Below are 288,358 nucleotides of genomic sequence, written 5' to 3'. Positions count from 1 at the left end.
ACATCTGCTGGTGCTAAAATTAGCCCGCCACCCCAGCCGCCTGGGGTTGGGGCGGGAGGTAACTTTAAAATTTAAAATGAGAATCCTCGTTTTTTATTGCAGAATCAGATTCTACAAAAAGAATTACGTACATTTTATCTTAAACATTTGTTTTGATTCTTGGTAGTTGGCGCTGTAATTCAAGAAAATACATATTCCCATTTTTGCGTGGAAAATGGTTACCGATAAATAAAAAATACTTATTTACTTCGTAAATTTTGTTTCGCTAAAACTAAAACTCTCCCTCTCTCCCCATAAGGTGGAGTTTGAGAGAGAGAAATTAGAGTTTTACCACCAAATCTTAAACAGGAATACGTTCATCTTTAGTTAGCGAAGGGGTAGTCTTTTCCTCAGTTAGTCTTTTACCTTGTTTACTCTGTTAATTAATGAGTTCACTCGTTAGTGAGTAGGATGTTTGGTTAGTTAGTTAGCTAGTCAGATGATTTGTTTCATAGTTAAAAGTTGTGTTGGTCTCAAGACCACGAAACAAACAAAACGTATTCGGATCTGCGGAAAAAATTAATATTTCGGTCAACATTTGTGGTAATTCTACACTTGTAAAAATTCAAATTTACTTCCGTGCCTCAGAAAATTCGCCACACTGTTTTATCCAAGATCAGCCACGAAAGTAAAACCACAGTGAAAATCTGATGAAGCTTCGTGCAAATGTGTTGCGCGGCATCTAAAAAATATGCTCCTCGATCGCGTCACGTCACACTTTCCAGTTCTGAACTCACTGCACAGCTGAACTTGGGCGTGGGGTAGCCGAGCGGTTTGAGGCGTCTTATCAGTGTCGACGGGGCTCCCGCCCCCTCGTCGGAGGTTCTGGTCCTCCCTCGGGCAGGGTGTGTGTGTTGCCCATAGCGTAACTTAGTTTGAGCTTAGTGTAAGCTTAGGGACCAATGGGCAAAACAATTTCGTCCCATAAGATCTTACCACAGATTTACAATATTTTTACGTAAAGTTGCGTAGAACAATAGAATCTCCCACAAACTGTGAAGTGCGTGCTGTTATCTGATTTCTTTATGGTGAAGCGTACTGTATTTCATGCTGCTCACATAACGTATCTGTCTTGCTTGATAGCAAAGTGCTGCAGGAACATGTAACCAGAAAGTACAGACGTTCGTAATGCAGACGTTCAGGGACGGAAGCGAGTGCCAATCGATCATCTCGTTCAGCGAGTGGATCAGGCGATTCGAGGAAATCGGCTACGGAAAGCATTTCAGAACAAACGAAGTTGAATGTTGTCATATGTCATTCTCTTTCTTCATTATGATGCTCGGGCGCACGCTGCAACTGCAACAAAGCCGCCCCTGCTGCGTTTTCGACGGTTGACCATCCACCGTACAGGCCGGACACGGCTTACTCTAATTTTCAACTCTATGCTCACATGAACCACTGGCTACGACAACAGCATTTTGGTGCAGACAGCTTTAGCCCCAATAGTGCCATAAAGTTCCGTTAGATGACGGCGCTATACGTAGCCTTCGAGTGGAGCCTGTAAAAGACGTGCGTTTCAAGCAGAAAGCTGTCACTGAGTTTCTTTTGGCGGAAAACCAGAGCAGCTTGTATATTCGTAAGTGCTTATAGAATATCTACGCAGACGTGGCAGTGAACAAAAGCACAGCGCCTCGTTGGGCGTGGCGTCTAAACCGCAACAACGTCGCGCAGTGGTGTCCGATTTCCCACGTGTCGACCGGCCGCACACAGCTGTGACTGCTACGTTTTTGGAACGTGCGGGCACTGGCATTCTACACTACTGGCCATTAAAATTGGTACACCGAGAAGAGATGCAGATGATAAGCGGCTATTCATTGGACAAATATATTATACTGGAACTGACATGTGACTACATTTTCACGCAATTTTGGTGAATAGATCCTGATAAATCAGTACCCAGAACAACCACCTCTGGCCGTAATAACGGCCTTGATACGCCTGGGCATTGAGTAAAGCAGAGCTTGGGTGACGGGTACACGTACAGCTGCCCATTCAAGTTCAATACCATACAACAGTTCATCAAGAGTAGTGACTGGCGTATTGTGACGAGCCAGTTGCTCGGCCACCATTGACCAGACGTTTCAAATTGGACAGAGATCTGGAGAATGTGGTGGCCAGGGCAGCAGTCAACCATTTTCTGTATGCAGAAACGCCAGTACTGGACCTGCAACATGCGGTCGCGCGTTATCCTGCTGAAATGTAGGGTTTCGCAGGGACTGAATGAAGGGTAGAGCCACGGGTCGTAACAAATCTGAAATGTAACGTCTACTGTTCAAAGTGCCGTCAATGTGAACAAGAGTTGACCGAGACATGTACCAATGGCACCCCATACCATCACGTCAGGTGATACGCCAGTATGGCGACGACGAATACACGCTTCCAATGTGCGTTCACCGCGATGTCACCAAACACGGATGCCACCATCATGATGCTGTAAACAGAACCTGGATTCATCCGGAAAAATGACGTTTTGCCACTCGTGCACCCAGCTTCGTCGTTGAGTACACCAGCGCAGGCGTTCCTGCCTGTGATGCAGCGTCAAGGGTAACCGCAGCAACGGTCTCAGAACTGATAGTCAATGCTGCTGCAAATGTCGTCGAACTGTTCGTACAGATGGTTGTTGTCTCGCAAACGTCCCCATCTGTTGACTCAGGGATCGAGACGTGGCTGCACGATCCGTTACAGTCATGCGGATAAGATGCCAGTCATCTCGACTGCTAGTGATACGAGGCCGTTGGGATTAAGTAAGGCGTTCCATATTACCTTCCTGAGCCCAGCAATTCCATATTCTGGTAACACTCATTGGATCTCGACCAATACGAGCAGCAATGTCGCGATACGATAAACAGCAATGGCGATAGGGTACAATCCGCTCTTTACCAAAGTCGGAAACGTGAATATACGCATTTCTGCTCGTTACATGAGGCATCACAACAACGTTTCACCAGGCAACGCCGGTCAACTATTGTTTGTGTATGAGAAATCGGTTGGAAACTTTCCTCGTGTCAGCACGTTGTAGATGTCGCCACCGGTGCCATCATTCTGTGAATGCTCTGAAAAGCTAATCATTTGCATTATCACAGCATCTTCTTCCTGTCGGTTAAATTTCGCATCTGTAGCACGTCATCTTCGTGCTGTAGGAATTTTAATGGCCAGTAGCGTATGCCCCCCCCCCCCTCCCCATGGACCATGGACCTTGCCGTTGGTGGGAATGCTTGCGTGGCTCAACTATACAACGGAGGGGTATCTGTTGAGAGGCCACACAAACGTGTGGTTCCTGAAGAGGGGCAGCAGCCTTTTCAGTACTTGCAGGGGCAACAGTCTGGATGATTGACTGATCTGGCCTTGTAACAATAACCAAAACGGCCTTGCTGTGCTGGTACTGCGAACGACTGAAAGCAAGGGGAAACAACTGCCGTAATTCTTCCCGAGGGCATGCAGCTTTACTGTATGATTAAATGATGATGGCGTCCTCTTGGGTAAAATATTCCGGAGGTAAAATAGTCCCCCATTCGGATCTCCAGGCGGGGACTACTCAAGAGGGTATCGTTATCAACAGAAATAAAACTGGCGTTCTACGGATCGGAGCGTGGAATGTCAGATCCCTTAATCGGGCAGGTAGGTTAGAAAATTTAAAAAGGGAATTGGATAGGTTAAAGTTACATATAGTGGGAATTAGTGAAGTTCGGTGGCAGGAGCAACAAGACTTCTGGTCAGGTGACTACAGGGTTATAAACACACAATCAAATAGGGGTAATGCAGGAGTAGGTTTAATAATGAATAGGAAAATAGGAATGCGGGTAAGCTACTACAAACAGCATAGTGGACGCATTATTGTGGCCAAGATAGCCCACACCTACTGCAGTAGTACAAGTTTATTTGCCAACTAGCTCTGCAGATGACGAAGAAACTGAAGAAATGTATGATCAAATAAAAGAAATTATTCAGATAGTGAAGGGAGATGAAAATTTAATAGTCATGGGTGACTGGAATTCGGTAGTAGGAAAAGGGAGAGAAGGAAACGTAGTAGGTGAATATTGACTGGGGCAAAGAAATGAAAGAGGAAGCCACCTGGTAGAATTTTACACAGAGCACAATTTAATTATAGGTAATACTTGGTTCAAGAATCATAAAAGAAGGCTGTATACATGGAAGAAGCCTGGAGATACTAAAAGGTATCAAATAGATTACATAATGGTAAGACAGAGATTTAGGAACCAGGTGTTAAATTGTAAGACGTTTCCAGGGGCAGATGTGGACTCTGACCACAATCTATTGGTTATGACCTGTAGGTTAAAACTGAAGAAATTTCAAAAAGATGGGAATTTAAGGAGATGGGACATGGATAAACTAAAAGAACCAGACGATGTACAGAATTTCAGGGAGAGCATAAGGGAGCAATTGACAGGAGTGGGGGAAGGAAATACAGTAGAAAAAGAATGGATAGCTTTGAGGGATGAAGTAGTGAAGGCAGCAGAGGAATAAGTAGGTAAAAAGAGGAGGGCTAGTAGAAATCCATGGGTAAGAGAAGAAATATTGAATTTAATTGATGAAAGGAGAAAATATAAAAATGCAGTAAATGAAGCAGGCAAAAAGGAATACAGACGTCTCCAAAATGAGCTCGACAGGAAGTGCAAAATGGCTAAGCAGGGATGGCTAGAGGACAAATGTAAGGATGTAGAGGCTTATCTCACTAGGGGTAAGATAGATACGGCCTACAGGAAAATTAAAGACACCTTTGGAGAAAAGAGAACCACTTGTATGAATATCAAGAGCTCAGATGGAAAACCCAGTTCTAAGCAAAGAAGGGAAAGCAGAAAGGAGGAAGGAGTACATAGAGGGTCTATACAAGGGCGATGTACTTGAGGACAATATTATAGAAATGGAAGAGAATGTTGATGAAGATGAAATGGGAGATACGATACTGTGTAAGAGTTTGACAGAGCACTGAAAGAGCTGAGTCGAAACAAGGCCCCCGGAGTAGAGAACATTCCATTGGAACTACTGACGGCCTTGGGAGAGCCAGTTTTTCAGATCCGAAACGATTACTGCATCACGCTATCTGGACATCCTTCGTGAATTTGTGGCGGTACAAACTGCCTTAGACGACACTGCGAACACCTCGTGGTTTATGCAAGATAGTGCCCGGCCACATCGCACGGCCGACGTCTTTAATTTCCTGAATGAATATTTCGATGATCGTGTGATTGCTTTGGGCTATCCGAAACATACAGGAGGCGGCGTGGATTGGCCTCCCTAGTCGCCAGACATGAACCCCTGTGACTTATTTCTGTGGGTACTCTTGAAAGAGCAGGTGTACCGCTAGAATCCGGAAACAATTGAACAGCTGAAGCAGTACATCTCATCTGCACGTGAAGCCATTCCGCCAGACACGTTGTCAAAGGTTTCGGGTAATTTCATTCAGAGACTACGCCATATTATTGCTACGCATGGTGGATATGTGGAAAATATCGTACTATAGAGTTTCCCAGACCGCAGCGCCATCTGTTGTTGACAATTGTAACTAGTGTAATTTCGAAAGTTTGTCTGCCTGAAAATGTACTGTTGTCCCAAGCGTGTTGCAACAAACGGTGTATATCTATCGCTGCTCGTTTAGTTTGTATTGCCGTTTCAAATATACCGGTCATTTTTGAAACACCCTGTATATAGTTTTGGCGATACCGAGCATGACTTTCTTCTTCTGTGCGGATGCACACATATTACCCTGAAATCTTTGGGGACTTAGTAAGAATGTCTTCCACGAGTAATGAGTGTGTTGGGTAGGGACACTACGAATGTAGTATGCGGACATGTAAGGTGAGAATGTGGGTCTCGCGGGAGGCGTCCGCGAGATAGTCCCTGCAGTCACACTCTCCTCTGTGCCCTCGATGGCTCATATGGATAGAGCGTCATGTAAACAGGAGATCCCGGGTGCGATTCCCGGTGGGGCACACAGTTTCACCTGACCCCGATGATATATATCAACGCCCGTCAGCAGGTAAAGGTATTAGTATGTAATTATAATTTCGATGTAGAGAAGTGTCTGGAAGCTGTAGCTAAATGTTGCAAAAATCACATTTTTGGTTTTTACTGTATCTTACATTTACCCTCATATTTATGACCTCTGGATATTTGGGGTAGTGCGTTTTAACTGTCTCGTCCTCTATATTTTAAGGCACTCGTCTAGAGTGGATAACTATTACGCATAGAATACCTAGGGGTCGACAGACCATTTAACGTAACAAGGGCTGTAGAGATGTGAGAGACTGTTGGCCATTTTTTTAATTGATGATTGGCTTTATCTCTTTCTTCTTTTTCTTAAATCTGGTACCTCATTGACAGATCTGATGTCTGACGGAAGCCGTATCTCAAACCAGTTTTGGTCGCTGGTCAGTCTAGTATGAGTAAAACAAAACAAATGATGCTGTAAACAGAATCTGGATTCATCCGAAACAATGACGTTTTGCCATTCGAGCACCCATCTTCGTAGTTGAGTACACCATCGCAGGCGCTCCTGTCTGTGATGCAGCGTCAGGGGTAACCGCAGCCATTGTCTCCGAGCTGATAGTCCATGCTGCTGCAAACGTCGTCGAACTGTTCGTGCAGATGGTTGTTGTCTTGCAAACGTCCCCATCTATTGGCTCAGGGATCGAGACGTGGCTACACGACCCGTTACAGCCATGCGGATAAGATGGCCATGCGGATAAGATGCTCGTGTTGGTTGAGATCCAATGACTGTTAGCAGAATATGGAATCGGTAGGTTCAGGAAGGTAACACGGAACGCCGTGCTGGATCCCAACGGCCTCGTATCATAACCAGTCGATGGTAATGATACGAGGCCGTTGGGATCCAGCACGGCGTTCCGTGTTACCTTCCTGAACCTACCGATTCCATATTCTGCTAACAGTCATTGGATCTCAACCAACGCGAGCAGCAATGTCGCGATACGATAAATCGCAATCGCGATAGGCTACAATTCGACCTTTATCAAAGTCACAAACGTTATGATACGCATTTCTCCTCCTTACACGAGGCATCACAACAACGTTTCACCAGGCAACGCCGGTCAATTGCTGTTTGTGTATGAGAAATCGGTTGGAAACTTTCCTCATGTCAGCACGCTGTAGGTGTCGCCACCAGTGCCAACCTTGTGTGAATGCTCTGAAAAGCTAATCATTTGCATATCACAGCATCTTCTTCCTGTCGGTAAAATTTTAATGGCCAGCAGTGCATGTACATCATAGATGTTTGACACTTTAAAAGGTCTCTGTAACTACATAGTTTCATTTGCTATTTTCATGAAAAATGCACGTGTTTTAATTTCTAACTACACATCACACACAAAAATCCAGTTTCCATTACAAACATAACGTCTTAGTTACTGATTGTTTATAAAATATTGTTTCAGTTAAATATCAACATTACAGATTAATCTAGTTTTCATCCTTATATTTTACGCTTCAGACAAATGTTCATGGAACACGTACCTTCAAAGTCGATTTCGCCGGAAATATTTGACAGTTACATGGAACTGCTTTTGATTAGATTAGATTAGATTAAATTAGATTAATACTTGTTCCATAGATCATGAATATGACACTTCGTAATGATGTGGAACGTGTCAGGTTAATGAAAGATGTCTGTACAAGATATTACATTACACAAAATATTGCATGACACTAATGCTTAAGTTCGTTTTTTTTCCCTCCCTTAATTTATATCTAAAAATTCAGCCAATGAGTAGAAGGAGTTGTCATCTAGAAATTCTTTTAATTTATTTTTAAATGTTGGTTGACTATCTGTCAGGCTTCTGATGCTGTTTGGTAGGTGACCAAAGACTTTTGTGGCAGCATAATTTACCCCCTTCTGTGCCAAAGTCAGATTTAACCCTGCATAGTGAAGATCATCCTTTCTCCTGGTGTTATAGCTATGCACACTGCTATTACTTTTGAACTGGGCTGGATTATTAACAACAAATTTCATAAGTGAATATATATACTGTGAGCTTACTGTGAGGGTCCCTAGATCCTTAAATAGATGTCTGCAGGATGACCGTGGGTGGGCTCCAGCAATTATTTTGATTACACGTTTTTGAGCAATGGATACTTTTCTACTCAACGATGAATTACCCCAGAATATGATACCATACGAAAGCAGTGAATGAAAGTAGGCATAGTAATCTAATTTACTGAGATTCTTATCACCAAAATTTGCAATAACCCTAATAGCATACGTAGCCGAACTCAGACGTTTCAGCAGACCATTAATGTGTTGCTTCCAGTTTAACCTCTCATCAATGGACTCACCTAAAAATTTTGAAAATTCTACCTTAGCTACAGACTTCTGTTCAAAGTCTATATTTCTTTACTGGAGTTGTGCCATTTACTGTACGGAACTGTATATACTGTGTTTTATCAAAATTGAAAGAGAGTCCGTTTGCTGAGAACCACTTAATAATTTTGTGAAAAACATCATTTACAATTACATCACTTAGTTCTTGGTTTTTGGATGTTATTACTATACTTGTATCATCAGCAAAAAGTTTGATTGATATTTCAGTTCTGAGCTTCACATACATTGAATACATACAAAAATCTTATTCGATGTGTTCCACTTGCAAATCGGAGCGGTGACTGTGTAGAGAAGTATGTGGATATAGTGTCTGTTCTTCCGGACATGTCCGAAAGAACAGACGCCATATCCATATAGGTATATAGGTTTGGCGATACTGGCCACGACCTTCTTCTTCTGTGCGGATGCACACATATTATCCGAACTCTTACGAAACTTAGTATGAATGTCTTCCTCGAGTAATGAGTGTGTTGGGTAGGGACACTACGAATGTAGCATGTGGACATATAAGGTGAGAATGTGGGTCTCGCGGGAGGCGTGCGCGAGATAGTCCCTGCAGTCAGTCTCTCCTCTGTACTCTCGGTGGCTCAGATGGATAGAGCGTCTGCCACGTAAGTAGAAGCATCTGTGTTCAAGTCCCGGTGGGGGCACAATTTTTCACCTGTCCCCGAATATATATATAAACGCCCGTCAGCAGCTGAAGGTATTAGTATATGATTCTAATTTCGATGTAGGGAAGTGTCTGGAAGCTGTAGCTAAATGTTGCAAATAGCACATTTTTTGTTTTCACTGTGGCTTACAACTATGACCCTCGTATTTATGACTTCTGGATATTTGAGGTAGTGTGTCTTAAGGCACTCGTCTAGAGTGGATAACTATTATGCATAGAATACCTAGGGGTCGACATACCATTTAATGTAACAAGGGCTGTAAATGTATGATAGACTGTAGACCATTTTTTTGATGATTGAATTTATCTCTTTCTTCTTTTTCTTAAATCTGGTACCTCTTTGACAGATCTGATGTCAGACAGACGCCGTATTTCGCAGCTGTTTTGGTCCCTAGCCAGTCTAATCTGAATAGAAGTGCTGTAAAACAAATGTACATAAACATAAATGATGGGAACGGTACAGCTTGGAGGTAAGTAATCAGACTATTTTGCCCTTCTGATACATTTTAGTCACAAAAAAGTGACATTAAGCACATGACTTATGAACGTAGGGCCGAATATTAGTAAAATTACTCCTCTGTAGTAAGTCACTCCGACAAAGGAAGAAGTTTCAGGAATTCCTGGGAAGTTCTTTTATTCGTGAAGTTCATTGATACATCACAGTAGCCTATTTAGTCACAGGTTAAACAGGGTAATGTAATGCAAATGGTTCAAATGACTCTGAGCACTATGGGACTTACCATCTGAGTTCATCAGTCCCCTACAACTTAGAACTAGTTAAACGTAACCAACCTAAGGACATCATACACATCCATGCCCGAGGCAGGATTCGAACCTGCGACCGTAGCGGTCGCGTGGTTCCAGACTGAAGCGCCTAGAACCGCTCGACCACACCGGTCGGCTAATGTAACGCAGATGGGACCTGCACAGCCCGGAGAGAACCAGTTACTTCCACGAAACAAAATCTCGTACTAGTCTCCATAGAGAGGTGATGAGGCCGCCTGCAGTTACCGAGAAGAGACGGCCGGTCCTCTGCGGCAAGTGGCGCCAATTCCAGAGGTGATTCAGCCGCCGACGGCGCCACTCCGGAAATGACTCCCTCCCAGAAGAACTCCTCTTCTGTTTTTCTTACAAACAGTCAGTGAGCGACTCCGCACTCAGTTTCTGTAAGACACCGCTTTAGAGATTCTTCTTCTTCCCTTACAACCTCAGTAGGGCCCACAGGTAGACCCTTCGTGGGTTGCGTTTCCTTCTTATCTTCCCAGAAACTCTTCATCGTTTCTCTTCTTATCTCCCGCTCTTCTTCCGAGATCATGAATATTCCCTTCTCCTGTTCGCTCCAATCGCGGCTCTCTACACTTTTCCTGTATCTGCTCTGTCTTCAGTTTCTGGCGTATTGATCAATATGTACTTGCTTCTCCAGCTTTCCTCCACTGCTGCCTTGAAGCTCGATTCCTGCAAATCCTTCCTGAGTTCAACAAGGAACTGGTTCCTGTCTTTGCCCTCCCAGTTGTTCCACATACTGTCTTCGTCATTCTATCCACGTTCATCCTGATAACGTGTACATGTTCCACAAACTTACCCTCTTCAGTTCTCCTGATATTATCATCACGCTCCAATACATTTCTTCTGTGGGTCTCACCATCTCTTAAAGGCCTATCCACCCTCCCTCCCCAGCCCCCCGCACACCCTCCCCCAGTACTTTTATTTCTTCTTCATCTTCCAGTTGTTCTGCATCGTTTCTTCCTAACTTTTATCGCCTCAGCCGCTTATAATATGCCATTCCTCGCCGTTGCCTTGTAGTGTCTAATCTTTTCCTCTGTAGACACATTATTTTTATTGAATATACAGGGTGACTATTATTGAACTATATGAAATGAAATCGTCATAACTCCTGAACGGTTTGCGTTAGGACATTCAAACCGTACGGTTGGCCGCGGAGCATTATGGGAATTAGTATCGCCATGCAAGGTTTGCTTTAGTGACGCAGCCCGCTTTCTGTTGGATGGGTTCGTCAATAAGCAAAGTTGGCGCGTTTGGGGGACTAAGAATCCGCATTTCGCGAACGACAAGTCTCTTCACCTCTACGTGTGACTGTGTGGTGTGCAATGTCCAGTCATGGAATAATCAGTGTGATCTTCCGTGATGGCATGGTGACTACCGAACGGTGCGTTAAGTTCTTGAAAGATGATTTCATCCCCATTATCCAAAGTGAACCTGGTTTCGACATGCAAGACGGAGCTCTCCCCCATCGAAGCAGGATAGTGTTTGGTGTAGTGGAGGAGAGCACTTTGGGGATCGCATTCTGACTCTGGGGTACGTACCGAGAGGAAACTGATGTGCGTCTCGACTGGCCCCCATATTCTCCTGATCTGAAAACATGCGACTCCTTTTTGTGGGCCTGTATTAAAGACAAGGTGTACAGCAATAATCGCAAAACCATCGCTGAGATGAAAACAACAATTTAGGAGGCCATGAACAGCACCGATGTTCCGACACTTTTGCGAGTCATGCAGGATTTCGTTATTCGTCTGCGGCACATAATCGCGAATGATGGCAGGCATATCGAACAAGTCATAACGTAAATCCGAATACCTGTAATGACGTTTACACGTTGAATAAAATGTTTGCACCCCGCCGTTTGTAGCAAATTCACGTTTTTTTTCATATAGTAGTTGATGTAGTGGTTTTCAGTCCTGAGACTGGTTTGATGCAGCTCTCCACGCTACTCTATCCTGTGCAAACTTCTTCATCTCCCAGTACGTATTGCAGCCTACATCCTTCTGAATCTGCTTAGTGTATTCATCTCTTGGTCTCCCTCTACTATTTTTACCCTGCACGCTGCTCTCCAATACTAAATTGGTGATCCCTTGATGCCTCAGAACATGTCCTACCAACTGATCCCGTCTTCTAGTCAAATTGTGCCACAAACTTCTCTTCTCCGCAATCCTATTCAGTACCTCCTCATTAGTTATGTGATCTACCCTTCTTCTGTAGCACCACATATCGAAAGCTTCTATTTCTTCTTGTCCAAACTATTTATCGTCCATGTTTCACTTCCATACATGGCTACACTCCATACAAATACTTTCAGAAACGACTTCCTGACACTGAAAGGGCACGGCCGACTTCCTTCCCCACCCTTCCCTAATCCTATGAGACCGATGACCACGCTGTCTGGTCTCCTTCCCCGAACAACCACCCAATCTTAACCTCTTTTGCTATCTTGCTTAGTTTGCACAGTTGTACCTTTATTCCGTGTGGCTATGTCGTCCGCAAAGGCTAGCTGCGTCTTTCGTATTCTCATTTCCTCGTTTATAGTTCTCCACCGATCGCTTCATGAAGAGCTTTGTTGAACGAAATTGGTAACAGTCCGTCTCCCTGTTTGACACCGGTGTTTGTCTCAAACTCTTCCGATGATATCCTCTGAATTTCACTCTTGTCTTCGTGTCTATTGGAATCTCCGTCATTGGTTTTTGTGTAGTCCTTTCGAATACACTGTTCTTTCCGTGCATACGAAACAAAAAGTGATCGGATGGAGGGGAAGTGGGGAAAGGGTTTTGAGGGTGGAAATTATGCTAGTAAATTAGATACACACTTCCATATGTTGTACAGTAGATTGTACTGGTGTGTGTTACCAACACGTTGCTGATCTAGCAGTTGCCTCGCCGGAGTTTTCCCCTGCCAAATCTTTTACATTCTCCGCTCGCTGACTGTGTATTGTGATGTCCTTACTTTGGTATCGTCATAACTGGCACGAAAGGTGTCTCATACACGCCAGTCGTATCGTCTTTTCACTATTGAGATGGCTTCATAGAAACGAATCGACAGGTAATAAGTTGAAATAATTGCTTCTATTACCAAACGAAACAATCTGCTTGGTGTCTTCGTCTTTCCTAAGACCAAATTGATTTGTCATATAACAGATCCACATTCTTTTTCAAACTTCTGTACAATATTCTTTTCAGGAACTTGGAAGACGGAGTCTTTAAGCTGATTGTACGATTGTTGTCGCATATAGGGTGTTGTTGTTGTGGTCCTGAGTCCAGAGACTCGTTTGATGCAGCTCTCCGTGGTACTCCTATCCTGTGCAAGCTTCTTCATCTCCTAGTAACTACTGCAACTTACATTCTTGTGTATTCATTCCTTGGTCTCCGTCTACGATTTTTACCCTACAAGCTTCTCTCCAATATTGAATGGTTCAAATGGGTCTGAGCACTATGGGACTCAATTCCTGTGGTCATCAGTCCCCTAGAACTTAGAACTACTTAAACCTAACTAACCTAAGGACATCACACACATCCATGCCCGAGGCAGGACTCGAACGTGCGACCGTAGCGGTCGCGCGGTGCCAGACTATAGCGCCTAGAACCGCACGGCCACTCAAGCCGGCACCTATTCCAGTATCGCTTCTTATGACCTTGCTCAGCCGGTATCACCAGTGCTACGCCCTGCCCAGCATACTACACTCTTGGAAATTGAAATAAGAACACCGTGAATTCATTGTCCCAGGAAGGGGAAATTTTATTGACACATTCCTGGGGTCAGATACATCACATGATCACACTGACAGAACCACAGGCACATAGACACAGGCAACAGAGCATGCACAATGTCGGCACTAGTACAGTGTTTATCCACCTTTCGCAGCAATGCAGGCTGCTATTCTCCCATGGAGACGATCGTAGAGATGCTGGATGTAGTCCTGTGGAACGGCTAGCCATACCATTTCCACCTGGCGCCTCAGTTGGACCAGCGTTCGTGCTGGACGTGCAGACCACATGAGACGACGCTTCACCCAGTCCCAAACATGCTCAATGGGGGACAGATCCGGAGATCTTGCTGGCCAGGGTAGTTGACTTACACCTTCTAGAGCACATTGGGTGGCACGGGATACATGCGGACGTGCATTGTCTTGTTGGAACAGCAAGTTCCCTTGCCGGTCTAGGAATGGTAGAACGATGGGTTCGATGTTGGTTTGGATGTACCGTGCACTATTCAGTGTTCCCTCGACGATCACCAGAGGTGTACGGCCAGTGTAGGAGATCGCTCCCCACACCATGATGCCGGGTGTTGGCCCTGTGTGCCTCAGTTGTATGCAGTCCTGATTGTGGCGCTCACCTGCACGGCACCAAACACGCATACGACCATAATTGGCAACAAGGCAGAAGCGACTCTCATCGCTGAAGACGACACGTCTCCATTCGTCCCTCCATTCACGCCTGTCGCGACACCACTGGAGGCGGGCTGCACGATGTTGGGGCGTGAGCGGAAGACGGCCTAACGGTGTGCGGGACCGTAGCCCAGCTTCATGGAGACGGTTGCGAATGGTCCTTGCCGATACCCCAGGAGCAACAGTGTCCCTAATTTGCTGGGAAGTGGCGGTGCGGTCCCCTAAGGTACTGTGTAGAATCCTACGGTCTTGGCGTGCATCCGTGCGTTGCTGCTGTCCGGTCCCAAGTCGACGGGCACGTGCACCTTCCGCCGACCACTGGCGACAACATCGATGTACTGTGGAGACCTCACGCCCCACGTGTTGAGCAATTCGGCGGTACGTCCACCCGGCCTCCCGCATGCCCACTATACGTCCTCGCTCAAAGTCCGTCAACTGCACATACGGTTCACGTCCACGTTGTTGCGGCATGCTAGCAGTGTTAAAGACTGCGATGGAGCTCCGTATGCCACGGCAAACTGGCTGACACTGACGGCGGCGGTGCACAAATGCTGCGCAGCTAGCGCCATTCGACGGCCAACACCGCGGTTCCTGGTGTGTCCGCTGTGCCGTGCGTGTGATCATTGCTTGTACAGCCCTCTCGCAGTGTCCGGAGCAAGTATGGTGGGTCTGACACACCGGTGTCAATGTGTTCTTTTTCCATTTCCAGGAGTGTACAATGGGCCTCCACATTGTCTCCTGACGTAAACTCTGTAAGGAGACTGTTTAGGTTTTCTTATTGGTAACGCCACGTAGCGCTCTGTATGAAAATCACTGGCTGTGCTTTGTGCAGTCTGTGGCTGGTTTGCATTGTTGTGGCTATTGTAGCGTTGGGCAAATGGATGTGAACAGCGCGTAGCGTTGCGCAGTTGGAGGTGAGCCGCCAGCAGTGGTGGATGTGGGAAGAGAGATGGCGGAGTTTTGAAATTTGGATGTCATGACCTGCTATATACATTTTCACTTTTGAACACTATTAAGGTAAATGCATTGTTTGTTCTCTATCAAAATCATTCATTTGCTAACTATGCCTATTAGCAGTTAGTGCCTTCCGTAGTTTGAATCTTTTATTTAGTTCGCAGTAGTGGCGCTCGCTGTAATGCAGTAGTTCGAGTAACGAAGATTTTTGTGAGGTAAGTGATTTCTGAAACGTCCCCACAGAAACATTATACATGACTGTGCTTACACTGACACACAATATTTTTAGCGCAACGGAATCTGACTCAATAATCTCTACAAAAGAATGGCCCAGACTAAATTAACCTAGACGTCCCAACACACTTACCAGGAACACGCCTGAAGATACTTCTACAGTAGTCGACAACTCTCCATCCAGAATAACAGGTGTCATCCTTATCACGAAACCTTCAGTCCAGTCACGAATTTCGTTATCAAGCAGTAAAGGAAACAAAAGAAAAATTTGGAGTGGGAATTAAAATCTATGGTGAAGAAATAAAAAAACTTTGAGGTTTGCCGATGACACTGTAATTCTGTCAGAGGCAGCAAAAGACCTGGAGGAGCAATTCAACGGCGTGGACAGTGTCTTGAAAGGAGGGTATAACATGAACATCAACAAAACCAAAACGAGGATAATGGAATGTAGTCGAATTAAACCATCCACATGCTTATTTTGTCAACTACAGGTTGCGATGTGGCGGTAAATAATGAAGAAGTGCGGTTGCAGCGTTTTCACACGAATGTGCATGCACAAAAATGTTGGTAAAAAATGTTATTGCAAATTTTGGCTCTAACGTGAGTCTCACACTTGGTGCATTAGTGCACCTCCACACCCGCGCATTTGTTATAGTATTGAATTAATTCTTGACCGGCCGCGGTGGCCGTGCGGTTCTAGGCGCTCCAGTCTGGAGCCGCGCTGCTGCTACGGTCGCAGGTTCGAATCCTTCCTCGGGCATGGGTGTGTGTGATGTCCTTAGGTTAGTTAGGTTTAAGTAGTTCTAAGTTCTAGGGGACTGATGACCACAGCAGTTGAGTCCCATAGTGCTCAGAGCCATTTGAACCATTTGAATTAATTATTCACTCAGACATAAGACAGTTTAAGCTAGGGAACGAGAATTAGGCGGTTATTATATTAAAATCAGTTTTTCACGACAGTTCAATCACTATTTATTGGCTTTGTCCTTTTTTTCACGCAATGAAATTATCAATGGTGAGACTGTTTACAGTTTTACTTTAGTAATAATTTGACTCCGAGCCCCCAATAGCAGTAACGCAGGCTGCTATAATCGAAAGTTATTCAACCAATTCGAACAGAACCAAAAGTACCATTCTCCTCCTTGTTCTAAAAGTTTGGCGCGAGATCACTGTTCGCCATATGTTCACTTACGACGATGTATTCCTCGTAAATCGCACTCACACAAATAATCTTAGCACTTCCAGTTCACCAAATACCGGGTGATCAAAAAGTCAGTATATATTTGAAAACTGAATAAGCCACGGAATAATGTAGATAGAGAGCTACAAATTGACACACGTGCTTGGAATGACATGGGGTTTTATTAGAACCAAAAAAATACAAACGTTCAAAAAATGTCCGACAGATGGCGCTTCATCTGATCAGAACAGCAATAATTAGCTTAACAAAGTAAGACAAAGCAAAGATGATGTTTTTTACAGGAAATGTTCAATATGTCCACCATCATTCCTCAACAATAGCTGTAGTCGAGGAATAATGTTGTGAACAGCACTGTAAACCATATTCTGAGTTATGGTGAGGCATTTGCGTCAGATGTTGTCTTTGAGCACCTCTAGAGCTGTTGGTCGATCACGATACACTTGTGTTTTCAGGTAACCCCAAAGTCTCACGGACTGAGGCCTGGGGACCTGGGAGGCCAATCATTACGAAAGTGGCGACTGAGCGCAGGATCATCACCAATCGACGAGAGCAAGAGATCGTTCACGCGTCTAGCAATACTTTTGGGGGGGGGGGGGTTCTAATAAAACCCCATGTCATTCCAAGCATGTGTGTCAATTTATACCTTTCTATCTACATTATATCGTGGTTTATTAAGTTTTCAAATTTATACTGACTTTCTGATCACCCGGTATGTGCTTGCACACTTCCACTAATAAACAATAGTCTATAGCGAAAAAGAATTCTCAAACGACCACATGGGCCATCCTCAAGTAGGGCTCGCTCGCCACCCACCCTCCAAAACGACTGACCAACGACTGACCCCTGGCCAAGATGTCCACTCACTTATATAGGCTCGGGCAACCCCTCTGGTTATTTAAGTACCAGTCTCACCAGTTAAGGTTACAAATTTTGATACATACATCCCTCGACAGAAATAAGCACACCATCGGAACCGCGCTAAAGAGTACATCTACCATGTTACATTAATTTCTAGGATTATTCTATCGCCCATAAATCAAGTTTTAGTTTTTGCAAAATTTCGCCACTTAGCGCAAATTTTGTTGTCGACATCTGTGCTGCAAAATTTTAACACAGAACTGCATATAGCACGGTTTTTAGACGTAATCTATAGCGATCTACATATTACGCTGCTCAAAATCTTCATATCTATAATAATTAATTAATTCTCGGCGATAAACGTTAATAATAATTTGCAAACAATGAAAACTATTTCAAGCTACATATATAGTATAACTTAACGAGTTTAAAATGCGTGTGATGCCAGCCAAAATATTATACAGTGTCGTTCTTTACGTCATGAATTTTCTATTGAATTTTATTAACAATTTCCCTCAAGCTTTGTTTATTGCTCTTTACGGGGTTAATTATTTATGAATCTTAAGATATGACTACGGCACTCGATCCGCTATGACGAAACGTTTTTTGAGTGCTCGCTCATCCCTGTAAGTTGGTATTTACTATTTTTATTAATCTTTCAGTATTCGTGATAGTAACCGATTTTGAGGTTACTATAACTGTTGCGCCTCGTGACTTGAAATAAAGATCGATCTTCCAGAAGGTGCATACTGCTGACGACAATCCACTGCCGCATCGCTCTTCACCGTAAGTTACATAGTTTTCGCGTAATGCGTGAAAAACCAAACAATGCCCCAAGCTACGGGCCACGTGGCCGCCCGGCCGCGACCTCCCGTTGATAATCTAGCGCGGGCGCGCCACGCGCTTCCGTAAATCGCCCACCAGGTAGCGCGCTCGCTCTCCACAAAGCAATCCCTGCATACTAGAGCTATTCCTCTAGTAACGGCCTTTTGTACCGTCACTAGCTCATTCAAATACAGTTAACAGTAATCTTTAATTATCGGAAAAGTGTCTTATGTGATCATCAGTTTACGAATTTACAGAAAAACTAATTATTTCATTAGCGTAACAAACAGACAACAATCACCAAGGAATGTTTGTGTCAAAATCAGTTCCGTCATTAAATGGAAAATCAATTGTCAAAATTCGGTTATTTCATTAGAAGTGAAAATTAATGTTTTGGGTAGATTTCTGGCTAAATGATGCACTGAAACTTACGTTCACTCTCAAGAGTATATGCTCCCATAAAAACTCTAATCAGATACATCGTAATCAATTCTGTAATTACGAGATCTAGAACTTTCTGTCATAAACAAACTATTATTTCGATTATTTGGTCAAAACGAGATTACTGTGTAAAATTTGAACCTCAGGATACATTTCCACATTATGTAAAGTATTACGGTGTAAAGTCAAGGGCAGGATCGCCATTCGGGAACGAGAGAGCAGAGAGGGCTGTGAAGAAGACGTCAGCCAATTGCACGTCACCGACCCCTCTCCAGGACGACGACGCGACAGCAGCGGCCTCCATGAGAAGAGAACATAAGCGCCGCACACGACTTGGAATAATAGGACATCTGCTAAGACATGAGGGAATGGCTTCCATGGTTCTAGAGGGAGCTGTAGAGTGGAAAAACTTGTGAGGAAGACAGATATTGCAATACATCCAGCAAATACTTGAGGATGTAGGTTGCAAGTGCTACTCTGAGATGAAGGGGTTGGCACAGGACAAGAATTCGTGGCTGGCCACATCAAACCAGTCAGAAGACTGAGTTGTTGTTGTTGTTGTCTTCAGTCCTGAGACTGGTTTGATGCAGCTCTCCATGCTACTCTATCCTGTGGATGCTTCTTTATCTCCCAGTATCTACTGCAGCCTACATCCTTCTGCATTTGCTTGGTGTATTCATCTCTTGGTCTCCCTCTACGATTTTTACCCTCCATGCTGCCCTCCAATGCTAAATTTGTGATCCCTTGATGCCTCAAAACATGTCCTACCAAACGATCCCTTCTTCTAGTCAAGTTGTGCCACAAACTTCTCTTCACCCCAATCCTATTCAGTACCTCCTCATTAGTTACGTCATCTATCCACCTTATCTTCAGTATTCTTCTGTAGCACCACATTTCGAAAGCTTCTATTCCCTTCTTGTCCAAACTAGTTATCGTCCATGTTTCACTTCCATACATGGCTACACTCCAAACAAATACTTTCAGAAACGACTTCCTGATACATAAATCTATATTCGATGTTAACAAATTTCTCTTCTTCAGAAACGCTTTCCTTCCCATTGTCAGTCTACATTTTATATCCTCTCTACTTCGACCATCATCAGTTATTTTACTTCCTAAATAGCAAAACTCCTTTACTACTTTAAGTGTCTCATTTCCTAATCTAATTCCCTCTGCATCACCCGATTTAATTTGACTACATTCCATTATCCTCGTTTTGCTTTTGTTGATGTTCATCTTATATCCTCCTTCCAAGACACTGTCCATTCCGCTCAACTGGTCTTCCAAGTCCTTTGCCGTCTCTGACACAATTACAATGTTACCGGCGAACCTCAAAGTTTTTACTTCTTCTCCATGAATTTTAATATCTACTCCAAATTTTTCTTTTGTTTCCTTTACTGCTTGCTCAATATACAGATTGAATAACATCGGGGAGAGGCTACAACCCTGTCTCACTCCTTTCCCAACCACTGCTTCCCTTTCATGCCCCTCACTCTTATGACTGCCATCTGGTTTCTGTACAAATTGTAAATAGCCTTTCGCTCCCTGTATTTTACCCCTGCCACCTTTACAATTTGAAAAAGAGTATTCCAGTCAACATTGTCAAAAGCTTTCTCTAAGTCTACAAATGCTAGAAACGTAGGTTTGCCTTTCCTTAATCTTTCTTCTAATATAAGTCGTAAGGTCAGTATTGCCTCATGTGTTCCAACATTTCTACGGAATCCAAACTGATCCTCCCCGAGGTCCGCATCTACCCGTTTTTCCATTCGTCTGTAAAGAATTCGCGTTAGTATTTTGCAGCTGTGGCTTATTATACTGATAGTTCGGTAATTTTCACATCTGTCAACGCCTGCTTTCTTTGGGATTGGAATTATTATATTCTTTTTGAAGTCTGAGGGTGTTCCGCCTGTCTCATACATCTTGCTCACCAGATGGTAGAGTTTTGTCAGGACTGGCTCTCCCAAGGCCGTCAGTAGTTCCAATGGAATGTTGTCTACTCCCGGGGCCTTGTTTCGACTCAGCTCTTTCAGTGCTCTGTCAAACTCTTCACGCAGTATCGTATCTCCCATTTCACCTTCCTCTATATCCTCTTCCATTTCTATAATATTGTCCTCAAGTACATCGCCCTTGTATAAACCTTCTATATACTCCTTCCACCTTTCTGCCTTACCTTCTTTGCTTAGAACTGGGTTGCCATCTGAGCTCTTGATATTCATACACGTGGTTCTCTTCTCTCCAAAGGTCTCTTTAATTTTCCTGTAGGCAGTATCTATCTTATCCCTAGTGACATAAGCTTCTACATCCTTACATTTGTCCTCTAGCCATCCCTGCTTAGGCATTTTGCACTTACTGTCGATCTCATTTTTGAGACGTTTGTATTCCTTTTTGCCTGCTTCATTTACTGCATTTTTATATTTTCTCCTTTCATCAATTAAATTTAATATTTCTTCTGTTACCCAAGGATTTCTAGCAGCCCTCGTCTTTTTACCTTCTTTATCTCTGCTGCCTTCACTACTTCATCCCTCAGAGCTACCCTGTAATTCTTTCCCCTATTCCTGTCAATTGTTCCCTTATGCTCTACCTGAAACTCTATACAACCTCTGGTTCTTTCAGTTTATCCAGGTCCCATTTCCTTAATTTCCAACATTTTTGCAATTTCTTCAGTTTAATCTAAAGGTCATAACCAATAGATTGTGGTCAGAGTCCACATCTGCCCCTGGAAATGTCTTACAACTTAACACCTGGTTCCTAAATCTCTGTCTTACCATTATATAATCTATCTGATACCTTTTAGTATCTCCAGGGTTCTTCCATGTATACAACCTTCTTTCATGGTTCTTAAACTAAGAGTTAGCTCTGATTAAGTTGTACTCTGTGCAAAATTCTACTAGGCGGCTTCCTCTTTCATTTCTTAGCCCCAATCCATATTCACCTACTATGTTTCCTTCTCTCCCTTTTCCTACACTCGAATTCCAAGAAGACTGAGGAGCCAAAAAAATCCTGGATGTTAGCACTGGAACTAAGTTGACGTCTGAGCTGATACCAACATGTTCTATTGGGGACAGATTTGAGGAGCTTGTTGAAGTAACTCAAGAACTCACAGACTGTTCATTGAGATATGTGCCGAGTGCGGACAAGCACCGTAGAGTTGAGAAATGGCGCTACAATACTGTCACTTCAGAGGTATCACATAAGGACGCATGAGGTCCGCGACGTACAGTTATGACGTCAGTAATTCTCTCAGTCACTACGGGCCATGACCTGAAGTCCCTACACTATGGTTCTATGTAAAATCGATAAGCGGGTCGAATGCTTCCATTTAGTCCTTCGTTGGCCAGTGCTGTGTGGCAGTTGAAGATAGCAAAACAAAAGTCGATGATTAATATTTCACGGTCAAGAAATCGATCACACAGGAGAATAGTGCAAACATGCCGTCAATTGACATCACACAGACTCCCGTACGGATGACGTAATAATCAGCATTCCCGGCGCAGAGAAACAATTGAAAGATTTGAAAGCAAGTAAGACGCCAGATCCGGATGGAATCCCAGTTCAGTTTTACAAAGAATACCACACTGGCCCCTTACCTAGTTTGCATTTATCGTGAATCTCTCTCCCAGCACAAAGTCCCAAGTGACCGGAAAAAAGCGCAGGTGACTCCAGTATGTGAGAAGGGTAAAAGAACGAACACGAAAAATTACACACCAATATCTCTATCTTCGGTTTGCTGCAGAATCGTTCTCAGTTCGAATTAAACAAACTTTCTTGGGACTGACAAGCTTCTGTCCACGAATCAGCATGGTTTTAGAAAGCATCGCTCGTACGAAACTCTTTTTGCCCTTTTCACACATGTTATGCTGAGTACCAGGGATGAAGGGCAACAAGCAGATTCCATATTTCTAGGTTTTCGGAAAATATTTGACACGGGGCTACATTGTAGGCTGTTAACGAAGGTACGAGCATATGGAATAAGTTCCCAGATATGCGAGTGGCTCGAAGACTTCTTAAATAGTCAATAAATACTTCTTAATAAAATAAATAATAACACTCCCTCGATGGCGAGTGTTCATCACAGACAAAGAGTATCGTGAGGAGTGCCCCAGGGAAGTGTGATGAGACCGCTGTTGTTGTCTATACACATAAATGGTTTGGCGTACAGGGTGGGCAGCAATCTGCGGTTATGGTACTGTGGTGTTCAGTAAGGTTTTGAAGCTGAGTATCTGTAAGAAGATACAAAATATTTTAGACAAAATTTCTAGTTGCTTGGTGAATGGCAGCTAACTTTACATGTAGGGAAATGTAAGTTAATGTGGTTGAGTAGGAAAAACAAACCTATAATGGCCGAGTACAGCGTTACTAGTGACCTTGACACAAGTGGTTTAAATATCTGGGCGTAACGTTGTAAAGCCATGTGAGGTGGAACGAGCATGTGAGAACTGTGGTAGGGAACGCGAATGATCGAGAATTTTAGGAAAGAGTGGTTCACCCGTAATGGAGACAAACACAGGACGACGGTGCGACCTATATTTGGATACTGTTCGAGTGTTTGGGATCCGTACAAGGTCGGATTGAAGGAAGACATCGAAACAATTCAGAGTTGGGCTGCTAGATTTGTTACCGTGTATGTAGGCTGTTTAGGTTCTTATACTGGTAACGCCGCCGCCACGTAGCGCTCTGTATGAAAATCACTGGCTGTGCTGCGGGCAGTCTGTGGCTGGTTTGCACTGTTGTATGCTATTGCAGTGTTGGGCAGTTGGCTGTTAACAGCGCGTAGCGTTGCGCAGTTGGTGGTGAGCCGCCAGCAGTGGTGGATGTGGGGAGAGAAATGGCGAAGTTTTGAGAGCGGATGATCTGGACGTGTGTCCATCAGACACAGTACATTTGTAAGACTGGATGTCATGAACTGCTACATATATTATAACTTTTGAACACTATTAAGGTAAATACATTGTTTGCTCTATCAAAATCTTTCATTTCCTAGCTATACCTGTCAGTAGTTAGTGCCTTCAGTAGTTTGAGTGTTTTATTTAGCTGGCAGTAGTGGCGCTCGCTGTATTGCAGTAGTTCGAGTAACGAAGATTTTTGTAAGTGATTTGTGAAAGGTATAGGTTATTGTTAGTCTGGGCCATTGTTTTGTAGTGATTATTAAAAGATTGCGTTGCGCTAAAAATATTGTGTGTCAGTTTAGTGTTGATCAGAATAGGTAAAGAGCGAAATGTCTGAATACGTTCAGTTCTGCTCAGCTATTTGAAAATCAAATAATGTAAGAGGTTTATCAGCACAGTAATTCATCAATTTTTCTAAGAGGACGTTTCAACATTTGTGTGTTGTGTTCTGATTTTTGTAGGAACTTGTGGCACTGTCTCAAGTGATCACAGGTTCCTTTCACTGTCGTAGCATGGTACACAAATGTCACACTAACAAATGTAAATCCACCTGATGATTGCGTTGCGCTAAAAATATTGTGTGTCAGTTTAAGCACAGTCATGTACACTCCTGGAAATGGAAAAAAGAACACATTGACACCGGTGTGTCAGACGCACCATACTTGCTCCGGACACTGCGAGAGGGCTGTACAGGCAATGATCACACACACGGCACAGCGGACACACCAGGAACCGCGGTGTTGGCCGTCGAATGGCGCTAGCTGCGCAGCGTTTGTGCACCGCCGCCGTCAGTGTCAGCCAGTTTGCCGCGGCATACGGAGCTCCATCGCACTCTTTAACACTGGTAGCATGCCGCGACATCGTAGACGTGAACCGTATGTGCAGTTGACGGACTTTGAGCGAGGGCGTATAGTGGGCATGCGGGAGGCCGGGTGGACGTACCGCCGAATTGCTCAACACGTGGGGCGTGAGGTCTCCACAGTACATCGATGTTGTCGCCAGTGGTCGGCGGAAGGTGCACGTGCCCGTCGACCTGGGACCGGACCGCAGCGACGCACGGATGCACGCCAAGACCGTAGGATCCTACGCAGTGCCGTAGGGGACCGCACCGCCACTTCCCAGCAAATTAGGGACACTGTTGCTCCTGGGGTATCGGCGAGGACCATTCGCAACCGTCTCCATGAGGCTGGGCTACGGTCCCGCACACCGTTAGGCCGTCTTCCGCTCACGCCCCAACATCGTGCAGCCCGCCTCCAGTGGTGTCGCGACAGTCGTGAATGGAGGGACGAATGGAGACGTGTCGTCTTCAGCGATGAGAGTCGCTTCTGCCTTTGTGCCAATGATGGTCGTATGCGTGTTTGGCGCCGTGCAGGTGAGCGCCACAATCAGGACTGCATACGACCGAGGCACACAGGGCCAACACCCGGCATCATGGTGTGCGGAGCGATCTCCTACACTGGCCGTACACCTCTGGTGATCGTCGAGGGGACACTGAATAGTGCACGGTACATCCATACCTTCATCGAACCCATCGTTCTACCATTCCTAGACCGGCAAGGGAACTTACTGTTCCAACAGGACAATGCACGTCCGCATGTATCCCGTGCCACCCAACGTGCTCTAGAAGGTCTAACTCAACTACCCTGGCCAGCAAGATCTCCGGATCTGTCCCCCATTGAGCATGTTTGGGACTGGATGTAGCGTCGTCTCACGCGGTCTGCACGTCCAGCACGAACGCTGGTCCAACTGAGGCGCCAGGTGGAAATGGCATGGCAAGCCGTTCCACAGGACTACATCCAGCCTCTCTACGATCGTCTCCATGGGAGAACAGCAGCCTGCATTGCTGCGAAAGGTGGATATACACTGTCCTAGTGCCGACATTGTGCATGGTCTGTTGCCTGTGTGTATGTGCCCGTGGTTCTGTCAGTGTGATCATGTGATGTATCTGACCCCAGGAATGTGTCAATAAAGTTTCCCCTTCCTCGGACAATGACTTCACGGTGTTCTTATTTCAATTTCCAGGAGTGTATAATTGTTCAAAGGGGACGTTTCAACCGGTAGGTTCGAAGAACACGTAAGTGTTACGGAGATGCTTCTGGAACTCAAATGGGAATCCCTGGCGGGAAGGCGACTCTCTTTTCAAGAAACACTATTGAGAAAATTTAGAGAACCGGCATCCGAAGCTGACTTCCGAACTATTCTACTGCCGCCAACATACATTATGCGTAAACACCACGAATATAAGAGTCGGGAAATTACGGTTCATGCAGAGGAATATAGACAGTCGTCTTCCCCTCGCTCTGCATGCGAGTGGAACATCAAAGTAAGTGATTAGTAGTGGTACAGGGCACCCTCCGCCACGCACCGTACGGTGGCCCGCGCAGTATCTATGTAGACGCAGATGTGCCAGGAGCAAAACCGCTGTTCCTTTCCGAACGTTGGAAGAACGGAACTTCCCCCTAGATCACCGCCATAATCGCCGACGATGGTCGTGTGCTATATTACAGAACCGCGATTCATCGCTGAACACAATGTGACGCCATTCATCAGCAGCCCATGCTCCAAGTTCTCCACGACACATTCCAAAGGCAATGGTTTGTGTGGCTGCATAGGATGGTAATTTCCTAGCTCGGGTGCTGCTAGTCTCCGACGAGTGGTGCGTAATGACACAGAATGTTGGATGTGGTTCATTACTTGTTCTTGGATGGCTGACGGAGATATGCCTGGTGCGCAATACGGTGGCCCTCCCTCTTGGTAGTCAGAGGTAGTCGACAGAAAGCTTGACAACAACGTGCGTCTGCACGAGCGCTGACTTCCCCGTGCATAGACGAACCCGCTACAGTCTCCATTTCTTCCTGGGCTGCCTCAGCAGCATTACGCCTTGTGCTCGGTCGGCCACTACGGGGTCTATCGTCTAAACAACCCGTGGCTTCGAACTTCTAAATCATTCTCGCCACAGCTGCATTGGTCAACGGACCTTTACCCGTTCGAATCCCCTTCCTATGGCGATAGGATCGTAACACTGAACTAGCACTTTCCCCTTTCTGATAATACAGCTTCACTAAAAGCGCGTTTCCAGTTAACGTCAACATGCTACGACTGCTGGCGCATCTGATTCTCTCTCTCATTACAGCTGCTTTTATATACGATTGTCATATGCAGTGGTTTATTAAGTTTTCACATTTATACTGACTTTTTGATCGCCTGGTACTTCATCTGGTTTTTGTGATCTATCATAACGTGGACGATAAATAGTTTAGACAAGAAGAGAATAGAAGCTTTCGAAATGTGGTGCTACAGAAGAATGCTGAAGATTAGATGGGTAGATCACATAACTAATGAGAAGGTATTGAATAGAACTGGCGAGAAGAGAAGCTTGTGGCACAACTTGACTAGAAGAAGGTATCGGTTGGTAGGACACGTTCTGAGACATCGAGGGATAACCTATTTAGTATTGGATGGCAGTGTGGTGGGTAAAAATCGTAGAGGGAGACCAAGAGATGAATACAGTAAGCAGATTCAGAAGTATGTAGGCTGCAGTAGGTACTGAGAGATGAAGAAGCTTGCACAGGATAGAGTAGCGTGGAGAGGTGCATCAAACCAGTCTCAGGACTGAAGACCACAACAACAACAACAACATAATTAAAACAGTTTAACCTTTCTCTGCATTAATCCTAAAACAATACTTTAAATAGCAATGATTTCATCTAATTGTCTCGATTTTTCAGACGTACTTGCTTTTTCTGCATCATATTTGTATGCTTTAAAACGTAGTTTCGTTGAAAATATAATACTCACATTTTATTGGAACCATCTTAGCTGCCACTATGTATTCTCCTGCATTTTTACTCGGTCAGCTGGCCACTGTATTGCTCCAAAACACTCACAAGTGTCTCTCGTTCCGGGAGCTGGCTTCTCGTAATATTACAGTATAAACGATGTAGTAGAGCCAGTGATCTCTGCAACGCCTGGTCTCTGCAGGTAGAACTTCCGCTCACCTGCCGATCCCTGTGCCTTTACATCGCACACCGTGCTGTAGTTGAGCAAAAATTATTTTCCATCAGATTGAGCGCAATTAAGGATTTGTTACCAGTTTCAGGTTATGCACCTTATGTGATGTACTATAACAGTATCTGAAACAGAGAATTGTCAGATCAAAGTACTTCACTAGAAGAGGTGTTCAAAATCACAGTAGTTTCCTACTTCACACTTGCTACAAATGTTACAAAAAATCGTTCAAATGGCTCTGAGTTCTATGGGACGTAACATCTGAGGTCATGAGTCCCCTAGAACTTAGAACTACTTAAACTTAACTAACCCAAGGACATCACACACATCCATGCCCGAGGCAGGATTCGAACCATGCGACAATAGCGGTCGCGCGGTTCCAGACTGTAGTGCCTAGATCGCTCGGCCACTCCGGCCGGCTACAAATGTTACAGTCTCTATCCTGTTTTGTCCTGCATGGGACTGATAAGCGTTTGCAAGATCACTCACAAAATCTGCCTCATTGTATATGCCTCTAAATTGTCAAAATAGACTGCGTGTAGCACCCATAACTACAATTCAATTTCATGAATTCTCGACATGTAAGCCTTACTGAAATAAGTACACTGGTGAGCATAACTTATGGACGAAAGTAACTTTCGCAAAATGTATCACTGCCAAGTAACGCAGCTCTATCAAACTTGGACCCTACGCAGAGCGAACTGCTGCACTATAGAACGGAAGGTAAGTGAAAGAAATACGGAATAAGACGAACAGAAATTATACTTTTCTTAAAGACAATATTTACACTGAGATCACCACGATTCATGGTAGGCCCTGGACACTACGAAGGGCGGGATGCGGCTCGTGATAGGGAGTGCGATCACCATGGACAGAAATGAGTGCTCTGCAACGTACTCCCACGCCGGCTACAAGACTCGTAAGCAAATCTTGTCGGTAGGCCGTTCCATTCCTCCGTCAGTACGGTTGGCAACTGTCGGACGGTCACGGTGCATGTGCACGTGCTCCAGTGAGTCTACCCAACGTATCCTGCACGTGGCCGTTGTGGTTTCAGTCGGGGGAACGGTAAGATCAGTCCATTCGCCGGATATCCTCCCGTTTCAGTAGCACCTAGCCTGCACTCTTCGATGCGCTGGCTCTTTGTCATCTACAAAAATAAAGTTACACCGAATGCATTCCTGAAAAGACACAGATGGGAAACGAGTACAGTGTCACAATAACGTTAACCTGTGAGTGTACTGTGTTCAAAGGTTAGAAGATCAGGGGCCAATGCAACATTATGCCTCGCTACACTGTAACACCTGGGTTCAAAATGGTTGCAAATGGCTCTGAGCGCTATGGGACTTAACATCTACGGTCATCAGTCCCCTAGATCTTAGAACTACTTAAACCTAACTAACCTAAGGATATCACACACATCCATGCCCGAGGCAGGATTCGAACCTACGACCGTAGCGATCACGCGGTTACAAACTGAAGCGCATAGAACCGCTCGGCCACTACGGCCTGCGGCCCCTTTCAAACTCAAGTGTGGATAACTCTGACTCACATGAGTATGCGACATTTCTGTGTTCACTCAACATCTGAAGCTGCTCACCTCCCACCTCCTTTATATACCGCGCCAGGCCTGACAATTGCGCTGAACACGAGAAACGCGAATGCTTGCTACAGGTCGTTTGGGGTGTAAATGATACAAGCTGCCAGAAAAACCCTACTCGCATATAACAAGTAATTGATCTAAAATGCCTAGTAACATGTTTGCCCATTTCCTACGGATGTCCCAGAAAAAAAAAATCATCTCCGGATAATGTTTCTGCAAAATTAAACATGGCCGCAGCGCGTAATGACATGGCGAGTGTGAGTCGCAATCACGTAGGCCACAACGGCCTGCGTGGTTGCGAGGTGCATTCGAGTTCTAAGGCCTCCGATTTTTTTTCTCCGGACTGGAAAGAGATAGAAACATGCGCATTGTTTTAAAATGAGGCCGCGATCATTGTCAATACGTCACAGAGATGGCAGCACCGTACGGCAGATGGAATTTTACCGCCAGCGGCAAGAATTAGAACTGTTTTAAATACTTAAAATGGCGACGTTTTCCTTACTTGAACAGCGTGCAATCATTCGTTTTCTGAATTTGCGTGGTGTGAAACCAATTGAAATTCATCCACAGTTGAAGGAGACATGTGGTGATGGAGTTATGGATGTGTCGAAATTGCGTTCGTGGGTGCGACAGTTTAATGAAGGCAGATCATCGTGTGACAACAAACCGAAACAACCTCGGGCTCGCACAAGCCGGTCTGGCGACATGATCGAGAAAGTGGAGAGAATTGTTTTGGGGGATGACTGTTGAACAGATCGCCTCCAGAGTTGGCATTTCTGTGGGTTCTGTGCACACAATCCTGCATGACGACCTGAAAATGCGAAAAGTGTCATCCAGGTGGGTGCCACGAATGCTGACGGACGACCACATGGCTGCCCGTGTTGTCAAGCAATGTTGACGCGCAACGACAGCATGAATGGGACTTTCTTTTCGTCGGTTGTGACAATGGATGCGACGTGGATGCCATTTTTCAATCCAGAAACAAAGCGCCAGTCAGCTCAATGGAAGCTCACAGATTCACCACCACCAAAAAAATTTCGGGTAACCGCCAGTGCTAAAAAATGATGGTGTCCATGTTCTGGGACAGCGAGGGCGTAATCCTTACCCATTGCGTTCCAAAGGGCACTACGGTAACAAGTGCATCCCACGAAAATGTTTTGAAGAACAAATTCCTTCCTGCACTGCAACAAAAACGTCCGGTAAGGAATGCGCGTGTGCTGTTTCACCAAGACAACGCACCCGCACATCGAGCTAACGCTACGCAACAGTTTCTTCGTGATAACAACTTTGAAGCGATTCCTCATGCCCCGTACTTACCTGACCTGGCTCCTAGTGACTTCTGGCTTTTTCCAACAATGAAAGACACTCTCCGTGGCCGCACATTCACCAGCCGTGCTGCTATTGCCTCAGCGATTTTTCAGTGGTCAAAACAGACTCCTAAAGAAGCCTTCGCCGCTGCCATGGAATCATGGCGTCAGCGTTGTGAAAAATGTGTACGTCTGCAGGGCGATTACGTCGAGAAGTAACGCCAGTTTCATCGATTTTGGGTGAGTAGTTAATTAGAAAAAAAATCGAAGGCCTTAGAACTTGAATGCACTCGTAACACACCGATCGTAGGCTGTCGTCGAGTTACCTGTGCAGACGTTATTAGATCTCCATTAATTGTTGTGATGTAAGTGACGTTTACTGTAGCTGAACTATGCGATATTCATATAATTTATGGCGAGGCAAAAGGTGTTGCGAGGGCAGCTATATTAATTTATGGAGAACGCTTCCAAACAACGGAGACCTCCTGCACGATTAACATTTGTTGCCGCTCACGAAAGGTTTCAATCATAATTTTCTACTTTTACTTTATTATTTTCCGATTCGTTCGTAAGAAAGTACGATATCTTTGCCTTTCTACATTCAATTCTGTGTACGAAATTTATTGTCTGTTCTGATATGCTTTCATTTTATTATTGAATAAATTAAGACACAATACAGCTTACGAGTGCGTATTTAATTTGCATAGCTGCGGAGATACTGGTTCCTTACTACTCCGCGCGCAAGGCTGAAGACCACAACACGAAGAATGTACCTTGGTATCTGAGGAACAGATTCTGGACCACATCCACGAAGATTCTGCTCAGAGTACTAGAAAAATCGCCAGCCAAGTGGCTGTATCGCACACTGACGTAATCGAACACCGAAAGAAGAGCGGTTGCAGTCTTACCACATTGAACGCGTAGAAGTGTTTGAAGGACAAGATTTCCCTTTGCGACGAGAATTCTCACAGAGGTTTCTGTTACAAAGTGCGTAGGATGATTTTCTAAAAAAAATACTCGTCTCAGATGAAACGTGTTTCACTCGCGACGGAATAACCAATGTCCATAACACGAACACCATGCGCGCGAGGTAGTGGCAAAACATTTTCATCGCCACTTTTCCGTAAATGTATGGGCGGATACAATCGATGATTACAGTATTGGGTTTTACGTTTTATTTGCACGACTGACTGGTAATAGTTAGCGAACCTTTCCAGAGTAGACATTGCTACCAACTTTATGAGAAAATGTTCTGTTCGGCGTACGTTGTAACATGTATTCCCTCCACGATGATGCTCCTCTCCACATTGGTCGCCGGCTGTTGTGGCCGAGCGGTTCTAGGCGCTTCAGTCTGGAACCGCGCGACCGCTACGGTCGCAGGTTAGAATCCTGCCTCGGGTATGGATGTGTGTGATGTTCTTAGGTTAGTTAGGTTTAAGTAGTTCTAAGTTCTAGGGGACTGATGACCTCAGATATTAAGTCCCATAGTGCCCAGAGCCATCTGAACCATTTGAACCACATTGGTCACAAGGAACGAAGATTCTTGAATAGACGATTTCCAGGATGATGGATAGGACCTTTTGCTCCACATCGATAGCCAACTCGCAGTCCTGGTTAAATCCATTGGAGTTTCACTTTTGGAACCATATGAAGGAATTTATTTATGTCAGTACCATGAAGGCAAATGTGTGTGTGTGTCTAACGCGCTGTTTCCCAAGCAGTAAGGCGTACCGGTCCCCGGCCGGATGGACTAGTGTCGAGGTTCGGTGTGCCGGCCAACCTGTGGATGGTCTTTAAGGCGGTTTTCCATCTGCCTTGGCGAATGCGGGATGGTTTCATCAAATTATGGTTTTTACGTAAATGAAGAACACATCTAAGCCTACAGTAGCGACGTCTATTAAGCATATAGGCAAACATATTTCAGGTAGCTACTGTACTTCAATATGTTTTGTACAGTAACGCCAGTTGCAAAGTGCAGACTATTTTACACCATATTTTAGTTCTACGTGACGTTGCTTTGCTGAGTGTATTTATATGTTTGGACGATGCCATTATGCCTTTATCACATTAGGACATGGTGTGGAACGGGTACGTTTTACCTAATTTTATCTTATGTTCCTAGTTTGTATCAGAGTATATCGTGGTAGGAAATACTACACTGTTCTGAAATACTGCCCACTAGCTATATATTTTTATATTATAGATATGAAGATGGCCATTACTGACTGAAACCGATCATCTTCGCAGGACTTTATGTGATGATCAAAGACTGGAATAAAAAATATTTGATATTAGACATTATCTGCTAACTTTTAGCAGTGGAGACTTACACCATAGTGTCAGATACCCCATTCTAGATGAATATCTATACAGGGTGGTCCATTGTACGTGGCCGGGACAAATATCTCACTAAATAAGCGTCAAACGAAAAAAACTACAAAGAACGAAACTTGTCTAGCTCGAAGGGGGAAAACAGATGGCGAATGGTTGGCCCGCTAGATGGCGCTGCCATAGATCAAATTGATGTCAACTGCGTTTTTTTTTAAATAGAAAGCCCCATATTTTATTACATATTCGTATAGTACGTAAAGAAATGGAATGTTTTAGTTGGACCACTTTTTCGCTTTGTGATAGATGGTGCTGTAATAGTCACAAACATACGGTTCACAATTTTAGACGAACAGTTGGTACAGGTAGGTTTTTTGAATTAAAATACAGAACGTAGCACGTTTGAACATTTTATTTCGGTTGTTCCAATGTGATACATGTACCTTTGTGAACGCATGCTGTTACAGCGTGATTACCTGTAAATACCACATTAATGCTCAAAATGATGTCCGTCAACCTCAGTGCAGTAGGCAATACGTGTAACGACATTGCTCTCAACAGCGAGTAGTTCGCCTTCTGTAATGTTCGCACATGCATTGAAAATGAGCTGACGCATGTTGTCAGGCGTTGTCGGTGGATCACGATAGCAAATACCCTTCAACTTTCCCCACAGAAAGAAATCCGGGGACGACAGATCCGGTGAACGTGCGGGCCATGGTGTGGTGCTTCGACTACCAATCCACCTGTCATGAAATATGCTATTCAATACCGCTTCAACCGCACGCGAGCCACGTGCCGGACATCCATCATGTTGGAAGTAGATCGCCATTCTGTCAGCCAGTGAAACAGTAGTAACATCGGTAGAACATTACGTAGGAAATCAGCAAACATTGCACCATTTAGATTACCATCTATAAAATGGGGGCCAATTATCCTTCCTCTCATAATGCCGCACCATATATTAACCCGCCAAGGTCGCTGATGTTCCTCTTGTCGCAGCCATCGTGCATTTTCCGTTGCCCAATAGTGCATACTATGCCCGTTTACGTTACCACCGTTGGTGAGTGACGCTTCGTTGCGTGCAAAAATTCTGTCATCGTCTCGTAATTTCTCTTGTGCCCAGTGGCAGAACTGTACACGACGTTCAAAGTCGCCGCCATGCAATTCCTGGTGCATAGAAATATGGTACGGGTGCAATCGATGTTGATGTAGCATTCTCAACACCGACGTTTTTGAGATTCCCGATTCTCGCGCAATTTGTCTGCTACTGTTGTGCGGATTAGCTGCGACAGCAGCTAAAACACGTACTTGGATGCGTTACACATGTGGCTGAACACTTCCTGTTTCTTTAAATAACGTAACTATCCGGCGAATGGTCCGGACTCTTGTATGATGTCGTCCAGGGTAACGAGCAGCATACATAGCACACGCCCGTTGGCCATTTTGATCACAATAGCCGTACATTAACACGATATCGGCCTTTTCCGCAATTGGTAGACGGTCCATTTTAATACGGGTAATGTATCACGAAGCAAATACCGTCCGCACTGGCGGAATGTTATGTGAGACCACGTACTTATACGTTTGTGACAGCGCCATCTATCAGAAAGCGAAAAAAGTGGTCCAACTAAAACATTCATATTTCTTTACGTACTACATGAATATGTAATAAAAATGGGGGTTTCTATTTAAAAAACGCCTTTAATATCCGTTTGACCCATGGCAGCGCCATCTAGCGGGCCAAGCATAGCGCCATCTGGTTTCCCCTTCAAGCTAGACGAGTTTCGTTCTTTGTAGTTTTTTCGTTTGATGCTTACTTCGTGAGATGTTTGGCCCGGTCACGATCAATGGACCACCCTGTATATGTAGATGTCGATACCGTTACATATCAGTAAGGAGAGAAAAGAACGTTTGGAGGTACGTATTTATCCTGTTGTTTCTACGAGCAAGCCACCGAAGTGCTGTCCCTAGTACAGGAGTTTCCTTTTTATAGTTGCCGATTCTTATCAGAAATTAGAGCCGCATTCATAAGCAGAACTGCCAGGAAGACCATTAAAAGTCTTAAGGTAGCAGCGGCTACCAATCAGGTTAACGACACATGCGGCATTATAACTCAGATAAGCATCGACTGCAGACGGCAATGCTGTAGAAAGGTCAAGGCGCTCATTGAAGGAAATGTCACTTCTTTAAAGAGAGCTCTATGAGACTAGTGCCTTGTTTGGTCGCCGTTCGGTGGATGTCGGACAGTCCACCGTGCAGAAACCTTTCGCACTTCATCGGTTGACAACACTGGCAGTCTCTCATAATTGACATCGTCTTCCTATGACTGTAGAACCATCCATCGTCACAGAAACGGTGTGATTATGCAGAAGTGAAGAGCATAGTGCGATAGCGAGATTGATAAAACAGTTGATGCGTATTTTTTATTATTTTCTTGCATTTTATTTATTTCGACTGTATCAAATCCAGTTGCTACAAAAGAGGGCTATGCGTTGGACCCCTCTGCATGAAGTGGGTCTGAATGTGCCCATCTGATACAGTCTAAATCGGTACATTGTCAAATTACTTGCAAACATAACGGAAAATAGAAAAAGAAAAATGAAAGGAAAGTACCAATACGCTGTTGCGCTCAGTGTTAGCCTTGTTTCCTGCAGAAGATTCCTGTTAGTACTGTGTACTACTCCAAACGCAGCACTATCCTTACTTCTGGTGCTGTTACGGCGCTTTTAAAAACAGCCAGTCGTCTGAGTCACACGACAATAAGTAAACGTCTATGTTGAAGCCCTCCGAGCCTGCTGTCAGATTTAGTAAGTTTAAAAAAGATTACATGAAGGAACCGGCTAGTAGATTCTTTTTTTTTTTTTTGGGAGGGGGTCATTTGTCTTCTAAGCTAACCTTTCCCTTTCAGAGCAGCACTTGCAACCTAAATCCTCAATTATTTGCTGGATGCATTCCAATGTTTGCCTTCCTCTACAGATTTTGCCCTCTACAACTCCCTCTAGTACCACGGAAGCCATCTCCCCACTTTAACAGACGTCCTATCATCCTGTCCCTTCTCCTTATCAATGTTTTCCACATATTCCTTTCCTCTCGGATTCTGCGCAGAACCTTCTCATTCCTTACCTTACCAGTCCACTTAATTTTCAACATTCTTCTGTATCACCATGTCTCAAATGCTTCGATACTGCTCTGTTCCGGTTTTCCCACAACCCAAGTTTCAGTACCATGCAATGCTGCGCTTGAAACATACATTCCCAGAAATTTCTTCCTCAAATTAAGGCCTATGTTTGATACTAGTTGACTTCTCTCGGCCAGGAATGGCCTTTTTGCCGCTGCTAGTCTCCTCTTTATTTCCTCCTTGTTCCGTTCGTCATTGGTCATTTTGCTGTTAGCCAGCAGAGTTCCTCAACCTATGTGCTTCGTTACCATTTAACACGCCACTAAAAGAACGAATAAATACTACTGGATGCACCCCACTCATGTCAGGTGAGTATGACTGACCCTCCTGTGTTTGATAATGTTTTCCTCCATGACATTTACATAAGGTGTCGTAGCCCCCGGTAATTAATATGATTCCTGATCCCGAGTTACCTCAGTATTTACTTCGGTGGCTTACCCCCGCTTTTGTGTACTAGCATCTACTACGTTTTCTCCACGTGTCGGCGTGGAAATACCACTCCTGACTACCTCTTTTATATAGGTAAGCTCATTACTAAATTTGTTTAATTGCTCATTTACTCTCCATCATCATTGAGATAATTCCTGAGTAATTTGCATTTTTACTTCAGAAATCTGAGCAGTTGGATCTATCGATTGTCTTTCATGTTCTTTTGAAATGGAATTTACAGCTTCCTTTACCCGAGAATCTATTTCTACAGATATTTCCTTATGCTTTAATTACAATTCGTCCAGTGTCGTAGACAATTGATTTACTATGACCTCGAGAGCGCCTTGATTTCCTTTAAACTGTTTTACATCCGAATTAAAGTCTCTGGCCGCGTCCTCGTGTTTTCGTCTGAGATTTATTATTTCTTGAGCCATTTGTGTTAGATTTTGAGTAATTTGCCCCATCTTAAGAGACATTTCGCCTACTTGTGCCGACACTGATTCCTGACTTATGTATGTCATTTACTCGTATCGACACGGCTTCCTGATTTTTATGAATGCCATCTACTCCTGTAAGTATGTCATCTACTCGTATCGACACGGCTTCCTGTTTTTTATTCATCTCACCTACTTGAAAAAATATAGCGGAGATGGTATTCGTCATGATTCGTAATTGTTTTTGTATACTGGGAAGATTTTCAGCAACTTCTAATTCCTCAGTCTCAGTAGTCTCCAATTGTGCTTCGCCTACTTTAAATCCATGATTACACACGTCAATTTAAAATCTCAGGCTAGTCGCCACACGAAATACGGATAAATATTCAGGGACGCATGTCCCTCACGCTTACGCGGTGGCCTGTTTTGATTACACTTGGCCGTGGTTCCACTTATCTACAGCACTACCCGCTACGCTACGTACCGTAGGAAAGGAAAACTGTTCACTAAGTATCGGTTGGAAACTATTCACTACACTTGGGTGTTCTATAGGTAGATAAACCACTAGGTCAAAATAAAGTCTGTTGCTGACCAAATACCTCGTTTAACGAGTTGAACCGTCGATTTTGAAGAATCCATTTATAATTACAATTGCTCATACACTCGTTTACATGAAAAAAAAACAGACATAGATTAGCAGAATGCCAGTTTTTACCAGCAAAATAGAAATATACATATAACTTCTATTTTGGTGAATAAATTGTGAACTTACTTTAGAAATAGGCTTAAGCGAAATCTCTCCGGTGTCTCCAGTGTGACGTATAAATTTTCGGAGCCTACAGTGTCACGTCTTTCAGTGTCACACAAAGTTTTATTTTTTTAGGGAATCACTTAGGACTATTTCCATGGGTTCGCCCCTCAAATTCCTCCCTCATATCACAAAATTTTCGTCTGGTGTAGCACAAACTGAAAAAATGAATTCCCTTCAAAGCACAGTTTCGTATATAATTTATATTCAACACCCTACACCTGTGTCACAGAACAAATCCTACATCGAGAATACTTTACACAAGTTTAAGGGACTAAATGCTTCCGATAATTATTGCAGTATTTAAAGAACATCAAAATATGAACAGGCTGAAATAAACAAACAATACATGAGACTATGTTAATCAATTCAACTGTAAAAAAAACTGATGAGCATATTATTAGCAAAATGAGAAATATGCAAATGTGAAATGTCAAAATCTCATTTGGAAGTAAATCAAAATAATCAGAATGGCTGAAAGACAGCACAATAACATGAGCCATAAACGAATAAGAGCTAAGCAACTAAGCAAATAAGAGAATAGGGAAAAATGAGATGCCAACAAAATGAGAGGTAGCCGAACTCCGTCGGCACTTACATAGGATTGCGCTCGTTGCGGCACCTCACCGCCCGCACGCACACGCGCGCCTGCGACCGCAGTGCACTCTTAGCGCTCGCGGCGGCGTCTAGCGGTCCGTACGTAAGTTGTGCGATTGCTGTCGCAGGTCGTCTCTTAATCTATGGTGTTACAACAGGTACTCAAAGGCTTGGCTGTTACAGTGCGTAATTTATTGATTTCTGTTGCACGTCGTACTGCTCTTATGCACTAGAACGGAATGTGCGAGTAAAACATAAGTGAACGAAAGCGGAATCAGTTTTATGATCATTCTGCCTATGTTCAGCTCTCAGGAGATTTTTGAAATTTAAAAGCAAATCAGCACCAATTTCTGCACTGTTCTTGAAACAGTACACAGCACATCTTCTTGTTCTCCAGAAACCAGGATTATGCGATGTAATAAGTCAGAGTAGAACTGGATGGCATTTTATTTTGCATTCAGGTTGAAACGTCCCCTTAGAACAATTATACACGACTGTGCTTAAACTGACACACAATATTTTTAGCGCAACGCAATCTGACTTCCAAAAATCCCTACGAAAGAATGTATTTACCTTAATAGTCAAAATATATATCAGTTTATGACATCAATTCTTACAAACTTCAAAACGCCGCCATCTCTCTCCCCACGTCCACCCCTGCTGGCGGCTCACCTCCAACTGCGCAACGCTATGCGCTGTTAGCATCCAGCTGCCGCAGCTCAACACTACAATGGCAGACAACAATGCAAACTAAACACAGACTGCGCACAGCACAGCCAGTGATTTTCATACAGAGCGCTACGTGGCGGCGGCGTTACCAATAAAAAATCCTAAACAGCCTATTTACAAGGTGTCACATCGTGGCAGACATATTGTATTTGGAAAACATGCAAAATGTGAGTCAAAGAGCGAGGATTTTCAGGTGGCATGCTTAGACAGCTGGAGTTCGACATTCAGTTTTACACACAGAGATCACTGTGTAGTTGCTGGTGACTCTTCCAGGTTTTATGATGGTGGACGATGAAACATTTTCATTCCTAACGTTTCGTCCACAGCAACGCTAGACTCTCGAATGTTGTTCCTCCGCTTAGGTATAAATCAGTTTTATTGATCGGTACTCCACGTTGTTTTACAAGTTTTAACTTTTGATCTGACGATGGCAGCAGCGGAAACGACGCCATGAATAATTACAAGGCGCAATTGCGTTAAAGAATCACTTTTTGGAAAGCCCAGAATTGTCTTCCATTCCAGTGCATAAGTTTCAAATTTGGCCCAAAGATGCTTACAACCTTCCTCCGGAGAAGGTGCCAAAGCATGGCGTCCTCTGACGTTAACCTCGGGTTCGATGACATTTAAACAGGTATGTGTCAACACATGCGAAAAAAAGCCCAGAGCTCGGAAGTTCATGTGACGCATAAATAGGGGCAGTGATGTCAAATTGCCACCAAATTTCACACAAATTCTTCCCAACGCCACTGAGGACGTGTCACTCTATAGAAAAGCCGTCACCCCCCCCCCCCCCCACCTCTTGCTCAAATTTCACCTCCTTTTGACGCCTCCTTTTGACAGGAAAGAACCGCGACAGCCAGCGCTGAAATCACGCTGTTTTCTCTTGGGTGGCCTAGGAAAACGTTTCAGACACACCGCTTCTCAGAATCTAAAAGAAAAGGCCTCAGCGAATGTGAAACCACCCCTTTGCTTCGGACATTTAGTCCCACACGTTTTGCGATCTAAAACGACGGTTTGCAGTGCAATGAGCAACAGGAAGACAACCTTGACAACCTTTGATACTGCTGAACTCTTAGATGTTTCCAGTCCCTTCTCCGTGGACAATGTGGGACAGCATCCTCGTTAAAGGTTATCTCACCCCTTTGGAGTGCAGCGCGAGCGCAATTTTTGTTCTCGTCTATAGGTTGGAACCAGTAGGGACCGTTCAAAATCATTCGACGAAATTCGAACGTGATGCAAAGCAGCAAATGGTTCTTAGCTTTTTCACTGCTCCTGTTTCGAGCCCTATTGTGGCGTGATGATGGAGGCTGCGACATTGATACATGAGCAAATAAAGCTCTAGAGAGTCCCTCTACGACCTTCAGTTTCGTGAAACCGTCAGTGGCACCTATTCACATTTATTGACAATTTTAAATATAATGGAGAGTCAAACTGGTACACCTGCCTAATATCGTGTAGGGCCCCTGTGAGCACGCAGAACTGACGCAGCCCGACGTTGTATGGACTCAACTAATGTCTGACGTAGTGGTGGCGGGAGCTGACACCATGACTCCTGCAGGGCTGTCCACAAATCCGTAAGAGTACCAGGGGGTGCAGATCTCTTCTGAACAACACATTGCAAGGCATCCCAGATACGCTCCATAATGTTCTGTGTGGGGAGTTTGGTGGCCAGCGGAAGTGTTTAAATTCAGAAGAGTGTTCCTGGAGCCGTTAAAAGGCAATTTTGGAGGTGTGATGTGTCACATTGTCTTACTGGAATTGAACAAGTCTTTCGGAATGCATGCAGGCGATCAGACAGAATGCTTAGGTACATGTCACCTGCCAGAGTCGTATCTAGACTTATCAGGGATCCCGTATCAATCCAACTGCACACACCCCACACCATTACAGAGCCTCTACAGACTTGAACAGTCCCCTGCCGACATGCAGGGTCCATGGATTCATGAGGTTGTCTCCATACTCCTACACGTCCATCTGCTGGGTACAATTTGAAACGAGTCTCGTTCGACCACGTAACATGTTTTCAGTCATCAGCAGGCCAATGGCGGCGTTGACGGGCCCAGACGGGGCGTAAGGCTTTGTGTCGTGCAGTCATCAACTGTACACGAGTGGGCCTTCAGCTCCGAAAGCCGATACCGATGATGTTTCGTTGAATGGTTCGCATGCTGACACTTGTTGGTGGCCCAGCACTGAAATCTGTAGCAATTTGCTGAAGGGTTGCACTTCTGTCACGCTGAATGATTCTCTCCAGTGTCGTTGGTCCCGTTCTTGCAGGATCTTTTCCGGGCCGCAGCGATGTCGGAGATTTGATGTTTTACCGGATTCCTGATACAGTACACTCGTGAAATGGTCGTAAGGGAAAATCCCCACTTCATCGCTACGTCGGAGATGTGCGTCCCATCTCTCGTGCGTCGACTATAACACCAAGTTAAAACTCACTTAAGTCTTGGTAACCTGCCAGTGTAGCAGCAGTAACCGATCTAGACGTTGCCGACCGCCGCTCTGTATTCAGCGTGTTAACTTATCTCTGTAGTTGAATGCGCATGCCTACACCAATTTCTTTGGCGCTGCACAGGGAAAACCTGTGAAGTAACCTGAGCCACCAGCAGGTAGGCAACCACATGACAAACCTCTGACAACAGTTGCCTACCTTCAGGCGCCCGTGATTATTTTGCAGGTTTTTCTCTGTTAGAGAACATTTTCAAAGTGCTGAGCAAATGTGGGTGGGTGTCAAAGATAGTTTTAGCAAACTGGGGGGGGGGGGGGGGGGGGTAGGGGGTGTTAGCTGGACTCTTGTCCATTTCATCCATGCATGTGTCAATGTCGCACCCCTCTGTTATCATGCCAGTGGCGGACGTTGAACAGGTGGACTGAAAGAGTTGGACTCTTTGCCGCTTCAGATAACTTTCAAATTTCTTCAAATGATTTTGAATGGTCACTACTGTTTCACCCTTTACATCAGAACAAAAATTGCTGTCACGCTGCACTCCAAAGGGGTGAAATTATGTTTAACGGGGCTGCAATCCCATGATGTCCATCGAGAAGAATTGCGTCGCCAAGGAGGTGCCAGTAGTGCCGATGTTTGTCAAGAACGTCGTCCTTTTGCTCATCGCATAGCGAACTGTGGTTTTCGAGCGCGATGTGTGCGGGAACCAACGGGCCGAAGAAAGGGGTGGTTTCACTGACGCCCTTTCCGCCATCCCCTGAGGATTTATCGTTTCGATTCTGAGCGACGGTATGCCTGAAATATACACTCCTGGAAATTGAAATAAGAACACCGTGAATTCATTGTCCCAGGAAGGGGAAACTTTATTGACACATTCCTGGGGTCAGATACATCACATGATCACACTGACAGAACCACAGGCACATAGACACAGGCAACAGAGCATGCAAAATGTCGGCACTAGTACAGTGTATATCCACCTTTCGCAGCAATGCGGCTGCTATTCTCCCATGGAGACGATCGTAGAGATGCTGGATGTAGTCCTGTGGAACGGCTTGCCATGCCATTTCCACCTGGCGCCTCAGTTGGACCAGCGTTCGTGCTGGACGTGCAGACCGCGTGAGACGACGCTTCATCCAGTCCCAAACATGCTCAATCGGGGACAGATCCGGAGATCTTGCTGGCCAGGGTAGTTGAGTTACACCTTCTAGAGCACGTTGGATGGCACGGGATACATGCGGACGTGCATTGTCCTGTTGGAACAGCAAGTTCCCTTGCCGGTCTAGGAATGGTAGATCGATGGGTTCGATGACGGTTTGGATGTACCGTGCACTATTCAGTGTCCCCTCGACGATCACCAGAGGTGTACGGCCAGTGTAGGAGATCGCTGCCCACACCATGATGCCGGGTGTTGGCCCTGTGTGCCTCGATCGTATGCAGTCCTGATTGTGGCGCTCACCTGCACGGCGCCAAACACGCATACGTCCATCATTGGCACCAAGGCAGAAGCGACTCTCATCGCTGAAGACGACACGTCTCCATTCGTCCCTCCATTCACGCCTGTCGCGACACCACTGGAGGCGGACTGCACGATGTTGGGGCGTGAGCGGAAGACGGCCTAACGGTGTGCGGGACCGTAGCCCAGCTTCATGGAGACGGTTGCGAATGGTCCTCGCCGATACCCCAGGAGTAACAGTGTCCCTAATTTGCTGGGAAGTGGCGGTGCGGTCCCCTACGGCACTGCGTAGGATCCTACGGTCTTGGCGTGCATCCGTGCGTCGCTGCGGTCCGGTCCCAGGTCGACGGGCACGTGCACCTTCCGCCGACCACTGGCGACAACATCGATGTACTGTGGAGACCTCACGCCCCACGTGTTGAGCAATTCGGCGGTACGTCCACCCGGCCTCCCGCATGCCCACTATACGCCCTCGCTCAAAGTCCGTCAATTGCACATACGGTTCACGTCCACGCTGTCGCCGCATGCTACCAGTGTTAAAGACTGCGATGGAGCTCCGTATGCCACGGCAAACTGGCTGACACTGACGGCGGCGGTGCACAAATGCTGCGCAGCTAGCGCCATTCGACGGCCAACACCGCGGTTCCTGGTGTGTCCGCTGTGCCGTGTGTGTGATCATTGCTTGTACAGCCCTCTCGCAGTGTCCGGAGCAAGTATGGTGGGTCTGACACACAGGTGTCAATGTGTTCTTTTTTCCATTTCCAGGAGTGTATTTCTTGGCCATTTATAATAAAACCGCGTGATCTCAACTGTGGCCGTCGCGATTCAGATTTCCATCGCGGACACGCAAAAACGAATGTGAAATGTGGGTAACAGGGGCTGTGACGACGTTCCTAACGTGTGACACGTCTGCGGTGGCGTTAGGCAGAATTTTTGTGAAATTTGGTACCAGTGTGATATCAGTAACCAATTTCTGAGCTCTGGCGTTTTTTCTGAATGTGAGTGAGGATGACGTTGCAGGGGCAACGTTTTTTTACCGTTGCACAGGAGGGTTTTAGACACATCTGAACCACATTTCACACTTACGTTGGAATGGCAGTACGCTACGGTGTTTAGAAAAAGTGATTCTATAATTTGGCTTTGCCGCGTATAAGTTCAGCTCTGTCGTTGTGTATCATAGTTCCCACGGGCACTCTGCTCGCGGCGACGGTTGCTAATCCCTCCCCCCCCCCCCCCCCTCCGCCACGGCAAAAATTCAGGTTAATTATTTACTTATATCCCCTAGCAAGAGAAATTAATCCTACGGCTCGATGTCCATCCGTTGTTACAGAGGGGGCGTCTCTGTGTGCTAAATTTTGGGTTATGCATACCCCATTTTTCACCCCCCGTGGGGAAACAGGAAAACCCCTTCAGAGTGCTAGAAGACCGTCGCCGTGAGGATGCAACTTTCAACTTTCTCTTCAGGCAAGAGGTGGTGTGGCGCCACTCCATAGATTCCGTTTAGTTTCTAGCGAGTAACCCACGTTCCATCGCCTCTGACAAATTGTCACTAGCAGCACCGTAACATATAAGCAGATTCGCATGGATGGTTCTTCCTTGCTCTAAAAATATGGTTTGCTCTTAGATGGCGATAAGCCTAGCGGGCACACAGCTCTGAATACCCCAGCTGGTGGACGTGTGTGTCACCAACGCCAACAGAGACGTCCAGTTGGGCAGCGAGGCGTTTGACTGTGATCCCTCGATAACCTCGTTGAGAGTGTCCACACATTCCAACACTGCAGGAGTCGCAGTGCCGGCTGGAACGTGAGAGTTTGGAGAGGTTGTTTGTGTGACCGTGTTGCGATGGTGACAGACGCCTCGCCCTACGACTCACTGTGCTTTTGTTCACTGTCAGGTCTTCGTAGACATTATGCACGTGCCGATGATCTGCGGTGCCCTGGTTTTCCGGCAAAAGAATCCTGATGGCTCTCCTTGCACTCCATTATAGGCTCCACTTAGAAAGCTACATAAAGCGCTGCCACCTAGCCCATTAACGCCAAAATACGCCGCACTGTCCTTCACGAAACTATAGGGAACAAAGTGGGAATATTCCAGGACGTCCCACAAGAAAGTCCATATTTTTTCAACCGAAACTGACCTGGAAAAAAAGTGTTGTATTACTTATTCAACGCCCTTGGTAATTATATACTGAGGCGACGAAAGTCATGAGATAAAATATGGAATCGGACTTCCTGTTGCCCAGCATAGTGCAAGCACTTCACGTGCCATGGATTCAATAAGAAGTTAGAAGTCAGCTACAGAAATATCGAGCCGTGCTGCCTCAATAGCCATCCATAATAGCAGAAGCATTGCCTGTGGAGGAATCTGTACACGAACTGACCTCTCGCTTATGTCTCATAAATGCTGGGAGATCTGGATGGCCAAATCTCTCGCTCGAATTGCCCAGAATGTTCTTCAAACCAATCACGAACAACTGTAGTCGGTGACATGGCATTGTTGATTGGGAACCTGAAGACCATGAATGGCTATAAATGGACTGCAGGTAGCCTAATGTAACCATTTCCAGTCAATGATCGGTTCAGTTGGACCAGAGGATACAGTCCATTCCATGTAAACACAGCCCATGATTTTGGAGCAACCACCAGCTTGCACAGTGGCTTCTTGACAATTTGCGTCCATGACTTTGTAGGGTCTGAGCCACACTCTAACTTTACCATCAACTCTTACCAACCAAAATCGGGACTCAGCCGACCAGGCCACAGTTTTCCAGTCGCCCAGGGTCCAACCGACGTGGTCACGAGCCCGGGAGAGGCGCTGCGGACGATGCTGTGCTGTTAGCAAAGGCACTGCCGTCGGTCGTCTGCTGCCATAGCCCATTAACGCCAAATTTCACCGCGCTGTCCTAACGGATACGTTCGTTGTTCGTCCAACATTAATTTCTGCGATTATTTCTTTCAGTGTTGCTTGTCTATTAGAACTGATAACTCTATGCAAATGCCGCTGCTCTCGGTCGTCAAGTGAGGCCACCGGCCACTACGTTGTCCGTGGTTAGAGATAATGCCAAATATGGTATTCTCGGCAAATTCTTGAAACTGTGGATCACGGAATACTGAAGTCCCTAACGATTTTCGAAATGGAATATCCAATGCGTCCAGCTCCAAGTACCATTCCGTGCTCAAAGTCTGTTTACTCCTGTCGTGCGGCCATAATCACCTGGCAAATCTTTTCATATAAATCAACTGAGTACAAATGAAAATGGCTCTGAGCACTATGGGACTCAACTGCTGTGGTCATCAGTCCCCTAGAACTTAGAACTTAGAACTACTTAAACCTAACTAACCTAAGGACATCACACACATCCATGCCCGAGGCAGGATTCGACCCTGCGACCGTAGCAGTCGCACGGTTCCGGACTGCGCGCCTAGAACCGCGAGACCACAGCGGCCGGCCGAGTACAAATGACACCTCTGCCAATGCTTTGCCCTTCTATACCTTGCGCGTTCTGTGTATCGCTAACCTATGACTTTTCTTCGCCCAAGTTTGTATTTCTCCTACTATACTGTGCATGCACAATAAACGGAATTCCGGTATTTACTATCCTTCTCGGTATTAATGGCCAACATTGTTGTAAACAATGACTGGTTATCTTGTTGTTGTTGTTGTGGTGGTATTCAGTCCTGAAACTGGTTTGATGCAGCTCTCCATGCTACTGTATCCCGCGCAAGCTTCTTCATCTCCCAGTATCTACTGCAACCTACATACTTCTGAATCTACATCTACATCTACATCTACATCTACATCTACATGACTACTCTGCAATTCACATTTAAGTGTTTGGCAGAGGGTTCATCGAACCACAATCATACTATCTCTCTACTATTCCACTCCCGAACAGCGAGCGGGAAAAACGAACACCTAAACCTTTCTGTTCGAGCTCTGATTTCTCTTATTTTATTTTGATGATCGTTCCTACCTATGTAGGTTGGGCTCAACAAAATATTTTCGCATTCGGAAGAGAAAGTTGGTGACTGAAATTTCGTAAAAAGGTCTCGCCGCGACGAAAAACGTCTATGCTGTAATGACTTCCATCCCAACTCGTGTATCATATCTGCCACACTCTCTCCCCTATAACGTGATAATACAAAACGAGCTGCCTTTTTTTGCACCCTTTCGATGTCCTCCGTCAATCCCACCTGGTAAGGATCCCACACCGCGCAGCAATATTCTAACACAGGACGAACGAGTGTAGTGTAAGCTGTCTCTTTAATGGACTTGTTGCATCTTCTAAGTGTCCTGCCAATGAAACGCAACCTTTGGCTCGCCTTCCCGACAATATTATCTATGTGGTCTTTCCAACTGAAGTTGTTCGTAATTTTAACACCCAGGTACTTAGTTGAATTGACAGCCTTGAGAATTGTACTATTTATCAAGTAATCGAATTCCAACGGATTTCTTTTGGAACTCATGTGGATCATCTCACACTTTTCGTTATTTAGCGTCAACTGCCACCTGACACACCATACAGCAATCTTTTCTAAATCGCTTTGCAACTGATACTGATCTTCGGATGACCTTACTAGACGGTAAATTACAGCATCATCTGCGAACAATCTAAGAGAACTGCTCAGATTGTCACCCAGGACATTTATATAGATCAGGAACAGTAGAGGTCCCAGGACGCTTCCCTGGGGAACACCTGATATCACTTCAGTTTTACTCGATGATTTGCCGTCTATTACTACGAACTGCGACCTTCCTGACAGGAAATCACGAATCCAGTCGCACAACTGAGACGATACCCCATAGCTCCGCAGCTTGATTAGAAGTCGCTTATGAGGAACGGTGTCAAAAGCTTTCCCGAAATCTAGAAATACGGAATCAACTTGAGATCCCCTGTCGATAGCGGCCATTACTTCGTGCGAATAAAGAGCTAGCTGCGTTGCACAAGAGCGATGTTTTCTGAAGCCATGCTGATTACGTGTCAATAGATCGTTCCCTTCGAGGTGATTCATAATGTTTGAATACAGTATATGCTCCAAAACCCTACTGCAAACAGACGTCAATGATATATGTCTGTAGTTAAATGGATTACTCCTACTACCCTTCTTGAACACTGGTGCGACCTGCGTGATTTTCCTATCTGTAGGTACAGATCTATCGGTGAGCGAGCGGTTGTATATGAGTGCTAAGTAGGGAGCTATAGTATCAGCGTAATCTGAAAGGAACCTAATCGGTATACAATCTGGACCTGAAGACTTGCCCGTATCAAGCGATTTGAGTTGCTTCGCAACCCGTAAGGTATCTACTTCTAAGAAACTCATGCTAGCAGATGTTCGTGTTTCAAATTCTGGAATATTCCATTCGTCTTCCCTGGTGAAGGAATTTCGGAAAACTGCGTTCAATAACTCCTCTTTAGCGGCAGAGTCGTCGATAACAGTACCATCGGCACTGCGCAGCGAAGGTATTAACTGCGTCTTGCTGCTTGTGTACTGCTTGGTGTATTCATCTCTTGGTCTCCCTCTACGATTTTTACGCTCCACGTTGCCCTCCAATACTAAATTGGTGATCCCTTGATGCCACAGGACATGTCCTACCAACCGATCCCTTCTTCTAGTAAAGTTGTGCCACAAACTCCTCCTCTCCCCAATTCTATTCAGTACCTCCTCATTAGTTATGTGATCTACCCATCTAATCGTCAGCATTCTTCTGTAGCACCACATTTCGAAAGCTTCTATTTCTTCTTGACAAACTATTTATCGTCCATGTTTCACTTCCATACATGGCTACACTCCATACAAAAACTTTCAGAAACGACTTCCTGACACTTAAATCTATACTCAATGTTAACAAATTTCTCTTCTTCAGAAACGCGTTCCTTGCCATTGCCAGTCTACATTTTAAATCCTCTCTACTTCGACCATCATCAGTTATTTTGCTCCCCAGATAGCAATCTCCTTTACTACTTAAAGTACTTCATTTCCTAATCTAATTCCCTCAGCATCATCCGACTTAATTCGACTACATTCCGTTATCCTCGTTTTGCTTTTGTTGATGTTCATCTTATATCCTCCTTTCAAGACACTATCCATTCCATTCAACTGCTCCTCTAAGTCCTTTGCTGTCTCTGACAGAATTACAATGTCATCGGCGAACCTCAAAGTTTTTATTTCTTCTCCATGGACTTTAATACCTACTCCGAATTTTTCTTTTGTTTCCTTTACTGCTTGCTCAATATACAGATTGAATAACATCGGGGAGAGGCTACAACCCTGTCTCACTCCCTTCCCAACCACTGCTTCCCTTTCATGTCCCTCGACTCTTATAACTGCCATCTGGTTTCTGTATAAATTGTAAATAGCCTTTCGTTCCCTGTATTTTACCCCTGCCACCTAAAGAATTTGAAAGAGAGTATTCCAGTCAACGTTGTCAAAAACTTTCTCTAAGTCTACAAATGCTAAAACGTAGGTTTGCGTTTCCTTAATCTAGCTTCTAAGATATGTTGTATGGTCAGTATTGCCTCACGTGTTCCAACATTTCTACGGAATCCAAACTGATCTTCCCCGAGGTCGGCTTCTACTAGTTTTTCCATTCGTCTGTAGAGAATTCGCGTTAGTATTTTGCAGCCGTGACTTGTCGAAGTGATAGAGTTGTAAGTTTCACATCTGTCAACACCTGCTTTCTTTGGGATTGGAATCATTATATTCTTCTTGAAGTCTGAGGGTATTCCGCCTGTCTCATACATCTTGTTCACTAGATGGTAGAGTATTGTCAGGACTGGCTTTCACAAGGCTGTCAATAGTTCTAATAGAATGTTGTCTACTCCTGGAGCCTTGTTTCGACTCAGGTCTTTCAGTGCTCTTACAAACTCTTCAAGCAGTATCATATCTCCATTTCATCTTCATCTACATCCTCTTCAGTTTCCATAATATTATCCTCAAGTACATCGTCTTTGTATAGAACCTCTGTATACTCCTCCCACCTTGCTGATTTCCCTCCTTAGTTTAGAACTGGGTTTACATCAGAGCTTTTGAAATTCATACAAGAGGTTCTCTTTTCTCCAAAGGTCTCTTTAATTTTCCTGTAGGCAGTATCTTAACAGTTTTAATGGCGACACTTGCTGCTCCACGTAACTGTAAGTAGACGTGTCTATCACGCCCCGCCTGCTGCCACCGGAGCGCCGCCTCGCCTGTTGCGGAAGGCCAGGCGAAGTACTGGCGCCAGCGAGGTCCTTGTCTTCTCTGGCGACCCGTCTCGCCGCATTCCCGCAGTGGAGACCAGCAAGTCCCGTGCCGGCTATACTTAGACCGGCGCGCAGCCGTCTCGGGGCAGCGCACGCGGATCGCTGGCGCCAGCCGGGCGGTCGACGGCCGCATCGCTACAGCCAAAACAGTGGCGCCTCTCTCAGCACGTCAAGGCGCCAAACCAATAACTGAAAAAAAAGCTGATAACTTTCTGCAGAGCCTCTTTTTGTTGCTAAGAGGTCAGCGTGTGCCATAAATCCACGTCAACATTTACATCTACACCAGTTGTCCCAGGAGGAATGGTCATATCAAGGTATTTGACAATTTTTCGAAGCCACGTAGTCTAGTAAACATCGGCTCTAAGATACCTTACGAGCTATGAACACTTGTTCAGTAGACGAGATTTGTTTCTTATTATCGAAGATGAAGAAGTGTGCATACCTCTTGTTGTGGCCTTAAACCCGAAAACTGGTTTGATTCAGTTCTCCGTGCTACTCTATCCTGTGCAAGCATCTTCTTCTCGGAATAACTACTGCAATTTACATTCTTCCGAACCTGCTTTCTGTACTCATCTCTTGGCCTCGATCCACAATTTTTACTCCCTACACTCCTCCAATACCGAACTGGTGATCCATTTGATGTCTCAGTCCCTTAGAAGATGCAACAAGTCCACTAAAGAGACAGCTTACAGTACACTCGTTCGTACTCTGTTAGAATTCTGTTGCGCGGTGCGGGATCATTACCAGGTGGGATTTACGGAGGACATCGAAAGGGTGTAAAAACGGGTTTTGTATTATCGCGTAATAGGGGAGAGTGTGTGGCAGATATGCGAGTTGGTATGAAACTCATTATAGCGAAGACGTTTTTCGTCGCGGCGGGATTTATTTACGAAATTTCAGTCACCAACTTTCTCTTCCAAATGCGAAAATATTTTGTTGAGCCGAACCTACATAGGTAGGAGTGATCATCAAAATAAAATAAGAGAAATCAGAGCTCGAACAGAAAGGTTTAGGTGTTGGTTTTTCCCGCGCGCTGTTCGGGAGTGGAACGGTAGAGCGATAGTATGATTGTGGTTCTATGTACCCTCTGCCAACCACTTAAATGTGAATTGCAGAGTAGTCATGTAGATGTAGATGTATATATCCTATCAACGGATCCCTTTCCCTAGTCAGATTGTGACCCCAAATTTCTTTCCTGATTCTTCCATTCAGTACCTTCTCATTACGTGATCTACCCACCACCTTCAGCATTCTTCTGTAGCACAACTTTTCAAGAGCTTCTATTCTCTCCTTGTCTAAACTATTTATCGTCCACGTTTCACTTCCGTACATGGCTACATTCCATACAAATATTTTCAGGAATGACTTTCTAACAAATGGTTCAAATGGCTCTGAGCACTATGGGACTCAACTGCTGTGGTCATTAGTCCCCTAGAACTTAGAACTACTTAAACCTAACTAACCTAAGGACATCACACACATCCATGCCCGAGGCAGGATTCGAACCTGCGACCGTAGCAGTCGCACGGTTCCGGACTGCGCGCCTAGAACCGCGAGACCACCGCGGCCGACTGACTTTCTAACACTTAAGCTTATTTTCGATGTTATCTCTTCTTCAGAAGCGTTTTCCCTGCAATTGTCAGTCTGTTTCATAACCTCTCTACTTTGGCCATCATCAGTTATTTTGCTGCCCAAACATCAAAACTTACACACTACTTTGTCTCGTTTCCTAATCAAATTCCGTCAGCATCACCTGATTTAAGTCGACTGCATTTCATTATCCCACTTTTACTTTTGTTGATCCTCCTTTCAAGACACCGTCCAAACCGTTCAATAGCTCTTGAAAGACCTTTGCTGTCTCTAACAGATTTACAACGGATCTGTTTATGTTCGAGTTTAATGTCTTTTCTGGAGACTAGAAATCTACTCTGTAGGAATCAGCATGGGTTTCGAAAAAGACGGTCGTGTGAAACCCAGCTCGCGCTATTCGTCCACGAGACTCAGAGGGCCTTAGACACGGGTTCACAGGTATGTGCAGTGTTTCTTGACTTCCGCAAGGCGTTTGATACAGTTCCCCACAGTCGTTTAATGAACAAAGTAAGAGCATACGGACTATCAGATCAATTGTGTGATTGGATAGAGGAGTTCCTAGATAACAGAACGCACCTTGTTATTCTCAATGGAGAGAAGTTTCCGAAGTAAGAGTGATTTCAGGTGTGCCGCATGGGAGTGTCATAGGACCGTTTGCTATTCACAATATACATAAATACCTGGTGGATGACATCGGAAGTTCACTGAGGCTTTTTGCAGATGATGCTGTGGTGTATCGAGAGGTTGCAACAATGGAAAATTGTTCTGAAATGCAGGAGGATCTGCAGCGAATTGACGCATGGTGCACGGAATGGCAATTGAATCTCAATGTAGACAAGTGTAATGTGTTGCGAATACATAGAAAGATAGGTCCCTTATCATTTAGCTACAAAATAGCAGGTCAGCAACTGGAAGCAGTTAATTCCATAAATTATCTGGGAGTACGCATTAGGAGTGATTTAAAATGGAACGATCATATAAAGTTGATCGTCGGTAAAGCAGATGCCAGACTGAGATTCATTGGAAGAATCTTAAGGCAATGCAATCCGACAACAAAGGAAGTAGGTTACAGTACGCGTGTTCGCCCACTGCTTGAATACTGCTCAGCAATGTGGGATCCGCACCAGATAGGGTTGATAGAAGAGATAGAGAAGATCCAACGGAGAGCAGCGCGCTTCGTTACAGGATCATTTAGTAATCGCGAAAGCGTTACGGAGATGATAGATAAACTCCAGTGGAAGACTCTGCAGGAGAGACGCTCAGTAGCTCGGTACGGGCTTTTGTTAAAGCTCCGAGAACATACCTTCACCGAAGAGTCAAGCAGTATATTGCTCCCTCCTACGTATATCTCGCGAAGAGACCATGAGGATAAAATTAGAGATATTAGAGTCCACACAGAAGCATACCGACAATCCTTCTTTCCACGTACAATACGAGACTGGAATAGAAGGGAGAACCGATAGAGGTACTCAGGGTACCCTCCGCCACACACCGTCAGGTGGCTTGCGGAGTATGGATGTAGATGTAGATGTAGATACAATGTTGACATCAAACAACACTGTTTTTATTTCTTCTCCCTGAACTTTAATTCCTATTCCAAATTTTTCTTTCCTTTTCTTTACTGCTTGTTCAATGTACAGATTGCATAATATAGGCATTAGGCTGCAGCGCTGTCTGACTCCATTTCCCTCCACTGTTTTCTTTTCATGTCCCTCGACTCTTATAACTGCCGTCTGGTTTCTGTACAAACTGTAAACAGCGTTTGACTCCCTGTATTTTATCCCTACTACCATCAGAATTTGAAAGAGAGCATTCCAGTCAACATTCGAAAAAAGTTTCCCAATATCTGCAACTGCTATAGACGTAGGACTGGCTTGCTATAACATACCTCCATAGAAAAGTCGTAGGGACAATATAGCCTCGCGTGTCCCTACATTTCTCCGGAATCCAAACACGATAACGTTTAAAGTATACAATTTAGAGCGCAAATTTAGTGGACTTTTTTGCTTCGAATGATCGTTCCCGTCGTATCCCCAAATATTAAACATTCTTCCTGGGACGTCCTATATACAGGGGGAACCAGAACTCCACCGACGAACTTTTAGGGGCAGTTCGGTGATACAGCTGTAGCTGCTGCTGATTAAATTTTGAAGGAGACTAAACATCTAAAGTCATCGGACTGTTATTCACTACCCAGCACGGATTCAATGCAACCCGGCCGCCTGAGTTTAAATCTTATGTCCAAGAGAGGAGGAAAGTTTTCTAAATGTTTGCGTATCATATATCAGAAGCGGAGGGTGGGTATGAGCGCGATATTCACCTAATGGGCTGTAGGAAACCATCCAAAAACCACATACAAGCTGGCCATCATACCAGCTCTCATTGTTAATCCACAGGCGCACTTGCCTCTCCCGGAAGCGGCCGCTTTAACGAGCACGGCGACCCGGCGGTTTCAAGGATGTCTTCGGAGTATTTTGGTATTACGAACTCATGGTTCTCGGAGGCTCATTACAGATTTACAATGTAAATTTAAATTATTCAGTTTCCTTCACCAATTCTTGTTTCTGAGAAAATACACTATTTGTGATCAAAAGTGTCCGGACACCTGGCTGAAAATGACTTCCAAGTTCGGGGCGCCCTCCATCGGTAATGCTGGAATTCAGTATGGTGTTGGCCCACCCTTAGCCTTGATGACAGCTTCCGCTCTCGCAGGCATACATTCAATCAGGCGCTGGAAGGTTTCTCGGGGAATGTCATCCCATTCTTCATGGAGTACTGCAGTGAGGAGAGGTATCGATTTCGGTCGGTGAGACCTGGTACAAAGTTGGAGTTCCAAAACATCCCAAAGGTGTTCTATAGGATTTACAACAGGACTCTGTGCAGACCAGTCCATTACAGGGATATTATTGTCATGTAACCACTCCGCCATAGGCCGTGCATTATGAACAGGTGCTCGATCGTGTTGAAAGATGCAATCGCCATCCCCGAATTGCTCTTCAACAGTGGCAGAGCAAGAAAGTGCTTAAAACAGTATAGGCCTGTGCTGTGATTTTTTTTTCTTTTTTTGGTCATCGGTCTACTGACTGGTTTGATGCGGCCCGCCACGAATTCCTTTCCTGCGCTAACCTCTTCATCTCAGAGTAGCAATTGCGACCTACGTCCTCAATTATTTTCTTGACGTATTCCAATCTCTGTCTTCCTCTACAGTTTTTGCCCTCCACAGCTCCCTCTAGTACCATGGAAGTCATTCCCTCATGTCTTAGCACATGTCCTATCATCCTGTCCCTTCTCCTTATCAGTGTTTTCCACATATTCCTGTCCTCTCCGATTCTGCGTAGAACCTCCTCATTCCTTACCTCATCAGTCCACCTAATTTTCAACATCCGTGTATATAGCACCACATCTCAAATGCTTCCATTCTCTTCTGTTCCGGTTTTCCCACAGTCCATGTTTCACTACCATGCAATGCTGTACTCCAGACGTACATCCACAGAAATTTCTTCCTCAAATTAAGGCCGGTATTTGATATTAGTACACTTCTCTTGGCCAGAAATGCCTTTTTTGCCATAGTGAGTCTGCTTTTGATGTCCTTGCTCCGTCCGTCATTGGTTATTTTACTGCCTAGGTAGCAGAATTCCTTAACTTCACTGACTTCGTGACCATCAATCCTGATGTTAAGTTTCTCGCTGTTCTCATTTCTACTACTTCTCATTACCTTCGTCTTTCTCCGATTTACTATTAAACCATACTGTGTACTCATTAGACTGTTCATTCCGTTCAGCAGATCATTTAATTCTTCTTCACTTTCACTCAGGATAGCAATGTCATCAGCGAATCGTATCATTGATATCCTTTCAATGGTTCAAATGGCTCTGAGCACTATGCGACTTAACTTCTGAGGTCATCAGTCGCCTAGAACTTAGAACTAATTAAACCTAACTAAGGACATCACACACATCCATGCCCGAGGCAGGATTCGAACCTGCGACCGTAGCGGTCACGCGGTTCCAGACTGAAGCGCCTTTAACCGCACGGCCACACCGGCCGGCCGATATCCTTTCACCTTGTATTTTAATTCCACTCCTGAACCTTTCTTTTATTTGCATCATTGCTTCCTCGATGTACAGAAGGCTACAGCCTTGTCTTACTCCCTTCTTAATACGAGTACTTCGTTCTTGATCGTCCACTCTTATTATTCCCTCTTGGTTGTTGTACATATTGTATAGGACCCGTCTCTCCCTATAGCTTACCCTTACTATTTTCAGAATCTTGAACAGTTTGCACCATTTTATATTGGCGAACGCTTTTTCCAGGTCGACAAATCCTATGAACGTGTCTTGATTTTTCTTTAGCCTTGCTTCCATTATTAGCCGTAACGTCAGAATTGCCTCTCTCCTTCCTTTACTTTTCCTAAAGCCAAACTGATCGTCACCTAGCGCATTCTCAATTTTCTTTTCCATTCTTCTGTATATTATTCTTGTAATCAGCTTCGATGCATGAGCTGTCAAGCTGATTGTGCGATAATTCTCGCACTTGTCAGCTCTTGCCGTCTTCGGAATTGTGTGGATGATGCTTTTCCGAAAGTCAGATGGTATGTCGCCAGACTCATATATTCTACACACCAACGTGAATAGTCGTTTTGTTTCCACTTCCCCTAATGATTTTAGAAATTCTGATGGAATGTTATCTATCCCTTCTGCCTTATTTGACCGTAAGTCCTCCAAAGCTCTTTTAAATTCCGATTCTAATACTGGATCCCCTATCTCTTCTAAAACGACTCCTGTTTCTTCTTCTATCACATCAGACAAATCTTCACCGTCATAGAGGCTTTCAATGTATTCTTTCCACCTATCTGCTCTCTCCTCTGCATTTAACAGTGGAATTCCCGTTGCACTCTTAATGTTACCACCGTTGCTTTTAATGTCACCAAAGGTTGTTTTGACTTTCCTGTATGCTGAGTCTGTCCTTCTGACTGTGATAGTGCCACGCAGAACAACAAGGGGTGCAAGCCCCCCATGAAAAACATGACCACACCACAACAGTACCTCCTCCGAATTTTACTGTTGGCATTACACACGCAGGCAGATGACGTTCACCGGGCATTCGCCATACCCACACCCTGCCATCGGATCGCCATATTGTGTATCATGATTCGTCACTGCATACAACGTTTTTCCACTGTTCAATCGTCCAATGTTTACGCTGTTTACACAAGGCTAGGTGTCGTTTGGCATTTACTGGCGTGATGTATGGCTTATGATCAGCCGCTCGTTCATGAAATCCGAGTTTTCGCACCTCCCACCTAACAGTCATAGTACTCGCAGTGGATCCTGATGCAGTCTAGAATTCCTGTGTGATGGTCTGGATAGATGTCTGCCTATTACACATTACGACCCTCTTCAAGTGTCGGCGGTCTATGTCAGTCGACAGACGTGGTCGGCTTATACGGTTTCGTGCTGTACGTGTCCCTTCACTTTTCCACTTCGCTATCACATCGGAAACAGTGGACCTTGGGATTTTTATGAGTGTGGAAATATCGCGTGCAGACGTATGACACAAGTGACGCCCAGTCACCTGACCACCTTCGAAGTAAGCGAGTTCCGCTGAGCGTCCCGTTCTGCTCTCTCACGATGTCTAATGACTACTGAGTCGCTGATATGGAATACCTGGCAGTAAGTGGCAGCACACTGCACCTAATATGAAAATCATGTTTCTTGGGGTGTCCAGATAATTTTGATCACAAAGTGTACCCTCCCAACAATGAAAAAGCCTCTAATATTGTAAACTTTCCATGTAATTTATCTATATGACAAGTACTGAATATTCTTTTTTTTTTTTAAAAACCTTCTACTCGCGTGACGTGTGCTTTAGACATCGTAGTCAACTGCTGAGAAAAATTAACTGTTGGTTGGCCCTGTGTTGCGAGTGTGAACAGTGTCGTGAAACAAAACTTTAATCTTCGAGAAATGCCGTATTTGAAACGCAGAAAATGAATCTAATTAAATGCCAAAAATTATGCCCTTAGTGGAAACTATTTAACTGACACTCGATACTGAAGTGCACAATTATAAGTTACGTAACAAGAAATCCAATGTGTGACTTAAAATATCCACGAAATAAAATACTGCTCAGCACGGAAGAAATTAAATGTTTAATATTACCTTCACTGTTCACTGTGAATTAATCTGCTTACTTAGAACAGCACTTAAAAATTCTGACCAAGTACTGTTTGTTCACAAGTATGCTAATTGAAATCTCCCTTGAAACAAAAGTACTTTGCTTGTCGCAAACAGATTGTGACTGCGTGTGGCGTAGTGTACAATACGCAGACGACAACATATTTTAAACTTTACTAAGATTCATAGAGGAGAGTTTTACTGTCAAAAAAAGAATTCTTGAAAAATTAGACTGTGATTTTTGTCAAAAAAGACTGTACAACGTAAGGAGACTAACAATTACGAAATTGTCTCATTAAAAAGTTACAGATATTTCAACCAGTTGCTTAATTTGTGACATAATGAAAACAAAGAGGTCAAATTAACACACATCATGAATATTACTAGTTGTCTAAGGGACAAAGATTTCTTTCAGTTGAAAATTTTGACAAACAAACATTTCATTCTTGCGCATGAATTTGTTACCTTGAAATATTACTCCAAAAATCTTCTCCCTGAGAACAGTCAGTGAAATATCTTGACAAAGAAGTTTTCATCTCCATAATGAAGTGTTCCACAAAAGTTCTCCCAGATTCCCAAATATCAGATCTTCTTTTCTAAAACTAAACTGCCCGCTGGAATACCTCTTCATTACAGTGCTGCACAAGTGAAATGCAACCATGCGCACCAGAGATTACATTACACACATAGAAAGCCAAGGACGTTATCCACTACCCGTGCAGCACGCTCGAGCATTTTTGTCCAATTACAGTAAAGGTGAATTATTTACAATGGCAGAGAACGTATGAAAACCTTACAATATGTAATCGCCAAAATGGGCAACACAAAACACGGGATTTGGTTTCACGTAGGCGACTACGTACAACTGACATGATTCCAACATCTACAGCGACAGCTCATGTTTGCCTGCTCCGCTCTTCTACCGCGTTTAGTGAACCCGTACACGAGGTGCTTAGCGGCCGACTCTCCATCAGTAAACTTGTCCACGATACTGCTGTGGATCACTGCTAACGCACTGCAAACACCCCCGGAAAACAAAACCGCAGACGTATCAGAGCAGTCCTGAATGCAAACTTAAGGAGAACAAGATAAGCAGGGCATTACTGTTGACAGCTGTAGGTACTGTGAGCGAACGGGAGCAAGGCTCACAGCCGATACTGTCAACAGTTGCATTATTCGACGGCTGTTCAATAAAGAATGATCTTTTTTTTATAACATAGCTTTCCTCATCGTCATAATTTTGATAGTCCTTTTCCTTTGGATGTGATGCGCTTGTCCCTGCTTTTCTGCCAGTCTGTAAAGACATTCTGGAAACCCTTTATTGGAATGGTCTTTGAGAATCTCCTTTTGCAGCATTCACTGCCGCTTCTGATGCTGGAAAATGCCTCCCACAAAACAGTTTCTTGAGGTTAAGGAATAGAAAAAAATGTCACACGTGGCTAAATTCGGACTTCAGAGAGCCTGAGAGATGCACCTGTCATTGATAACTGCAAGATATTGAAATCCCGTGCTATACCCACAGGACAGGACAGATAGTTTAATTTGTGGAAAGGGGCCAAAATGAGTGGCTGTCAGTTGCACTCGAACATACTACTTTATTCATTTGACAAATATTACAAGAGTAAAAAAAATTAAAAACAGAGCAAGCCCAACTTTAATTTTAGAACTTAATTCCTGGCTAAATGCGAAATTCAATCGCACGCCTCAAGGGCAAAACAACTTAAATTTAAAACGGGCTGTAGGCCATTCACTTAAGACTCAAATACAAGAATTTGAATTTTAAAAGGTAGAAGGCCTCATCTTAAAACATTTCTCTAAATTAGGCTGAAAGCCCAAACAATCTCACGTCCTAAGGGGAAAACAACTTTAATGTAAAATCGACTGAAGGCGAATAACTTAAGACTCAAAAACAGGAATTTTAATGTAAAAGGCAGAGGGCGCTATCTCAAAACATTTCCCTAAATTAGGCTGAAGGCCCAAACAATCTCACGTCCTAAGGGGAAAACAACTTTAACTTAAAATCGGCTGAAGGCCAATGACTTAAGGCTCAAAACAGGAATATAATTTTAAAAGGCAGAAGCCCTTATCCTAAAATTAATTTAAATCAGGCTGAAGGCCAAAAAATTTTCATGCTTTAAAGGGCAAAACAATTTTAATTAAAAACCGGCTAAAATCCATACATCAACAAACAACAAGGACAAATAAGAAAAGGCAGCACATCAAACGGCGCTCAGGAGTTTCCAAGGGTTTGCCCGGAATTCAAACACTAACGCTCGCTTATGTGAGACAGGCAGTCGGCACAACAGTTCTCAATCCGACGGCAACCCAACCGAAAGACAGTCAACGGACCAAGCGACAGGATAACTTCCTCTCCACCCGACCAGCACATAACAGGGGGTTCAATGGAACAACGCAGTAAGTATCGGCGCCCTAAACGAATTACACATTCGGCTGTCAAACTACATGCCGTGCTGGACAGCCACAATACGGCGTGGAAAATACACTGCCTGAATTTACGTCAACGGCCAGGGCAGGTAACTGGAACATTAACGGACAACTTCAATTTAAAAAATTTTGAAGTTAAGTTAAATTCCACAGGAGGGCGGCTATAATTTCGCCAAGTTGAAAACACCCGTTGTTGCTCGCGGGAATGCCCCAACAGCCGACAACGAAATTTAAACGACACAATGTGAACAGTTGGGGCTGCCTGGTAGATTAATTAAAGACTCAGTTTTCGTGTCCGGGGTCGGTGAGCCACGGACCTCGTAGCAATGGGAACAGCCCCTCACACTCCGACCGCGCGTGGACGCCGCCAGCAGCCCCGGCCAAACTACGCGCCGCAGAGACTTCCTCGCTGCTCCAGGCCGACCAACGAACTGCTCGCACACGGCACAGCCGGAATCTACAATCCTGGAAATGGAAAAAAGAACACATTGACACCGGTGTGTCAGACCCACCATACTTGCTCCGGACACTGCGAGAGGGCTGTACAAGCAATGATCACACGCACGGCACAGCGGACACACCAGGAACCGCGGTGTTGGCCGTCGAATGGCGCTAGCTGCGCAGCATTTGTGCACCGCCGCCGTCAGTGTCAGCCAGTTTGCCGTGGCATACGGAGCTCCATCGCAGTCTTTAACACTGGTAGCACGCCGCGACAGCGTGGACGTGAACCGTATGTGCAGTTGACGGACTTTGAGCGAGGGCCTATAGTGGGCATGCGGGAGGCCGGGTGGACGTACCGCCGAATTGCTCAACACGTGGGGCGTGAGGTCTCCACAGTACATCGATATTGTCGCCAGAGGTCGGCGGAAGGTGCACGTGCCCGTCGACATGGGACCGGACCGCAGCGACGCACGGATGCACGCCAAGACCGTAGGATCCTACGCACTGCCGTAGGGGACCGCACCGCCACTTCCCAGCAAATTAGGGACACTGTTGCTCCTGGGGTATCGGCGAGGACCATTCGCAACCGTCTCCATGAAGCTGGGCTACGGTCCCGCACACCGTTAGGCCGTCTTCCGCTCACGCCCCAACATCGTGCAGCCCGCCTCCAGTGGTGTCGCGACAGTCGTGAATGGAGGGACGAATGGAGACATGTCGTCTTCAGCGATGAGAGTCGCTTGTGCCTTGGTGCAAATGACGGTCGTATGCGTGTTTGGCGCCGTGCAGGTGAGCGCCACAATCAGGACTGCATACGACTGAGGCACACAGGGCCAACACCCGGCATCATGGTGTGGGGAGCGATCTCCTACACTGGCCGTACACCTCTGGTGATCGTCGAGGGGACACTGAATAGAGCACGGTACATCCAAACCGTCATCGAACCCATCGTTCTACCATTCCTAGACCGGCAAGGGAACTTGCTGTTCCAACAGGACAATGCACGTCCGCATGTATCCCGTGCCACCCAACGTGCTCTAGAAGGTGTAAGTCAACTACCCTGGCCAGCAAGATCTCCGGATCTGTCCCCCATTGAGCATGTTTGGGACTGGATGAAGTGTCGTCTCACGCGGTCTGCACGTCCAGCACGATCACTGGTCCAACTGAGGCGCCAGGTGGAAATGGCATGGCAAGCCGTTCCACAAGACTACATCCAGCATCTCTACGATCGTCTCCATGGGAGAATAGCAGCCTGCATTGCTGCGAAAGGTGGATATACAGTGTACTAGTGCCGACATTGTGCATGCTCTGTTGCCTGTGTCTATGTGCCTGTGGTTCTGTCTGTGTGATCATGTGATGTATCTGACCCCAGGAATGCGTCAATAAAGTTTTCCCTTCCTGGGACAATGAATTCACGGTGTTCTTATTTCAATTTCCAGGAGTGTATAAGCGCGAGGCTAAAGATAGTACAAGGGTGTGAATATCGATACACGACGCTGCTGCCACTCACGGAGAGAGAGGATAACAGCATAACTACGATAACCCCGGGAGACTAATCACAGAATAGCAACCAAGGTTTAATGCAAAACATAATACGAGCCAGCCACGGCTCAGATACACTGAGGAAAAAAAAAATCGCAACATCAAGGAGATGCATAAAAGTTAGTAGGCATGTTTGTACAGCTGATGATGTCTATTCAAATATCGCAGCCATCGGGTAACAGTGGCGTTAGTGGCGTCACTGCGAAGATGCGAATCAGGTTTGCTTTAAATACGCACTGTGGCGGTCGTGAGTATCAGTTACCTTTGCGATTGGACGTGGTGAGTTGATGTTAGTCAAGAATGGCTTTAAGGCGACAAACAGGCCATTATGGACACATCACTGAGTTTGAACGGGGTCGTGTAATGGGGCTGGGAGAAGCTGGATGTTCCTTCTGCGCTACTGGAGAAAGATTTGGCATGGACGTAGCTACTGTGCTTGACTGCTAGCAGTGGTTGTCATGGGAAGAAGAGAGGTCTCCGGACGGTCAAGTGGCGCTACCGAGAGGGAAGACCACTGTGTTCGTTGTGGGATCCTGGCGCATCTTATTGGATCTGCAGCAGCAAATTGGACACTAGTTGCCACCATGCTGACGCAACGAAGTGTTACCAATCGTGAGCCGTGCTGAGGCTCGCGTTGGTGCTGTTTCTAGGTTTCCGCCCTCTGTTCGAGGCCAGACGGTATCGTTTGGTTGGCATGGTTGCCGTTGTTTGTCTTCTTCTAGTGTTGAGTGGCGCCACTCGGTTCCACAAGCGTTGCCTGTCTGCAGTGGCAGCAGAGGCGGTTATCGATATGTTGTAACTGTTGCCCTATCTTTGGGGCGACGTCGGTGTTTTTCCGGGTCTGAATATGCGAGTTCGGTTGGGAACTCAGGAGGAGCCAGGTCCGCGCAGTGCCGGAACACGCTGGGACTGCTGGCGGCACGCATGGACTGCTGGATGGAAGTGCTGTGGTCACGAGATTGCACGACCTCGTCGTAAACCGGATCCAGCAAGCCTTAAGATGAGTGCATTTCAGTCCAAGTAGAGAAACTTCCACCATTATGATACCTCGCGATTCTCCAGCGACATGGGTTCGTGAGTCTTCTACTCCGGTGGTAGTAGTTCCTTTCTCGTTCTGGCGCATAAACACAGTATTCTGGGGACATAGTGGAGATCGCCGGTTCCGGCTTTTGCGTAATGTTCCATCGTTGCATTTGGTTTAGAGGATGTCATTAGATTGCCACTAGTCTGAGTTGCATCTTGTGAAGCGAATGCAGCTCTTGGCTGCCTATCTCATCGCTCGCGAAGGTGTTTGTTACCGGATCTCCTCAGAGGTTGATTCATGGAGCACCGTCTGGATCAGTTGCTCGTTTTTCTAATTAACTTTTGCTATTGTATTTGATGTTTTACGCAGGTTTTAATTTTTTTTATATTATTACCTTTCCTGGCATGTAACACCTCCAGACGCGATTGTGGTCGCTTACCTTAAAATTCTAGTTTGGTATTTGTATTTACTCAGTAGGCCTTTAAAAACATATTTACTGCCATTCCTGGCGTCTGATGCCGTCTGCTGTGTTTGTGGCTACTTGCCTTTAATATGTCAATACCTGTAATTTGTAAGTTGCAGCGAATTTTAAACAATTCTTGATTTGTTGCCATTCCGTGTAAGGCTTTCTGTCCAGATCACAGTAGCTTGCTTTTAAAACATTTCTGTTGTATTTGTGCCGCCCGGGCTGGCCGAGCGATTCTACCCGCTTCAGTCTAGAACCGCGGGACCGCTACGGTCGCAGGCTCGAATCCTGCCTCGGGCATGGGTGTTTGTGATGTCCTTAGGTTAGTTAGGTTTAAGTGGTTCTAAGTTGTAGGAGACTGATGACCTCAGATTCTAAATCCCATAGTGCTCAGAGCCATTTGAACCATTCTGTTGTATCTGTATTTAATGATGATTTGGTAAATTGTAACACTATTAAACTTCCTGGCAGATTAAAACTGTGTGCCGGACCGAGACTCGAACTCGGGACCTTTGCCTTTCGCGGGCAAGTTTGTAGAGCACTTGCCCGCGAAAGGCAAAGGTCTCAAGTTCGAGTCTCGGTCCGGCACACAGTTGCAATCTGCCAGGAAGTTTCATACCAGCGCACTCTCCGCTGTAGAGTGAAAATCTCATTCTAGAAACATCCCCCAGGCTGTGGCTAAGCCATGTCTCCGCAGTATCCTTTCTTCCAGGAGTGTTAGCTGTGCAAGGTTCGCAGGAGAGATTCTGTGAAGTTTGGAAGGTAGGAGACGAGGTACTGGCGGAATACACACCGTCAGGTGGCTTGCGGAGTATGGATATAGATGTAGATGTAGATGTAGAAATTAAAGCTGTGAGGACCGGGCATGAGTCGTACTCGGGTAGCGCAGTTGGTAGAGCACTTGCCCGGGAAAGGAAATAGTCCCGATTTCGAGTCTCGGTCCGGCACACAGTTTCAATCTGCCAGGATGTTTCATATCAGCGCACACTCCGATGTAGAGTGAAAATTTCATTCTTGTAACACTATTATTTACACAGTTGTTTATTCCTTCATTAATAACGTGTGATATTTTTTTATTTATTGCTGTGTCTGGAATTATTGGTTTAAAATAAATTGTGTGTAACTGTAAAAGGCAACTAATAGTAACATATTACGGCTCCGTCCACAATCGTAACAGAATCCTGGCTACCCTTGACTACCAGGTTTCAAATCGGTTACTTCAAGGACAGTTCCGAACGACATACCTCGTAACGTACTTTCCACTGACCCCAAACCACAATCATTTGCGACTTCAGTCGTGTCATCCGAAAGCTCTTTGGAAGGCAGGATGTTTTTTCTGATGAGAGTTGGTTCTGCCTCAGTGCCAGCTATGGCCGTGTGTTGGTTACAAACGGGTGAGTTGAGGGCCCGCAACCAACTAATCTGCCTGCTAGACGCACTGGACATATACCTGGAGTTATGGTCTGGGGTGTGACAGCAGGAGCAGTGTAGTAGTTATCCCACGCACTGTGACTGCTAAACTGTACGTCAGTCTTGTGATCCTATCTATTGTGCTCCCATTTGAGTTAGCGTTCAAGGGGTGTGTTTTTCAACAGGATAACGCTAGCCGACATGCCAGCATGCTCTACAGAGTGTCGCCATGTTGCCTTGGCCTGCTCGCTAACCAGGTCTGTCTCCGATCGAGCACACACGGGACATCATCGGCAGTCATCTCCAGCGTCATCCACAACCAGCATTAACCGTCTCTGTATTGACCGACCAGGTGCAACAGACGCGCAGCTCCATCCCACAAACTGGCATCCGGTACCTGTGCAACACACTTCACGCACGTTTGTACGCTTGCGCTCAACAGTCTGACGGTTACACCGGTTGTTAACGGACCAGCATTTCACTTTTGCAAATGGCTTCCCACGCGCTTACATTAACGTGTGATCTTGCAATGTTAATCACTTACATCTGTTACCTAGCCACATCTATTTCATTACTCTACAGTAATTATTTTTAGTGTTGCGATTTTTTCCATCAATACATTCATTAAAAATATTTTCAATATACTGCCGTGCATTATGTGGTGCGCCGTCAGGCCTGTTTCACGGATATGTGATCTTTTGCGGCTGATATAAACTTGCAAAGTTTTCAAAACATCCCTGTAGTATTGTCCACTTATTGATGTATGTGCGATGGTAGAACAAGCTATACAAAAAAATGTGATAACCATAACATTTCCACCAGAGGCAACCGCTTTAGATTTGTGGAAGGTTGGAGATGAAGATGATTTCCACACCAAACTTTGCTCTTTGTTCTCAGGATCAAAATTTCGTAGCTAAATTTCATCAAAACTCATTAATTCATAGGCACAGACATGATATCTGACTCATGATTTTGTTAAACGCCTTGATAGCTTCAGGTTGGATGAGTCAGATATCATGGTGAGTTTTGACGTCGTTTCCTTGTTTACGAGGGTACCCCTGCGAGAGTCGCTAGAGTTGATTGGTCAGAGGTTTGACGAGAATACCACTGAACTTTTTAGGCATGTCTTGACTTCCACGTATTTTCTTTTTAATGAAGAATACTACGAACATACGGAAGGAGTCGCCATGGGTAGCCCACTCTCACCGGTGGTAGCGAATTTGTACATGGAGAACTTCGAGGAGGAAGCCCTGTCGTCATCCGAATGGAAACCTACTTGCTCTTTCCATTACGTGGACGACACGTTCGTCATCTGGCCACATGGTATGGATAAACTCCTTGACTTCCTTACACATCTAAACTCCATACACCCCAACATCAAATTCACTATGGAGACTGAAACGGAGGGTAAATTACCTTTCCTTAACGTCTTGGTCAGGAGAAGGGCTGACGGCACCCTAGGTCATGGGGTGTATCGAAAGACAACACACAGTGATCTGTATTTGCACGCAGACAGCTGCCACCACCCTTCACAGGGGAATGGGGTACTTAAAACTCTAGTACATACGGCGCGCACTATCTCTGACACAGAGAGTCTACCCCAGGAATTGGAACATCTGAGAACTGTATTTCGAAAAAATGGGTACTCATAGTGGCAGATCCAACGTGCCCTCCGCCCAACCACTGCATCACAACCTGTTGAGATGGATGAAGTCACGAGGGAGGAGGTAGGCACTGCATTTATTCCATACACAGGCGCACTCTCGGCGAAAATCGCCCGCATTCTGAAGAAACACCGGGTCGGAACTGTGTTTTGTCCTCCGAATAAAACTCGTGCACTGGTTGGGAGCCTCAAAGATGACCTCTTTTTGAGGAACGGCGGCGTGTACCAGATTCCGTGTCAATGTGGCAAGTCGTATATTGGTCAGACGATGCATACCGTCGAGGATCGATGCCGTGAACACCAGAGGCACACTCGACTGATGTATCCGAGCAAGTCGGCGGTCGCTGAACATTGTTTGTCGGAAAACCACGCTATGGAGTATGACCGCACGAGGATTCTGGTACAGACATCGAGATACTGGGACAGCGTTGTTAGAGAGGCAATCGAAATTCGCACCAATGACGACCTCATAAACCGTGACTGTGGCTATAATCTTAGCAAGGCTTGGGAACCAGCGATTGGGTTAATCAAGAGTAAATCGAGCAAACGCATAGTTGTGACGACCACGGCGGACAGAGCCATCACACCGACGTCATCTCAGACGCCGTCGCAATCTGTTCCACCGCGCTACCGTGGCGCGGGGCGCGGACAGCAGAGGGAGCGCGCCGCGGGCGGAGGGTATTTAAATCGGCCGCCGCCGCGACCGAACCCTGTTCCCCCTGAGCAGCCATAGCGTACTGATCTCCGTGCTGGCGCGTTCACAGAAGCTCAGTCCGTCAGTTCACCTGATGATGGCGACATGTTTGATCGTCGAAATATTGTGCCCGTTGGACACTATAGACCGGCAGTACACCCGTGGATATTTTGGTTATCAAATACGCCGGGAGAAACTCAAGAATCACAATAAACGATTATTGTTTACAACGTAGCATAGCTATGTAGTGGAAGTCGAAACGAAGAATTTTATACAAGACACTTGTGGTCTATTAAGTTGGGAAACAGGTTTACAAGACTACATGTGCTAAAGCCCATGCGAGTCGCGTGAGATTTTCATGTTCTCTTCTCCAGCTCTCTACACATTGTCTTCGATTGTTTCGCAATTGTTGCTTGCATTAGCTTGTTATTTCTTAACTGCCTAATTATTACATGTCTGTCTGCTTGTTGTATCTGCTCGTAACGGGCAACACATCGCCCGTTATTGGCGAGCAGTCTGTACTCGGGGCCGGTTTTCCGTGCGCCACCCTATATTATTTCCCAGCGATCAGCCACACAACGCTACGGTTGGCTAAACGAGAGGTTCTGCAGAATCACAGAAATTACTTCTAAAAGTGTTTAAGAATTCTGTAATGAATAAAAACTCTATACTCCAGGGGGTTGGGGGGGGGGGGGGAGGCAAGTGCCCCCTCTTGGTGCCCTCCATCCTTCAGTCACCTACACTACTAGTTTTCAGTTTTTCATAAGAACCATATACCAAGCACAAATGAACGGTGAACGAGTAAAAATGAACGGTTCCCAAAAACGAACGATCAGCAGTGATTTCCAAGGATGAACGAGTCTGCCCATCTCTAATTCAAGCCTATTGAAATATGAGGGCATGGTAGCGGCCGTTCGCTGCTCAGAATCAAACACCTACATGATTGAATCGTGCGTGTCATCTCAGAGCTCTTCACTCGAATGGTACCAGCTCCTCTTGACTCCTGTAGTATTCCTCCACTGTTGCGCAAGTGTGCTAATGATAAATTACAACGAACTGTCATTAAATTTTGTGTAAACAATTATTTATGCCTTCCTGGCAGAAGCGTCTTTTGGTTCACTTTTCAACTGCGGTATTCCTCCACTGTCTGTTTTTCCATTGGCTAAAGGTGGCTCCACGAAAAACGCATCGTTCTTACGTTCTAGAAACAAAATTTTTACTCATCATAACAACTTCCTGGACCGAGACTCGAAGTCAGGATCTTTGCCTTTCGCGAACAAGTGCTCTACCGAGCTTCTGTGAAGTTTGGAAGATAGGAGACAATGTACTGGGGGACGTAAAGCTGCGAGGACGGGTCCTCAGTCGTGCTTGGGTAGCTAAGTCGGTAGAGAACTTGCCGGCGAAAGGCAAGGTTCTGACTTTGAGTCTCGGTCCGGCGCCACAGTTTTAATCGACCAGGTATTCATTCTGTGTTCATTTTCTATGTAATTGTGGAGTGTAGCACATTCTGATAAACATTTGCATAGTGAAAAATGTATAAATGACATCAGAAATCAAAAATAAGAGAGATACAGATATGTAGCTTTCAGGGATGATAGCTGTTGTGCAACGGAATCATCTAAGATATTGTAAGTTGAAATCGTATGTAGCGTTTAAAAGTTGTTAATTCAGAATTTCATTGTGTAAATGTTTATTAACAGTGAAATATTAACTTCCGTAGTTTTAAAGATATTGAAAACTGTTGTGCCGTTGCACGTGCCTCAATTTCCTGAGGTCGAGGTTGTATTCAGATTTGCATTAATATTTGAGTGTGAGTTGTTGTTGAATCTCAGTGCTGTAACTTAGCCACCTTTGCTCCATTTCTTGGAGCGTCTTCTGCACAGAGGCCATGCAACAGCCGTCTAAATTCCCAGCGTTTGGATTTTCTCCATTTCCGGCTACACACTCCAAGTCTCTGCACCTGCGCTTGCTTGAGGGAGGGGGGCGGGGGGGGTCGTGCGACTGCCTCGTTCAGCCGACTCGTAGATAACCAAGCAATTAAATTCAGATATCCTCATTACTAGCCCTAGGTGGACGAATAACTAGCGTACGTACTCATAACCCTACAAGCGCTCTTCATAAATGAGGATTCGAAGTTCAGTGTCAGACGCAGTGGAGATTCTTCTTGTAGTGGAGACAACAGCATTAAGTTTCTGAAGAAGACCTTAAAAGTGATGCGTTCAATAAAGGTTTCTCATACAATCAGTCTTCAGCCTTAACTTTATATAATTTCGTTTGAGTTTCTTTTTTTGTTGTCCTTCTCAAAATTCTTCTTCTCAATGTCTTTGGCATAGTTAAAATTACTATCACATCCCAGATGGAAATGGAAATGCCGTGTGACTGGGGCCTCCTGTCGTGTAGACCGTTCGCCTGGTGCAAGTCTTTCGATTTGACGCCACTTCGGCGACTTGCTTGTCGATGGGGATGAAATGACGATGATAAGGACAACACGACACCCAGTCCCTGAGAAGAGAAAATCTCCAATCCAGCCGAGAATCGAACCCGGGCCGTTAGGTACGACATTCTGTCGCGCTGACCACTTTTTTTTTAAATCTCATTTTGTTCGTGTTTGTTCGTTGTATCTGCTCGTTGCGGATGTCGTAAGACATCCGTTTCCGTTCGTAGTTGATCCATTAACTCAGTTTTTTTATTACAGAGGGCAGCGAACTTCCTGACTGAACACGCTGAGTTACCGTGCCGGCTACTCAGCTACCAGCGGCGGACACATCCCAGATAACTGAAGTCGAATACTTGTTCTAAAATTTCTTCATTTTTTATCTCACTGGATTCTTCCCTTTGAAAGCCATTATCTTTGTCGTATTCGAAGATCTACTTAAATAGTAATACATTGCGCTTCCGCTCAATCTAGATAGTGCCCTTGTAAATTATCTGCCGTTTCCTGCACGATTATCTGATCGTCGACAAAACAGCGGAGTACTTAATGGCATGTTAGATCCTATTTTAATTCCTAACTTCATTTCATCCTTCCACTTCACAGCTAGGTCATCATTATAAATTAAATAAGTGGGTGATGGACTACACACTTTTGGAAGAGATTGATTTATTAAAATTTCATATACCATTTTCGTTCCTAAAACTATAATAATTTTCGTATTTACAGAGTCTCTTTGTGGTATTAGTAAGGTGTTTAGGTAAAAGGTATTTTGGTAATCGATAAAAGTTAGATGTGTTTCTTACCCAAATTTCCGACTTTCTCAATAATTTTTCTTACTTTAAATATATTATCATCTCACTAATGGTCCTAAGTGAAAACTGATTGTTTTCCTGAAACTGTTGTATTGGCAGTAGACTGCAAACTTTAATTATGAAATCTCGCGTAACTTTTGAAGCCGGTATTCAATAAACTTATTCCCCAATAATTTTCCCTGACTTTCTTGCTGTCTTTTTTGAATACAGGGATACGTTTGGCTGTGTGCAGTTCTTCAAAAGGAAACAATTCTTCCAACACATATGTAAAAAGAAAAAGGACACAGCAAAATTCTGAAACGATCCCTGCGTATTTGAGTAATTCAGCATTAATTTTATCTCGGCCAGTAGGTTTTCTATTTTTCATTGTATTTAGAACTGCTTTTACTTCTTTTATGTCTATTAGAGCCACAAATTTATTATCAGTTTCATATATCATCTTCATCTAAAGCCAGTAACAAAAACGTTTCCAGGCTGTTGAAAATTCGTTAACATCGTCAGAAAATCCGTTTACTTTTGCATACCACCTTAAAAAATTTATCACGTATGAAACTGAAGTGAAGGCATGGTGTAGCTTTTCCAGGAGACGCTGACACCACTTTGTTCATCGTACGTCGAGTGTTTACGACTTTGAGCGAGTTGAATGAAACGAGAGATAACGCGGGGATCTCAAGGTTCGTGTGGCCTTGTGAGGCACTGACCCATTCCGGATGAGTCAGGACAGTTAATCCTTGAGCAATGCCTCTGCGACTTCTTGGCAGTTCTGCCTGCAAATCCTACTCTCCAGTCCACAAAGGCGAGAACTGAGTTGACTCTGAGCACTGCACTCAATCAGAGAGCAGCAGGCACGTGAGGGTGAAAGGCTACTCCTTGGCGCTTCGAGCCTGAGGCTTTTAGTCGAAGGGAGACAACCGCGACAGGGGTTTCGCCAGACCGCGATACCTATGGGTGGTACACACCCCCATCACGCAACTAACCCTTGCGCAGCCCTCGTAATGTGGCCAGGAGATTGGTTATCACTAGAAAGCCTCAGAGGAAAGCCTCGGATGAAAGGACTGTCAACAACTATGACAGCCAGAAACGAAAAATGGACAAGAGACAGGGAATCAAAGATCGTCTGAGAATAGTGACATGGAATATAAGAAGAATGAACAACAATAGAGATCTTATTTGAATAAATTTAAGGAAAAAACAGAGTAGCTTTAATAACAAAGGCAAAAAGTAACCTAAAAGACTCAAAAGATTACGGAGAATACACAATGACTTATAGTGGAGCCACACAGAAAACAAGAACGTCTACACGAGTAGCAAATTTCGCAAACAAACAAAAAACTTCCTGGCAGATTAAAACTGTGTGCCGGACCGAGACTCAAACTCGGGACGTTTGCCTTTCGGGGCAAGTGCTCTACCAACTGAGGACCCAAGCACGACTCATGCCCCATCCTCATAGGTTTGCTTCCGCCAGTACCTCGTCTCCTACCGTCCAAACTTTACAGAAGCTGTCCTGCGAACCATGCAGGACTAGCGCTCCTGAGAGAAAGGATATTGCGGAGACATGCTCCGCTGCAGAGTGAAAATCTCATTCTGTTCACATACAACAAATGTAAAAAGAAGATAAACTCTTCATACTGAGTGAATGAACGGATCGTACCAGGTTTAAGATCAACACTTTTTTTTAAATCAGAAAGCAGGTTGATCTTATTCAGGGTTCGAATACACCATGTTGTTCCCCACTCTTTTGGTTACAAGACCCTGCTTCTCACCATAACCCCTGTCAGTGCCACGACCTTACGCCATCTTACTGGGAAGGCCCGAATGCCCGCATGCTACCACTCTCCTGGTCGACGTCAGAGCCAATGTATTGCTGCATCAGTAGCTGCCCCCTAATCCACATGCCGTAGGATGCTTCGTAGTTGTGAACCTATGTTTCATCGCCTGTGAAGACGTTCGACAAAAAAATACGACGATTAGCCTCAAAAAACGCAAGGAATTCCGTATAGATGGTCCTTCGTTGCTCTTTATGGTCTCCTGTTAGCTGGTGAGGAATGACCCACCAGGTTAGCCGAGTGCGCTAACGTTCTGCTTCCTGGACTTGGGTAGGCGCGCCGGGCCAGAATCGAATCCGCCTAGCGGATTAACGACGAGGGCCGGTGTGCCGGCCAGCCTGGATGTGGTTTTTAGGCGGTTTTCCACATCCCCCTAGGTGAATACCGGCCTGGTCCCCATGTTCCGCCTCAGTTACACGGATCGCAGACATCTGAACGCTTTCTCACTATTCCATGGTTTACTGGTTTACACTAATTCCTTCCCAGGGAGGGGGGGGGAGGGCGGCAGGAAGGGTATCTGGCCATCCCTTAAACTAACATTGCCACATCCGATTAACCATGCCGATCCTGTGACTCTGCGGAAAAAAAAGGTACAAGCAAAACAAAGAAAGAAAGAAAGTTAGCCGGTGAGGAACCCAGTTGGCACAAATCACTGATTACCCGAACTGGTGGACGATTGTGTCAGCACTACCAGCAAAGACGTCCAGTTGAGCAGCGAAGTGTTTCATTTTGATCCATCTATCAGTTCGAATGAGAGTGTCCGCACGTTCCAGCACTGCAGGAGTCACAGCTGCTTGCGGCCAGCCGGGACGTGGGATATCGGACAGGTTTCAGTGACCTTGACGAGATGACGACACATGCCTTGCCCTACGACTCACTGTGCTTCTGTTCACTTTGTAGGTCTCCACAGACATTCTGCAAGTGCCTATGAATGTCTGTGTCATGATTTTGTTAAACGCCTTGATAGCTTCAGGTTGGATGAGTCAGATATCATGGTGAGTTTTGACGTCGTTTCCTTGTTTACGAGGGTACCCCTGCGAGAGTCGCTAGAGTTGATTGGTCAGAGGTTTGACGAGAATACCACTGAACTTTTTAGGCATGTCTTGACTTCCACGTACTTTCTTTTTAATGAAGAATACTACGAACAAACGGAAGGAGTCGCCATAGGTAGCCCACTCTCACCGGTGGTAGCGAATTTGTACATGGAGAACTTCGAGGAGGAAGCCCTGTCGTCATCCGAATGGAAACCTACTTGCTTTTTCCGTTACGTGGACGACACGTTCGTCATCTGGCCACATGGTATGGATAAACTCCTTGACTTCCTTACACATCTAAACTCCATACACCCCAACATCAAATTCACTATGGAGACTGAAACGGAGGGTAAATTACCTTTCCTTGACGTCTTGGTCAGGAGAGGGGCTGACGGCACCCTAGGTCATGGGGAGTATCGAAAGACAACACACACTGATCTGTATTTGCACGCAGACAGCTGCCACCACTCTTCACAGAGGCATGGGGTACTTAAAACTCTAGTACATAGGGAGCGCACTATCTCTGACACAGAGAGTCTACCCCAGGAATTGGAACATCTGAGACTGTATTTCGAAAAAATACATCTGACTAATAATCGTTTACATCCTATATATACTTCACGTTGTCTCTGAGTTCGTAGGCGAAGTAGAGACTTTATGGAAGCATAAAATAAAATGTGGTTTTCTCATCATACTTGCGTCACACGCTTAGTAAAAATTAGGTTTTTATGTTGCATTATTAAAGTTAATACAGCGATAATAATAATAATTAAGTTTGCTGTAATAAAGTTTTTGCTTTGGAAGCTCCTTCTGAACAAATATTTTTCAGATAATAAGGAAATACGATTTTATGTCAATCTACGTCTTTTCAAATGGAGAGGCACCGCTTTTCCTACTGAGCCAAAATGGCCCACAACCCACTTTTTTTCGAAAGAAGGAAACTAGCAGGTAATACAAATTGGAAACAACCAAACTTAAAAATAATTAGAGCCTTCTTGAATGTAATATTTTGTATGTGATACACGAAAATCTTTTTATATGAATTTTCTTACAATAAAAATTAAGCAAATTATTTAAAGTTGGTTGCTAAATGAAGTTGATGAAACCAAAAAAATTATGAATAACAAAAAAACTTGCCTTGTTATAAGTATGTCGTGCGCTGTTCATCGATCTAATGAAGTGATCTGATATGCCCTTTTGTTACCTGAAAAGATGTACCTATTAGATACAACGTCATTTTTATGTAATTTACGTAACTATAAAATACTTTTTACTACCGGTCGTGGAAGCTGAATAGCCAGAACCAAGTGCAAGAGCAGTTTGGAAAACATGTAAAATGGACGAGCGCAGTGAACGAAACGAACAACTGGATACTGAACTAACTAGCAGCAGTCGGCAGTGGAACTGACACAGGTGGTCATGCGAAGAACGACGAGTGCGGCCGAGGGAGACCGAGACTGAGACGAGCACGCGACCGAGGCTGGAACGAGAACTGCCGAAGTGATCGCCGCGACCGAAGTGAACTATGAACCGATCGTTCCTTGGAATTCGTTCCTCGGCCCTTTCGTTCATCTTGGTGAACCGTTCCTTTGCACCCATTCCTTCGCGAACTATCCATCTCTAGTCTGAATGTGTTCCTGAATAGAACTCTAACTCACTCCGCTTGTACCACGGCACTGAGGACAGACAGAGTATGAATTACTGTTCTTTGTGTGATAATTTGTAAATCCTTAGACTGAACTTTGAACTTTTTTGAGTTCATGAATATTTCTTATATAGTGGTCATAAAATTGACTTTGTTTTCAAGTATCTGTAACGACTATTTGGTCTGGGGATTTTGGTACCATTCTCGTAACGCTCTCACGGAAACGTTACTACATAATATAGGGATATTTTTGTCTGTATTTTTACTGATTATTGTTGGACCACTTCCCATTTACCTGAGATGTTCTTTCTCGGATAAACGTTATTCGACGTAGTCGTCTGTTGTTTTCATCTATTACAGATGTCAGAATAGAACCCTTGTTACTAAATTACTCATCTGACTTTTATTTTGTATTTCTGTGTTTCTTATTAACTCGCAATTCTAGTCAATGCATAGATTATTTGACTGCAGGATCACAGCTACAGGTCGATTAGATATGATTTGATTTTGACAGCTTTGCTCTAACATGCTTCTTCCTGCACCGAAACCGGGTTTACTGTGCGGTGTCTCTCTCTCTACTTCTAGTAAAGCCAACCAATGCCCATAAATAGCGCAAGGAGTCCTTTTAACAGTTTTTGTTTGACACAGTTTCTTCAGGTCTAGTAGTCACGAAGATTCTGTATCTTTTGCTCTCCAATGCCAAGCATTCGAAGATTAGGTGTGATGCAGTTTCTTCACTCTCATTACAGATCCTATATTTAGTGTCTTCTTCCGTTATACCCTTTGTGTGTAGGTGTTTTTTGAAATTAACACGGGTTAGGCATAATTACTTTACCATGTTTTTGTTTATGGACCTTGCTCCAATACTCTACGTGCTGTTTCCTAAGCCAGTTCCGTAGTTCTAGTTTGATCATAACCTTGGTGATTGTCAGGACAGGTTCCGGTCAAATAAATGGAGTCGTCGCCCCCACCCTGTTGAAGCAGTTGGGAGTTATTATAGTCGGCAGGCATTTCTCCAACCATTCCTATATTTACCTCACTCACTATCTTAGTGTGTGGTTCTGGACGTCCCAATGAGATCCAGTTTTTAGCACGTTTAAGTCTGTATGCCCCAGGTGATGCCTCCATCTTGACACGAAGGTATGGTGGAGGCATGTCCAGCGTGGCTTCCATCCCAGCGGTTGGTGTGCTGCTAATTCGCCTGTTATGGATAAGCAACGGCTGAAAGCAAGGGGAAACTACAGCCGTAATTTTTCCCGAGGGCATGCCGCTTTACTGTATGGTTGAATGATGATGGCGTCCTCTTGGGTAAAATATTCCGGAGATAAAATAGTCCCCCATTCGGATCTCCGGGCGGGAACTACTCAAGAGGATGTCGTTCTACGGATCGGAGAGTGGAATGTCAGATCCCTTAATCGGCAGGTAGGTTAGAAAATTTAAAAAGGGAAATGGATAGGTTAAAGTTAGATATAGTGGGAATTAGTGAAGTTCGGTGGCAGGAGCAACAAGACTTCTGGTAAGGTGACTACAGAGTTATAAATACAAAATCAAATAGGCATAGTGCACCAGTAGGTTTAATAATGAATAGGAAAATAGGAATGCGGGTAAGCTACTACAAACAGCATAGTGAACGCATTATTTTGTCCAAGATAGATACGAAGCCCACGCCTACTACAGTAGTACAAGTTTATATGCCAACTAACTCTGCAGATGACGAAGAAATTGAAGAAATGTATGTTGAAATAAAAGAAATTATTCAGATAGTGAAGGGAGACGAAAATTTAATAGTCATGGTTGACTGGAATTCGGTAGTAGGAAAAGGGAGAGAAGGAAACTTAGTAGGTGAATATGGACTGGGGCTAAGAAAGGAAAGAGGAAGCCGCCTCGTAGAATTTTGCACAGAGCACAACTTAATCATAGGTAACACTTGGTTCAAGAATCATAAAAGAAGGCTGTATACATGGACGAAGCCTGGAGATACTAAAAGGTATCAGATAGATTATATAATGGTAAGACAGAGATTTAGGAACCAGGTTTTAAATTGTAAGACATTTCCAGGGACATACGTGGGCTCTGATCACAATCTATTGGTTATGAACTACGGATTAAAACAGAAGAAACTGCAAAAAGGTGGGAATTTAAGGAGATGGGACCTGGATAAACTGAAAGAACCAGAGGTTGTACAGTGTTTCAGGGAGAGCATAAGGGAACAATTGACAGAAATGGGGGAAAGAAAGAAAGTAGAAGAAGAATGGGCACCTTTGAGGAATGAAGTAGTGAAGGTAGCAGAGGATAAAGTAGGTAAAAAGACGAGGGCTAGTGGAAATCCTTGGGTAACAGAAGATATATTGAATTTAATTGATGAAAGGAGAAAATATAAAAAAAGGCAGTAAATGAAGCAGGCAAAAAGGCATACAAACGTCTCAAAAATGAGATTGACAAGAAATGTAAAATGGCTAAGCAGGCATGGCTAGAGGACAAATGTATGGATGTAGAAGCTTATCTCACTAGGGGTAAGATAGATACGGCCTACAGGAAAATTAAAGAGACCTTTAGAGAAAAGAGAACCACTTGTATGAATATCAAGAGTTCAGATGGAAACCCAGTTCTAAGCAAAGAGGGGAAAGCAGAAAGGTGTTAGGAGTATATAGAGGGTATATACAAGGGCGATGTACTTGAGGACAATATTATGGAAATGGAAGATGATGTAGATGAAGATGAAATGGGAGATAGGATACTGTGTGAAGAGTTTGACAGAGCACTGAAACCTGAGTCGAAACAAGGCCCCCGGAGTAGACAACATTCCATTGGAACTACTGACATCCTTGGGAGACCCAGTCCTGACAAAACTATACCATCTGGTAAGCAAGTTGTTTGAAACAGGCGTAATACCCTCAGACTTCAAGAAGAATATAATAATTCCAATCCCAAAGAAGGCAGGTGTTGATATATGTGAAAATTGCCGAACTATCAGTTTAATATGTCACAGCTGCAAAATGGAAAAACTGGTAGAAGCCGACCTTGGGGAAGATCAGTTTGGATTCCGTAGAAATGTTGGAACACGTGAGGCAATTCTGACCTTACGACTTATCTTAGAAGAAAGATTAAGGAAGGGCAAACCTACGTTCCTACCATTTGTAGACTTAGAGAAAGCTTTTGGAAATGTTGACTGGAATACTCTCTTCTAAATTCTGATGGTGGCATAGGTAAAATACAGGGAGCGAAAGGCTATTTACAATTTGTACAGGAACCAGATGGCAGTTGTAAGAGTCGAGGGGCATGAAAGGGAAGCAGTGGTTGGGGAAGGAGTGAGACAGGTCTGTAGCCTATCCCCAATGTTATTCAATCTGTATACTGAGCAAGCAGTGAAGAAAACAAAAGATAAATTGGGAGTAGGTTTTAAAATCCATGGAGTAGAAATTAAAGCTTTGAGGTTCGCCGATGACATTGTAATTCTGTCAGAGACCGCAAAGGACTTGGACGAGCAGTTGAAAGGAATGGACAGTGTCTTGAGAGGAGGATATAAGATGAACATCAACAAAAGCAAAACGATGATAATGGTATGTATTCGAATTATGTCGGGTGATGCTGAGGGAATTAGAATAGAAAAAGAGACACTTTAAGTAGTACAGGAGTTTTGCTATTTGGGGAGGAATATAACTGTTAATGGTCGAAGTAGAGAGAATATAAAATGTAGACTGGCAATGGGAAGGAAAGCGTTCCTGAAGAAGAGAAATTTGTTAACATCGAGTATAGATTTAAGTGTCAGGAAGTCATTTCTGAAAGTATTTGTAAGGAGTGTAGCCATGTATGGAAGTGAAACATGGACGATAAATAGTTCGGACAAGAAGGGAATAGAAGCTTTCGAAATGTGGTGCTACAGAAGAATGCTGAAGATTAGATGGGTAGATCACATAACTAATGAGGAAGTATTGAATAGGATTCTGGAGAAGAGAAGTTTGTGGCACCACTTGACCAGAAGAAGGGATCGGTTGGTAGGACATGTTCTGAGACATCAAGGGATCACCAATTTAGTATTGGAAGGCAGCGTGTAGGGTAAAAACCGTAAAGGGAGACCAAGAGATGATTACACTAAGCAGATTCGGAAGGATGTAGGTTGCAGTAGGTACTGCGGGATGAAGAAGCTTGCACAGGATAGAGTAGCATGGAGAGCTGCATCAAACCAGTCTCAGGACTGAAGACAACCACAACAACAACATGAATTTACTTGAGGAGGAAACCGAGTTAGCCAGAGCAGCCTATCTTCAAAATTTCATTCACCTGCTTTCCAATTTAAAGTAAAAAATAATAAGTCCATTTTTGTAATATTTGTAATATTTATATAGGCACATCCACCCCAAACCATTTACTATGCTTTCAATGTATGCCATAACATGTCCATAGTTGTAATATTTCTTTATGAACTTCTCGCCCTTATCGTTTACTTTTGTTCCAATGTATACCATAACATTTAAATAATATTACTGCAGTAACACTTCATAACTGACTGCTTTATTTGTTTATATTAATTTTAAACAGTTATCTTTTCGATGTAAATAGTAAGTAACGTAACATTAGCAATTATGAAATATCGTTGAGAGTGGAAATCTTTGACATTGTTATGGTTGCAATATCGCCAACTTTGTATGCATACCTCGATGTGGCGAAACTTCTAAGTGTGTGATACAAAAAGTGCATTATACAATTTTCCATGTTGCAAGATGATAAACAACCTGCACTGGAACATAAGTAACCGAAACATATTCCATTTAATAATAGTAATTTGTTTACATCACTTAAAAATATCCTCAGGCACAATTAAGATTAAAAAGACGCTGTTTCGCATCTTGTTTTGGTTGTAGGGCGTCACCACCCCAAGGAAGTTTTGTCAGATGAGGAAACAAAACTCGAAATGTATTTTAAACCGTGAACCAGCCACCGGAAAATGAACCTGCCGGCTCGAAACCGGTAACAGCGCTATTTAAGTAAATAAACAGCATTATAAAAAGCGGCTGGTTGCTTTAGTCTTCTATGTAAGAGCCAACCTATACTCTACTCTGGATTCCATAAAGTCTGGCTTGAGCAGCTGTGATCTCCACTTCCTCGCAGAATGCTTTCCAGGATGCCCCCATTGCTTGTCTAATTGCAAGGTTGTAGTTGACAAGGGATTCACGATATTTTGCTCATTGTTCTTTACGTCTCGCAAGATTAAAAAGTCTTCCTACCTGTTTTCTTTGCGTTTCCAAGTTATTGTTCCACAAGGCACACTCCTATTTGTGCACTTCTTGGTGACTGTGCAGTTGTCCTGATATGAGGTCACTATGGTACTATGCTTCCCCCTCAAAATCTACTGGTTTCCTTATTGAGGTTTTACTTTCCGATATACTTAACTCAAGGTCCCTCCAATATGTCTCCCAGTCTGGTTTCCTGGGACTCCTATAGGTCATGGTACGTCTGATTCCCTTTTAAAACTTGAATTGAGTGTAAATGTGGTCTGATGAGGATGGCTCTGACGCTGCATGCCATTGTTTGACATAGCTGCCCATCATCATGAAACCGAAGGTTATGTCAATTACTTCTTCCCTTATACTATTCCTGGATGTAGGTTTATTGTCCCTGTTCAAGACCTCCAAGTTGTTGGCTAAGAGAAATTCAAGAAGGTACTCACCTCTTCTATTGGTGTCCTTGCTGCCCCACGCTATGTTGTGGGCATTGGCATCACATCCAAACAACAGTTGTTCACCTTGCCGACAGCAGCCTTCTATCAGTCTCCTCACCTCCAAAGGAAGGGGACAGCTGTCTTCATAAGGAAGATATGCTCAGGCTAAAACAATTTCCCTCGTGATACCTTCCTCACGTTGCTGCATTCTGACGGTCACTACGTCCCATGGGGCAGAAATCCATCATTGGCATGAAAGAAATTCCATTTCTTACATAGATGCATGTTCTGGAGTTTCTTAGATTTCTAGCATAAAACAGTTATCTCCAGTGCCACAGAGGCCTAATACCATCCCTTTATATAAGTAGGGTTCTCATATCAGGGCCACATCCACTTCCTGCCTCCCCAGCCTCAAGCCAGCAGAGGCTGCTTTACTGTGCTGCACATTAATCTGCAGCACCTCCAGTCACCATCTTGTTGCCATCATTGCCTTTTAGGTCTGTATGACATAGCTCCATTCAGTAATTCAAAACTACCCTCCAAAGTTACGCATTCAATTAATGACTCAAAAATTTGAAATTTAAGAGAAAATCTTCAGCAGTTAGACTGGGATGAGGTGTACAAGGAACCTGATGCTAATTTAAAATATAGCTTATTTCTTGATACACTTGTAAGAGAATTTGAAAACTGTTTCTCCAAGAAAGTAATTAAATCTAATTATAAGAAACTATGCAAAAAACCTTGGCTCACTAAATGAATAAAAATATCTGGTAACCACAAAAGGGAACCGTATCTAACAACAAGAAAGAATAATGACCCAGAAACAGTCAAATATTATAAAAACTACTGTACTACATTAAGAAAGGTTATTAAAAAGCCCAGAAGCATGTGCATCACGTCTGAGATTAATAACTCTGATAACAAAATCAAAAAGAGTTGGAATATTATTACAAGGGAGGCAGTGCAACCAAGAGTACAGGATAATGGCATTACCATAAAGACGAGTGGAAACTCCACAAACAACAAGCCAGAAGTCGAAAACATTTTGAATAATCATTTTTTAAATGTTGTAGAGAAAATATGACCTAAATGTTCATTAGAAGAAGCAAGGCAGTTAATGGAAGAGGCCTTACCCACACCATTTGATACAATTGAAATTCCACCCACCTCTCCTTCTGAAATTAGGAAGATAATAAACGCTCTCAAGAATAAAAGCTCACATGGAATTGATGGCATTTCCAGCAGGATAATAAAAGCTTGTTCCCAAGAGATAAGTGGGATTCTATGCAAATATGTAATAGCTCTCTGAAGCAGGGTGTTTTTCCAGATAGACTGAAGTATGCCATTGTTAAACCACTGCATAACAAAGGGGATACATCTGACGTCAACAACTACCACCCAATCTCACTTCTGACTGCCTTATCCAAAATTCTTGAAAAAGCTTCACACCTTTGTAAAAATAAAGTTTTAACAAAATGTCAGTTTGGTTTCCAGAAAGGTTTTTCAACGGAAGATTCTATATATACTTTCACTAATGAAATATTAAATGCTCTGTGTAACTGGAAGTCACCTGTTGGGATTTTTTGTGAGATCTCAAAGGCTTTTGATTATGTAAATCATGGAATACTTCTAGATAAGCTCAAGTACTGTGGTATGAATGGGACAGCGCTCAACTGGTTTAAATCATACCTAACTGGAAGAGTGCAAAAATTTGAAATAAGCAGTTCACATAATATGTAAAAAAAATGGTGATTTCACGAACTGGGGAACAATCAAGAATGGGGTGCTGCAAGGTTGAGTCTTGGGTCCTCTGTTGTTCTTAATATATATTAATGACTTGCCATTCTATATTCACGAAGTTGCAAAGCTGGTACTTTTAGCCGATGATAGAAGTATAGCTGTCACACCCAACAGACAAGAATTAACTGGTGAAATTGTAAATGATATTTTTCAGAAAATCATTAAGTGGTTCTCTGCAAATGAGTTCTCATTAAACTTTGACGAAACATAGTACATACAGTTCCACACAGTAAATGGAATGACACCATTAATAAATATAGACTTCGATCAGAAATTGGTAGCTGAGCTAGAATATTCAAAATTTCTAGGTGTATGCATTGATGAGGGGTTGAACAAGAAAAAACACAGTGAAGATCTGCTGAAACGTTTGAGTTCTGCTACTTATGCTATTGGGGTCATTGCAAATTTTGGTGATATATGTCTAAGTAAATTAGCTTACCATTCCTATTTTCATTCTCTGCTTTCGTATGGCATCGTATTCTGGGCTAACTCATCATTGAGTAAAACAGTGTTCATTGCACAAAAGCGTGTAAAAAGAATAATTACTAGAGCTCATCCAAGATCATCCTGCAGACACTTATTTAAAGAGCTAGAGATCTTCACTGTAGCCTCGAGATATATTTATTCACTTAGGAAATTTGTTATTACCAATCTGTACGAATTCAAAAGTAATAGCAGTATACATGGATACAACAGTAGGAGAAAGGATTATCTTCACTACTCAAGGTTAAATCTAACTTTGGCTCAGAAGAGGGTAAATAATGCTGCCACAAAAGTCTTTGGTCACTTACCTAATTGCATCAAAAGTCTGACAGATATCCATATAGCATTTAAAAGGAAATTAAAAGAATTTATTAATGGCAACTCCTTCTATTAATTAGATGAATTTTTGGATACAATAAGTGGGTAATTTCCTCAACCCCTAACTCCCACAAAAAATTAAAAAATATTAAGTGTCATGTAATATTTTGTATAGGCACCTTTTATTAACATGACACATTCCACATCATTACATAGTGTCGTATTCATGGTCTGTGGAACAAGTACTAATATGATCTAATCTAATCTAATCTTGATAACCCTGACGGTGACCTGTGAGAACCCTAGAAACAATTTCAGGTCTTGCTCCTGCATCGGCTTTAGGGACTTCTCTCCAACCTCCACCACCAGGGTACATCCTTCCGGTACAACTTTCTGTTTGATTACTCTCCAGTCCTCTGTTGAGACTTTTGGGTTCTGGACCCCTATTGTTTCGAAAAGAGTCGTAAGGGAGACATCCTTAAGAATCTTTGGTGCCCATATTGATACCTCTGTGGTCTTCAGAAGCCCCGCTGCCATCTTGACCAGTATCTTCGCATCCTCTCACGGGTTTATCGTGGGTACCTTGTCCTTAAGCCATTCCAACGTTTGCAAACCCTGGCAGACAAAAATTATGACACCAAGATCTAAATAGACCCTCCTGAAGTTGAGTCCTGGACCAGCGTCCCCCCCCCCCCCCCAACCTTTTCAAAGAGAGCCATCTGTAGAAGTTCCTTTTGCTGCCAGTTGACGTCTACCAGTGGATAGCCTTCCTGGATATCTGCCACCTTAAAAACCGAGACTGCAGTACTATACATCTGTTTCCCAATTTCTTGCCTTGGCTTTTTTTGGGCTCGCTTATCCATGAGGATGGAATCTTAGATTCCTCTTTTATCCTCTTGCTGCCTGTCTTCGATGTTGTGGGGGTCTGCATATCCCCTTCAACATGAGACAATTTTTTCTTGGGTGTCTTAGGCTCAAGCCCTTTTAATTACCTCCAATTGTCTTTGTGAAATCATTCTTTTCCTTCCTTATGTCGCTGTTCCCTGAGAAGTTTCCTCCTTTGGACCCCATACAAGGCTTTGATCTTGATCTGGTCCAACTTCTGGGTTAGAGGTCCCACTTCTGGCTCAGGTCTAGACCCTGATTCTGTAGTGGGAATGCCTTCCATCGGTTCTGACCCCGATGTTTGGGTGTCTGAGGTCTCAATGTGCCACTCAGTTTGTTTTAATTTAGTTTCTTTAGTCGTGTCCATCTTGGCCCCACGAGATTTGGGGAACTACGCGGTCCACATCACGAATACCCTGCGTGGTGTAAGGCTGCTTAGTCGTCCAGTATCCTCAAGGCTCCGTTTGCAACACATCTGCCCATGTGCCACGCACCCGTCTGCAAGGATTGCATCACACCTTGAGTTGGGAAAGGGAATTGGGTAAGGACTAGGGGTGGATGGGGAAGACAGCACGTTATTGGAAATTCTTAGTCTGATCCATCAGCTAAGGCCTTTCCGGCAGTAGGTCCTCTACCTTCGGCATAGCCTTCACCTTCACGTGGATACACAAGCCCCTCCACCCACACAGACAGTGCTTCGTCAAGGTGGTGTCCCATGGAGAGATAGCTACAGGTGACTATTTGCAGCAATTAGCTGTGGGGCGCAAATAGAGAAGTGCTCCACTCGACCCTATGACTACATTGAGCTATCCTTTTTAAACATACCTGTGCATAGCCCAAGTACCTGAAGTATGAGCAACCATAGTTACAGACCCAGTTGGTTTGCTGATATGGATTATTGTTTAGAGGAGCAAATATTCAGCAGTAACCCTTAGGTACCATAACATATTCGATAAGTAATAAAACATATTTTTTCTCGGCCAATTTCGGTTGAAAAAATGTGGAACACCGTGGAATACTGTCGCTTCACCCCCTATAGTTTCATGAAGTTCCGATGGTTGGTGGGGCTATTCATATCTTCTGTAATGGAGGTGCAAACCAAGAAGAGAGGTGCCACTGAGTTTCTTCTGGCGGAAAAAAATAGCACCGCAGATATTCATAGGTGCTTGCAGAATTTCTACGGAGAGCTGGCAGAGAAAAAAAGCACCATGAGTCGTTGGACGAGGTATCTGTCATCGTCGCAACAAGGTGGCGCAAACCTGTCCAAGCTCCCACTTGCCAGCCAGCTGCACACAACTGTGACTCCTAGAATGTTGGAACGTGCGGACACTCTCATTCTAGGTGATCGACTGATCACAGTCAGACACCTCACTGCCCAACTGGACGTCTCTGTTGGCAATGTTGACACATTTGTTCACCAGATGGGGTGTGAGTACGTTTCTGGTCGCTGGATCCCACGCAGCCCAACAGAAGACCAGAAAGTACAACGAAGGACCATCTGTGTGGAATTTCGTGCACATTACATGGCGGATTGTAATAGTTTTCTGCCAAATATCATCACATATGTTGAAACATGGAGTCATCATTTCGAATCGGAAACAAAATGGCGATCCATGGAGTGCCACCACACCTTCTGCCCTTGAAAGAAAAAGTTGAAAGCCATATTCTCAGCCAGTAAAGTCGTTGCGTCGGTATTTTGGGACTCTGAAGGGATTATTTTGCTTGATGTCCTGCTCCATGGCCAACGAGGAACTTCAAGAGTAGGAAACTGAAGAAACTTCTTCCTCGCCACAAAATTGCAAAATGAACGTATGCTTCTTCATGACAATGTAAGGCCACACACAAGTCTGCGCCGTCGAGAGGAGCTCACTAAACTTGATTTGACAGCTCTACCTAATTCACCCTACAGCCCATGTCTCGCATCTCCCAACTTCCATCTGTTTGGTCCAATGAATAGTGCAGTCCGGGGGAAGCAGCATTTGGATGATTGGGAGGATATTGATGCATCAAGGCGTCGTCTCTGATATCGACCAGTGGAGTGGTACCACGTGGCCATACAGGCTTCAGTAAGGTGGCATAGTGCCGTCGGTTGAATGGGTATTATGTTAAAAATAGTGGTTTGTAGCGAAAAGAGTAGGGAATAATATGGAATATAGTAATCCTGAATAAAACCAACCTGTTTTCAGGTAAAAAATTGTGTTGCATTACTTATTGAACGCCCGTCGTACTTCGCTTACTTTCACTTTGTTATCTCTTATGGTGTTAATTTGGGGGGTAACTCCATGCACATGCCGAGAATATTCTTAGCCCAGAAAAGAGAGATCACATTGATTTGTGGTCCTAGTTCGAGGAATTCGTGTTGGCCGTTTCTCAAGTGTCTAGGAATTCCACTTCAGCTACACCGATATTACATTACCGTCTGCCAGGCACTTAAGTGTGATCTGCGGAGTACCAACGTAACTGCAGATGAATCCGATATGAACCGTGACGCGCAATGCGAAAGGATGCTTTCCTTCGACAAGAAGATCTCTGCGAGAATCTAGAGAGATCGAGTAGAGAAACTAGCCGCGAGAGATCGGGGCTGCGGCGCGAACGAGGAGATGCGTGCGGACGGCTGTCGTGAGGGGGAGTTGAAAGGAGTGCTGTCCCTTCGTTTGGTAACGTGATAGACCTCACATTTATCTAGAAACTTACACGTGAATCCGGCTTCAGCACTAACAACTGTTGACGTATTTAATCCGATATTACACACATCAAAAAAAGTTTCGCACACCTCGGTTCGGAGAGTTTCGGAACCCGTACAAAAAACTGGAATAGAGATCAACACAAACATCGTTTCCGCCCTTTTTATTGCTCATGAAAAGCACACATTGGATGTTGCACCACCATACAGTGAGACCTTCAGAGGGGGTGGTCGAGATTGCTGTACACACCAGTACCCCTAATGCCAAGTAGCATGTCCTCTTGCATTCATGCATGCCTGTATTCGTCGTGGCATACTATTCAAAAGTCCATCAAGGCACTGTTGGTCCAGAGTGTCCCACTCCTCAACAGCGATTCGGCGTAGATCCTTCAGAGTGGTTGGTGGGTCACGTCGCCCATAAACAGCACTTTTCACTCTGTCCTAGCCGTGACAGATAGAGTTACAGGCCGTGGCCGGCTCGCTTTGATGCCGTTTGTTCTCTGGCATTTTGTTGCAATCGAGTGGTGTCTTATTTCTCCCTAAGTTACTACTATAACAAGCAGCTGACTTGCCCCACCAGTGGCAGCAGCGGCGCTTATCGATACTAGTACTGCTGTACCATCTTTGGTGTGACCGCTGTATTTCCGTGTGGTGGTGTGTGTGGGAGTCAGTCGGTTGGGACAGAGCAGCGAGGAAGTCTCCGCAGTGTGAGGTCAGGCCGGGACCCCTGGTGGCGTGCACACGCGGTCGAATTGTGCGGCGCTAGGTGCGAGGGCTGCAAAGTTCGTTGCCCACCGACCCTGCACACTGAAATTGAGTGATCAGTTAAACTGTTTTGAAACCTCAACTACTGTGACATCTCTTCGTTCATTGCCAGCTGTTGCTTCCTGGGCCTTTCCGGCTAGCAGCAACGTATGGTGTGTTGGAGTTCAAAAATGGCTCTGAGCAGTATGGGACTTAACATCTTAGGTCATCAGTCCACTAGAACTTAGAACTACTTAAACCTAACTAACCTAAGGACATCAAACACATCCATGCCCGAGGCAGGATTCGAACCTGCGACCGTAGCAGTCGTGCGGTTCCGGACTGAGCACCAAGAACCGCGAGACCACCGCGGCTGGTGGTGTGTTGGAGTCAGCGAATTTTTGCAGCCGTCTTCCTCTGTGGTCTTTAACTATTAATTGGTTGTTACTTATCAGGAAGTGCACCAGCGGTATTTTCTGCCTTGTGGCCGTTAACGCCCCAGTTACCTGCCCTGGTCGTTTGAGTAGTTTTCTGGCAGTGTGTTTTTCTTGCCATGTTAATGCTGTCCGGCACGGCCTTTTAGTTGTTTATTCATATTTTTTCTTAGAGTGGTTATTGTGCCTTGGCTGTTTTTAGAAGCCAATTTTGAAACCGTAGTGCTGTTGGTATCTTGTCCTCGGCTGATATTTTCCATTGTTGTACCGTTGGTTGGGCGGAAGCGAACTGATTAGGTTGTTGGTCAGACCTTCTGCCGTCCCTGGGAAGGGTTGCCATCTGATTATTTATCCTTACTCTCGGCTACCCGTCTCACCTCACCTTACGTTAGAGCTACCTCCTCAGGCCGACCCTTAGAACACTTTAGAGCACCACTGTTCTGTTGGTTTTAGATTGTGATTTTCATGGTAGACTGGTATACTGTGCGAGGCTTTTAGCCGTCTATTAATTTACTTTGTTTTAATTTTAAAATAAGGCGTTCAGCCGACTTAAATTAAAATTTGAAGACTGATTTGTTTAAATACTAAATTTTGAAAGTTTGTTCTATCTGAAATTCTTGCTTCCGGGCCTTAACCCCTGAGTTGTTCAATGTCCAGTGTGTGGCCTTCAGCCGAGCTTTTATGTGAAATATTTTTGAGGTAAGGCCTTCAGGCGCCTTAAATTAAAGTTTTGAAAACTGATTTGTTTAAAACTACTTTTTTAATTTGCTTTATCTGAAATTCTTGTTATCCAGGTCTTAAGCCCTGAGTTTGCTTAATGTCTTGTGTGTGGCCTTCAGCCAAGTATTTATGTGAAATACTTTTTTAAATAAGGCCTTCAGGCGCGTGTATTGTTTAAAGCAATTTTTATAGCTTGTGTTGAGGCCTTCAGACGTTCTGGTTTTTGGTGTGGTTTTGGGCCTTCAGCTCATGGAGGTATCGCAAGTTTTCTTAACTAGGCCTTCAGCTGTATTGTTTTAATTTGATCTTTTTAAGGCAATGTGTAATTAAGTGGTTCTTAGGAAAATAATGGTTTGTGTGTTTGGTGCAACTAACAGTAACTGATTACGGCCCCCTCCGAAACCATAACATGCTCCACTCTATCCGCGAAACCAGATTTCAGGTTCATGTCTGGAGAACATGCTGGCCACTCTAGTCGAGCGATGTCGTTATCCTGAAGGAATCCATTCACAAGATGTGCACGATGGGGGCGCGAATTGTCGTCCATGAAGACCTCACTAATATGCTGCTGATACGGTTGCACTGTCGGTCAGAGGATGGCATTCATGTATCATACAGCTGTTACGGCGGCTTCCATGACCATCAGCGGCATACGTCGGCCCCACATAATGCCACCCCAAAACATCAGGGGACCTCCAGCTTGCTGCACTCGCTGGACAGTGTGTTCAAATGGTTCAAATGGCTCTGAGCACTATGAGACTTAACGTCTATGGTCACCAGTCCCCTAGAACTTAGAAGTACTTAAACCTAACTAACCTAAGGATAGCACACAACACCCAGTCATCACGAGGCAGAGAAAATCCCTGACCCTGCCGGGAATCTACCAGGGAACTACAGTGTGTCTACGGCGTTCAGCCTGGCCGGATTGCCTTCAAACATGTCTCCGACGATTGGCTGGTTGAAAACAATGCGACACTCATTGGTGAAGAGAACGTGATGCCAATCCTGAGCGATCCATTCGGCATGTTTTTGGGCCTACCTGTACCGCGCTGCATGGTGTCGTGGTTGCAAAGATGGACCTCGCCATGAACGCCGGTAGTGAAGTTACGAATCGTGCAGCCTATTGTACACAGTTTGAGTCGTAACATGACGTCCTATGGCTGCACGAAAAGCATTATTCAACATGGTCACGTTGCTGTCAGAGTTCCTCCGAGCCATAATCTGTAGGTAGCGGTCATCCACTGCAGCAGCGACCCTTGGGCAGCCTGAGCGAGGCATTTCATCGACAGTTCCTGTCTCTCTCTCATGTCCTCCATGCCCGAACAACATCACTGTTGTTCACTCCGAGTCGCGTGGACACTTCCCTTCTTGACAGTCCTTCCTGGCACAAAGTTACTATGCGGACTAGATCGAACTGCGGTATTGACCGTGTAGTCATGGCTGAACTACAGATAACACGAGCCGTATACTTTCTTCCTGGTGGAATGACTGAAACTGATCGGCTGTCGGACCCCCTCCTAGTAAGCGCTGCTCACGCATGGTTGTTTACTCCTTTGGGCAGGTTTAGTGGCATCCCAGAACAGTCAAAGGGACTGTGTCTGTGATATAATATCCACAGTCAAAGTCTATCTTCGGGAGTTCTACGAACTGGGGTAATGCCAAAAATTTTTTTGCTGTGGGTAATAACTGGTCATCCACAACGATCCAGTTCACATTCTATATACTGTTTACTGCAAGGAGAGAAAATTTACACAGAATTTCCTTGCGGCGAAAACCGGACACAATTTCTTAAAAAGTATCTTAATCGGTGCTGCCGTTGTGAAAGCCAGTGAACATTTGTTCTCTCCTCGGCTGAAGGCGTGTACAAAGGTTTCCGCTTTTAGCCGTAAGCGCCCCACTCTGACCGCCATCTGAGCTGGAAACGGTCGCTCCACTCCGGATCAGCGCGGTATTCGCTGCTAAAAATCTCGCCAGACCAAACAAACAAGACAGCTCACTGTGTACAATTACGCTATCTTTCGTCTTCATTTGTTAGGCCGCTTATAACAGGAAGTATGAAAATAGTCATCCAGCCTTTGATCGACATGTAATAAAACATTGGTACGAACCTTCAAACGTGGGACAAAATATGAAATTTCTTAGGATGAGTAACCGTAGCATAAAACTACCAGCATTACACAGAATGACAACTAACAAATTGGGATGTTCGACAGAGCCAATAGTAAACAATAAGATCCTGTTTCTGCACCACCAATATTTCTGTTCTGCATCACCAGAACAAACACACATCAGTATATGGTTAAAACGAATATTAGTGATTTCCAACACTCAAATGGCTCCAATTCCTCTCTCCACTAGATAAAAGAGCAAGAAATAATGAATATGTAGCCACCCAGTGTGGCCGTGCGGTTCTAGGCGCTTCAGTCTGGAACCGCTTGACCGCTACGGTCGCAGGTTCGAATCCTGCCTCGGGTATGGATGTGTGTAATGTCCTTAGGTTGGTTAGGTTTAAGCAGTTCTAAGTTTAGGAGACTGATGACCTCAGATGTTAAGTCTCATAATGCACCCCAATGAATATGTAACTATCCAGAAGCGCTGGTATAGGCATGCGTTTTCAAATACAGAGACATATAAACAGGCAGAACATGGTGCTGCGGTAGGCGTCCTGCTACTATGGCAGGTTATCCAGATTTAAGTGAGTCTGAACGTGGAGTTATAGTCGGCGCACGAGCGATGGGACACAGCATCTCCGAGATAGCGATGAAGTGTGGACTTTCTCGTACGACCATTTCATGACTGTACCGTGAATATCAGGAATCCGGTAAAAATCTCGGACATCGCTGCGGCCTGAAAAACATCCTGCAAGAACGGGACAAACGACGACTGAAGACAATCGTTTAGCGTGACAGAAATGCAACTCAACCGCAAATTGCTGCAGATTTTGGTGCTGGGCCATCAACAAGTGTCAGCATGCGAACCATTCAACGAAACATCATCGACATGGGCTTTTCCAACCGAAGGACCAATCGCGCACACTTGATGACTGCACGACACAAAGCTTTACGCCTCGGCTGGGCCAACCAACACCGACATTGGCCTGTTGATGACTGGAAACATGTTGACTGGTCGGACGAGGCTCGTTTCAAATTGCATCGAGCGGATGGACGTGTACGGGTATGGAGACAACCTCATGAAGCCATCGGTCCGCCCTGCATCTCAGCAGGGACCTGTTCAAGCTAGTGGAGGCTCTGTAATTGTGTGGAGCGTGTGCATTTGGAGTGATATGGGACGTCTGATACGTCTAGATAGGACTCTGACAGGTGACATGTACGTAAAAATCCTGTCTGATCGTCTGCATCCATTCATGTCCATTATGTATTACAACCGACTTGGGCAATTCCATGAGGACAATGCGACACCCCTTCGTCCAGAATTGCTACAGAGTGGCTCCAGGGACACTCTTCTGAGCTTAAACACTTCCGCTGGCCACCAAACTCCGCAGACATGAACATTATTGAACATATGTGGAATGGCTTGCAACTTGCTGTCCAGAAGAGAACTCTACCCCCTCCTACTCTTGCAGATTTATGGACAGCCCTGTAGGATTCATGGTGTCAGTTCACTCCAGCACTACTTCAGACATTAGTCGAGTCCATGTCACGTCGTGTTTCGGCGCTCCTGCGTGCTCACGGGGGCACTACACGATGTTAGGGAGGTCAAAAACGAAGACAACAGATCTCAACGTGGTCTCAGGGAATACTACTGGAAACAGCCATACGCAGAGAAAACACTTTTTTTTTCAGGGAAACACACGTGCTGAAGCTGAAGTGTGTGTAGTAAACTGTGAGAAAAAAATCTACAACAGGACATTATCCACTGTACAGGTTAATTAAAAATAGTTCTATCGGGCACTTAAACGAAGAAACGACCGCAGAAATTCATAAAGGATAAAAATGGTTAAAACGGTGAGTGTTTTGAGCGCCAAAAAGCTTTACTTAACGTAAAACAGGTCATCAATTTCCAAAAATGTAATACGGAAATACGTTTAAATTCTACCATATATCTGTTATAGACATGTAGTAACCAAGTATACGTTACAGGCCACTGAGCGGGCTTCAAAGATAAAAGGGACTAAATACGTACGGCAAACAACTAAGAAGCCTTTTATTTAGTCCCATAGACGGATGTCAGATTCTGTTTTCAAAAGAGTAAAACAACGAATGCACATAAGCTTACATCAATGTACGTATGTTGATGGATCGAAGACTTCATTCTAAGCGCGAACCGTGTAACGTACTACATCTACATGACTACTCTGCAATTCACATTTAAGTGCTTGGCAGAGGGTTCATCGAACCACAATCATACTATCTCTCTAGTATTCCACTCCCGAACAGCGAGCGGGAAAAACGAACACCTAAACCTTTCTGTTCGAGCTCTGATTTCTCTTATTTTATTTTGATGATCATTCCTACCTATGTAGGTTGGGCTCAACAAAATATTTTCGCATTCGGAAGAGAAAGTTGGTGACTGAAATTTCGTAAAAAGGTGTCGCAGCGACGAAAAACGTCTATGCTGTAATGACTTCCATCCCAACTCGTGTATCATATCTGCCACACTCTCTCCCCTATAACGCGATAATACAAAACGAGCTGCCCTTTTTTGCACCCTTTCGATGTCCTCCGTCAATCCCACCTGGTAAGGATCCCACACCGCGCAGCAATACAATATTCTGACAGAGGACGAACGAGTGTAGTGTAAGCTGTCTCTTTAGTGGACTTGTTGCATCTTCTAAGTGTCCTGCCAATGAAACGCAACCTTTGGCTCGCCTTCCCGACAATATTATCTATGTGGTCCTTCCAACTGAAGTTGTTCGTAATTTTAACACCCAGGTACTTAGTTGAATTGACAGCCTTGAGAATTGTACTATTTATCGAGTAATCGAATTCCAACGGATTTCTTTTGGAACTCATGTGGATCATCTCACACTTTTCCTTATTTAGCGTCAACTGCCACCTGACACACCATACAGCAATCTTTTCTAAATCGCTTTGCATCTGATACTGGTCTTCGGATGACCTTACTAGAGGGTAAATTATAGCATCATTTGCGAACAGTCTAAGAGAACTGCTCAGATTGTCACCCAGGTCATTTATATAGATCAGGAACAGTAGAGGTCCCAGGACGCTTCCCTGGGGAACACCTGATATCACTAGTAGAAAAAGAAACTTCTCACTCATCTCCAGCTCATGTTTCGGAAAAAAAACATCAGATCAACTCATTCATTCAAATGCACGGGGTAGGCAGAATCGAGCATTCAAGTACTCCAAGAGATGTTCGAAAGTGTACAAACCTATCGTCAGTTAACCTACATTTCAAGTCCGTCAGAAGAGCTCAGTGACCTCGAATATGGTCTAGCCATTGGATGTCACCGGTGCAACAGACCCATCAGAGACATTTTAGCCCCTCTAAAACGGCCCACGTCGACCGTTAGAAATGTGACTGTGACGGAGAATCGCCGAGGAACAACTACAGCTAAAACAGTACTAGGCACGTCTCTTGAACTGACGCCCAGGGACCATCGAGCATTTCGGGGGAGATAAGTAAAAAATCGCGTGAAATCAGCTGAAAAAATGACTTGTGACTTAAAATGTGCTACCAGCAGGCCAGCTAGCGCAATGACTGCGCGTAGCGAGTTAACAACAGTGGGAATCATTGGTCGCAAACTCGCCATAAGTCACACATTTATGAAGTCAATGATAAGCGACATATGAGTTGCTGTAAAGAGCGACGCACTGGACACTGGATGGCGGTGAAACATGCACGTTTGAAATATGAATGGAAATATGTAACTGACATACAACTGTTAGAATGGGAATGGCATGTGAACGTGTTTTTTATCTCGTCGTTTATGTGCTTTGCCCTGTACTGAGCTTTTCTGACTGCGAGAGTGTACATTTAATTTAGCTGCGAGGTTGAAACTGACGACAACTTTCAACCAAACCAAAACTGCATGAATATACGTAACACAAAAACTGAATCTGATGCAACACTACTGATTTGAAATTTCCCCTGGTAATAAAACAAAACTTGACCAATTTTAAAATAGTGGTCCCTGTCCTTAATGAATGCTATCCCTGAAAGAATAATAAAATAATAAAATTTCTTACCTTTATCTGCACAATGGTAACGCTCTTCTCACTGCTCTCTGTTAGTACTTTAAATTGTATAGTTAGCAAAAAGCTATTGGGCAAGGCTTTCCTTATCATACATTTTTTTAAATCGTATATGATTGAGACAATAAATTGTTGAGAAAAATAGTTAATCAACAGTGACATAGATGTGGCAACTAGTATTGACTTGGGGTAAGTAAAAATATGGCGTTAAGTTTAAAACTTGTATTTTGACTCTTTGAAAATTAATAATGCTCACAATTATCACACTCCATAAACTGATTATAAGTTAACAATTAACTTCACAAAATCATTAGATATCAGTGCTATACATTGTCCTAGTCATTACTTACGAAAGCGTGCTTTGCTTTAGTAACAAAACAACTTTCTTCATCTTAATTATTTACAACTCTGTTGAGATGCCTGTAAGTTAGTGAGCCGTGCTGACCCCAGCTTATGCATTGCTTTACAACTTGTCTGTTACTCTGTGTTTGGTTTCCCGCTGTTATTGTGTTTATGTCGTGGTTCTTCCTCTTTCTACTTGTGGCAGCAGCACTGTGTATCGATATTTGCGCTGTATACCATCTTTGATCTGGTGCTTAAAGTTCCTTGGCGCTGTGCAGCCGGTCGGTCGGTTGGAACGGATCACAAAGAAGTCTCCAAGCGCAGCGGTCAGCCGGGCCTGCTGGCGGTCTCTACACAGTGTCGGAGTGCTACAAGGTTCATAGCTCACCGACCCAGGACATGAAATGTGAGTCGTGATTTAATTAGCAAAGCCACGTCTGTTCACGTTGTCCACTGGGTTGGAGGTTCGCTGTTGGCGGTATTCCTGGGAGCAACAGCGAGTGTTAAAGAGTTGACGAAGATTTAGCCGCCTTGTGGTGGAATTAACTGTATTCGTCAGTTTGAAATTCAAGTGCACCAGCGGAATTTTCTGAATTGTGGCCGTTAGTGTTCCATTTACCTGCCCTGGTCGTTGACGTAAATTCAGACAGTGTCCTTTCCTCACCTGTTGTCACTGTCCAACATGGTGTGTAGTTTTTGACAGCTTAATGTATTTTTGATTCTGGGCGGCTATGTCTGTAACGTTTTGGCTTTGGAATTCTCATATACTGGTCGGTGGTTAGCAAGTCGTCTTGTCGGTGAGTCCCTGACTATCTCTTGGTTGTGTTGCCGGCGGATAGAGCATATTTGGGCCGACTTCTTGTTTCACCTAGGTGAACGTTAAGATTTCAAGGGCACACCGAGCCCCCTGGAAACTTCTGAAAGCCGTTGCCTATGCTGCCTTTCTTATTGGCGTTTAATTGTGTATTTTAATGGCTCATAGCCGATGGTTGGGATTTGTATGCTTGTAATTGTGTTTTTAAAATCAAAGACCTTCAGCCACTTTAAAAGTAAGTTTTTTCTAAATTGGACAAGTCTTACCTTTTGGAAGATAAAACTGTGGGCTTTCTGCCTGTTGAAAATTTATTGTAGAGAATTGTTTTTAAAAGCATCGGCCTTCAGCTGCTTTAAGTTTTAAGGATCCTATTTATCAAGCTGTGGGCTTTCTGCCTGTTGAAAATTTATTGTAGCTGTGTTGTTCTTAAAATGATGAGCCTTCAGCCGCCATTTTTTGTTCAATTTCATTGAAATTCTGCCCACTTATGTATAGAGATCTAATATGATACTTTTTTTAAAAAATTCCGAATTTTTAATAACAATCTAATTCAGTGCGATAATTTTGAATTTTTAATTGCATTGTTATTTTAAGGTACACTTTTTCATTATTTCGAGGCAAATTTGGCAATTTTTTTAATGGTAAAATAATGTATACTAAGAGGTGTACAATTAAGTGCAGTAACTTTTTGGTAAATTAAAGTTATTATTTTCTGTGATATTTTGGATTTGAACATTTTTACAAGCAAAATTTTCAATACATTATCAACCACAAAACTGTGTATTATATCTCGATTAAAATTTTGTTCCACTTAAATATTGCTTCAAAGTAAAAGAATAGGTGTGGCAAATTTCATGGCAATCCTTCCAGTAGTTTCTTAGTTTCTGATATATGTGTTCCTAAAAGCAGAAAACCTGAAGTTGCAGAAAAATCACTAAAGTTGGATGAAATATTAAGAAAAACTATCATATCTTAGCTGAAACTGCCCATATCCATATTCCATTTCTTCCTCATCATCCTCTACAGCTCTTTTAGCTTTTCTGCTCCTTTGCCTAGCAATTTTTTGTATGTTCTGGACTGAAGTCTCTGCTTTCGCGATTCTTTGCTTATCGATGATCTGCAGTATCTGCTCAGTGAAAACTCCAGGTGTAAAGCTCAACTTGCTGAGAATGTGAAGTCTTGCCACATACCCATCATTAAACACTGCTGCAGCTACCAAAGCAGAAATCTTCACCACCAAATTGGAAACAAACACAGTGTCTGGACATCTTTTCCAAATAAGCGCACTGAAACTTTCATTTGAGTTCTGTTTTCCCATGCAGACAGTTTTCTATCAATTCTGGTGAAGCCAGTGCTCTAAAAGTTGGTTTAATGGCCATTGAAACCTCATAAGGAAGGTTATTTTTAAGGATATAAGCTTCCCCACTTTCCTCACTTTTCAAAAATTTGCACCATTCATTAGAACAGAGGTCATGTTGAGGTGTAGTGTCCGTCGACAAGTAATGAAACCAAATGGCCCATACTGCTTTCCTCATACTGCCATGCTCGTGAAGTTACTTCTAATTTTAGCACCATAATAGACTTATAGGCTGTCAATTCTCTTCTTTGTTAGTCAGTTTTTACCTCCCAGTGGCTTTCCATCCTCTAGTAGCTTGCCTTTATTGTCTGCAACAAGTCTTAGGAGTTGTCCACCCATCCTCTTCTGAATATGGCCTAAGCACTCCAGTTTCTCAACACTGCAATCTTTTCCATAGGACTGAATTTCAACTACATTCTTGAAAGTACTAGAGTCTCCATCTCCTAAATACTGTAAGTATCTTACTCCATACTTTTGCAAAGATCTATGGAAAATGAATTTCATATCTGCAGCTTCCATCCCACCACTGGAGCCTGCATAATTTCTTCTACAAACAGCTTTATGGGCTTCTTGCCATTCTGTTTCTTTACCTGCATCAATATATTTCTTGTGCAAGGAACAATCAGAACAATATTTAGACATCAAATCTAAGTCTAATACTTTTCCAGTGTCGACACTAATGAATGTTGAAACTCCAGGAACTGTCACAGAAAACTGCTATATCATTGCTATTAGTTGCTTCACAATTTTCTTGAATTGCTCCCAGGACTGACATGTTCATGCTGTCTTCACTTGCTACTGCAACTGCATTGAGGAGAGCACTATTCATTGCAGAAAATTTAGGGGAGGACCAGGCATGTTCATAATACACCTTAGTCCATAAGCAAATCTCATATTGGCTTCATAGATTCTATTACTGACCTTAGATGTCCTGAATGGTCTGTTAGCATCACAGTTTTGACACAAAATGTGTAATGTGCAAACCGAACCTTCTGTCTTTCCATCATCAACCAAATCCAGATTTCCTCCACAAACGGAGCACCTGAAAGCTTTTCTAAGTGCTTCTGCCACCATTTCCAGCTCCACAATTCTGAAACCTGTATTTCTGTCATGATGTGTTTCTTCTAACACAATCCCTGTCCCAAGTTTTATTTTGGATGCACTGGGAGACAAGCTAATGTTTGCATCTGCAGACCTGACCTTAACTCCAATGTCGGTTTTTCGCTTTATATTGGAAATATGGGACTTACTACATTTTTAAATAGTTTACCAGGCCTAGGCATTGTAAAAAGGGATCAACAGATTCATCCTTGCACAAAGAATGGCACAATAAATCAAGCGTCACTCGAATTCCACTGAACAGCACAAAACTTGTTTACAACTCTCCATAGCCTTCTATACCACACTGATTGAACCAGAAAATGGCTCCACAGCCTTCTTTACAACACTGCTGTTATGTATTCAAAAAAATCACAGCCTTTTAAAGCTATATTTTCTAGGTTCACAGGCAAAATTCTGCAATAAAATGTTTCCTCCATTTGGTACATTGAAAAGTGGGCTTGGAGCACTACACTGCTTAGGCTTTTAATTTTTTATGCCATTTGTAGTTCGAATTTCAAGGAAAAAATTTGGGATAATAATCTCAATTATATTTGCTATCAAATAAGCTGATGAGCAGCGACGCTCAGAGATGCTACTACACAATCGATACTACACGTGACCGTCTCTGATTCAATACAACTTAATTTATCTTGTTTATACACAACTGAACTGGAAATTAGTGAACTGGAGTGATGAATCACTCTCTGTCCTGTGGCAATTCGACGAAGGAGTTTGTGTTTGCCAAAAGCCTGGAGAGCGATACCTGCCATCATTTGTAGTGCCAACATCAAAGTATTTAGGAGGTGGCTGTTTTGCGTGGTTGGTGTATGGACTCCTTATCACGCTTCAAAAAACGCTCAATTCTGAAAAATATGAAGTCATTTTAAAACATTGTGACCTGCGTACAGTAGAGGAACAGTTCTGAGATGACGACTGTACCAGCCTGATCCAAGTGGTCCTGCCTTCTGAAGATTTTAAAATCCCACCACCTACCTCGTGCGGCGCTCCCTTTCGCAGTGACGTTCGCTGACGGCTGTTTTCGCGACCTGAGGCTTGCAGAGGCCAGTGAGGTGGTATTTTCTCTCGAGACGATTATTAGAATGGAACTAGTCACCAGTATGTGACTCCTCTAGTGGTTGCGGTGGTATGTTTTCCTCCTTGAGTCTCAGAGGCGTGAACTTACGTACGTAGAGCTGTTGTGACAGATTCCCATCGTGCAGTTGTGAGCAGCAGAGGAGAACTTCTTTTTTTGTTTTGTTTTTGTTTTTGTTTTGAGTCGTCAGTCTTTCGACTAGTTTGATGCTGCGTTCCACAAATTTCTCTCCTGAGCTAAACTTTTCATCTCTGATTAGCACTTGCAACTTATGTCCTCAATCATCTGCTGGATGTATTCCAATCTCTGTCTTCCTCCCCAGTTTTTACCCTCTACAGCCCCCTCTAGTAGCATGGAAGTTATTCCCTGATGTCTTAACAGATATCCTATCATCCTCTTCCTTCTTCTTGTCAGTGTTTTCCACATATTCTTGTCCGCGGAGAAACTCCTTATTCCTTACCTTGTCAGTCCACCTGATTTTCAACATGCTCTTATGCTCTGATTTTCCCATAGTCTGTGTCTCAGTGCCATACAACGCTGTGTTACAAACGTACATTCTCAGCAAATTCTTCCTGAAATTAAGACCTATGTTTGGTACTTGCAGATTTCTCTTGGCTACACATGCCCTTTTTGCCAATGCTAGTCTCCTTCAGTGTCCTCCTTGCTTCGTTCGTCATTCTTTATTTTCCTGCCTAGGTAACTTCATCTACTTCATGATCAGCATCCTGCTGTTAAGTTTCTCCCTGTTCTCATTTCTGTTACTTCTCATTACTTTCGTCTTTCTTCGATTTACTCTCAATCCGTATTCTTCTCTTCGATGTATAGATTGAACAGTAGTGGCGAAAGGCTACATCGCTGTCTTACACAATTTTTAATCCGACCATCTTCTCCTTGGTCTTTCAATCTTACTGTTCCCTTTTGGTTCTTGTACTTACTCTATGTTACCCACCTTTCCCTACAGCTTACCCATATTTTTTAGAATTTAGTACATCTCGCACTACTTGACACTGCCGAGCGATTTTTCCAGGTCGAGAAACCCTATGTACTTTTCTAAATTTTTCTTTAGTCTTGTTTCCATTATCAACCGCAACGTCAGGGCTGCCCTCTTGTGCCTTTACATGTCCTATGGCCAAACTGATCGTTATCTGACACATCTTCAATTTTCTTCTCCATTCTTCTGTATGTTAGTCTTGTGAACAGCTTGGATGCATGAGCTGTTAAAGTGATTGTGCGATAATTATTACGCCTGTCGACTCTCGCAATCTTCGGAACTGTGTGGATGATGTTCTTCCGAAAGTCTGATAGTACATCGTCAGTCTGATACATTCTACACACCTACGTGAATGATCAGTTCGTTGCCACTTCCCTCAAGATTTTAGAAAATTTGTCCCTTCTGCCTTATTTGATTTTAAGTTTTCCAGAGCTCTTGTAAATTCTGAATCTAGTTCTGATCCCCGATCTTTACCCCGTCGAGTTCTCTTTCTTTTTCTACCACGTCGTCAGAAAAGTGCTCCTCGTCGTAGAGGCCCTCAGTCTATTCTTTCCATGTATCCGCTCTTTCCTCTGCATTTAACAGTGGAACTCCCCTTGTGCTCTTAATGTATGTAATTCGTATTTTAATTTTAGCATACTGTTTGACGCTTGGCAAAGTATTCAAATGGCTCTGAGCACTATGGGACTCAGCATCTGTGGTCATCAGTGCCCTAGACTTAGAACTACTGAAACCTAACTAACCTAAGGACACCACACACATCCATGCCCGAGGCAGGGTTCGAACCTGCGACCGCAGCAGCCGCGTGGGAAAGTGTGTTGATTTCTTTTGTGGAATGGCTGTTCACGTAAAGGGTTAAGATGGTTGAAGTTTTCCGTACGGAACGCAACGGCTATTGAGAAAGAAGACCGTGCACTGCCGGTAAAGTTGTTTTATCAGAATGGAAGCAAGAGCAACGCTGCAGTGAGGGAATATCGCCGATAACAACAGCCGCGAAGAGGCCCAATGTCAGTAAATGGGCTCAAGAATATGATCAACAAATTTGAAGGGACAGGTGAATTAGGTGGTGCAGAAGGGAGAGGATGGCGGCCTATTCCCTCGACTGTTAAATATAAACGTAGGCTTCCGTTGCCATTGTCACAGTCAATTAAAATTTTCTGGGTTTGTGACCGAATTGTCAATATATAAGACTACCGACGTTTCCGTCACTGTTGCAAGTCACCGAAACGTCAGTAGTTTCACGTATTGACAATGCGATCACAAACCCAGTAAAATTGTATTGACTGTCCCATGACAATTGTTAATGAAGTTGCTGTAGCTATAGACGACCGTGCAGCACATGTCTCAAATTCTGCAGGCGGCGTCCGAGCTGTGTCACGAGAACTGTCTCTTTCCTGTCAGCAGTTCAAACGATTGTCGCGTATTTTACGCTGATATCCTTACAAGACACATTACCCGTCAGCTTAGCCGAGAACGCTAATGCGCTGCTTCCGGTCCTTGATCGACGTGGGCCGGTGTGCAGCCAGCCTGGGTGTGATTTTCAGGCGGTTTTCCACATCCCACTAGGCGAATACCGGGCTGGTCCCCCTCCACCCTACTCAGTTACACGACTCGCAGACATTTGTAACTCTTTCATGGTTTATACTAGTCGCATACTGGGATAGACTAATTCTGTCCACGGGTGGGTAGGGGGGGGGGGGAGGGGATTGGAGGGATATGGAGTGGCGGCAGGAAGGGCATCCGGCCACCCCCTTAAATTAACCTTGCCAAATCCGTTGTAATCGCACCGACCCTGCGATAACTGCGGGCCAAAGGCGCAAGCGAAAGAAAGAATCCCTACAAGACGCAGGATGTGCACCAAGCGAAATCGCAGGATAGGCTACAAAGCCGACACTTTGTCCTTTTTTTGGCACGCACTGAAATGGATGACATGTGGCCGGGAAATATTCCTTGGACGGATGAGACACATTTTACTCTGCACGGTGCCGTGAATCCACAGACCTGTCGTATGCAGGGCTCTACTCCGCCACATGTTGTGCAGAAACATCCACTGCACTCATCTTGTGTGACAGTGTGGTGTCGTTTCACTACCTCTTTCACTCACGGTCCGTTCTTCTTCAACGAGATGACGCCTCTCGGGCCTGTTAAGTGACCAGTGACATCTTCATGTTATAAGGACCTTCGTGTGCAGCACGTGATTTCAGCTTTGCAAGAACTCAACTGTGTGGCCAGCACTATTTTCATGCAGGATGAGACGAAACGACATCTCGCTTGCTTCGAGAAACTTTCGGTAATGACCGAATCATCTCTAGGCAATCTCAAGACTTGTTGCCTTCCAGATTTCCCGAGCTAAATCCGTGTGACTTCTCGATGTAGGAAGCCCTGAAAGAACGTGTGTGTCAGGGATGAATCTGGACTCTTCTTAATCTGAAGGATAGCACATTGCGATGTATCGGACTGATTACAGAGGATTATCTGCGACCTTGCCGTGTTACAGATGCAGGATATTACTGAGTCCGGAGACCAAACTGAACAAGTGTGTAACTTGTGACCATGCCCTAATAAACGTGGCAGAACCACAGTTATCATGTGTTTGATCGCTCCTCCGCTTTCTGCATCCACACCACAATTTGGCTGCTTACAGCGCAATATTTTCACCTGGTGGCTGCAAGTGTAAATATTTTTTTCAGCGTTCTACGCGAGGGGAACGATTAATGAACGCACCTACGACATTTAAGCATGCTGTGATATATACAGCCCTCAACGGAGCACTGAGAACACCTAGAGTGTAATTGCAACCACGCGGGTACCATTTACTGTCAATTGAGACCTTTGACTCTGCGAAATTCATTAACTTCCTGTACTCATTTCACATATCAGCGTTTACACCATTGCCGGCCGCAGTGGCCGAGCGGTTGTAGGCGCTTCAGTCTGGAACCGCGCGACCGCTAAGGTCGCAGGTCCGACTCCTGCCTCGGCCATGGATGTGTGTGATGTCCGTAGGTTAGTTAGGTTTAAGTAGTTCTAAGTTCTAGGGGACTGATGACCTCAGTTGTTAAGTCCCATAGTGCTCAGAGCCATTTGAACCACTTTGATTGCACCATTGGTACAGTGAGTTCACTGATACGGAAATAAACCTGCAGGGAGTTAGATACTGTGCAGTACGCTTCTGGAAGTGGAGTTTTTCTCAGTTGTTTCCCTCACTTGTCACACGCATGGCCATCCTAGTATGAATTGCGGAAGTATGGGCTTGCGCCGGTCTTCTTCTGCCAGCAGCAGGTTACTGTTTGTTTCCTTGTGCTGGCATCCTCAAGCTGACCTCAGACTGATCCTCGGGTGAGCATATGTACTGTTGGTCAATCATGCATAACAAGCCGCCGAACTGCTTTTGGATTGTGGAGGTATGTACCGTTTATGCAGCTAAATCAAGGCACCATTGTTTATTGTCATACGAGTTTTGCTTCTTTTATTTGGGAAGCATCATCAGTGGTCTGAAATACATTTTTCTTTTTATACATACATTAAACGTACTATGTGACAGATATAATATGCTGCCATATTACATTTTGTCGTGGTTTTCTCTTGCTTTTTAGGCTAGAAGCAACTTTTGTAGCACAAGTTCCGTATTGTGAATGTATCGTTCGGTGTTACATATGGTTTCCAGTTCTGTTAACAGGTGTGTTGGCCTGCAGACGTATTTGTTAGTCTTCATACTCCAGCTGGCCGATTTCTGGCGTTGATTTATTCACAATATATCACCATCGCTTTTCTCTTTCCATTTGGTGATCAACATATAAGTGTTTTCGGTGTGTAGTGGTGTCAACTGTTGTTGTGTGTTTGTATTTTGTTTCTCTTGTGTTTGATGTTTTTCATTTGTTGTGTGTGTGTGTGTGTGTGTGTGTGTGTGTGTGTGTGTGTGTGTGCGTGTGTGTGTGTGTTTGTGCACGCGCGCGCATTTTTATTCTCGGTCCGTTCTTCTTTGAAGAGAATGCACCCAGAGGGCCTGTCAGTTGTACCTTGGCGTCTGCACATTATTGAGACCTCCTTATAAGGCATGTGATTCTTGTATGAAAGAGCGCAACTGCGTGGAAACAGCTATTTTCATGGAAGATGGGACAACATCTGACGTCGTTCGCTCAGTGAAAGATCTGCAAAACGCAACCTTCTCCGAACGACTTATCTCTAGAAATTTTCCAGGGGCATGGCTTGCAACATCATCTCATCTGAATCCATGTGGCAATTTTGCTCTGGGGATATCTAAAAGAACGCTTTCACCAAGGACACCTGATCTGAAGGCCAGTACACAGGAATACGTTGCCCAGATTACAGCACAACTGCTACGAGCAACTGTTGATCACTTCGTTTTAAGGATGCAGCTTGTCGTCGCAGCTCTTACTGCTCATATTGAGCAAATTGTAAAAGCGTCAATTTATAATGAAATCAACACTACGCTTTTCTCGCTTGTTTGACCTTTTCTGTCTACGTCCCGTTCCTATTGATTACATACGGAAATATTCCTATACGTGTTTCTCGCTTTCACAGCATTAGAATATCTACCAAGTCTTGCTGACACACGATAATCACAGACTATACTCGACCTCTATGAGTAGCAGTACTTTAATTAGAACCAACCGGTTGAGTGTCCGTCTTGTATGTACCTGAGTACTAACCACTGCGTTTCGAGGACGTTGAGTTTTTGAAATCCGGTGGAAATCTTGTTTTGATTCTGTAATCGCATGATACGATTAGTGAGTTTATTTAGGGTGAAACGTCCAGTAAGTCTGACTTGTGTACTGTGTGGATTCTTGAGCAAGTATTGTTGGATATTTTGTCATAAACAAGTAAGGCTGGGTCACTGGAGTTTGGACTGTCGTTCGGTTGGCTGTGCCCCCGTTTGGTTTTTCAGAGGAAGTGTGGTTTGCGAGGGCCGTGTATGAAGAAGCATAGAGATTCAGTTGGTTGAGACTAAGGAATTGAAATTCAGTGGCTGTGTGCGTGTTGCACGCACATGTGTTTGTCAAAAAGTTGTTGCTTTCTCTGGATCATTGTCTCCTTGTACAGTCGCTTCGTGTTTTTGGTATTACACGTATGTTGAACACACCTATGCTTCTTTAAGTTACTGCGGTGCGTTGATCGGTGTTTGGCTTGAGTTTCGCCGCTGGGTGTTTTGGCTGGTTGTAAGGAACGAAGTTCCTGTTGTCTGTGTTATGTGAACCTTTCTTAATCTTGTTGGTCCTGTTACTGTACGCACGTAGCCATATTTAGCTTAAGCTTTTCTTTTCTAAGATGAAGTACGAGTTTGTTATCGAGGTTTCTCGCTTGACTCAGTGGGTATGCTGAGGTCTTAGGGTAATTCTACAGCTTGAGTTGTTCTGTTTATTAGGAAGTCTACCGTCAAATGCTTATGTTCTTAAAAATGGTTCAAATGGCTCTGAGCACTATGGGACTTACCATTTGAGGTCATCAGTCCCCTAGAGCTTAGAACTACTTTAACCTAACTAACCTAAGGACACCACACACATCCATGCCTTAGGCAGAATTCGAACCTGCGACTGTAGCGGTCGCGGAGTTCCAGACTGAAGCGCCTAGAACCGCTCGGCCACTGCTGCCGGTTTTGTATTCTTCTTCCAGTTTTGATCAGTCTAGTGGCTGTCTAATTGTAAAGGGGCTAAGTCCCCGCTCTGAATTGAAAACCTAGATTGAGCCAGAGCTACTGCGTGATTAGCATAAGAGGATTGTGATAAATGCCTTTTGGTACAACATATGATTAAAAGGATATCCGCAATTGATCTCCATGAAAGAATCAGGTAATTAGCCACTTCAGTAGTAAACAGGTCTATTGGTTGAAAATCGCGATCGCCTTCGGGCGATTATAAGCCCATCCTCAGGCGTACGAAACTGCAAAAGGGAAATGAAGCAGCAATAATAAGAGATTTATAACAACTAACAGTTGTTTGTTATAATAATAGTGGGGATTTACTGTACAACTGTCCATATGAAGTTGATATGGTCGGGTTAGTCAGAATGAAACATGGGAATCGCACAAGATAGTCAACAAAATAACCTAAGGAAAGTGAGCGGCCAGAGAAAGAAAAATTTGTGGTAAGGACTATGGAACCAAACTGCTGAAGTCATCGGTATTTAGGCTTACGCACTACTTAATCTAACTTAAACTAACTTACGTTAAGGACAACACACAGACACCCATGCCCGAGGGAGTGCTCGAACCTCCGACAGGAAGGGGGGGGGGGGGGCACTGCGCGAACCTACACAAGACGCCTAAGACCTCACGGCTACCCCGCGCGGCGCCAAAGAATGAACAAAGGGAGAATTCTTAAGAGAACGCCATGTAACTTACACCGTAAGGTGCTGGGCCGCTGCACACTGATCTCCAGGTTACGGGCAGGTGACAGCCACACGTCAGTCCGTGATATGGAATGACGCGGTGGTGGAAGGTACCCGCGCACGACAACTAGCGACCCTCATATAACAAGGAAAAGTGAAACTATCCAGTGGCGAATAGCGTAAGAGCTGACTGACTAACTCTATCGTTAACAAATGGGGAAAACATAATACGTAACTGAATAAAAGACTGTGAGAAGCACATCAACAAAATATGAAAATAATGTAAAAATTATGAACGTGGGCATAAACACTGAGAGTGGGCAACCATATCTTAAAAAAAGATGTGAAAGATACAAAATGACAGAACCACAAACGACCCAACAGTGGCAAGCTGGGTAAAAATAAAAATAAAATAAATGTAGCGACAACTGAGTATCGACAAAGGAAAAATACACGATTGAGCCAAAACGTTATGTCCACTTGCTTAACAGCTTGTTCGTCCGTCTTTCGTACGAAATAAATCACTGATTCTGCGTATCAGGGTTCCGATGATTTCTTGGTAGCTTTGTGGAGGCATGTGGAATTAGAGGTCTACGCACAGGTCATGTAATTCGCGTAAACAACGGGCCGCTGATTTGCGTGCGCTGTGATGGAGCCCGATAGCTATCAGGATGAGTTCTATAGTATTGGCATCAGGAGAATTTGATCGCCGGAACGTCAGCGTGAGTTCACTGTAATGCTCCTTAAATGACTGTAGCACAGACAATTGTCCTGCTAAAAGATGTCATTGGCATCGGGGAAGACATAAGATATGAAGGGATGCAGGTGGTTCGCAGCTGCCAGCGTGTATTCGATTACTGCCACAGATCCCGTGCAAGCAAATAATACTGCTCGCACCAGCCTGTGTCCTCGGCGCGCTGTGCTTTTCGATACGCCGTTCACCTAGATGAGGCGTTTGTGGAGACGGCCATCGACCTAGTGTAGCAAAAATATGACTCACCCGAAGGGCCGAGGTCGAGACTTGATGGTCCCGTGTCACTGCAATCGTAATTGACGATGTCGTTGGACCAACAGGTAAACACGTAGGGGAGGTCTGCTGCCGAGCTCCCTGTAAAGTGCCAGGACATGGGCACTTACACGTTAGCGTACAAACATTAGTATTAATAATAAAGGGACTGGAACTCCGCCAAAGCCGGCCCCAAGCCCGGTTGCAAAAGGAGGAGGGGGAGGAGTAACACCTCGTTAAAAAACCTTGGTTCACCTGGCCCGGGTGATAGTACCTCGTGAGGGCCCCTTGTCAGGGTACGATGAAGACCTCAACGGCAGTGAAGACGGAGATGAAGATCATCGGTACGGCGGAACTGGCGGAAGAGGCTAGCTTTACGGAGAAGATAAAGCATATCCAAAGTCCAGACACGTCTGTGTGGCAACCACCGGTACTCTGGCCAGCGTCTGTTCACCATGCGAGGTGCGGCTGAACACCATGCTCTAGGAACTAACAATCCCTGGTTCTAACCACCCAGCATAGCTGGAACTGAATTACAAGCAGTATGATTCGTACAAGTAAAATTAATATTACCCCAGGTGGACAATCCACTCACCCTGTGGCGACAACCAAGCTATCGGATTCTGGGGAGCTTGGGCTAGTACGACAGAGAGAGTCGGAGTTCTCTGGTAAACTTCCACGAAAGTCGCATACATTTATTGGCACTTTCAACATCCAAACACTAATACAAACTGGCAAGTTACATAATCTGATGACAGAACATAACAAACAGAAAATTCAAATCCTTGCACTCCAAGAGACTAGATTCACCGATTCAGAAACAATAGACTACAATAACTACCGTATCTTTAAAAGTAAAACAGGCAAGAAAATATGCAAAGGAGCTGCATTATTTGGCATGGCCTTTATTGTGAATAAGGACATCCTTGATTCTGTTATAGGTGTGAATCAAATCAGTAACAGACTAATGACCACGCGAGTCAAGCACACCAACAAAACATATACATTTATTAATGTTCATGCACCCACCAACATTGATAACAACAAAGAACCCGAGAAGACAGAAAAATTTTGGGAAAAACTTGAAAATGAAATGTCCAGAATTCCAAAGGAGGACGTAAAAATTCTCCTCGGTGATTTTAACGCACAAATCGGCAAAGAAAAGAAATATAAAAAAACAGTCGGCAAGTACCCTGCACACAAATTCACGAACAAGAATGGCATGAGGCTCATCGAGCTGTGCCAGCAAAACAACCTAAAAATCATGTCAACATCATTTCGAAAGGACCCTAAGAAACAAAAAACGTGGCGATCCCCTATCCTTCAGCTAGGGGAATTTCAAATAGACCATGTTGCGATTTCCTATGATTTCCAAAAAGAAATACATGACATTCAAATCCGCAGAGGGGAGAAATATAGATTCTGACCACTATCTTACCAGAGTGAAAATTAAATTCACTCCAAAAAGGAAAGGAGGAAAGAAAACTCCACTAATTCCCAAATTTGATCTGAAAAAATCGAAGAATCAAAAATTACAGAAGGATGGGAAAAGCAACCTGCAAACAATTGGAGAGATTTCCAAACAAAAATTGTACAGAAAGCAAGAGAACTGATCCCATTAAAGAAAAAATCCAAACACCCATGGTGGAATTCAGATTGTGATAATGCAATAGAAGAGAGACGACGTGCCTTTCCAAATTACAATTGTGACAAATCAGAAACCACGCAACAGACATTTTTCGAAGTGAGAAAGCAAACAGCTAAAATACTTAGGCAAACTAAAAGAAAATATCTTCATGAACAACTGAACTCAATAGAAGAAGACTTCAGGAACCACAACACACAAGATTTTTACAAAATGTTCGCAAATCAAGTCAAAGGATACAATCCACGAAACCTCTGTTTCAGGAAAGAAAATGGAAAATTAGCATTAACTAACAAAGAAAATTGCCAAGAACTAGCTAAATACTTTTCACAACTTCTAAACTCCCCACAACCGAAAACAAGATTCCCCAGATTACAACCAGAATGCACGAATGAAAGTTCACTAGCGCCAACTCAGGAAGAAATATATAGCCACATTAAGAAGCTCAAAAATAATAAGTCATCAGGAGAGGATGGAATTGTAGCTGAACTACTGAAGAACCTTGGCCCAAACTCCCTAAAAGAGATCACCCAAATCATCACAGAAATCTGGCAGACAGAAAATATTCCAGAGGATTGGAAGTGCGCACTAATTCATCCACTGCACAAAAAGGGAGACAGAGCAGACGTAAACAACTACAGAGGCATTTCACTTTTACCTGTGACTTATAAAATTTTATCCGCGTGTCTACTAAAGAGGGCACAAGAACAACTAGAACATACAATTTCATACTTCCAAGCAGGCTTTCGACCTAACAGATCATGCCCTGATCAGATCTTTAACCTTAAAGCTATTTTAAAAATGAAAGCAATCCGGTCTAAACCAATAGTGTGCACATTCTTTGATTTTAAAAAAAGCATATGACTCTATAGACAGACAGTCTCTATTTAATATTCTCAAAGAACGTGGACTAGACACCAAAACCCGAAAACTAATCGAACATACACTGACAGAAACCAAATCAAAAATTAAATTCATAGACGAAATCTCGGAACCATTCTTAATTAAAACAGGAGTAAGACAAGGAGATGGGATCTCGCCACTATTATTCAACATAGTTTTAGACAAAGTAATGGAAGAATGGGAAATCGAACTAAGGAAACAAAACTTCTGGAAACCAATTGAACTAGGAAGAGGTGAAGGAAAATTGAACATCCCATATTTAGCGTTTGCAGATGACCTAGCAACTATAACTGACAGTGAAGAAACTGCAATAAAACAAATTGAGATCCTTAAAGAATGTGCAGAGAAGGTTGGCCTGCAAATCTCCTTTGAGAAGACTGAGTTTATGTGCTCCAAATTAGATATTCCGAAACTGGAAACAAATTTTGGTGAAATCAACAGAGTCAAACACTTTAAGTATCTCGGCGAAGTTATTGAACCAACAGGACTCGAGAAAATAGCACAAAACAACCGAGTACAGAAATTCAAGAAAGCATTCGGACTTGTTCAAAGCATATATAACAAAAAATGCCTGTCAAAAGGAACTAAAATCAGACACTACAACACAGTTATCAAACCTACAGTCACATAGGCAAGTGAAACGCTCTCACTGAATAGAAAACTAGATTTACAAGATATTAAGAAAATAGAGAGGAAAATTATTAGGAAAATTCTGGGACCACGATACACACAAGATGGATACTGACTGCAGACCAACGAAACAACTGAAAAACTATCAAATATCGAAAGTGACATCAGAAAGAGACGAATGAAATTTTATGGACACCTACACAGATTACCTGGAAACAGGTTAACTAAACGTCTATTGGACTATGTGACATCACTTAAAATAACAATACCCTGGGTAACTGAAGTTAAGAAAGATTTGACAAAAGCAAAAATTGACATAACAGACGCATCAGACAGGGATACATTCAGAAGAAAAATTGTCAAGTGGAAGTTTACTTCAGAGACGGCACCAAAACCATACCGACCAAAGTGGACTGAAGAAAGAAAGAAGGCCTTTGGGGAGAAAATGAAGAAATATTGGCAAAACAAGAAGAACCTAAAGAAATATTGATAAATCACCTGCTTATCGTTCTCCTATGGGGACATTCGCTAATAATAATAATAATAATAAAGGGACTGGTAAAGGCATCAGATCATGAGTCTATTGAATTATGATAAATATGAGGCACTTTCGAGAAGTATTCCCTGCATGTCTGCATGATTAAGCCACTAACTTAAAGCGTTGGTGAAAAATTTCGGAAATTGAGAATTGTGGAATATAAAGTTTGCAGCTGGCCGTAGCTCGCCGGGCCGCCGTGGGCGGCAGGTATCGGTCACCGGAAACGTGGGAAAATACGGCGCTTTTGGGAATAGCCCGGCATCCGGAGCCACCTGTGCTGGGAAGCACTTGACGAGAACGTGCCTAGGGCCGTTATGACTTACTCGATCATTGGGTAAAACTCAGAAATGCCGTTGGAGGGATTTCGGCTATGATAGAGCGTTCGACATTAGCCGAATCTGAGTATTCTTCCGCCGCGTTTTCGTACGCGTGTGAGACGGGAGAATTGGTGGCGAGAGAGGACTTCGTCTTCAGCCATCGAGCGGCACGGACTTGAAGACGGCGTCTTGGCCATCGTCTTCGAAGGGAGATATACGGTCTGTATCGCAGCACTGCGCCAACGCGTGTTCCGGGCAGAGTTCTGCGGTTAGAGCTCTTTGTGTGTTCAGAAGCGAGATTTCCACCAACGCTTAACCACTTCCAACAACTTACCTAATATTCTTGATTTGGTAGTTATCCTTCCTAGCTGCCGAGTATTTATCAACGTAACTGCCGGTAATAGGGGAGCGTAATTGCAAATTGTTGATGTGCCATTCTCAGGAGTGTGTGCGTGGACAAAGAAATACACATTTTTTTTTTTTTTTTTTTTTGTAAATTTTGTCAGTTGTGGGGGATATCAAATTACAATGCCAGTATTACAATCGAATTATCGACTTCATTGTAGTCATACTGTCTTAGTAAGCTTTACATGTACTCTAGTCACTGCACAGCTTGCCCAGACGGGAAGGAAAGAAGGTTTGCGGTCATTACTGTCAGCGACGGACACATAAGCTTACATACACCACGTTGAACAATGAGTGCTGAACGGTGTGATCCGTAACTTGCGCCAGCACCAGCGTTGTGGTTTATCGGCAGAAATGCGCGACTTCACAGAGCAGGCAAGACTCCGAACGCCACGTTCTGTGAAATGTCGTGGATTCCAACAATTTAGCGCTTAGTTCACCGTCCTGCCTCCTTCCGTAGATGCTCACGACAATAGCACGTGAACATTCGATCAGCTTCGTCGTTTTCGGGATACTCGTTCACAGGCTCTACTCAGTAATAATCTGCCATTTGCAGCCGATATCTTCGCTAGGATGGTCGCCCGTACGTGTCTGCCCCGCTTACATTCTCTTGTAACAGCGTCACGTGCCAGAAACGCGACCAGGCGGTTGCCAGCGTCGCGGTGGGGAGGGGTCGTAATATTTTGGCTTCACAGTACAGTACCAACTGGCGACTGAAAGAGATAAAAAGAAAAATACTATTCCTTTAAGAGGGAAGTTTGAGAGGGATATTAGTAAGCTTTGGGCGCATTTTCAAACAGGAATTATTATTTACACCACTGGCCATTAAAATTGCTACACCAAGAAGAAAAGCAGATGATAAACGGGTATTCACAGGACAAATGTATTATACTAGAACTGACATGTGATTACATTTTCAAGCAATTTGAGAGCATAGATCCTGAGAAATCAGTACCCCACAACAACCACCTCTGGCCGTAATAACGGCCTTGATACGCCTGACCATTGACTCAAACAGAGCTTGGATGGCGTGTACAGGTACAGCTGCCCATGCAGCTTCAAACCGATACCACAGTTCATCTGCCCTTCATGGAAGTCGCTTATCTAAAAAGGATGGACTCATTTGCAGCCGATATCTTCGCTAGGGTGGTCGCCCGTACGTATCTGCCCCGCTTACATTCTCTTGTTACTGCGTGGACCAGACGTTTTCAATTGGAGAGAGATCTGGAGAACGTGCTGGCCAGGGCAGCAGTCGAACATTTTCTGTATTCAGAATGGTCTGTGCAGGACCTGCAGCATGCGGTCGTGCATTATCCTGCTGAAATGTAGGGTCTCGCATGGATCGAATGAAGGGTAGAGCCACCGGCCGTATCACATCTGAAATGTAACGCCCACTGTTCAAAGTGCCGTCAATACGAACAAGAGGTGACCGAGATGTGTAACCAATGGCACCCCATACCATCACGTCGTGTTTTACGCTAGTACGGCGATGACGTATACCCGCTTCCAATGTGCGTTCACCGTGATGACGCCAAACACGGATGCGACCATCATAATGCTCTAAACAGAACCTGGATTCATCAGAAAAAATGGCTTTTTGCTATTCGTGCACCCAGGTTCGTCGTCGATTATACCATCGCAGGCGCTCCTGTCTGTGATGCAACGTCAAGGGTAACCGCAGCCATGGTCTCCGAGCTGCTAGTCCAAGCTGCTGCAAACGTCGTAGAACTGTTCGCGCAGATGGTTGTTGTCTTGCGGACGTCCCCATCTGTTAACTCAGGGATCGAGACGTGGTTGTACGATCCGTTACAGCCATGCGGATAAGATGCCTGTCATCTCGACTGCTAGTGATACGAGGCCGTTGGGATCCGCCGCGGAGTTCCGTATTACCCTCCTGAACCTACCGATTCCATATTCTACTAACAGTCCTTTGATATCGACCAACGCGAGCATCAATGTCGCGATAGGATAAGCCGCAATCGCGATAGGCTACAACCCGACCTTTATCAAAGTCGGAAACGTGATGGTACGCTTTTCTCCTCCTTACATGAGGCATCACAACAACGTTTCACCAGGCAACGTCGGCAACTGCTGTTTGTGTATGAGAAATCGGTTGGAAACTTTCCTCATGTCAGCACGTTGTAGGTGTCACCAACGGCGTCAGCCTTGTGTGAATGCTCTGAAAAGCTAATCATTTGCATATCACAGCATTTTCTTGCTGTCGGTTAAATTTCGCGTCTGTAGAACGTCATCTTCGTGGTGTAGCAATTTTAATGGCCAATAGTGAATGTGAGATTTATTTCTGTCAGCAGTACCCGTAGGTAAGAATTTCTGCTCAACGAGTCCACTGCTGAGCGCGCGCGCCGCTGCAGTAATGCACATCCAGGCAGCAAGTGCTGGAGGGGCGCTTCACAGACTGGACGAGCAGCACTGAACTCAGGATGGCCAACAGTCCTTTGGAGCGATCAGCTTCGCTATACCGCAGGAACCAAGACGACGGCGCGACCACACCTGGCTATGCGTCGGGTTCCGATGGCGAGTGGGCCCATGTACTGGGTGCACAGGACACTTGTTATTCGGTAGATACTACATCGTGTATAGAGAGAAGAGATGTTCTTGCATGGCTTAGAAGCAGTTTCACTGTAACATTCTGACTTACGGGCATTGTTTTAGAATAACACGTGAATGCTGCCGCACGGGGTAGCCGCGCGGTCAAAGGCGCCTAGTCACGGTCCGTGCGGCTCCCCTCGTTGGAGGTTCGAATCCTCCGTCGGGCATGGGTGTGTGTGTTGTCCATAGCGTAAGTTAGTTAAGTTAGATTAAGTAGTGTGCAGGCTTAGGGACCGATGACCTCGCAGTTTGATCCTGTAAGACCTTATCACAAATTTCAAAGGTGAATGTTATTTTGCATGTTTGAGCTAGTGAATATATGACATTTTGTAATACAACTGGTGATGCCTATTTGAGTGGCCGATTTTATCTGTCCTTTAGAGCATCGCTTGGTGTTTCCGATATTCATCATCATGTGCTACGGCACTTCGTTTGCTTCAAATGGCTCTGAGCAATATCGACTTAACTTCTTCATCAGTCGCCTAGAACTTAGAACTAATTATACCTAACTAACCTAAGGACATCACATACATCCGTGCCCGAGGAAGGATTCGAACCTGCGACCGTAGCGGTCGCTCGGCTCCAGACTGTAGCGCCTAGAACCGAACGGCCACTCAGGCCTGCGCACTTTGTTTCCTGAGTTTATTTCGTGTTCGGCTGCGTTCTATTAATCTTCTCCACCGCCAGTCCTCCCTAAATGTTATTTACTTATCAAGATTTATAGCTTTGAAATTATTTTACTTGTTATTAGAAAGTTCTTTAAATATCTATGTCACGGCTGACCAAGTTAAGAGCGGTCTTTATTATCATTTTAATGATTCTAGCTTGTGGGTTTCTTAATTATTAATAAAACACAAGGTTAACCTTGAGTCGATCCTCCTGGTAGAGAACTTGTGTTTATGATTATTCTAAGGAAATGAAAGAATGTTAAATTATATTCAAACTGTTTCGTGCAGCTCTCGATCACACTACCAGTGCTCCCAAAATAGTTAACATTTCGAAGATACGTGTGTTTCAGCTTGGTTCACTCTTTCGGGGTAGTTGAAGGGTCCTTGTTTAAGCTGTGCGTAATTTCTATTTCCCCTAATAAAACAAGGATACGGTCTTTGTGGTGACAATGAAGGATACTCAAATTGGTATTTATGACAACAGCAGATTTCCCATTAACTTTCAAGTGACCAGACAAAATTGACTTAGAATTACTAAGAAGCCTATATTGAAGACCGATTCTGTTTCGTATAAAAAATGCAGTCGTGACACCAGTTTTTTTGAGCCATCAGCCAACCTTATCTGAAATAGTAGCTAAACAGAGTAAAAAAATGGCTCTGAGCACTATGGGACTTAACTTCTGAGATCATCAGTCACCTAGGACTTAGAACTACTTAAACCTAAGTAACCTAAGGATATCACACACATCCATGCCCGAGGCAGGATTCGAACCTGTGACTGTAGTGGTCGCGCGGTTCCAGACTGTAGCGCCTAGAACCGCTCGACCACACCGGCCAACCGAAACCGGGTATTTTACTGCGTGAATTACACGCAATGTCCTCATCAGTGGCTCTCAGAGTAATCCTATGGTGCTTACTATGAAGTCCTCTATGTTGCATTTGCATTTGCCAATATTTTTGTCAGCCTTATGGAATAGCATTCCTTTCAGCCTTTCCCCATTACCTTCATAATGCATAACGCTATTCGCTATAAATGTTACGTCGATGGCGCCTTACTTCTTTACAGTGGTGAGAAAGAAAAAGTCCAACAATTCTACCAAGATTTTAACATGATTCGTCCTAATATCCAATTTACGTTCGAGCACCACACTAGTTTTACATTACCGTTTCGATTTAATAATCATTTTGCAAAACAAAATAAGATAACCTATCACATGTTTAGGTAAGAGACTACGACTCACAGTATAATTCAGTACAATTCACAGCTCGTAGAATCACACGCTGAAATACGAGGTGGCTGCACTGCAAGCACTCTTATGCACACCGAACAAAATGTGATAAACTGTTTTATTAAAACTACTCAGATCAAGTGCATTTGGCGTGAGTGCAAAGCTGTAGCTAGTCGAGAGTTTTGAAGTCTTGGAATCATGTGAAAACTTCCTAATAAGTAAAGACACGTTCTTAATCACGTGCACAGAATTAGCGAATTTTGTCACCAACCATTGATGATGAGTATAACAATTTACACAGTATCTTGCTATGCAGTGTAATGTGTTCTTCAAAACAGTTTGATTTTGATAATTTGAGTATGGACTATCAGTTTTCTTATATCTCTTTCCAACTAAAAGAAGTATTGTAGTGGCAACGTCTGCCACCGAATGTAGAAGCAGCACCAAATGTAGTGGGAAGAGGTAGAAGGCACCGTTTTAAGACTCATCCTATCTTTCCGAGTGGTTTATTGTTTCCAACTGCAGTGCCCCTGTTCCAGTCCATCTGCATCACTAGGTCCCACAATGCTGAGGACACCACTTCGCTGTCTGTGAAAGGGCTTGGCACGGAATGGCTACCTCAGCGACCTGTTCGTTCACTGCTGTGAGTCAGCTTCGTACGGCAGCAGGGTTGCGGCATCATCAGGATGCCGGCAGTTTATTCAGCGGTCTGTGGCCCTGCCGACTCAGTGCCACTCGGTGTGAGACACAGGCACCCAGCGGTCTGCTTCTCACCGGCATGTCTGAGATTGCAGCGACCATAAGAGCCCTCGAGCCGGTATCCAAATTTGCAGCCCTTGCCTCAGGATGCCTCCGGCATGTGTTGGGAGCCATGATGACTGCCGACGCTAGCAAGCCACGGAGTGGCCCACTGCTGGCTGGTTGCCGACCCCACGTCGGCTTCAGAGGGTTGAACTAGCGACCCACCGTGGACTGGAATGCTGGCGCCCCATCTGCTGCTGCTTGTAGCTGGTGGTGTGACACGCACTGCCGTCCAGGAGATTTGCCACACGTGAATGAATCTCGTTAGAAACCCACACCTATTTATATGTGGCAGTGCACCTCTGTTTTGGCATACACGCCGCTTTGCATCATGTACTCATAAAACGCTACGTTGGCCAGTGGGCCCCTTCTGCCTGTGATTTGCGACATGCAAAACCGCTACGTATACTCTTTCAGCAATTTGACTGCCCTGTGGCCTCCATTCTACTTCGCAACTGTTGGTATGCTGTAACTCACTGCAACCTGTCTGTAACTTGTGCTCAGAATATTGCACAAAACTAACTTTCCCAATCCTAAACGGTGGTGCCGTTGCAGTATATTGACAGTTAGGCAAAGGAAATTAATAATTTCTGACCAGTGTAGTAACCCTACTTCAACTTTTATTTCAGACATAAACACTCCATCTGCACAGTGGTCCTCAAGCTTTCATAGACGATTACCCCTGAGTGCAATCAGGTATTATGAATACTCATCCCCCTCTCCCCCCCACCCCCACCCCTCCACCCCCCATCACCAACTTTAGCGCCGAACTAAACTTTACAATGAAAAAGAATTTTCATTGAGCACTTTTATTTCTAAATTGACGAGAGATGAACTATAATTTTTGTGTTTTATTAGGCCACCAACTAACGAGTCAATGAGACGTCAATGCTTGTGTCTAACAACCTCGTTTATATTTGAGTGTTTCTCAGCCACTGCAGATCATAACTCATATTACAAATTCATTCCATCCTGTGTTTTTATTTTGTATGTTATCTTAGTCAAAATTCTACTTTCACGTCTATAAATCTGGAATGCCACATTTCTTTTCCGTGTGTGTGTGTGTGTGTGTGTGCGTGTGTGTGTGTGTGTGTGTGTGTGTGTGTGCACGCGAGCGCATGAGTGTGTGTTTTTACAGTCAATGATGAAGCAATTCCCTGTGCATTGCGACTGCCACTACAACTCCTTGTAGGAAAAGAAAGCTAACTATCCACACCCCCTAATGTTAGATGCATGTTACTAAAAATGTCTCTTGCTTCTTCTGCACTACTCTTCTCCCTAGTGGTAACTGCTTCACCTACAACCCAATTTCAAATCAATCAAGCTAAAATGTGTGCACTATATTGTTTGCAAATTACTTGATTGTTGGACTCTTTACTTATGCACTGGCAGAGACTGAAAGACTTTGGAATGTTACTGCTTTGTGTCTGGCCACTATAACAATAATAATAATACTGTGTGCAGGATTATAGTAGCCTTTACGTAGTTACAGTTGTGTCATACTGTCAATTCATTTCTCTCTTTCGAAGCGAGTAATGAAGCAATTTCTGATCTGTAGAACGAAATCTCTACACCTTGGAGAAGACAATTTCATATATCTAGGATTTGTTATGTGTAAGCCCTAATGTTTCATTTTTATGGTTTTCGATGTTTAGTAGAAAACGAGAAGTATGTGTATACTTGATGGAGTATGTCAGGAGCCTATAATCTCCATCGTATACCTATATAATATTTTTAAAAAAATATGATTCCACGACTGAAACACAATCAAACCCTTTTCGTTTTTACACCTTGTAAAATTTGATTTAACCCTACAATGGGTAATTCCCTTAAGTTGCGAACCACTACTCTATATTAACCGTTACTTTTAGCAAAACGCGTAGCAATCAAACTACTCAATTACGAATCAAGTGCCGTGTGCAGGCAACAACCAACTGTGAAAACTGATTTATAACAGAACCACACATACAGAATTGACCTGCAGTGTTGTTAAGACCAGCCACGGGCCGAATTTGAGAGCTTCATTTAAACGTTATAACGGAAAAATAGCCAAAATTAACGAAACATGGTACAGAGGGAAAAAGAAACCCATGTCCCACGCGCCTATACCCAAATTGCCTCACGTAGTTTGCACTGTAGATGTCACACCAGGCTATCATCTCGTCACATTGGGGACATTTCCATGGCATCTTACAATTGAACCTGTTTATTCTCCAGGGATCTCTCAGCGTGGCAAGTGCAACACAGTTTTCCTTGTTGTGATACTCGCTCTGCAGTGCCAGGATCTTCGAAGAAAAATAGGATTATTTATCCTTGTAAGATCCTGACACTGTACAGCGAGTATCACCTCAAGGAAAGCTCTGTCGCACTTGTGACGGTGACAGATCCCCAGAAAAGCAAACAGGCTCGACATTCCTGGGCGGAGCAACCTTGTACCAGAGTGCTATCTTTCCTCCAGGAAAACTCGTCTGCAGTCGTATGTAACCAAACAAACGCGTCTCATACCTTCGCAGCGGTGGCATCTTGCCAGACAGCCGGGAAGCACCGTCTTCGGATCGCTTCGGAGTAACGCAGTCTTGCGTCAGAGAAGCCAAGGGGTCGTACACGGTGCTGTTACGAATGATCAAAACCTAGTTACTTAGTTATTAGTCACTATATAGGAAATGAGAAACGAGAGACAAATGGCTCTGAGCGCTATGGGACTTAACATCTGAGGTCAACAGTCCCCTAGAACTTAGAACTACTTAAACCTAACTAACCTAAGGACATCACTCACATCCATGCCCGAGGCAGGATTCGAACCTGCGACCGTAGTAGTCGTGCGGTTCCGGACTGAGCGAAACGAGAGACAGGGCAACCAGTTAGTGCACAAGGTACTGTCAAAATTAAACTGAATCACTTTCTAAATTTAGCAGCAACAATAGGAGTAAATGATCCAGTTGACCACGCAAGAGAGTATTTTTAAACTGTCACTGCTTTAAGGAACTAGAAGCAGCATCAACACCATTCACTGAAATTAACAGAATCAAACAATTATCGAATGGAGTAATGGAATTTCAGACAGAATTCTGAAGACTTGTTCTAACTCAATAAGTAACATCCTTAGGGGTATATGTAATGCACAGCTGGTACAGGAAATATTTCCAGACAGATTAAAATATGCCATTGTTGAGCCTCTTTATAAGAAAGGTGACATGAAACACTTAAATAATTATAGTGCCATTTCTTATCTTTCTCTAAAATATTGGAATAATGAACTCAAAAGCAGTCTCACATTTAACTAGCAACACTTAATTTAGAGCATCACTGTTTGCATTCCATACGGATTACCCGACTTAATGTTTCATATTTTCTTCAAAGTAAGTCATAATATATAGCTAAAGAACCAGTTAATTACAATCATTAGTTCTCCAACGCTATGTCACATACAAAATAAGTACAAATTGTTCTGTTTTACACCCTTTAGTGGCCATACGAGATCGGTGGAAACCGCAAATTGCTACCAACTGCAATCGTAAATTTCACAGGAGTTTAGTAATCTAGGGTTAAAAAACAGAATGATAGATATATTATATTCTAAATAACATTGTGATGCGGAATGTGTTAACAGAAGAAACATATGAAATAATAAATAAGGCCGAAAAAACATTTATATGTATATGTACACAGATTTTTTGCGTAAATAATTATTTCTATTCACGAATTCATGGTATTGAAGTAGTTGTTAAGGAGAAACATCTTGAATCTACATTTGAAACTACTTCTGCTTCCTGAGAGACATTTTACTTCTATTAATACATTGTCACAGAGTTCTGCTGCTGCATGTTTCACGCTTTTTTGTGCTAAAGTTAGATACATTAAATGATAAGGTACATACTCTTCCATCTAGTGTTGTGAATGTAGCTCTCGAGCTCATATGAATTGTCATTAACCAATTTCATAAGTGAACAGACGGTAGGCGAGGGTGAGGTAAACACTCCCAGATGCCTAAACAGATGCCTGCAAATGTACGTGTGTGAACCACTTACATAAGTAAGGAGTTGCACTTCAACATTGTCCAGCAAGACACTAGTGAACGAAGATATGAAAAATAGAGTATCTGATCAAAAGTGTCAGGACACCTATTAGCGGACACCAGCAAATCCTCGCTTCGTTAAAGAATCGAACTCCCATGTGGAGAACTGCTTCAAATTTCTGATTCCCTAACAAATAAGTAAAATATATTAAATATTTGATTACCATGCAAGTGAGAAAAGGTTTAGAAATGGTTTAAAATTACGTCTAAAGATTGATGGAAGTCGCTAAGTGCTCACAGTATCAAACACTGGGTGAATGTAGTCTTGATAATTTTCGCTCTCATTTAGGCTAAGGCTAGTTTTTCACGCATCTCATTGTTTGTGACGTGATATCTCCTAAATTATACAGCGTGTAATGACATACGTTTGCAGGTGCATTGATTGGTGTATGTTGATGCTGCCTGAGAGATGTGCTGCAAAAAGGGCTTGCACGATGTTGAAATTTGACTACAAAAATGTAGTAACTGATGAACTTTTTTGCTTTCATCATTTTGTGATGAGAGTCAGTGAGAAGACGTTTCGTAAAGGTTTGAAATAATGTGTTAAGTTTGCTGGATGTCGCTAAGTGCTCTCATTTTCAAATACTTGGTGAATATAGTCCAGGAATTTGCGAGGCATTAAATAGGATGCCTCACGACAGTTTCCGGCAGTAATACACTGAAGAGCTAAAGAAATTGGTACATCTGCGTAATGTCATGTAGGGCCCCCACGAGCACCCGGAAATTCCGCAACACGACATGACATGGACTCGACTAATGTCTGAAGTAGTTCTTGAAGGAATTGACACCATGAATCCTGCAGGGCTGAACATAAATTTTTAAGTGTACGAGGGGGTAGAGATCTCTTGTGTACAGCAAGTTGCAAGGCATCGCTGATGTGCTCAATAGTGTTCATATCTGGCGAATTTGAAGGCCATCTGAAGTGTCTAAACTCAAAAGAGTCTTCCTGGAGCCACTCTGAGCAAATATGGGCGTGTGGGGTGTCGCATTGTCCTGATGGAATTGTCCAAGTCTGTCGGAATACACGATGGATATGAATGGATTCAGGTGATCAGACAAGATGCTTACGTACGTGTCACCCATCAGAGTCTTATCTAGACTTACCAGGGCTCCCACAGAACCCCAACTGCACTACAGAGTCTCCACCAGCTTCAACAGTCCCCTGTGAAGTACAGGATCCATGGATTCATGAGATTGTCTCCATACCTGTACACGTCTACCCGCTCAATACAATTTGGAACGAACCTCGTCAGACTAGGCAACATGTTTCCAGTCATCAACAGTCCAATGTCGGTGTTGACATGCCCAGGCGGGTGTGCGAGTGGGCTTTCGGCTGGGAAAGCTCATATCGATGATGTTTCGTTGAATGGTTCGCATGCTGACGCCTGTTGATGGCCGAGCACTGAAATCTGCAGCAATTTTCGGAAGGGTCGCACCTTTGTCACGCTGAACGATTCTCTTCAGTCGTCCTGTTCTTGCGGGATCTTTTTCCGGCATCAGCGATGTCGGAGATTTCATGTTTTACCGGATTCCTGTTATTCACGGTGCACTTGTGAAATAGTCGTACAGGAAAATCTACACTTCATCACTACTTCGGAGATGATAGCAGCACATTCAAACTCACTTAAGTCTTGATAACCTGACATTGTAGCAGCAGTAACTGATTTAACAGCTGCGCCAGACATTTGTCTCATACAGCCGCTGCCGACCGCAGGACTGTATTTTGTCTGTTTACGAGGCGGCCGAAGTGACCGAGCGGTTGTAGGCGCTACAGTCTGGAACTGCGCTACCGCTACGGTCGCAGGTTCGAATCCTGCCTCGGGCATGGATGTGTGTGATGTCCTTAGGTTAGTTAGGTTTAAGTAGTTCTAAGTTCTAGGGGACTGATGACCTCAGATGTTAAGTACCATAGTGCTCAGAGCCATTTGAACCATTTTTTTGTCTGTTTATGTGCCTCTGTATTTGTTTATGCGTGGCTGTACCAGTGTATTTGGCGCTCAGTGAACTTTTCTATGTTAAACCTGTAACAGAAGTTTATACCTATTTAAGGGTAAATTATATCAGCACTAAAAATTTCAGATTCGCTCAATAATTATATGAAATGTTAAAAAATCAAATTTTTGTTGTCCCTTAGAGGCCGTTAGATAGCCAATCTACAAGCGCGAGCTGTTTCCGTGCAACGATTTACTCGCTTAGTAACAACAGCCCTACTTCACGAGGATGCCACAGCAGGTCTGCTGGCTATGACGCCAGACAGAAGCATCGGACGTAATGCGTGTGGCGGGCCGCCCTACCGCAGCTGCTGTGGCAGCAAGTCTGCCATTCAGGCGGCGCTGCTAGCGGGACACTCTGCAGATAAACGCGCGCGTGAGCATTCTAGATAGTTTATAGTTTTGACACCGAGTCTTTTATCGGCGAGAATCAGATGAGGTCAGCAACTTAGGCCACTGCATCTCAGGGCTACTCAACTAAAAAAAAAAGTGATGCTAATCGTGAGCGTCATAAATGAAGTGGAGTTTGAAGAAAATGCTTCTCCACGTCACAGTCACGTTCGAAATACTTATAATATTTGATCGGTCAATGCAGGGGCAGGTATTATCCTGTTGGAAAATAGTCTCCGGAGTACTGTTCATGAGGGCAGCGCAACAGATCACATAACCAAATAAACGTACAAATTTGCAGTTTGGAGCGTTGGATGATCTTCAGAAAGCTCCTGCTGCCATCCGAAATCGTAATTACGCCAGATATAGGTCCACTGTGTGTAGCAAGCAGACCAGTTGTTTGGAGCTCTCAACTGGGCCCCTTCTAATCAACACACGGCCATCACTGGCACCGAGACAGGACCAGTTTTCATCAGAAAACACAATAGGCCGCCAACCTGCCCTCCAATGATCTTTCGCTTGACACCACTGAAGTCGCAAATGGTTTGGGGTCATGAATGCACGCTCCAGGGGCCTGCCAAGGAGGTGTCCTGGAAGTAACCGATTTACGACAATTCGTTGCGTCACTCTGGTGCCAAATGCTGCTCCAGTTGCTGCTGTAGATGCGGTACGATGAGCCAGTGACATACGGCGAACACGATGGTCTTCCCTCTCAGTAGTGCCACACGGCCGTCCGGAGCCCGGTCTTCTATCGACCACACATTCTCAGAGCACCGCTGCTATGAATTACGTACAGTGGCTACATTCCTGCCAAGTCTTTCTGCACTATAGCAAAGGAACACCCAGCTTCTCGTAACCCTCGCTGAGGTGATGGTAATGGTGTCTTTCTCGCCTTAAAGGCATTCTTAAATAGTATCAAGGCACCAAGTCCAATGTCAGAGCGTTAGAGCGTGTATTTAAAGCAAACCTGATTTGCATCCGGACTGCCAAGTAGATGTTTCAGGTGTAGAAGCACGCCTACCAACTTTCGTTTATGTCGCACAACTCTTTCTTGGTGTTGTGATTTTTTTCCGGCGGTGTATTTTATTATCTCTGTCAATGAAGCTACAGCAGCTGATATTCTGGTTTTTAGTTCATCAATGTCCCGAGGTAAGGGAGGAACGTAAACACATTATTTTACATATCCTCACAGGAAGAAATTACATAATGTTAAGTCATTAGACGTAGGAGGCCAAGAGTGTAAAGCCTGGTCTCGCGGTCCTGCATGCCCAATCCAACGTTGAGGCACGTTGGCACTGAGGAAACTGCGCACGTTTTTGTGCCAGTGCGGTGGTGTTCCATCTCGCTAATAGATGAAATTGTCAGAGTCAAGTTGTGGGGATAACCAGTTCCGTAGCACTGCAAGATATGATTGTCCTGTTACGGTTTCTTCCTCAAAAAGCATGGTACATAAACCGTGCTTTGCGAAACAGCACAAGAAACATTCACTTTTGGTGAATTACGTTTGTGCTCAATTGTTTCATGAGGATTTTCGAGCCCCCATACACGCATATTATGACGGTGAACCTTACCGCTAATACGGAAAGTTGCCTCATCGCTGAACATTAACCGTGTCATATTCCATGTCCTCTAGAACAGCATTGCTAAAGTGCGCTGACTTCACTTTGTCGGTATCTCGAAGAGCTTGTACCAGTTGTAATCGGTATGGTTTAAGGGCTAAACGACGGTGTAACATACGCCACGCTGTCATGCGCGGTAACGCAAGTTCTCGGCTAGCACGGCGCGTATACTTGCGTGGGCTTCGCTCAAATGCTAGTCGGATTTGTTCCACTGTTTGTTCAGGAACGCGTGGCCGGCCAGGACTTTTACCTTTACAGAGACATCCTGTTTCTTCAAACTGTTTATACCACCGTCGAATGTTCTTTGATGATGGTGGTTTATCACGAGACGCCCGCTGAACTGCGATCGCTGATTGAGTACAACTAAACTGAGAACACAATACGCCTTCTGTTGCACGGACGCCATATTGCGCGGCACTGGCTGCACGCTCCGGGTCAGCGCTTGTAGCGACATCCAGCGTATTTTTTTTTTAATCTCTAGACCATGCCGATTACATCTAGCGCTGTTGCATTTACCTAGTGACACTTGTCTCAATGTTATTACAAGTTAAAATCGGGTAATTCTTTTTGGGACACCCTGTATATTCGAATTGTGTCGCCAATCATGAATAACATTCCAGGTGCTGTTTTCCAACACAATAACGCTCGAACCACTGTTGTAACAACATGCTCCACAGTGTCGACTTGCTGCCTTGGTCTGCTCGATCACCATATCTGTCTCCAATCGAGCACATATGGTACATCGTCGGACAACTCCAGCGTCATCCCCAAACGGCTTTAACTGTCCCTGTACTCACCCATCAAGTGCAACACTCATGAAGTAGTTTTCCCAGAGATTACCTTATGGGCATTCCCAGCTGTATGTGTTCTCCTAATCCTGGACAAAGATCGTGCTTGCTTACAGTATCCCTATATATAGCCAGTGGCCCAAAAGGAGGCCCCAAGGCTGAGGTCAACACCCTGCCAGCCTTGGGGCGGCGAGACGCAGTTTTTCTGGACAACGCATTCACTGCGCACCGCTTCAGGCGGAGCTGTCATCTTTGGCCAAATATCGGTCTATTTATAAGCGCGGTTTTGGGAGCCGTCCAGATTCGACCGCGTTTATTGAGAGGGTCGGACTTGGCAGTGGCGCAGATTACAGTCTAAAGCGCCGCTGGCTAATAAATGGCTCCGAGAGGTTATTATTTCACTAGTAGGCTGGTAGTCTCCGCACCCAATATTTCAGTCGCCACGTCACGTCATTCGTCTGATCTCCTCCATCGATTGGGACTGTGCTATACCCCTGAAGAAATTACATCAGCCATTCTTGTTTTTCTCCTCGAGTGATGTTCATTGTAACGTCCGCTTTTTCGCGTCGTTCTTCTCCAGATCTCACTAAACAGTTGTAGCGCAACGGTTCGGGCACTAGCGGCGAGCGACTCGATCTGATATCATACCTAACATGGTTACCCTAACTGGAAAGTTATCATTACACTTTGTGCTAGTATCATTAGTGCACATAGAAGATGTAAACCAGAACTTACCTCGCTTGTAAGTAGCCCAAGTCTGCAATCGGACTCTATCAGCTTAAATTCTTTTCTGTTAACTGATTTTTTCGTTGGTTAATGGTATAGTATTTTATACATTATGAATAAAACGGATACCTGTGTAGTAATGTATAGTATTTATTGTTTAACTGATATCGTTTCATCTGATAAGCCATTATCAGCTACAAAGATAAATATGTGCCTGTGAATATCGTGAGATCAAACAGTTCTTTTAAGAACTAGTTGTATCCAAAGGATCTCTCAACTGGCTGTCCCAGATGTCAGTTCTTTGCCTTTGATAGAAGAGTGAGGGCAGAAGAATTATTTCAACTAAAATGTGAAGTAAAAACTATGTAGTTTAGATAAAATGTGAGAGAGATTGATATAATGAACTATGTTATAAATTGCTGTTCTTCAGAGAAGAAAGTAAATTGAGCAAAAGAAAGCTGCGAGGACATGTTCAGTCATACTCCTGAAAGATATTAAAAACTAAACTAAACTCTGAACAGGCCTTGGAAGGGACAATGGCACCGACCGGCCGCCGTGTCATCCTCGGCCCACAGGCGTCACTGATGCAAATACGGAAGGGCATGTGGTCAGCACACCGCTCTCTCGGCTGTATGTCAGTTTAGGAGACTGGAGCCGCTACTTCTCAATCACGTAGCTCCTCAGTCTGCCTCACAAGGGCTGAGTGCACCCCGCTTGCCAACAGCTCTCGGCAGACCGGATGGTCACCCATCCAAGTGCTAGCCCAGGCCGACAGCGCTTAACTTTGGTGACCTGACGGGAACCGGTGTTACCACTGCCGCAAGGCCGTTGGTGAAAGAAATTATACCCTTTCTATAATTTCTATTCAATATTACATTCAAAAGCTGTTCCAGCAGCACCTGTTACTAACCTATACACTTATCAAAATCGTCAGGATATCCGATGCTGGACATATGGGGTGTATCCACCATTCGTCTTTGCGACGACTTGAACTCTGTTGGGGATAGTTTCAGTGAGGTATCTGAACATCTGTGGAGAAATGGCAGTCCATTCCTCCTCAGGGGCAGAAGCCAGAAGAGGTAGTGATGTTGGAAGCTGGGGGTGGAGTCTGGAGCTAAACGACGTTCTAGCTCATCCCAACGGACAGGAATACTGAAGTATAAGTCACAAGAATGGAATAAATAGGAAATGCTGGGAAACTAATTTAAATGGCTGCAAAAATATTGGGTTGACCGGGAAAGAAATGATCATCGGAAGGACTGATTTGGCATATGCGGAAATGAAACCAACCTTGAGTGAATCTAAAAGTAAATAAGTCGACATCAGGAGTACAAGAGTAGGTCCACTGTTCAACGCAGATGAGAGAGCGGGTAGATCGAAAGGCTACATTGAGGGTCTCTCCGTAAAAGAATAAATGTGAGTCAATATAGACTTCATATTGCAGTGAGAGTTTACCAGAACTTTGGAAGAATTGCGATGAAACAAGGCGGAAGGCAGTTTGCGTGTGGGAAGTTCGAGAAATTGTCTCAAAGTGGTTCTGAGAACCCTCTGCCAACCACTTACACCGACGGCCCATAAAGGTCGGAGACGGATTTTACTCCTGGCGCTATAACTGTAGTGGCAGTTCGAACTAACAACTGCAAAAAGCAGACGTACCTTCGAAGAGTCATTTAGCTGGCAGCAGGCAGTGTTAAGTAGTGAACGTAGCCACAGCATTGTCACAAATCGCAATGGAGCAACCTCTCTGAATGAAGAGTGCAAGAAATTCTCCAGAACGTTATAAAGAAGAGAGAGTTGTTTACAAAGTGCGTCCCACGCACATTGACTCTCGAACAAAAGCAGTGACACGTGGATGCTTACCGCGACTTGACTGAAAAGCAAAATGTGGACCGAGCGAGGTGGCGCAGTGGTTAGCACGTTGGACTCGCATTGGGGAGGACGACGGTTCAATCCTGTCTCCGGCCATCCTGATTTAGGCTTTCCGTGATTTCCCTAAATCGTTTCAGGCAAATGTCGGGATGGTTCCTTTGAAAGGGCACGGCCGATTTCCTTCCCAATCATTCCCTCACCCGAGCTTGCGCTCCGTCTCTAATGACCTCGTTGTCGACGGGACGTTAAACACTAATCTCCTCCTCCTTGTCCTACAAAATGTGGAGACTTATATTCTAGAAAAAGAAAAATGAAGACTTGGTCTTATCAGCACGAACCTACCACAAAATGACAAAGCACATGAAGCGTCAACGGTTTGTTGAGATAACCGACATGCGATGAGCGAGTTGAACAACATCCCAATGAACGACTTCTCTGACAGTTTCACATGGTTGTATGAACGAAATGAGCGTTGTACTCACGTGGGTTGAGACTATTTAGAACACCTGAGGGATTGAAACTGTTGGGTCTTGCCCACTCGTCTCGTATAGGGTGCCTAAGTGATGCTGCGTTCTCGGAATGCTACACAACAATTCAAGTAAATAAAATTTGTAGTTTTATTTCGATGAAGCAGATTGACAACACTTAACTTTGGATTTAGAACAAGTGCCGCAAGGGATCGGCGACAGGCAAAATAAACCAGAGTCCTGTGACATATGCAACGTTCAGGTAAGTCTGACACACAGTTTGTGGATCACTACTAACTGTTCTCGTAGCACTCTCTGCTAGGCCGTGCTAATACTCCACTAACGTCCGCATACTGTGCCGATCTGAGCGGCCGAGGCTGCTAGGGGCGGCGCTTATATTCACTTTGGCTTGAGGGCGCTCCTGTCGTGGCGCGGTCCTGGTCATAGCACCTTTGGCCGATGTCGTTTCACCGCCTTCTCTGCTCTTGTGCCCTTCGCCTTCGTTCCGGCGCTTGTAGTTACACCAGAACAAAAACCACCATCTTAATTCTTCTAAATGTTTTATTAATCCACTCTCTATACTTTTTGGACCGACATGATAACAGTGAACTGCAGAATAATGATGTAGATGTACACCACTGGCCATTAAAATTGCTACATCAAGAAGAAATGCAGATGATAAACGGGTATTCATTGCACAAATATATTATACTAGAACTGACATGTGATTACATTGTCACGCAATTTGGGTGCATAGATCCTGAGAAATCAGTACCCACAACAACCACCTCTGGCCGCAATAACGGCCTCGATACGCCTGGGCATTGAGTCAATCACAGCTTGGATGACATGTACAGCTACAGCTGCCCAGCCAGCTTCAACACGATACTACAGTTCATCAAGAGTAGTGACTGGCGTATTGTGACGAGCAAGTTGCTCGGCCACCATTGACCAGACGTTTTCAGTTGGTGAGAGATCTGGAGAATGTGCTGGCCAGGGCAGCCAGTAGTCGAACATTTTCTGTATCCAGAAAGGCCCATACGGGACCTGCATTATCCTGCTGAAATGTAGGGTTTCGCAAGGATCGAATGGAGCTACGGGTCGTAACACATCTGAAATGTAACGTCCACTGTCCAAAGTGCCATCAATGCGAAGAAGAGGAGACCGAGACGTGTAACCAATGGCACCCCGCACCGGGTGATATGCCAGTATGGCGATGACGAATACACGCTTCCAATGTGCGTTCACCGCGTTGTCGCCAAACACGGATGCGACCATCTTGATGCTGTGAACAGAACCTGGATTCATCCGAAAAAATGACGTTTTGCCATTCGTGCACCCAGGTTCGTCGTTGAGTAGAACATCGCAGGCGCTCCTGTCTGTGATGCAGCGTCAAGGGTAACCGCAGCCATGGAAGACATATGGAATCGGTGGGTTCAGGAAGGTAATGCGGAACGACGTGCTAGATCCCAATTAGCAGTCGAGATGACAGGCATCTTATCCGCATGGTTGTAACGGATCGTGCAGCCATGTCTCGATCCCTGAGTCAACAGATGAGGACGTTTGCAAGACAACAGCCATCTGCATGAACAGTTCGACGACGTTTGCAGCAGCATGGACTATCAGCTCGGAGACCATGGCTGCGGTTACCCTTGACGCTGCATCACAGACAGGAGGGCCTGCGATGGTGTACTCAACGACGAACCTGGTTGCACAAATGGTAAAACGTCATTTTTTCAGGTGAATCCAGGTCCCGTTTATAGCATCATGATTGTTGCATCCGTGTTTCGCGACATCGCGATGTACGCACATTGGAAGCGTGTATTCGTCATCGCCATACTGGCGTATTACCCGGCGTGATGGTATGGGGTGCCTTTGGTTACACGTCTGTCACCTTTTGTTCGCACTGACGGCACTTTGAACAGTGGATGTTACATTTCAGATAGTTACGACCCGTGGCTCTACCCTTCATTCAGTCCCTTCGAAACCCTACATTTCAGCAGGATGTAACAATAACCAAAACGGCCTTGCTGTGCTGGTACTGCGAACGGCTGAAAGCAAGGGGAAACTAAGGCCGTAACTTTTCCCGCGGGCCTGCAGCTTTACTGTATGATTAAATGATGATGGCGTCCTCTTGGGTAAAATATTCCGGAGGTAAAATAGTCCCCCATTCGGATCTCCGGGCGGGGCCTACTGAAGAGGATGTCGTTATCAGGAGAAAGAAAACTGGCATTCTACGGATCGGAGCGTGGAATGTCAGATCCCTTAATCGGGCAGGTAGGTTAGAAAATTTAAAAAGGGAAATGGATAGGTTAAAGTTAGATATAGTGGGAATTAGTGAAGTTCGGTGGCAGGAGGAACAAGACTTCTGGTCAGGTGACTACAGGGTTATAAACATAAAATTGTATAGGGGTAATGCAGGAGTAGGTTTAATAATGAATAGGAAAATAGGAATGTGGGTAAGCTACTACAAACAGTATAGTGGACGCATTATTGTGGCCAAGATAGATATGAAGCCCTTATCTACTATAGTAGTACAAGCTTATATGCCAACTAGCTCTGCAGATGCAATGTATGATGAAATAAAAGAAATTATTCCGATAGTGAAGGGAGACGAAAATTTAATAGTCGTGGGTGACTGGAATTCGGTAGTAGGAAAAGGGAGAGAAGGAAACGTAGTAGGTGAATATGGATTGGGGCATGAAATGAAAGTGGAAGCCGCCTGGTAGAATTTGCACAGAGCACAACTTAATCATAGGTAACACTTGGTTCAAGAAACATAAAAGAAGGCTGTATACATGGAAGAAGCCTGGAGATACTGACAGGTTTCAGATAGATTATATAATGGTAAGACAGAGATTTAGGAACCAGGTTTTAAATTGTAAGACATTTCCAGGGGCAGATTTGGACTCTGACCACAATCTATTGGTTATGACCTGTAGATTAAAACTGAAGAAACTGCAAAATGGTGGAAATTTAAGGACATGGGATCTGGATAAACTGAAAGAACCAGAGGTTGTACAGAGTTTCAGGGAGAGCATAAACGACCAATCGACAGGAATGGGGGAAAGAAATACAGTAGAAGAAGAATGGGTAGCTGTGAGGGATGAAGTAGTGAAGACAGCAGAAGATGAAGTAGGGAAAAAGACGAGGGCTAGTAGAAATCCTTGTTTAACAGAAGAAATATTGAATTTAATTGATGAAAGGAGAAAATATAAAAATGCAGTAAATGAAGCAGGCAAAAAAGGAATACAGACGTCTCAAAAATGAGATCGACAGGAAGTGCAAAATGGCTAAGCAGGGATGGCTAGAGGACAAATGTAAGGATGTAGAGGCTTATCTCACTAGGGGTAAGATAGATACTGCCTACAGGAAAATTAAAGAGACTTTTGGAGATAAGAGAACCACTTGTATGAACATCAAGAGCTCAGATGGAAACCCAGTTCTAAGCAAAGAAGGGAAAGCAGAAAGGTGGAAGGAGTATATCGAGGGACTATACAAGGGCGATGTACTTGAGGACAATATTATGGAAATGGAAAAGGGTGTAGATGAAGATGAAATGGGAGATACGATACTGCGTGAAGAGTTTGACAAAGCAGTGAAAGACCTGAGTCGAAACAAGGCCCCCGGAGTAGACAACATCCCATTGGAACCACTGACGGCCTTGGGAGAGCCAGTCCTAACAAAACTCTACCATCTGGTGAACAAGATGTATGAGACAGGTGAAATACCCTCAGACTTCCAATCCCAAAGAAGGCAGGTGTTGACAGATGTGAAAATTACCGAACTATCAGTTTAATAAGTCACAGCTGCAAAATACTAACGCGAATTCTTTACAGACGAATGGAAAAACTAGTATAATCCGACCTCGGGGAAGATCAGTTAGGATTCCGTAGAAATGTTGGAACACGTGAGGCAATACTGACCCTACGACTTATCTTAGAAGCTAGATTAAGGAAGGGCAAACCTACGTTTCTAGCATTTGTGGACTTAGAGAAAGCTTTTGACAATGTTGACTGGAATACTCTCTTTCAAATTCTGAAGGTGGCAGGGGTAAAATACAGGGAGCGAAAGGCTATTTACAATTTGTACAGGACACTTAAAATAGTAAAGGAGTTTTGCTATTTGGGGAGCAAAATAACTGATGATGGTCGAAGTAGAGAGGATATAAAATGTAGAATGGCAAGGAAAGCGTTTCTGAAGAAGAGAAATTTGTAAACATCGAGTATAGATTTAAGTGTCAGGAAGACATTTCTGAAAATATTTGTATGGAGTGTAGCCATGTATAGAAGTGAAACATGGACGATAAATAGTTTGGACATGAAGAGAATAGAAGCTTTCGAAATGTGGTGCTAGAGAAGAATGCTGAAGATTAGATGGGTAGATCACATAACTAATGAGGAAGTGTTGAATAGGATAGGGGAGAAGAGAAGTTTGTGACACAACTTGACCAGAAGAAGGGATCGGTTGGTAGGACATGTCCTGAGGCATCAAGGGATCACCAATTTAGTATTGGAGGGCAGCGTGGAGGGTAAAAATCGTAGAGGGAGACCAAGAGATGACTACACTACGCAGATTCAGAAGGATGTAGGTTGCAGTGGGTACTGGGAGATGAAGAAGCTTGCACAGGATAGAGTAGCATGGAGAGCTGCATCAAACCAGTCTCAGGACTGAAGACCACAACAACAACAATGCACGACCGCATGTTGCAGGTCCTGTACGGGCCTTTCTGGATACGGAAAATGTTCGTCTGTTGCCCTGACCAGCACATTCTGGAGATATCTCACCAAATGAAAACGTCTAGTCAATGGTGGCCGAGCAACTGGCTCGTCACAATACGCCAGTCACTACTCTTGATGAACTGTGGTATCGTGTTGAAGTTGCATAGGCAGCTGTACCTGTACACGCCATCCAAGCTCTGTTTGACTCAATGCCCAGGCTTATCAAGGGCGTTATTACGGCCAGAGGTGGTTGTTCTGGGTACTGATTTTTCAGGATCTATGCACCCAAACTTCGTGAAAATGTAGTCACATGTCAGTTCTAGTATAATATATTTGTCCAATGAATACCCGCTTATCATCTGCATACGAATAATTTTCATCAGCAGTCGTGATATTTTTCCATATTCGTTTTCACTTTAGCAGCAATAACAAAGACAGTCCGGGTGGGGATAGATATTTAGCGGGTGGACTGTTTTGAGTGTGAGGAATGTCACAGTTAATAGTAATAAGAAACAACAGCACTTGCACTGACACGTATTTCTTACATCACGACCGATTTCGTTCGAGAAAGAACATCATGTTAAACAGCAAACAGTCCACATAACAAATCCCCACAGGTTTCTGCCAGTATCATTACTTAACATTTGTAGCTACCTTACGTAACATAAAAGGCAGGTCCTGATCTGGTGTACACAGCACGCAAAGTTGCTTGCAGTCGCTTTTCGCCGTGCTTCCGTCAGGCAGTCGACGAAGTGTTTAGACGACCTTCATGTTCTAGAACTTTCTTGGACGTTACGTAAGGTAACTAGCCTTCTTAAGTAACGATACTGGCATAACTCTGTGGGGATATGCTGTGAAGACTATTGGCAACGTAACCTGATGACGCTCTTTGGAATAAAACCCATCAAGAGGCATTAAATGAGTTTCAATTCAATTGTTGTGATTTCTTATTAACGTTAAGGACGATCAGTTATGTAGCTCAAGGTTATCAATATTAAATGTCTCGGCAGTTGCTGATTTATACGATGTATGTCGTTCTGTCCCTGGTTACCCATAAGAATTTTACCAACATAAGAGAGTGGCTGGTGTGCGTGTTTTGTTAAAGATAGTCTTACACGTCTGGCGTGGGAAATGGGAGGACACCACCCATATCCGTTCTTTATGTCGAACGAATTGCTCTCACAGAAGCACCACAACCCTGTTTAATTTCAAGCGCAATACAAACGCCAGCACACAGGTTACCAAAGCCCCTTCGAGCTTCAGAGAATAAACTTATTCTAGGAGGCATGCGGGCGATACACGATTCAGTAGCGATGTTGTCTCTTTTGTTTCAAAGCTGTACTAAACCACACGTGTCAGATGCAAATACACGGAAGAGCCAAAGAAAGTGGTATACCTGACTAATATCGTGTGGACCGCCAGCAAGCACGCAGAAGTGCCGCAGCAAGACGCGGCATGAATTCGACTGATGTGTGAAGTAGCGCTGGAAGGAACTGAAACCAAGAATCCTGCAGGGCTGTCCATAAATCCGTACGAGTGCGAGGGAGTGGAGATCATTTATGAACAGCACGTTGCAAGGAATCCCAGATACGCTCGATAATGTTCATGTCTGGGGAGTTTGGAGGCCAGCGGAAGTGTTTAAGCTCGGAACAGTATTCCTTGAACCACACTGTAGCAATTCTGGACGTTTGGGGTGTCGCATTGCCCTGATGGAGTTGACCAAGTCCGTCGGAACGCACACGCTCATGAATGGATGCAGTTTATCACACAGGATGCTTACATGTGTAACCTGACAGAATCGTATCTAGACTTATAAGGGGTTTCATATCGCTTCAACTGCACACGCCCTACACCATTACAGAGCATCCACCAGCTTGAACAGCCCCCGCCGACTTGCAGGGTCCATGGGTTCATGAGGTTGCCTCCACACCCGTACACGTCCAGCCACTCGATACAATTTGAAACGAGACTTACCCGACCACGAAACGTGTTTCCAGTCATCAGCAGTCCAATTTCAGTTTCGATAGGCCCGGGCGAGGCGTAAAGCTTTGTGTCTGGCAATCATCAAGGGTAGAGGAGTGGGCCTTCGGCTCCGAAAGCCCATATCGATGATGTTCCGTTGAATGGTTCGCACACTGATACTTGTTGATGGCCCAGCATTGAAATCTACTGCAATTTGCAGAAGGGTTGCACTTCTGCACGCCGAAAGTTTCTCTTCAGTTGTCGTTGGTCCCGTTCTTGCAGGATCTTTTTCCGGTCGCAGCGATGTCGGAGATTTGATGTTTTACCGGATTCCTGATACTCAGGGTACAATCATGAAAAGGTAGAATGGGAAAATCCCCACTTCATCACTACCTTGGAGATACTGTGTCCCATCGCTCGTGAGCCGAGTGTAACACCACGTTCAGACTCACTGAAACCTTGATGACATGCCATTGTAGCAGCAGTAACCCATCTAACAACTGCGACAGACACTTGATGTCTTTATTGGCGTTACCGACCGCAACGCCGAATACTGTCTGTTTACATATCTCTGTATTTGAATACTCGTGCCTGTACTAGTTTCAGTGTGTGTGCCAAAGTATGTGAAGCATGTTTATTAGAATGTCCTATGATGACTCTTTCTCATTAATACCAAGTGTTTTCGCGGTGCATTCCCTCTAATACATTTGATTTCCAAGCTACTTGCATCCACATTACTTTTAGTAAGTCGATTTCATTTGTATGCTGTCTTCAAGAGGTTTTCTGTTTTGTTGTTTTTAGACAAGATGACTGCTGTGCCGAAAATGTTTGGAGAGCATGCTGACCATGCACTCGGTGAGCAATGTGTCTAAGGCGTTCAGCTGAAAGGGTGTTCTCCAAACACGTCTCCGAAGATTGTCTGGTTGAAGTCATACGCGACACTCATCGGTGAAGTAAACGTGATGCCAGTCCTGAGCGGTCCATTCGGCATGTTATTGGACTCATCTGTACCGCGCTGCATGGTGTCGTGGTTCCAAAGATGGACCTCGCCATGGACGTCGGCAGTGAAGTTACGCATCATGCAGCCTATTGAGCACAGTTTCAGTCATAACAAGGCGTCCTGTGGCTGCACGGTAGGTAGCGGTCATCCACTGCAGTAGTAGCCCTTGGGCGGCCTGAGCGAGGCATGTCGTCGATAGTTCCTGTCTCCCTGTATCTCCTCAATGTTCGAATATCATAGCTTTGGTACATTCTGAGACTCCTGGATAGTTTCCTTGTTAGGAGACGTTCCTGACCCAAAGTAACAATGCGGACGCGATCGAACAGCGGTATTTACTGTCTAGGCATGGTTGAACTACAGACAACACGAGCCGTGTTTACATCTTTGGGCGGGTTTCGTGACATCCCAGAACAGTCAAAGGGACTGTGTCTATGATACAATATCCAAAGTCAACGTCAACCTTCAGGAGTTCAGAAAACTGGGGTGATGCAAAACTTTTTTTGATGTTTGTACATTCAGTGTCCTGTGTACCTTAACTTATATCCCTTATCTTTAACTGTAAGATAATTGCGTAGCTCCCCGTAGATAATGAAACGTATGTAATACAAACAGGTTTTCTTACTAGGGTAACATAACAACAGGAGAAATGACGTGGTATACAGACGCAATGGACTGATGTTAACCTTGCTCGTAGGGAAATAACCGCAAAGCGACTACACGTGCAACACTTGGAACAATAAACACAAGGCTGTGCAGGTATTTGCGGACCTTTTTGCGTTGTTGACGTCTGTGAATGAAGGCCGTTACACTTGCGCGTAATGTGGACAATTCCTTGAAGTCGACAAACATAAAAAGAACGTCAAATCTTTCGGATTGTGGTAATACTGGCACATGTCTAAATTTCACAGTGGAATATTATTCAGAAGAACCCGAGAAGTAATAAATGACTGGAGAGGTACTGCAAAACGATTATTTCGTTTTCTGAGTAAGGGACAGATTTCTTTTATGTAATTATGATACGGTGCTCTCAAAGGGAAGTATTTCCACTCAAGTGGGTAAAGAGAGAAAAGTGATTTAATAGTACGTGTCCACCGGGAGCCGACCGCACAATAACCCTGGGTTCCGTGTAGGGTGGCGAAGGGGTGAAGTGGACTGCGACAGTCGTCATGGGGTTGTGGACCACTGTGGCTGCGGTGAGGCAGGAGCCTCTCCGTCGTTTCTAGGTCCCCAGTTAACATAACCCTGACGCGCTGTCCACAAATCAGCGAGAGTAGGAGAGGGTGGAGATCTTATCTGAACAACACGTTGCAGGCATCTCTTGATATGCTCAATAATGTGCGTGTCCATGGAGTTTCGTGGCTAGTAGAAGTGTTTTAACTCAGAACAGTGTTCCTGGAACAATTCGGGACGTGCGAAGTGTCGCATTGTCCTGATGAAATTGACCAAGTCCGTCGGAATGCAGATGCATGTGATCAGACAGGATACTTACGTGCATGTCACCTGTCAGAGTCGTATCTAAACGTATCATCGTCCCATATCACTCCAGCTGCACACGCCCTACACCATTAAAGAGCCTCCACAAGCTTCAACAGTCCCCTACTGGCATAGAGGGTCCATGGATTCATGAGGTTGTCTCCATATTTGTACACGTACATCCACTCGATACAATTTGAAACTAGACTTGTCCAAACACCCAACATGTTATTAATTCACTGACGGTGTTGACGAGCCCAGGCAAAGCATAAAGCTTTGTGTCGTTCAGTCATCAAGGGTACACGAGTGGGCCTTCGGCTCCGAAAGCACATATCTATGATATTTTGTTGAATGGTTCGCAGGCTCACACTTGTTGATGCCCCAGCATTGAAATCAGCAGTAATTTGCGGAAAGAGTGCACTTCTGCTACGTTAAATGATTCTCTTCGTTCGTCGTTGTCCCGTTCTTGCAGGATCGTTTGCGGCAACAGCAGTGTTGGAGATTTGATGTTTTACCGGATTCCTGATGTTCCAGGTACACTCGTGAAATGGTCGTACGGGAAAATGCCCACTTTATCGCTACCTCGGAGGTACTGTCCCATCCCTCGTGCGCCGACTACAACACCACGTTGAAACTGACTTAAATCTTGATAACCTGCCATTGTAGCAGCAGTAGCGATCTAACAACTGCGCCAGACATTTGTCGTCTTACATAGGCGTTTCCGACCGCAGCGCTGTATTCTGTATTTGAATACTCTTGTCTATACCAATTTCTTTGTCGCTTCAGTGTATATTCTGCCATAGCTGGAGTAACTTTTCGATTCTGCGACTTCTGAAATCACGTGGTTTTGAGGCGAAGAACTAATCCACCCATTTTTGGAGCGCATTTTCATACGGAAAGGACATTCCTTGAAGGTTGTTTGAGAATGGAAAAACTGATACTCTGAGGACGAAAGATCAGGTGAAAAAAATGGGTGCGGTAGGACATCTCTACCCAGTCCCTGTACAGTGTTTCTGTCTAGCAGAATGCGGGCGAGTGTGATGGGGAAGTGGGAAAACTTCAGGAAGTCTTGCTGGTCGTTGTTCTTGGTCTGTGTTTGCAAGATGTGTGATTGTTGACAGTAAATGTCAGCACTGATGGTTACACCTAGTGTCAGCAAATTCGTAGTAGACCACATCGTCACTGTTCTATTAAATGCATAACATCACCTTTTGTAGATGCGCGCACATACTCGTACGGGGAATTACTGCTATGTTTGGGCTCAACGTTTTGCTTCCTTTCCTTATCTTAGCATAAAGACACCATTTCTCGTCATCACTAACGACGCAGGATATGAATGATCGCTCTTGTTCACGAACCAACTGATGAAGGGCAAGCAGAGATGCGCGTATGGTCACCTGATGGTTTTTGTGCAGTTCCCAAGTACGCTCACGTGGACCATTGTGGATTAATGCATTTGAACGATCTTCATCAAACCCCGGTCTTCCTGAAAGTGGAGAGTCACTGATGCGAAAACGGTCCTTCTTAAAGCGGGAAAACCATTTTCTTGCGGTGCTCTGCCTAATAGCATTATCCTCATAAACGGCGAAAACATTTCTGCCTCTCTCTGCTGCTGTCACCCCTGCACTGAATTCAGACGGAAAGATATGTTGGAAATGTTCTGATTTCTCTACTTAGCACTCCATTTTCCAGCTCCGCTCACTACCTGCAGATGAGAAAGTGACAATACGTAAACTCAAACAGAAACAGTGGACTACCAATAGAAAAGGACAGTCTATAGATAAACCCATGGCAACCGGAATACCATCATGCAAAACAATAACGCTACGGACTTAAGAACCAGCAAAATTTTTCCCAAAACAGAAGTTGCTATGTTATTGCAGATTCTCGTTTATTCGTCATCGAAATACAAATAGCATGTTCCAATGAAGTGATTAAAGCAAAACGGAAGGAAACGTAAGCACTCTTGACAAGGGTAAAATGGATACATGCTACATCAGTTTCGGTTACCTACAGCAAGCCAGTATCAAAAGCCACAGTGATCACAGTATTGCGATTTGTGCAACGACCTGATCCTTTCCGCTGTGTGTTAATTACCTCATTGGAACTTCATACTTGCTCTTTGGTGACAACATCACAGAAATTTCTGCTTTGGAAAATATGACTAAGCTCTACATTCTGGGCAGCGAAAGAACAGACGGTGGCATAGTAGAGACGAAATACACTACTGGCCGTTGAAATTGCTACACCACGAAGATGACATGCTACAGACGCGAAATTTAGCCGACAGGAAGAAGATGTTGTGATATATAAATGATTAGCTTTTCAGAGCATTCATACAAGGTTGGCGCCGGTGGCGACACCTACTACTTGCTGACATGAGGAAAGTTTGCAACCGATTTCTCATACACAAGAAGCAGTTGACCGGCGTTGCTTGATGAAACGTTGTTGTGATGCCTTATATAAGGAGGAGGAATGTGTACCATCACGTTTCCGACTTTGATAAAGGTCGGATTGTAGCCTATCGCGATTGCGGTTCATCATATCGCGACATTGCTGCTAGCGTTGGTCGAGATCCAATGACTGTTAGTGGAATATGGAATCGTTGGGTTCAGGAGGGTAATACGGAACGCCGTGCTGGATCCCAACTGCCTCGTATCAGTAGCAGTCGATATGACAGGCGTCTTATCCGCATGGCTGTAACGGATCGTGCAGCCACGTCTCGATCCCTGAGTCACCAGATGGGGACGTTTGCAAGAAACAACCATCTGCACTAACAGTTCGACGACGCTTGCAGCAGCATGGACTACCAGCTAGGAGACCATGGCTGCGGTTACCCTTGACGCTGCATGACAGACAGGAGCGTTCGTAGCCGCCGTGGTGAATGTAGTCGGGCAAACTGCATTGTTGAGCAGCATAGCGGACAAACGCCAAGTGTGATGGACGGCTACAGCTAAATCAGGTGGATTTTACAGCTCAAGTCCACGCTCCTCCTGAAAGCCGTTGTACCTGCCATATTTCAGCAGGACACAGCTGTGCCGCTTGTAGTGAGGAATACGCAGGGCTTATTCGAGGAACGACGGGTACCACTGTTTCCCTGGCCTTCCTGTTCGCCTGAAATGTCCGCCATGGAACGTGTCTGGGATATAGTGGGTCGGCAAATTGTCCATTCAGGTCCTCCCGCAACCACAGGTGATGCTTTGTAGACGCACCTAGAAACCGCGTGGCGGGGTATGTCCCTGCAGTATATTCGATCACTCTTTGATTCCATGCCGCGACGTCTAGCGGCTCGGATTGCACCACGAGGCGGCGCTACTCCGTACTATATTTCCACAGTAACACTGCCTGCAGAGGTCTGTAACGCTAATCGTTTCTGTACTGTCACGTCCCTAATCGACGTTGCGGCACTAGAAAACTGCAGCGAAAATTGTATGATTATATGATAGCGGAACAAACACTAGTAGCAGTTACTTCTGTAAAGTATCTGGGAGTATGCGTACGGAACGATTTGAAGTGGAATGATCGTATAAAATTAATTGTTGGTAAGGCGGGTGCCAGGTTGAGATTCATTGGGACAGTCCTTAGAAAATGTAGTCCATCAACAAATCAGGTGGTTTACAAAGCACTCGTTCCACCTATACCTGAGTATTGCTCATCAGTATGGGATCTGTACCAGGTCGGGTTGACAGAGGAGATAGAGAAGAGCGGTGCGTTTCGTCACAGAGTTATTTGGCCTGGGTGACAGCGTTACGGAGATGTTTAGCAAACTCACGTGGCAGACTCTGCAAGAGAGGCGCTCTGCATCTGCTGTCCAGGTTTCGAGAGGGTGCGTTTCTGGATGAGGTATCGAATATATTGCTTCCCCTACTTACACCTCCCGAGGAGATCACGAATGTAAAATTAGAGAGATTCGAGCGCGTACGGAGGCTTTCCGGCAGTCGTTCTTCCCGCGAACCATAGGCGACTGGAACAGGAAAGGGAAGCAATTGCGAGCTAACATCCCATAGGTGCTAGGGCTCACATGCAGCTCCGCTTCGTCGAAAAGTCCTGGTTCAAACTCGTCTAGGGGTTGAACCGCACGTGTCGCATTACATCCCTAGTTTAGACTCTTGCGAACCTTTGGTTAAATTGTCTGGCTGATGGCAAGTTTCCGAAACACACAGTTAAAATAACATATAATAACCGTAATAATAACATCAGGAACTAAATTAACGACCCATAAATGATGTACGCCACACTGTTCCGATGTGGTTAGAATAATGTTTATTCAGAAGAAAAACTAATAGCGAAAGTGGTCGTATTTAGAATTACTATTACACTTGAGCGCAAATATCCATTTGACACAATTCGATCTTTCATAATCTCATCGCGAAACACAAGTCCATAACTACACGAAAAGTTAAAAGTTCACACCAGGCGCTTGGCGGCTCACAGTGTAAGCCCCGCGATACCACACCACGCGAAATTTTCTAAGTCGTTTCACTTCCCAGCTGCCTAAAGACCGACAGTCCGCTTTTGGGTCTCATTCCGAACTGCGCGCCTTGGTGTCTCCAGCCGAACTGTCCGTTCTCGCTTCTCCATCCGAACTGTCCTCTGTGGTGCCTCGACCAAAACTGCCCTCTGCCCGTCCCCAGCCGCGTTTCCCGCGCGCCAACATTTTCGCTCAACTGACTAACGCAGTTCCCTCTCCTGAAGCCGTCGATCGGATTGGCTACAGCTTATTCTACATTATTTTACATTTTATCATATTCAAATAATCAAAGCCTGACGACTTTCACGTTCTAAATAAAGTAACAATAATATCCATTACATAATAAACGTTAAATTCTTTTACATAGAACCATTACAATTTCCTTCTTAGCCTCGAATGCAACGGCCAATAGCCTTCCACCAACGTGGTTTCTGATGAATAAACAAAGAAATGTTATGCACTAAACTTTACAACAAATATTCTATTAGCTAATGATTCAATAAGGTGTCATACTGTCATCGTTGATTGTGTTTTGTGTGGAGGAAATGATGATCTGATGCTTAACTGTAAATACTGATAATTTAAATTTACTATATTGATATTTATAGCGTTTGTCATTTTAATGATGCTCTTCTATATGAAATGTCGATCGTTAAGATCGTCCAAAGCGTTCAGATTTTAGCTTTCAGATCTTTGTTACAAAACTTGTTAATTTCAGTTTAACAGTAAATCATAAACGATTATAGATATGATCAATATTCGTTTTCTTGGGATTACCATGAAAATTTATGGACGATGGCAGATTAAAATTACTTTGGCTTGATTCCATGCGTTACTACAGAATTAAATAGTTTTCATAAGATAATAAAAGAGATACTAAAAGGCATCAGATAGATTATATAAAGGTAAGACAGAGATTTAGGAAGCAGGTTTTAAATTGTAGGACATTTCCGGGGCAGATGTGGACTCTGAAGAATGGGTAGCTCTGAGGTATGAAGTAGTGAAGGCAGCAGAGAATAAAGTAGGTAAAAAGACGAGGGCTGCTAAAAATCCTTGGGTAACAGAAGAAATATTGAATTTAATTGATGAAAGGAGACAATATAAAAATGCAGTAAATGAAGCAGGCAAAAAAGGAATACAAACGTCTCAAAAATGAGATCGACAGGAAGTGCAAAATGACTAAGCAGCGATCGCTAGAGGACAAATGTAAGGATGTAGAAGCTTATCTCACTAGTGGTAAGATAGATACTGCCTACAGGAAAATTCAAGAGACCTTTGGAGAGAAGAGAACCACGTGTATGAATATCAAGAGCTCAGGTGGCAACCCACTTCTAAGCAAAGAAGGGAAAGCAGAAAGGTGGAAGGAGTATATAGAGGGTCTATACAAGGGCGATGTACTTGAGGACAATATTATGGAAATGGAAGAGGATGTAGATGAAGACGAAATGGGAAATAAGATACTGCGTGAAGAGTTTGACAGAGCACTGAAAGACCTGAGTCGAAACAAGGCGCCCGGAGTAGACAACATTCCATTAGAACTACTGACGGCCTTGGGAGAGCCAGTCATGACAAAACTCTACCAGCTGGTGAGCAAGATGTATGAGACAGGCGAAATACCCTCAGACTTCAAGAAGAATATAATGATTCCAATCCCAAAGAAAGCAGGTGCTGACAGGTGTGAAAATTACCGAACTATCAGTTTAAAAAGTCACAGCTACAAAATACTAACGCGAATTCTTTACAGACGAATGGAAAAACTGGTAGATGCGGACCTCGGGGAGGATCAGTTTGGATTCCGTAGAAATGTTGGAACACTTGAGGCAATACTGACCTTACGACTTTTCTTAGAAGAAAGATTAAGAAAAGGCAAACCTACGTTTCTAGCATTTGTAGACTTAGAGAAAGCTTTTGACAATGTTGACTGGAATACTCTCTTTCAAATTCTGAAAGTGGCAGGGGTAAAATACAGGGAGCGAAAGACTATTAACAATTAGTACAGAAACCAGATGGCAGTTATTAGAGTCGAGGGGCATGAAAGGGAAGCAGTGGTTGGGAAAGGAGTGAGACAGGGTTGTAGCCTCTCCCCGATGTTATTCAATCTGTATATTGAGCAAGCAGTAAAGGAAACAAAAGAAAAATTTGGAGTAGGTATTAAAATTCATGGAGAAGAAGTAAAAACTTTGAGGTTCGCCGATGACGTTGTAATTCTGTCAGAGGCAGCAAAGGACTTGGAAGAGCAGTTGAACGGAATGGATAGTGTCTTGAAAGGAGGATATAAGATGAACATCAACAAAAGCAAAACGAGGATAATGGAATGTAGTCAGATTAAATCGGGTGATGCTGAGGGAATTAGATTAGGATATGAGACACTTAAAGTAGTAAAGGAGTTTTGCTATTTAGGAAGTAAAATAACTGATGATGGTCGAAGTGGAGAGGATATAAAATGTAGACTGGCAATGGCCAGGAAAGCGTTTCTGGAGAAGAGAAATTTGTTAACATCGAATATAGATTTATGTATCAGGAAGTCGTTTCTGAAAGTATTTGTTTGGAGTGTAGCCATGTATGGAAGTGAAACATGGACGATAACTAGTTCGGACAAGAAGCGAATAGAAGCTTTCGAAATGTGGTGCCCTAAAAGAATGCTGAAGATAAGGTGGATAGATCACATAACTAATGAGGAGGTATTGAATAGGATTGGGGAGAAGAGAAGTTTGTGGCACAACTTGACTAGAAGAAGGGATCGGTTAGTAGGACATGTTTTGAGGCATCAAGGGATCACAAATTTAGCATTGGAGGGCAGCGTGGAGCGTAAAAATCGTAGAGGGAGACCAAGAGATGACTACACTAAGCAGATTCAGAAGGATGTAGGTTGCAGTAGGTACTGGGAGATGAAGAAGCTTGCACAGGATAGAGTAGCATGGAGAGCTGCATCAAACCAGTCTCAGGACTGAAGACAACAACAACAACAACAACAACAAGTGTTTCCCTTTATTACCGACCTTAGGTTCTCCTTATTTAATATTGCTTCGTCTCCTCGACCACAAAAGCCTTCTACTGGGTTTCCCTATGAAGCTGAGCCCTTTGTGGCAAGCGGTCTACATCTACATCTACATTCATACTCCGAAAGCCAACCAACGGTGTGTGGCGGAGGGCAGTTTACATGCCACTGTCATTACCTCTCTTTCCTGTTCCAGTCGCGTATGGTTCGCGGGAAGAACGACTGCCGGAAAGCCTCCGTGCTCGCTCGAATCTCTCTAATTTTACATTCGTGATCTCCTCGGGTGGTATAAGTAGGGGGAAGCAATATATTCGTCACCTCATCCAGAAACGCACCCTCTAGAAACCTGGCGAGCAAGCTACACCGCGATGTAGAGTGTCTCTCTTGCAGAGTCTGCCACTTGAGTTTGCTAAACATCTCCGTAACGCTATCACGCCTACCAAATAACCCTGTGACGAATGGGTTCGTTTCACAATTCCTGTAGGCTGACTCTTTCGGCCATATATTTAAATGAGAGCGCAATGCTCTTTAACTCATAGTGATTACGCGGTAGCGGTTACGCTGCCTCAAGACAAAGGAAAAAAATGTCTAACTGTAATACTTGTCTTATTGTGTTCAATTTTTAAGCTAATACCTCGTAAAGGACATTTTATGACTGCATTTTAAATTTCTACATTCGGTCAATAATTGCACGAAATACTCAAAATGACATTTTTGTTGCCCCTCGAAACAGTTACATTAGCTGCTTGGAACTGCACTGGTTTCCTGGTTCCGGAATGGTCCGAGGGCGTGCTGAGAAGTAATGTCTCCAAATTTATGTGGAAGCTCTTAAAAGCTTTTACGATGAAAACAACCTTTCCTTCGTGTCTACATATTTATTTCTGAACATAGTGAGCCTGGCGATAGACCAGTTTCTTGATGCTGTCACTGTAGAAACTTTCACTTCGTTGACGGAGCCACAATATCACCTCCGCCTGCACCACTTCATCACTATCAAAGTGAAATCCTCCATTTTTTGGAATCAGACGAAAATCGAATAGCACCAAGTCGGGACTGAATGGAGGACGATCTATGACAGCGAACCCAAGGCGTCGAACTGCTGCAGATATCGCGACGCTCGTGTGCCCTCCGCCATTCTCATACTAAAGGAGAGTGTTCTCAATGAGTGGGCGAACTCTTCGAATTCGAAACTCGATTACAGCACCCTTTTCCTCACTCACCGACATAGTTACGTTACACACCGCCGTGTTGCACGCTACAGTTCTGAGGCCTTTAGTGGCATGGGGCTGCTGATATGTGGACAATAAGAACAAAGATGTAGAATTTTAGTAACGTCTGTTTTATTTAAGAAAATGTAAGAGTTTTCCCTTAAAAATTCAGTGCCTTTATTTTTCAACTTTCACTCGAAAGCAATGAATGAATAATAGTTCTAAGGATACGTAAAACTTACCGTCTGCTAATGATCGGCCTGAGAGAAACACGCGGTAAGGTGAAGATGTAAAACCGAGTAACAGGTAACTTTGAAATTGTAACGGATCTCAGGCAAGGAGATGGTTTGTCTAGTAGCTTGTTCACATTTGCCCTTGAAAAAATCACCCATGAGAGTCTTAAAGAGACCTTCTAAGGAATTCAAGTTGAAGGGAAGATTCTGGCATATCTAGCCTACGCTGTTGATATTTGCCTAACCATCAGCTCTGAAGAGGAACTTAAAAAGGGAAGTGGGGATGGCTGCCAGTAATTTTGGGCTACTAATAAACGAAGTCAAGACGGATCACTACCGTTACTGCCGTTGGGAGATCAGTCCTACGAGAGATTCTGCTAATTTAAATACCAGGGAGCGGTTTTGACGGAGACCTTTAATTTCGAAGCAGAGATCAGCACCAGAATCCAGGCAGTAAAACGATTCTTTTACTGTCTTTCACAACTGCTTATGTCCACATGCCTCTCGAGATGGTACAAGGTTTCGCTACAAAAACCTGTGATCCAACCGGTGATACATAGATCTGTGAGACGTGGAGTATCCGAAATGTCTCGTATATGAGACAATACTGCTGAGGAAGATCTTTGTTCCGATGTTGGATCCAGACTTGGATGAACGGAGGCTAAGGAACAGCCATGAGCTACATGAACTGTACCGAGACGGCACTATAGCAGGAATAATCAGAAGCAAGAGATTACAGTAGGGTGACAATTCGTCGCGGTTAGAAGATAACAGGTGGCCAAGGACGTTCTGGATTTCATCCCCACAGGGAAGAGACCTCCCTCCGACGGAAGAGGTGGAGGGATGGGCTCCATGAAGACCTGCAACAATCGGCGACAGATTTGATAGCATGGCAGACTGCAGCGACTGATAGAAGACAATGAAGAAGGAAACTTGTAACGTGTGGTCCGTTGGGCCTAATCGATTGAAAGTGAAAAGTGAAGGACTGGCCACAGGCTGCAATGCTCATGCATGTGTTGTCATAATACGACTAGAAGTGGGTGTGGCTCAGGTGTCAGGCATTTTGTTGTTAGTCTTACGTTAATGAAACTCTTACAGGCCCTCGAGCAGGCGTAGACCCCGTTTTATCTACCGCCCGCTTTTGTATTTATGTTAGTAGTGAAATTCTCTAACTACCCAGCAATCCTACACTAACGCTGATGTAGAATGTGGGGAACTAAGTTAACGTTATAAAATTTATAAAGCAGAGTTGCACATAGTTAAATCATATAGTAATAAATATGTATCAAATACTTTCTATCAAAACTTTATGAAAACCTAACGAAAACATCTGTAACCAACTGCTGCCACGCCCATCAAGAAAGATGGAAAGCCCACTAGTGGGGGACAGTGATCAGATTGACTGCCACTGCCTTAGAACATAGAAAAAGTGATCAGTTTCTTTGCTAATCACTCTCCCACTCGTTTAACTCGCGGAGTTCTTGTATCAAATTTGACAGGACACTCTGTTTCACGGTGCTTCATTTCTAAGAACGATAGTTACAGAATTACAAATCTTCGCAGAAAAAACTGCAGAAAGGTTGTGTTATGTGAGGGAAGGAGCAGCTTCGATAGCTCGTCCACCATGAATCTGATTAAGATGGGTACTTGCGACATCTTGTGTCGGCGCAGTGCACTGCAAAGTGTGAATATCTTCTCAGACTCACGCCTCCTTGAAGTTATTGAAATAAAGCTCTCATGCGGAAAAAAAAGCTATAGAAAAAAAGCTGTACACTTCTCTAACCACAAATTTCACTAACATTGTTTTGTAGGCGGAAGGAATAGTTCAATGAAAGTATTCATGTGCGTAATATTTGACTCTATTATGATAAGTTTGCCTACACCAGTTGCTACAAAGACTTACTCTAAACTGTATAAAGTCGGAAAAATACACAAGCACACATTCCCTTCATGCAGCTTCTCCTTTGCCTCAAACTGATATGAATCCTTTACTCCCCCCCCCCCTCCTCCCCACAAGCTCGATCCTCCATACCCGCTTGTCTCTCCCATCCTGGCTCATCCTGGCCCATTACCACGCCTGTATTCTTGCTTCCTGCCTGCTCCCCATCTTCACACTCTCCATACCCTAGCCCAAGGTGGCTTCCACCATCTCTCCCTCCCTAATGATGTCTTTGTTCCCTCCATCTACCCCTCCTACCAGATTTAAGCCCCCTCCCTCTCCCTCCTTTCCTCCTGGGCTCCTTCTCTCCCACCCCCCGATTCCTTTCTCGCCCCCACCTCTCTCCTTTGTCACTCTCTTCCTCCCCTCCCCTCCCCAGGCTTTCAACCCCAATCCCTACCATCTCCCCTCCCTTCTTTCTCCCACTGGCTCCTTCATCCCCCCCTTCCCCCTTGCTTTTCCCCAACACCCAGGGGCAGTCCCCCCCTCCTTTCATCAGTGTTGGTGCAAAAGTGTTTTCATCAGTGTCCTTCTATGTTCATGTATACAACTGGATGTCTCTGTTTGTTTTAATTGTTGACCTTCTTTGTGTACACAGTGTCTTCAGTCGGACGGCTTCATATTTATCATGTTACGTTAATCATCATGTTTTACCATGCATTTTACTACTCTTTGTCTTCTATTGTATCTAACATTGTACCTGTTGGCCGAAAAACGTATGTAGGCACGCATCATCCATAACCATAGCCAGTTTATGGTAATTATGAATAATTCCTCACAGAAATTTTACAAATGGATTATTTATTTTAGAGCCGCTCGCTAAAATGTTGCTTATGTCAGACTCTCAGAACAAAATTTTCGACTTCGCTAGTAAGCAACAAGGCCACACGGTATTCAGGTGTTTTAAATGTCACGAAAAGTTCTAAATTTCACCCTGTGCATTGACTCGAGTTCTCTAAACACTTTACGGCACTTCTCAAAAATTATAGTACTGAAATATCACAGATTAATAATTTTCATATCAATAGGTCTGGGCACTACTGGGTCCAAGGCCCGACTCTACTCCTCTCTTTACACAGAAGAAACTTTTAGTTCCCAAAAAACGCGCGAATGTGTTAATTTCTGATTGGTAGAGAAACATTAAAGCCAATCGGAAAGTAGCATCCAACCAGCTCAATCCAGCGCAATATACACAAAGTCAATCAAAATTCGTCACTGAATCAGAGCAGTAAATTACCATAAATAAATTTGGAAAACCTAAAATATAAAATTAATTCTCCCTTAACAAAACTATTTTACCGAAATCACAATCTCATTTCCCCAGTACCATAAACTGAAAAAAACAGTTTATAACAAATTTTCCGGTACGAATGACGAACACACGCGTCATTTTCGAACGTTCCTCACGTGATTAATTACTTCACTGTATAGTATAAAAACTTTACATAAAGCAGTATTTCGCATTCACACATTATTTCTCTCTCATAATGAAGCCCAATAATAGTTGTAGTTAACAAATAATAAGAAAACTAGCCGCCCACGGTGGCCGAGCGGTTCTAGGCACTTCAGTCCGGCACCGCGCGACTGCTACGGTCGCAGGTTCGAATCCTGCCTCGGGCATGTGCGATGTCCTTAGGATAGTTAGGTTTCAGTAGTTCTAAGTTCTAGGGGACTGATGAACTCAGATGGACGGCCGTTGTGGCCGAACGGTTCTAGGCGCTTCAGTCCGGAATCGCACTGCTGCTACGGTCGCAGGTTCTAGTCCTGCCTCGCGCGTGGATGTATGCGATGTCCTTAGGTTAGTTAGGTTTAAGTAGTCTAGCGGACTGCTGACCTCAGATGTTAAGTCCCATAGTGCTCAGAGCCATTTGAACGCTACCTGTGTTGTGCGTGACTCATACTGTACGTCTAATCAATGCTGTAACGTCCATCTGAATAGGCATGACGCGAGGCGTTGTGCCTCAGTCTGCAGTTTCAATGTGCAGGCCATGCTGACGAATGCGACTGCAGTGCCTTTTCCACTGCTCGAACTCGCTCTGTTGTTGACAGTGGAGTTTTTGCTAAGCTCTTGCTGTAGTTATTCTGCACGGAAGCTGCAGCTGCTAGAAACTCGGAGCCGATGTGCAACAAGTTGTCGCCTTGGGAGCAGACACTGGAAATTGCATAAGTGTTTACCAGCGAGAGTTCGGAAGCTTGGCAGCACTTGCCGGTCGCGGCACGTACGGAAACTCGGGGAGCCGGTCTGGGGGGCGACCCGCGGTGGCCTGCAGTCTTCAGTGTTTACCATTCCAGAGGCGTGCCGTGCCGGCGGGCGCGTCCGCGGGCCGTGACGGCTACTGGCGCCAGCGCAGGTCGCCGCCGCTGCCACTGGCGTTGCAGCCGGTCGGCGCCGGATAGCGGCGGAACACTGGCGCCAGTGGCGAGCGCCGCCAGCGGCGGATGGCACACCGCCTGGCGGGCGGGCCACCTGCGCCGTACCCACCAGCGGCGCTTGTTCCTTTGCATCTGCACAAGATACATGGATATAACACGAGCGATAGAAAGAAAATTGACATCCAGTAATGACGATTAGATAGACTTTAGGGAAGGTAAGCGCACCAGAGAGGAAGCTCGGAAGCTGCGCGAGATATAATAAAAATCAAGACGTCTTCATCAGATTTGCCGACCTAGGAAAAGCTTATTACACTGTAAAACAGTCCAAGATGTTCGAAATTCTCAGAAAAACTGGTGCAAGTTATAGGGAGAAACGGGAGTTGTAAAATACCAGCTGCAGTGCCCGGCGTTGCCTGGCATGTTTAATGTGTGCCACACAAAGTGTTTGACCCTGTGCCTTGTTGATACTCACAGTCAGTGCAAACCACATCGGAAATTGCAATCGCTTTAAACGAAGAGCATATGTAAATACTGGGTATCAACGGAATGGGAATACAGCATGGTGTCGGCACGGTCGCCACTATTACGTTCGGCAAAATGTTTCTCACGGCCTGCCTTGTTCCGCTGCATGTGTAACAACGGCAACTAATCTATAAATAAGAGTTTACAATCAAGTATCTGTCATATTCTCGAGGTTTCGCTCGTCCCGCGATCTACTGACGTGTGATGGTGTAATTTCCTGTACTGGTCTTCCTGTTGTAATTTATTCTTAATATAGGTATTAAAGTCAGTTTACCACCATATATTTCGTTAGTGAGGCATTTAAATTTTCATTAATTATCTTCATCATTTCATCTAACTGTAACAATTTTAAGTAAACTGGCCAAGATCTTTGAAGTAAATCGGTCAAATACTTTACGAGTTGTTTGGAATGAACGTTTCCCCTTTACATATTACATACACATTTGTTTCAAGTAAGATTCCGAAATCTTATCTTGAAGGTAAAGAGGACATATTTTTAAGAATTAAAAACACAAAAAGGAAAGAAAGGAACACTATATATATATATATATATATATATATATATATATATATATATATATATATATATATATATATAGAGTGTACATAAAATCGGAGAACATTTTTAATTATGTACATTTTTAATTATGTATTGCAAAAGAACTAAACATTGTTAAAATATCATACATATTGCATTTTGAAGAGGAATATTGAAAGAATTTCTTTACAAACAGTCGATAGGCGAACCACGGGTGATCCGGCAGATGTCAATACAGTAATCGAATTCTTGCCATACCCGTCTCTCGTAAGCGCTCCACAGTCACTTCATTCACACTGGGACGTCCGCTTATCTTTGTCGGTAACGAATTTGTTGTGCCAGTGGTAAATGGCCTTCCTTATAAGTGGCTTCTCACCGTATTTCGTTGTAAACATCTGTTGAACAGCTGTAGCACTCTTGTTTTTGTCGAGCTCCAACACACAGAAAGCTAAAACTTAATGGTTATTTAACGCGACCGGTTTCAGCAGACTATGTTGTGATCTTCAGATCTTAAAATTTTTCGTTGTAAAAGAAGTTCTATTTATGCCGACTTACGCACAGATGTCAAGTAGATGAAAGTGACTCATTATAAAAGGTTTGTCATCGCTGAAGTATTTAAAAACATAAAGCACCTTGTGCGACAGGCTATGTCCATACACATATTGCTCACAGTTGTTTGCTGTAGCTGGCCTGTGTGGCCGAGCGGTTCTAGGCGCTTCAATCTGGAACCGCGCGACCGCTATGGTTGCGGGCTCGAATCCTGCCTCGGGCATGGATGCGTGTGATGTCCTTAGGTTAGTTAGGTTTAAGTAGTTCTAAGTTCTAGGGGACTGATGACATCAGATGTTAAGTCCCATAGTGCTCAGAGCCATTGGAACCATTTGCTTGCTGCATCATACAAACACGGTACACAATAGCACAACTGTTTACATTTGCTGGACATATTCTAAACAGTGCGGGTCCACTTTAAGTGGCGTATAAGGTACAATTCCCTACTGTGAAAGAAGCTTTATGTTTTTAAATATTTTAGCGATGACAAACCTTTTATAATGTGCTATTTTTATCTACTTGACAACTTGTGCCTGAGGTCACAATACGTTTTACCAGCCGCTGTGACCGAGCGGTTCTAGGCGCTTTCGTCCGGACCCGCGCTGCTGGTACGGTCGCAGGTTCGAATCCTGCCTCGGGCATGGATGTGTGTGATGTCCTTAGGTTAGTTAGGTTTAAGTAGTTCTAAGTCTATGGGACTGATGACCTTGGATGTTAAGTCCCATAGTACTTAGAGCCATTTTTTTCAACACGTTTTACTACAAAAGATTTAGATCTGAAGATGAAAGCATAGTCTGTTGAAACAGGTTGTCTTAAAAAATTAAATATTTTGGGCGATCTTGGCTGAATGAAAAATTCAGTCAAATAGAGGTCTTAAAGTTTTATCTATCAGCACGAAAAATGAAGTTAGGCAGTTAATGTTTAGTTTGCTTGCTAGTAAATGTTTGCAGTCCTGGTACACAGTGTAACCCCTACTCCGCTGTACCGCAACAGACAACACACGCCGCAGACAGCCTGCGAAGCCGCACGGCCATGTGTGACCGACGACAGGTTATCTTATTCTTTTCCTTGTGCCTTTGTGCCGCACGGTCGGGGGGTCGACATGGTTATGGGCGGATTTGGCAATGTCAGTTTAAGGCGTAGCCGGATGCCGGATGCCTCAGCTGTCGGGGCGGACACAACAGAAGGTTATCTATTGTGAAATGTCAAGCTAACCAGAATAAAAGGTGCTGCTGTCACAGCACCGAAAAAGACGATATGCCCTGTGTAGAGTTAGGGATATGAAAGAAGGGAACAGCTTACTTGGAAGTTTGAGACATTTAAATATAAACATCTTGACAGACTTGCCGTTTTTTACATGTTGGTATTAGTGACCATGTCTTGCAATATAATGCATCCACCCCAAGAAATTTTATCCCTCGACAAAAACTCTTTTGGCTACTACGTTATGCTCTTCAGCTACGTAGTATTATTCTTTACTTTAGCTGTCGCATCTTCTGGATTCTGGGCACATGATACAAGCACTTTATACTATAATCTGCAAGATGTAGGCGTGGTGACACCTTCCAACTAGGAAAGGTCACTGCCCTGGGGAAGTAGGTTTAACTCCCAAAAAAGCACGAATATGTTACGGTGCTTTGATTTTAATGTCTTTAAAGCTGCCAGATAAGTCAGAAAGCTAATTCCTTCTTTTACATCCCTAACTCTGGCCATGACATATTCGTTTTTTCTTTTGCTATCATAGCAGCATTTTTCATTCTGCTTCATAACTTTAACTCAGGCACAATTTTAACATCAGACCGCCATAGGTTGACTCGGGTGACGTCTGATCCGGTGTAGGTTTTATTATTGTCTTTCGAAACACGTTGCTTGTATTTTGGCAACAGATAAACCTTTCCCAACACAACAGGACGAAGATTAATAGCAAGTATTTGTCTACCTTCTTATAAAATTTGTACCTATTAGCACAAAATTTTAAACATAGAAGTAGCGCGCCCAAATAAAGGACTCACAAAAAAGTATTTTTCCATGTAAAATCCGAATAAAACAAGACCTTTGAAAGCGAGGTTTCAATTTTATTGTAAGAATGCATTTTTTTTACTTGTCTGATTCATTTTAAATCGTTTCCGCGAATTCAGTTCAAGTAAGAACAAATTTTACGTGCCACATTTAGCTCGAATTTAAACCATCGTATCTCGACAAAGGATAAATTTTTTTTGAATAAATAGAGTTTAAACGTTTAGTACAAGTTTAAGCTATAGAACTGGCGCAGTTAAAAAAACTCCCAGAAAATGTGTTTTTTGCATGTAAAATCCAAATGAAGCATTATCTCATCTTAGACCAAAATCCGATTCATCAGTGGACAAATTTGAACCGTCAATCTCGTTCCAGTACGGAGTTCAGTGACTATTTTTCCCCATAAAATCCGAACAAGTGTGACTGTTTTTGTACGTAAAATATGAACGGTGCATATTCAAATGGTGCCATTAGATCAGCGTTACTTTCCGACCAATTAAAATCTTTTACAAAAGGAATTAATCGACTCATACAATCTACCTGGGCGACAGTCCCTGTTCGCCGGTCAAACTTTGCATAATGTACTGTAACATAGCTACAGAAAAACAAATGTTCGAACGGCTGTACAAATGGCCGCTAGTCTGGCAAAAACCAGAACCTTTTAACCCACGTTCTTAGCTCAGATAGAAACAGAGCAGCAAGTATCACCCGTCCCAAATCGCCATTCTGTGCGCGACCGTTGGCCAGAAAGTAATGCACTGCATGTTTGTCATCAAAAGTTCATTACTGAACACAATGAGAATTAGACAAGCGAAAGAATGGTGTTGTATCTACACACCGTATTTTTTCACGTAATCTCCATACCGTTCTATGGCCTTTCTCCAGCGCGAAACAAGGGCGTGTATGCCTTGTCCTGGTGCCGAAGACAGTGCTTCACTAAGTACTCAAAATGTCTGCACAAGTGGCATCCTTAATGGCCCAAACAAAATGAAGTCCGAGGGGGCTAGGTCAGTGATGTAGGGTGTATGGGGTGACACTGTCCAATTCTGTTTTTCGATGTGTGCAGCAGTCCTTAGACTTGTTTGGGGCCGAGCGTTATCGTGTTGCTGTAGCACCGAAGCCGCCAGAAGCGCGTCTTGAGATTTGTTAACGTGTTGACTTGTGCTTCTGAATCAATGATACCGCCTCTTGGCATCACATTTATGAGAATCACACTTGCACAGTCCCAGAACACGGTGATGATGACATTACTGGCGGAAGCAGTTGCTTTGAATTTTTTCTTCTGTGGGGAGTGGAAATGGCGCCATTCATTCGACTGTCGTTTTGTTTATGTGTCAAAATGATTTCATCACCTGTCACAATCCAAGACCACAAGGCCTCCTCCTTAACTTCAAAACGTTGCAACAAATCAAGACAAATGTTGAATGAGATTTTCACTCTGCAGCGGAGTGTGCGCCGATATGAAACTTCCTGGCAGATTAAAACTGTGTGCCGGACCGAGACTCGAACGCGGGGCCTTTGCCTTACGCGGGAAAGTGTTCTATCATCTAAGCTACCCAAGCACGACTCACGCCTCGTCCTCACAGCTTTACTTCAGCCAGTACCTCGTCTCCTACTTGGGTAGCTTAGATGATAGATCACTTGCCCGCGAAAGGCAAACGTCCCGAGTTCGAGTCTCTGTCCGGCACAGTTTTAATCTGGCAGGAAGTTTCAAGACAAATGTTTTTTCTGTGCGATTTGTAATCCACCATTAGACACGGCGGGGCCCATCTTGCACACACTTTTGAGTATACAAGAGTACGGATAATTGCATCCACACTTCCCTTGCCGATTGACAGATGTAGCGCCAACTGCCGAGTCTGATAGCCTCTGTCCTCGTGAATGACATCAGCTCGCTGCAGCATGTCAGGTGTGACAGCCGCTGCAAATCGTGGAGCTCCACCGAACCGCCTTCAGATGATCTGATGACGTCACACTCCGTGCCCAACGACTAACTTTACTTGTGTCGACAGCAGATGCTCCATAGAATTTGCGCAGGCGTTTGCGGATATTCCCCACAGTTTCTTTCTCATCAGAGAAATTCAATGACGGCACGTTTCTTTTAACGTGCATCATTTACAGACACAATTTTGAAACTGTCCTGCAGATACGCTATATGTCGGAAGTGACTGAAACTTGGCACGCTCAGTCAGGAGACTTCAAGTAATACACACGTAACGTTTCGCATTCGTAACATTATTTTCGGCTGAGAAAGAAAACCTGGTGCATTACTTTCTGAACAAAACTCTTGATTTATTATACCTTTTCCGCACTGTAACGATAGCCTGTGACGAAGTTGTAGTAACTCTGTCCCTCTGTTCTTTGGCAGGGTTCGGAGCTAAAACAAAGCACTGTAGATTCTTTAGGGCTCCGTTTCTATAGAGACATTTGCCAGTTTACGCACAACATCTTCCTTAATAACACTATCCCAGTAACGGAAAGTACACATCAGAAAGTCTGTGTAGTATTACATAAGACGACCGGTACCAAGGTACTGTTCTGCTGAGAAAAAAAAAATATATCACTGAATTAGAGTTGTTATTTGAAAGTTACTACAAAGTAAGCGATCGAGAACTTTAAACCATAATATAGCACTTTAACTGTCTTTAAGATAAGAGGGTTGGAACTTAAATAGTGGCAACTATTTACTCACAACCGATACAGAAGAGTTACATGTTTGTACCTGTTGCTGTCCTTCAAAGTAGTCACCAGCGCTGTGTAGAACCCGTTGCCAGCGATGTGGAAGGCGTAGTATAATGTTAGCAGAGCCTGTTCTGTTGATGGTGCGAATGGAGCGGTCTTCTGCCGGTCGAATCTCTGGAACAGTTCTGAAGCGAATGCCACGAAGTGGTTCCTTCATCTTCGGAATCAAATCAAAGCCACAAGGACTTAAGTTAGGGGAGTACGGTGGATGGTACAGTACTTCCCAGTTCCATGGAACCACAGCTTGCTCTTTATGTGCCCGCGCATTGTCGTGCAAAATGGTGGGTGGGTTACGCAGAAAGCGTTGCCGCTTCTTTCGCAGAGCTGGTCGCAGGTGAGGCTCCAAAAACGAACAGTAATACTGTGCGCTGACGGTCTGCCGTGGAGGAACGTAATGCGCTGGGATAGCACTATCACCGTAACTTTAGATCGCTCCATTCGCACCATCAACAGAACAGGCTCTGTTAACGGTATACTACGCCTTCCGCATCGCTGGTAACGGGTTCTACACAACGCTGGTGACTATTTTGAAGGACAGTAACAGAGAAAAGCATGTAAGTCTTTTGTGTCGGTTGTGAATAAATAGTTGCCACTATTTAATTTCCCATCCTCGAAGAACATCGTTTACATTATGAACCAGATACAAGATCCTAATATACATTCAGAGTGTTTGGGCAAACTAAATTTTAAATCACTTTTCGCAGCTATATTGATGGAGTTAATAATTTACTCGTCACCGTGATAATAAAATACGGACAGAGATTATTGATAAATTTTGCTTGGAATCCTGATCTTCCCTGGTTATGCCACCCAGGGACAGAGCGCTATTTACTCGCTTGTTTTTGGTTTATATTCCGCTCTCGATAAAATTTGACCTTTACAACAGTCGGTTGTGCGGTGCGCTACTTGTCGGCGCTCTGTCTTATCATTCAGTGTACCCCGTGTTTTGATTTCCCTATCGGCGCAGACTTCCCCACCGAAAGGCTTAGCTTGCAGTGCACACCGACCCGTCCTTTTATTTGTGCCTTGGAAATGGCAGCATTCATCTGGAGAAATATAGGTGACTGCTTTCGTTTATCCGATCGTTATATTTAGGTTTTCCGTGACTTCCCTGATACGTTTGATGCAGTGGGCACTTTGTTTCCATTGAAAAAAAAAACGTGGCCATGTTCCTAACCCATCTTTGTCCTACGTAAGTGTGTGCTTCGGTTCTAATGACCTGTAGACGAGATCTTAAGCATTACAATTTCTCTTGTTTACATTGCCCCTACTTAGAATGTACAATAATAGGTACAGTTTCGTTCTCACACAAGGGAAAATGTACGTCAGCATACATCGAGCAAGTCATCACTTTGATATTTCGATCACAAGATGAGCGTCGTTAAAGACGCAGCACAAGCTCGGATTCTGTAAGGATGTCAACCATGCCCTTCCAAAGCAATGATTTGTCCTCAGGGGTTTAAAAAAATGATGGTAAACCTAAATTTGAAGTCCGATAGAAATACGAAGCTCTCCCGTCTCGAGTAGCAGACACGTATCTTGTCACTGCGCAATTCCGCTTGGTTTCAATAAACACAAACAACTCTTTTTTCATCTCAGAGTAGCTCTTGCGACCTATTTCCCTATTTTTTCTGGACGTATTGTAATCTCTGTCTTCTTGTCAGTGTTTTCCATCGCCGATTCTGCGGAGAACTTCTTTCTCCCTTACCGTATCAGTCCACCTAATTTTCAACATTCTTCTGTAGCATCTCATTTCAAATGCTTCGACTGTCTTCTGTTCCGGTTTCCTCACAGTCCATGATTCACTACCATACAATGCTGTACTCCAAACATACATTCTCAGAAATTTCTTCCTCAGACTAACAGGTATTACTAGACTTCTCTTGACCAGGAATGCCCTTTTTTTACCACTTTTAATCTGCTGTCCATGTCAGCCTTTCTTCGTGCGTCATGGGACACGTGGCCGCCTAGAATGCAGAATTGCAGAACTAATCACCAACCCCCATGTTAAATTTGTACCTGTTGTAATTTCTGTTACTTCTTATTACTCACGGTTTTCTTCGATTTACTTTCGTCCATATTGTGTTCTCATTAGAATGTTCATTACATTCAGCAGATAATATAATTCTTCTTCACTTTCACTGAGGATGGCAGTTTCATCACCGACAGTGTTGAACCTTTCCTTTATTTCCGTCATAATGGTTCAAATGGCTCTGAGCACTATGGGACTCAACTGCTGTGGTCATCAGTCCCCTAGAACTTAGAACTACTTAAACCTAACTAACCTAAGACATCACACACATCATTCGAACCTTCGACCGTAGCAGCCGCGCGGTTCCAGACTGCAGCGCTTAGAACCGCTCGGCCACCCCCGCCGGCAATTTTCCGTCATAGATTCATCGATATATAGAGTGAACAGTAGGGGCGACAGACTACATCCCTGTTTTACACATTTTTTAATCCGAGTACTTCGTTCTTGCTCTTCTACTCTTATTGTTCCCTTTTAAGTTACCCCCCTCCCCCTTTTTTTGTCAGAATTTCTTACATCTTGCATTTGAAAAGTTGAACACTTTTTCCAGGCCGACAAATCCTATGAACGTGTATTGATTTTTCGTTAGTCTTGCTTCCACTACCAACCGCAACATCAGAACTGCCCCTCCGAAGCCAAAATGATCGTCATCTAACAAGCCCTCAATTTTCTTTTCCATTCTTCTGTATGTTATTCTTCTCAGCAGCTGGGATGCGTGAGCTGTTAATTTGATTGTGCGACATTTCTCTCGCTTGTCAATTCTTGCTGTCTTCAGAAATGTGTGGATGATGTTTTTCGAGGAAGTCAGATGGTATATCGCCAGACTCATACGTTCTGCACACTAACATAAATAATTGTTTTGTTGCCACTTTCCCCGGTGATTTTAGAAATTCTGATGGAGTGTTATCTAGCTTCTGCCTCTTAAATTCTGATGCTAATACTGGATCTCCTATCTCCTCTATATGGACTGCCGTTTCTTATTCTGTCCCGTTTTCAGATAAGTTTTCCTTCTCTCAGAGGCCTTCAGTGTACTTTTTCCACCTGTCTGCCTTCTCCTCTGAACTTAAGAGTGGAATTCCTGTTGCATTCTAAATGTTAGCATCCTAGCTTTTAATTTCACCGAAAGTTATTTTGACGTTTCTATATACTGTGTCAGGCCTTCCGACAATCATTGTCTACTGAGCTATTCATCATCGCAATATCTATAGTTATTCATCATCGCAATATCTATAGAGTTAAAGAATTTCAAGCACATCTCTTCATTCTTTAGTAATTCCGTATCCCAATTCGTTGCGCATTGATTCTTCTCTTAAACTTCAGCCTACTTTTCATCACTACTAAGTTGTAACCTGAGTCTATATCTGCTCCTTTGTGAGCCTAACAGACCAGTATCTGATTTCGAAATCTGTGCCAGATCATGACGTAATCTAACTGAAATCTTACAGTATCTCCCGACCTTCCCCAAGCACATCTCCTTCTCCTGTGATTCTTGAACAAATTATTCCTCCATAATTATTTCAATTGAAACCCTACTTACCCCAGTCGCGCCTTAATTTGGTATGACTGGATTGAGTGAAGACGGATCTCAATAACAGGACAGTCTAATCGAATAGAAATTGAAAGAAAATCAACAAAAACTTGTTTCCTCTCTATATTTACGTGGCTGGCTTCTTATGCGGCTTTGATCATCCCGACTTATATTTTCAGTCGCTAAAGTAAATGTTGAGCTAGTTCCGGAAGGAATGCGACGGATTACTTACCTTTTAATTGTTCTATCGAAGCTTGTCCTCCGTGATTAACGCCTCGCTAATGACAGGACTGTCCGCAGCTTGTGGTCTCGCGGTAGCGTTCTCGCTTCCCGAGCACGGGGTCCCGGGTTCGATTCCCGGTGGGGTCAGGGATTTTTCGTGCCTCGAGATGACTGGGTGTTGTTGTGTCGTCTTCGTCATCATCATCATTATCATTCATCCCCTTTACGGTCGCAGGAAGGCAATGGCAAACCACCTCCACTAGGACCTTGCCTAGTAAGATTGCGCGGGTCTCCGGCGTCGCTCCCCTACGCTTTGTGTGGGACTCATCATCATCATCAATGACAGGACTCCAAACGCGAAGCTTTCTCCATTTCTTTAGGAGTCGCGACTAGTTTTCGCAGAGGGCGTCATAGCCAAATGAACTTAATGAGAAAGACAATGACAAAGATAACCTATTACGTTTCGTAACAAAGGCAATAATTGTCAGTTATTCAGGTACTTTTTTTGATGAACTCAGTGGCTGTCAGGTACTTTTCCTGAGGAATGCAGTGGCTGTAGGATGCTCTTTGAGATTAACACAGTGACTGCTTAGCGATTTTTCTGAAGAACACAGTGTCTCTCGGATGGTTATGTTGATTAACACAGTAACGGACTGGTGCTTTTCCTGACGATCGTAGTGACTGTCAAGTGCTTTTTCTCGACGTCAGCGGGATTGTCAGGACCTTATCCTGACGTACAAAATGACTATCAGGTATTTAATCTCACGTACGCTGTGTCTGTCTGGTGCTTTTCCTGAAGAACACAGTGATAATCATGCACCTATCCAGACGTAAACGGAGACTGAAATGAGTATTTCCTGACGAACAGAGTGACTGTCAGATGTTTTTCCTGCCGATCACAATGTCGTTTTCCTGATGATTTACTCGCCGTCGTACCCATCAACTTACTCACTGCCACGACAACCCAGCTTCTGTACTAGCACAAAAGCGTACAGTATTGTGAAGTACTGTGACTGGCAGTTGTTTTGCTTGGTCACGCTTTTGAAAGGCCTACAGCAAGAGCCAGCGATCCGCAGCGGTGCCTACGTACTGTTTACCGACAAATTCTGAATCCTTCACGCCTTCAGAGGCCGGCAAACCACTCACGGCTAAAGGCTGGATCTCATAACACGAGGCTCAACTCGAGTGGCTCACAAACATTTCGCTGCGTACACCATACTGCAGTGATGTACAGTACAAGACAGAAAATGTACCTCAACCCCCCCCCCCCCCCTCCATGCGGACACGGTTCTATATATTTCCACCATTACTACTTCGATGTATAGGAAAGAAGCCATATCCCTATTTTCCAAGCTTTTTAACCCGATTACTTGGTTCTTAGTTTTATATTTGTATTGTTCCGTCTTGACTCTTGCGCACATTTTATATTACCTCGAGTTGTAAAATTAACGTAGGCTGCTGTAGACTACCATAAATAGTTGTAGACAACAGTAGTTGTCTTAGTAGGTTTGGTCAGTTTGGGACATACCTGAGTTAAAATAATTCAAATGGATCCAAGCACTACGGGACTTAACATCTGAGGTCATCAGTCCCCTATACTTAGAACTACTTAAACCTAACTAACCTAAGCACATCACACACATCCATGACCGAGGCAGGATTCGAACCTGCGATCGTAGCAGCGGTGCGGTTCCGGACTGAAGCGCCTAGACCCGCTCGGCCAAAAAGGCCGACATAGCTGAGTTACATGTATGCTGAGTATGTTGTATACCTATCAGGCATTATCTCGTAACCGTGGCTTTCTTAACATAGGCGATCAGTGTCTTACTAGAGTCTTCTAAAAAACAAAAGCTGTGAACCATCTAGAAAATGAGTGAGGATATATAAAAAGTTGATTAACCTATGGAATTTACTTGTTCTACATAGTTATCCTCCTATCTGTTACTTAAGAATAAACAATATTGATAGCAAAACTTAATCTGTCAATGTTTAATTCAGGTTTTATTCGAAAATTGTTGATTTGTAAGGTGCTACACAGAGATGTTGGAGTACAGATAAAGAAGACAATACAGCTTTATCAGCTGCTACAAGAAGGTAAAAATACGGAAATATAGCAAAACAAAAATATATAAGACATAGCTTTAATACTTCGTAGAACTTAAATAAAACATTTTTCTATTGCTCGTAAACAACTTTCGTATTTATCGATAACAACAGGATCTCTTTCCTTCGATGATGATAAAGAGCGTTGTACTGAGGACAAAACAACAACAATTAATACGTTTTTTATGTTAGTGAAAGTAAACTGTACTTGCATCAAAAATAATTGCTTTGGTTACATAAAAGTTCAGACATTACGCTGTCAACTAATTCTTATTACGGACTTCCAGCAAACTGCAATAGCTGTGTGTCGGCAACTTCTGTTAATCAGTACAACGAAAAACCAGTCAACAGTTATAAATTTTTATTTTTTTATTCACTCGGGTGGAGACCCATTTCTATGCGCTGTAACTGTTCGTTTGCACATTTTTCACATTGTTTTCACATTTTCGGAAATATCTGTTTTGACTATCTTATGATGATTTGAAAACGAATCTCAGCGCGAAACTAGTCATCGAGTGAATAAAAAGAAGTAAAATTTGCAACTTTTTGCTAGTTATTCGTTGTACAAATTTGTAATACTTGTAAAATGCAATTTATGGTGTGTAAGGATATAAAATACCCTATGAATAATAAACTAACACTGAATGATGTGCGGTTCTATTTATGTGCAAAAAAAAAAAAAAAAAAAAAAAAGGTAAGGAGAAGGCGTCGGCTGCCATTTTCCCTTGTACGCATTTATTCCTGTTTCTTTTCCTACCAGTTCTACCAACTCTACCGCTTGTTCTACCATTTACTACGTCATTTATGTGGCGTATCAAAACTATCGAACTGTAGTTTTAGTAGAGCATAGCACTCGCATTACCCGATTGGCTCTATATTTTACACCTGTTTTTCTGACAATTTCTGACTTCTTGCACCATTTTTACGTGTTTGACTGCTTTTTCTATATCCCCAAACCCTTTTATAGTGTCTTTAGTTTTCTTATCAAGGGCACGTCAGAACTGCCGCTTTGGTTTCATTATCATCCCTAAAGCCAAACTGGTCATCTAAAACAGATGAGTTTTCGTATAATTCGCTGTTCTAATGACTGTCTGACAGCACGTCAAGAACCCATGTGATATGTTTGTCTTATGTAGACATTCTTTCGTAACAGACCGTCTCGTTCTTTTCTGAGTGACTTCGCAAGAATCCAGCACTCCGTAAACACCGGTCTGCTCGGTATGTTATAATACTCAGGCACGTGCGGCTTCGCGGACACGGAGAAAATACTGGCCAGTAGAAAAGTGTGCAAACGCAACCGGTCGGCCTTCGAGTGACAATTTCGCGAGCGTTCGCGTGACTGATCGTAAACAAGTCTGGCCGGCTCAGAAATAGCGCAGGGGCGCACGGATATCGGGTGTGAGCCGTCGTTACGTCACGGATCGCAGCTGACAGACCTTGGTATGGCTTGGCAGCGCACAGGCTGTATAGAGCAGACAAGACGCGCCATCGATAAAGTAACAGCGCCGTTCCACCGTCTTGTACCAAGTTTCACTAACTCAATCTGTGTAATAAACGGTTCTCCACTGCAGATGATGGTGAGAACCATCAAACGTGTAGTGGAAAAATAAATGAGGGACACACGCAGTAAACTGTTTTATTTATGTTACCAATAGTCGCAGCATCCATCATGACGCCGTCTTTACGGACGAGATATTCAGTTTTAAGCTTATTATGTTTAAAGTGCATGTACCCAAGGGATATCGATGAAGCACAGAGCGCAAAAACTTTCAATGTCAAAATATTGCCAAACGGTTTTTTTCACTACTTGTGAAAAGCACTTGATTGTGCAGTTCACAGTTACTCTCCTAGAGAGCTGCTCTAGCATGTCAGTAGTTTTGTTATGATGAATGATGGTGAGGAACTATTCTAGTAATTTATAAATATCTGGGTATACAGTGGTATAGATATGGATGTATATAAGAATAATTGTTTGTAGTATATGAGTGCAGGCTTTCTCGGCGAATTTCATATATGTAGTCTTCACGGGTAGTCTCCTGAAGATCACTGAGACGCATTCCATCGAAACGAGACCACAACGCTATTCGGCTGTCAACCCGTAAAGACTTCATATATAAATGTTTGTAGTGCTGGTACATAGGTGCATAACGAATGAATTCTCTCAATATTCAAAATCTGTTATCTGCTTCGTTGGTGGTGATTATCTGGCGGGACAGAACAGCCAATTCTATGATAAATTTGACCTTGAATCGAAACGTTGGGGAAATACTTGTGGTTTTGTCTTCTGCGTCCACACCTAATGAAGTCATCTGAAAGCATGCATCATATTTTCTCATGCCTCAGTTCATTACATTCGTTCACAAGAATGTATTTATTTACACGTCTACGACCAAATTGAGGGGCAAATCTCCAAGGTCATGCAACGTGTCAGTACATGAATTTACAACATGAAAGTAATAACAGATAAAAATAAAATGTTTGTGAGTCTGAAAAATGTCATCAGTCAACATTACAACATGAATCAGCTTAATTTTTCAAGGAATTCCCTCGAGAGAATAGAAGGAGTGGCCCATGAGGAACTCTTCAGTTTGGATTTGAAAGCTCGTGGATTACTGCTAAGATTTTTGAATTCTAGTAGTACCTTATTGAAAATGGATGCAGCAGTAGCACAACTTCATGCACAAAAGTTCAAATGGTTCAAATGGCTCTGAGCACTATGGGACTTAACATCTGAGGTCATCAGTCCCCCAAGAGCTTAGAACTACTTAAACCTAACTAACCTAAGGACATCACACACATCCATGCCCGAGGCAGGATTCGAACCTGCAACCGTAGCAGTCACGCGGTTCCGGACTGAAGCGCCTAGAACCTCTCGGCCAGATGGGCGGGGCCTTCACAAAAGTTAAGGAAGTCCAGTCGAAATGCGAAATGCAGGTTTGATTTCTGCGGAGTATTAACTGAGAGAAAGCTGCTTATTCTTGGGAATAAGCTAATATTGTTAACAAGAAATGACAGTAAGGAATTTATATATTGAGAGGTCAATGTCAAAATACCCAAACTCGTGAGCAGGGATCGACAAGAGGTTCGTGAACTTACATGGCTTATTGCCCGAACTGCCCGTTTCTGAGCCAAAAGTATCCTTTTAGAATGGGAAGAGTTACCCCAAAATATCATATTATACGACATAAGCGAATGAAAATAAGCAAAGTAGATTAATTTACGTGTCGACATATCACTCACTTTCGATACCGTTCGAATAGTGAAAATGGCAGTATTAAGTCTTTGAACAAGATCCTGAACGTGGGCTTTCCACGACAGCTTACTATCTATCTGAACACCTAGGAATTTGAACTGTTCAGTTTCACTAATCATATGCCCGTTCTGTGAGATTGAAACGTCAGGTTTTGTTGAATTGTGTGTTAGGAACTGTAAAAACTGAGTCTTACTGTGATTTAACGTTAGTTTATTTTCTCCAAGCCATGAACTGAGGTCATGTACTGCTCTACTTGAAACCGAGTTAATGTTGTACACAATATCCTTTACTACCAAGCTAGTGTCATCAGCAAACAGAAATATTTTAGAGTTACTCGTGATACCAGAGGGTATATCATTTATATAAATTAGGAACAAGGGTGGCCCCAACACTGATCCGTGGGGCACCCCACTTGTCTGTACCCCACTCATACCCGACATCACAGCCATTCTCAACATTGTGAATAGTGATCTTTTGCAGTCTGTTGCTAAAGTAGGAGGTGACCCATTGTGAGATACTCTCCATATTCCGTAATGGTCCAACTTCTGGAGCTATATTTCGTGATCAATACAATCAAAGGCCCTAGTTAAATCAAAAAATATGCCTAGCGTTCGAAAAATTTTCTTTAAACCATCCAGTACCTTACAGAGAAGAGAGTATATAGCATTTTCAGTTGTTAAACGACATCTAAAGTCGAACTGTACATTTGACAGCAAATCATTATCTACATTATCCCTTTCTCCCTTTTCATAAAGCGGCTTTACTACTGAGTACTTTAATAGTCCAGGAAACTGACCATTCGTAAAGGAAAAATCACAAATATGGCTAAATACAGGGCTAACATGTGCAGCACAGTACTTTAATATTCTACTAGACACTCCATCATAACCATGAGAGTCCTTAGTCTTCAGTGATTTGATTATTGACTCAATCTCCCCCTGTCTGTACCACAGAGGAGTATTTCAGACATCAATCTCAGAAAGGCATTTGCCAAGAAAGTTATATGATTCCCTGTAGAAACTAAAGTTTTATTTAATTCACCAGAAATGCTCAGAAAATGATCGTTAAATACGGTACAAACATCTGATTTGTCATTAACAGTAATATTTTTACTACGAACTATCTTCATATCGTCGATCTTGTGCTGCTGACGAGAAACGTCCTTCACAACTGACGATATGGTTTTAATTTTACCCTGTGAATTGGCTATTCTATTTGCATACCGCATATTCTTTGCCTTCCTAATAACATTTTAAGTACCTTACAATACTGTTTGTAATGGGCTACTGTAGCTTGATTGTGACTACTTCTAACATTATGATATAATTCCCGCTTTGTTCTACATGGAATCCTTATCCCACTAGTCAGCCACCCAGGCTGCCTGTTACTGCTAGTACCCCATTTAGAACGTTCTAATAGAAAGCAACTCTCGAAGAGCATGGGAAATGTATTAAGGAAAGCATTATATTTATCATGTATGGTATTGGCACTATAAACATCCTGCCACTCTTGTTCCTTGACAAGGTTTAAAAAATTCTCTATTGCTGTTGGATTAACTTTGCTACATCATTGTCATCATATGTGACATTTGTTTGAGTACAAAAGCCGCCACCCACTACACTGTTACTTATAAGCTTTACCAGCCTCCCCTTACCATACCCGTTGGGGTGCTGTCCATGCCTAGTGAAACCCGATCTATTGATAGACCCAACTGGCACCACTGAAATCTGACCCATGCCCTCTGCCATCACAGCCCTCACCTGCCCCGTGTTAACCGCGCCTAACAGCCTCATTAAAATGAGGCCGATCATGATGCTGAAACAGTTGCCGGTGACGCTGACCGTCAACTATGCGCCAAGATTGTGACTGCCCAACGGTCTCTTACAGCCGCATGACGTTCTTCTTCTAGGGCCCGGCGGATCTGAGATTGCTCCAAGGTTTGTTGCGTCCGAGTAACTATCTCAGCTCGAATTCTCTTTGATCTACACTCCTGGAAATGGAAAAAAGAACACATTGACACCGGTGTGTCAGACCCACCATACTGGCTCCGGACACTGCGAGAGGGCTGTACAAGCAATGATCACACGCACGGCACAGCGGACACACCAGGAACCGCGGTGTTGGCCGTCGAATGGCGCTAGCTGCGCAGCATTTGTGCACCGCCGCCGTCAGTGTCAGCCAGTTTGCCGTGGCATACGGAGCTCCATCGCAGTCTTTAACACTGGTAGCATGCCGCGACAGCGTGGACGTGAACCGTATGTGCAGTTGACGGACTTTGAGCGAGGGCGTATAGTGGGCATGCGGGAGGCCGGGTGGACGTACCGCCGAATTGCTCAACACGTGGGGCGTGAGGTCTCCACAGTACATCGATGTTGTCGCCAGTGGTCGGCGGAAGGTGCACGTGCCCGTAGACCTGGGACCGGACCGCAGCGACGCACGGATGCACGCCAAGACCGTAGGATCCTACGCAGTGCCGTAGGGGACCGCACCGCCACTTCCCAGCAAATTAGGAACACTGTTGCTCCTGGGGTATCGGCGAGGACCATTCGCAACCGTCACCATGAAGCTGGGCTACGGTCCCGCACACCGTTAGGCCGTCTTCCGCTCACGCCCCAACATCGTGCAGCCCGCCTCCAGTGGTGTCGCGACAGGCGTGAATGGCGGGACGAATGGGGACGTGTCGTCTTCAGCGATGAGAGTCGCTTCTGTCTTGGTGCCAATGATGGTCGTATGCGTGTTTGGCGCCGTGCAGGTGAGCGCCACAATCAGGACTGCATACGACCGAGGCACACAGGGCCAACACCCGGCATCATGGTGTGGGGAGCGATCTCCTACACTGGCCGTACACCTCTGGTGATCGTCGAGGGGACACTGAATAGTGCACGGTACATCCAAACCGTCATCGAACCCATCGTTCTACCATTCCTAGACCGGCAAGGGAACTTGCTGTTCCAACAGGACAATGCACGTTCGCATGTATCCCGTGCCACCCAACGTGCTCTAGAAGGTGTAAGTTAACTACCCTGGCCAGCAATATCTCCGGATCTGTCCCCCATTGAGCATGTTTGGGACTGGATGAAGCGTCGTCTCACGCGGTGTGCACGTCCAGCACGAACGCTGGTCCAACTGAGGCGCCAGGTGGAAATGGCATGGCAAGCCGTTCCACAGGACTACATCCAGCATCTCTACGATCGTCTCCATGGGAGAATAGCAGCCTGCATTGGTGCGAAAGGTGGATATACACTGTACTAGTGCCGACATTGTGCATGCTCTGTTGCCTGTGTCTATGTGCCTGTGGTTCTGTCAGTGTGATCATGTGATGTATCTGACCCCAGGAATGTGTCAATAAAGTTTCCCCTTCCTGGGACAATGAATTCAGGGTGTTCTTATTTCAATTTCCAGGAGTGTATGTGCTAAATCGTGAAATCGGACTTAATTTTTCGAGACCTTCTTAATAATTTTAAATACAGTCCTCTCTTTGAACGTCAGGTTTTACTGTCGCATCCCACAATGGGCAGTTGTTCCATCCTGTTGGAAGTAACTGTAGGTCTTTTCCTCCTTCGTTGATGCTGCCGTTCAATCGTATCCACTCGCCCCGGCCACTTTTATTTGCCACAACCTATCGAACGCTGTTCATAGTTCGAGAAATACTAGGAAAATGTCTCGATATTTCTGAAGTAATGCGTCTATTATCAAGAAAAATGTCAGACCCGCCTCTCTGGTATCTTCACCTTTCCTTTGTCCAAAGTAATCGTAATATAACAGACCTTCAATTTTCCTTTGCATCTTACTTCGTAGATGCGTCGTAATTCAATTGCTCGAGACTATAATTACAATACAGCTGGTATACTTCTACAGTCTTTCTGAAAAAGCGTAATTGTGCTATATATTTATTCTTTATTTCTTTCGGAAATAAACTACGTATCTGCTGATAGATTAAGCGTTCCTGCGTTCAGTTTACTGTTCCCCGCTTGACGTAAATACCGGGAAGATAGCGTTTCAGCACAACGAGCGTTCTGAATAAAGAACACTTCTTCCCATGTGCTGTAGTGTGATGCATGCATTCAGACGGTACAACCGACTGCAACACGCTGGATTCCATTTCGCGTGCACTCCAGCCACAGTGAGGGAGAAAAATTGTTTTCCATCCAGTTTGCGAACAGTGAACATAAAGATCGTTCATTTGCAAAAATGTGAGGGGTATGCCTCAACGGAGCATTAGCTCCCTTATGACCTCTGTCGAAAGAAAATTTGCATATACAACGCCAGAGTCACTGCAGTAATAGCAGTGTCCCATGAAAGAACCCCCACAGTAATCGTTGTGCCCCAGTGCGCGAACAAAGCAGTAATACACCTACTTCATGAAGTTTTTTTTTTTTATCTTGAAATGTGTTCGTAGTTGTGAATATGGACAACAATAGGCTGCGTAATGGAATGACGACAATGACAATTTACATGTGCAGGACCGGGAGTCGGACACGTATTTCCCGCTTATTGTTAACGGTCACATTACTTTTTTTTTTTTTTTGTAACAGTAAGGCATTTTATTCCTCGTTCGTAGATCACAAGTTGCCATTAGGCTATCTGGCCATGTTCACAGCCAGACTCAAACTTTCATATGTCGGAAACTATGTCTCTACATCCTGCTCTCTTATATCCATCACCTATATTCCAGAATATGGGACCCATTCGAACCTGAATTTTTACTGGAGGGAAGAAAATTTTTCTGTATTTGGTTGAGCCGTGCTGTGGGTCGCGTTGGTGCTGTTTGTAGGTTTCCGTCCTCTGTTGGAGGCCAGACCGTGTCCTTTAGTTGACATGGTTCCGGTTTTTTCTCTTCTTCTCGTCTTGACTGGCGCCACTCGTTTCGCAAGCGTTGCCTGTGTGCTAGTGGCAGCAGAGACGGTTATCGAGATGTAGTGACTGTTGCCCTATCTTTGGGGCGACGACGTTGTTTTTCCGGCTCATGCGAGTGGGGCAGTTTGGTTGGGGACTCAGGAGGAGCCAGTGTGCGCAGTGCGAGAACACGTCGGGACCGCTGGAGGCACGCATGGACTCATCGTGAACAGGATCCCGCAAGCTTTAAGACGAGTGAATTTCTGTCCAAGTAGAATGGAGTGACTCACCCAAAGTGGGCCTGGTAGTATGTATGTGATGTTGTGGCAGATTATCATCGAGCCATCATGTGAAGTCCGGTGGATCTGTGCACCACTTAGTACTTGAAGACCCTACTGTGTTAAAGGTACAGCGAGTTCAGTGTGTGTATGTGTTCCTAATGAATTTGATGTCACTCATTTCGTACTTGGTTGTGGCTTGCTTTGGGATTGTTTCCGTAATGATGTGTGGTTGCTGATTCTGGTTGGTTACATTTCGGTTTTGCCTCACACACAAAACGAGAGGGGTTTTAGTTACTGGTAGTTTGTCTGGTGTTCTGTACTGTGACTTGTTTGTTCAGATTTTCGGGTTTGTGCAATCGGACGGAAATCTGGCAGTGGTTACTTTCTCGTTCCATGCGCTCTAAACACAGTATTCTGGGGACATAGTGCAGATCGCCGGTTCCAGCCTTGGCGTATTGTTCCATCATTGCATTTGGTTTATCGGACGCCAGGTAGCTTCAGCAAGATAATCATTAGTCATTCGTTACTCTACCACTAGTCTGAGTTACTATCCTGTGAAATGATTGCAATTCTTGGCTGCCTATCTCATCGCTCTCGAAAGTGTTTGTTGCTGGACCTTCTCAGAGGTCGATTCCTGGAGCACCGTCTGTGACTGGTCCTTGTCTTTTATTATTGTATTATTTGTTATCGTACCTTGTAATGCCTACAATACGGGATGTGTATGTCTAGTTAATAGTTCTGGTCCCCTTCTGGAATAAATGTAGCAGTGTAATTGTTGTGTAACAAGGTTTACCATCATCTTATTTAACCCGTTTGGGGGTCTGTTGCTTGTTTCTTTAAATTAACCTTTGCTTGTATTTACTGTTTTACAACAGGATTGTAAATTTTTTATATAATTGGCGTCCCTGGCGTGTAAGGTCTTCAGCCGTGATTGTGGTCATTTGCTTTAAAAAAAATGATTACTTTAGCAGGAAGCCTTAAAACCTTATTTAGTGCCATTCCTGGCGTCTAATACCTTCCGCTATGCTTGTGGCGCCTTACCTTTTGATACATCAATACCTGTAAGTTGTAAATTGTACCGACTGCTTAAACATTCTTAAGTTATTGCCATTCTTGGCGTGTAAGGCCTTCAGCCGTGATCACAGTGGCTTGTTTTTTAAAACATTATTTCTATCTGTATTTTATGGTCATATGCTAAATTGTAACACAATGAAAACACTATTATTTACACAGTTGTTTATTGCTTTATTAATAACGTGTGGTTTTTTATTTATTGTTGAGTCTGGGATTAATGTTTTAAAAATAAATGTGAGTAACTGTAAAAGGCAACCCACAGTAACTGAATACAGCCCCGTCCACAATCGTAACCGAATCCTGCCTTCTTTTGACTACCAGGGTTCGGTGGTAATGCTCTCAGGTGATTTTTTAAATGATAATAGGTGCAAGATTTATACAATATTACGTACCCATTTCCAAAATATACTTTGCACACTTGGCTTCACTATATGGACCAAAATAAGTAATTATGAAATATTCTTTATTGTAATAAGTAAAATGACTATTCAATAATTATCACGCAAAACATCAATAACAATATTCAGTTATGCAGTGTAATGGAGCGAAACAAGCACAACTGTGTAATCTGTTGGTCACGAGCAGCTGCGAACTGCCGTTGACTTGCTGACATTTTCATAGTGATGGCAAACAGTTGACAGCAGTTCGCTTTATGAAAGGGCTGAACATTCACAAATGTGTACCTTTGATTTCTACTAGGGAAAAATGGTTTATTGCAACAAACATCTCCAAAGGATCGTCGCACGTGGTTCTGAAGAACAGAGCCACTGCAATATCGTAAACTCTTTTTACCTACTACAGGATATTTTGTTTTCGTATGTTCAAGTGAAATTATATTTGTTAGTATAAGAAACAAAAGACATTCAGCTTAAGTATCACTTCATTTCTGGTAGATGTTATACACTATTTCGTCTGACAAATGGTAATTCAAAACATAATGGTGTGTTACAACGAGGTGTTTTCCAAAGTCTTTTCTAGTGCACCATTCTTAAAACCATTCGGCACGACGACTCGAATTTCGTTGACGTATTCTAGTCGGAATGTCACAACAGTTTCGCTATTCAAATGGCTCTAAGCACTATGGGACTTAACATCTGAAGTCATCAGTCCCCTAGACTTAGAACAACTTAAAGCTAATTAACCTAAGAACATCACACACATCCATGCCCGAGGCAGAATTCGGACCGTAGCAGCAGCGCGGTTCCGGACTGAAGCGCCTAGAACCACTCGGCCACAGCGGCCGGAGGTTTCGCTATAGCGCATCGGATATAGAACAATAATATTGCGTTACCTTCAGATACATACCGCCTCTGTACCTCAGTGTCAGCGTGTCTGGATACTGTGAAAAGGATCCGGGTTTGATTCCCGGTACTGCCGGGGTTTTTCGTTGGTGGTAGGACTGGAATTGGAGTCACTCGCGTTGTCACGCCAACTGAGGAGTTATGTCAGTTGCAAGCAGCCGCTTCAAGGTCATGAAATCCGAAATGGCCGGGACAGGCGTATGCTGGACACAAGGTCGTCCAAACCGTATCTAGTGACGCCTCTGGCAGAGGGTGACATGGCAGTCGGTCGGTAGGTGCCGATTGGGTCATCAGGGCCACAAGGCGGAGCTTTGATGTTTAAGGTACATCGTGGAAATCGGTAGAGGAGAGCCGATGGGTCTGGCCGAGCGGTTCTAGGAGCTCCAGTCTGGAACCGCACGACCGCTCCGGTCGCACGTTCGAATCCTGCCTCGGACACGGATGTGTATGATGTCCTTAGGTTAGTTAGGTTTAAGTAGTTCTAAGCTCTAGGGGACTGATGACATCAGATGTTAAGTCCGATAGTGGTCAGAGCCATTTCAACCATTTTGGTGGAGGAGACAGAAAACAGACCAATGGATCAGCAACAGAGTGGAGGTGGAGAGGTAATTATGACCCGAATGATAATAAAATGGTAGGTTGAACAGACAGCCAAGCGAATGGATGTTAGATGGACCAAGACAGTTTTTCACTGGAGTCATAGGTATAAAAAGAGACCAGTGTGAAAACAATTTAAGGTCTCTAGATCGAGCTAGATATGATGCTCTAACGACTTAGGCACATGCACCGAAAGACGGGTCACATGGAAAAGCCTGGAGGGGGCATTTATGCACGTATGAATGTCAAATAACTTATTCATGATAAGTTTATTGTAGTGACAAAATACGCTGTAGTATTGATTTACGCTCAGGTGACAAAAGTCATGGGATTCCTTCTAATCTCGTGTGGGACTTCCTTTTGCCCCCTGTAGCCCAGCAGCTCGGCTTGGTATGGGCTCAATAAGTCGTTGGAAGTCCCCTGCAGAAATACTGAGACATGCTGCCTCTTTAGCCGTCCTTAATTCCGAAAGTTTTCTCAGTGTAGAATTTTGTGCACGAGCTGGCCTCTTGATTATGTCACACAGGTTTTCGGTTGGATTCATGTCGGGAGATCTGGATTGCCAGATTATTCCCTTGAATAGTCTAGGATGTTCTTTTAACCAATCGCGAACAGTTCTGGCCCGGTGATAGGGCCCATTGTCATTCTTAAATTCCATCGTTGTTTGCGAACATGAAGTCTATGAATGGCTGCAAATGGTTTCCAAGTAGCCGAATATAATCATTATCACTCAATGAAAGGTTCAGTTGGGCTAGATGATGGTGTCCATTCCATGTTAAAACAGACCACACCATTATGGAGCCAACACCAGCTTACACAGTGCCTTGTTGACGACTTGGGTCCGTGGCTTCGTCGGGCCTGGATCGCACTTGAACCCTACCATCAGCTCCTACAAACTAAAATCGGGTCTCATCTGACACGGTTGTCCAGTTTTCAAGCGTGCAACCGATATGGTCAAGGAAGCAGGACAGGCGCTATAGGCGATGACGTGCTGTTAGCAAAGGTACTCGCGTCGGTCGTCTGCTGACACAGCTCATTAATGCCATATTTCGCCACACTGTCCTAACGGATACGTTCGTCGTACATCTCACATTGATCTTTGCGGCTATTTTACGCAGTGTTGCTTGTGTGTTAGCACTGACAACTCTACGCAAACGCCGCTGCTCTCGGTCGTTATCTCAAGCTTTTCAGCTAGTGGACCTTTTCCTCAGTCGAAAATCCATGGCGGACCCCTAGTCAGTCAGGAGCACAGTGACTTTAAATTTCAGAGCGAAACCCTTGGGAACTGAAAGGTTTTTAATGCACGTTTCATGTTCCCAATGACTCCTCTCTCTCCCTTACCCCCCCCCCCCCTCCCCCCCCCCCCCCCCGAAGTATCGCTTTAGAGATGAATGAAAACAACATGAAGGTCGAAAATCGACTTATGAAATAGGTAGTGCACTGACAAAGCAAGTTTAACATTTAATGATGCCTGGGTCCGCATACGTGCCAGCGAGTGCTGTGATTCGTCGACAAAGCTCGCTCCGCGCATGCGTAAAAGGTTTCAGCGCATCTACCGCCGTGAGCCTGCGCACAAACGAACCCCGTATTGTTGCGAAACAGTCGATCAGAGAAGCCACATTCTTTGCACTAAACTGTGTATGCGTTCTCACTTAGGAGCCGAAAAGGCTGCTTGGGAATACGACCTGAAGTAAAACGACACATGTTTTTCACACGAAAAATATTGTGATTAATTTGATTTTCACATTTTTATTCAATAATTTTACACATTATTTTACACGATTTGGTGAAGGGTGGCCGAGGACCCCCCTAGAAAGAGCCGGCGGACCGCTAAGGGGTCCGCGGACCACACGTTGGGAAGCCGTGCCCTAACGATTTCCGAAATGAAATGTCCCTTGCGTCTACTGCAACTACCATCCCGCGTTCAAAGTCTGTTAACTCCCGTCGTGCGGCCATAATATCATCGGAAACCTTTTCACAAGAATCATCTGATTACAAATGACAGCTCCACCAATGCACTGTCCTTTCACACCTTACGTACGTGATAATACCGCTATCTGTATATGCGCATATCACAATTCCTTAACTTTCGTCACTTCAGTGTGTGTTTAGGTAAATATTTATAAAAGGAATCTGATAAATTTAGTCTTTTGGAAGCAGTAAAGTAATATACAGACTAATGGAAACAAAAATAGACAACCTGCTAGATGACGACCAGTTAGACATTAGGAAATGCAAAGGCACCAGAGAACCAGTTCTGGTGTTATCCTTAATAATAGAAGAAATAGCTAAGAAAAATCATGAGAGGGTATGAAACGTCCCCTTAGAAAAATTTATACACGACTGTGCTTAAACTGACACACAATAGTTTTTAGCGCAACGCAATCTGACTTTCAATAATCCCTACAAGAAAATGGCCCTGACTAACATTAACCTATATGTTTCACAAATCACTTACCTCACAAAAATCTTCGTTACTCGAACTACTGCAATACAGTGAGCACCACTACTGCCAGCTAAATAAAAGATTCAAACTACGGAAGGCATTAACTACTGATAGGCATAGTTAGCAAATGAAAGATTTTAATAGAGAACAAACAACGTATTTACCTTTATATCATCAAAAGTCACAATATATATAGCAGTTCATGACATCCAGTCTTACAAATTTCAAAACTCCGCCACTTCTCTCCCCACATCCACCACTGCTGGTGGCTCACCTCCAACTGCGCAACGCTACGCGCTGTTAGCATCCATCTGCCGCTGCCCAACACTACAATGGCAGACAACAACGCAAACCAGCCACAGACTGCACACAGCACAGCCAGTGATTTTCTTACAGAGCGCTACGTGGCGTTGGCGTTACCAATAAAAAAAACCTAAACAGCCTACTTACAGGTATAGAAATTGCAAACTAGAAAAAGCTTCCGACGAAGTAAAATATTACAAGATGTTTGAATTCCTCAGATAAATTGGTGAAAGACGGTTCATGTACATTATATACAAGAACCAAGAGCGGAAAATAAGAATTGAAGACCAAGAACGAAGTGCTCGGATCAGGAAATGTGGAATGCCGCGATTAGTCTTTCTATCGCTCTTTTCAACGTATACAGCGAAGAAAAAATAAATAAAAGGAAAGTTCAGGATTGGGATTAAAATTCAGGGTGAAAGATTCGCCGATGTTATTGCTATCCCCAATGAAACTGTGGAAAATAAATGCAGTACCTGTTGAATGTAATAAACAGACTAATCACCACACATTAAGGACAGAGAGCAGACGGAAGAAAGGTGAAAATAATGAGGAGCAGAAATGAGAAGAGCGATAAACTTAACATTAAAATTTATGACCACGAAGTAGGCGGAGTTAAGAAATTTTGACTCAAAAAGCAAGGAGGACAGAAAGAGATGATTAGTAGAGGCTAAACGGTAATTCCTGGTTAAAAGAAAACTCGAGGTATCAGACACGGCCTTAATTTGAAGAATTAGTTTCAATGTACGTTTCGAGCATATCTTTGTGTTGAAGAAAATGATGGAGAAAACCGGTAAAGAAGAGAAACGATTGAGATGTGATGTCATAGAAGGATGCTGAAAAATAGAGTGACTGATAAGATATGAGTAAGGTCTTTGCAGAACTTCTATCCACCACCAGGCTCATCTCCTCATGTAACCGAAAGCTTAAGAGAATATCTAAATTCGTCAGTCCGTGATACGGGTGATCCAAAAGACGGTGAACGATTTTATCAGAAACAAAGTAATAAACTTACAAGGAATTTGATTTAATCTCCTTCAAAATGCTATCTTTGGCTAGCAGCGCACTTATCCCATCGTTGAACCCATGATGGAAGTATTTCTGGAAGGTTCTTTTGGAAGGTACTTGAACTACTCTGTCGTGGGCCTCCCATTGTCAGGTGTCCTATCAAAAGGTTTTCCTTCAAGCGCGGTTTAAATTGTTGAGGAGAGCCGGAAGTCGCACGGTGCTAAATCTGACGGGGAAGGCGCATGTGGATGGACAGGAACTCTTTTTCCGGCCTAAAAACTAGCGAATAAAAGCGAGGTGTGGCATGGCGCTTTCTCGTGATGAAGAAGGAAGCCATTGGTCCGTTTTGCTGGTCTCTTTCTTCTTTCATCGTTTCGCAAACGTTGGTGCCCGCCCTTGTAAAATTCGGCGTTTACGTGTGTCCTTTGGAACGAACTCCGATCGCACTACGCCTTCAGTATCTTAAAACACAATGAGCTTGACTCTGATACTAGATTTTGACTGACATGGCTTTTTAGGGCGCGGAGATTCACTCGGTTCCCTTTGGGAATTCTGAATTTTCGTCTCACTGTCATATCCGTAGACTCAAAGTTCATTTCCAGTTACAGTTACAGCGGATAAAGTGTCAGTAGAAGCCTTCCTAAAAGACAATTTCCATTCCTTCCGAACTGACTATGCAAATGTAGACGAGATGTGGCTCAAATTCAAAGATATAGTAGCAACAGCAATTGAGAGATTCATACCTCATAAATTGGTAAGAGATGGAACGGATCCCCCGTGGTACACAAAAAAGGTCCGAACGCTGTTGCAGAAGCAACGGAAAAAGCATGCGAAGTTCAGAACAACGCGAAATCCCGAATATGGGCTAAAATTTACAGACGCGCGAAATTTGGCACGGACTTCGATGCGAGATGCCTTTAATAGGTTCCACAGCGAAACATTGTCTCGAAATTTGGTAGAAAATCCGAAGAAATTCTGGTCGTATGTAAAGTACACAAGCGGCAAGACGCAGTCAATACCTTCGCTGCGCAGTGCCGATGGTACTGTTATCGACGACTGTGCCGCTAAAGCGGAGTTATTGAACGCAGTTTTCCGAAATTCCTTCACCAGGGAAGACGAATGGAATATTCCAGAATTTGAAACACGAACATCTGCTAGCATGAGTTTCTTAGAAGTAGATACCTTAGGGGTTGCGAAGCAACTCAAATCGCTTGATACGGGCAAGTCTTCAGGTCCAGATTGTATACCGATTAGGTTCCTTTCAGATTACGCTGATACTATAGCTCCCTACTTAGCACTCATATACAACCACTCGCTCACCGATAGATCTGTACCTACAGATTGGAAAATTGCGCAGGCCGCACCAGTGTTTAAGAAGGGTAGTAGGAGTAATCCATTTAACTACAGACCTATATCATTGACGTCGGTTTGCAGTAGGGTTTTGGAGCATATACTGTATTCAAACATTATGAATCACCTCGAAGGGAATGGATCTATTGACACGTAATCAGCATGGCTTCAGAAAACATCGCTCTTGTGCAACGCAGCTATCTCTTTATTTGCATGAAGTAATGGCCGCTATCGACGGGGGATCGCAAGTTGATTCCGTATTTCTAGATTTCCGGAAAGCTTTTGACACCGTTCCCCACAAGCGACTTCTAATCAAGCTGCGGACCTATGGGGTATCGTCTCAGTTGTGCGACTGGATTCGTGATTTCCTGTCAGGAAGGTCGCAGTTCGTAGTAATAGACGGCAAATCATCGAGTAAAAGTGAAGTGATGTCAGGTGTTCCCCAGGGAAGTGTCCTGGGACCTCTGCTGTTCCTGATCTATATAAATGACCTGGGTGACAATCTGAGCAGTTCTCTTAAATTGTTCGCTGATGATGCTGTAATTTACCGTCTAGTAAGGTCATCCGAAGACCAGTATCAGTTGCAAAGCGATTTAGAAAAGATTGCTGTATGGTGTGTCAGGTGGCAGTTGACGCTAAATAACCAAAAGTGTGAGATGATCCACATGAGTTCCAAAAGAAATCCGTTGGAATTCGATTACTCGATAAATAGTACAATTCAAAAGGCTGTCAATTCAACTAAGTACCTTGGTGTCAAAATTACAAACAACTTGAGTTGGAAGGACCACATAGATAATATTGTGGGGAAGGCGAGCCAAAAGTTGCGTTTCATTGGCAGGACACTTAGAAGATGCAACAAGTACACTAAAGAGACAGCTTACACTACACTCGTTCGTCCTCTGTTAGAATACTGCTGCGCGGTGTGGGACCCTTACCAGGTGGGATTGACGCAGGACATCGAAAGGGTGCAAAAAGGGCAGCTCATTTTGTATTATTACGTAATAGGGGAGAGAGTGTGGCAGATATGATACACGAGTTGGGATGGAAGTCATTACAGCAAAGACGTTTTTCGTCGCGGCGAGACCTTTTTACGAAATTTCAGTCATCACTTTCTCTTCCGAATGCGAAAATATTTTGTTGAGCCCAACCTACATAGGTAGGAATGATGATCAAAATAAAATAAGAGAAATCAGAGCTCGAACAGAAAGGTTTAGGTGTTCGTTTTTCCCGCTCGCTGTTCGGGAGTGAAATAGTAGAGAGATAGTATGATTGTGGTTCGATGAACCCTGTGCCAAGCACTTAAATGTGAATTGCAGAGTAGTCATGTAGATGTAGATGTACCCAGATGAGATGCTAAGTTCTTCGATAAGCTCTCAAATAGATATTCGCCTGTTTGAAAGAGCAAATTTTGCCACTCATTGCAAGTTTGCTTCTGTTTTTGAGCTTAATAGACGTCCAGAACATTGCTCGTTTTCTAGCGACCCATTTCCGCTTTAAAATAGCTCATACCACTTGTAAACTGTCTTCATCTACATCTACATGACTACTCTGCAATTCACGTTTAAGTGCTTGGCAGAGGGTTCATCGAACCACAATCATACTATCTCTCTACTATTCCACTCCCGAACAGCGAGTTGCAGAATTATCAGCATACACCAATTTCAGCATCTCATGAATTTCATTGGCACTTTTTTGCAACTTAATGTTCATGCGTTCTTAGAAATCCATGGTGCGCAACAGACTCGATAAACACGTCACACTAGCGTGTCTGGACGCTGACTAACATGTCAGAACGTGTTCCAACGTAACGCTGTCTGTCTTAGTGGATAAGGCTGTAGGACAAATTACGTCAAATGATTGTAGCCTCAGCAATCTCTGCTAAAAAGAAGGAAAAAAGAAAAAAGGTCATTCACCGTATTTTTATCACATCTCCTAAGATTCCCATTTGTACATTACTCGTTAATCACCCATCAGTTTGTTGAGATGATTTCGTTTTGTTAGCGGTGTGTATGGCAACATACCCTGCGAAACTATGCCTTCTCAGAAAACTACCTGGAACCGAAGGTTTGAAACTCCACTCGTGTTGGAAATATATTTGATGTAATGGCAAAAAACAGACCTGATCTTTTTGAGGAAGTTCACATCGAACTGGTATCAGCGACAAACTAAGTAAGTATAAAGATTTGTGTGTTGTAACAATCCATGGTTGACCCTTTGTTATTTAAACTGAATCTATTAATGCCACTTTTTCATGTGCGGTGCCCTTTTTGTTCGTATTTGCATGATTCTCTTTTTGGAAGGGAGACTGGTGTATTAACGCACTTTCAGGTTTTTACTATTTCTTTATTTTTTTTTGGACTTACTGAGAACACTTCACAGTTTATACTTAAATATTTGTAAATTCACTGAAATTAATCTTTACTGTGCATGCATGTTGAACACAGTTAGATGTCGGCAACCACTTACAACGACAGAGCAGTTGTGTATATGAGTTAGTTATTTCAGAACTGTCATTTGTTTCTGAAAAAAATATCGCGAATTCGTTTATTGTGACTTTAACAGTTCTGCAAATTTGTAATTGATGTCGAGCACGGTAATAAATTAAAAAGTGGAGAGTGTTTCAGTCTATAGTTCAAATAAGGACCTAAATTTTGGAATGTGTCGAATGGTTTGTTGCTGGCCCCAGACAAGGAGTGCTAGAAAAAGGTAAATAATTAAACTTTACCTTCTATCGCTGATACTGTGAATTTACCTACATTATTGCAACAAAAGTTATTTACACTTACATTACATTACAGACTTTTAATTGTTGACCTAATAACAATCCCATAGTAGACGGTATTGCTGTATTCAGTAAATGGAGGAAGCCGGCCACGGTGGCCGAGTGGTTCTAGGCGCTTCAGTCCGCAACCGCGCTGCTGCTACTGTCGCATGTTCGAAACCTGCCTCGGGCATGGATGCGTGTGATGTCGTTAGGTTAGTTAGGTTTAAGTAGTTCTAAGTTCTACGGGACTGATGACCTCAGATGTTAAGTCTCATAGTGCTCAGAGCCATTTGAACCATTTAAATAGAGAAAGGAGCAGTATCGCCACATCCCAATGAGAAACTTGAAACTCTTAGCTCAGAACTGGAGGATGTAGAGGAAACATGACTCAAGCTAAAAGAATAGTTGACCATGTGCTGGATACGCAGTAGAACAGTTCCTGATGGGAGGGAACGTCCATGGTAAAGAGCAGCTCCAAAGAAAATTCTAAAGAAACAGAGAGTACCTCATAGTAGGAGCAAAAGCAGAGGGTTTTAGATTGCAAATTGATGAAAAAAATGCGTTTGGCTGTCAAAAGAGCAGTGCTTGAAGCCGTTAATAACTACCGTAACAGAAGCCGGAAGATCTTCCAGAAATCACATATTCTTGTCGAAAGTAAAACTAGTGTCTAGTCAGACAGGGACGTGAAAGGAATTTTTAAAAAAATGTTAAAACGTTGTATCTTGTGACAGCGACATCGGTGAGTCACAGCTGAAATCGATTAACTAACACAAATAACTAGGAGTAATAATTTATAGGGATCTGAGATGGAACTATCACACTGTTTCAATTGTATGTAAAGTCGGTACCTGACTGTGATTCACTGGTAGAATGCCAGAAAAATGCAGTCAGGCTGAAAATCAATCATAGAATACTGCTGAAATATGTGGGACCCATCAAATAGCACTACAGAGGATATTGGACGTATACATAGGAGGGCGGCACGAATGGTCTCAGGTTTGTTCGACCCATGGGAGAGCGTCACGAAGATGCTGAAAGAACTGAAATGGCAGACACTTGAACATATAAGCAAATTGTTGTTGTTGTGGTCTTCAGTCCTGAGACTGGTTTGATGCAGCTTTCCATGCTACTCTATCCTGTGCAAGCTTCTTCATCTCCCAATACCTACTGCAACCTACATCCTTCTGAATCTGCGTAGTGTATTCATCTCTTGGTCTCCCTCTACGATTTTTACCCTCCACGCTGCCCTCCAACACTAAACTGATGACCCCTTGATGACTCAAAATATGCCCTACCAACCGATCCCTTCTTCTGGTCAAGCTGTGCCACAAACTTCTCTTCTCCCCAATCCTATTCAATACTTCCTCACTAGTTATGTGATCTACCCATCTAATCTTCAGCATTCTTCTGTAGCAGCACATTTCGAAAGCTTCTATTCTCTTCTTGTCTAAACTATTTATCGTCCATGTTTCACTTCCATACATGGCTGCACTCCATACAAACACTTTCAGAAATGACTTCCTGACACTTAAAACTATACTCTATGTTAACAAATTTCTCTTCTTCAGAAACGCTTTCCTTCCCATTCACAGTCTACATTTTATATCCTCTCTGCTTCGACCATCTTCAGTTACGTTGCTCCCCAAATAGCAAAACTCCTTTACCACTTTAAGTGTCTCATTTCCTAATCTAATTCCCTCAGCATCACCCGACTTAATTCGACTACATTCCATTATCCTAGTTTTGCTTTTGTTGATGTTCATCTTATATCCTCCTTTAAAGACACTGTCCATTCCATTCAATTGCTCTTCCAAGGCCTTTGCTGTCTCTGACAGAATTACAATGTCATCGGCGAACCTCAAAGTTTTTATTTCTTCTCCATGGATATTTTTTTTTTGTTTCTTTTACTGCTTGATCAATATATAGTTTGAATAACATCGGGGAGAGGCTACTACCCTGTCTTACTCCCTTCCCAACCACTGCTTCCCTTTCATGTCCCTCGACTCTTATAACTGCCATCTGGTTTCTGTACAAATTGTAAATAGCCTTTCGCTCCCTGTATTTTACCCCTGCCACCTTTAGATTTTGAAAGAGAGTATTCCAGTCAACATTGTCAAAAGCTTTCTCTAAGTCTACAAATGCTAGAAACGTAGGTTTGCCTTTCCTTAATCTTTCTTCTAAGATAAGTCGTAAGGTCAGTATTGCCTCACGTGTTCCAGTATTTCTACGGAATCCAAACTGGTATTCCCCGAGGTCGGCTTCTACTAGTTTTTCTACTCGTCTGTAAAGAATTCGTGTTAGTATTTTGCAGCTGTGGCTTATTAAACTGATTGTTCGGTAATTTTCACATCTGTCAACACTTGCTTTCTTTGGGATTGGAATTATTATATTCTTCTAGAAGTCTGATGGTATTTCGCCTGTTTCATACATCTTGCTCACCAGATGGTAAAGTTTTGTCAGGACTGGCTCTCCCAAGGCCGTCAGTATTTCCAATGGAATGTTGTCTACTCCGGGGGTCTTGTTTCGACTCAGGTCTTTCACTGCTTTGTCAAACTCTTCACGCAGTATCGTATCTCCCATTTCATTTTCATCTACATCCTCTTCCATTTACATAATATTGTCCTCAAGTACATCGCCCTTGTATAGACCCTCGATATATTCCTTCCACCTTTCTGCTTTCCCTTCTATGCTTAGAACTGGATTTCCATCTGAGCTCTTGATGTTCATACAAGTGGTGCTCTTATCTCCAAAGGTCTCTTTAATTTTCCTGTAGACATTCTCTATCTTACCCCTAGTGAGATAAGCCTCTACATCCTTACCTTTGTCCACTAGCCATCCCTGCTTAGCCATTTTGCACTTCGTGTCGATCTCATTTTTGAGACGTTTGTATTCCTTTTTGCCTGCTTAATTCACTGCATTTTTATATTTTCTCGTTTCATCAATTAAATTCAATATTTCTTCTGTTACCCAATGATTTCTGCTAGCCCTCGTCTTTTTCCCTACTTGATCCTCTACTGCCTTCACTATTTCATCCCTTAAAGCTACCCATTCTTCTTCTACTGTATTTCTTTCCCCCATTCCTGTCAATTGTTCCGTTATGCTCTTCCTGAAACTCTGTACAACCTCTGGTTTAGTCAGTTTATCCAGGTTCCATCTCCTTAAATTAGCACCTTTTTGTAGTTTCTTCAGTTTTAATCTACAGGTCATAACCAATAGATTGTGGTCAGAGTCCACATCTGCCCCTGGAAATGTCTTACAATTTAAAACCTGGTTCCTAAATCTCTGTCTTACCATTATATAATCTATCTGATACCTTTTAGTATCTCCAGGGTTCTTCCATGTATACAACCTTCTTTCATGGCTCTTAAACCAAGTGTTACCTATGATTAAGTTGTGCTCTGTGCAAAATTCTACCAGGCGGCTTCCTCTTTCATTTCTTTGCCCCAATCCATATTCACCTACTACATTTCCTTCTCTCCGATTCGTAGAACGCCAGTTTTCTTTCTCCTGATAACGACATCCTCCCGAGTAGTCTCCTCCCGGAGACCCGAATGGGGGACTAATTTACCTCCGGAATATTTTACCCAAGAGGACGCCATCATCATTTAACCATACAGTAAAGCTGCATGCCCTCGGGAAAAATTACGGCCGTAGTTTCCCCTTGCTTTCAGTTGTTCGCAGTACCAGCACAGCAAGGCCGTTTTGGTTAGTGTTACAAGGCCAGACCAGTCAGTCATCCAGACTGTTGCTCCTGCAACAACTGAAAAGGCTGCTGCCCCTCTTCAGGAACCAATCGTTTGTCTGGTCTCTCAACAGACACCCCTCCGTTGTGGTTGCACCTACGGTACGGCTATCTGTATCGCTGAGGCACGCAAGCCTCCCCACCAACGGCCAGGTCCATGGTTCATGGGTGGGAGATATAAGCAATTTATTCCGTGAAAAACTATTTCGAAAGTTTCAGTAACCCAACTTTAGGTGAAGAATATATGAATATATTAGAATTCTCTTACGTATTGCTCCAATAGGGATCACGAACAAAATGTTAGTGAAATTACAGTGCGCACAGAGACATTTAAGGAATCATTATTATTCTCGTGCTCTATTCGGGAATGGAACTGTAATGTCTCTCGCAGCACTCTCTCCGCGATATTTTCAGAAATTTTATAAATTATATAACTCAGTACATATCTCGAAATATCTCTTCTTATCTTACCGATTTCTAAACTTTAATATAAGATGATTATCAATGCAAAGTAGTTTCAAGCCCTATTATTCCTTGGAGCGTCCATTTACTCCATGGAATAGCTTCTGTGCTATCTGTTTTTTCTTATGAAAAGAATGAAGGACATCTTGCCGATTAGCCTTGAAAGAAGAAGAAGTATATGTCTGTATTGTTGAGCTAGTCGCCATCTTGATGAGATTCTGGATGAGAAGGAATTTAATACATGAACTAAACTAAAGTAAGTGTGTTCGCGTATTATTTAACTGATTATTATTGACAGTGTCTGCTTACTACGCTGTGTTGCACGGGATCAGTGGGGAACGTCTGATTTACACTGGACGAACCTGCCGTTTTGTATGCTCAAGATATCCAGTTTATTACTTCAAACAAATAAGGTTGTACTGTCTTACCAGCAGATCTCCGACCTCCCCCATGTGATCAGCGAAAGTTAATAATTATTACAAATGTTTTCAGGAGATCGACTGACAATTTTCGTCGCACCGAGACTTCGAAATTGCTTCACTGCCTCATGGAATTTAAGTTAAGCTCAATTTAATCAGAATAGAACAGTAATGAACTGTTTGAATGTGATAAGCATGCTTTGTGAATGAAAATTCCCTTAATATACGCATGTTTTTTACTATCCTGATCAGTGAAGCTAAATCAGGCCGGCGTGAGAGAGGTTTTTAAATTTCAGACACCACAAAAATATTAAAGAACGAAAAACAGTCGTAATAACTGGTTCAATGGGACGTGTCCATGCCTTGCACTTCAATTGTTTGTAGAGTCTAGATGTACGTGTAGAGTCGGCGAGGAGCGGAACATGAGGAAAATATTGACAAGAAGAAGGGGCAGGATGATAAAACATATGGTAAGACAACAAGGAATATAGTCCGTGGTATTTGAAGGAACTGTAGAGGGTAAAAACGGTAGAGTAAGGCGGAGACTGGAAGGTATCTAACAAATGCACTCCAAGAAAAAACAGAAAACAAAAAAAACGCACACCATGAAGGACTTATATGAATGGGACAGGTAACGGCAGATTTGAAGTACATGTACACACAAACAAATGATTTTAATTTCAGAAAAGTAGAACGATTTATTCAAGGTAAAGAGCTTCGTAAACTGAGCAAGTCAGTAAGGAGCTGGCCACCTCTCACCCTCATGCAGTTAGTTGTTCGACTTGGTACAGATTGGCCAAGTTATGGGATGTCCTCCTGAAGGATATTGTCCCAGATTCTGCCCAATTGACGCATTACATCGTCAAACTCCAAGATGGTTGGAGGGCCCTCTCCATAGTGCTGCAAACGTTCTCAATTGGGAAGAGATTCGGCGACTTTGCTAGCCAAGGTAGGGTTTGGCAAGCACGAAGACAGCGACTGGCAAGCACTGAGAGTTTGGCAAGAACGAAGATAAGCATTAGAAATCCTTCCCTTACGTGGAAGGACATAATCCTGCTGAAATGTAGGCCGAGGATGGCTTGCTACGAAGGGCGACAAAACGGGGCGTAGAATATCGTCAACGTACCGCTCTGCTGTGTAAGTGCTGCGGATGACAGCAAAAGGGGTCCTACTATGTAAAGAAATGGCACCCCAGACCAGGCCTCTTGATTTTCGGGAAATTTTGGTGGGCGATAGTCAGGTTAGTATGCCACCTCTGTCGGAAGCATCTCCAGACACGTCTTCTGCCTGGAATCTCATTGACTGGAGTATAATTGTCTTCAGTGAGGAGTCCCTCTTCGAACTAAGCCCCAATGATAAAGGCCAACTGAATAGAGTTTGTAACGATATCTCTCAGGAGGACATGCAACAACTCCATCAATCAAAGGCAAGCCGAAAAACTGCTTGCATAAGGACCAGAGGTGGACCAACGTGTTATTAACTTGTTCAGTCTGTGAAGTTCTTGAATAAATCATTCAGTGTTTCTGAACTAGTAACCATTTATTGCCCGCCCGGTTGGCCGTGCGGTCTAACACACGGCTTTCCGGGCGGGAATGAGCGCCTGGTCCCCGGCACGAATCCGCCCAGCCGATTTGTGTCGAAGTCCGGTGCACCGGCCAGTCTCTGGATGATTTTTAGGCGGTTTTCCATCTCCCTCGGCGAATGAGGGCTGGTTCCCCTTATTCCGCCTCAGCTACACTATGTCGGCGATAGCTGCGCAAACATGTTCTCCACGTACGCGTACACCTCCATTACTCTACGACGCAAACATAGGGGTTACACTCGTCTGGTGTGAGACATTTCCTGGGGGGGTCCACCGGGGGCCGAACCGCACAATAACCCTGGGTTCGGCGTGGGGTGGCGGAGGGGTGAAGTGGACTGCGGTAGTGGTCGTGGGGTTGTGGACCACTGCGGCTGCGGCGGGGACGGAGCCTCTCCGTCGTTTCTAGGTCCCCGGTTAACATACAATACAATACAAACATACAACCATTTGTTTGTCTGTACCTGCACATCAAATCTACCGACTTCCGCCCCATTCGGATAATTCCTTCATGGCGCAGCGTTTTTTATCTTTTTTTAACGTAATTAAGGTGTTCGTATGCAAGTTCTACTCTGAAACGAGGCATTTGGCTCTGGATAGGAATTCGTTACAGGGCGCTCCAAAACAGAGTACTGATGACCTTAAGTAAAAAGGAAAAAAATGTAATGTTAACTAACAAAAGCGCGAGAAAATTGCGATAGCGTGAACTTCACTGTTCGTGGACCTCATACGGAGAACAGCAGCCAGTTGACACTTGCAAGTGGAGACGGAGTGGGCACACACAGCACAACACAACAAACCACATCGCGGTTGCGTCACGTCCCAACAGAAGCCAGTTTCGCTCGAAGCGCCGCATAATTTTCCTTCGGCGTACTGCCTCGCGCATGACGCCTGATGTATGCCGAGAAGCTGTTTGGTCTCGCACGGGCTCTTTTTTTCGTCCCGTGACCTTCCTCAGCAGTTCTGAGAATCTCCAACCAAATACGGCGCCACGTCCGTCAGTCAGCGGGACCGTTGCCAATTACGAGCAGCAGTAAAGGGTTCGTAAAAATATCGCAACCAGTACACAGGTTCGGCGTGTAAAACTCTTACAGGGACTTACGAGCCTTACTGTTCAGTTTCAAGAAAGAATATAACGTCTTGTCCCCGAGGAGGCTGTTAGAGATGTTGTATGAACCACGCTGAACAAAAGTAGGAAAGGAAATAAGCGGCGTCCTATTCTACACCAACATTTCAAACAGTCCACAAGCTACACCACAGTGCGTGGCGAAGGGTACATCGCACCACAATTAGCAATTCTCTTTCCTTTCCATTCGCGTACTGAGCGAGAGAAAATGTTTGTCTAGACGCTTGTGTTCGTGCCCTAATCTCTTATATTTCTATTAAGATAGCCACGTGAGATATACAGAAGGTGGACAAAAATATGAAAACACCATTAGCACAACATACAACATACATACATGGCATACCAAAAATCAAGGGCAAAGACATACATAAGCTCCTTCATTGATTTCAAAAAAGCATATGATGCGATTGATAGAGAATCTCTGTTGTCAGTCCTGGAAGAAGTGGGTTTGGATAAGAAAACAACTAATATTATAAAAGCAACCCTTACAAATACATTTTCGAAAGTTAAATTTATGGGCGAACTATCGGAACCCTTTGAAATAAAAACGGGAGTGCGACAGGGCGATGGGCTCTCGCCGTTGCTGTTCAATTGTGCGCTTGAGAAAGTAGTCAGAGAATGGAACACAAATATTAAGAGTGGTATAAGACTGGGTTGCAAAAAGAAGAACCTTAAAGAAAATTACATTGCTTTTGCAGATGATATGGCCCTGTTTGCTGAAACAATGGAAGAAGCACGGGAGCAAATCCTTGAACTAAAGAAACAAGCAGCTAAAATTGGTCTTCACATTTCCTCTGAAAAAACTAAGATATTGACAAACATCAAACACTCATGTAAATACCTCAACGTTCAAGAACAGAAGATTGAAATAGTAAAAGAATTCAAATATCTCGGAGAATGAATTAGTTGGAATGCTGGGGAAAGCAAAGCAATGGAATCCAGAAAAAATAAACTTGAATTGGCCTTCCAAGTAACAAAAAATACATACAACAAAAAATCCCTTTCATGGGTGTCCAAAATTACACATTACAAGATAGTGATTAAGCCAGAAGCACTGTATGCAGCAGAAACACTTAACATGAATTTCAAAGGCCAAATGGAGAAACTTGAGGTAAAGGAAAGAAAAATTTTAAGAAAAATCATTGGGCCAAAATTTCAAACAATAAGATTATATACATAAAAAATGAAACTCTCTACAAGAAAACTGAAAAACTTTCAGATTCTATGCGTAAAAGGAGAATAAATTTATATGGTCATCTTCTCAGAATGAATTCCAACAGATTAACTAAACAAATCTTTGCCTTCTTCCGTAACCGAAAAACGAAGCCCAACTGGTTTAAAGAAACTGAGAAAGACCTAGTGGAATTAAAGATTTCAGAAAATTCACTTATTGATCGAACTGCTAAATTAATTACTAAAGATGAAAACATAAGGTTCCAAGACAAATTCACACAAAAGTCCAAACCCTTCATCTCAGAAGAAGGGAGGAGAAGAAAATCAGAAAGAATAGAGAAATACTGGGCCCTAAGAAAAGAACAACGCACAAAGAAATGATTGATCCAGCGTACCCCAAAGAGGGTGAAACGAAAGAAGAGAGACAACATACAACCACGCCTACTGCGGTGCAGGAGATACGCTGCCAATTAAAACAGCTCCCAGTCGTTTCAGAAGGTCCTATGTGCTTTTTAAGGGAATCTTATACCATTATTCCTGAAAAATAGCGGCAATTTCATGTAAGAATGATGGAAATGGATAACGATCATGCACCCTTCTCTCCAAAGTAGATGACAAAGGCACAAAAACGTTGCGATCTGATGACCGTAGTGGAGAAGGGGGGGCGACAATGCAGCCTTTTGTTCACAAAACCAGTCCCGAACGATGCGAGCTGTATAAACAGGGACCCCATGTCGTCTTGGAACACAATATCCCAGTTGGGGAACTAACATTGTACAATGGATTGGACCTGTCAAAATAATCAAAATTATGCTATCATTTTAATTGAATCAACTGTGAGTTCTTGGTGAAACACTGTAAATTAACTAAACTAACACTGTTTCTTGCCTTGTTTCACAAATTTTATTATTAATGTTACTGCACAACCTATTTTTCGGGCTATAAGCCTACTTTTAAGTAAATTATCGGTTCCCAAAGATGATAATGCACAGATAAACATGATAAGCTTCTCAACTTCTTAATGTATCGATACATGGCTTAACGTAATTATTTTAAAAAAAATTGCATATGTAATTACACAATTCAGTTAATACACTAACATGACGGGAGTAAAGTTACACATCAGCCAAGAACTTGCTATCTACTGATTACTGAGGCCCAAGCTTTTCCTTCTATCCTGGAGTTGTGATATCATCGAAAATTCGTGAATAATTGAATTGGGTTTCCTCGTTTAATAATGGGTGTAGGGATGTACTCATCCTTCTACTAATTTCTATAGTTTCTACCTGGTTGAGTTTAGTCCCCTTTTCCTCTGTGTGTAAGACTTGTACATCTATTATGTATTTGTGGTTATTGTTCAAGCAATGTTCCGCAAAGGCTGAATCGGGCTTCTTCAATCTCCAGCTTCTGTATTGTTCTTTAAACGCAGTGTAGATTGACCTCCCCGTCTGTCAAACGTAGCAAGACTGACGCTCACGGCATGTGATTTTATAAACCCGACTTGCCTGGCTGTTCGTCTTTTGCATTGAACAAGCAACTACGTATTGCCTGTGGGACATAGAAAGACACAGAAAAACCCTTTTCATTTAAAATGTTACTTATCCTATTTGATGTTTTCCTTGCAAAAGATAATCTGCACCATGTCTTTCCCAGTTTGTCTTTGTTTTTCATTGGGGACAGTAGGAACCTGGCTTGTTTCTTCATCTTTTTACCTAGAATTTTATCAATGATGCTAGGGTTAAAGTAATTATTTGTAGCTGTTGTTTTTATTGCATTAAGTTCCTGGTCAAAGGGACATAGGGATAGAAAGGAGAAGGTGAATCATGTAATGGAATTCTGCATGTTTATAGGCTATAGATTGTTCGGAGGAAGCCGGGACAAATGTGTCAGTGAAGGAGTCTTTTTCGATAAATTTTAAATTTATGGTTACTGTCTTCTATCTTTCAGCTAATGTCCAGGACATTTCTGCTGCCCCGTACCCCCAACTCCATGTTGAACTTTATGTTAGTGTGCCACTGGTTCACACTTTCCACAAATTTGTGGCGTTGTCTGTTGGAACCTTTTCACATACAAAGAATATCATCTACATATCTGTACCAATGCACATGTTTTGCCAGTCATTTACTCTTTAGAAAATTATTCTCCCGCTTGTCCATGGACATTTTTACTAGTAAGGGGCATAAAGGTGAGCCCATCGCCAGACCATCTGCTTGCTGATAACGGCTCCCTTGAAAACATAAATAATTTTGATTTAAACAACATTCCACTGTACTAACAATGTTGAGCTGTTCTTCTGGATTAATATGGTGTGAATACAATGACTGTGACGCAATTTCTACATAGTTCTTCATTGGAATACATTTCAACAACCTAAACACATCAAAAGAGACTAATTTTGTATTCGTTGGAATCGTCATGTATGTTTACCTGTGCATTATCATCTTCGGGAACCAGTAATTTACTTGAAAATTGGCTTATAACCCGAAACCTAGGTACTGAAGTAACATTAATAATAAAATTTGTGAAACAAGGCAAAAAACAGTGTTTGTTTAGTTTATTACACTATCCTTGGCAGCAATGAGATCTTGCAGACTAACCATGGGACACATGGAATACCACGATACGGCAGACCAAATCATCACTAAACCTCCACCATGTACCTCTTTTGTCACATAATTTTGACGGTAAGTTGCAAACAGTGTGAAAACAGACTCATCCGACCAAGTGATTGCTCCAACCTGCGGCCAAACTTCCCCGGATGGGGCCTCCATGCCAACAGAACCACACAATCATCTCATTTAATTTAGTAGTCCAGGTTTTGTGGCTTCGACATCACGTCTTCCTATTACGGACATTTGCATCACTGATGCAGTCTCTTGGAATTCCAGCTCGCCCTAAATTCTCTGTTTATAGATTCCATTTATTTTCTTCTCACGGGATTTGCGAGTGCGACATTTTGCAGAGTCTTTTGAGACTTTTGCAGCTCTTGTCCCCTTTTTTTTCTTCTTTTTTTTTTTTTACACTCCTCAATGAACGTATGTCGTGATCACTCAACAGACAATTTCGTTCACGTTGTGAGTTAGCGGACTATGTTTTGCCGCTTTCCCTGTATGCTCTGTAAATCTTTGGTACGGAGTCTCTTGAAACACCAAACACTTCGGCTAACTTGGTTACGGCAGCACCCACCATTCGTGTACCAAGAACTGGCCCACGTTCAGATTCACTGAGCTCTGACATAATGTATTCACAACTACGCAGAACAGTATTCTGACCACGACTGACATTTGCAAAGTACTAACGACATTGCAGAAGCATCGTTCGTGGCTCAAATACAGCCTTGCTAGCGTGCAGACTTGGCTAGCATATGAATTTATGTTGAAGCATGCATTTCTCGCGGTGCTTCAATATTTTTGTCCATCCACTGTACATTGCTGGCACCATGATGATAGCACAGTCTTCAGCCAATACAGTTCAGCTAAATTTACAAAATAGGGTCACGCGAGAAATAGGTTGTCCTTCTTCAAGAATAGTCATTTATGTTCCTCACCCGTTACTGTTACACTTTCGTATGGGTTTTACTGCCATGTTACGACCGTAGAATTCGTTAGACATAATGGCTACTTGAAATGGGCTCCAAACACTGGAAACATTTCCTAGAGTTGGTCTCCTTAACATTTTGTATACCATTTCATTCACCAAGCTTTCCCAGAACCCTTACAACTGATCTTAGTTTTCTATAAGTCTTCCCCGACTCTGTTTTTAGTGGATCGTCCTATTTCAAATCAGTTCGTATTATTATACATAATTGCTTGTAAGACGTCATGTACTCCAGATGTTCAGCGCTAATCTTGTAATTAGATACTACACCATTCGTTCTCTTTGTTATGGACATTATTTTACATTTATCCATATTTAAGGAGTGCTGAAATTCATCGTGACATGTGGAAATGTTGTACAAATCTTTCTGTAATATCTTACGACAATTTTTTCTGTAGACAACTACATCGCCAACGAACCATCTTTTAACACTGCTTTTAACACCGCTGTTCGTATCTGATAAATCGTATACCTGTTACGCTTCCCAGGGATAGAAAGGATACGGTGGATCACGTGGTGGAATGCTGAATGTTTATAGGCTGTATGATGTTGGGAGGAAGCCGGGATGAATGTGTCAGTGAGGAGTCTTTTCAATAAATTTTAAATGTTCTGTCTTTAAGATAATGTCCAGGACATTTATGATGCCCCCCCCCCCCCCCTCTCCCCAACTCCATGCTGAACTTTGTGAGTGTACCACTGGTTCACATTTTCATGAAATTTGTGGGTTGTCTGCTCCTACATACAAAGAATATCATATTCAGAACAACCTGATGCTGCTTTCGTTTTTGTGGAACATTCGCCGTACAATGTGACGTACAGGGTACTATTAGCCAAATAATCCTCCAAGTACTTACATATTTACGATGATACTTGGTTCAAAAAATGGTTCAAATGGCTCTGAGCACTATGGGACTTAACATCTGAGGTCCTCAGACCCCTAGACTTAGAACTACTTAAACCTAACACACTTCCATGCCCGAGGCAGGATTCGAACCTACGACCGTAGCAGTAGCGCGGTTCCGGTCTGAAGTGCCTAGAACCGCTCGGCGACAACGGCCGGCGATACTTGGTATGACTGTGTCTCGGTTAGTGGTGGACTATGTTGTAGACTGTCAAACGCCTTGCGTTAATCTAGGGAGATACGATCTGTCTAGCAGTTCAGCTGCGTCTATTGTTTGCGATATTGTCTTGTGTGAGTAACCCAAACTGTTTCATACAACTGCCTTTTTCTGAAACTGTGCTGAATCTACGATAAAAGTTTTTTTCTTCCAGGAAGGACATAGCGTATGAGCCTAGAATATACTCTAGGATCTTGAAACAGACGGACACTAGCGGGTTATCCCGTCATTCATTTCAAACGGTTTTAAGGAAGTGACGGAAGCTAAAAATAAGCCCACGGATAGGCGTCATCGACGATTTCGTCCAGATTGTGGGATATGCAGAGCTTGGCCAGAAATGAAAGTGACAGTTAGTGTGGGATCCAGAAGGACAAGCGCACGGAAAAAAATATTATTTTTGTCTTGGTCGAGCGGAATACTGAGTTAGCGTCGTTTCCAGGGAGCGGTTGATCCAGCAGGAAGACTACAGAAAGACAATGCTAGGGTCCTGGTGTCGATTCACTAGGTGGAGAAATACTTTATTTTCAATTTTTACATTACTTATGTTGCTAAGTATATGCTGTTGTTGTTGTTGTTGTCTTCAGTCCTGGGACTGGTTTGATGCAGCTCTCCATGCTACTCTGTCCTGTGCAAGCTTCTTCATCTCCCAGTATCTACTGCAACCTACATCCTTCTGAATCTGCGTAGTGTATTCATCTCTTGGTCTCCCTCTACGATTTTTACCCTCCACGCTGCCCTCCAATGCTAAATTTGTGATCCCTTGATGCCTCAGGACATGTGCTACCAACCGATCCCTACTTCTAGACAACTTGTGCCACAAACTTCTCTTCTCCCCAATCCTATTCAATACCTCCTCATTAGTTACGTGATCTATCCACCTTATCTTCAGCATTATTCTGTAGCACCACATTTCGAAAGCTTCTATTCTCTTCTTGTCCAAACTATTTAATGTCCATGTTTCACTTCCATACATGGCTACACTCCATACAAATAGTTTCAGAAACGAATTCCTGATACATAAATCTATATTCGATGTTAACAAATTTCTCTTCTTCAGAAACTCTTTCCTTGCCATTGCCAGTCTACGTTTTATATCCTCTCTGCTTCGACCATCATAAGTTATTTTACTTCCTAAATAGCAAAACTCCTTTACTACTTTCTCATTTCCTAATCTAATTCCCTCAGCATCACACGATTGAATTTGACTAAATTCCATTATCCTCGTTTTACTTTTGTTGATGTTCATTTTATATCCTCCTTTCAAGACACTGTCCATTCCGTTAAACTGCTCTTCCAGGTCATTTGCTGTCTCTGACAGAATTACAATGTCATCGGCGAACCTCAAAGTTTTTACTTCTTCTCCATGAATTTTAATACCTGCTCCGAATTTTTCTTTTGTTTCCTTTACTGCTTGTTCAATATACAGATTGAATAACATCGGGGAGAGGCTACAACCCTGTCTCACTCATTTCTCAACCACTGCTTCCCTTTCATGCCCCTCGACTCTTATAACTGCCATCTGGTTTCAGTACAAATTGTAAATAGCCTTAGCTCCCTGTATTTTACCCCTGCCACTTTCAGAATATGAAAGAGAGTATTCCAGTCAACATTGTCAAAAGCTTTCTCTAAGTCTACAAATGCTAGAAACGTAGGTTTGCCTTTTCTTAATTTTTCTTCTAAGAAAAGTCGTAAGGTCAGTATTGCCTCAAGTGTTCCAACATTTCTACGGAATCCAAAATGATCCTCCCCGAGGTCCGCATCTACCAGTTTTTCCATTCGTCTGTAAAGAATTTGCGTTAGTATTTTGCAGCTGTGACTTATTAAACAGATAGTTCGGTAATTTTCACATTTGTCAGCACCTGCTTTCTTTGGGATTGGAATTATTATATTCTTCTTGAAGTCTGAGGGTATTTCGCCTGTCTCCTACATCTTGCTCACCAGCTGGTAGACTTTAGTCATGACTGGCTCTCCCAAGGCCGTCAGTAGTTCTAATGGAATGTTGTCTACTCCGGGCGCCTTGTTTCGACTCAGGTCTTTCAGTGCTCTGTCAAACTCTTCACGCAGTATCTTATTTCCCATTTCGTCTTCATCTACATACTTTTCCATTTCCATAATATTGTCCTCAAGTACATCGCCCTTGTACAAACCTTCTATATACTCCTTCCACCTTTCTGCTTTCCCTTCTTTGCTTAGAACTGGATTTCCATCTGAGCTCTTGATGTTCATACAAGTGGTGCTCTTATCTCCAAAGGTCTCTTTAATTTTCCTGTAGACATTCTGAATCTTACCCCTAGTGAGATAAGCCTCTACGTCCTTACATTTGTCCTCTAGCCATCCCTGCTTAGCCATTTTGCACTTCGTGTCGATCTCATTTTTGAGACGTTTGTATTCCTTTTTGCCTGCTTCATTTACCGCATTTTTATATTTTCTCTTTTCATCAATTAAATTCAATATTTCTTCTGTTACCCAAGGATTTCTAGCAATCCTCGTCTTTTTACCTATCTCATCCCTCAGAGCTACCCATTCTTTTTCTACTGTGTTTCTTTCCCCCATTCCTGTCAATTGTTCTCTTATGCTCTCCTTGTGACTCTGTACAACCTTTGGTTCTTTCAGCTTGTGCAGATCCCATGTCCTTAAATTCCCACCTTTTTGCAGTTTCTTCAGTTTTAATCTACAGGTCATAACCAATAGATTGTGGTCAGAGTCCACATCTACCCCTGGAAATGTCTTACAATTTAAAACCTGATTCCTAAATCTCTGTCTTACCATTATATAATCTATCTGATACTTTTTAGTATCTCCAGGATTTGAACCAAGTGTTAGCTATGATTAAGTTATGCTCTGTGCAAAATTCTACCAGGCGGCTTCCTCTTTTATTTCTTAGCCCCAATCCATATTCACCCACTATGTTTCCTTCTCTCCCTTTTCCTACTGACGAATTCCAGTCACCCATGACTATTAAAATTTTCGTCTTCCTTCACTACCTGAATAATTTCGTTTATCTCATCATATATTTCATCATTTTCTTCATCATCTGCAGAGCTAGTTGGTACATAAACTTGTACTACTGTAGTAGACATGGGCTTGGTGTCTATCTTGGCCACAATAATGCGTCCACTATGCTGTTTGTAGTAGCTTACCCGCACTCCTATTTCTTTATTCATGATTAAACCTACTCCTGCATTACCCCTATTTGATTTTGTATTTATAACCCTGTATTCACCTGACCAAAAGTCTTGTTCCTCCTGCCACCGAAGTTCACTAATTCCCAATATATCTAACTTTAACCTATCCATTTCCCTTTTTAAAGTTTCTAACCTACCTGCCCGATTAAGGGATCTGACATTCCGATCCGTAGAACGCCAGTTTTCTTTCTGCTGATAACTACATCATCTTGAGTAGTCCCCTCCCGGAAACCCGAATGGGGGACTATCTTACCTAAGGAATATTTTACCCAAGAGGACGCCATTATCATTTAATCAGACAGTAAAGCTGCATGTCCTCGGGAAAAATTACGGCTGTAGTTTCCCCTTGCTTTCAGCCGTTCACAGTACCAGCACAGCAAGGCCGTTTTGGTTATTGTTACAAGGCCAGATCAGTCAATAATCCAGACTGTTGCCCCTGCAACTACTGAAAAGGCTGCTGCCCCTCTTCAACCACACGTTTGTCTGGCCTCTCAACAGATACCCCTCCGTTGTGGTTGCACGTACGGTACGGCTATGTGTATCGCTGAGGCACGCAAGACTCCCCACCAACGGCAAGGTCCATGGTTCATGGGGGGGGGGGCTCAGTATATTGTATTCCTTAAACGTTCATAAAAGGCGTGAAAATGAAAGGAAATGGAAATTTGGGATTGAAAATGAACTTCCAGAAAGTAGCTGTAAGGCGTGCATGAGAACTTCGTATATAAAATCAGATACTTTCATTATTTTACGCATGACGATTTACACGTGCTGGAGTTACATTCATCATAAAAACAGGCGAAGCAGTAATTTTCTCCGTATCTTGCACGCTTCAAAGAGACTACACTATGATTTTAAAGTTACTGTAAGAACAAACTTGGTTTACGTTCATACGCCCTCATCGCAGAGTTTGCAGCAAACCACCTCTAACGCACGATTTCGTTAAATAATGATGAGGATAGCTGGTGATGAGCACTGTGTAACATTATGGAGATGGTATCGGTAACTCAGTAAAACTTTCTAGTTCATATTTACAATCTGTTCAAAGTGTTCACGCAACATTTCGACAGGTAACATTTGTAGACACCCTTTAAGTTCTATAGGCAAGAAATATATAATGGATTTCACATCTTATCCAAAATTGTCTTCAATGTAGACTTACAGCCAAATTTGCAACCACACATTGTCAAGAAAACATAAATTTTTGGAACAGACAAAAATGCATATTACATGTAAACAAATCTCCAAGCACTGACTTCATAGAAATAGCAGTGTTAATTTCAATAAAGAACCAAAAGGCGAAAATTACAAATTGTGCAATATCGCTAAGTTACGAATTAAATCATCTTTTGGAACTTTATGTCTCATCCTTAAGCTTAGGAGACGGAGAAACTGAAATGCTTCCTAGTTTCTGTCAGTTCTATCCCAAATAGAAAACAGCTAAATTTGAAATATTACAATTGAATCATAATTTTCAAGTAAAAAGCATAACTGATTCACAAAACCGTTCACACCATAATTACTTTTATTGTTTGTAAATCCTAATTTGGACATACGTAAACTACTTGTAAAAAAATGCAAAACTGTAATACTACTGTTTGACAATCAGAATGGAAAAACGCCAAGTCAAATTCAATATACCATTGTCAACACAATAGAAACATGGTATTTTCATAAACAATTACCAATAGTTGGTGTCGCATTATTCTCAACCTGCACATTTTTTTTTTTTTTATATAGTATCAACCTGCGTGCAAATCTATCCTGAACCTTGAAGTTTTACGAGGTCTTTCAGGTCTCGAGGCAAACGACACACTTAGTTGTCAGCGATGATAGGGAGAGGACGTGTTTTGAGGGTCGCTCGCCGGCCGCGGTGGTCTCGCGGTTCTAGGTGCTCAGTCCGGAACCGCGCGACTGCTACGGTCGCAGGTTCGAATCCTGCCTCGGGCTTGGATGTGTGTGATGTCCTTAGCTTAGTTAGGTTTAATTAGTTCTAAGTTCTAGGCGACTGATGACCACAGATGTTAAGTCGCATTGTGCTCAGAGCCATTTGAACCATTTTTTGAGCGTCGCTCGAAAACCTGTTGTCATCACTAATGTATGTGAATAGTGTAATCCGAATTTGGAAGTAAACCGTCTGGTGGAAAATAACATCACAGCTAAGACGTTTTATTTAAAGAAAAAAGTCAAACCACTTACCAGAACCTATTTTTATAAAGCTACACAAGAAACAGCAGCAGTGTGGGGGACATCGCCCAATACGTCAATAACATCAGAAAGCTAATTACAAACTCAGCTACTTAAACACTTTATAGTAGAAGTCGAGTACTGGAATCTACCCTTCATTCGATCCCTGCGAAAACCTGCATTTCAGCGGGATAACGCGCGACCGGATGTTGCAGGTCCTGTACGGCCCTTTCTGGATACGGCATCTGGTCAATGGTTGCCGAGCAACTGGCTGATCACAATACGCCAGTCACTACTCTTTATGAACTGTGGTTTCGTGTTGAAATTGCATGGGCAGCTGTACCTGTACACGCCATCCAAGCTCTGTTTGACTCAATGCCCAGGCGTATCAAGGCCGTTATTGAGGCCAGAGGTGGTTGTTCTGGGTACTGATTTCTCAGGAGCTATGCACCCAAACTGCGTGAAAATATACTCTCATATCAGTTCTAGTATGATACACTCCTGGAAATTGAAATAAGAACACTGTGAATTCATTGTCCCAGGAAGGGGAAACTTTATTGACACATTCCTGGGGTCAGATACATCACATGATCACACTGACAGAACCACAGGCACATAGATACAGGCAACAGAGCATGCACAATGTCGGCACTAGTACAGTGTATATCCACCTTTCGCAGCAATGCAGGCTGCTATTCTCCCATGGAGACGATCGTAGAGATGCTGGATGTAGTCCTGTGGAACGGCTTGCCACGTCACTTCCACCTGGCGCCTCAGTTGGACAAGCGTTCGTGCTGGACGTGCAAACCGCGTGAGACGACGCTTCATCCAGTCCCAAACATGCTCAATGGGGGACAGATCCGGAGATCTTGCTGGCCAGGGTAGTTGACTTACACCATCTAGAGCACGTTGGGTGGCACGGGATACATGTGGACGTGCATTGTCCTGTTGGAACAGCAAGTTCCCTTGCCGGTCTAGGAATGGTAGAACGATGGGTTCGATGACGGTTTGGATGTACCGTGCACTATTCAGTGTCCCCTCGACGATCACCAGAGGTGTACGTCTAGTGTAGGAGATCGCTCCTCACACCATGATGCCGGGTGTTGGCCCTGTATGCCTCGGTCGTATGCAGTCCTGATTGTGGCGCTCACCTTCACAGCGCCAAACACGCATACGACCATCATTGGCACCAAGGCAGAAGCGACTCTCATCGCTGAAGACGACACGTCTCCATTCGTCCCTCCATTCACGCCTGTCGCGACACCACTGGAGGCGGGCTGCACGATGATGGGGCGTGAGCGGAAGACGGCCTAACGGTGTGCGGGACCGTAGCCCAGCTTCATGGAGACGGTTGCGAATGGTCCTCGCCGATACCCCAGGAGCAACAGTGTCCCTAATTTGCTGGAAAGTGGCGGTGCGGTCCCCTACGGCACTGCGTAGGATCCTACGGTCTTGGCGTGCATCCGTGCGTCGCTGCGGTCCGGTCCCAGGTCGACGGGCACGTGCACCTTCCGCCGACCACTGGCGACAACATCGATGTACTGTGGAGACCTCACGCCCCACGTGTTGAGCAATTCGGCGGTGCGTCCACCCGGCCTCCCGCATGCCCACTATACGCCCTAGCTCAAAGTCCGTCAACTGCACATACGGTTCACGTCCACGCTGTCGCGGCATGCTACCAGTGTTAACGACTGCGTTGGAGCTCCGTATGCCACGGCAAACTGGCTGACACTGACGGCGGTGGTGCACAAATGCTGCGCAACTAGCGCCATTCGACGGCCAACACCGCGGTTCCTGGTGTGCCCGCTGTGCCGTGCGTGTGATCATTGCTTGTACAGCCCTCTCGCAGTGTCCGGAGCAAGTATGGTGGGTCTGACACACCGGTGTCAATGTGTTCTTTTTTCCATTTCCAGGAGTGTATATTAGTCCAATGAATACCCGTTTATCATCTGCATTTCCTGTTGGTGTAGCACTTTTAATGCCCAGCAGTGTAAATGGCTCATGTCTCCCCCGACCCGCCCCAAAAATGCTACTTATTCTAAATGCTTGGCCATTTGGAGCTCCCACTTTTGTCACTATTGTCTCTGACCAATCCCCGTACATACTACAAATTTGGACGAAATCGGTGGTGGCGAATAGACGCGATCCCCTTCAAAAGTATGGGTCGATGGACAGGGATCTGAACTGCAATCAGACAGCAGGAAATCGAATCGAAGAAAGCGAACAAGCACTCTCGTACGAGGAATCCAGTTCACGTCAACAAGTGTGTTTATCATGCTGGTCGACATATTCCAGCGGAAACTGGTGGCTGCGCAGGAATGGGCTGGCGAGGCACGCCAGGCACCCATGCAACGCTTCCTGGAAGGAGACGCCGACAGCACTCAGCCTGAATACCGGAGGAGTTCACTGACGTCCGTCCATCACGCACCTCACGTGTCGCCAAAGGGCAAAACTGCACAGTGCGAACCTCGGCTCTGCACGACCTAGTTTCGGGCTCAATGCTGTTCTGCATGGGATCTTCTTCCCGGCTGATTAAAGGCGTGCAAAAGTGCCAGTCAGTCTTAAGTACCAACCTATAACGTTCATTTACAGCTACAGGTCAACAGTAAAAAAAAAAAGTAGGGTTGAGGAGTTTGTTTCATTTTGTTGTTGTTGTTGTCTTCAGTCCTGAGACTGGTTTGATGCAGCTCTCCATGCTACTCTATCCTGTGCAAGCTGCGATTCGTAAATCGTCTTAAATTGTAAAGGTAAGGGTGCCGTCAAAATCTCGTTACATAAGATAACGCAATTGCTATTGTAAAATAAATGTGTACTGTTGAACCTAGCACCTGTACTAAACAGTGTAAACAGGTAACAGATGAGTAATGCCAACGAATGCAAAGATCACTTCGCATTTGGCCACTGAGTAGAACAAACGACGTGTCTGCATTGCGTATCTCCCTTCAGAGAAAAACTCTAATTTTTGTTGGTATACAGTGTACTTTTTTAGTAACAGTTGAATAGTAGATGGTGGACAGGTTATACGTAATGTTGAAGGTGACGTTATTATCCTTACTGCTCCAAAATAACTTTCTTGTCCAGAAGAAACAGTAAATGTTCCAAGCAAAAGTGTTTTTTTATTTTTTTTACTTTTTGCTTCTAGAACATTAACCAGCATAATTTCTTCTCTTGTGACTTTGTTAGCTGCGAAAATATGAGCAACTGTGACAGCACCTATTATTTTTTATTCGGTAATTCATTTCCTCTCCTCAATACGTGCTCTAAAGCGTAGCACAGTTTACCATTCACGTAATGTTGGCGTTATTAAAAACCTAACGTAAAATTTCCCTCTCCTGTATTATCATATAGTGCAGATATCTGGAGTGATGTATAACTCGTCCTCTTATTGACAGTATTTAAATGAAGGAAAACGCACACCAGTTATTCAGGCAGCCCTCTTCAGTTGATGATTATTTACAATAGGTCATTTAGTACAGTACGGCAGCACTTTTAGACGATACGTCGAACGATATGTTGCTTACAGTAAAGTTATTCTTTGATTAAAAGCTGATATATTTTATTCATTAGTTTGATGCGGCCCGTCACGAATTCCTCTCCTGTGCCTACCTCTGCGTTTCACAGTAGCTCTTGCAATCTGTGTTGTCAATTATTTGCCCGCTGTATTCCATTCTCTGTGTTCCCCTACAGTTTTTAACCATTACAGCTCTCTCTAGTACAGTTGTTCCTGACCTGGGAGTAATTACCTTTTGATGGAAAAATGTATTTTCCTGAGGCGTAAAAACAAATGGTTTCATTGTGTGTCGATTACGAAACTACATTATTTTTAAATAATTATTGCGATTTTTTACTATTTCGTAAGAGTGTAACACAGAGCGAGTAAATTATCAATAATTACATTTTTTTATTTCAGAAGTAGCATTAGCGAGTGAAACGGTGTGGTGGACGTACAAAGTGTGAAACGGGTGACTCAGCATCTTTCTCGCATAGTCCACCACCACCACACACATACTTTCTGCTCGTACCATGCATCTACGACAATAAAACTGAGACATATATATCACATATGGTTAAAATACCTCATGAAATACCTTGTGCAAGTTGTAGGTAGTTTTCACAATAGACAAGAAGTTGGTTCATTAATCACTTCGCAGCAATAAACGTTTAATTGACAGCGCTACACAACAGCAACTTCGAAATGGCCATTACACTGTTGTAGAGCCTACACAGTATTACTGTTATTATTATTATTGTTATTATTTGTGGGGCAATCACATACAAAGCATTGGCAGCGTGCAGTCTTCCAATATTTGCCATTTCAGAACTAAGGAGTCCAGCAATCAAGTGAATTACAAATAATAAGAATATTGCAGACATTTTAGCTTGGTTGATTTTGAATGGGGTGCATGATGAGAGCGAAGCAAACATTATTAGGGAGAGAAGTGAAGTAGAGGAAGTATGTTTTGTAACAAGTGTCTGCTTTGAACGTCTTTTCTGAAGAGGAGTTGCTTGTTATAGTGAAACTGCTTCATCATTCGATAAAAGAAAATACGTCGTCAGAAATAAGCGGTATCGAATGTCTCATTAGATCAAGGCGTAATGAAACACCTACAGAAACTAAAAACTAAATGTAATTTACCTTACATCACTTTAAAAATAAAAGTATTCAGAGAATATTATTTTTCATTCTAAAATTTAGTTAGCACTAAGTTTGATGAAGATGTCTGGATGGAGGGGGGGGGGGGGGGGTGATGATTACTAGCTAATATGTCACTGCACTCAGGGCTGACAGTCTAAGAATGGTAGTGAATCACTGCTCTAGTGCCAAGGAAATTATTCCTTCATACCTTAACACATGTCCTACAATCCTTTACCTTCATCTTGCCAGTGTTTTCCATATACTTCTCTCCTGCCCGACTCTCCGGAGAACCTCCTCATTCCTTACCATATAAGTCCATCTCATTTACAACATTCCTTTGTAACATAACATCTCAAATGTTTCGATTCTCTTCTCACTTTCTCGCAGTCCAAGTCTCACTACCATAAAACGCTGTGCTCCAAACGTACATTCTCAGAAATATATTCCTCAAATTAAGACGTAGGTTTCGTACTAGTAGACTTCTCTTGACCAGGACACGCTTTTTGACAATGCTAATCTGGTTTTTTCGTTTTCATTCTTCTGTCCGTTCGCCGGCTGAGGTGGCCGATCGGTTCTAGGCGCTACAGTCCGGAACCGCGCGACCGCTACAGTCGCAGGTTCGAATCCTGCCTCGGTCATGCATGTGTTTGATGTCCTTAGGTTAGTTAGGTTTAAGTAGTTCTAAGTTCTACGGGACTGATGACCTCAGAAGTTAAGTCCCATAGTTCTCAGACCCATTTTTTCTGTCCGTTATGGGTTATTTCGTTGCCTAGGTAGCAGAATCCCTTAATTTCATCTACTTCGTGATCGCTAATTCTTATTTTAAGTTTCTCACTGTTCTCATTTCTGTTATATCTCATTACTTTCGTTATTTTTCGATTAATTCTTAATACATAATCTATACTCAATAGACAATTCATTCCATTCAGCATTGACTGAGGATAGCAACGTCATCAGCGAATCTTATCATTGACGTCCTTTCACCTTGAATTTTAATTCCACTTTTCTTTTCTTTCGATGCATCGATTGAACAGTAGCGGCGAAGGATTACAGCACTGCCTTACACCATTTCTAATTGGAAAACTTGGCCGGCCGCGGTGGTCTAGCGATTCAGGGGCTCAGTCCGGAACCGCCGGACTGCTACGGTCGCAGGTTCGAATCCTGCCTCGGGCATGGATGTGTGTGATGTCCTTCGGTTAGTTAGGTTTAAGTAGTTCTAAGTTCTAGGGGGCTGATGACCACAGATGTTAAGTCCCATAGTGCTCAGAGCCATTTGAACCATATTTTTTTCTCTGGAGCACTTGGTTTTTTGTCTTCCAGTCTTATTGTTCCCTCTTGGTTCTTGCACATACTGTATGTTACCCGTCTTTCCCTATAGCTTTCCTCTATTTTTCTCAGCATTTCGAACATCTTGCACCACTAGAACGCTTTTTCCAGGTCGACAACAGACCCCATGACATATCTTGATTTTTGTTTAGTCTTGCTTCCATTATCGACCGAAACGACATTACTGCTCCTCTGGTGCTTTACCTTCCCTAAAGTCAAACTGACTGCCAGCTATCACATCTCCAGTTTTATTCTCCATTCTTCTGTATATTATTCTTTTCAGCAACCTGGACGCATGTGCTTTTATGCTTATTTTGCGGTAATTCTCGCACTTTTCAGCCCATGCAATCTTCAGAACTGTGTGGATGATGTTTTTTTTCTGGAAGTCAGAAGGTATATTGCCAAACTCTTACATTCTACACATTAACATAGTCATTTTGTTGCCATGTCCCCCAGTGATCTGAGTATTCTGATGGGAAGTTGTCTATCCCATCAGCCTTACGAGATGGTAAGTCTTCCGAAGCTATTTTAAATTCCGATTCTGATACTGGAGTCCCTATCTCTTCTATATCAACGTCAGCTCCTTGCTTCATCACGTCTTAAGACAAGTCTTCCCCTTCATAGACGCCTTCAGTGTACCCTTTCCACCTTTCCGCTCTCTCCTTTGCATTCAACAGTGGAATTTCAATTGCATTCTTAATGTTACCGCCCTTTATTTTAATTTCTTTTATTGTGATTGTAGTTATGCATAATGCTTCTCAGACTGAGGCAGCCCACAGGGAGCGGCCAGAAGTTGGAAAGTGTGAAACAAACTCATTCGGACAAATGGTTTTGTTTGCCTGCTCGGTAGTCCTTGTTTTCCGTGTTTTCACTAAATTACTTCAGACAAATGGTGAGTACCTCATCTTAGTCAACTGGACCTGTAAGTATGTAATTGCGTGTGTACACGAGTATCGTTATTTTGACTGTGCTTAAATTTTAATACCAATGAAATGCCAATATCGCTGTAAAAGTGATCTACGGATGAATAGAATTGCTACTACATAGGAACCTTGGTTGTGCTGATAGACTAACTTGTAACTTAGTCTAAGGCCTAGATTAGGTCGGAATGTGACAGTTTAGCTATGAGTTCGTGAAGCCGACGAAAGTGAAACAAAAAACCCCCGTTCTTGTGACAGATCGATCTGTAACGTAGCCCGAGGTCTAGGTTACGTGGAAAGGTGTCCGTTTGTTTGTGAGTTGACGAAGCCAGTAAACGTGAAAGTAAAAATCTAACGAATGTGCTTCGGGCCTCGCAGAAATGTCAACACATTTCGCTCCGCACAAGTGACACAGTTGCGTCTTGCTTCAATTTCCTGTCGTCTGGTAATTTCCCCATATGATATGAGTGTACTGCCTCGTAACACCCCTTCTCACTTTCACTACTTTTCAAGTCTTCTCAAGTGTTATTTTGCAGAAATTGCTTCGTTATCGCCTTACTAATGGTTAAAGTGATGCAGTCGGACTCAGAGCAATTTTTTCTTTTCCAAAACATACTACATTCAGTGGGAAAAGCAATGCAAATCGTTTCTCTTAGGTCAAACAAATCTATTATTGCATGTTGTAGTAAGAGAAAATTACGGCCTTCAGTTACATTCGGACAAGAATCCACGTTACCGACTATGTTTTCCCTTCTTGTCGCAACGCTTAAAGAAACATTATGAATGAAACACATATCTCACTGGTGTAATATTCTACAGTATTTATTATTTGTTACACGAACCTGTTTTCGGCTGTTACGTCATCATCAGATATCTACATCTACATCCGTACTCCGCAAGCCACCTGACGGTGTGTGGCGGAGGGTACCCTGAGTACCTCTATCGGTTCTCCCTTCTATTCCAGTCTCGTATTGTACGTGGAAAGAAGGATTGTCGGTATGCTTCTGTGTGGGCTCTAATCTCTCTGATTTTATCCTCATGGCCTCTTCGCGAGATATACGTAGGAGGGAGCAATATACTACTTGACTCTTCGGTGAAGGTATGTTCTCGAAACTTTAACAAAAGCCCGTACCGAGCTACTGAGCGTCTCTCCTGCAGAGTCTTCCACTGGAGTTTATCTATCATCTCCGTAACGCTTTCGCAATTACTAAATGATCCTGTAACGAAGCGCGCTGCTCTCCGTTGGATCTTATCTATCTCTTCTATCAACCCTACCTGGTGCGGATCCCACACTGCTGAGCAGTATTCAAGCATTGGGCGAACAAGCGTACTGTAACCTACTTCCTTTGTTGTCGGATTGCATTTCCTTAGGATTCTTCCAATGAATCTCAGTCTGGCATCTGCTTTACCGACGATCAACTTTATATGATCATTCCATTTTAAATCACTCCTAATGCGTACTCCCAGATAATTTATGGAATTAACTGCTTCCAGTTGCTGACCTGCTATTTTGTAGCTAAATGATAAGGGACCTATCTTTCTATGTATTCGCATCACATTACACTTCGCTACATTGAGATTCAATTGCCATTCCGTGCACCATGCGTCAATTCGCTGCAGATCCTCCTGCATTTCAGTACAATTTTCCATTGTTGCAACCTCTCGATACACCACAGCATCATCTGCAAAAAGCCTCAGTGATCTTCCGATGTCATCCACCAGGTAATTTATGTATATTGTGAATAGCAACGGTCCTATGACACTCCCCTGCGGCACACCTAAAATCACTCTTACTTCGGAAGACTTCTCTCCATTGAGAATGACATGCTGCGTTCTGTTATCTAGGAACTCCTCAATCCAATCACACAATTGATCTGATAGTCCGTATGCTCTTACTTTGTTCATTAAACGACTGTGGGGAACTGTGTCAAACGCCTTGCGGAAGTCAAGAAACACGGCATCTACCTGTGAACCTGTGTCTAAGGCCCTCTGAGTCTCGTGGACGAATAGCGGGAGCTGGGTTTCACACGACCGTCTTTTTCGAAACCCATGCTGATTCCTACAGAGTAGATTTCTAGTCTCCAGAAAAGACATTATACTCCAAAATTCTACAACTGATCGACGTTAGAGATATAGGTCTATAGTTCTGCACATCTGTTCGACGTCCCTTCTTGAAAACGGGGATGACCTGTGCCCTTTTCCAATCCTTTGGAACGCTTCGCTCTTCTAGAGACCTACGGTACACCGCTGCAAGAAGGGGGGCAAGTTCCTTCGCGTACTCTGTGTAAAATCGAACTGGTATCCCATCAGGACCAGCGGCCTTTCCTCTTTTGAACGATTTTAATTGTTTCTCTATCCCTCTGTCGTCTACTTCGATATCTACCATTTTGTCAACTGTGCGACAATCTAGAGAAGGAAGCACAGTGCAGTCTTCCTCTGTGAAACAGCTTTGGAAGAAGACATTTAGTATTTCGGCCTTTAGTCTGTCATCCTCTGTTTCAGTACCATTTTGGTCACAGAGTGTCTGGACATTTTGTTTTGATCCACCTACCTCTTTGACATAGGACCAAAATTTCTTAGGATTTTCTGCCAAGTCAGTACATAGAACTTTACTTTCGAATTCATTGAAAGCCTCTCGCATAGCCCTCCTCACACTACATTTCGCTTCGCGTAATTTTTGTTTGTCCGCAAGGCTTTGGCTATGTTTATGTTTGCTGTGAAGTTCCCTTTGCTTCCGCAGCAGTTTTCTAACTCGGTTATTGTACCACGGTGGCTCTTTCCCATCTCTTACGATCTTGCTTGGCACATACTCATCTAATGCATATTGTACCATGGTTTTGAACTTTGTCCACTGATCCTCAACACTATCTGCACTTGAGACAAAACTTTTGTGTTGAGCCGTCAGGTACTCTGTAATCTGCTTTTTGTCACTTTTGCTAAACAGAAAAATCTTCCTACCTTTTTTTAATATTTCTATTTACGGCTGAAATCATCGATGCAGTAACCGCTTTATGATCGCTGATTCCCTGTTCTGCATTAACTGATTCAAATAGTTCGGGTCTGTTTGTCACCAGAAGGTCTAATATGTTATCGCCACGAGTCGGTTTTCTGTTTAACTGCTCAAGGTAGTTTTCAGATAAAGCACTTAAAAATATTTCACTGGATTCTTTGTCCCTGCCACCCGTTATGAACGTTTCAGTCTCCCAGTCTATATCCGGCAAATTAAAATCTCCACCCAGAACTATAACATGGTGGGGAAATCTACTCGAAATATTTTCCAAATTATTCTTCAGGTGCTGAGCCACAACAGCTGCTGATCCCGGGGGCCTATAGAGACATCCAATTACCATGTCTGAGCCTGCTTTAACCGTGACCTTCACCCAAATCATTTCACAATTCGAATCTCCGTCAATTTCCTTCGATACTATTGCACTTCTTATCGCTATAAACACGCCTCCCCCTTCACTGCCCAGCCTATCTCTGCGGTATACATTCCAATCAGAGTTTAGGATTTCATTACTGTTTACGTCTGGTTTCAGCCAACTTTCTGTTCCTAGTACTATACGGGCGTTGTGACCGTTTATTAATGAGAGCAGTTCTGGGACCTTTCTATAGACGCTCCTGCAGTTTACTATTAGCACATTAATATTGTTATTCCTTGTTGCATTTTGCCTACTCCTGCCTTGCCGCGTCTCAGGAGGCGTCTTGTCGGGCCTAGGGAGGGAATTCTCTAACCTAAAAAAAAGATAAGTATGTCGTTCAGCGAAAGTTTGTTGGATCAAAGTTTTTAAACTAGTGCGTGCACCGAGTATCTCCATTTCCAGAGATGAAAATAGTAATGTTAGAATTAGGAATAAAGGAAGCGAGATTATTTCAGTGTAAATGAGATGTAAGATTATTAACTTAGATAAAATATATGACACATTAACTAATGAACTATAGACAAATTACAACTGTTGTACATAGAAGAAAATAATGGAACAATAAGCCTTGGTGACATATTCGAGAGATTTGGCTGAATAAAATAATCTTGTCTTTAATAGATCCTAAATTACAAACAGATAAGATAAAATAACCATGTCACGCAGGTGAGTGAAACAGCTGTGCTTATAGAAAATAAAAAATTTTAACGCAACGAGTGAAATTATAGTAACTGAAATAAATGGAAATAATGGAAATTAATGAACACATGTCCATCAATTCAAGCTTGGTACTGAATGACCAGACAGTGTTCCCTCATTCGCCAGTTCTGACTGCTGATACTACTCATAATCCCATCCAGGCCATGTGTACATTACTCCTCTTACTCACATGCCCCATTTCCTTTATATGTGCATATCGCTATCTTATCACCACAGCAGTGTGGGTTAAAAATTAGTAATAAGTTTTCTTTACGCAAATTAATTAATTATTTAATTAATTTTTTACAGTTACTACTTCATGTCTAAGAATTCATCTATTGAGTCGAAGGAGTTGTCATTCAGAAATTCTTTTAATTTGCTTTTAAATGTTGGTTGGCTATCTACGTTTGGCACCCAACGTAGGTGTTTAAACTTCAGCAAACGAGGTGATATGTTGATAACTTCATTCGAAACCTCCCACTCTTGAAAAGCGAGTTGCAACAATATACATATTAGAAGTTACCTCAGACCTGCATCAATCATGCTCACTCATGTTCAGAAAAAACTGAACACTTTGAACTACAAGACACAGGACGTTCATATTCAGACATGTACATTAGTATGTTCTGCAGGAATTATTAGCATCGGTACCGTGTCGGCCAGCGGGTTCAAAGTCAACATCGATATCGCATTATTGGCTTCATAGAATGTGATGCATCCATTTGGGAAATTGCTGCTCGTGTCGGACGAAGTGTTTTGGCAGAGCAACGGGTGTATGCATAATGGTTCACGGAAGGACGTAGAACACGACGAGATGGGTCAGGTCGCATCACCCAGACCACCCCCTGAGAAGGTCGACTTATCATCCGAGTGGATTGCAGGACAATGTAAGTGGGCTGCTTCTGCGTTGGTAGCGCTGTGTAGCGCTTTGCATTAGATCTCTGACTGCGTTTTCTTTATAAGGAACTGTGGCTGGTTGGAAATTAATCGCCAGTAGTGTTGGGCAGTTGGATGTTAGTCGCCAGCAGTGATGGAAGTACTTTTGGGCGGTTGGAGGTTAGATGTGAGAAGTTAGCATTGATGGAGGGTAGAGGTCTAAAGTTTTAGCGTAGGCTAACGATCTGTACCTATTCGACTTGGAGACTGAATATTATTCATGATTATATACTTTTGTACTAGATGTCAATGACGATTTATATTCGTGTCTGAATTGGATGTCACATTATTAAGGTAAGAAAAGTACATTATTTGGTTTGAAGCAAAATATTTCCTTTGCAAACTACATCCCTATTAGTAGTTAGTGGCTTTAGTACTTAGAATCTTTTACTTAGCTGACAGCACTGACGTTCGCTGTATTGCGGGAGCTCGCGTAATGAAGATTTTTGTGAGGCAAGTGGTTAAAGAAATTTGTAGGTTATTGTTAGGATTTCTTTTCAGTCAGGGCCATTCTTTTGAATTGATTATTTGAAGTCGGATTATATTTTTTGAGCTTTCAGATTGCGTTGGGCTAGGATATTGTGTATCTCAGTCATTCAGCAATTTAAGTTCAGCCACACTTATTTAAATGGTTCAAATGTCTCTGAGCACTATGAGACTTAACTTCTGAGGTCATCAGTCCGCTAGAGCTTGGAACTACTTAAACCTAACTAACCTAAGGACATCACACACATCCATTCCCAAGGCACGATTCGAACCTGCGACCGTAGCGGTCGCGCGGTTCCAGACTGTAGCGCCTAGAAATCGCTCGGCTACCTAGACCGGCACACTCATTTAAATAAAGAATTTTCAAGGTCTGCGTTCTCCTCGGCTCTGGAGCAACAGTGGAACAGTCTAATACATCGTACACTATCAGGGGTGACAGTCCGTCGCCTCTTTTTAACGGGATGGGTAACATGTGCGTCGTCCACTTCTCCACCTACCTTTGACAATGTACAGAAACACGCTAGGCGCAATGGTGTATGGAATGACATCACTGAGGACGGGAATGACGTCAGAAAATGTGTTCGGACGGATCCAAGTTCTGTTTGTTTGAAAATAACGGCCGCATTTTGGTTCGCCGCAGACAAGTGAAGCTGTATCAAGACAAGACATACAGAGCCACCTCAAATCCTTATGGCGTGGATTGCTATTGGGTACAACCACGAATGACAGGTGCTGCTTGTCCAGGACACTGTGGCCACATGAATGACATCCAGCACCCCGTAGCTATACCCATTCTGCACAGCACACCAGACACCATTTTTCAGGAAGACAATGCACGACCACATGTTGGTGCACGAACACGTGCCTTCTTGGTGTCACAGGATGTCAGCCTTTTGCCCTCACGCGCCAGATGACGAGACTTGTCACCAATCGGAAATATGTGGGATATGGTGAAACGATGGGTGCAGTGCTGTGACTCAACGCCAACCACCACAGATGAACTTTGGAACCAGCTGAATGCAGCATGGGTGGATATACCAAAGGACGCCATTGACATCTTATATACGTCGATACCATCATGCATGGAGCAAGTTATAAGGACACATGGCGGACCCTGTGCCTAGTAGGCAAGACAGGGGCCATGGCGCACACTCTGCCAACTAGGCAACAGGAGACGTGCTGAACCGAGGTCACTGAAAAGCTATCATTTCTGCAGAAGATACTAATGTACATGTGCTGGGAATATGAATGTCCTATCTCTAATCGTTCAAGATGTTTGCATCCGAACATGAGTATACAAGGGGACCATTCGGTCGTCAGGAACAAAGCACTTGTGGTCAATTGCCCCCCTCGGCGCGCCCGCACTTCCTCCATTTCGCACCAGCCGGCCTCCAGAGTGTGCTCCCTGTGGAGGCGAGGTCGCCGTCACCGGTGGCGGCCGCTCATAAAGGAAGCCGCCATGTAGGCCACGCGCATGCTTTACGCTCGCCCTGCCCTAGCCTCTGCTCATTGTGGGAGTTATGGCCCCGCAGCCATTACTCTGCGCGCCGGGGCCATCCAGACAATTACCCGCGGCCGCCGTCCGCTTCTTCACCAGTGAGTGCCGAGGGCAGCACTTAGTGCAGTTCACATCCGACGCGGAACCAATTTAAAATTATAGTTATTACTTTTACAGACTTAATTTTTCTTTTACTACTAGCTGACAAACCCGGCATTGACGAGACATTCATTTTGCCCAACTTTCATACAAAAAAAACTTTGTTTGTACTGTAATACCGCAAAAATTCGTTTCCCGGTATTTACACTACTGTCCATTATAATTGCTACACCAAGAAGAAATACAGATGATAAACGGGTATTCATTGGTCAAATATATAATACTACAACTGACATGTGATTACATTTTCACGCAATTTGGGTGCATAGATCCTGAGAAATCAGTACCCAGAACAAACAAATCTGGCCGTAATAACGGCATTGATACGCCTGGGCATTGAGTCAAACATTGGTTGGATGGCGTGTACAGGTACAGGTGCCCATGTAGCTTCAACACGATACCACAGATCATCAAGGGTAGTAACTGGCGTATTATGACGAGCCAGTTGCTCGGCTACCATTGACCAGACGTTCTCAGTTGGTGAGGGATCTGCAGAATGTGCTGGCCAGGACAGCAGTAGAACGTTTTCTGCGTCCAGAAAGATCCGTACACGACCTGCAATATGTGGTCGTGCATTATCCTACTGAAATGTAGGGTTTCACAGGGACCGAGTGAAGGGTAGAGCCACGGGTCGTAACACATCTGAAATGTAACGTCCACTGTTCAAGGTGCCGCCAATGCGAACAAGAGATGACCGAGATGTGTAACCCATGGCACCCCGTACCATCACGCTGGGTGATACGCCAGTATGGTGATGACAAATCCACGCTTCCAATGTGCTGTAAACAGAACCTGGATTCATCCGAAAAAAATGACGTTTTTCCATTCGTGCATCCAGGTTCGTCGTTGAGTACACCATCGCACGCGCTCCTGTCTGTGATGCAGCGTCAAGGGTAACCGCAGCTATGGTCTCTGAGCTGATATTCCATGCTGGTGCAGACGTCGTCGAACTTTTCGTGCAGATGTTGTTGTCTTGAAAACGTCCCCATCTGTTGACTCAGGGCTCGAGACGTGGCTGCACGATCCGTCACAGCCATGCGGATAAGATGCCTGTCATCTCGATTGCTAGTGATACGTTGGGATCCAACAAGGCGCTCCGTATTACCCTCCTGAACCCACCGATTCCATATTCTGCTAACAGTCATTGGATCTCGACCAACGCGAGCAGCAATGTCGGGGTACCATAAACTGCAAATGCGGTAGGCTACAAACCGACCTTTATCAGAGTCGGAAACGTGATGGTACGCATTTCTCCTCCTTACACGAGACATCACAACAACGTTTCACCAGGCAACGCCGGTCAACTGCTGTTTGTGTATGAGAAATCGGTTGGAAACTTTCCTCATGTCAGCAGGTTCTAGCTGTCGCCACTGGCGCCAATCTTGTGTGAATGCTCTGATAAGCTAATCATTTGCATATCACGGCATGTTCTTCCTGTCGGTTAAATTTCGCGTCAGTGGCATGTCATCTTCGTGGAGTAGTAATTTTAATGGCCAGTAGTGTGTGAAAAGACCTTTGAAATTGTGAAACAGTCGTACAAAGCAATACGCTTTTTGTTTGAGTCATCAGTCTTCTGACTGGTTGAATGCCACGATTTCCTCTCCTGTGCCAACCTCTTCATCTCAGTGTAGCGCTTTCAACCTACGTCCTCAATTATTTGCTGGTTGTATTCCAGTATTGCCTTCCTGTACAGTTTTTGCTCTCTACAGCTCCCTCTAGTACCGTGGAAATCATTCCCTGATGTCTCAACAGATGTCCTTCATCATCTTGTCCCTTCTTGTTGTCAGTGTTTTCCATATCGTACTCCTTTCCTCTCCGATTCGGCGTAGAACCTCCTCATTCCTTTCCCTATCAGTCCATCTAATTTCCAACATTTGTCTGCACCACCACATCCCAAATGCCTAGGTTCTCTTCCGATCCGGTTATCCCGAAGTCCGTGTTTCACTACCACACAATGCTGTGCTCCAAGCATAAATTCTCAGTAATGTCTTCCTCAAATTAAGGTCTATGTTTAATGCTAGTAGACGTGTAAGTAGGCTGTTTAGGTTTTTATATTGGTAACGCCACGTAGCGCTCTGTATGAAAATCACTGGCTGTGCTGTGTGCAGTCAGTGGCTGGTTGGCATTGTTGTAATACTCGCCATTATAGTGTTGGGCAGCTGGATGTTAACAGCGCGTAGCGTTGCGCAGTTGCAGGTGAGCCGCCAGCAGTGGTGGATGTGGAGAGAGAGATGGCGGAGTTTTGAAATTTGTAAGAATGGATGTCATGTACCACAATATATATTATGACTATTAAAGTAAATACATTGTTTGTTCTCTATTAAAATCTTTCATTTGCTAACTATACCTATCAGTAGTTAGTGCCTTCCGTAGTTTGAATCTTTTATTTAGCTGGCAGTAGTGGTGCTCGCTGTATTGCAGTAGTTCGAGTAACCATGATTTTTGTGAGGTAAGTCATCTGTGAAACGTCCCCTTAGAAAAATTGTACATGACTGTGCTTAAACTGACACACAATATTTTTAGCGCAATGCAATCTGACTTTCAAAAATCCCTACAAAAAAATAGCCTTGACTAACATTAACCTATACGTTTCACAAATCACTTACCTCACAAAAATCTTGGTTACTCGAATTACTGCAATACAGCGAGCACCACTACTGCCAGCTAAATAAAAGATTCAAACTACGGAAGGCACTAACTACTGACAGGCATCGTTAGCAAATGAAAGATTTTAATAGAGAACAAACAATGTATTTACCTTAATAGTCATAATATATATAGCAGTACATGACATCCATTCTTACAAATTTCAAAACTCCGCCATCTCTCTCCTACTTCTCATTACTTTCGTCTTTCTTCTATTCCATATTCTGTACTCATTAGACTGTTCATTCCATTTAGGAAATCTAGTTATTCTTCTTCACTTGTACTCAGGATAGCAATGTCATCAGCGAATCGTATTATTGATATCTTTTCACCTTGAATTTTAATTCCACTTTTGAACCTTACTTTTATTTCCAACATGGTTTCTTCGATGTACAGATAGAACATTGGGGGCGAAGGACTACAACCTTGTCTTACACCCTTATTAATCCGAGCACTTCGTTCTTCGTCCTCCACACTCATTCTTCCCTCTTGGCTCTTTTGTATTAAGCGTCTCCCTCTGTAGCTTTCCACTATTTTTCTCAGAATTTCGAATATCTCGCACCATTTCACATTGCCGAACGACTTCTCTAGTCGAAAAATCCTATGAGCGTCTCTCGTTTTTTTTTTCTTTTGTCTCGTTTCCATTAACAATCGCAACCTCAGAATTTCCTCTCTCGTGCCTTTACCCTTCCTAAAGCCAAACTGACCGTTATCTGCCTCATCCTCAACTTTCTTTTCCATTCTTCTGTGTCTTATTCTTGTCAGCAAGCTGACAAGATAACTCCTCCTCATCATAGAGGGCCTTTCCAAATATCTGCTCTCTCCTCTGAATTTAACAGTGGAATTGCCTTTGCACTCTTAATTTTACCACTCTTGCCTTTAATTTCACCAAAGGTTATTTTGAATTTCGAATATACTGAGTCAGTCCTTCTGACAATCGTTTCTTTTTCGATTTATTCACATTTTTCATGCAGCTATTTCATCTTAGCTTCCCTGGACTTCCTATTTATTTCATTCCTCAGCGGCTTGTATTTCTCTGTTCCTGAATTTCCCTACACTCTTTTTGTACTTCCTTCATTCATCGATCAACTGAAGTATTTCTTCTGTTACCCGTGGTTGCTTCGCAGTTACCTTCTTTGTACCAACTTCTGTTATTGCTCTCTTTAGAGATGTCCATTCCTCTCCAACTGCACTGCCTACTGTGCTCTGTATCTACAGCCTTAGAGAACTTCAAGCGTATGCCATCCTTAGTATTTCCGTATCCTACTTCTTAACGTATTGATTCTTCCTCACTAATCTCTTAAACTTCAGCCTACTCTTCATCACTACTACATTGTAATCCGAGTCTATATCTGCTGTTGGGTGCACCTTACAATCCAGTATCTGATTTCGGAATCTCTGTCTGACCATTATGTAATCGAACTGAAATCTTCCTCTATCACCCTGCCTATTCCAAGTATACCATCTGATCTTGTGATTCTTGAACAGAGTATTCGCTGTTACTAGCTGAAATTTGTTACCGATCTCAATTAATTTTTCTCCTCTCTCATTCCTTGTCCCAAGCCCAAATTCTCCTGTAATCTTTTCTTCCACTCCTTCCCCTACAACTGCGCTACAGTCCCCCATAACATAGATTTTCAGCTCCCTTTACATACTGTGTTACCCTTCCAGTATCCTCATATACTTTCTCTCTCTCTCTCTCTCTTTATGTTCAGCTTGAGACGTTGGCGTGTGCACCTGAAATATCGTTGTCGATGTTGGTTTGCTGTCGATTCTGATAAGAAAAACCTTTAACTGAACTGTTCACTATAACACACTCTCTGCCCACTCCTCTTTATTTTATTTTCTGCAGCTGTTGATATTGCCCTATACTCACCTGACCAGAAATCCTTGTCTTCTTTCCATTTCACCTCACTGACCTTTACTCTATCTAGACTGAGCCTTTGCATTTACCTTTTCAGATTTTCTAGCTTCCCTACCACGTTAAGACGTTTGACATTCCACGCCCCAACTTGCGGAACGGTAGCCTTCCGTTGGTTATTCAATCTTTTTCTTATGATCACCTTCCCCTGGGTTGTCCCCTCCCGGAGGTCTGAATATGGGCTATTCCGGAATCTTTTGCCAATCATCATGACACTTTTTCAGTTACAGGACACACGTCCTGTTCATACTCGTTATGTGTCTTTAATGCAGTGGTTCCCATTTCCTTTTGCATCCTCATGCCATCGATTATTGCTAAGTCCTCGGCCTTTAGGGGCAGTTTCCCACCCCTAGGACAAGACAGTGCCCTGAACTTCTGTCCGCTCCTCCACCCTCTTTGTCAAGGCTGTTGGCATAATGAGCGTGACTTCTTATGACGGAAGTCTTCGGCCGCCAGTACTGATTATCAATCAAAATTTAAGCGGCGGGGGTTTCTAACCCAGTACCGAGAACATTTAGATTAGTAATCAAAGACGCTAAGCCTAAAACACAAATGAGAATGTATAAGCACATTTTCATCGCATGTGTACATCAGCAGTTTCTAAAAATCTCTGTTCATAGCTCCATAGACGACTATTGTTTTCGCCTACAGCCGTTTGCGCTTTGTACCTCAAAGCTGTCAAAATGGTTGCCAAATCTCAAGGATTTCCTTAAGTCGACTCGTCTGTAGGAGTGTGTTAGCAGTAACGAATAAATGAATTAAAACATCATGCATAATGCATAATACGACGTTTTTCACGCATCTGTGTTTATAACGTTATTTCTTTTGAACTATGTGTCGTACAAGGATGTATTTATGTAGGCACATTTAGTGACATTGAAACGTCTCCTTAGAAAAATTATACAAGACTGTGCTTAAACTGACACACACTATTTTTAGCGCAGCGCAATCTGACTTTCAATTATCCCTACAAAAGAATGGCCCTGACTAACATTAACCTATACCTTTCACAAATCACTTACCTCACCAAAAATCTTCATTACTCGAACTACTGCAATACAGTGAGCTCCACAACAGCTAAATAAAAGATTCAAACTACGGAAGGCACTAACTACTGATAGGCATAATTAGCAAATGAAAGATTTTGATAGAGAACAAACAAAGTATTTACCTTAACAGCCATAATATACACTGCTGGAAATTGAAATAAGAACACTGTGAATTCATTGTCCCAGGAAGGGGAAACTTTATTGACACATTCCTGGGGTCAGATACATCACATGATCACACTGACAGAACCACAGGCACATAGACACAGGCAACAGAACATGCACAATGTCGGCACTAGTACAGTGTATATCCACCTTTCGCAGCATTGCAGGCTGCTATTCTCCCATGGAGACGATCGTAGAGATGCTGGATGTAGTCCTGTGGAACGGCTTGCCATGCCATTTCCACCTGGCGCCTCAGTTGGACCAGCGTTCGTGCTGGACTTGCAGACCGCGTGAGACGACGCTTCATCCAGTCCTAAACATGCTCAATGGGGGACAGATCCGGAGATCTTGCTGGCCAGGGTAGTTGACTTACACCTTCTAGAGCACGTTGGGTGGCACGGGATACATGTGGACGTGCATTGTCCTGTTGGAACAGCAAGTTCCCTTGCCGGTCTAGGAATGGTAGAACGATGGGTTCGATGACGGTTTGGATGTAACGTGCACTATTCAGTGTCCCCTCGACGATCACCAGAGGTGTACGGCCAGTGTAGGAGATCGCTCCCCACACCATGATGCCGGGTGTTGGCCCTGTGTGCCTCGATCGTATGCAGTCCTGATTGTGGCGCTCACCTGCACGGCGCCAAACACGCATACGACCATCATTGGCACCAAGGCAGAAGCGACTCTCATCGCTGAAGACGACACGTCTCCATTCGTCCCTCCCTTCACGCCTGTCGCGACACCACTGGAGGCGGGCTGCACGATGTTGGGGCGTGAGCGGAAGACGGCCTAACGGTGTGTGGGACCATAGCCCAGCTTCATGGAGACGGTTGCGAATGGTCCTCGCCGATACCCCAGGAGCAACAGTGTCCCTAATTTGCTGGAAAGTGGCGGTGCGGTCCCCTACGGCACTGCGTAGGATCCTACGGTCTTGGCGTGCATCCGTGCGTCGCTGCAGTCCGGTCCCAGGTCGACGGGCACGTGCACCTTCCGCCGACCACTGGCGACAACATCGATGTACTGTGGAGACCTCACGCCCACGTGTTGAGCAATTTGGCGGTACGTCCACCTGGCCTCCCGCATGCCCACTATACGCCCTCGCTCAAAGTCCGTCAACTGCACATACGGTTCACGTCCACGCTGTCGCGGCATGCTACCAGTGTTAAAGACTGCGATGGAGCTCCGTATGCCTCGGCAAACTGGCTGACACTGACGGCGGCGGTGCACAAATGCTGTGCAGCTAGCGCCATTCGACGGCCAACACCGAGGTTCCCGGTGTGTCCGCTGTGCCGTGCGTGCGATCATTGTTTGTACAGCCCTTTCGCAGTGTTTCTAGCAAGTATGGTGGGTCTGACACACCAGTGTCAATGTGTTCTTTTTCCCATTTCCAGGAGTGTATATAGCAGTTCATGACATCCATTCTTACAAATTTCAAAACTTCGCCATCTCTCTCCCCACGTCCACCACTGCTGGCGGCTCACCTCCAACTGCACAACGCTACGCGCAGTTAGCATCCAGCTGCCGCTGCCCAACACTACAATGTAAGACAACAATGCAAACCAGCCACAGACTGCACACAGCACAGCTAGTGATTTTCATACAGAGCGCTACGTGGCGGCGGCGTTACCAATAAAAAAACCTAAACAGCCTACTTACGTAGCCCCCATGCTCCCCACAAAAAAAATACAAATTCTTTTGGGCAGTGGCCAATACAGATTTGAAAAATTTTTTCATAATTACAATAACAAAGAAATGAAATGCACACACTTATCGATACAATGTAGGTCAAAAGCTAAAATTTTCTCACAGTCCATAAAGACAGTCGTGATCATTCATCAAAGTAAAATTGCAGTGTTTTTCTCAAAGTCTGAGCAGTAAACGAAAATGCACACGAAAGTAGTGGATTTCCATGCAGTCTTGAAGAAGTAGCGTTGTCCTTCTAATGGAAAGACAGTGCTGACCCTTGACATGCAGACAGGTAATGGGCCACAACAGAGCAAACCCACAGCAGAGTCAGTCGAAGTATTGAAGAATATTGGTAGGTAGGTCGCCATAGAGTAGACCCACTGTAGTCCTGGTAGAGATTATGTTATTGGTGGGCCACCAGAGGTGCAGACCCACTGCTGTCCTTGTAGAAATAATGGTATCGGTGAGTCATCAAAGGTGTAGACCCACTGCAGTCCTTATAGAGATAGCCAGCAGCCATCTGTTGCGACTGTGCAGGTGCACAATCACCATCGAAGAGTCTTGCGGAGAATATAGCAAGTCCATCAACCACCTCTTGTGCACGACAAAGTTTTTGGAATTGTCCTAAGAATCAGCAATGCTGTTGTCCAGTCCCTTGCTGAATTATTAACACATGTGCAAACACTATCAGTTCTTCTTCTCACATATTGTCTATATACAATGACCAACAGAAACGTGTGCAGTGAAATGTAATTTACAAAGTACTTAATTTGATCAACTGGTGTCAATTACAATTTTATAATATAAGAATACAATAACAAAGGTACAAAATATATCATTAAAGAACATAATAGTGCAGATAACATTTGCAGTAATACAAAAGAATCGAAATAACAAATACATCAGTGTTACAGGAAGTATGACATAAGTAAATACATAAAAGATCAGAATAACTTTTGAAACATCAATTTCACACATGAGCATTAGAACAAAACAGAATAAATAATGTGTAAACATCTTTATGAAGTAAATAACATGTTATTAATACAAATTATATTTGAGGATAACAGTATTCCTCATCATAGTGAATGTAGCTTAGTATTAGAAGAGAAAAAATGCTATGAAACAATACACAGAGACAGGAAGGAAATAAATACACAAGTGTACACAAACACATAGTGGGATAACACAAAAGGAAAGGACAGGGTTTGTTTTCAGGGTAACATTTTGTTCTGCTGTTCAACCCAAAACTTCATTCCATAGATCTTTCGTCTTATTTCAACATTTGTTTCCACCAAAAAAATCCTATCAAAGCATGCTTTTTCTATTTATATTTATTACCTCATTATTTATTTTCCAGTATCTTACCTCATCATTTATTTCCAAGAAAATCCTACCTATACCTGCTTTCTGTATATTTTTTTGTATAACCTTTCAGTGCATTTCTTCCAATTCATCGCAACTCATTCTTTTATATAGGCTACCCCCTCTTAAGCTAACTTAAACCTACTGAGATCAGATGCTAAACTAAGGGACAAGGCAATGCAGCAGCACAAAACAAATTAACACAAACAGCAATGACCAAACAAAATGGAAATTGGTAAGGCAATTGCAATATTACAACTAATATAAGGCGCTGTGCAGCAAACAAGAAAAATAAATCCCTAGTAAAACTGGCTTAACAGAGTAATACAAAGTGAAATTCAGTAACACTATGCCTGGCAAACAGCAGCAGCAAATGCAATAACTTATATCTAAACATGACAAAGCTCAAGCAGAAAAAATAGTACAGTAAAGACAACAATGCAGAAAAGGGAAATGTCTATTCACATATTAATATCTATGTCATTAAAGTGGTGCACCACAAACTAATTCTACAAAACATATTACCAAGTAGTTGAAAAGAAAATTAAGTATGCAGTTACTGTTATTAATCCCTTCTTATTGTTTTTTCCTTTCCAAGTGCTCCTTTTTCGAAGAACGTGGATCATAAAATGATTATTTAATAGATCTTAATAGTCATAATATATATATATAGCAGTTCATGACATCCATTCTTACAAATTTCAAAACTCCGCCATCTCTCTCCCCACGTCCACCACTGCTGGCGGCTCACCTCCAACTGCGCAACGCTACACGCTGTTAGCATCCAGCTGCCACTGCCCAACACTACAATGTAAGACAACAATGCAAACCAGCCACAGACTGCACACGGCACAGCCAGTGATTTTCATACAGAGCGCTACGTGGCGGCGGCGTTACCAATAAAAAAAACCTAAACAGCCTACTTACAACATATGTACATGCTAGCTGCGGAATATCTTCCGAATAGACTCCGTAGCAAAGAAGTAATAAATGTAAACTTTATGCAAGATGCAACAGTTTATCGCATCTCCGTGTTTATGGTGCCATATCTCTTTAACTTTGTGCTATGTGCTATGTGCTGTGTGTGGTACCAGGATATAATTTGGTAGGTACATTTAGTAACCTATTTGGATACTGTCTGCGAAATGGATCGCGAATAGAGTAAGTAGCACAAAAGTAATAAAATTATACGTCATGCATGATGCAGCAGTTTTTCAGGTATTTCATTGTTTATGACGCCATATCCCCTAAACTGTGATAGGTAGATTGTTATTACCCGAGAGCGATCTTTGCCTGGCACTAAGGGGAATGTGTACAAAGTTTGGTTGGAGTCGGTCTTGTAGTTTAAAAGGAGATGTGGAACGTACACATCCACAGAAATAAATACATACACTTTTGTAATATGTATGGATTTAGTTACCTCGATCGCAGAGTTTTCTGAACAGAATTACGGGTTTCTGCCATTATGATTCTTGTTATTTTCACATGGTTTGACTTGTAGCAGTGCAGAAAAACGAGATATTCTGAAAATGGCTATTGCGTAGCCGAAACCGTTAATTCTGTTCAAAACATTGCGATCAAGATAATTAAATAAAAAGTTCCGTATGTCATATGATCGCTCTCCAGACTGTTATTTCATGTCAAACTCTACTCTATTACGGGATTAATTAAAACTAAGTTCAGATTATAACATTTTTCTGCCTTTCTATCATCTTCTGCCCGCAGCTCGTGGTCGTGCGGTAGCGTTCTCGCTTCCCACGCCCGGGTTCCCGGTTTCGATTCCCGGCGGGGTCAGGGATTTTCTCTGCCTCGTGATGGCTGGGTGTTGTGTGATGTCCTTAGGTTAGTTAGGTTTAAGTAGTTCTAAGTACTAGGGGACTGATGACCATAGATGTTATGTCCCATAGTGCTCAGAGCCATTTGAGCCATCATCTTCTGCCAAGCGTCTCTATTCGGGCCATCTTCCTTGTATACACCGCGATGCTCAATTATTTCGTTGATGTGGTCTTTCCAAGACGGGCGTCGTCTGCCGCGTTTGCATCTGCCATGCGGTTTCTGTTCATAAATTTTCTTTGACCACCGATGATCTCAACAAACGCCCATAACCACTTCAATCGTTTTCTTTCATTGCTATTAATTTTTCATTTGCGCTCATTCTAGTTCATACTCCATCATCGTTTGTTTTCTTGATTCTTAATTTTTTAGCAGCCCTTCGTAAATAATCCATTTCCACAACTATTAGTCTCCTTCTGAAGTCAGCACTTAACATCCGTAGTTCTGATCCATAGCTTAGGACACATTCAGCCAGTGGCCTACCCATTCTCCTCTTATTGTTGTTAGAAATATTCTTCAATTAATAAAATGTTTCGTTGGGTTTTAAGATGAAATCTACTCGACCACGACATAATGACACGGAATATTCTATTAATTGTGAAATTTCAGGCCGTGAAAGTTTACATTTAAAAAATGTACTTATCCCGTCAAAAACAATTAATAAACTCTATTACTTTCCTACTTTCTTGTATTGTATATTTTGCTTCTGTAATACCCAGTACAGTTTCATCAATATACGCCCATATATATCTGAATTTTTCTACCTGGTTCATAACTGCTTCTTCATTGATATGATCTTCAAATCTGGGGTCACTGTTCAGTACCAGATATTCAGATTTTGTTAGACTTATATGTTGCCCCCGTTTGTCATATTCCTGATATACTGCCGGGAAAAAAGTTAGTACACCTGGGAAGACGACGTCTATTTTGATCCGGCGACTACATGCCACCTTGGGGGGGAGGGGGGTAGTAGAAGTACTGATAATGGTTTCAATGTCATCCGCCAACAGATAACGTAGTGGCATAGCTGCCACAGTGCAATCTGTGTCTACCCTTTACGAGGGAAAGATCCCTCAGTGCGGCGCAAATGTGTAAAGCAGGCAGGCAACCATGCCACAGAGACGCACTCGTGCTTTCTGTAGCCAGCTAAGAGAGTTTTAAAGGAGTCACATTACGACCTTCCAGGTGGCGGGATGGTCCTTTCGAAGAATTGCCAAAGAAATCGGACGTGTTGCTTCGGTTGTGCAATGATGTTGGTATCAGTGGTCAGGTGAACATTCTCACACTTTCAGAGGATGTTTTGCTTGTCCACGCAGCATAGGTCCCGCCAACGTTGTTGTACTGCATGGGCAGCAGTGGATGGTCGTACTGTGAACCCCAGACTTGTCAATAGGAACCATTGTGAACTGGTTATTAGCAGTGTAACTAGCACAGTGGTGTGGTGCAAGGTTTTCCTAATGAAAATTTTATATCTATATTGTAGTTCAAATTTGGGTAACACCTCTGTGCAGTTAACTACAGTTTTTCCTCTTGTGCCTCGACCAATAAGTTTTTATATCCTAAGTCACTGAATCTCGACCAACGCGAGCAGCAATGTCGCGATACGATAAACCGCAATCGCGATAGGCTACAATCCGACCTTTATCAAAGTCGGAAACGTGATGGCACGCATTTCTCATCCTTACACGAGGCATGACAACAACGTTTCACTAGGCAACGTCGGTCAACTGCTGTTTGTGTATGAGAAATCGGTTGGTAACTTTCCTCATGTCAGCACGTTGTATGTGTCTCCGCCGGCGCCAACCTTGTGTGAATGCTCTGAAAAGCTAATCATATGCACATCACAGCATCTTCTTCCTCTCGGTTAAATTTCGCGTCTGTATCACATCTTCGTGGTGTAGCAATTTTAATGACCAGTAGTGTAAATGGTGGAATTCCGTTGTTCTATGATCTGTTTATTGGTTTAAGATCCCCGTTGGTATTTTGCTCTTTTACTTAAAATTTGTTATTTAATAATCTTTACTGTTGCTTGTTTTACCAATGGGCATTTAGTCCCGGTAAATTTCTGTTAAATGTTTGGGCAATTATGCTTGTCATCTATATTTATCTGGGATTTTTTGTTATTTAATTAAAAGGAAGGATCTTTACTTAAGTTGTTTCATTGTGTATAATCTTACCAAGAATGTATAAGGTTTTTAATTATATTTGTTACTGGTGGCTATTGGAAGACCGATTTGTAAAAGATTTAGTGAACTATAAGCCTGTGTTTGAGCTTTCTTGTGACTCACGTCTCAGTACCTTCTTCCAGTTTACTCTCAATGTACATTCTGTGCTCATTAGACTGTTCATTCCAGTCAACAGAGCTTGTAATTCTTCTTCGCTCCCACCGAGGATAGCAATGACTTCAGTGAATCTTAGCACTGATATTCTTTGCCCAGAATTTGAATCCCACTCTTGAAACTCCCTTTTATTTCCGTCATTACTGATTTGATGTATAAACTGAACTGAAGGGTGAAAGACTCAATCCCTGTCTGACACCCTTTTTAATCTGGGCACTTCCTTTTTAGTCGTCCAATCTTACTGTCCCCTCTTGGTTCTTGTACACATTATATATTACACGTCTTTGCCTATAGCTTACTCCTATTTTTTTCAGAATTTCGGACATCTTACTCCATTTGACACCTATAAGGATGTCTTGATTTTTCTTCCGTCTTCCTACCAATACCATGAGCACCGTCAGAACAGCCTCTCTGGTGCCTTTACCTTCCATCTAACACATCCTCAATTTTCTTTTCCATCCTTCTCTGCATTATCAACTAGGACGCATGATCTGTTAAGCTAGTTGTGCAATAATTCTTGACCTTGTCGGCTCTTCCCATCTGCGGAATTGTGTTGATGACATTTTTCCGGGAGTCTGATGGCACATCGACAGTCTCACACCTTCCACGTACCAATGAGAACAGTCTTTTTGTTGACACTTCCCCCAATTACTTTAGTTATTCCGATGGAACGTTATCTGTCCCTTTTACTTTGTTGGATCTCAAATCTTCCAGACCTCCTTTAGATTTTAACATTGGATTACCTTCGTTTTCCATATGGACTCAATTCCTTCTTCTAGCACTTCAGCACACAAGTCGTCCCCCTAACAAAGGGCGTCAGTGTCCTCTATCCACCTCTCTCCTACTATGATGTGAAGAGGTTGACAGAGGTGAAGAACTCGTGACGGGCCGCGTTCAACCAGTCAGCAAATTGTTGACCCTTGTCCTCCTCCGAAGAAATGGAATTCGCCGACGAAGTTGGTCGCTCACAAAAATCTCAGTCGAACTATTCTGCTCGTCAGTACGGGATTCTTCCCATAGAGGACACATAGAAGGTTCAAAGGAGCTCTGCGGAGACATAATTAACTATGAGCTGCAACAGAAACATGTAGAAAACTCGTCTGTATCATCGATTAATCGCCCTTTAAGACGCTGATAGACTATAGTTCAAAATGTGTTACTTCATTCCATCATCATCATCATCATCATCATCATCATCACCAACACCATCACCCTGATCATCATGCTCCGAGGATCGCGCACATTTATAATGTCTTTTCTCCACTGTGCTCTATCCCCCAACCGAGCGAGGTGGCGCAGTGGTTAGCACACTGGACTCGCATTCGGGAGGACGACGGTTCAAACCAGCGTCCGTCCATTCTGATTTAAATTATCGGTGATTTCCCTAAAAATCGCGTCAGACAAACCCCGAGATGGTTCCTTCGACAGGCCATGGCCGATTTCCTCCCCTAATCTGATGGGACCGATGACCTCGCTGTTTGGTCCCTTCCCCCAAATTTATCAACCAACCAATCTCCCGATGGGTCTCGTCAGCCAACTTGTGCGTCGATCCGTAACAGGTCTTCGAGAAGTCCATGTTTTCTTTAACCTGGAAAGTACGCAATACTAGCGTTTATCGTCTCATAGCGGCATGATCTTTGGAAATCCAGCACAAAACCGAACTGGAGAAGAAAAGGGAAGAAACTCAGGATGCCGCATAGCAAAACGTCTCGAAAATGAAGAGAAATACTAAAGTAAAGGTGTAAGTAGGCTGTTTAGGTTTTTATGTTGGTAATGCCACTTAATGCTGTGTATGAAAATCAGTGACTGCCCCTTGTGCAGTCTGTGGCGGGTTGGACTCATTGTTGGAATATTCGCTAGCGGATGTGAACAGTGCGTAGCGTTGGGCAGTTGGAGGTGAGCCGCCATCGGTGGTGGATTTAGAGAGAGAGAGAGATACGCCAGAGTTTTGAGAGGGTACTACAAGCGGACAATCTGGAAGTGTGCCCGCCAGGAAAAGGAAATTCGTAAAGATGTATGTCATGAATATATATGATGACTTTTGAACATTATTAAGGTAAATACATTGTTTGTTCTCTATCAGAATCTTTCATTTGCTAACTATGCCTATCAGTAGTTAGTGCCTTCTGTAGTTTGAATCTTTTATTTAACTGTCAGTACTGGCGCTCGCTGTATTGCTGTAGTTCGAGTAACGAAGATTTTTGTGAGGTAAGTGATTCATGAAAGGTATAGGTTATTGTTAGTCAGGGCCATTCTTTTGTAGGGATTATTGAAAGTCAGACTGCGTTGCGCTAAAAATATTGTGTGTCAGTTTAGTGACGATCAGAATAAGTGAAGAGAGAAATGTCTGAATACCTTCAGTTTTGCTCAGCTCTTTAAAAATCAAATAACGTAAGAGTTTTTCCAGCACTGTCATTCATATTTCATATTTCTTCAAAGGGGACGTTTTAAAGGAATGCTACTGCAGCGTCCTTCATATACTGTTACGGAGAAAGAGCTATAGTTTTTCGCAGTGCAAAATGTTATGACATGTAGTATTCCGACAGAAAAGTGTAACTTTCCTGAATGACTCTAGGTGCTGTTCGCAGAATATGAGTACAGCTCGTAAGACGACGACGCCATAACTGACAGCCATTTGATGTTTGGAGACACAAGCGTAAAAATGTTACTGCTTCGTTCTGTAGCCGACTGGCTATATTCAAACAGGCTAGGTGGCGCTGCTCCTAATGGAAAAATTTTCCGTGCACGTCAGTTTCTTTTCTGTTGATAGTCTGTGCAGAGATAATGTCACACCGCAGGAGAAAAGTGATAGCCTAAATTCTAGGAGGACGAACAACTATTTGCGCAAGTTATCTACAGATTTACGCTTTCCTGTTTAGCGCAGTATCTTTCTACGTGCGCAGTCAGGAAAAGTGTCAGTGCACAAACGTTTTCTTTTTGCGTAGCGTTATCAATTACTAACATGCCAATCCCGTAGCTTCTTTCCTACATCTCGACTGTGTCACTTTGTTTTATTACAACCTGTTTTGTTAATATATTCAGCGATAAAATGTAAACTTCCTCCTACTTTTTATACCTTTTATTACATCAGGTCGATTTCGGTTTATCACCGTGACTTCCTGTCTAAGACGCAGCAGATTACATTTCGATCACAATGCTTCGAGTACAGCGCTAATGGACACTAAGTGTTTTGATCCTGTTGCACACGTCAGTTTTGTTACTTGGCCTCTATACATCTAACAGGGCTCAGTTACTTAAATAAACTTAATTTAAAGTTACTGTGAATATTAATATTTACTTTCGTTCAAGTCAAAATGGAATAATGCCTCTACCGAAACAAATCCCACTGGACAACTAAACGTTGTTTTCTTTAACTGCTGTAAGACCATCGCGAGAACATGTATCGGCACAGGCAGAACATTATCAACAGAGGGATGGAATTTAATGAACGGTCAAATGTTGACTCTACATGGAACTTCTTTACTCCTAATATCCAAAGTTTAATTCTTTTCGATTACAGTTATCTAATTTACAATGCATTATCCCAATTTCACCATCACAATTCTTGCTGGACCCTAATTATTCTCAGCATAGAATTTTCATTCAACGAACAGTTAAATGCAATTTTCCGCGTGAACACAATACCGCAAATGTAACAGAAACATTCAAAACTGAATTTATCATTGCCATGGGAATATGAATAACTCTCAGAAGCTTCAGTTCCACTGATAATTAATTAGGCCCCAAACATAACCATTGGTACAGGTGAGAATATAGTTGCATGGGACACGTGGCATACTGGACCACCACAAAGGAAAGAACTGATCGACAAGAAATTATATATGGATCGACAAATGCTGGCAGTATGAAGCTAAACGAAAGCGTGATGAATTCAGCAAGCAAGCTTATTATTCTGATGGATCAATGAAAAACTAATTCTGTCCCACGTTCCTAGAAACAAACCAAGTCACCGAACAACGAACGTTAATTGTGAACATAAGTAAATGCACGATAAGAAAATACTGAAAAAAAAAAAACTGCACTAAGCGGCGCAATGCTAGCCGGAATCTCCGACAGAAAACGACCTGGCGAGAGTGCTTTGTATGTTTCTAACGGGTATGCACACAGTGAGCTTGTAACTACGCTCTATGACCATTGGCTAAGGCATCAAATGGTTCAAATAGCTCTGAGCACTATGGGACTCAACTGCTGTGGTCATTAGTCCCCTAGAACTTAGAACTACTTAAACCTAACTAACCTAAGGACATCACACACATCCATGCCCGAGGCAGGATTCGAACCTGCGACCGTAGCAGTCGCACGGTTCCGGACTGCGCGCCAAAAACAGCGAGACCACCGCGGGCGGCGACTAAGGCATCAACTTGCCAAAGTATATCACTTCAGACACCCCTTCTGAGTTAGTCATAGACTACGATACTTTCAGTAACAAAACAACTTTTCAACAAGATTGCAATACGGAATACGTGGAGGAAACAATAGTTTTGTTCAAATATGTGTGAATTCCTAAGGAACTAAACTGCTAAGGTCATCGGTCCCTAGACTTACACACCGCTTAAACTAACGTAAACTGATTACTTTTGAATACATTGTTGGAGCAACAGTGATCAATGTTTTTACTAATATTTACTATCAAAAACAGTCTTGGTCACAAATTATTTGTTCCGGTGACCGGTTTCGACCACAACTGTGGTCATCTTCAGACCAATGACCAAGAACCTCCTTCTGGTGGTAAATTACTACTAACCACCAGAAGGAGGATCTTGCTCATTGGTCTGAAGATGACCACATATGTGGTCGAGTCTGTCACCGGAATAAATAATTTGTGATCAAGACTGTTTTTGATAGCAAATAACTTAAACTAACTTATGCTAAGAGCAACACACACACCCATGCTCGAGGGAGGACTCGAACCTCCGGCGGGAGGAGCTGCGCAGTCCGTGACATGACGCCTCAAACTGCGTGGGCACTCAGCGCGGCAATAGGTTTGGAAGCTGAGATTGTGAATAGCAAATTTTAATCTCTTTAATCAGCTTACTCTAACGATTTTGCAGATGTCGTACTGTTAAGACATAACTAAGTATGAAAGCAAGCCATCTTCTACAATTCGGTGTTTACAATTAACATAATTTCAGATGAACAATTGAAAATAAAATAAAAATTGCACGTTAGTTTTCTGCTGTAAAACAGAAGGCACTTAAATGTGAATTCCAGAGTACCCACGTAGATGTAGATGAAGTGTTTTGCAGAAGACAACACCCAACAAGATGATTATTCTTTTTATCTTTCATTAGCACAGCCAGAGGTCTGCTAGAGAAATAAAATCATATAAAAGGAAATTGTGAAAGACTTTTGTAGAGAATGTAGCATCCACACACTACAAAGGCAGTGAAAACATTGTCCACAGATGCAGCAGAAATGTGGTAATGTATCAAAACTACATTAAAAGGAGCATCAACGGAAACCACTGGGATGAAAGAAGAGAAAATACCAAAGGGCTAAGTAAAAAACAAAAAAAAAAGGAATTTGATTCTAGCCTCTGCAGCAGGTTTAAATAACTTGTTCACATAATCAAAAACCAATAATAATTTAACACATAAAAATTTTACTGTAACATTCCTGGTAGGGGAACTATAAAAATGGTTCAAGTGGCTCTGAGCACTATGGGACTTAAAATCGGAGGTCATCAGTCTCCTAGAACTTAGACCTACTTAAACCTAACTAACTTAAGGACATCACACACATCCATGCCTGAGGAAGGATTCGAACCTGCGACCGTAGTGGTCGCTCGGTTCCAAACTGAAGCGCCTAGAACCGCTCGACCACATCGGCCAACCGAAACCGTGTATTTTACTGCGTGAATTACACGCAATGTCCTCATCAGTGGCTCTCAGAGTAATCCTATGGTGATTACTATGAAGTCCTCTATGTTGCATAAATAAAAATAAAATAAATACTAGAATTGGAAACATAATCATAGTTAACCAGCGCCCGAACGACACTGATAGAACAAACGACCCTTGGAAAGTTAAATCATTATTAGACCTGGTCACTCTTGCAACAATATACCTCAGAAACTCGCAAATCATTCGCCATTGTGGACAGGAAGGCGTTTTGTTCTAAAATGCTTCTCACCGCATAAAGCTTTTTTCGGTGATCTACTCACGGCACAATGAACGGAACGGACAACTGCTCGTGTTGTACGCACAGCTGCAATTGGTCTGCCACTTGCCTGAAACCTTCAGACTACCGCATGTGTTCAAGCTAAGGGTTTCTCGCATACAGTGGACCGAGTGCATCTCCTCGAACTGTGAATGCTAGTCTGATCATAGAGCCGGCCGGAGTGGCCGAGCGGTTCTAGGCGCTACAGTCTGGAACCGCGCGACCGCTACGGTCGCAGGTTCGAATCTTGCCTCGGGCATGGATGTGTGTGATGTCCTTAGGTTAGTTAGGTTTAAGTAGTTCTAAGTTCTAGGGGACTGATGACCTCAGAAGTTAAGTCCCATAGTGCTCACAAGGGAACTCCCCATCGCACCCCCCTCAGATTTAGTTGTAAGGTGGCTCAGTGGATTGGCCTTGAAACACTGAACAAAGATCAATCGACAAAACAGGAAGAAGTTGAGTGGAACTATAAAAAAAGCGAAATATACAAACTGAGTAGTCCATGTGCAACGTAGGCAACATCAAGGAGAGTGAAAGCTCAGGAGAACCGTGTTCCCGTGGTTAGCGTGAGCAGCTGCCGAACGAGAGGTCCTTGGTTCAAGTCTTCCCTCGAATAAAAAGTTTATTTTCGCAAAGTTATGATTTGTCCGTTCGTTCATTGGGGTCTCTGTTCACTGTAATAAGTTTGGTGTCTGTTTTTTGCGACAGCGCCGCAAAACTGTGCGATTAGTAGACGAAAGGACGTGCCTCTCCAATGGGAACCGTAAACATTTGATGGCAAAGTCATAGGTCAACCGTTTCCTCCACAGGAAAACACGTCTGATATTTTCTATACGACAATGGTGACGGCATGTGCGTCACATGACAGGAATATGTTGTCGACACACCTAACTTGTACACTTCGCGAATGGATAAAAAGATTCTTCTATCTTGCCCGATTTAGATTTTCTTGTGGATGTGATAGCCACTCCCAAAAAAGTGATGAATACGTAAGAGTATGTCTCATAAACTGCAACAAATGAATGCAACAGTTTCACAGTCGCACAGTTTTCCCTGTGCCGTGTCAAAACATATGTTTTGTTTCAATGTTTGCGTAGGTGTAGCGTCCCCATAGTACGGCGCAGTTACCTCGCATCGGATGGACGGACGGACAGATAATAATTGTCTGAAAATAAAGACTTAAACTTTTCACTCGACGGAAGACTTGAACCAAAGACCTCTCGTTCCGGAGCAGCTCACGCTAACCACGGGACCACGGCGCTCCTGTGCTCACATTATCCTTGATGTTGCCTATCTTGCACATGGACTACTCAGTTTGTATATTTTGCTTATTTTTTTCATAGTTCCACACAACTTCTTCCTGTTTTCTCGATTGATCTGCGTTCAGTTTTTCAAGGCCAATCCACTGTGCAAACTTATCACTAAATCTGAACGGGGTTCGATGGGGAAGTTTCCTTGTCAGAGCCATTTGAACCATTTTTTTCTGATCATAGAGGCTCATCGTAGCGGCTCGCTGTGCAGCTTTGTATACTGGTCACCGGCAGCACAAAGACTCAGTCACTGAACGAGGAACGCGAGGGTGAATCTCATATAGCGACTTCCGGTAATATGACCTCGGTTCTCTGCCATGCGATCTGGAGCGCTGCAAAGTTGTCAGTCCACCGTCTTGTGGCTTATTTAAAGTCTTCCGTCTATATTTCCCTTTAATACACAGCAGCTGGTCTCATTACACTGTGTTCCTGATTACGAGATCTTCTGTGTATTGCATTCGTTGACGTGCATTATGAACATGTTGCTTGTACTCTGCTTGATTATGTTGCTTGTATTGTCTTTGATTTCTTCTCGCACCTGTCATATTGGGTACAGTTAATGATTCCGTTTTTGTTTTTGTTTCATGTAAAACCCAAGCTAGTTTGAAGTGTAGTGCTGCACCTATCTACATTGATACTCCGCAAGCCACCATATGGTGCGTAGCGGAGGGTACCTTGTACCACTACTTGTCACTTCCTTACCTCTTCCACTCGCAAATAGAGCGAGGGAAAAACGACGGTCTATATGCCTCCATATGAGCCCTAATGACTCGTATCTTACCTTCGTTGTTGTCACACGCAATGTATGTTGGCGGCAGTAGAATCTTTCTGCAGTCAGCGTCAAATGCCGATTCTCTAAATTTTCTCAATAATGTCCCTCAAAAAGGACGTCTCCTTTCCCATCAGGGAATCCCATTTCAGGGTCTTTGTAACACATATGTTTTGTTCGAACATCCTGGTCACAAACCTAGCAGCCCTCTCTGAATTGCTTTGATGCCTTCCTTCAGTCGCACCAGCGTTCTATATCGGGTCTCCCTTACAGACAAACCACTCTTTCCTAAACTTCCCCCGATATACCGAAGTCGACCATTCGCCTTCCCTACCACTGTTCTCATGTGCTCGTTCCGCCTGATAACGCTTTGCAACGTGACGCCCAGATATTTAAATGACTTGACTGTGTCAAGCGGTACACTAGTAATAATGTACGCGAACATTACAGCTTTGTTCTTCCTACCCCCAAGCATTACCTTACACATTTAGAGCTAGTTGCCACTCATTAGACCAGTTACAAATTTTGCCTAAGTCACCTTGTGCCTTCCTACAGTCTCTTGACGTCGACACATTCCCGAACACCACAGCACCGTCAATAAACTCCGTGGACATTTGTTCCTGCCTTCGAATCCGTGAGTGAAATGCTGGATTTAAATGCGTTGTGAGTACATTGCTCGTATTCACAATGATTTTTTGTATGTTTTTTCCTTCCGTGCACAACTTCACACTGACAGCTGCCGACAGAATTGATATACAACTTTATTACATCTTGTCACGGAATGAATATGTTGTTCTACTTTGAATGTTGCTGCTTTTTGCCAATGAGTACTCTTTTTAGTATTACTGATAGAGCATGCATTTATTGTACCAGGTATGATCATACATAAAAAATAATCTACATCGAAGCGTATATTTGTACATGAGGCTGTGCGGTAAGTGTGAACGTACTTCCACTAAACAGAATGCTACAGCATTTAGTAAACTCTGGTGATACAATACTACTAGTACATACAATGAAAAGAGCATGAGGGTCTATATTATTCACTTTCAAATTTTCATTGGAGTGATAGAACGATTGTAGTACTCTGGTTTCTGCTGAAATGTATTAGTACTTGTTAATAAGGTGTGAACACGTTTTGGGAAAAGAAACTACGTTCCGGTTGCGGAAACGGTGATTGACTTATTATAAGATGCTATTTTTTTATAGTACAATAATAATTGGTTTCGGCCATCTTCAGATACTACGGCCGGCAAAAACTAGTTGACAACGCATGAACACTTGCTCATCAAATACCTGACATAGCATCTGAAGATGGGCTTTGAAGGCCGCATCCGTATATGATTGTATCATAATAAAATCCTGACCAATTCAAAAATAAATAAAAATATTTAAAGTATGAGCACATTTTCATACTACTATCGCATTTTTAATCATTGTAAGAGAGAATGCCTTAGTCAGCAAGATTATAAAGCATGCTCAGTGGCAAGAAGCAACACCATTCAAAACAGAAATGTGCACTCATTCCGTGCCAAGGTATTAAAAAAAACTGAACAGTTCTCCATTAAGTGCGAGAAAGTACGAAAAATGGATGCGAACAAAACTAAGGTAGAATGTGAACATGAACATATTTAAATCGAGCAGGTCACACACGGATTACTAAGCAGGAACACACATTTTGCAGTGAGACCAGCTTCTGTTTTATATAAAACGAAAATAAATCTGAAATCATCTACTTCATCCAACATTACGTATGCCAGCAAAAATAAAGTACACTCCTGGAAATGGAAAAAAGAACACATTGACACCGGTGTGTCAGACCCACCATACTTGCTCCGGACACTGCGAGAGGGCTGTACAAGCAATGATCACACGCACGGCACAGCCGACACACCAGGAACCGCGGTATTGGCCGTCGAATGGCGATAGCTGCGCAGCATTTGTGCACCGCCGCCGTCAGTGTCAGCCAGTTTGCCGTGGCATACGGAGCTCCATCGCAGTCTTTAACACTGATAGCATGCCGCGACAGCGTGGATGTGAACCGTATGTGCAGTTGACGGACTTTGAGCGAGGGCGTATAGTGGGCATGCGGGAGGCCGGGTGGACGTACCGCCGAATTGCTCAACACGTGGGGCGTGAAGTCTCCACAGTACATCGATGTTGTCGCCAGTGGTCGGCGGAAGGTGCACATGCCCGTCGACCTGGGACCGGACCGCAGCGACGCACGGATGCACGCCAAGACCGTAGGATCCTACGCAGTGCCGTAGGGGACCGCACCGCCACTTCCCAGGAAATTAGGGACACTGTTGCTCCTGGGGTATCGGCGAGGACCATTCGCAACCGTCTCCATGAAGCTGGGCTATGGTCCCACACACCGTTAGGCCGTCTTCCGCTCACGCCCCAACATCGTGCAGCCCGCCTCCAGTGGTGTCGCGACAGGCGTGAATGGAGGGACGAATGGAGACGTGTCTTCTTCAGCCATGAGAGTCGCTTCTGCCTTGGTGCCAATGATGGTCGTATGCGTGTTTGGCACCGTGCAGGTGAGCGCCACAATCAGGACTGCATACGACCGAGGCACACAGGGCCAACACCCGGCATCATGGTGTGGGGAGCGATCTCCTACACTGGCCGTACACCTCTGGTGATCGTCGAGGGGACACTGAATAGTGCACGGTACATCCAAACCGTCATCGAACCCATCGTTCTACCATTCCTAGACCGGCAAGGGAACTTGCTGTTCCAACAGGACAATGCACGTCCGCATGTATCCCGTGCCACCCAACGTGCTCTAGAAGGTGTAAGTCAACTACCCTGGCCAGCAATATCTCCGGATCTGTCCGCCATTGAGCATGTTTGGGACTGGATGAAGCGTCGTCTCACGCGGTCTGCACGTCCAGCACGAACGCTGGTCCAACTGAGGCGCCAGGTGGAAATGGCATGGCAAGCCGTTCCACAGGACTACATCCAGCATCTCTACAATTGTCTCCATGGGAGAATAGCAGCCTGCATTGCTGCGAAAGGTGGATATACACTGTACTAGTGCCGACATTGTGCATGCTCTGTTGCCTGTGTCTATGTGCCTGTGGTTCTGTCAGTGTGATCATGTGATGTATCTGACCCCAGGAATGTGTCAATAAAGTTTCCCCTTCCTGGGACAATGAATTCACGGTGTTCTTATTTCAGTTTCCAGGAGTGTAGAATACGGCAACATATTGACAACGCAATCCAAAGAGTGCAGTTCACACAAGGAGTCGTAATCAGGATCACAATGCGATGGAAGGAAGGGAGGTAGATTGGTTTTAACGTCCCGTCGACGTCGAGGTCATTCGAGGCGGAGCACAAGCTCAGATCGTGCCAAGGATGGGGAAAGAAATCGGCCGTGCCCTTTCAAAGGTACTATCCCGGTACGCAATGCAATGAAACGGACTTGTGTGTCATTCCACATCGACCACTTTGAATTTTTTCCATGTGCTAAGCCCTAATTACACTGACGGAAAAAAATCGCAACACCAAGAAGGAGTTGTGCGACATAAACGGAATTTGGGAGGCGTGATTCTAGATCTGAAAGATGATATCTATTCAAATTCCACTCCACTAGGAGGATACAAATTAGATTAGCTTTAAATATACGCTGTAACGGTCGTGGGCGTTGGTTATCTTTGAGTTGGACGTGGTGACTTCATGTTAGTCGAGAATGGCTTTGAGGCGTCAAAGACGCCGTTATCAGTTTCTCACTGAGTTTGAACAAAGTCTTTTAATAGGCCTACGAGTGTCTGGATACTGCAGAAAGAACTTGGCAGGAACGTAGCCACCGTACGTGACTGCTGACAGAGGTGGTCAGAGAATATACGGTTGCAAGAACAAAGGGATCCGGACACCGACCTTACACTACCGAGAGGGAAGACCATCGTGTTCAGCACATGTCTCTAGTGCGTCGTAATGCATCTGCAGCAGCAATTGTACCAGGAGTTGGTAACACAGTGACACAATGATCTGTCACAGGTCGTTTTCTTCAAGGACTGCTCCGAGCCAGACGCCCTGTGGCGCAAATTCCACTGACCCCAAAACCACCGCCATTTGTGATTTCAGTGATGTCAAGCGAGAGTTCATTGGAGGGTGGGGTGGAGATCTGTTGTGTATTCTGACGAAAGCAGATTCTGTCTCGCTGCCAGTGACGGCCCTGTTTTGGTTAGCAGGCCAGTTGCGGACTTGCAACCAACTTGTCTGCGTGCTACAAACACTATACCTACACTTGGAGTTGGGGTCTGGGCTGCGATCTCATGTGAAATCCGGAGCACTTCGGTGGTTATCCCACGCACCCTGACTGCAAAACTGTAAGTCACTTTTGTAATGCGACTTGTTGTGCTACCATTTATGAACAGCATTCCAGGGGGTGTTTTCGGAAAGGATAAGCTCACCCACATACCGCTGTTGTATCCCAGCATGCCCTACAGTCTGTCGACATATTGCCGTGGCCTGCTCGATCACCAGGTTTGTCTCCAATGTAGCGTATAAAGTCCATCATCGGACGACAATTTTAGCGTCGTCCTCAAACAGGATTAACCGTCCCTGTATTGACCGATCATGTACAAGAGGCATGGAACTCAACCCCACAAACTGTTATCCGGTACCTGTATAACGCAATGCATGCACGATTCCAGGCTTGCATTCAGCATTCTGGCAGTTACACCAGTTATTAATGCACTAGTATTTCACATTTGCAATGGCTTATCTCGCGCTTACACTAGCCTGTGATCTTGCAATGTTACCTAGGCAAATGTATTGCCGAGATTTCATTACTCCTGATTATTTTTTGGTGTTGCGATTTTTTTCCTGCCAGTGTATGTCTACCGCGTAGTGGCCACACGGTCGAAACTGGAATACTAGGTTTAACAAATAAATAATCTTACTGACAGACGGCAACCACAATGCTTTTTACAAAATTTAACGTGGCTGTGAACGTCAGCAACGAGACGTTTCGGTTTCTTTCCGATTGAGATTTATCAAATATATTACTCAGAAAACACACAAAATCAAAATTAAAATGTCCCTTACAAAAGATGTTGATCGTCTGCTACTGTACAATTACTCAAATCAGTACCTGCAGCAATAAGTAGTAATAATTGAATATTCTGGCTGCGAGAATAATATTTTTAAGTGTTATTTGTGTATATGTGTTAGTTATAAGATTATTTTGTGTCAATTGGTGCTTGACATTGATTTATATATTTGTTGTGCTATATAGGTGATACAAGGATTAAGCAAAAGAAATAGATTAAACCGAATGACCATACTGATGCAGAAATGACATCAGACTCTCAGGTAGAACAATCTACCCATATTTCTGTGTAATTATTAGAAAATTTAATTATGAATGATAATTTAGTAACTGATGTCCCGAGTGATACAACTGAGGAGTTGCCAAACAAACTGACAATATTTCTTTTGGGCAAGGGGCAGAAGTTAGTAATGCTCAAGCTGAAATGAGACACTTATAGTAGTAAAGGAGTTTGCTATTTAGGAAGTAAAATAACTGATGATGGTCGAAGTAGAGAGGATATAATATGTAGACTGGCAATGGCAAGGAAAGCGTTTCTCAAGAAGAGAAATTTGTTAACATCGAATATAGATTTATGTATCAGGAAGTCGTTTATGAAAGTATTTGTTTGGAGTGTAGCCATGTATGGAAGTGAAACATGGACGATAACTAGTTTGGACAAGAAGAGAATAGAAGCTTTCGAAATGTGGTGCTACAGAAGAATACTGAAGATTAGATGGGTAGATCACGTAACTAATGAGGAGGTATTGAATAGGATTGGGGAGAAGTTTGTGGCACAACTTGTCTAGAAGTAGGGACCGGTTTGTAGGACATGTTTTGAGGCATCAAGGGACCACAAATTTAGCATTGGAGGGCAGCGTGGAGGGTAAAAATCGTAGAGGGAGACCAAGAGATGAATACACTAAGCAGATTCAGAAGGATGTAGGTTGCAGTAGGTACTGGGAGATGAAGCAGATTGCACAGGATAGAGTAGCATGGAGAGCTGCATCAAACCAGTCTCAGGACTGAAGACAACAACAACAACAATGTCGATACAGGATATGCTAACAGCATTATTTGAAACGTTTTCTATTAAAGAGAAGGAGCGTGAAAGACAACGTCAGCAGGAAAAGGAAAAACGTAGACAGGAAAAGGTTATAGAAAAACAGCAACAGGAGCTTAGGGACCAAGTAATGGAAAAGAAATTTATGGAAAATATAAACAATGTTTTTCTGGAACGAGATAAAGAAAATGTCCGTAGGATAAATCAAGTGTTGGTCGATCGTGATAATGCTATTACTACCCATTTTAAGCAGGAGATCGATGCAGTAAAAATCACCATTGAGCCGTTAACAAACATTCCAGTTCAGGTCAATAGCCTTCAAACTGGAGTAGATATACTATAGAACCAATTCAAAGCCTGGGCTACCGCCTTGGAAACAATGCAAGAGGGCATCCCCTCGGAAATTCGAAAGCAAGTCCGAACAGAAGTAGCCAGGGTGCTGAACTCTGAAAATCAAAACTTTGAAAATCTGACAGTATGCAGTAATGACAACACTGCTACTGACAGGCAAAAGGTCGCAGATAATCTTACGGCGAATATTAATGCACCACAAGGAAGACCAAATTTTGGTAATCAACCGATATTACCAGAGCAATATGTGACACCAAGGAACAATAATAGTGGAATACAATGTACTTGCAATAAAGTAACCACACCACCTGCGAATTATAGCAATTCCATGCACTTTACTACTTTGATGCATGAAGAAAGCCTGCTTAAGCATAGACAGTTTCAAGTATTTAACGAAGAAAGCAAGAAAAACATACATCCAGTAGTTTTCATTCGAAACTTCAAAAGTGTTCTTCCAAAATCATAGTCGGAAGAACAGAAAATACAGTTTGTGGTTTCACATATTTCTGGTGGTGCTTCGCTCTGGGCATTAAATGCAGCAGAAACTTGCAAGACTTTCCACGACTTTGAGAACGCGTTCCGTGATCAATTCCGGTCAGCGTCTACTCAAGAGCGACTCCGTAAAGTTGTTTACAATGCAGAAATGTACAATCCGAAGTCAGGTTCCATAAAGAAGTACTTTGAAAAATATATTAACATGACCCGCTACTGGGATGAGCCAGTAACCACCAGAGACTTTTTGCAAGTGTTAAAAGCTATATTACCCATACATATTAGAGAAAAATTATTTAGTGTTACAGACACCGATCTGAAAGAATTTCTGTCTGTAATTGATTCTTTGGATCTAGTGCAAGAAGACACCTGAAAAAATTCTGACGTGATCAGCAATGCCAACAGTCCTAATAAAAAAATTCATGGAATGGAAATAATGGAAATAGGGGTGAAGCTAGTCCAAAGAAAAATAAAAGTAAAGCGTATAGTAACGGAAAATACAATAATAATAATAGTAGTTGGAATCCATACAACCAAAATTTTGGCTATCCTAATAATAATAACAGTAATTATAAAAAGGCCGAAGAACACGAACAACCGAATGGTAATCAGAGGCAGTACCACAATGAAAATCCAAACAATAACAATAGCAAACCGAAAGAGACGAAATGACAACAGGGCAGACAGTCCATATAATGACAAGCCTCAAAATATGCGGGGTGACAGTGAATATTGGCTACAGCCAGGGCCAAGTCATTGGCAGCCGCAGCAACATTCTATCAATTCAGGTCAGCCGATAAATTATGCAGAGGCTATACCTATACCAAGCAATCAATATCCACCATGGTGGGATCCAAGCAGGCCTCCTCCGACTGAAAACTCACAAAATGTTAGAATAGTGGAGCAAAAACAAAACACTCAGAAGCCAACAAACTAATTTCGGTCCCTGTAGGCCGTCGCTAGGTGACCAAGGCCAACAATGAAGGCAATAGGTCGACGTTACAAAAAATAAACATGATACGGTATCAGGATGGCAACAGGATGGAAGATGAACTGTATCAGGAACCTGCTGTCTCTGATAAGCCACAAAGGGAAAATATCCAAGCATGTGTCACCGAAGCTGTAAATGGCGTAATAACTACTACTCTGCTTGACACAGGTGCGAATTTATCAGTTATGAACACGCAGTTTTTCAAGAAGGTATCGGAGATAAGAAGATTGCCGATTTTGCCTGTTGCAAATTGTAAGTTATAGGGGCATTGGAAAAAAAGGCACAGAGTATAAAATACAAGACACATGTGGAAGTTTCCTCGGGAAATGATCGCTTATAATGCACGTTCCTATTAATGGATAACTTGTCAGTACCGATGCTTGTGGGTCTTGAGTTCCTTCGGGAAAGGGAAGCTGTAATTGATCTCGCCCATGGGACATGTGCACAAGTACCAACAGCGACCGATAACATTAATGCTGAATCGGGATTTCGGTGCGAACCTTCCACTGATGAGAAAAATGGGTCTTTCTGTCAGCAAACAGAGGTTATTAGTGATGGGTCATAAGCACCCACAGATGTGTCACAAAAATCGAAATATCGATGCACCCAGCAACGTGAGTGACATCGTCACAACAACAGAAGAGAAAGTACAGGAGGCAACTTGCATTAATGCTTCAGGGGCTAGACAATTAACAGAATTATTTTCCGGATACCTCGAACTATTAATTGAACGCCCTGGAATCATAACAGATTACCAGTATAATATGAAAGTATATTCGCACAAGACCTATTGCAGAGCATCTTACTCGGTCGCCTGGACTATGAAAAACGAAGTGAATACACAAAGGACCAATCAGAAGTGCAATTGCACTATCCCATAACTGTAAATATAATGTTTATGGTAAAATAATTAGCAGTAATAATGTATGTATTAGTTTATAAGCTTATATGTCAAGTATTACACTATAAAGTTCTTGAATTATTTGAACAAGGAGTAGAGAATCTCCATAATAAATGTATTTTTATTCTAAAAGGGATCAATAACTTGATAAACACTTGAGTGTTATTGCATTAAATGGGAGGAATTTTACCTTTCTATACGTAGCATATAAATGATTAAAATGCTTAAATAATATATTTGTTCGTGTGTAAGAATGGATATAACAAAAATATTTCAACATTGCAGTTAGATAAATAGAAATATATACAAATATATGTATCTATAATAAAAATGGAAGTCTACTTTTGTCTGGACAGTTCAGTAATGATCTCATGGTCGAGGTAATGTAATAGATTCTGAATGTTTTATATTGTCTCATGTTTATGTGACAGTGTAAAATTTTAAATTGTGTTATTCAGTCATGGTAATATGAACTTACATGCAAGTGTACCAGTCCTCATTACTTAAAAAGTGTCTGTTAAATACTGTAGAAAACTACTAACAGCAATCAGAACAGTGAAATGTGTTTCGCAAGAACTAGTGGACGCGTGAAGAACCGTGATTTATATTGTGAATAAAGATTAACAGTGATAAAAACTGTGTTCACGTAACCTTATGAACGCTCTTGGAGTGTCAAAAGTTAGCAGCAACGCTATGAACGTTGAGTACTGTGGACTGTATTAATAATTAACTAGAACTGATAACATTTAGTAGTTTGATACGACAGGTTCATTACTGGTGACGAAACATGGATCCGTCATTACGAGCCGGAGATTACGGCAGAGTATGGAGCGGAAACATCCAAATTCGCCGTGCAAGAAAAGTTCAAGACCCAACCTTCCGCAGTAAAATTGATGCTTACGGTTTTTTGGGACGCACAAGGTCCAGTACTGGAACATTATGGGAAAGGGGCGTAACAATAAACAGTATACGTTACAGTGAGATGCTTACTGCCAGGCTAAAGCCTGAAATTCGCAGCAAACGCCAAGGATTGCTGACAAAAGGTGTGTGTTTGTTGAATGACAATGCCCGTGCGCACACTGTTGCCGACATTACTGAAATGGTCCAGAAACTCAAATTTGAAATCCTGGATCATCCTCCATATAGTCCCGACCTTGCCCCTTTGGACTGTCACGTGTTTGGTCTACACAGGCATTAAGGGCTGTCGATTTGTCTCATACCTTCTTGTATTTGGGCATCAGGAAGCTTGTACAACGATGGGCCAAGTGCGTTGAAACGAAAGACACTGTCGAAAAATGATGTTCTTGTAAGTTTCCTGTTTGATTACAATAAAATTTTATAACTACTTTGCGAATAATAATTGACTTATCCTCGTATATAGCCCTTGCGAGTACGTTTATCTGCCGAAGGTTGGCACAATTGTTTTCGACAGCGGCTGTGTCAAAGATATTGCGAGGTCAGGTGATCTCTTTGACACGTTATCTGAACAGTGTAAAGTGACGGACAGGCAGCGAACGGAGTTGTACGTTCCAACTAGAGAGACAGTAACGTGTTTACTAGTCGCTTAGACGGAAACACTGCCGAGAGCAGACTCTGTGGCACATGATTTCCGCACCGTCGAACAGTACCGCGTTTAGCTGCACTGTGGCTCCTGGTTAATACTTGTTGGGTTTACAGTGAGGTCCGTACACTTCTCGGGCGGTATCAGGTCTTTCCAGGAACATATTACGGCCTGTGCATGTGTACACACAATGATGTAAAAGCTACATTCAGCAAGCAGTGCTACGCTGCAGCGCTCTCATGTAATGCTTGTCACGTCACTCTTTAATTGGATGACGGTATGATGATGAGACTTGGGTTTGGTGACTATTTCACGGTACATTGTGGTTACGCATCATTGGCCTTTTGCTGTGTACTTTCTTGTGTGTGCGTCTTAGTCTACAGACAAATGCCGACAGTACACTGTAAGCTGAATATCAATTATTTCTACTTGGTTAGAGATACGTGAGGATTACGGTGGTTCGTCCGAATTGATGTTACGAATATTGTGGTGTCTGGCTTGTTCAATATTACTGAATTTTTTGGTTCCCATTTATGGTGCCAAGTGAATTGTGGTCTGTGATTTGTACTGTCGCAACTAATGTAAAGCTTACTAAGTAGATTTAAGACGTCTTAGAGATGAGGTTTCACTACAGATATTTTTGAGGCAAGACTAGATGTTTTGACTTGATTATGATTTATTTGAACTGTTGCACCTCGCCTTAAGAGGTTTTGTCACCTTGCTGGACGAGATTTAACAGTTACTGTCACGCAGTAAAGCTGCTTATAGTTCTTGTTTGAGTGTAATATAGCGTGAGCCTGTGTCTAAAGTATGCTTGTTTCAGGAAACGGCCTGCAATGTTCAAAGATGTATAATGAACTGGGTTACGTTGTAATGAAAGCAGGCGTCAGTAGCCTCACTGCTCATGTGCAATGTATGACGTAACGGGCGCCGAGTCTTCGACAGATCAAGTTGTCTTCCAGTAAGCCTGTAGTTTTTTATAATCAAGTTATTATTCTACTGAATGTTTCTGTTTTTTTTTAATAACAGGATTGAACAGTCTTTACCTAATGTTATTCAGTTTTTATTTAGTATTTTTACGTTTCTTGATTTAAAATTTGTGTCGACAGTCTACTGCAATTACATTTGGGGAAACTGTTTTAATGTTGTTAAGACAATGTGATAATTTTTCTTTGTTTTGACAAGATATGCATTGTTAAGGACATTAGCCAGTATCTGTGAACTGCAGTGTTACACTGATGTAAGAAACTGCTAGGCTTGATATTTTGTGAGTAACTATTTTCTGTTCTGAAGAATATACAGGGTGGTCCATTGATAGTGACCGGTCAGATATCTCACTAAATAAACGAAAAAACTACAAAGAACGAAACTCATCTAGCTTGAAGGGGGAAACCAGATGGCGCTATGGTTGGCCCGCTAGATGGCGCTACCATAGGTCAAACGGATTTCAACTGAGTTTTTAAAAATAGCAACCCCATTATTTATTACATATTCGTGTAGTACGTAAAGAAATATGAATGTTTTAGTTGGACCACTTTTCTCGCTTTGTGATAGATGGCGCTGTAATAGTCACAAACGTATAAGTACGTGGAACCACGTAACATTCCGTCAGTGAGGACGGTATTTGCTTCATGATACATTACCCGTGTTAAAATAGACCTTTTACCAGTTGCGGAAAAGGTCGATATCGTGTTGATGTATGGCTGTTGTGATCAAAATGCCCAACGGGCGTGTGCTATGTATGCTGCTCACTATCCTGGACGACATCATCCAAGTATCCGAACCGTTCGCCGGATAGATACGTTATTTAAGGAAACAGAAAGTGTTCAGCCACATGTGAAACATCAACCACGACCTGCAACAGCCGCGCGGGATTAGCCGAGCGGTCTGGGCGCTGCAGTAATGGACTGTGCGGCTGGTCCCGGCGGATGTTCGAGTCCTCCCTTGGGCATGGGTGTGTGTGTTTGTCCTAGGGATAATTTAAGTTAAGTAGTGTGTAAGCTTAGGGACTGATGACCTTAGCAGTTAAGTCCCATAAGATTTCACACACATTTGAACATTTTGAAACTGCAACAAATGATGATGCCCAAGTAGGTTTTCAGCTGCTGTCGCGGCTAACCCGCACATCAGTAGCAGAAAAAATTGCGCGAAAATCGGGAATCTCAAAAACGTCAGTGTTGAGAATGCTACATTAACATCGATTGCTCCCGTACCATATTTCTATGCACCAGGAATTACATGGCGACGACTTTGAACGTCGTGTACAGTTCTGCCACTGGGCACAAGAGAGATAACGGGACGATGACAGATTTTTTGCATGCGTTCTATTTAGCGACAAAGCGTCATTCACCAATGGCGGTAACGTAAACCGGCATAATATGCACTACTGGACAACGGAAAATCCACGATGGCTGCGACAAGTGGAACATCAGCGACCTTGGCGGATTAATGTATGGTGCGGCATTATGGGAGGAAGGATAATTGGCGCCCATTTTATCCATCGCAATCTAAGTGGTGCAATGTGTGCTGATTTCCTACGTAATGCTCTACCGAGGTTTCTACAAGATGTTTCACTGCATGACAGAATGGCGATGTACTTCCAACATGATGGATGACCGGCACATAGTTCGTGTGCGGTTGAAGCGGTATTGAATAGCATATTTCATGACAGGTGGATTGGTCGTCAAAGCACCATACCATGGCCCGCACGTTCACCGGATCTGACGTCCCCGGATTTCCTTCTGTAGGGATATTTGAAGGATATTTGCTATCGTGATCCAACGACAACGCCTGACAACATGCGTCAGTGCATTGTCAGTACATGTGAGAACATTATGGAAGGCGAACTACTCGCTGTTGTGAGGAATGTCGTTACACGTATTGCCAAATGTAGTGAGGTTGACGGACATCATTTTGAGCATTTACAGCATTAATGTAGTGTTTACAGGTAACCACTCTCAAACAGCGTGAGTTCTCAGAAATGTTAAGTTCACAAAGGTACATGTATCACATTGGAACAACCGAAATGAAATGTTCAAGTGTACCTACGCTCTGTATTTTAATTTAAAAAACCTACCTGTTACCAACTGTTCGTCAATAATTGCGAGCCATATGTTTGTGACTATTACAGCGCCATCTATCACAAAGCGAAGAAAGTGGTCCAACCAAAACATTCATATTTCCTTACGTACTACACGAATATGTAGTAAAAATGGGGGTTCCTATTTTTAAAAACGTAGTTGATATCCGTTTCACCTATTGCAGCGCCATCTAGCGGGCCAACCATAGCGCCATCTGTTTTTTCCCTTCAAGGTAGGCAAGTTTTTTTGTTTGACGCTTATTTCGCGAGATATTTGGCCCAGTCACGATAAAAGGACCACACTGTGTACATGTCAATTTGGAGGAATATTTTATTTTGGAATGAATGAACTATTTTATGTATGTGTTAAATAAAATGGATGCTATGAGTGAACTTTTGGTTGTAGTCCTGTTCAATCAGCCATGGTAACTTGAGGAGAGTGCTTAGATTAACTAATGTCTATGCAATCTTACACGAAGCAAGTGTATGACGATGCTGTTCTGCGTGGTTCTGAACCTCTGACGTTTCGACAACAGGAGATGAATGACGGAGGAAGCCTTCTTTGGCAGTGCTAAATAAAATAGAAATAATAGTAGTGATAAATAAGAAGCCCTGGAGCGCAAGATGCCCTGGAACATTTACATGAAGTCTGTGCTAAACAGGGTTACAGATACCATACGAGAAAACACAATATAGGGGAAGAAAGAACATCAATACACAAGTCAGGCACACAAAATACAGATCAGTTAAAAGAGTGGAAAAATTCAAGCATCTCGCTGAATACATACAAATAGAAGGATCAAACAAGGCATCAAACACAGAACGAACAGAAAAACTGCGAAAAGCGTACAAACTCACATGGACGCACTACCATAAGAGAAGCATCTCAAGACAGGCGACACTCAGCGCTACAATACAGTTGTACTACCAGAAGCCCTGTATGCATCAGAAACGACCACAATCGGGGCATCAGGCACCACAGAGACAGAAAAGATACAACGTAATATGGTATATGGATGAAGAGGCCAACCAAAGAACTATATGAACATACAGACAGACTCATATACATAATCAGAAAACGGCAACTAACATTCTTCGCGCACATACACAGAGAATGAACACCACCAGGCTGACAAAGAGGATTTTTGATGTAGTTAACAGCTCAGTCAAAGAAAATTGATTCATGAAATAGAAGAAGACCTATAACAAGCAGGAATCAATAAATAAATGATAGATGAAAGAGACAAATTCACAAACAAAATTATGAATACGAAATTTGAAGTGAAAGAAAGCAATAGACAAGGAAAAATATCAACATAACAAAGGAAACACGAAAACAGTCAAAGAATGAAGAGGTTTTGTGAAGAGAAAAAGAAGAATAAAACGTCAAAAAATGAGAAAATTGAATAATCATGCAACATTCAAGTTCAATCACTGTCTTAATAATAAACAAAAAAATTATACATGACCTACGTCGTGATATGTCCCTGAATTAACTCCTTGAGGGCGCAGTGTTCCTTGGATGCGATGTCTGCGTTCGCTAAGATTAAAACACGTTGATATTCACAACAAGAATATATGAAATAGAAATGAGACTGTACGTATTACCAAGGCATTGTTTGGCGTGACATTTGAATTCGGCACCTCTTCTCTAATCTGGGCAGTGTTGCCCTTTTGGTGTAGCAGGTATCATGAAAAGTGGTCGCCCATGCGTTGGCAGTATATGAGTAGTTTGTATGAAACACTAGTTTGTATGATGCAGATACAAAGAAAATACGAAATACCCTCGCTAGACGTCAGCTACGCTCGTTACAAGCGTTAGGTGGTGACATAATTTCAAGTATTTTCAAAACGGAACCATGTCTAAAAATTGCGAATTTATTATTAAATGATAACTCTAATGATAATGCAATATACACACATCAAAGAGGTATGGCATCAACCGGTTTCCAGAACTCCTGAAGATAGACGTTGACTGTGGATATTGTATCAAAGACGCAGCCCCTTTGACTGTTCAGAGATGTCACTAAACCCGCCTAAAGATGTAAACAACAATGCATGAGCAGTGCCTATTAGACGGAGGGGGTCCGACAGCCGATCAGTTCCAGTCATTCCACCAGGAAGGAGGTACATGCCTCGTGTTGGCCGTAGTTCAACCATGCCTAGACGGTCAATACCGCGCTTCCATCCCGTCAGCAATGTTACTTTGTGCCAGGAAGGGCTCTCAACAAGGGCAGTGTCCAGGTGTCTCGGAGTGAACGAAAGCGATGTTGTTCGGACATGGAGGAGATGCAGAAAGACTGAAATTGTCGATGATATGCCTCGCTCAGGCCGCCAAAGGGCTTCTACTGCAGTGGATGACCGCTACCTACGAAGGAACCCCGATAGCAACGCCACCACGTTGAATAATGCTTTTCGTGCAGCCACACGACGTCATGCTACGACTCAAACAGTGTACAATAGGCTGTGTGATGCGCAACTTCACTCCCGACGTCCATGGCGAGGTCCATCTTTGCAACCACGACACCATGCAGCGCGGTACAGACGGCGAATGGACCGCTCGGGTTTGAAATCACATTCTCTCTACCGATGAGTGCCGCATATGCCTTGAACCAGACAATCGTCGGAGACGTGTTTGGAGGCAACCCGGTCAGGCTGAACGCCTTAGACGCACTATCCAGCGAGTACAGTAAAGTGGAGGTTCCTTGTTGTTTTGGGGCGGTATTAAGTGAGACCGACGTAGACCACTGGTGGTCATGGAAGGCGCCGTAACCGCTGTACGATACGTGAAAGCCATCCTCCGACCGATAGTGCAACCATTTCGGCAGCATATTGACGAGGCATTCGTCTTCATGGACAATTCGAGCCCCTATGGTGTACATCTTGTGAATGACTTCTTTCAGGATGACGACATGGTTCGACTAGAGTGGCCAGGATGTTCTCCAGACATGAACCCTCCGAACATGCCGGAGACAGATTGAAAAGAGCTGTTTATGGATGACGTGACTCACCGACCACTCTGAGGGATCTACACCGAATCGCCGTTGAGGAGTGGAACAATCTGGACCAACAGTGCCTTGATGAACTAGTGGATAGTATGCCACGACGAATACAGGCATACACCAATGCAAGAGAACTTGGTGCTGAGTGTTAGACGTACCGGCGTGTACAGCAATTTCGACGACTACCTCTAAAGGTCTCGCTGTATGGTGGTACAGCATGCAATTTGTGGTTTTCGTGAGCAATAAAAAGGGCGGAAATGATGTTTATGTTGATCTCTATTCCAATTTTCTGTAAAGATTCCGGAACTGTTGGAACCGAGGTGATGCAAAACTTTCTTTATGTGTGTATAATAACGAAATAAATATTAATTAATACACGAGATATTAAGGAACCACATTTTAACTAGGGACAAGTATTAATAAGACCGCAGGCGATGAACCATAACTTTATGTCCACCGCCAGGTAGTATGCCACCAGATTTCGTTGCAAGCACTTGTCGCGGTAAGAAAACTATGTAAGCGGAGCATAGACCAATGGGGAACCATGTGTTTATTCGAATCAGAAACAATACAGTAAACGCCAGTTACCATTAAAGGCGGGCGAAAAAAAGAATTTTTATCAAGCTACACTACTGCTCACCAAAATGTTGCAACTTCAGTTGGTTTCGGAGTCACAAGCAGATCTTCTTCTATGAAAGATGCAGTGGGCAAGCCACAAATTAGTGGGTGTTCCATGGTCTGTGCTTCTCCGCAGTCACAGTGGGTGGTATCCACTACGAAGTGCCGTTTCTGGAGGTTACTCCTGGATCTTCCAACTACAGATCGGAGACAGCTGTGTCCTGCACACGATCCAGTTCTGTTCATAACCAGGTAAGAAGGCTTCCGAAGGAAGAGGTCAGGCAGTGTTATTATGGAGTCGAGAAATCCGCAGTTGTTTTCTTGCTGTAGGTGCTGGTGTTTACTAAACTTAAGTGATCTTGAGGAAACATCTTCTAGACCATAGCCTTTGGTCTCCTGGAACGTTACAGCGTAATGGATGTTTTTCCTGATGAGCCTGGTTTGTTCTCTCTGCGTTGGCAGGTGCTTCGCGACGAATATCTGCTGGCATTATGAGAGCGAGCTGCTGGAGTTCTACAACTGGTGTAGGTTCAGACTACCTCTAATAATCCTACACTTTTCGTTAACCATATTGTCAACTATGTGGAGTGATTTGTACCACGATGGGCACACATACTCCGCAGCAGTGTAACGTGGTTATAGTGACGCCGTTCTCGGGTTTGTGGTCGAGATACTCATATGCCATCAGTGATCTCGCGAAGGTTATTACTTGTAGCTTCCACCCTCATGCTCAAATCATCGCAAATGCGTTTGTACGTCTGAGTAAGATCTGCAATTACACCCTTGCCATGCGACTTTCGGTTTGTGATGTGCCTGATTGTGCATCAGATGAAACACAAGTAGTCGCGCTTCCGAATACACATGAGAAAGCCTCCCAATGACATGCCTAATCCATGCCAGGCAGAATCGCTGCTGCATTGCATTCCGAAGGTGGGCCAATACTCTTTAGGCTGGTAGACATTATGTTTTAGTTCATCACTGTATAATTATCGTACAGCAAAAGATCGTTTTGCGCCAAGTATTTATTCTGAATTTGATAACATGATGTTAGTCTTCCTTTTTATCCTGAAAAAGGAACGGGTTCTAGCGCTTATACTTCTAGTTGATGACTGCAGTGATGTCGTGTAAGGTTTTTCTGAGAACCTCTCATTGTGCTCGATACAGGTGATGACCGCATCCGCTTGACGCATCTGTCATATAAGACATTTTTATCGCAATCTTAAACACAGCTATCCTGGTTTCGAGCAGACTAGCTCACAGATTTTCTTACGCACTGTCTCCGTTAGCGCGTTTGCAACTCATAGTCCCTCATATGTCTCCCCGATCTTAATACCTGAGTATAAAAAATGCACTGTATACCACATCAGAGCAAAATCCTTTCCATCACACTCCATCACACAACCGTGTTTTGCACGTTCTCACGGTTCTAGGCGCTTCAGTCTAGAGCCGCGCGGCCGCTACGGTCGCAGGTTCGAATCCTGCCTTGGGCATGGATGTGTGTGATGTCATTAGTTTAGTTAGGTTTAAGTATTTCTACGTTCTAGGGGACTGATGACCTCAGGTGTTAAGTCCCATAGTGCTCAGAGCCATTTTAAGGTTTTTTTAAATTTTTTTTATTGCACGTTCTTTATAGTACCAGGATCCCGACTGCAGAGTGATTTCCCTCACTGTACCATTCTCTATTGTATAACAGCACTGTATTTTATAATATCTCCAAGTTCTGCACTTAAAGACAAATCTGTATTGTAAGAGGTCCATGACTAAGGAATTTTGCTAGCGCACTCGAGCAGATGTAATTTCGATGGATTGCTCACGCGCTGCCTGTGATATGTAAGCTATAAGAGAATCTCAGACCAGAGAGCAGTGTTGTCAGCAGTAGGAACTGTTTAGCAGTAGTAATGGTAGTAGCTATCACTGTGGTGTATGGACTTAGCTGGGCAGGTCGTGGGGGGGGGGGGGGGCGATGGCGGTGCCTGAGCGTTGTAGCAGCCTCACGCATATGTACTATTATAATTTCAAGTACCATGTTAATGTTTTTTTTTAAAAAATCTCTTAATAATAATCTTTCTTATAAAAATTAACTTTTGGCAATCTTTCATCGCAATTTAAAGAACTTGTAAGTAGACTGTTTAGGTTTTTATGTTGGTAACGCCACATAGCGCTCTATATGAAAATCACTGACTGTGCTGTGTGAAGGCTGTGGTTGGTTTGCATTGTTGGAGAATATTCTGTTGTAGTGTTGGGCAGTTGGCTGTTAACAGCGCATAGCGTTCCACAGTTGGAGGTGAGCCGCCAGCAGTAGTGGATGTGGGGAGGGAGATGGATGAGTTTTGAGAGCGGATGGATCTGGACGTGTGTCCATCAGAGACAGTAAATTTGTAAGACTGGATGTCATGAACTGCTATATATATTATGACATTTGAACACTATTAAGGTAAATACATTGTTTGTTCTCTACCAAAATCTTTCATTTGCTAACTATGCCTATCAGTAGTTAGTGCCTCCAGTAGTTAGAATCTTTTATTCAGCTGGCAGTATTGGCACTCGCTGTATTGCAGGAATTTGGGTAATGAAGATTTTTGTGAGGTAAGTGATTCAAGAAAGGTATAGTTTAATGTTAGTCGGGGCCATTCTTTTGTAGGGATTACTGAAAGTCAGATTGCGTTGCGCAAAAAATATTGTGTGTCAGTTTAGTGTTGATCAGAATAGGTAAAGAGCGAAATGTCTGAGTACGTTCAGTTCTGCTCAGCTGTTTGAAAATCAAATAATGTAAGAGGTTTATCAGCACAGTAATTCATTAATTCTTCTAAGGGGACGTTTCAAATTTACTAATTCCTCCAATCCATGGTCATCCCGATTATTGTAAAGAAAAATCAGTTGTTTCTTTTTATACGTGACAAATATCGGCTAGCATTGCACAGGGCTGTGTCAGAAAAAATTGTTATAGGAGCAGATATATATGCGTAATCCAGCGACTTTATTAAGATAAGAATTTTCAATTTATTCAGAATGAATTTTCAGGGCCATGACGCGCTGCTGACGTCCAAAATTTACCTGTTTAAATTCACAGTTAATTGAAACTTCCTGGCAGATTAAAACTGTGTGCCCGACCGAGACTCGAACTCGGTCCCGAGTTCGAGTCTCGGTCGGGCACACAGTTTTAATCTGCTAGGAAGTTTCATATCAGCCCACACTCCGCTGCAGAGTGAAAATCTCATTCCGGGTCACAGTCAATTATTGAAAGGTTATAAGTGAGTCACAATTTTATTGAGAGATTAGTCACGTTATTATTCCAAGGTGACGGAAGTAAACTGTTGGGTAGTTACACTGAATGTGAATTATATAATTATATTTTTTTCTGTTGGGAAGTTACAATATTTCTTAATGCAAACCTATATGTTTCCTTCGACCTTTTCAAGTCTAAGACATCGGTGATGTACATATGCAAACTGGAACGACGAACAAAGATTTGTACCAAGGCCAGGATTCGAACCCAGATCTCCTGCTTATTAGAGAGATGTGGTAACCACTACGCCATCCTGGCACCGTGGCTTTGCACAACTGCCTACTCCTCAGTCCAAATTCGCAGTCATGCCTCAGACCATTTGGTATGGCAAAATCTTGACTGGCCACTGGGGCTCATTTCGAAGTGGACTCATTCCTGAGGACAATTCTTCTCCAGTCGATGAAAATCCTGGACGAAGAAGTCTGGAGACGCCCTAGACAGTGGTGGGACACCAACCTGACTGTCCAACGCCGAACAGCCCGACAACAAGAAGTAATTGTCTGTGGCGCCGTTATATTTCATAGCAGGGCCCATTTACTTATCATCAGCAGCATCCTTACAGCTCAGCGATACATCAACGTTCTTTTTGCTTGTCAAGCCTTATCTTGGCATGCAAGGTCGCCGTATCATTACCCAAATGAGAACGTTTGGAGCATTAGGGGCACTCCCCCCCCCCTTCCTTCCAGCTCGGATTTTGACTATCTAACGCCCCAATTGGACATAATTTGGCACGATTATCCCCAAGAGGACACCCATAAACTCTGTCAGTCAGTGCCATGCCGAACAGCTGCTCGTACAAGGGTCAGAGGTGGACCAACGCGTTACTGAGCTGCTTCGTTTGTGAAACCCTTACTCTTGAATAAATCGTCCAGTTTTTCTCACATTGCAGTTATCTTTTATTTTCTTTTTACATGTACATAACATCTGTGGATTTCCGTCCCATTCGGATAATTCCTTCGTGTTGTTGCGTTTTACAGTATCATAATTATTTTTAAGTAGCTGTCTTGCAAAACTTTTGCCTCATTTACAGGATGGCCCGTAGGCGATAATCTGATCAGATTACATACTTAAGTAAATAATCTAGAGCTTTCTTTTCCAATCGCGTCCATATTCTGCCACGACGCACGCTGTACTCAGTTTGGAGAGAGTGAATTTCGAAGGGAGTGATATGCGCATGTCCTCAAAGGTTGTGAAACCACTTCCAAGTCGAGAATGGTTCCGGAAGTCTTCAAAAATGAATGGAGGACTTCAGACTATTATGGGCTACTTCCTCGAGACCTTCTCTCACCCATAAACATGTTATATGCAGTAAACGGCGGCATTGCGCCCGCATAAAAGGTCAGAGACGTACGTGTGGGCTGTCGAGAGGAGCGACTGACTTACGACGTGTCCTCCTTTCTGAAAATCTAGGACACGGCAGGGAGAGTTTTAATGTGCGCGCGACTCGCTCGCTGTGGGCAATACATCGGCACCCATCAATCTAAGCGGCATACCACCTCGGGATAAATCTTCACGGCCCGTCAAATGCAGGGCACACGCCGCATACGTCGTTCATCGAAAAATACGCTTCTGCGTGATGGACGCTAAGCGTCTCGACCGCAAAAACATTTATTTCGACGTTAACCGGTTTCGGGCAATATTTGATCATTCTCAGACCCACATACCATGCTGATAGGTGGCGGCGGTGATTATGGCGGCTGTTGTAACTGCACCAACGTCAACTGGTCCAGTCACCGACACCGCCTACCATGATGGTAAGACGGTCTGAGGACACTCAAACAGACTTGACCGCAAAAACATTTATTTCGTTGCTAACTGACCTAAACCGGTTACTATCGAAATCGAGTCTGTTTGTGTCCATTTTTAAAGTACTTTTAGCCAGACTGCCGGCCGTTGTGGCCGAGCGGTTCTAGGTGCTTCAGTCTGGAACCGCGCGACCGGTAGTGTCGCAGGTACGAATGCTGCCTCGGGCATGGATGTGTGTGATGTCCTTAGGTTAGTTAGGTTTAAGTAGTTCTAAGTTCTAGGGGACTGATGACCTCAGATGTCAAGTCCCATAGTGCTCAGAGCCATTTGAACCATTTTTTAGCCACAGCGCTATTTCTCCATGAGATGTGTTCTCACTTTTTAAATAAAACTAACACTTTTAACATTCTACATCTTTATTCGTCATGTCTACATACTTATTAATCAACATAGTCGTCCTAGCGATGAACACATCTTTCCCAGCTAGACACCAGTTTGTTGACACAGTCAGTGTAGAATGTCTGACTCTGTTGACGAAACCACAACCTCACGTCTGCTTGCAGCGCTTCATCACTGTCAAAGTGACGTCCTCGGCGAAATTCTTTTAGTTTTGAAAACACATGAAAATCGTATGGGGCTAATTCGGGACTGTATGGAGGATGATCGGTGACCGTGAAACCGAGGTGTCGGACTGTTGCAGATGTCGCTGCGCTCGTGTGTGGTCTGTCATTTGTCACGCTAATACCGCACGCTGATACTGAAACGTCCTCTTAGAAAAATTAATGCTGTGCTGATAAACCTTTTACATTATTTGATTTTCAATTATACGGTGGCGCTAACACACTGCTTTCTTCTTCACTGTCATTTATCAGTTTACTTTGAAGCCTAGTATTACGTTTTTCACACGCCATTATTGTCACAATATTTCACACGATAACTCTGAAAAGCACAATTTGAAGAGCAAAATAAGAAAACACATTAACATAGAATTGAAAATAATACCTCGTTAATTGCAAGCGCAGCTGTGAAATACTTGGTGCAAATCTACATGCATGCCACAACTGTTTTACTGTATAACAATGGAAAACTACAACTACAAAGGAAACTCTCTCTATAATTACACGCTAGCAATAAACAATATCTACACAAATAACAGAAACTACAAGAACAATCAGAAGATTCCAGTGAGGTGATCCTCGGCTAAGGGTCGACATATGAAATGTCCCCTTAGAAAAATTAATGAATTACTGTGCTGATAAACCTCTTACATTATTTGATTTTCAAACAGCTGAGCAGAACTGAACGTACTCAGACATTTCGCTCTTTACCTATTCTGATCAACACTAAACTGACACACAATATTTTTTGCGCAACGCAATCCGACTTTCAATAATCCCTACAAAAGAATGGCCCTGACTAACATTAACCTATACCTTTCACAAATCACTTACCTCACAAAAATCTTCGTTACTCGAACTATTGCAATGCAGCGAGCGCCACTACTGCCAGATAAATAATAGATTCTAATACTGAAGGCACTAACTACTGACAGGCATAGTCAGTAAATGAAATATTTTGATAGAGAACAAACAATGTATTTACCTTAATAATGTTCCTAAGTCATCATGTATATATCAGTTCATGACATCCAGTCTTACAAATGTACTCTGTCTGATGGATACACGTTCAGTTCATCCGCTCTCAAAACTCCGCCATCTCATTCCCCACATCCACCACTCCTGGCGGCTCACCTCCAACTACGCAACGCTACGCAATGTTAACAGCCAACTGCCCAACACTACAATAGCAAATTCCAACAATGCAAACCAGCCACAGACTGCAAACAGCACAGTCAATGATTTTCATATAGAGCGCTATGTGGCGTTACCAACATAATAACCTAAACAGCCTACTTAAAATGCCTCTGACGATGGAATACAGGTACTGGTGCGGTTGTTGCTAATATTGTAAGTAGGCAACTTTCAGGGGTGGTAGTATGACCAAAACAAGAAGAAAATGTCCAGTAAACATGGGCTCTAAAATGCTTACCTGGGGAGCTATGACCTCTTGTTGATATTCTCTACCATGAAACACATCTCTTCTATTGGAGAAACACATCTCTTCTATTGGACAAAGAGCTATGAGCACTTACTCGTCTTCGCTACACTGAACAAGTACTCATAGCTCTTGAAGTATGAAGATCTGTAATGTGAACTGTGAAACTCCCTGTACTGTAGGCCGAATGCTTATGTTTTCTCAGAACATTTCAGTGTAGTTTCTACAAGCTGCACAAAGGGGGCAGTAATAGCAATGAAACATAATCTGAGAGGGAACCCTCACCATTGGTGAGCATAGCCCATGTTTTATTAAATTGCCGCGTACTTTATCATGCAATTATATGGTCCGGTTTTGCAAAACTATATTGAAATAGTGCAAACCCTTTTAATGTTGATTATGAGGTCATACAAAATTTTCGAGTTCGGTCTGATATTTAATGTGTAAAGAAAGGTTTGAGGTAATGGCGACCCTGTAATTTATAATACACTACTGGCCATTAAAATTGCTACACCACTCAGATGACGTGAAACAGACGCGAAATTTAACCGACAGGAAGAAGATGTGTGATATCCAAATGATTAGCTTTCTACAACATTCACACAAGATTTGCGCCGGTGGCGACAACTACAATGTAATGATATGAGGAAAGTTTCCAACCGATTTCTCATACACAAACAGGAGTTGACCGGCGTTGCGTGGTGAAACGTTGTTGTGATGTCTCGTGTAAGGACTTTGATAAAGGTCGGATTGTAATCTATCGCTATTCCGGTTTATAGTATCGCGATATTGCTGCTCGCGTCGGTCGAGATTCAATGACTGTTAGCAGAATATGAAATCGGCGGGTTCCGGAGGGTAATACGGGACGCCGTGCTGGATCCCAACGGCCTCGTATCACTAGCAGTCGATGTGACAGGTATCTTATCTGCATTGCTGTAACGGATCGTGCAGCCACGTCTCGATCCCTGAGTCAACAGATGGGGACGTTTGCAAGACAACAACCATCTGCACGAACAGTTCGACGATGTTTGTAGCAGCACAGACTATCAGCTCGGAGACCGTGGATGTTGTTACCCTTGACGCTGCATCACAGACAGGTGCGCTTGCGATGGTGTACTCAACACGTGCCTGGGTACAAGAATGGCAAAACGTCATTTTTTGGGATGAATCCAGGTTCTGTTTACAGCATCATGATGGTCGCATCCGTGTTTTGTGACATCACGGTGAACGCACATTGGAAGCGTGTATTCGTCATTACCATCCTGGCGTATCACCCGGCGTGATGGTATGGGGTGTCATTGGTAACACGTCTCGGTCACCTCTCGTTCCCATTGACGGCACTTTGAATAGTGGACGTTACATTACCGATGTGTTACGACCCGTGGCTCTACCCTTCATTCGATCCCTGCGAAACCCTACATTTCAGCAGGATAATGAACGACCGCATGTTGCAGGTCCTGTACGGGCCTTTCTGGATACGGAAAATGTTCGACTGCTGCCCTGGCCAGTACATTCTCCAGATCTCTCACCAACTGAAAATGTCTGGTCAATGGTGGCCGAGCAACTGGCTCGTCACAATACGCCAGTCACTACTCTTGGTGAACTGTGGTATCGTGTTGAAGCTGCATGGGCAGCCGTACCTGTTCACGCCGTTATTACGGCGAGAGGTGGTTGTTCTGGGTACTGATTTCTCAGGATCTATGCAGTCAAATTGCGTGAAACTGTAATCACATGTCAGTTCTAGTATAATATGTTTGTCCTTGAAAACCCGCTTATCATCTGCATTTCTTCGCGGTGTAGCAATTTTAATATCCAGCAGTGTAGTTCATACCTAAGTGGCTTAAGAGGCGATAACACATATGCACTAGCATTTGTATCAGCGCTACGATGGGTATGCTACGATACCAACACACTGACTTCTATGATCGAACCCGATACAACTGTCACTGGTTTTCTACCCAACCGTCCCAGTCCTCCTCAGCATATGCTAGGTAAGCTAGCCCAGGGCAAACTTCATTACCGCACCAGCATGTTGCGGTAAGTACGGTCGCTGGCAACAGGAGGAAAGAAGAGACTTTGGCGACACCGGAGAGGGCGGCAGGCAGCGCGTGGGTGCAGCTGCTTCCTGTTCGCAGCGCAGAGGTCGCCTGCCCGAACACGTGCCTCCAAATACACAGAGACACACATAGAGCGCCATGTGACGTCCATTGCATACTTCCAGAGCTCTGTTTCGAGGTAAACGCGACGGGCGTGAGGAGGGGCACGCAGAGGGATAACACACCGACGTTGAAGACAGTAAATAAACAGTCTTGTTTACAGATCTGAAAATTACCGAACTATCAGTTTAATAAGCCATGGCTGCAAAATACTAACACGAATTCTTTACAGACGAATGGGAAAACTGCTAGACGCCGACCACGGGCAAGATCAGTTTGGATTCCGTAGAAATGTTGGAACACCGGAGGCAATGCTGACCCTACGACTTATCTTAGAAAACAGATTAAGGAAAGGCAAACCTACGTTTCTAGCATTTGCAGACTTAGAGAAAGAATTTGACAACGTTGACTGGAATACTGTCTTTTAAATTCTGGAGGTGGTAGGGGTAAAATATAGATAGGTAGCGGAAGGCTATTTACAATTTGTACAGAAACCAGATGGCAGTTATAAGAGTCGATGGGCATGAAAGGGAAGCAGTGGTTGGGAAGCGAGTGAGACGGGGTTGTACCCCATTCCTGGTGTTATTCAGTCTGTAAATTGAGCAAGCAGTCACGCACGGGTTCCCGGATTCGATTCCCGGCGGGGTCAGGAATTTTCTCTGCCTCGTGATGACTAGGTGTTGTGTGATGTCCTTAGGTTAGTTAGGTTTCAGTAGTTCTAAGTTCTAGGGGACTGATGACCATCGATGTTAAGTCCGATAGTGCTCACAGCCATTTTGAGCAAGCAGTAAAGGAAACAAAAAAAAATTCAGAGTAAGAATTAATATCCATGGAGAAGAAACAAAAACTTTGAGATTCGCCGATGACATTGTAATTCTGTCAGAGACAGCAAAGGACCTGGAAGAGCAGCTGAACGGAATGGACCGTGTCTTGAAAGAAGGATGTAAGGTGAACATCAACAAAAGCAAAACGAGAATAATGGAGTGTAGTACAATTAAATCGGGTGCCACTGCGGGAATTAGATTAGGAAATGAGACGCTTAAAGTAGTAAAGGAGTTTTGCTATTTGGGGAGCAAAATAACTGATGATGGTTGAAGCAGAGATAATATAAAATGTAGACTGGCAATGGCAAGGAAAGCGTTTCTGAAGAAGAGAAATTTTAACATCAAGTATAGATTTAGGTGTGAGGAAGTCGTTTCTCAAAGTATTTGTATGGAGTGTAGCCTGTTATGGCCATGATTAAGGAATTTGCTGCTAGCGCACTCGAGCAGATGTAATTTCGATGGATTGCTCGCGCTGCCTGCGATACGTAAGCTATAAGAGAATCTCAGACCAAAGAGCAGTGTTGTCAGCAGTAGGAACTGTGTAGCAGTAGCAGTAAGTAGTAGCTAGCAGTCTGGTGTATCGTGTTGGCTGCGCCGGTCGTGGTGGAGGGATGGCGGAGCCTGAGCGTTGTAGTATAAGGTAAAAGCAGCCTCGCACATATGTAGTACTGATATATCAAGTCCCATGTAAATGTTTAAAAAAATCTCTTAATAATAATCTTTCTCATAAAAAGTAACTTTTGACAATCATTCATTTCAATTTAAAGAATTTATTAATTTCTCCAACCTTGGTCATCCACATTCTTGAAAGGCAAAATCAGTTGTTTCTTTTTATACATGAGAAATCTATCGGGCAGCATTGCACAGAGCTGCGCCAGTAAAATTTCTTATAGTGATAGGTTTCGGAACTTGTCGGTTGGGCAGTTACACTGAATGTGAATTATAGAATTATAATTTTTTACTGTTGGGAGGTTATTAAATAAATATTTTTGGGAGGTTACAGAAGTCGTTTCTCAAAGTATTTGTATGGAGTGTAGCCTGGTATGGAAGTGAAATGTGGACGATAAATAGTTTCGACAAGAAGAGAATAGAAGCTTTCGAAATGTGGTGCTACAGAAGAATGCTGAAGATTAGATGGGTGGATCACAAAACTAATGAGGAGGTATTGAATAGAATTGGAGAGAAGAGAAATTTGTAGCACAACTTGACTAGAAGAAGGGATCGGTTGGTAGGGCATATTTTGAGTCATCAAGGGGTCATCAGTTTAGTGTTGGAGGGCAGCGTGGAGGGTAAAAATCGTAGAGGGAGACCAAGAGATGAATGCACGAAACAGGTTCAGAAGGATGTTGATACTGGGACATGAAGAAGCTTGCACAGGATAGAGTAGCATGGAGAGCTGCATCAAACCAGTCTCTGGACTGAAGACCACAACAACAACTGTACTCTAATCAATTAACTTATTTTAAATGATTCCATCCCACCTGCAACTGACAGTTTTGTTGATTGTATGGCAACCAAAATGTTAGATGGCAAATGTTACAGTCTGATCCGGTCGATGATTGTAAATACATATACCACCGCTAGTGATATACACTCCTGGAAATTGAAATAAGAACACCGTGAATTCATTGTCCCAGGAAGGGGAAACTTTATTGACACATTCCTGGGGTCAGATACATCACATGATCACACTGACAGAACCACAGGCATATAGAGACGGGCAACAGAGCATGCACAATGTCGGCATTAGTACAGTGTATATCCACCTTTCGCAGCAATGCAGGCTGCTATTCTCCCATGGAGACGATCGTAGAGATGCTGGATGTAGTCCTGTGGAACGGCTTGCCATTCCATTTCCACCTGGCGCCTCAGTTGGACCAGCGTTCGTGCTGGACGTGCAGACCGCGTGAGACGACGCTTCATCCAGTCCCAAACATGCTCAATGGGGGACAGATCCGGAGATCTTGCTGGCCAGGGTAGTTGACTTACACCTTCTAGAGCACGTTGGGTGGCACGGGATACATGCGGACGTGCATTGTCCTGTTGGAACAGCAAGGTCCCTTGCCGGTCTAGGAATGGTAGAACGATGGGTTCGATGACGGTTTGGATGTACCATGCACTATTCAGTGTCCAATCGACGATCACCAGAGGTGTACGGCCAGTGTAGGAGATCGCTCCCCACACCATGATGCCGGGTGTTGGCCCTGTGTGCCTCAGTCGTATGCAGTCCTGATTGTGGCGCTCACCTGCACGGCGCCAAACACGCATACGACCATCATTGGCACCAAGGCAGAAGCGACTCTCATCGTTGAAGACGACACGTCTTGCGACGGGTCAGGCTCTTATCGCGCAGTTTCCTTTCCCTGAAAGAAAATCCACCTACCTCGTTTCTTAGGTAGTTACTGCACTCGCCTCTCCTGATAGCATCTACTGGAAAAATTGCAGAAAAGCAGTGTTGAAGAAACTGCAATTTAATAGCCGCTCACCGGAGGCCGCGATACATGTTTGCTGAAATACAATCTATGAGCAATCTTCCTAAATAAATTGAGTTATTGGAATGGTAGTAATTGTTTACTCAAACGAGAACGCGAAGTTGGTAATTCTATTTAAGCTCTTTATTGTCTTTAAGCCTGATCATCAGCCCGCTAATCTACGTTTGAAGAAAGTTCAGTTCACAATTCTATCCACACTCAAACCCCGCCAGAATTAGCTTTCAAAGTTACGGAATTTACTTAACTGCAACACAGACGATTTTCTAACATACACGTTTGCAGTCGATGTTCAATAATAGTTCGTTTTTTAACGTTAATGCTCGCCATAAGCACTTAGTAAAAAGTTTACGAAGTACCGCCACGCTTTTAATTATTAAAGTTACTCGCGTCTTTCGCGGAACGAAAAGTCACAACTCGCTCAAACTCACACTACGCGTTACTGGACTCTTCCAGTCTCAAATCGCACAGTACCGAACCGATGAAGCCGTTTTATGACTTCATTTTACACATTATTCGCGAGGACACATCAAGCATGTCTCTTCTCGATCACAGTTCCTTCGCGACTCCCCATCCACTCGCGACTCCCTCTCCTAGTCTGCTAACCGTCCTCGCATCTCATTGGCTCACACATCACACAGCCAATCAGAATTAACTCTTTGGGTGCGCCTCGCGCCAAAATCTAGCACGCACCAGTCATGACTTCTGAATCATTTACGTCATGATTTCTTGTTACACAAAATTTACTGTATAATTTAACAAACCGAAAGGAAAACTAGACTTTACTTTATTTCCAGAAATTATTTAAATACTCGCGAACGTTCTGGCTGCTTGTACAATACCATACACTCTTGGACATCCGACATTCACTAAGATGGGGAACCACTGGCGACTCTGTTCCCACGGTTACATCGTCTGAACACTTGCGAGTTCCAACCTAGATTTTATACACTTGCAAAGAATGGCGAATGTCCCTCTTTCATTCACTCAGGCACACTCATTCACTCTCCCCTACTCATATAAAATAACTGTTCACAAAAATTCAAAACATTTATGGTTTTAACAAAGTTATAGGTGAATTTCTAAAAGTAAAATTCTCAAAATAAATACAAAAGCACGGAAGGTGATTTTGTTTCATAGTTGGATGGTCACTGAAGGTGATCTATACATAATGGTATTTATTTAGACTCGAAAATTGTAGAAATTTGCGTTTTCTGTAAGATTTTTCTAATTTCCAAAATATGCAGGTTTCAAAGCTCAAATTTGGATGACTTATTTTTATTCATAACAGAAACTAGTATATTAACTTTTAATTTCCTCAGGTTCCTCAGTTAGAAGTTATTAAAGATGAAAGTTCCACGTTATACACGCGGCTAGTTAGCGCACAGGTCTTACATTCTCACGGTACAGACATGCCATATGGTCGTGACGTCAGACGAACGGACACCGGTAATCTGCCCGCTACAGCACATATGCTAATCTGATGGCTACTTTACAGTCTGTCTACATTTCACAGTAAATATTTGATAGAAAACTGTGCGCTCGCACTAGTTGCGACGCCACACACCTCCTGAGGAAACTAAATTTTTTCATTCATGACAAACTTTTAGTTTTCTAAAAAAATTTCTATTAAAGATTTACTCAAACAGCTATTTAACATTTATAGTTCCTGTACATCAATCATCCACTTATACCTAGGGCTGACGACCTACAAAACATCTTATATCTAAACATGCACTTTTATCATCACTCAAAAAAAATTTTTCAGATTACAAAATTCTATTTACAAATTCCTGAAAGAGAAAACAAACCTAAATACTATCTTGATGTACGTCACACGCACACTAACACTACTATCGCTATGGTGAGCGTCACTTTTTTACCACTTACACTTAAGATTTTGATAGCACTCGTAGTTCGACCGGGTCCTGCTTGGGAGGTCCATTTCAAGTCTCGTGCTACCACCTCTGTTTACTTCGGCGCACCTGAAACATCAGCTGGCCTCAGTTCCCTTTCTAACTGCTACGTCTTAACCTACAGCAGCGATAAATGGCGCTATCTGCTTGACTCTAAAGTCTCATATTTTTGATAAAATTTACTTTACAGTATGTACAATTTTCAATTTTTTTTTTTTTTTTTTTTTTTTTTTTTTTTTTTTTTTTAAAGTGAAAAGTGAATTGACTTTCCTAATGCAGTACCGAAGTGGCACATTTACTCTTTAATTACTTCTTCATCTCATAATCAAACAAGTTATGGTTACATAAGAAATACTAAGAAAAACAATTCCTACAAATAGTTCACAAATACATAATAAATCTCCGCCAGCACTGGTGACTCTCCAGTTCCTGTACAATACACAACAATATAAAATATACACAAAATTATCAATATTACAATTCTGTCTCCAGGCAATCTCCTGTAGTCCTGTATCATAAATTAAACACTGAAAAATACATATTTACTTATTCATTTATCAACACTACAATCCTTATACTAATCTCTACGACAAACTTGGGGAGCTTTGTGTGTCTCTGGTCAAAAATGGAATCGATGTCATGGGTACTTTCCTCATCTCACATATCTGGAGTTACTTCAATTTCTTGTCAACATCAGGTTTTCTCTAGTCACATTCGGGTTTAATTTACAACTCTCATACTCATACTTCACACACTCAGGTTAGTATTTGTTAAAGCGTTTCCTACTAATCTGCGAAACCTCGTTACCCATACTTTCTAACATACATCCACCTCCTGAGTTACCAACGTCGCCTCAGCTCTGTTTACATTCGTAGCCTCACTTCCTTTTGTTTACAAACATCTCCTCTGTTTACCAACAAACGCCACCTCTGGTTACCAACATTAAGCTTTTTATTTACTCACCTTCGTAGCCTCACTTTTTCCTAATATCGAGCTAGCCAAACACTATGCTCATTCTTTCTCCTTTTCTCACATATTTCTCTTCATTTGACAGGCAGTCCTGCTGCACTGTCCCTTTAACTTAACTTCCTTTACCCCTTTGACAGTCAACCTTGTTGCACTGTACCTTTACTCATTTTACCACTAAATCACCTCCTGAGGCTCTGACTTCATTGAACAGACAGTTTTGCTGTACTGCTCCATTTCCTTTCCTAAACATTAGCTTAATGCTACGTCTTAACATATCGTTCTGTTACTTAACAAACAGCTTCAATGTTCGTCACCATATTTTCTGAGGCTCTTACATTTCTTAGTTATTTTACCTTTCTAAGGGCATTACTCACACCCTAGGCCAAACATTTACTTTACTGAGACTTATTACTTATCTGAGGTATCTTAATCCTTTTTGATTTTCTCTTACACTCATTCCTTACGCTTAACCTATACTGCACTGAGGTTCTTTCCTACTCATTACTTAAACACTTTATCACTTAAAAACTACGATAGAGAAGAAGGAAAGACGATAGAATTTTAGTTCTGAATGAAAGAAGAGGTAGGTTGACAATACGGAAAAGAAAGTGGAAGAAATATTGTCAAACGACTCGAGACCTAGTGCTCGTCACGCACTTAGCTCTGCAAAGAGTGCAAAGCTCTCTGAGGTACGTCTTAAATCGTTTTTCCTTGCTTCATCAATATCAATTAATTCTAGTAATTTCTCCTCGATCCTATTTCTGACACTCACAAGCTCCGACGGATCCTCTACTTTTTTGCCACCGTACTCATTATAGCCCTCCAAGAATTTCTCTGTTTTACAAATACATATAGGAAAATCATTCTGCTCAGGATCCTCACATAGCTGCTTACCGATGAAAGGTATAGTAATTAGTTTACCCTTAATTTTTACCATAACATCATTGGTAGAAAAATTCACCCATCCTTCATATTTATTCAAAAAGTCAGCCCCCACCAATATGTCTACACTCAGTCCATTTATAACTAAGAAGTTCTGTCTTATTTCTACTTCCTTAAATGCTATGGGTAGAAACACTTCCTGTTTTACTGTCTTCTTAGTCTTACCGGTTGCTACTACAATGTTCAAGCCACTTACTGGCATCTTAACAATCTGTTTACTGTTAGGGAGTTCATTTACCAAGTTCTGGGATACTGCACAGACTTCCGATCCAGTATCTATCAAACATTTAACTGGTTCATTTAATACTCTTAGCTCTACTATCGGTTGCCCTAAGTACTCTTTATTTATTTTGGGTTCTGCTTCCTCCAATAAATCTTGCACAATTTCTCTCCTTTCGAAGCCAGTCTTTTGGGTGGCAATCACATTCACACTTACAGGGTTTATTTCATGCTTATTATCACCCTCAATTCTAGTGGCAGCTCCTATTAGCCTATCCACTATTGCTAAGTCAAAACATTTTTCCAATGTTTCCCCCTCTTTCTCATTAACCTCCTTTTCTACGACCCTATCCAAGGCGTCGTCATTAACCTCTACCTCCTCCTCTAATCTATCCTCTTCTTCGTAACTATCTACAACATCAATTATCTTATCAAGCACAGTCACAACCCTGCCATTATTACTGTTCTCACCCCTATCCGACAGCTCTTCATTAGTTTTACTGTGCATAATGTCTTTCTGATTATTACCCTTATAACTAGTACTTAGTTCTTCAATAAGTGGCTTCTTATGATTATTCTTACAGTTAATTGGTTCATTAACCTCCACTTGACTTAAAGCTACTATCTCTGTCTGTTTTACGTTATCCTCCCTAAATTTTGTAGCAACAACATTTATGTTAGGTGGTCGTTCAGGCTGCTTTCTTATGAATGGTTTTGCCAGCGGATTTAACTTTAAACGCTGTTGCCTACGATCGCCAGCACACTCGTAGACAATTAATGGTTTTCCGAGCGCGGTGCGTCATCACTATGCCTCCAGCTGACCGCCTCACCTCCTGACATCTGTCGGCCGCTGTCATACTGCTCGCGTTCATTGAACCTGTTAACATATGTTCTTCCTCTACCACGTGAACTGCCACGGTATCCGCCGCCTCTCTGAACACCCATCCTATTAATGTTTACATCCGCGCGATTGTCATTCTGCCTAGCAGGCGGGCGATGCTCCCTCCTCATGTTTTCTTCTTCTTTTTGGACGGATTCAACCCTTTCTAAATACTGTACGAACTTGTCAATGTTATCTCGGGGCGCAGATATGATCTTAGTTTTCCAGTTCCACGGTAGCTTATTTTCTACCCCTAATATGATCTGTTCTGTTTCTAACTTATTACTAAGGTAGGACAGAGTTGCTACCCACCTTTGAACAAATCGTTTGATGCCCTCTCTCTTGGGGTCATACTTCTCTCCCGACCAGAACCGATTAAGAACATCCATCTGCTTTCTCTTTCCCCAGTATTCCTCAAAGAACGCTAATTTAAATTCTGACAATTTCGCGTATTTTTCAGAGGCTAAATTCCCCCATACTCTGGCCTCTCCCATCAAATTTGAAGTGATAAAGCCTATCTTTTGTTTATCGCTCCATACTTTCGGCAAAACGTCTTCAAAATCGTTCCAAAATTCTCTGGGGTGCATGTTCTTACTTGGGTCAAATTTTAAAAACTGTCTGTGGGTAACATACGCAACCTCGGTAGATTCAATTATTCCACTGGAAATTATACTACCACTATGGTTAGAAACACACTGTTCTACTTTGGTTAGTCTGCATTCATGCCCACAAAGTTGCTCATTCACACTTTCACTGAAATGGCTTATGTGAGTCTCTAAATTATTGACCTTATTTACAACTTGCTCTCCAAGTTTCTCACACCGAATTTTGGTATCATTTACTTTACATTCTAAGGCGGCATGATTAATTTCATTGGAATTCTCTACCACTTTTATGTGCTCACATACTTTATCTAATTCTGCATCAACATGGGATTTAAATTGCTGTTGATCCTCAGTAACCTGTTCGATTCGTGTCGTCAATTCACTTTGCACTTGAACAATATTTTCTGTACATTCTAGTTTAACCTGCTGTATTTCAACATTTACTTTACTACTGAGCACTGCTAAATCTTGCTTCCAACAGTCTCTGAGATCGGATATTTTGGAATCTAAATCAGCGCCCATTTTAGTCATCTCATTACTTAAATCAGATCCTAATTTAGACATTTTTGAATCCATTTTACTTGACATATTAGTTTCCAATTTTGACATACTGGAATCCATCTTACTTGACATATTGGAATCCAACACGTTCATCTTAGTTAATAGATTCATCAGCATACTGGCGACATTATCCTTCGCCCCCTCATTTGCTGATACAATGTCCCTATTAACATTAACTACCGGCATGGGTAACTGTAACTCACTGGGCACTGACATATTTGGATCTGACTCTAAACTATAATTAACATAGGATGAATCAGTCAAACTACTACTGAAATTGGGTTGAGACACGTCTAAACTAAAATTCATGGGGTCATTTTCCCCTGTCTCCATCCCACTATCACAACTTAGTTCCGCCTTTTTGTCACTTGGTTGAAACTCAGCCATTTTTCTCAGTTTGACTCCACAAACACACAAAGTTTTCAAAAGCACTGTACTTAACTTTGTGCTTCGGCGTGCTGCGTTGCTGCTAGATGAAACTGCGGGTCCGTTCACCATACACTGCAATGCTGTACCAGTTTCCGGGCCCCCGCTCGAATCAACGCTGCCAACTGCCACTGCTGTCGTCGCCTCTGCGTAGTCTCCGTAGCTCGTCGTCTGCCAGACGCCGTCGTAGACTGCTATTCCAATCGGCGCGTAGTCACCGAAAAATTCTTCCGTTCCGTACAACACATTACAGTTCACGGACACTTTCACTGTCCTTCCTATTCACGTGGCGATATCAATTTGTACGCTACACAGTTCCTACACATAGCGAGCACTTCTGTATTGTCCGGTAATTGTCACTACTGCTTTTTTTGAAATTCACTGGAATTTACTATTTTTATTTCCCGGGCCGATGCACCACTTGCGACGGGTCAGGCTCTTATCGCGCAGTTTCCTTTCCCTGAAAGAAAATCCACCTACCTCGTTTCTTAGGTAGTTACTGCACTCGCCTCTCCTGATAGCATCTACTGGAAAAATTGCAGAAAAGCAGTGTTGAAGAAACTGCAATTTAATAGCCGCTCACCGGAGGCCGCGATACATGTTTGCTGAAATACAATCTATGAGCAATCTTCCTAAATAAATTGAGTTATTGGAATGGTAGTAATTGCTTACTCAAACGAGAACGCGAAGTTAGTAATTCTATTTAAGCTCTTTATTGTCTTTAAGCCTGATCATCAGCCCGCTAATCTACGTTTGAAGAAAGTTCAGTTCACAATTCTATCCACACTCAAACCCCGCCAGAATTAGCTTTCAAAGTTACGGAATTTACTTAACTGCAACACAGACGATTTTCTAACATACACGTTTGCAGTCGATGTTCAATAATAGTTCGTTTTTTAACGTTAATGCTCGCCATAAACACTTAGTAAAAAGTTTACGAAGTACCGCCACGCTTTTAATTATTAAAGTTACTCGCGTCTTTCGCGGAACGAAAAGTCACAACTCGCTCAAACTCACACTACGCGTTACTGGACTCTTCCAGTCTCAAATCGCACAGTACCGAACCGATGAAGCCGTTTTATGACTTCATTTTACACATTATTCGCGAGGACACATCAAGCATGTCTCTTCTCGATCACAGTTCCTTCGCGACTCCCCATCCACTCGCGACTCCCTCTCCTAGTCTGCTAACCGTCCTCGCATCTCATTGGCTCACACATCACACAGCCAATCAGAATTAACTCTTTGGGTGCGCCTCGCGCCAAAATCTAGCACGCACCAGTCATGACTTCTGAATCATTTACGTCATGATTTCTTGTTACACAAAATTTACTGTATAATTTAACAAACCGAAAGGAAAACTAGACTTTACTTTATTTCCAGAAATTATTTAAATACTCGCGAACGTTCTGGCTGCTTGTACAATACCATACACTCTTGGACATCCGACATTCACTAAGATGGGGAACCACTGGCGACTCTGTTCCCACGGTTACATCGTCTGAACACTTGCGAGTTCCAACCTAGATTTTATACACTTGCAAAGAATGGCGAATGTCCCTCTTTCATTCACTCAGGCACACTCATTCACTCTCCCCTACTCATATAAAATAACTGTTCACAAAAATTCAAAACATTTATGGTTTTAACAAAGTTATAGGTGAATTTCTAAAAGTAAAATTCTCAAAATAAATACAAAAGCACGGAAGGTGATTTTGTTTCATAGTTGGATGGTCACTGAAGGTGATCTATACATAATGGTATTTATTTAGACTCGAAAATTGTAGAAATTTGCGTTTTCTGTAAGATTTTTCTAATTTCCAAAATATGCAGGTTTCAAAGCTCAAATTTGGATGACTTATTTTTATTCATAACAGAAACTAGTATATTAACTTTTAATTTCCTCAGGTTCCTCAGTTAGAAGTTATTAAAGATGAAAGTTCCACGTTATACACGCGGCTAGTTAGCGCACAGGTCTTACATTCTCACGGTACAGACATGCCATATGGTCGTGACGTCAGACGAACGGACACCGGTAATCTGCCCGCTACAGCACATATGCTAATCTGATGGCTACTTTACAGTCTGTCTACATTTCACAGTAAATATTTGATAGAAAACTGTGCGCTCGCACTAGTTGCGACGCCACAGTCTCCATTCGTCCCTCCATTCACGCCTGTCGCGACACCACTGGAGGCGGGCTGCACGATGTTGGGGCGTGAGCGGAAGACGGCCTAACGGTGTGCGGGACCGTAGCCCAGCTTCATGGAGACGGTCGCGAATGGTCCTCGCCGATACCCCAGGAGCAACAGTGTCCCTAATTTGCTGGGAAGTGGCGGTGCGGTCCCCTACGGCACTGCGTAGGATCCTACGGTCTTGGCGTGCATCCGTGCGTCGCTGCGGTCCGGTCCCAGGTCGAGGGGCACGTGCACATTCCGCCGACCACTGGCGACAACATCGATGTACTGTCGAGACCTCACGCCCCACGTGTTGAGCAATTCGGCGGTACGTCCATCCGGCCTCCCGCATGCCCACTATACGCCCTCGCTCAAAGTCCGTCAACTGCACATACGGTTCACGTCCACGCTGTCGCGGCATGCTACCAGTGTTAAAGACTGCGATGGAACTGCGTATGCCACGGCAAACTGGCTGACACTGACGGCGGCGGTGCACAAATGCTGCGCAGCTAGCGCCATTCGACGGCCAACACCGCGGTTCCTGGTGTGTCCGCTGTGCCGTGCGTGTGATCATTGCTTGTACAGCCCTCTCGCAGTGTCCGGAGCAAGTATGGTGGGTCTGACACACCGGTGTCAATGTGTTCTTTTTTCCATTTCCAGGAGTGTATCTTGTGTATAAAACAGACGAAAGATATCAGCATACCAAATTTCGGCGCTCATACATTCGTCAAATATACCTTTCTTTAGGTGCTTGCAAATGGCATAAGGCTGAAATTGCAGGACAGTACAAAAGATGAAACGTAAACTAAAATTTGCAGGTGGAATGGAAATATTCAAAATATACTTGGCTCTGGAAACAATAATTCCTATAAAATAGTTTAACCTTTAGATCACACCTGTCAATCTACATCTACATACCCACCGAAGTGACAAAAGTCACGGAATAATGATATGCACACATACAAATAGCGGTAGTATCGTGTCAAGGTATGAAAGGGCAATTCGTTGGCAGAACTGTCATTTGCACTCAGGTTACTCATTGGAAAGGTCGCACAAATGGAGTTAACTCACTCTGAACGCGAAGTAGTAGTTGGAGCTAGACATATGCGACATTCCATTTCGGAAATTGTTAGGAAATTCAATACTTCGAGCTCCACGACGCCCAGAGTGTGCCGAGAATACCAAATTTCAGGCATCACCTCCCACCTAGCAAAACGGAGTGGCTAACGGCCTTCACTTAACAACCGACTGCAGCAGCATTTTCGTAGAGTCGTCAGTGCTAACATACAAGCAACACTGCGTGAAATAATTGCAGAAATCATTGTGGGACGTATGAAGAACGAATCTGTTAGGACTCTTCAGCGAAATTTGGCGTTAATGGATTGCTGCAGTAAACAACTGAAGTGAGTGTCTTTTTGCCAACAGCATGGCACCGCCTCCAGCGACTCTCCCGTGCTCATTATGGTATACGTTGGAGCCTAGTCGACTGGGAAACCGTGGTCTGGTCATACGAGTCCCGATTTCGGTTGCTAAGAGCTGGTGGTAGGGTTAGAGTATGCTGCAGAGCAAACAAGGCCATGGTCCCAAGTTGTCAACAAGGCCCTGTGCAAGCTGGTGATGGCTCCTTAATGGTGTGGGCTGTGTTTATGAGGAATCGGCTGGATCCTCTGGTTCAACTAAACCAATCATTGAACGGAAATGAACGGAAATTGAATTTAAACCATTTGCAGCCATTCACGCACGTAATGTTCCCAGACAAGTATGTCCTGTAACTGGCCCTCAGCTGTTCGTGATTCATTTGAAGAGCATTCTGAACAATAAGAGAGCCGACATTGTCCGACATGAATCGAGATGTCAGTTCACGCACAGCATCATGCACCCGCAACACTTCCGCCATTATGGACACGGCTATGGAGGCAGCATGGCTCAATGTATATGAGGGAGCTTTCAACGACCTTTTCAGTCCACACCACGCTGAGGTGTTCCACTACGCTGGGTAAAATTAGGTCCAACGAGATATTAGGGGCTACCCCACGACTTTTGTCCCATCAGTGTATGCCATCACAGCTTTTGATGATCATATATCTTGTATATACAACACATGAAAGCGACAAACATGGCAAATTTTGCTGATCATACACACAACAAATATAAAAATGGTTCAAATGGCTCTGAGCACTATGGGACTAAACTGCTGTGGTCATCAGTCCCCTAGAACTTAGAACTACTTAAACCTAACTAACCTAAGGACATCACACACATCCATGCCCGAGGCAGGATTCGAACCTGCGACCGTAGCAGTCGCACGGTTCCGGACTGCGCGTCTAGAACCGCGAGACCACCGCGGCCGGCACACAACAAATATACAGGGTGATTCAAGAAGATATGAAAATATTTTAACACGTTATTTTACAAGTAGAACTAAAGAAAAAATTTCATAATAAACATAAGTCCGCAAACATTTAGTTACGGAGTTACGGCTAATAAAAGATTTTGCCTGAAATTTAGCAATTTCGCTAATATGAAGCAATCGCAAAAATTGTACAAGATTAAAGTAAAGCACGATTTCCATAAAACATGTCCCAGAGGTGTATCTGCAGTAGTTTTCCAGAGCATCCTGTAACATTTCAGCTCCTCAACACCAAATTAAAACGTTCCACTTCAATTTGTTTGCACTTATAGTGATCCCAGCTTCCTCAACCAAATTAAAACGTTGCATTACGAGTTGTCTGTTTCGTGCAAAAGGTCTTGAGTTCATATTGACGACAACAAGTAATTCTTCATTACAGACGTTTATTTACAAACAGAACTGACAGACTTCACAGACTCAACAACTGACTTTCAGAGCTAACCGCACTGCATATCCGAACTGGCAACTGACAACTCCTAGGTGTATTAATATCTTTCCAAACAATGAGAGTCTTTGACAATGTTTTGTTTACAATACGATAGCAATTCACGACTTAAAACCAAATTAGACATTACAGAACCTTAGTACAGATTAAAGTAAGTAAAAGGATCAGTACATATAAATTCTTACAAGCTTAATTTCCAAATGGATTTTATAACATTCTTCTACCACCCTCTGGATAACCTTCACCAGACTTGCACCGATGTTTCCAGAAACATCCTGACACCCGATTCTGGATATTTCTTGAGTGACTCAGAACAACTATTTATATGCAAAATGATTTAAATCGTGTTTCAAAACGTAAATAAATCTTTTTAGCAATATTTCTTGATACAAATCGTCTTTCGAAATTAGGTTATGAAACAGTTTTCACAAGCTTTCGCATTTTTGCGATCATAATACAGAATTTCTCCATAGAAAGCTCCAGACGTGTGCATTAAACGTTCATTTACAGACTTTCTCGTTAGCTGGTGAGTCCCCAAAAGCATCTTGTCCATATTATACGAAATAATCTAGCTCAAAACTGATAATTTATACAATTAATCAGAGTCACAGCAAACAGTGAGTCCCTCTTTTACAAAATGAAACATAATCACAAAATTGAATGAAAACAGGTTACCAACACCAATACATATTTACACCAATTCTATTTTTGCTCCTTCTGCGCAAAATGTCCCAGTACTGACACAGTACAACATTCAAAGTTTCCCTTTACATTTTGCATATCTGTATCGACATCCCCTAAAAGTCTACAGTATCGAATACTTCAATATGTCCCAATATGTCCTGTAATGTTACAATCCAGAGAAGCAAAGACGTAATTTCGTAAAATTTTTAATTTATTAACTATTTGGTCCAATTTATTTCTTAAATTCCAGACAATTGCACAAAGTGTTCAACAGATGTTGAAGAGAATTTAATTTTGGCAAAATGATGGTAATAACGTTAACTGAAACCCTACGAACGTGTGAGATAATCTGCTTTTATTAATATCGTAGCACACGTGAATTCATGTTACACCGAGAAAAAACAAAGCTCATTGTTAAGGAAGTTGTACAGAGTGCATACAATTTCACAATACAGTCACAATGAATGTTGCAAAATGCCTCCACCGAGTTCAATGCATTTAGCTTCACGTGCACCAACAGATTTTGTTGGTCGTTTCAGTTTCACAGGATTGTTCTTAACTTCCTCTATTGCATTCATAATGCGAGCAAGTAATACTCACGTGTATTGACTTCGCCATCATAAACTTTATCTTTCATCCATCCCCGTACACAAAAATCCATTGGTGTTAAATCAGGCGATCTTGGTGGCCACAGATGTGTAGCGCCACGACCACTCCATTTCTGGGGAAAATGTTCATTTAAAAGCGTAGTAACGGCGTTCGTTAAATGTGGAGGAGCACCGTCATGTTGAAAATACATATGAAAACGCGTAGCAAGTGGGGCGTTTCTTCTTGAAGGAACTGAAAGTACGTCTCGGCAGTTAGATGTCCTGGGAAAAGGAATGGTGCAGTAAAGTGTGTGTCGATTATACCGCACCACACAGTTATGCAAAATCGCTGCTGGAAATTGCGCTGCACTCTTGCATGTGGGTTTGCTTCAGAACATACGTGCTCGTTATGTAAATTGCTTATACCATCTGGAATAAACTGTGCCTCATCAGCAAATAAAACGTATTTGTGTAACTGCTGATTTGTATTTAACCAGTTGCACAACTCCAAGCAAAGGGCAGGCTCTCCCGCATGTAAATGATGCACTTTTTGTTTATGGTAAGGATACAGATTATTGTACTTCATTTTATACCGGGGCTACGTTGAACAGCATCCATAATATCCTCATCATCGTCTTGGCGTATCGAGCGCTCGCACTGGCTATGAACCCTAGGTTGAGAACCTGTCTCCCGTAACATACGAAATACTCCGCTAATAGTTCGTGCATTCGGAATGCTCCGAGCTGGCGAATGTACGCGATATTCGTTAACTGTAGCCGTAGCATTGCCATCACATTTGCCATAAATAAACACCATATCGGCGTATTACTCTTTCGTAAATTTGAAAGGCACTCCTGCTTCATAAATAATCTACAAACTGCACTACTATGCGGTTTGACTTAAATACACTGTTAACACGTTCTTTCAGTAAACAATACAGGAAAGTAACTCGTTTCAAGGTTAGGAAACGACTGAAACAACAACGCCAACAATGAAATAAACGTGTCACATTCTTAATGGAAAGTAAACAAATTTACTTGTATAATAATCTTTGCTTCTCTGGATGTTCGGGAAAACTACTGCAGATACACGTCTGGGTCATGTTTTACTGGTTTACCCAGACCAATAACAACAAAGTAAATGGAAATCGTGCTTTACTTTAACGTCGTACACTTTTGCGATAGCTTCATATTCGCGGTTGCTAAATTTCAAGCAAACTCATTTACAAGCCGTAACTCCGTAACTAAACATTTGCCGCCCTATGTTTTTCAACTCTTTTCTCTTAAAAATATTTGCATGTCTTCGTGAATCACCCTTTATTTAGGTAGTTGCAAGTGACCTTAAAATTTTTCTATACTGCAATAGGTAAACTATAAACTGAATCTAGTATCCGCGATGGAAGTATTCATAAAAAATCTTTGCGGCTGTAAACACCAGGTCTAACAAAATCATTTAACTTCTAGATCACACCTGTAAATCTACATCTACGTATATACTCTGTACACCAATGTACAGTTCATGGCGGACCGAAATTAGTGATTTTACGTCTTACTCCATTCGCAAATTGAGTGAGGATAAAATTACTGTACAACCTTTGTACAATCGCTGCGCCTATTGTAGCATAACTGGAGAGCAGTCTCCATCGATTATAGGTACTTTCCATTTACCTAACAAGATTTCTTAAGAACTATTCTTTCGAGTCATCATTCTTTTCACAGGTTTGACGTGCCCTGCTCTCTTCGGCCAGCCTCTTCATCTCAGTGTAGCACTCGCACCGTAAATACTTATTTATTTGCTGCATCTCTTCCAGTATCAGTATTATCCTGCAGTTTTTACTCTCTGCAGCCCCCTTTGGTACTATGTATGTCACTACATGACGACTAAAACACGTTCTAACATCCTAATTTTTCTTCTTGTCAGTGTTTTCTATGTTCTTTTCATCGTCAATTGTGCAGAGAACTTCTTCATTTCTTGTCTTATCACTTCACCTTATTTTCAGCATCGTTGTATAGTTCTATAGCATCACATCCCAAACGCTTCGACTCTTCTTTCCGGTTTTCCCCATAGCCCATGGTTCACTTCCATACAATGCTATGCTCCAATCTTACATTCTCAGAAATTCCTTTCTCCGAGGCCTTTGATACTAGGAGACTTCTTTTCGTCAGCAGTGCCCTCTACGTATATGCTAGTCTGCTTTTTATGTCCTCCTTGCTGCATCATTCGTATGTTTCTTTGCTGTCAACGCAACAGAATTCCCTCTTTTAGGCTACTATACGGTCACCAGTTTCGACATATTTATCGCTAGGCCCATTTCTGGTACTCCTCATTACTTGTGATTTTCTTCGGTTGACTCTCAGCCCATATTCTACACTCATTAGACTGTCCGTTCCATTCAACACGCTTTGTAATTGTTTTTCACTTTTACTTGCGATTACAATTTCGTCAGCGACTCTTCTCTTTCACACCCTTTGACCCTGAATTTCAATCCTATTCGTAAATGTTTTATTTCCGCCATTCCTTTTCTGGTGTACAGACTGGAAAGTAGTGGCGAAAGAGGATACCGCTTTTAATGGAAGCACTTAATTTTTGGTCTTCCATCCTCATTTTTACCTCTTTGTTCTTGTACAAACTGCATTTTATGCGTCTTTCCCGACAGCTTACTGTAAGTACCATTTTACATTCTCGAAGGCTTTTGCGGGTCGAAAGCCCATAAACGTGTCTTTATTTTTCTTCAGTCTTTCTTCCACAACCATCGCAACGTCAGAATTACCATTCTTAGCGCCAAACTGATCCTCAGTTTCCTTTTCCATTGTTCTGTATATTATTTTTGTCAGCATCTTGGAAGCATAACCCTAAGCTGATTGTGTGATATTTGTGGTACTTACCTACTCTTGCTGTTTTCGTAGTCGTGTACTTGATATTTTTTCGAAAGTCTGATGTCTCATATATTCTACAAACGAATTTGAGTAGTCATTGAGTTGCCACTTCCTCCAACGATTCTAGAAATTCTGTTGGAATGTTATGTACTCCTTGAGCCCTATTTAACAGTATTTCTTCCAAAGCTCTGGTAATCAGTACTACCGGCTCCCCCGTGTATTTCACATTACTACCATATCTTCTTCTATCACCTCGTCAGACAAGTTCTTTCCCCCGTAGAGACTTCTAATGTAGTCTTTCCACTTATCCGATCCCTCCTCTGCGTTTAGCAGCGCAAATTCCATGGCATTCTTAATGTTGCTACCCTTGCTTTTAATTTCACTGAGGATTGTTTTGACTTTCCCATATGCCGAATCATACCTTCCGACTTACATTCCTTCACAATTTTTCTGGAATACCTAAGTGATTTACGTTGCGGTAATCTGTATTTTCGTAAAGAATTTTGTACCTACTTCTTTCGTGAACTCATTGAATTATTTCTTCTCTTATCAAAGTTTCTTGCGCGTTACCTTCCTCGTTGCTAGATCTGTCCGTTCAGGTGCTGTGATTGCCCTTTTTAGAGATGAGAATTCCATTTCAGCTGGAATGCCTACGTTAATATTCATTATCGGATGATCTACAGCCGAAGAGAATTCGAAACGCTTCTCATCATTCCTCTGTGTTTCTGTATATCACTTCTTCCCACACTGATAATTCCAGATGATTCTCTTAAACTCATGATTTCTAAATTGCGATCTGAGTCTATATCTGCTTCTGAGTACTTCTTACACTCCAATATCTGTTTTCGAATCTTTCTGACCATGACGTAATCCATCTGGAATCTTCCTGTCCTTACGTTAGTTAGGTTTAAGTAGTTCTAAGTCTAGGGGTTTGATGACCTCAGATCTTAAGTCCATAGTGGTTAGAGCCCTTTGAACAATTTTCTGTAATCTTCCCTTGTCTATGGGTCTTTTCCAAATATATCTCCACCTTTTCTTAATTTTAACAGTGTGTTCGCTATCAAAAGCTGAAAATTATTGCAGGACTCAACATTCTTCTCTCACATTTCTACTAACAAGCCCATATTCACGGATAACTTTGTCTCCTACTACATCCCCTACTGCCACGTTCCAATCCCCCACGATTGTTAGATTATCACCTCCCTTTACCTGTTGAATTACAACTTCAGTACTGATTTTCTCTATGTCTTCTGCTTGTGATGTCTTCATGTATACCTGAATTATTGTTATTGGCTATGGTTTGCTGCCAGTTCAAACGAGAATCGCGTCACTGAACTGTTTACAATTCTCTCTCTTTCCCTCCTTCCTAATCATAACGAATCCTCCCGCAGTATACAGTTTATGTTGCTGTTGGTAGTAACGCGTATTCTTCTGACGAAAAAGTCTTATCTTCTCCCAGTTTCTCTTCACTGATCACTACTATACCTAGCTACCGTACAGCTTTAGAACTTCTGACATTCGACTCTGTCACTGGAATTATTGATTATTGATCTTCATTATTCATCCTTTTTCTCATAGTTACCAACCCTTGGCCGTTTCTTTTAGGAGAACGGGACTCTTTCTCAGTGGAGAGGTCATTTTCCATTACACTTATTGGGGATACACATTGTCTGTCTTTAATGTAGTGGTTTTCGTTCCCTCTGCATCCTCACACCATTGCTCTTTGCTGATTCATCCATCTTTCAGGGGAAATTTCCCACCCAAACTTGAAGATCCTGAACCTCTGGCCTCTCTTCCACCCACTTCGACAAGACCATTGGCAGAACAAGTTTGGCACCTCATGTCTCGCTCGCTATTCTTGACAATTTTTGATCAAAATTTAAACAACAGCTGGTATCTAAACCGTCATCCAGAACATTTTGATTACTCGTTTTTCTCTCTCCCTCTTTCTTCGTCACGTTTCGTCAGCGGGTGCCACATGAGACCTCTCAAATTCTATCGGTGGAAACTTCACTAAGGTGTGTGTGTTTATTTATTGATTTATTTTTTACAAATAATGGCTAGTCCCTTAACCGAAACCGTTGATCTACCGTGCCGGCTGTACCCTTAGTCTCCGTATCTAGAGAAATACGTCCATTCAAGAGTTTTTATTTAAATTCCCCGAACAATTCTATTGAACTTCCATATGTGTTACATAGTCCTGTTACGATCCTTGCAGCGTTGATAGTTACGTTGGTTGTTGTTGTTATGGTCTTCAGTCCTGAGACTGGTTTGATGCAGCTCTCCATGCTACTCTATCCTGTGCAAGCTTCTTCATCTCCCAGTACTTACTGCAACCTATATCCTTTCCAATCTGCTTAGTGTATTCATCTCTTGGTCTCCCTCTACGATTTTTACCCTCCACGCTGCCCTCCAATGCTAAATTTGTGATCCCTTGATGCCTCAAAACATGTCCTACCAACCGATCCCTTCTTTTTGTCAAGTTGTGCCACAAACTCCTCTTCTCCCCAATTCTATTCAATACCTCCTCATTAGTTATGTGATCTACCCATTTAATCTTCAGCATTCTTCTGTAGCACCACATTTCGAAAGCTTCTATTCTCTTCTTGTCCAAACTATTTATCGTCCATGTTTCACTTCCATACATGGCTACACTACATACAAATACTTTCAGAAACGACTTACTGACACTTAAATCTATACTCGATGTTAACAAATTTCTCTTCTTCAGAAACGATTTCCTTGCCATTGCCAGTCTACATTTTATATCCTATCTACTCCCTAAATAGCAAAACTCCTTTACTACTTTAAGTGTCTCATTTCCTAATCTAATTCCCTCAGCATCACCCGATTTAATTTGACTACATTCCATTATCTTTGTTTTGCTTTTGTTGATGTTCATCTTATATCCTCCTTTCGAGACAATATCCATTCCATTCAACTGCTCTTCCAATTCCTTTGCTATCTCTGACAGAATTACAATGTAATCGGCGAACCTCAAAGTTTTTATTTCTTCTCCATGAATTTTAATACCTACTCCGAATTTTTCTTTTGTTTCCTTTACTGCTTGCTCAATATACAGATTGAATAACATCGGGGAGAGGCTACAACCCTGTCTCACTCCCTTCCCAACCACTGCTTCCCTGGTTGGTTGTACGTGATAAACTGTGTAACATGACCAGCGCATATCGCTACACGATTCTGTATCAGTCCCGTTATATTTGTTTCTCAAATGAGAGTTGTCAGTTCAACATTTTTGGAGGGGGGCTGAAGGTTCTCACCTCATGAAGTGAATTCTGATACGGTCCGCATTTACTACGGAGTTGCGTGCATGCGAGTTTGTGTGTGTGTGTGTGTGTGTGTGCGTTTGGGTCTTACGTGGTCTCAGTGTCGAGATTATCAGCGCCTGCTCATTTGTGGTAGCAAAGCTTGTCACAAGTCGCTAATGGCGGACACATTCAAAACATCCCCATCGACAAGTCGAGGTGTGTCTCATGCAGTGCCCTGAAGTGGCGGTTTCCTGGCACAAACCTCCACGTGCGGTGTAGGATCGCCTAAGCCTCGAGCTTGAGATTTGACAAGTCAACAAGAACACAGCCTTTTCGTTTCCCTTGCAACTGTCCGCAAAATCTCTGCCTCTCCAGTCCAGTTGTAACACCATGATCGATAGGGAGTAGTTGTTCAGTGTAATTAATGATGTGGATTGTTAAGTGTTTTCTCTTTAATGCTTCATGTCATTGATTTATTGTAAGGAAATACAGTTTTACGAAGTATGTTTTGTAAATTGTAACTGTTTATTTAAATAATGCGACTTTCTAAAATAGACTTGTTTATATTAAGGAAATAATAATGTAAAAAACTGGTCCATACTTGGGAACCTGCATTGTATGATGAAAAAGACATAGTACATCCCCTCCGCCACGGAAGTGAGTTGGCGCACGCCAAAAGGTGGAATTGGATCTCAGTCTGGGTGGCAAGCGAGAGAGCACAGTAAGGACCGTAAGGTTACAGTACGCTTGTTCGCCCACCGCTTGAATACTGCTCAGCAGTGTGGGATCCGCACCAGATAGGGTTGATAGAAGAGATAGAGAAGATCCAACGGAAGCAGCGCGCTTCGTTACAGGATCATTTAGTAATCGCGAAAGCGTTACGGAGATGATAGATAAACTCCAGTGGAAGACTCTGCATGAGAGACGCTCAGTAGCTCGGTACGGGCTTTTGTTAAAGCTCCAAGAACATATCTTCACCGATGAGTCAAGCAGTATATTGCTCCCTCCTACGTATATCTCGCGAAGAGACCATGAGGATAAAATCAGAGAGATTAGAGCCCACACAGAAGCATACCGTCAATCCTTCTTTCCACGTACAATACGAGACTGGAATAGAAGGGAGAACCGATAGAGGTACTCAGGGTACCCTCCGCCACACACCGTCACGTGGCTTGCGGAGTATGGATGTAGATGTAGATGTAGAAGCCAGCAGCCGACGAGTCAACACCACACGTGCCGAGTGAGGCATCCAGTATCTCATTTGAGATGGAATGGCCTCGGGTGTAATTGTAGCTGTAAAATGGTGCTCTCGCATTGGAAATGGCTATAAAAATATTTACATCGTGAAGAAGAACTAAAGAGAGTATATTACTGCTAAAGGAGAGACCAGGTAGCCACCACGTGCTCGCCAACACTATTGCGCCACCGCTTCATCGGATTCCCGTGGTTAGAACTGTATATCAGTATGAACCAGTGTGTTTGTATGAATTAATTCGCAATAATAATGCAAATAATACTAAACTTTGTGTTTGAACCATGAATTGTTTCCTTTCACGGTACGTATCAGGGTCCTCTCCTCATAATGACCACTATCCGAGTACCTTGTGCGTGAAAAAATGATAGTCATCTTGAGCCGCCCTGCTAAATCTGCAGGACAGGACAAGTAGTTTAAGTTGTGGACAGGGGACAAAGTAAGCGGCTGTCAGTTACACTCAAACCTTTTATTTGATCAAACATTACAAGAGCCACGAATTTTTTTTTAAAAAAAAGCTTTAGTTTTGGAACTTAATTAGTGGCTGAATGCGGCGCACAATCTCATGTCTTAAGAGCAAGAGCACTTTAATTTAAAAACAGCTGTAAGCCTCTAACTTAAACCTCAACCAAAATCAGAAATTTAAAAGGCAAAGCCTTGTCTTGAAACAGTTCCTTAATTAGGCTGAAGGCCCAAAGAATCT

This window comes from Schistocerca gregaria, chromosome 2 (assembly GCF_023897955.1).
Source record: "Schistocerca gregaria isolate iqSchGreg1 chromosome 2, iqSchGreg1.2, whole genome shotgun sequence".
Classification (NCBI taxonomy): domain Eukaryota; kingdom Metazoa; phylum Arthropoda; class Insecta; order Orthoptera; family Acrididae; genus Schistocerca; species Schistocerca gregaria.
Note: the sequence above shows the minus strand (reverse complement) of the source record.